We start from the raw sequence: 288358 nt of genomic DNA, 5'->3' as shown, positions 1-288358 counted from the left end.
CCTGTGGGCTGCTGTCTCTAGAATACTGTGCAGGTGGTAGGACCCCATAGGATGCCATCACGGGGTCCAGGTGATGGGAGGTGGGTGTGGAGATGGACAGAGATGGAGGGACTTCTAGGGTGCTTTCCCGGGCAGAATTTACAGAATTGCTTAGGGATGGGAGGGTAAGATTACTTCCCTGAATATTCGAATGAGAAGCTGGGTGAATGTTCATAGATGGAGGAAGGCTGGGGTGAAGTGGACTTTGTAATGTCAGTTGCTATGACTGTTTTTCCAGTGTGCGACCTGCTGGATGTAGGTTATTTTTAAGGAGAAAACTTGGTGGGAGGGCTTGCTCAGTTCACTGCATTTTTCCAAAACCCAGTGACTGCCTGATGTGTGTTAGACACCAAGAAATAAAAGGTGAGTGATTTGGATTCAGTTAGTGACAGACTCAAAACAGGAAAGAAATTACACAAAAATATGAACATTTGGGGATTCAGTGACTATCCATCTTAGACTCTCGGTTTGATTGAAAATGTAAACCACTGACCTTTCAGCCACTCCTTTTATTGTTATTATGGTCACATGACAAATGAAATATAAAAGTTCTCCTCTTGCTTTTTGGCCAGGAGTATCCATTAATTTCTGATCATTGCACCCTTCAGTCCTGGAACTAGAAATTTCTCTTCCAAGGTGGGTTATTAGGGATGCTAGAATGGTGCTTACACATCTATATATTTTGCTCTCAGTTTCTGAGGATGGTTAGAAGAAAGTCTTTCCCCCTACCCCGTCTCTCTTCCAGAACAATGAGCTTGCTGTCATTTTACTCCCAGAAGATAATGTGGATATTTTTCGAGCAACTTAATGTGTGCAATTGAGCTTGGACTGGGATCCATTAAGACTAACAGACCAATAATTTGAGACGAAGTCACCAGCAGAGGAGGGCAGATCCCACGCTTAGAGCTGATTTCCAAGTTGATAGAGATTTTATTTTCTTGGGCTCCAAAATCACTGCAGATGGTGACTGCAGCCATGGAATTAAAAGATGCTTGCTCCTTGGAAGAAAAGCTCTGACAAACCTAGACAGCATGTTAAAAAGCAGAGACACCACTTTGCCAACAAAGGTCTGCATAATCAAAGCTATGGTTTTTTCCAGTAAGCATGTATGGTTGTGAGAGCTGAACCATAAGGAAGGCTGAGTGTCCAAGAATTGATGCTTTCCAACTGTGGTGCTGGAGAAGACTCTTAAGGGTCCCTTGGACTGCAAGGAGATCAAACCAGTTAGTCCTAAAGGAAATCAGTCCTGAATATTCATTGGAAGGATAGAATACTGAAGCTGAAGCTCCAGTACTTTGACCACCTGATATGAAGAGCCAACTCATTGGAAAAGACCCTGAAGCTGGGAAAGATTGAGGGCAAAAGGAGAAGGTGGCCAACAGAGGTTGAGATGGTTGGATGGCACATTGACTCAATGAACATGAGTTTGGACAAACTCTGGGAGATAGTGAAGGACAGGGAAGCCTGGCATGCTGCAGCCCATGGGGTTGCAAAGAGTCATATGCGACTTAGTGACAGAATAACAACAGCAACCCTTATGACTCAGCATTTGGCCTGTGTGACAGGTCTGTTGTCGTCAGCATCTTACATGTCAGGGAGCTAGTGGGCAGAGGGAGAAACTTGCCTGAGGCCTGCTGCTCTGAGGTGTGTGGAGCCCAGTTTAAGCCCCAGGACGCTGATTCTAGACAGAGCAGGGGGGTTGTGAGAAGAAGCCGAGTGTCCATGGAGTACACGGGGCCACCAGGAAGGGCTCTTGTTCTACTTTCATGCTTTGGGAGATCAGTGATACACATTGGAAACCAAAGATTAGAACAATTTAATACATCCTCTTTTCAGACACTTACTTTTGTTTCTGCTCTAATTCTAAGACTCTCCTTTAAAGAAGGAAATAGTTCTGTTTTCATCTGTCACCTCGGAAAACAAACACAGTATCTACTTGGGTTAGCCTGTCACTTTCCAATTTACTTTATTTGAAAAATATTTGAGTCTATAGAAGCGGTGGAGTGAGTGTGTTTTGTTGTTAGTTCACTTGACATTTGGGCACATCTGAAGCAGTTTGGAAACCAAGGGCTATGCTATGATTCCCTTTTGCTTCCTCTGGCCTTGTCCTCTGAGTCTGGGGGGCGGGGGCATGTGCTTTGTTCAGTGATCGTCTTGCTTTGCAACACGGGGTCAGCGTCCTTGTTTATGGCAGGAACCACCACAGTTTGGAGTAGAGGGACTTCTTTGTGGGCTTTCCAGGTGGCGCTAGTGGCAGAACCTACCTGCTGATGCAGGAGACGTTAAGAGATGCAGGTTCGATCCCTGGGTTCAGGAAGATCCCCTGGAGGAGGGCATGGCAACCCACTCCAGTGTTCTTGCCTGGATGCCGCATGGACAGAGGAGCCCCAAGGGCTACAGTCCATTTGGTCACAATGATTTGAACATGATCGAAGCAACTTAGCGTGCACGACTTCTTTGTTTTATCACCTCTTCAAATCCTCGTCATGTGTATAGGAGATGGGCAGGGCAGGCAGAGGGGGGTTTGCTGGAGAGTTGTTTTCAGCCGCTGACCCAGAAGTGTGTAAATGAGACAGGACCTCACATCAGGGGCCCTGAGTAGAGTGACTGCCTGGTTTCTGTGAGGCGTGCACCCAGACGGTACCTTGGCCCTCTCAGGTGGAGGACAGCTCACTCCTCTAAGGTGGAAACGTGAAACGTTCTGGCTGCCCTTTGGGAAGGTCTGATAAAGGGCTGCTCCGTGCAGGTTGTGTTTGCTGTGTAGGAGACAAGCTGTCCCGTTTCCGGCATGGATGGGGTTACGGAGACACGGATGCGGGAACTGGAGTGCTTCCCAGAATCTGCAAAGGCATGTCTGCGTGGTATGGCCTCATTATTTTTCTTGAGGGATTTCCCCCCGCCCCTCCCAGAATACTGTGAGTGGAGGGACCCAGGTTTAAATATTAACATAAAATGTTATCAGATGTGTAGAATTTTTGCCTCATTTCCTCTTTTAGATGACGAGTCCCTAAAAGGAAAAATAGTGCCTGTATTAATGTGCTCTGTAACAATAACAAGCTTAACTAACGTTCTGTGTCATCTTGTGTTAGGAGGACACTGAATTCAAAATTTTCTTCCCAGTACTTGTAAAATGTACTTATAGTGGGTTAAATTCTTGGAGGAAAAGGTTTTTAGGTGAAAGAAATAAGTCAGACCACATTTTCTTTTTTAAAGAAAAATGATTTCAAACAAAAGTTGAAGCAATACATACATACTGCTGCTGCTAAGTTGCTTCAGTCGTGTCCGACTCTGTGTGACCCCATAGATGGCAGCCCACCAGGCTCCCCCGTCCCTGGGATTCTCCAGGCAAGAACACTGGAGTGGGTTGCCATTTCCTTCTCCAATGCATGAAAGTGAAAAGTGAAAGTGAAGTCGCTCAGTCGTGTCCGACTCTTTGCAACCCCAATATATGAAAATATTATATATCTGTCTACTGTGTTTATAACGAGGGTGATCACTGAGTAGTATACAAGCCAGAACACTTTGAAGAGTGAAAGGAGAGCCTGTGGACGAGGAACAGCAGGTCAACAGGTGTGACCAGACTGTTCTGTGCAAGCCAGGAGCTTTGATCCCCCTCAGCATAAGGACACTCGCAGAAAAATAAATATTTTTAAAAGGAGAATAAAATGAAGAGTTGCAAATTTTTATTGAATATTGAAGAGAACTATAATTGTTTCTGGATTTTGACTTTCCTCTCCTTAGAATCTGGTGGAGGCTGAGATGGTTGGATGGCATCACCAACTCAATGGACATGAGTTTGAGTAAACTCCAGGAGATAGGGAAGGACAGGGAAGCCTGGAGTGCTGCAGTCCGTGGGTGGCAAAGAACTGGACATCCCTGAACAACAATTGTGACTGAACAACAAGGCGTTGAATTCACAGAGGAAGGGCCCACCACGACCTTCACCCCCAGCCCCGTAACGGACGGGGCCGGAGGCTGTGCCTTCCACGGTGCCCTTGGCCAAGGCCGGGTGACAGTTCCACAGCTTGTCCATCTTTATTTAATACAAGAGAATGACCTTGATTAAGACAATTTAGCTAGTAATTGTAAAAAATAAATGACTAATGGCAAAATCTGATGTCCCTTGAGGAACTAGTGATAATGTGAAGATCTTTTTACTTGCAAACAGGGCAGCATTTTGGGTAACATTGTAAAAGCTGGTATTTTTGTGCAAGGTGAGCGATCCAGGAGGCAGCTTATTATAAGGAAATAGCTGCCTGAATTTTGTTTTTTCCTTGACTTTACAGGTCTGACCCTGGTGGCTCAGCGATAAAGAATCCATCTGCCAATTCAGGAGACTTGGGTTTGATCCCTGGATCAGGTGGATTCCCCTGGAGAAGTTCTGTGGGCATTGTTTTCTTTATCTGAAATATGGGATCTGATGATTCAAACCTTGTTCCTGCCTTATCTTTGTAAGAAGAGTGAGTAATTTTCCTCATTTAAATGCCTGAAATGCCTGTTCTCAAATAGGAAGGCAACAGTAGGAAAAATCCTCTATTTTATTCTTCTTTTGAAGAAGAAATAGACAGAAGAATTCAGACCCAGTTTTTAAAGTAGCCTCTGTAGCTGTTATGTGCATTAATGATTAACTTACTTATATTTCTTTTTGACTTTATAAAGTATAACTTGATTTCACAAAGCTAAAAGGAAAATAACAGCTCCTTAGACATTCCACTGGACAGTGTGTTTCTTTGATCTCTTTGTCTTTTTGTGTGTGTCTTTTTCTTTCTGTCTGTCTGTCTCTTTTTTTTTTTTTCGCCTCTGTGAAACATCATTATGCTTTTGGGTTATACATTTTGTAATCTTTATAAACTCTGTATCTAGAAGGAAGCATTCTGTTGCATTAAGCATTTGTACATACTTTGCATCATGATGTGATCATCTCAGCCTCTAATAGATGTTTTTGGTAAGGATGATTGTAATTGCATTGATTATAAGTTTAAATATTCAAGCCTAAGTTTTAAAAGATATATAAACATATCTTAGTAGCAGCAGCATGAATCAACATTTTATTTAATTTGAGAATTTACATTATACTTACGATTTTTCTTGCCATAATATATCTCTAAAAACCCCAACAACTATCTTCATACTTCGTTGCCAGCATGGAAGTTAGGAATGCCTTCTGTGTGGCTGCTTTTGAAACATGCCGTACATTTTGTTTATGATATAAGCCATCCACCTGAATTGCTTAGATGTGAAAGATACCTTATGAAGTCTAAGATTACAGTTATGAAGTTATTAGGTGTTGTATAGAGTGTATATATGATTGATAACATAGTGTTATAATTGATACTAATTAACTATGCCAAAGCCTTTGACTGTGTGGATCACAATAAACTGTGGAAAATTCTGAAAGAGATGGGAATACCAGACCACCTGACCTGCCTCTTGAGAAACCTATATGCAGGTCAGGAAGCAACAGTTAGAACTGGACATGGAACAACAGACTGGTTCCAAACAGGAAAAGGAGTACGTCAAGGCTGTGTATTGTCACTCTGCTTATTTAACTTATATGCAGAGTACATCATGAGAAACGCTGGGCTGGAAGAAGCACAAGCTGGAATCAAGATTGCTGGGAGAAATATCAATAACCTCAGATATGCAGATGACATCACCTTTATGGCAGAAAGTGAAGAAGAACTAAAGAGCCTCTTGATGAAAGTGAAAGAGGAGAGTGAAAAAGTTGGCTTAAAGCTCAACATTCAGAAAACAAAGATCATGGCATTTGGTCCCATCACTTCATGGGAAATAGATGGGGAAACAGTGGAAACAGTGTCAGACTTTATTTTTCTGGGCTCCAAAATCACTGCAGATGGTGACTGCAGCCATGAAATGAAAAGACGCTTACTCCTTGGAAGAAAAGTTATGACCAACATAGATAGCATATTCAAAAGCAGAGACATTACTTTGCCAACAAATGTCCGTCTGGTCAAGGCTATGGTTTTTCCTGTGGTCATATATGGATGTGAGAGGTGGACTGTGAAGAAAGCTGAGTGCCGAAGAATTGATGCTTTTGAACTGTGGTGTTGGAGAAGACTCTTGAGAGTCCCTTGGACTGCAAGGAGATCCAACCAGTCCATTCCGAAGGAGATCAGCCCTGGGATTTCTTTGGAAGGAATGATGCTAAAGCTGAAACTCCAGTACTTTGGCCACCTCATGCGAAGAGTTGACTCGTTGGAAAAGCCTCTGAGGCTGGGAGGGATTGGGGGCAGGAGGAGACGGGGATGACAGAGGATGAGATGGCTGGATGGCATCACTGACTCGATGGACGTGAGTCTGAGTGAACTCCAGGAGATGGTGATGGACAGGGAGGCCTGGCGTGCTGCGATTCATGGGGTCACAAAGAGTTGGACATGACTGAGCAACTGAACTGACTGAACTTTAAATATAATTAGTTAATCACAGAAATCTATCCTGTTGATTACATTTGAAAAATATATTCTTTTGATTATACTTATGGGTAAATTTATGGTGTAATTTGATTTTGTCAGTTTTGAAGTTGAGCAGCTCACTTAATCATGAAGAACTCAGTTAAAAATAAGATAGTTCCCAATGACTCTTATCTTCCCTTCACAAAATAACATCTAAGCCTTTAGGCTTGGATTGTGGACTCTCTGTCCACTGTAAACATGAAGATTTGATTTTTATATTTTAGGATGGGCATTCTTAGACTTTTTGGTCTCAGAATGCTGCTATTCTCTAAAAAAACTATTAAAGACCCTGCAAGTGTTTTTATTATTATGTGTGCATGCTTAGTTGCTTCAGTCCTATCTCTTTCCCACCCCATGGACTGTAGCCCATCGGCCTCCTCTGTCCGTGGGATTCTCCAGGCACGCATACTGGAGTAGGTTGCCATGCCCTTCTCCAAGGGATCTTCCTGATGCAGGGATCGAACCTGCATCTCCTGCATTGGAAGCGGATTCTTCACCACTGAGCTACATGGGAAGCTCTTTTATTATTATGTATGCTTTATATATATCAGTATTTATTGCATTAGAAACTAAAATGGAAAAAGTTTAAATATGTGTACATTTATTTAAATAACAGTAGTGAATTTATAAACATATTATATTTGCATGGAAAATAACTATTTTCCAAAACAAAAATCTTTAGTGGCATTGCTTTGCTGTCATTTTTGTTCAGTTGCTAAGTCGTGCCCAAGTTCTTGACCCCAGGGACTGCATCATGCCAGGCTTCCCTGTCCCTCACCGTCTCCCAGAGTTTGCCCAAGTTCATGTCCATTGAATTGGTGATGCCATCCAACATCTCATTCTCTGTTGCCCTGTTCTCCTTCTGCCTTCAGTCTTTCCCAGCATTAGGGTCTTTCCCAATGAGTCCAATGCTACAATGCTCTAAAATGTGGTTGGTATTAGAGGGATATGCCTTGAACCCGTGGTAACATTATTAACATCTCAGGGTTTAGAGGGAGCTCCACCTGAGGCAGTGGGGCTGGAGCAGTGGCCATGTCCAGGGTTCCAGGCCAGGGCCTGCCCTCAGCGAGCTCTGTGACCTCTACTCTTATTTGCTTGGGCTTCATTTTTTAAGTGAAATGAAATGGTTGGGTTGATTTGGATCAGGATTTCATAAACTGTGCTTCCATCGAACACAAATTCATTGAATAGGCTTTCTGGGACAAACAGGATCTGTTTTCATCAAGATTAGAAATACAGTTTGGATTAAAGTTGAGACTCTTCTATCAGTCATACATTTCACTACTTTTATTTTGTTAAAATTCATCAAAAGGAGAGAGTTTCGTGTCTGGGCTTCCTCTGCCTCCTGAGGTCACAGAGCACAAAGGTTAAGAGCCTGGGCTTTGGACAGAGTTCAGTTTGAACCCCAGCTGTGCTCTTTCTTGCTGTCTAACCTTGCATAGGTCACTCACACTCAGTTTTCCCATCTGTAAAGCAGGTACCCAAGTACCCAAGATTACATAATGTCTATAGATCAGACATTTTGTGAAATTCCTTGCAATTAGTCAATGCTCAATATATGTTAGCAAGTCTTAAAAAAGAACAGGTTCTGATTCCATGATTGACTTATATCTCACTTGATTCTTACATTGTTCTCTGATGGTGGTGTTTTGTAAGAAACACGATTAAAATTTCCTTCACTAGCTTCCCTGGTGGCTCAGATGGTAAAGATTCTGTCTGTAATGCGGGAGACTTGGGTTTGATCCCTGGGTCGGGAAGATCCCCTGGAGGAGGGCATGGCTACCCACTCCAGTATTCTTGCTTGGAGAATCCCAGAGGAGTCTGGCAGGCTGTAGTCCATGGGGTTGCAAAGAGTCGAACATGACTGAGCGACTAACACTTTCACGGTTAAATTTTAGAGTGTGGGTGTCTTGCTGAAGGTGACAGTATGAAGGAACTGCAGAGTCAGGACTGGGACTTCTGATCCCTCATCTGGAGCTCTCCTCCTCCCGGGACTGCTTTTCCAACACTCATGGGGGTGATCCAGACGTCTCTTAGGCTGGGATTCCACTCTGGAGCCTTGTCAGCTTGGGAGACCTTCTTTACACAATCAGCTGGTGTGGACGGTTCAAGAGATTTGCCCAGGGTGGAGTTATAGAAGTGTAAATTAAACCTAGCAGAGCTTGCCTAGATCATCTTCTAGGTGGTCTAACCCATTTTATCTGACAAATGAGGTCACAACTTCCAGAGCAGTGAAGTCCCTGCCTTCAATTAAGCTGTATAATTTATAGTGAGAGTCATGTTTCCACCTTGAAGTGGGGCGGGGGGAGGCAGGTGAGGACAGACACCCTCTGTGAAGTCTGTCCTGCTCTATCTTTACCTGCTTGGGGCTTCCTTGAGGACATTTTTTAGTGGCTGCAGTTTTTTATCTTCACATGAGCAGAGATTCTGCCTTGAACTTGGCAGCACTGAACAGAGTCAGCGAAAGGATGAAGCTGCTAATGGATGATGCAAGTCAGTCTATCCTGACGACTACATCTTACACAACCTGTGGCACTTAGCAGCTGATATACCCTTCTAGTCACCAGAGAACCCTGCGTCTCTGTCCATGTGCTTGTGCTGTGATTTTAATGCCTTTTTTTTTTTTTTCAAAAGACCTGATTATGATAATTGGAGCCCAATAGTCGAAGTAAATTTTCACAGTTGCTAATGTGTAGGTAGCATTTTGATCAAGGCAACTTACAATCAGGCAGTCAGCATTCAGAGGACTCCTGCATTCATATTAGAAGGGCAATCTCTTGTTTTTCCTCTTAAACCTTCACCACTCAGAATCAGAATAGTTCTTCGGTTGAGGGTGGTGGGAGTAGATGATTTAACAGACAAGATACTGAAGTTAAATGAGCTGCAGGATGGAAAGAAGGCATCTCACGCGTGAGGATATTTTGTTTAGTGCTATTACATGCTAAATTCTCTCTTAGGAAGTTCCACTCCATACAGACTTAGAAATTTCACAAAATGTTCGGAGGTTTGGTGAGAAAGTAACAAGATACGAAGTGGCGTCAAAGACTCCAGCTTGTCATCACCATTTGCGTTTAAGATAAACGGTGTTTCTTAATTACAATTTTTTGGGTAGACTTAAGCTAAAATGAAGTTTCAAGTGGGAACTGGTTTGATAAGCGATCAGTGCTTTGAATGGGGTACAGCAAAAGTAAAATCTGTTTAGATTGATCTAGAAAATCAGAAAAATGATCTGTGTGCGGGGATACATAGACAGACACTGACGTAGTGCACGTGGGGCTGGAAGGAGGCTGGTCTGTGTTACCTCGGTTCCCGCCTCCTCTCCTGGGTGGGCCTGTGGCTTCCTCCTGAGCGTGGGGAAGCATCCTCTGCCTCCCCCGAGGCTATCTTTGGGGTTTTAATGTCATCTCGCACCAGGTCCTGTACAAATGCAAAACCATTTTGGATTTAAAATGTATAGACAAGAAAGTCCAGATGGCTCCTGTGGCTTTTATTAGTAACTAGAAGGAGAGCTTGGAGCAGATGGCATGAGGGTGAGGTAGAATCAGTGCTTTCTGTGGGCTGTGAGCCAGCTACAGGACAGTGGGGGGCTCTGGAGGGCCCCACCTGCTGCTCACTCACAGGGCCTTGGGTTGTCGTCACGTAAAGTGGGTGAGGCCACCTCCCCTGTGATGAACCCAACAAATGCTGGTGAATCACTTTGCATACGCATAGTTCCAGGGTGGGGGTTCACCATTGTGATCTTCATGAATTTGGATTAAGAAAAATAATTCAAATTAGGTTAATATGGGAATGATAAAGTTCATCTTTGCCTAGGGCTTCCCAGGTAGCACTAGTGGTAAAGAACCCGCCTGCCAATTCAGGTTGCGTAAGAGACAATCCCTGAGTTCAATCCCTGAGTCAGGAAGATTCCCTGGAGAAGGAAATAGCACCCCACTCCAGTATTCTTGCCTGGAGAACCCCATGGACAGAGGAGCCTGGCAGGTTACACAGAGCTGGACACGACCGAAGTGACTTAGCACTCATGCACAGCTCACTGCTTAATCAAAAATGATGTACGTTGATAGACTTTAATTTTGCAGGAAATGGACTTGCATGCAATTGACAGATTTTTAAGTCATTGAGATTAATTCATTAAGTCTAGCCCTATGTTCTTGAATGTAATCCAATGATAATTCTTTAGAACTATTCCATTTTGCAGACCTTTGGCATTCAGATAGCTGCTTCTAGCTGGTGGAGTGCTCCTAGCTGATAAACTTACGGTAGCATCTATTTCACTCGAGTCTTAGGTTCTCTGTGGACAAGATGGAAGGTGGTTATTGTTACTCAGCATTTTGGCTTTCAGTCTAAAAGACGCCCCCCTCCCCGAAATATCCTTGCCTAATCATAGTACTACTGAAATGTCGAGAGAATCAAGAGTTAATTTATTGAAAGTATCTTGAGAAATTTGTGTACTGTGTTTTTGACAAAATTGATTTTAAGAAACCCATGTGACTTGTATTTCTATATCTATTAACTTGTATTTCTATACCTTTTATTTTATCACATCTGCTTAACTGAAGTCCATAGAATTCTTGCCTCATCATGCATAACATTTTCTGTAGTTTTGCTGACTGAAAATAATGAATGGAATACATATGTGATTGTTGTTGTTTTTCAGTCACCAAATCATGTCCGACTCTTTGCAACCCCATGGACTGTAGCACACCAGGCTTCCCTGTCCCTCACCATCTCCCGGAGACATATGTGATTAACAGCAAACAAATACATGCTGTGTTTTTGCTTTAATCATGTTCTTTTGAGAGCTTGCTCGTGAACAGTCACTCTTGACTTGTATCATACTACGAGTATGTCCATGGCAACAGGCCAGTGTCTGTTCTGTCCTCATTTTTCAAGTATGTGTTTGTTAGAGGCAGAAATGTGGGAAGCTTGTAAAACAGAATGTGACTGTTTGAAAAGAAACTGCATGAAGTTGTATTTGTAGTAAGTTATAACTTACATGTTTTAGTTGAGTGTTTTGATGAACTTTGATTTTTTTTTAGCTGCACTACACAACTTGTGGGGATCTTGGTTCTTCAACCAGGGGTCAAACCTGTGCTCTTGGCAATGAAAGCTTGGAGTCTTAACCACTGGACCACCACTGTGATTTTGTTTTCTTTTTTTTTGTTTTTGGTTTATCCTGGGAGGCCACAAGAAGTATTTAAAAGAAAATGAAACGTAAGAAAGAGAGTAATTTTGACAAAGTACTCCCTGAGAGAAGTCTGTTTTCAGTTTCTTTCAGCTTTGAAACTGGTAACTAGATCTCCTTTTCTTTAATTCTTCAGCACACAGGGATGCAAGTAAACAGATGGAAAAACGTCACTGTCTGTGATGTACCTTTCCTGTGCATTTCACCAGCAGAAGCAGGGTCACTAACTGTACCCTACTTTCAGGGGAGTCTATGGTTCAAGGCTTTCTGGCCTCTGCCCTGGGGAAAGAAGGACTCATAATGTGGAAGACTGCCCAGACATTAGGGAGCTACAAATGACACATGGTCACAATAGAATTAATTTTATCTACCACTTTATTTTTCCAGATCAGAAGCTACAGCATGCCATTCAGAAGTTTTCTTAGCTAATGTGAGAGAATTTGTTTTTGTCATAATAGGTTCTCAACACATTTGAACAAATAATAATATTTAACATGGATTGAGCACCTATTTGTGGAATGGACTTAATACAAGTGAATGCATTAAGTAATAGATATAGATTAAATTAAAGATTGATGATGTATGGCCTTTGGAAGTATAAATCAAATTTGATAGGGGATTTTTAAGGCATTTCAAAAGAATAAAGAAACATGCATTGTTTTGGTTTGTAAGCTCTTATTGATTTTTGAGCAGTCAAGAAACTCTAATACCTATATAATTAGTGTGCTGTGGGAACATATTATTTTTGTCTCCAAGAGAGCAATTGATTTCTGAGAACCTCGATACCTTAGCAAGATAATTGTGGAGAGACAAAGGTAAAACCTCAGTGGTTCAGAAGAGGAATTAGTAGATGCTTTTTGTAGTGCTGTTGAGATTTTATTTTCCTTTCAGTGATTTTGACCATATTCAAAGAGGGCATTTCAGAAATGAAATGCCCTTATTTAACCCCAGGTACAACTTTGGCAGATCAGATACAGAGGCCCATGTCAACAGGGAGGTAAAATTACACGAGTAGTATCATAAGGAAATCAGCTCATATCTTTTTGGTGATCACAAAATTCCTTACCCCAGAACAAGCCATGCTTTCAACAGACTAGAGCGTAGACTTGCTATGTATGACTTCTTTGTGGAAACGACTGTGTTTCATCTCAGATAAGACACATTGATTGTAAGCTACTCCACTGTTTTATTGGCTTCCTGGGTAAAGAATCCACCTGTCAATAATACAGGAGACCCAAGAGATATGGGTTCAGTTCCTGGGTTGGGAAGTTCCCCTGGAGAAGGAAATGACAACCCACTCCAGTATTCTTGCCTGGAGAACCTCATGGACAGAGGAGCCTGGCAGGCTACAGTTATGGGATCGCAAAGAGTCGACACAACTGAGCAACTTCGTACATACATACCACTGTTTTAAGGGCCAGTGGAAAGGGAAAAAAATGCCAAAGCAGAGAGTTATATAATGTTTTCTCATCACTAAGAATTTGTATTTTATGGAAAGGATTCTTCTATTCTTACTTTAGCATATTTTTTATTATATATATATATATATATATATACACATACTATATATATTCAAAAAAGAGGATATTAGCTTAGTAAGTTGGATTGGGCTTTTCTAAAACTTGATCACCCGCAGTGTCCACCTCTACTAACTCACTTGTGACTCATCATCGTTCTGTGTTCCCATATGTCAGCCTGTGCCCCATATCTCACCTACTATTGCCTCTGCACTTGCCAAACCCATTCATTATCATTATTATTGATTCCCAATCTTTTAAACTTTAATCAACACCTTTATTTTGTGTCATCTCTTAATTTCCCTAAAATTAAAAATGTCGTATTTTCTGAAGTCCCAAATAATGCAATAAAAATGATTTTGTTTTGAAGTCATCATTTATAATTTTGTGATGTTTTTGAAGGTAGTTGGAAGAGCTGTAAGACCTTATAAAACCCAGACTGGATTCAGAGCATCCAATATGATTAATGAGTCGGAGTAATGTTGGGATTGCAATCCAAATCCTTCCCAGTGTTTTAAATTGGGGAGCTGTTTAGAGAGCAGATGTCCACTTTCTGTTGCTGCTGCCAGTGCTGCTTCCTTGCTTCTAACATTTTTATTAGTCTTGACTCTTTCAGTTGCAAATGACAGAAATCCAACTCCATCTGGCATAAGCAGAAAAAGGTCTTTTATTAGCTCATAAAACTAAGCGGTCTTGGTGTGGTGTTGGATTGGATATGGTTAGATTCAGGGGCTCTTCACTCTCAGCTCTGGATTTTTGCCTTCCTCTCTGGGCTCTTCTGAAGAAAAGCTGTGACAAACCTAGTGAGTGAAAGTCCCTCAGTTGTGTCCAACTCTTTGCAACCCCATGGATTATAGCCTACCAGGCTCTTCTGTCCATGGAATTCTCCAGGCAAGAATACTGGAGTGGGTTGCCATTCCCTTCTCTAGGGTAACCTCCCAACCCAGGGATCGAACCCAGGTATCCTGCATTACAGGCAGATTCTTTACTGTCTGAGCCACCAGGGAGCAGAAACATCACTTTGCTGACAAAAGTCCGTCTAGTCAAAGCTATGGTTTTTCCAGTAGTCATGTACAATGGGTGAGTTGGACCATAAAGAAGGCTGAGTGCTGAAGAACTGATGCTTTCAAACTGTGGTGCTACAGAAGACTCTTGAGAGTCCCTTGGACAGCAAGGAGATCAAACCAGTCAATCCTAAAGGAAATCAACCCTGAGTATTTATTGAAAGGACTGATGCTGAAATTGAGGCTCCAATACTTTGGCTACCTGATGTGAAGAACCAACTCATGGGAAAAGACCCTGACACTGGGAAAGATTGAGGGCAGGAGGAGAAGGGGGTGAGATGGTTAGATGGCATCATCAACTCAGTGGACATGAGTTTGCACAAACTCTCGGAGATAGTGAAGGACAGGGAAGCCTGGAGTGCTACAGTCCATGGGGTCGAAAAGAATTAGACACGATTGAGCAACTGAACAACAGCAACTGTTGGCTTTGGTCTCAGTGAAGCTCTTGGTGGCCTCTACAGCTCCAGACTTACTTCTACTAATTTTGAGAATCTTAGATTATCAAATATATCTGCCCAGGATTTCCCATCAGAGTCCTGAAATCAAATCTAATTAGTTTTTCTTAGTTTGTGTATCTGTCCTTGAAATGCTTACTGTGGCCAGGAGGGTTTAATTGAATTGGCTTTTTCAGGGTTATTGCCTACCCTGGAACTGTGTGGCCTTGTAATGAGGCTGTCTCAGATAAAGATCAAGAAGCTGGACAAAGGAGGAGGAGGATGTTGGGCTGGCCAAACCAGCGATTCTCCTACTGGCACTCTAAGCAGAATCCCAGTGGTCTCAACACGTGTAAACCATTTGGCTTATCTGAGCAAGAAGGGAAAGTAAAAACTAGAGTACTGAACCTAGAACTAGATCTCTACCCTCAGCTCTGACTCTATCAGGCTTGTAGGGCAAGATTACTTTTCCACTTCAAAATTATGTCCAAGAATGAAGAGTGAGACAAGCTGATGGCACCCGAGGGAGGCAGAGGGTCAAGTGTGGAAGAGTCCTTCCCGGGAGCCGGGGTGCCCCATGTGCTTCCAGCCCCACCCGTGGATCTTGCATTTTAAACTTTTTGTCTCTAGTTTCTTTTTCTTAGTCCCTCCTTCTGAGTATCCTTTTATTTTATTATTATTATTTTTTAATATAAATTTATTTATTTTAATTGGAGGCTAATTACTTTACAATATTGTATGGTTTTGCCATACATCAACATGAATCTGCCACGGGTGTACATGTGTTCCCCATCCTGAACCCCCTGCCACCTGGGTATCCTTTTAGATGTATGTTGGTGTCTCAAATTATCCTTTATGTCTCTTCTCTTTTATACTTTTTAGCACTTGTTTTCCTATTTCGGGTGATTGTTTTAGCTCTAGATTCCAGTTTTCACTTTTAAAAAGTATGCTTATTTCTATCCACAGAGATTTTCTTACCATATTATGTATTTTGTTTCTAGATTTTCTTTTATCAAATCTGCTTTTTTTAAAAAAAAACTTGAGCAATGTTCTATTCTTGTCTTAGAGAGTCTATTTTTATTTATTTAAGAGTTTGTACATTCTTATTTTTATATCCTTCTAGGCTTTTCCTGTTATGAAGGCTTCTGGGGTGTTCATTTTTTGTTGTTTGTTGTTTTTGCATGTGCTCACATGTTTCCTCGTGTGTTCTGTTAGTTTTAGTCTGTGAGCTCTCTTCCAGGGAGTTTCATGTGAATTCTTGGAGTGGCCCTGGGTGGTCACGGTGTTGCTATGGGGCAGTTTTGCTGTCACTGATTTGAGCTCTCTGTGCCTCTGGGTTGAGGGCGTATGTGCGTGCTAAGCTGCTTAAAGTCGTGTCTGACTCTGTGACCCTATGGACTGTAGCCCACCAGGCTCCTCCACCACTGCTGGCTCTGAATGTAGAGGGAGGGCTTCAAGTCAAGGCAGGTGGGTGGTTCCCTAAAACTTGGGGAAAAAAACAGACAAAAAAGGATTCTTCCCTGGAAGCTCTGGAATAGAATAAAGCCCTGTTGACACCTTCATTTTAGCCTCTCAAAATCCATCTAGGATTTCTGGCCTCCGTAACTGTATAATAAATTTGTGTTTTTTCAAGGGCCTGCATTTGCGGTCATTTGTTAGGATAGGAAAGTAATGCACACAAGGATGACCCAGCAATTCCTACCAGAAATGTGCCCCAGGAGATGTGCTGTGGAATGTTCAAGACCACTGTCTGTAGCACCCCACACCTGGAAATTACCCAGATGCTGGTCAGAAACAAGTATGTCGTGACACAGCCTGCATACTCTCCGGCGATGAGAGTGACCTGTCTGCAGCTCCGTGTGACAGTCCAGAGAAATGTCAGACGCCATGGGAAGAAAGTGAAAGTGTTAGTCGCTCAGTCTTGTCCAGCTCCTTGTGATTCCATGGACTGTAGCCACCAGGTTCCTCTGTCAATGGAATTCTTCAGGCAAGAATACTGGAGTGGATTGCCATTCCCTTCTCCAGGGGATTTTCTCAACCCAGGGATTGAACCTGGGTCTCCTGTATTGCAGGCAGATCCTTTACCATCTGAGCCACCAGGGAAGCCCAGAACAAGGTGTACTATGTAAGTCCATGTGTATAGAAGATAAAAGAGACTGAAGTAGTGCATTGTGTAGAAAGTCAGGAGGACCCTTGAGATCATCCTGGTTGGCGGTGGGGCGGGTTAGTGACTGTAAGGGGACATGCTTGTAACATTCTGTTTCTTGATTCGGGTGCTAGTTACATGTGTCAAGTGTGTGAAAATGTATTGAGCTACACTTTTATCTTTTATGCATTTTTCTGTGTGTCTGTTCAGTTCAGTCGCTCCGTCGTGTCCAACTCTTTGCGACCCCATGAATCACACACTTGAGTTAAAAAAAAACATGTCCCAAACACAGTATTGTTTTCCACGAGAGCTCTGCAGTCCGGTCCGTGTGGATGGGGCGTGATCTCCTAGACTGTGTGCGGGAGCATCAGACCCAGAACCTTGATCGGATGACGGCCTGCTGCTGTCGACTGACTCTCTCCTGTTCACTGAATCAGATTAAAGGAAGTTTCTGTAGTACCGGGTTTTAATTTGCCGACAAAAATTCTGATGTCTAGAATTCACAATACCCAGTGCAATCTCGAAATGCTTGTCATAGAGACATGCACTAGTAACAAAACAGTTTGATTTATTTCTGCTAATAATGTATGTTCCTGTCATTTAATGTGGCATGTCGTTTCAGGGAGCTGCACCAGTTGTCGTGATATGAGTGCCCATGTGTTAAGGCCACCCCTAGGAGGAGGCTTATTTCGAACAGTGCTCAGTGTTGTGACATCAGAAATTTGATCTGGCAGGGCTCCAAAGTGGCATTTGCCGGAAAAATCTGTCCTAACGAGTGTAGCCTGTTCTCCCTGCTAAGATGGGAAGTGGTCGGTTGCCCAGATCTTGGATGCTAGTCCTGGCGGTGCTATCAGCCAGCCCCAAGAGTTTAGGCAAGTCATTCATTTACACGTTTTCCCATTATAGATGTTAATGTTACTCCTTTGCTTTAAACACATGCTTTGCCTCCATGGTGTAGCCAAAGTCAGCAGCAACAAGGTTTTCAAATGGAGCCATTCATTAAGGTGTAAACTTTTGGAGTAAGACAAGTTCTAGCTGTGCTCTGGCTGTGTCACTTGGGGCTCATTACCTCTGGAAGGGCTGATGAGAGGCCGCCCTGCAGGCTTGGCATATAGGAAGGGCTGCCTGGATAAATAGTGTCTGCTGGGATGATGGTGTCTGTGGTTTGTTGCAAGTCCCTGATGTTGTTTGAGGCTGATATTGAGGGAGCTTGTAACTTTGTTATTGGATGATAGCATTCACGGGTAATGAAACCCTCACAGAAGTTAACTATGGGGACACAGAAAATCCCTCCTATGAAAAAGTACCCTGAAGGTTGCATTTTTATTATAAATATTCAAATTTGCACTGAAGTATAGAGAGTAAGGAAATGAAGAGCTCTATGCTGGCCATTCAGATTTAATAATCATAGCGAAAAAGTGAAAGTGTTAGTTGGTCAGTCATGTCTGATTCTTTGTGACCCCAAGGACTGTAGCCCACCAGGCTCCTCTATCCATAGTATTTGGCATTGGCTTTTTTTGGCCACAAAGCATGAGGGATCCTAGTTTCGTGACCAGGAATGGAATATGGACCCCCTCCCCAACACTGTAAAGAGAAGTAAGTCTTAACCTCTGGACTGCTAGGGAAGCCCCATGGCTTCCCTTTTTTGAAAAAAAAAAAAAAAAAAAAGGAAACATTGTAATTACAGCTGAAGCCTCCTGACCCCAGACTTGTTTATTTCCAGCAGTCCTGAGATATAACCATGATGCTGTAGTTTGTGTCATTCTCTGCCATGTTTTTATATCTTCTTAGATGTTGATGTTATGTCAGCAGTCATCGTATACATGATCTGTGGCATCGTGCAACTTGATCTTTTTTGTCCAGATGTATCTTAGAGATTTATCTATGATAGAATGTACATCACTCTAGCTCATTTGTTAAATGCTATATTGCCTTCCAGTTTTGAATATATTCCAATTTCTTTTTCCATTCCTGGATGCATATTTGGGGGTATGACCAATTTTTTCTTATTATAAACAAGATCAGAATAAACGTGTTTCACTTCCAAGTGTCTCTATGCATCTAGAAACAGCTGAAGCTAACTGCTGGTTGCACCAGGTTACAGTTCAGTGACCTGTAATGGTTCCTGCTGCTTCCTGCCATCTCTGACACTTGACAAGACTAACCTTTGCCAGCCTCATTCATGGTGTGACAGGATGTTTTTTTTAAATATGCATTTCCTTGTGTGTGTGTGTGTGTTTTATCTTGTCATAGATGTTAAATCTCTGAGCCCTGGATATTCTTCCAGCAAATGCCTCTTTGCTTAAGAGAACCAGACTGAGTTTCTCTAATGAGTGATTTGCATCCGCATCTTCTGTCCCTGCTCAGACTTGACTCCATGGAGGCAGAGATGCTGGGTTCAGCATCTACCCTATGCCCATTGAGGAGCATGAAGAAGGCTGGTGCCTGGTTCACAGACTCCTCCTTCCTCAGGGGCCGAGGAGTTGGAGGCTGGCAGAGTATCCAGGGCTCCCGGCCCACCTGACTCTTACTAACGCACATCACGCATGCTCAGAAAGGGTTTAGGGAGCTCTGCCCCACCCCAAGTGTAAGAGGAAAGGGATTTAGACACAGGGAAAATGGACTGTTTGGTTAAAAAAGAACATGGTATCTATTCTTCCTCAGTTTTTCTTTCCTTATATTGGATGACTAAGGTAACCACTTCACATGTCTAGAAAAATCCCTTAACATTTTAGAGATACGAAACAATAAATTTTATAAGTAAGTTATAAAGCCTAGCAGAAAAAGAGACACGAAGCCAACATCCGACTTAATGAAAACATTATGATAATGTTTGTTTTCCTGTCAACTGCTATGCTGAATTTTATGTTTATCACTTGTTTTCTTCTTCAAAGTAATTTCCTACTTAAGAATATATCTCTAAGGCACATACTGAGTGCTTTTGGATGGTTTTACATTAAAAATGTAGACAAGCTTCTGGTTTCCTTTGTTCATTCAGTATTATTGCTCATATTTTTGTTCTTACAAATGTAGTTGCAGTTGTTTCATCTTCACTATGTAACATTATATTTTGTGACTGTAACACAGTTTTTCAGATTCTTGTAGATATTTGGATTGTTCCCAATTCCACCCCACCCCTGGTGCATTAATACAAACTTGCCTCCTCAGTTCAGTTCGGTCGCTCAGTCATGTCTGACTCTTTGTGACCCCGTGGACTGCAGCATGCCAGGCTTCCCTGTCCATCACCAACTCCAGAGCTTACTCAAACTCGTGTCCATCGAGTTGGTGATGCCATCCAACCATCTCATCCTCTGTCGTCCCCTTCTCTTCCCACCTTCAGTCTTTCCCAGCATCAGGGTCTTTTCAAATAAGTCACTTCTTCCCATCAGGTTGCCAAAGTGTTGGAGTTTCAGCTTCAGCATCAGTCCTTTAAGTGAATATTCAGGACTGATTTCCTTTAGGGTGGACTGGTTGGATCTCCTTGCAGTCCAAAGGACTCTCAAGAGTCTTCTCCAACACCACAATTCAAAAGCATCAATTCTTCAGTGCTCAGCTTTCTTTATGGTCCAACTCTCATATCCATACATGACTACTGGAAAAACCATTTAACTAGAAGGACCTTTATTGGCAAAGTAATGTCTCTGCTTTTTAATATGTTGTCTAGGTTGGTCATAACTTTTCTTCCAAGAAGCAAATGTCTTTTAATTTCATAGCTGCAGTCACCATGTGCAGTGATTTTGGAGCCCCAAAAAGAAAGTGTCACTGTTTCCATTGTTTCCCCAACTATTTGCCATGAAGTGATGGGACCGCATGCCATGATCTTAGCTCTCCGAATGTTGAGTTTTAAGCCAACTTTTTCACTGTCCTCTTTCACTTTCATTAAGAGGCTCTTTAGTTCTTCCTCGCTTTCTGCCATAAGAATGGTGTCATCTGCATATCTGAGGTTATTGATATTTCTCCCAGCAGTCTTGATTCCAGCTTGTGCTTCATCCAGCCCAGCATTTCTCATGATGTACTCTGCATATAAGTTAAATAAGCAGGGTGACAATATACAGCCTTGACATACTCCTTTCCCCGATTTGGAACCAGTCTGTTGTTCAATGTCGAGTTCTAACTGTTGCTTCTTGACCTGCATATAGGTTGCTCAGGAGGCAGGTTAAGGTGGTCTGGTGTTCCCATCTCTTTAAGAATTTTCCACAGTTGTGATCCACACAGTCAAAGGCTTTGGTGTAGTCAATAAAGTAGAAGTAGATGTTTTTCTGGAACTCTTTTGCTTTTTCGATGATCCAACAGATGTTGGGAATTTGCTCTGTTTCCTCTGCCTTTTCTAAACCCAGCTTGAACATCTGGAAGTTCACAGTTCACGTACTGTTGAAGCTTGGCTTGGAGGATTTTGAGCATTACTTTGCTAGCTTGTGAGATGAGTGCAGTTGTGTGGTAGTTTGAGCATTCTTTGTCATTGCCTTTCCTTGGGATTGGAATGAAAAGTGACCTTTTCCAGTCCTGTGGCCACTGCTGAGTTTTCCAAATTTGCTGGCATATTGAGTGCAGCATTTTCATAGCATCATCTTTTAGGATTTGAAATAGCTCAACTGGAATTCCATCACCTCCACTAGCTTTGTTCATAGTGATGCTTCCTAAGGCCCACTTGACTTTACATTCCAGGGTGTCTGGCTCTAGGTGACTGATGACACCATTGTGGCTATCTGGGTCATGAAGATTTTTTTTTTGCATAATTCTTCTGTGTATTCTTGCCACCTCTTCTTAATATCTTCTGCTTCTGTTAGGTCCCTACAATTTCTGTCCTTTATTGTGCCCATCTTTGCATGAAATGTTCCCTTGGTATCTCTAATCTTCTTGAAGAGATCTCTAGTCTTTCCCATTCTATTGTTTTCCTCTATTTCTTTGTGTTGATCACTGAGGAATGTTTTCTTATCTCTCTTTGCTATTCTTTGGAACTCTGCATTCAAATGGGTATATCTTTCCTTTTCTCCTTTGCCTTTCAGTTCTCTTCTTTTCTTAGTTATTTGTAAGGCCTCCTCAGACAACCATTTTGCCTTTATGCATTTCTTTTTCTTGGGGATGGTCTCAAGACACTTATGGGGAAGTCTGGGTCAGTCTATTGTGGGGTCACTGCTCCTTTCTCCTGGGTCCTGATGCACACACGGTGCCCTCCCAGAGTCTGTTTCCAAGTCCTGTGTAAGTTCTAGCAGCTCTATGGTGGGGTTAATGGCGACCTCCTCCAAGAGGGCTTATGCCGTACCCAGGTCTGTACCCACAGCCCCTGCCCCTGCAGCAGGCCACTGCTGAACTTGCCTCCGAATGGAGTGTAATTGCTGGAGTCTTGGGGTCACGGAATTTGCTAGAACATCATCAACTTTCAAGTTTACACTGCATTGTTTTCCGTGTTTGCAGTGCTCCTCAGCCTTGCCAAGGTCTAATGTCCGAGTTCTTGAATCACCATGACTTGGTGTCTCACTGTGGTTTTTTAGTTTTGATCTCCCCGATCACTGACAAGGCTGAGCTACTTTCCATACATTTCTGTGTGAAATATGTATTCATTCATAGTTTTCCCTCTTTTCCCCCCATTTGGATCGTGATATCTGTCTGCTCTTGTGACCAAAAATATTGCCTCACAAACGTCCCCAAGCTCGAGCATCTTAAAACACCACCTGCTTGTATGCACAGTAATGGATCTTTAGGTGGTTTGAATGGGGCCGATCTGAGCTGGGCCTACGGGGTGGTTCATCTCAGGCTTCAGGCTCAGCATGCTAGATCTGGCTGCAGGCTGTGCATCGGCTCGGGTGTGCTTACCTGTGTTCATTCCAGGGCCTGCTCTGAGGGGGAGAAGGGTAACTCAGCACACTCTGTGAATGGTGGATGTTGCACTGTAGTGGGGCTGAGACTGGTTGTCAGCACACATTTTAAGCCTTGGCTTCCATTGTATCTGCCGATTGCCAAACAAGTGTTAGGACAAACCCAAGGCAAGTGCATTTGGTCCAAGTGGAGCCACAGCAAGAGTGAGGATGTGACACTAAATTCCAGGAGAGTCGAGAATTCAGGCTAAGAAAAGTGAAGGGACGAACAGAGGTAGTTCATGTAAATGGTGAGCAAAACAGAACAGGGGTAACTATGCTGATAGCAGACAAAGTAGGCTCAAGTCAAAAACTCTTGCGAGAGGCAAAGAAGAGTATTATGTAATGATAAAGTGATCAGTCATCCAGGAAGATATAATAATTATAAATACACATGTATTTAACTTCAGAGCACCTCACTGTGAAGCAAACATGAACAGAACTGAAGCGAGACCCAGACAATAACAGGTGCAGCAGGAGGCTTCAGCTCCCACTTTCAGTGATGGGGGGAGGATCTGAGAGGTCAGTAAGGAGACAGAGGCTTTGAACAACACTGTGGACCAAGTGAACCCAACAGAAAAAAAACACAGAGCTTTCTACCCAACAATGGCAGAATATCCTTTCTTTTCAAGTGCATATGAAACTTTCTGCAGGATTAGTCATATCTTAGTTCATGAAACAAGTCTTAAGAAATTTAAAATGATTGAAATCATACCAAGTACCTTTACCAGTCAGAATGGAGTGAAAGTAGAGATCAGTAGCAGGAGGAAAACTGGAAAATTCACAAGTAGGTGGAAATACAATAACAGATTCTTAAACAACCATTGGGTCAAAGAAGAAATCTAAAAGGAAACTGGAAAATACCGTGAGAGAAATGAAACTGAAAACACAACATATCAGAACATAGGGGATACAGCAAAAACAGTACTAAGATAGAATTTATTGTGCTAAATTCCTACATTAAAAAAGAGGAAAAATCTCAAATAAGCTAAGGTGGAAAAGGGAGAAAAGACTAAACCCAAAGTTAGCAGAAGGGAGAAAATAGCAAAGGATTGGGCAAAAATAAATAAGATAGAAAATTAAAAAAAAAAAACAACCCAACTCTTAAATTGATATTTTTGAGAAGATAAACAATATATTGACAAATCCTTAGCTAAAGTAATTAACCAACAGAGGGAAGATTCAAATAAAATCAGAAGTGAAAGAGGATACAACTGATACCACTGAAATAATAAGGATCATAAGAGATTACCATGAACAATTACAGGCCAAGACACTGGATATGTGCATGCTCGTTCAGTCGTGTCCAACTCTTTGTGACCCCCATGGACTGTAGCCTGCCAGGCTCCTGTGTCCATGGAATTCTCTAGGCAGGAATACTGGAGTGGATTGCCATGCCCTCCTCCAGGGGATCTTCCCGACTGAGCAGTCGAACTGCACTGCAGGGCAGATTCTTCCCACCAGGGAAGCCCCTTACTGGGGGATACCACTTGAATTAATCTTCTAAGGTTACGCTGACTGTGCATTCCTGATCATGCTAACACTTTTGCATGTTGCTGGATTCAATCTGCTAGTATTTTGTTGAAGACTGTTTTTACCTATATTCATAAGGGATATGGGTCTGTCCTTTTCTTGTGATATCTTTGTTTGGTTTTGAAATCAAGGTAATAGTGGTCTCATAGAATGAACTTAAAGTATTCCTTTCTCTTCTCTTTTTTTGGGAAGCGTCTGTGTTGTGTAAACTTGAGCAGTGTTTCCTCATCTGTGAAAAGGAGGTGATAATAGCTTAAAAAAAGTTGAGTTGTCATAAGAATTAATTAATACGAATAAATTGAAAGTCTGTCTGGAGAGGAGATCCAACCGTGCCGACTGCACGTGGGCGCTCAGCTCACGTTGGCTGTTACTACTGATGCAGGCAGTGGGGAGCTGCCGTCTGTGCCCAACTGTCCAGATGCATTCAGTTGTAATTACTTATTAATTTATTCAAACGCCCACTACTGTGTGTTACAGGTTCTGAGAATCAAGTGGACAAACACATTTTAGCCTGCTACATCTTTGGAATAATGGGAAATCAGTGCAGTAATTGGATATTTGTATTGGCTATTTTGGCACTACATTCACTTTATATTCTATGCAGCAACCTAGAAACAGCTGAAATATGCGTTTTCTAATCTGTGTGGACGTTCTCTCCCTCTGGGAACACCACATGAATTGCCCATTTGTAATTCTTTAAGGGCATACATTATATTTCTTGTTAATATATGTGTGTTTCTTCTCCATAGGGAGACTATATGTGATTTACTATTTAATCGGGAATGTTTTGGGGAGTGAAAGGCAGTGTTATTACTAATTACTCTAGGACAAGAGGCATAAGGCAGGAATGTGCTGGGTTATCCAGGGTGTATGAACACCTGGTTCTCTCCTTCTCCAGAATGTCTGTTAAATCTTTCTTATATTCTGCAAGTATCTGTGACTGTCCTGATGATAGTAGATGATCGATAAATATTTCTGGAGAAATTACCAAACAACAGCCAGACAGAGACGGACTGTACATTATTTTTATTGTTTATTTACTGCTTTAATTTGAAGTATTGAAACTGTTCACAGGCTTTCTAATTGACAATCTAATTTGTCTGCTTAATTAGGGGGTCAGTAAGACAAGTGTTTGGCCACTTGCAGCCAGAAAATTCTATGAACCGTGAAGGAAAATAAAAGCGATTAAGAAAGAGGGTTAATTTGAAAAATCAGCACACTATTTCCACATTCTTCACAGAAATTCAAATCATTTCTACATATTCCTGTCTTTTTGTTTAAATATGAAACACTATTTAGAAGTGTAATTGAAATCGCTTAAAATAACCTTGTCCTTTGTAGCAGGTGTTTGGGTGCTGTCACAGGAGTGCCCTGGGGGCACGGCTCTGCCTGCTGCTGCTCACCTTTGCTTCTTCTTGTTTTCAAATCTGACGTTATTCCTCCTCGGTGCTGAAATTTTTTTTATTTCTCTAAAGCTCAGCAGGGAGGCATGTGGCTGACATGACATTTGGGACCCCTGGGAGTAGGCTGTGTATCCTGGAAAATCAGAATAATCCATTTATTTGGATACTGGACCAACGGTATCAGGTTCAGTTTATGTCAAAAGAAGTGTTGTGTTTGGTTGTTTAGAGTACATGCTGAGAATTGATGGTCGAAGGAATTACATCAAACTCCCCGCCGTCTGTCTGTCTTTCTGTATATCAGCCTGTCTGCCACCTGTCTGTCTGTCTATCGATCCATCTATCATCTGTCTACATATCATTCCTCTCCTTTGTATTGTATTTGATGGAATTTTTATCTAATTCCTTTTTCTTTTTTGTCTGATAGAATATATGGGCTGTTAGTACCTTTTATATTTTTGCTTTATTATTTCTAAGTCGGAAGAGAATCTGCTACTAAATTGTATTTTGAAACTTCTCAGCATAAAAAATTCTAATTTTTTCCCAATACATAATAATATAAATTCAAGCTTTCTTGCTTTCTGAAACAAACTGAAGTTACTGAGATAATTACCAGGTATTATCAGGACAGATCACAGATGGTGAGGAGAAGATCCTTAGTAGCCAGATGATTTCAGTTTGACAAGCCACGGGGTGTTATTAGTTATACGCAGGCCAGCCTTGGTTGTGCTTCAGTTCAGTTCAGTTCAGTTCAGTCGCTCAGTTGTGTCCGACTCTTTGCGACCTCACGAATCGCAGCACGCCAGGCCTCCCTGTCTATCACCAACTCCCGGAGTTCACTCAAACTCACGTCCATCGAGTCGGTGATGCCATCCAGCCATCTCATCCTCTGTCGTCCCCTTCTCCTCCTGCCCCCAATCCCTCACAGCATCATAGTCTTTTCCAATGAGTCAACTCCTCGGTTGTGCTTAGCATGCAGTAATACTTTGCTAGAGGCATCAGGTCTAAACTGTTCATTTGCATAGATGTTCGGAGTATTACTCGGAGCTAAACATGATAAATTGTGTTTACATCCAACAAAATGAGTACAGTGCTATTGAATTTAGCAGGAAAGTGTCCATTTTAAGGACACAAATGTTATCTGGCCAGAAGCAAATGTGTCTACTGTAGCTCAAACGGTAAAGAATCTGCCTGCCATGCAGGAGACCAGCATTCGATTCATGGGTTGGGAAGTTCCTCTGGAGAAGGGAATGGAAATCCACTCCAGTATTCTTGCCTGGAGAACTCCATGGGCAGAGAAGCCTGGTGGGCTACAGTCCTTGGGGTCACAAAGAGCTGGACACGACTGAGCGACTAACACACATAACACACAGAAGCAGATGGCTGTGAGGAAGTGTCATTTGTTTGTGGTTTTTTTGTTTTTTGTATACCAAGGAGAGAGGGAGGGGAGTTACGGAGTTTGAGAACATGTTCATATTATTAGTAGTCATACCAGCACTCTAACAGGAGTATCATGTGGGTGCAGAGCTAATATCCTCTGGGCTCCAGGCTTTTCTGTAATTTGAGAGATGGGCGTATGCAGTTTGGGGCATGTGGAGAGTTTGTTGAGAGCGGCCTGTGGAGACAGTGAACAGTGGGGATTAGGCATCCACAGTCCTGGTCATCAAGATGCTCACAGCCTCATAAGGGAGACACCTCTGCAGATGGAAACAGGAAGTGTCTGAAGTGTTGAGTGTTGTGGCTGAGACAAGGACAGGTGTGGTGCGTTTGAGGTAAGACACACACACCTTGTCCATCGGAGCCAGAGATGAGCGAGGAAGGCTTTTCTCCAGGAGGTGCAATTGTTCAGTCACGTCCTGCAGAATGAGTAAGCACGGGAGAGGCTGACAGAGGAGGCAGCAGCTCTGAGGTTGAGGGGCCAGCACCGTGCAGGACTGGGGAGCTGAGGGCACATGGTGTCCAGAGGACAAGAGACCTGTGCTCATGGGGCATGAGACTGAAGGGAAGGGGGTCAGTGAGTAGGAGCAGAGGGGATGATGAATTCAGGACAAGCTGAGTAGATTCAACACCCCAACCTGGTGGGCATGTCAGGGGAAGGAAGGGAAAGACGAAGCGATGGTGGCTCTGGCACAGTCAGGGCCACCATTAGCCCAGAGGTGTTCTCGTTTGAATTAGAAAAAGACGCATTTTCATCCTGTCAGGTAGAAACTCTGTGACATGAGGAATGGCCGGTGTACATGTTACTGAGTCCAAGCTCATTATGCTCATTGCACGACAGGCCAATAAGTTGAATGCAAACTGTTGAGACAAGGAAGACAACTTTATTTGGAAAGCTGGCAGACCGAGAAGATGGCAGACTAAAGTCTCAAAATAACCGTCTTATCCAGGTCTGGACGCCAGGTTCTTTTATGGAACAAAGATAGGAGAGGTGGTAAGAAGGTAAGGTAAAAAGGCCATTAATCTTGCAAATATCTCCTGGAATGGTCAGCCTCAAGGAGGGAAGGTGTCTGTTTCTTCCTTGCTGTAGCCACCCACAGGTGAACAGGGTCCTGAACAAAGGCACTTTGGTTTAACATTCAGGCACAAGAGCAGGTTCCCCAAGGCAGGTTATTATGTTTGGACAGAATTCTTTCGGGGCACAAAAGCAATGGGAAGCAAAGGTTAAAGTAAAAGAAACAGATCCAACCAGGAGTCAATTCTTCTCTGTAACATGCAGAGCCCAGGGTGAACGTCAGTTTCCACCAGCCCCTTGGCTCGCTCTTGTGCAGTGCGCAGTCTGAACAACTGTAGGAGCAGATATGGGCAGATGGGCAGCCACTGTCATCATTAGTGCAAATGGGAAGAGCGAGAGGAACTGGGAGGTCATGGGAGGGGCAGTCATGTGCTCAGTTTGTAGTATTTAGGGTCACTGTTCAGGCTGTGTGTGTGCTCAGTCACTTAGTTGGGTCTGACTCTTTGAAACCCAGTGGACTGTAGCCCACCAGGCTCCTCTGTCCATGGAATTCTCCAGGCAAGAATACTGGAGGGGGTTGCCATTTCCTACTACAGGGAATCTTCCCAATGCAGGGATCAAACCCACATCTCTTGTGTCTCCTGTATTGGCAATTAGATTCTCTACCACTGTGCCACTTGGGAAGCTTCATTATTCTGGTGGAAATATCAAATAAGAAGTCAGATATAAGAGTCTAAAACACTTGGGACTACAGGTGGTTTGGGTCCTTAAACTTAAAAAAAAATTACATGTAAATTGCAGTTAAAATTATTCATACTGCACAACCTTTTGAATCATGGCTCCAGTGGGACTCATAATACTAAGTTTCAGTTCTCCAGAAAGGTTAATCTGCTCTGTCAAAAAAGTAATTCCAACTAACTTACCAAAAAATGTCTACTACTGTTTACTAATATACAAAGACTGGTCACGAGTAACTGGATTGGTGAAGTTTTTTACTTTCTCTGCTGCAGACCACAGGGCTATGCCTTGTGTGATGGGGACCTAGTACCTAGAGTACCTTTGCCTTGATGCTCTCAGAAAGTCAGACTGTGTGAGTAGAATCTGTACAGGTAAACTGCAGCCAATCCATATTGGTTAGGTCAGCTAAGCAAAAACCCAAAGATTTCATGAGCGGGAGGACCAAAAGAAACATGTTCTAGGTAAACCAGGCTTCCCAGGTATCTCAGATGGTAAAGAATCCACCTGCCAGTGCAGGAGACGTGGGTTCAATCCCTGGGTTGGGAAGATTCCCTGGAGAAGGGAATGGCAACCCATTCCAGTAGTTTTGCCTGGAGAATTCCATGGACAGAAGAGCCTGTACAGTCCATGGGGTCGCAAAGAGTCAAACACAACTGAGTGACTCAGACTTTTTCTTTCACATAAGAGATGTTAAGAAGATCAGTAGATAGTGGACATTTGGGTGAATTCCACCTTGCAATGTCTTTTTGCAGCTCATTGCCAGTGTCCCTTTTCATTATTTAAGTTAAAAGTTTTAATACAGGATGCATGGTCACCTCTGTTGCTGCATTCACTGTGGAGGGAGATTCGGTCACTGAAGTCGTGTCTGAATTTTGTTTGAAATATCAGTGACATCCTTTACTTTCAATGTTACCCTTCTGGTTCTAAAGTGACATTTCCAGCCAGCCAAGCAAAATAGCACTGGCAGATTAAGCATCTAAAACGTCAAACTGATGATAATTGGGTGCTTTCTGAACATCTGCTTTTGAGACAGTGATGTCATACATATCTTGGATATGTAATAATTTTTAGATGCTGATATTAATATGTCAGTGAACATCTTCCTAGACTAATATTTCCATGTATTTCATTGTAGGATTTTAAAACTATTTATAGTCTTCAGTGTATAGACACCCAGTTTAAAAGATCAAATAGCACAGACAGGTATTAAAATTAAAATTCTCTATTGTACCCCGTACTGCTATTAAACCCCCAGTCTTTTCATAAAGGAATCAACAAACAAAAAACCAAAACACAAAAAAGCTAAAAAACCCAAATCCTTTATGCATGTACTACATACATACACACACAGGCAACTGTTGTTCTGAACTTGGCATTTTTGCACTTACAATTAGATGCAATCATCTAATTGTTTTCAGTGGTGCATAGCATTCCACTCTGTGATATCCTGTAACTTATTTAAACAGTGTCCCCACGGTACACATTTAGGTGGTTTTTATTTTTGGTCATCACATACCCAGTTACACCCAGTGTTCTTATTCCTATATCTTAGTATAATTTTGCAATTGACTCACAGGTAAAATCTCACCAGTAGAAGTCTTGTCTCAAAGAGTTCGTGCTTTAAAAATATTGGTAAGCCTTTCATATGGTTCTCAGAAGAGCTCACCCCAGGTGATACTCTGTCTGACACATCCAGGAGAGTGCCTCTTGTCCTTAGGCAGCATTTGTGTCCCTTGTGGATGACTTGCCTGCTGATCTGGTCTCCGTGGTGCGGCTACAGACTTGAAGAGGGGGCTTCCCTGCCCTCTTAGACTCCTTCTCACGTGCTGCTTTTCACAACATCCCACACAGAGGTGGGTGTCACGTGGGTACCTCTGGTAGCCTTTGCCACCCACCACCCAGGGACTGACTGGCAAAGTGTAGCCCATGATAACTGGGGAAGCTAAGCATTTTTTCAAAGTGATTTTATGGATGTTTGGCGTGTATGTGGGTGTTCTGGGCATAAAACCCCAAAGCATATGTAGGCTGTAAAATTTCAAATTCCCTTCATAAAAATGCAAGTTTCTCAAATGAAAACAGGAAATTTTATTTGACTATACAAGAATAAAATATGTGTTGTCTAACTGTGGATATAAAATATCTGATACTGAATAAATGTTAGTTCCTGTTCTTCCTCTCCCTCTGCAGCTCTAAGAATCTGTGACTCTGATCTAATCAGTGAATTATGAACTTTGAGAAGTAGAAATACGAGGCATTATTTATTCTTATGCATCTCAGAGTATTACTGAATTAAAGAGAGCTCACTTATGTTGAACAACGAATGTAACTTGAATCCAGGGTACATATAGCCTTCAGAAAAAGAGAGGATCCCTGGGGGTCAGAGCTCGACCTTGAGGGGTGAAGAGGGCCTAAGGTGTCCATATGTAGTGCTTTATTTAGTTTATTTAGAAATAAAAATATCTAATGCATATGTAACGTTGTTACAACAATGACACTTAAATCCAACCTGGTAAAATGTACAATGAGGGAATGAAATTTACTTGCTTAAAGTCTGGCTGTTCCATAAACAGCTAACCTTGAGAGAGAAGGAAGTTGAAAGGTGAGATTGTCTGGCCAAGAGGCAGTGGGATCCAGGGTGTGGGGCTGGAGGCAAATATGACACCTGTGACGTCTGGTGGGATTGTAACGGCTGTAATGACCTGTCTGACTAGCGGATACTTCTGTCAGCAGTTTTATAAGTGTGTCTTGGGGTGGGGGTCAGGATATTTAGATTCTGGTCTTTGGCTCAGATGGTAACTGGCTCTGTGACCAAGGTCAAGCCCTTTACCAGACCAGGGCTCAGTTTCTTTGTCTCTATAACAAAAGTCTTAGAAGACTTTTAGTGTTTGTCTCTCAGTCTGACTGTCTGACTCTTTGTGACCCCATGGACTGTAGCCCTCCAGTCTCCTCTGTCCATGGGATTCTCCAGGCAAGAATACTGGAGTGGGTTGTCAATTTTCTTCATCAGGGGATCTTCCTGACACAAGGATTGAACCTGCTGTCCTGCATTGCTGGCATATTCTTTACGGTCTGAGCCACCAGGGAAGCCCTAGAAGATTTTTAAGGCCTTTCTAATTTCACCGAGGCTCAGTGTTGGTACTCAGTGACCAAGTAAGATGAGCGGAGTGCATGTGGGTGGCCAGGCTCACGGGGTCTTGACGGAAGAATAGAGGAAGTTGAACTTGATGTTGTGGGTGCTTGGACCCGACATACCGACAGGAGGGAGGCATGGCTGGCTGCAGCAGGGGCAGAGAAATTTTTTTTATCGTGTCCTTAGATAATGAAAAGATGTTTAGAGTAGGCTTATTTTAAGTTCTTACTTTACAATAGCATCAAATTTTTAAAAAAATCATTTTGTTCCTCCATATATTGGCTTCATGCCCCATATATGACTTGATACCAGTTTGCATCAGCCAATGGAATCCATTTACATGTGGAGGAACCATAGAAAGGAGATGTTAATAAAAGCAGTTTCGATTTTTTCTCCCTTTTTTAGTGTGTTAGCAGATGCTGTTTTAAAGTATACCTGAGATTTTGTTTTTGTTCGGGTATAGCCAGGTAAACAGATGGAGCTGACCTCCACTGAAAAGATAGTTTGTGATTCACATTTCCCAAGAGTAGGGGGTCCATTCACAGGGGCAGGACCCTGTGGGGAGGCCCCAGAGTTGGGCAGAGGGGAGCAGTGGGAAGAGAAAAACTCAGGCAGGGGCCTTTGTTTGGTTTTCTGGGAAATGAATGGGGAAGCAAGGTCAGCAACCTGAGCAGGTTCAAGATCGTCTAGGCTGGATAATTCCAGTGGTCTCCGGCTACAGGGGCTGTCTCTGATTGTCCAGTACCTGGCCCTGGGTTGGTTTAGGGCAAGCGGATAGTGTCCCAGACTGCAGGAGCCCGTAAGGAGAGGGAGTGAGCTATGGACTCAGAAGTGCTTGGTTTGCATGTCAGAGGTGTGACCCCGGCAGGCTGTTTGCTATCTCCAGGGATTGGCTCACGCTGATAGGGACAGTCCCTCCCCCGTCCACATGGCCCTCACATGTCAATCATGGAATACAGAAAATAAAAATCATGATGAATACAAATAGGAAAAAGATATTCCATTCAGGATATTTGAACAAAATGAGGGCATTTTTGCCTCTGCGTCTGCATCTCAGTTCCAGTAGAGCAATGGGAAGCCGTCCTGCCTGTATTTTTGTCTGAAAGGTTAATCTCTGTTATCTTCAGTCTGTGTCCTGCTTGGGATCAGAGCAAAAGGGAATTTTGAAAAGCAGACTTGACACAGCAGGTGAAATTCAAAGAGTAGTCTATTATCGGAGATATTGCATAGGATTTTAGCATTTTCTATAGTTCTGGAAAGCAATTGGTACTGCCCTTCATTCTTATGAAAGAGGGGTGATGGCAGGATGCTTGGACATCCTGTGATCAAGGACTTGTCTGACAGTGAGCAAAAGAAAGGGCATCATCTGACGGCTCCAGGCTTACGACGTGAAACTACCAGACGCACATTAGTGGGTGAAGTCCTTCAGTTTCACTGCCTTGACTGGAATTCTTGGACAGGGAACTCAAGGCACTGATTAATTACAAAACATCACTGCAACGTGTCCTAAAGGTATATAATGCATCTGGAGCTGTCAGGAGGGAACAGAATGGCCAGCCTTTTGGGTTGTTTTCCGACCTCATAATCCTGGCTTCCAAAACCATGGATTTTAAGTTGGCTAATGGAAATGTACCATAGCAAGAGATTCATTTTATGTTCCTTAAACTATTATCTTCCCTTGTTCAGAGCAGTGTTTTTTTTTTTTCCCTAAAGCTTTTATTTTCAGTTTTCAGAACTAAAGTTGGAAACCTAAGAAGGCACAATGATGGTTTTGTTTCTCTCAATTCATCCTAATTTCCTGAAGTGTGCTGGTAGGGAGGATAAGGAAAAGTGCTCATTTTTCCCTTTAAAAAAATTAACTCTATTCATAATAGCAGTGTGGATTTGTAACCTTTATGAGATAATTAATTAGTCTCGACAGAAGCAAAGAATGTTAAAGCAAGCAGGAGCTTTGGAGAACATTTAGTCCAATACCTTTATTTTACAGACAAAAAGAAATCAGGCCCAGAGAATACATGTCACTTGTTTCCAGTTACCCAACTCTTGGTAAGGTTGGGATTCAGCCTTAGGTTACCTGACCCCTGACCCAGCATTTTTCCTGCTCTATCATATTATGTTAAATCATTTTTTATTTGCAAAACTGTTCTAGAAATGAGGTCAGTGTATCATAAGGAAATGTAAATTTTTTTCTGTAATACAAAATCATGATCTTTAATGCATCTATCTACACATCTATAATCTTCAGTTCAGTTCAATCATTCAGTCATGTCCAACTCTTTGCAACCCCATGGACTGCAGCACACCAGGCTCCCCTGTCCATCACTAACTCCTGGAGCTTGCTCAAACTCAAATCCATTGAGCTGGTGATGCCAGCCAACCATCTTGTCCTCTGTCATCCTGTTTTCCTCCTGCCTTCAATCTTTGCCAGCATCGGGGTATTTTCTAATGAGCCAGCATATATAATCTTGTTCCATCCTAAAAAAACAAAACAAAACACACACACACACACACGGGCATAAGGACTTGGAGTAATTTAGCTTTGAACAAAGGTAATGTTATTTTTATGAGGAATAGGCTTCTATCTATCTAGGCAGCATTTCAATAGCAAGTAAAAAAGTGTGAACCAAACATCCTCATCCACTCACTGAGTGACAGACAGCATATTATGTATTTCTTTTTATGTTTGAATGATACAGTGATTATACAAACGCTTCAGTAGCTGCTGTGCTCACATAATCAGCCCTGTTTCTTGTTACCATTTCAGTTTCACTGTAGAACCTTTATGAGAAGAGACTTATGTTGTTTTGAATTATGTAGATTTCCTGTGCAATGACTGGGTAGAGAGGGATGGAATTGAGGTGAGGAACGGCCATAGAAAATCACACCTGATACAGTGCATCATTTCACGTTTGTAGTGGAGCAGAGGTCGATAGGACCGATTGCTGACTCCCCACCCGCCCCGCCCCCCGCCCCACGGCTGTGGCCTTGCAGAGCCTTGTGTGGTCCACAGGCCTTCGGCAGTGGCTTCACGGGGGGCTTGTTGGAAACTCCTGCTCTTAGGCCCTTCCGAGACCCACGGAATCCAAATCTGCAGGTTAACAAGCTCCTCAGGTGATTGAAGCTCAGAGGATGAGATGGTTGGATGGCATCACTGACTAAATGGACATGAGTTTGAGTAAGCTCCAGGAGATGGTGATGGACAGGGAAACCTGGTGTGCTGTAGTCCATGGGGTCGCAAAGGGTCGGACTCGACTGAGCGACTGAACTGAACTGAACAGGTGATTCACATGCGTGTTAGTTTGAGGAGCACTGGGTTGTAGCATGTTTTGTAAGGATGTGGCTATATTACTCACACAAAGACATCCAAGATAACTTTGGACATGAAATCTGTGGGGCACCCAAGTACCATTCTTGAACCTGGCATCCATGCCTTCCGTCTCCTTGGACCCAGCTGGTCTGCTTCTGGGAAGTCTTTCGTATGCATCCTGGCACATGTGCAAAATGCCCCGTGTGCTGTTTTTTTTTTTTTTTTCACTGCAGCATTATGTGGTTGGAAAACAGATTGGAGACAACCTAGACATCCCAAAGCGTGGAATCAGTTAAATAAATCATGAAATATCCATTCAGTGTGATACTATGTAACTGCAAATAGAAGGTATATGCTCTTACAACCTGATACAGACCTCAGAGGTATTTTAAGTTAGAAGAAAGATAGAAAACAGTGCCATCTTTGTGCACAACAAAAAGAAAATAAATTCATTTTCTTATATTTTTATAAAGAAAACTTTGCACGGATATGTCAGAATCTAGTAAAAATGATGATTAGGTGGAGGTATTATGAGTTAGCCAGATGGGGGAGGATGGGGGAGAGGAAGAGAATTTTCACTATCTTTAATGTTTCTCTATTTTTGCCTTGCATCATAAGAACTCAAAATAAATTATGTGTATAGACTAAGGCATCCATCTCAAGGAATCTATCATAGTCAGTTCTGTATGACTGTATAAGCAAATGGCAGCCTGACACAGTCATCTTCAGACTTGCTGGTTTGCTCACCGCGTCAGTAAAGAAACTTCAGTCACGTGTCTGGACATACACGGATTATTTGTTTACTCAAAGTTAATGTGATTTACTTTTATACAAGCTACATTTTGTACCTTAAAGCCATAGACTAAAAAAGAAACAAAAAGTACAATATAAAAATGAAATTAATAGTATTTGTTTTAACAGTTAAAAACTAGTTTGCTGTCATTAAACTATTAACATGCATGATTCTTTTTCGAAGCCTTGATTCAGAGCATTGTGTTGCTTATTATCTGAGGTCTTCTTTTAAGGTTTAGTTTTAGTGGCTGTCATGCCTGGGCAACCAACCCTCCTGGTTTGTCTCGGACTGAAGGGTCCCTCAGATACAGGACTTAAGTGCTGTGACCAGTTCAATTCCAGGCAGACTAGGACAGTCCATCACCCTGGTCTGAAGGAAATGATTGTAGGCCAAATTTACTAAACCCCGATACTCCTTTACCAGCATCACCCATCCGTTATACAGTCAGCTGCTGAATTTTCATCTTCTGTGATGACAATCAGTTTTTCCCGGAAGCTAATGAATAGTGTTGCATATTTATAGTCCCAAAAGTGAGCTGAAAGCCCACTGACGCTCTTAATTTGAAAGATTCTAAAATTGGGAAACTCTGTCCCTTGAATTTTAAGTGTAAATTTATTATGAGTTTTTAACGGGAGCATACCTTGTTTATGGGTTTCCCTGGTGGCTCAGGTGGTAAAGAATCTGCCTGCAATGCAGGCGACCAAGGTTCAGTCCCTGGGTTGGGAATGGCTACCCACTCCATCTTGTTTATGGCCACAAAATTATGTAAATAAGGCACATATTTTGATAGATGCTCTTGGAGTTCAGTTCAGTTCAGTTCAGTCACTCAGTCGTGTCCGACTCTTTGCAACCCCATGAGCTGCAGCACGATAGGCCTCCCTGTCCAACACCAACTCCCGGAGCCCACCCAAACTCACGTCCATCAAGTCGACGATGCCATCCAACCATCTCATCCTCTGTCGTTCCCTTCTCCTCCTGCCCCCAATCCCTCCCAGCATCAGAGTCTTTTCAAATGAGTCAGCTCTTCGCATCAGGTGGCCAAAATATTGGAGTTTCAACTTCAACATCAGTGCTTCCAACGAACACCCAGGGCTGATCTCCTTTAGGATGGACAGGTTGGATCTCCTTGCAGTCCAAGGGACTCTCAAGAGTCTTCTCCAACACCACAGTTCAAAAGCATCAATTCTTCAGCGCTCAGCTTTCTTTATAAGTCCAACTCTGACATCCATACATGACCACTGGAAAAACCATAGCCTTGACTAGACGGACCTTCGTTGGCAAAGTAATGTCTCTGGTTTTGAATATGCTGTCTAGGTTGGTCATAACTTTCCTTCCAAGGAGTAAGCGTCTTTTAATTTCATAGCTGCAATCACCATCTGCAGTGATTTTGGAGCCCAGAAAAATAAAGTCAGCCACTGTTTCCACTGTTTCCCCATCTGTTTGTCATGAAGTGATGGGACCAGATGCCATGATCTTAGTTTTCTGAATGTTGAGCTTTAAGCCAACTTTTTCACTCTCCTCTTTCACTTTCATCAAGAGGCTCTTTAGTTCTTCTTCACTTTCTGCCATAAGGGTGGTGTCATCTGCATATGTGAGGTTATTGATATATCTCCCAGCAATCTAGATTCCAGCTTGTGCTTTCTCCAGCCCAGCATTTCTCATGATGTACTCTGCTTATAAGTTAAATAAGCAGGGTGACAATATACAGCCTTGATGTACTCCTTTTCCTATTTGGAACCAGTCTGTTATTCCATGTTCAGTTCTAACTGTTGCTTCTTGACCTGCATACAGATTTGCTAGGAGGCAGGTCAGGTGGTCTGGTATTCCCATCTCTTTCAGAATTTTCCACAGTTTATTGTGATCCACACACTCAAAGGCTTTGGCTCTTGGAGTACCTTTCAAAAAAGAAGGGATTCTCTTAGTCTTTGTTGAATGGTCGGCTTTCCTCCAGGTGGCTGTGAGCCTTGCCTGATGCACTGCTGATTCTGAGGACAGAAACTCTTTGGGGTCACTTTTGTTGTCCGTGGTTTCTACACAGGGATATTTGAAGGCATTTGTCCACTCTGGGAGGTTTGGTGGGACTAAACTTGGACTTGGATGTTACCTAACTGAGCTTGTAAGCTGTAGTGTTTAATAGGTCCCAACAGTCTAAAAACTGTGGGGTGAGATGGGGGCTTACTGGGGGCAGGGGCGACCCTCTTCCATCACCCTGCCTTTGATCCTTACTTTCTGTCATATTTAAGCCCAAAGAGTTAAGACAGTAACAAAGGTTCCTCTCACATCCTCATGGATGGTGGCGTGGCCCCCGTGTCCCCCGCAGGGCACCAACTGCTAGTGTGTCACCCCCCCCCCCATCCACAGTGCTTCATGGCTTGGCCATCTGCAGACAGAAAAGTCAGTTTTCAGCGTGTCCAACAATTACCCAGAAATGTGGCCAACAATTACCCAGAAACGTGGTCTAAACCACATTTTTTGTGTGTTCTGGGAGCAAGCTGATGAAGAACAGAAGCCTGTGGATAGTGTGACCCTCCCCCCGCCCCGAGTCATGGTAATTGTCACCACACTTTAGTTTTATTTTACAATGAAGTACTTGTTAGTGACATTTTTATGGAGACAGCTGGAGTTGGTTTAGGTTTATTAGGTTAAATCTATGGCAATAGTATCACTTATTGACAGCGTCACATGCTATCCTGTAGACTTCATCAGTGTCAGCGAGGATTCTCAGAGACGTATATCAAGAAAAAGTCCAAAGCTCTTGTCTCTTTTATTCACTTTTTAAAAAAGCCTTAAGCAAAGCAACTTCTGACTTGTTAACATTCCCTGTGAACGAGAAAATAAATGATGCTTCTTAGTTGGTTTATGTAACTCTTTGCTTGAATTTTCCTGGTTTGGTTTAATCTTCTAGTGATGGCATTTATACTCTTCTGTTGAAGTCATGTTTTAGAGGAGATTGTACATTTGCTCCAAGATGAATATCCCTCATATGGTTTTTAGATACATCAGTAGATTTTAGATAACAGCTTTTTAATATTCAACTAATTCTCTGATGCTTTAAATTTCAGTTGACAAATTCTGATACTTTTTCCCTGCAATATATATTCCATACATATTGTATTGATTTCTGCACAAGCCGGCAGCTGTTGTTAAATTTTCTGTAAAATATAGTTGAATGTCAGACAACATTTGTGCTATTCTTATGACAAATAAACATGTAAATTTGATAATTCTCCTCTAATGAACTTTTAAAGTACCATAAGCATTGAATATTTGTTGAGTAAGCTTTTTTTCCCCTCCAACAATGAAAACAATTGAAAATAGCTTTAAAAAATGACAAGCATTGAGGGTTTTCAAGAATATTTGTTTACTTATTTATTTGGCTTTGCCAGATCTTAGTTGCAGCAAGCAGGATCCAGTTCCCTGACTAGGGATCGAATCCAGGCCCCCTGCATTGGAATCATGGAGTCTTAGCCACTGGACCGCCAGGGAAATCCCAGTATTGAGGCTTTTTGAAGACCAATTATAATGCTTAGTTTTGGTACACAATATTGAAAATTTGTGATCTTCTACCTGAGTGACGTTTAAAATAGAATTTGTTTTCTATTAAAAGCAAAATACACTGCTCTAAATTTCTTTTCTTCTTTTGCTGTCACCCCAAGTCACATCATTTTTTTTGCTGAAAAAGCAAGGTACAATACACTAATTTGACAGTTACGCAACTTGATGTTCAGCTTCATTGAAATACACTCTGGTTATGCAACACTGGAATTCTAGAAATAAATTTGGACACTACCTGGCCCTAACAGCAGGGGGGTTTTTAAAACACATTTTTTTTTTTTTCTTCTAAGAGAGAGGTTGTGATTTACTATGTTGTTGTCTCTACCCTGCAGCTCTATTTTCACACTAATGTAAATTGTTTTAGATTCTCTTATTTCACAGTTGAGGCATTTAATTCTAAGAAAAGAAAAGCAGATTAAGTCAACAAATTAAAAATATTCAGACCCCCAAATTAAAGATTTTTTTAGAAATTTAGTATTTATAGTAATCATTATACCAATTGTGTGTTTGTCTTAGTTGATTTCAGTTTCACCAGGAAGCAGCTTCTTGTTGCTCTCCTGTTGTCAGACTTGTTTTATATTTAGCGGTCCAGTCCGCAGCGTGTCATCCTGTGGCTTATACTTCTCTGGATCTGACATTAGTGCCGTTGCTGTCCCAGCTGGAGAAATAGCTTAATGCTTAGAAGAAGGATGAGATCTGCTGTGTGTATACAGATGCCAGCAAGATGCTCAAAGAATGCAAATTGAATTATGTGAGGGGCTTTTGAGGATTTGTATTTTTACCACTTTTAATGGGATAAACGAAACCATTCCTCAAATTGCCTATTGTCCTAGTATTATAATGGAGATTTTCCTCCATGTAGTTCCGGAAATAGTTTAATCTTTTCTGTAGGCTGCTTGTTAAACAAAAGAGATTTAGTCACTTACCTTCTGTCTTAAAAATAATAACAAAAGGAAAGCAGAAACTGTGAACTCATACATATTTATATGTGAACAGAAAATTATATTGAAAAATAAACACTTTAATTCTTAGTAGTGATTTTACAACAAACAGGGCATTTCTTTGCAAATCACCACAAAATAATTTATTGAATACCCAGTCTCTATTATTGGCATTGACCTCTGTGTTACAGATGATGAAGCCTTGAGGGGCCATTTGATTGACTGAGGGTAAACCCAACTTGGCTTCCCAGGGGCTCAGTGGTAAAGAATCCACCTGTCAATGCAGGAGACACAAGAGATGCAGGTTCAGTCCCTGGGTTGGGAAGATTCCATGGAGGAGGAAATGGAAACCCACTCCAGTATTCTTGCCTGGAAAATTCTATGGACAGTGGAGCCTGGCGGGCTACTGTCCATGGGATCACAGAGAGTTGGATACTATTGAGCTACTGAGCACAGCACAAACCTAAATAGTGAGTGGTGGATCCAGGATTTGAACCCACATCTACAAATTCTAAAGCATGTGGTCTTTCTACTTTACCATTTCTCCTTCTCTGTAGCTATTAAAACTCAGAGAAAGCTGGAATCTTGCTTAAAAATGGGATGGGAAGAGTAACTGCTAAAATTAAAGTGTCTCTACACCCTCTGTGTCCTTGGGGACTGGCTGAACTAAATTATTTTGACATAGTCATGCCATAAGATCAAATTTTTTGGTTCTTTTGGAAACTCTCAGCTATAATACTCCTATGTTTAAAAAAAAATTACTGACTGTGCTAGAGACCCTCAAGAGAAAACTTGTCTCTGTTAGTATTATTTGCTAATACAGACAGCAGTGGCTAGCTGCTTGTCGTCACTTTTCTTATTGTTCAGTCTTTGCTGGGGTTGCTGCTGCTGCTAAGTCACTTCAGTCGTGTTTGACTCTGCGACCATATGGGCTGTAGCCCATCTGACCCCTCTGACAGTGGGATTCTCCAGGCAAGAATACTAGAGTGGGTTGCCGTGGCCTCCTCAAGGGGATATTCCTGACCCAGGGGTGGAACCTGTGTCTCTTACAGCTAACCTGCTGGCAGGCGAGATCTTTACCAGGAGTGCCACCTGGGAAGCCCATGTTCAGTCTTGAAACCCTCTCTAACCCAGCTGAAACCGACCTGAGGAGACCCTGCTAGCAGAGTGCCCCGTGTCCTTTCTGCAGAGTATCGTTCCAGGCCTCTCAGTGTCTGCACTTGCCCCTCACCTGCCACCCTCCACAGGGGTTGGTCTGCTTAGCTGAATAGAGCACGCAGTGTAGACCGCGCTGTCTGAAGAACTATTCCCTCTGCCGGGAGAATTCTTCCTCAGGCCTCATCCAAACAGCTGGCGCCTTCAAAACCCATTGTCTTCCTTACTTGCCTTATTTTATATTTTCCTCCCTATTCTATTTTCTCCCAGCATAGCCCAGGGCATTTGGTTTTTAAAAAAAATTTTTTTAATGCAATGCCTTATCTCTCACTAAAGTTCGGCATCTTTTAAAAAAGGCATATAACGAAGTCCAGTCCAGCCCATAGGAGCTATTGTTTAGTCTACTGAAGTCATGAATTACTGAAATCCTCAAATATTAATTAGCTAGATGGCCTGAAGAAGAATTAACACAGCTTCCAAAAGTGCTAGAGTACTTCCAGGGAGTAGTGGCTGTGCTGAGGGATGTGGCTCATTAAGTGATTCTGAAAGATTCAGGGACGCGCCTTGAGCGTTGTCCCTGCAGTCTCCTGTTAGAGGAACTGGTCCACTTCCTGGGTATACAGACAGAGGTACTCTCTTGCAAAATAATTATATGCCAGTGGAACTAATGTCTGCACTTTTTTAAGCGTTGTGAGAGATCTGTTCACTTACACCAAGGTAATTCCCTACCTGAGAATGGAATATCAATATCAGAAAAGTGAAAACCAAATCGGTTTTAATTTAGAAGATTCCTATCTTTTGATGGCATTTATGGCTTTTAAGGTGGAGAAGGAAATGGCAACCCACTCCAGTATTCTTGCCTGGAGAATCCCAGGGACGGGGGAGTCTGGTGGGCTGCCGTCTATGGGGTCACACAGAGTTGGACACGACTGAAGCGACTTAGCAGCAGCAGCAGCATGGCTTTTAAGGACACAACGAGATGTTTAGGCATTTGGGACTTTTTAACCTAAATAGCCTCATTTTCATCAAGCTGAGAAACTGTCACTGGAGAAGAAGCAGGGGAATTTTTTCCAACTAATGAACTTCTGGGGTGAGGGAACATCAGTAATTGAAGCATCCCCACGCACTACAACAGAAGTGCTTCTCTGTAGCAAGTTGTTCTGTTTGTGCTTTCAGATCATCTATTTTCTCTTGATGCTGGTTTGCAATCTTTGAATTTAATGGGTTAAGTCACCAAACCTCCCCTCTGGTGTTCTGTCACTTCTGGGTGGGTGAGTGGTGGTCTGTGCATGTATGTACTGGCACAAAGAAAATCATGCATTTCTTTCTTCCTGGAGTCAATCAGTAGATGATAGTGGATGGAACGGTATAAAGCACATCAGTAGGACAAGGGCCGTGTTCATAAAGCCTATCTTATAAAGACAGTTTGTATGGGCCATGCAGAATTTTTTATGTATGTATGTATCCATTTATTTAAAATTTAAAAAAAATTTATTTTGTATTGAAGTATTGTTGATTTACAATTTTGTGTTAGTTTCAGGTGTACAGCAAAATAATTCAGGTATACACATATATTTTTTTTCAGATTTTTTTTCCTTTATAGATTATTATAAGATATTGAATGTAGTTCCCTGTGCTATACAGTAAATCCTTGCTGTTTATCTGTGTTATGTATAATAGTGTGTATCTGTTAAACCCATACTCCTAATTTATCCCTTCCCCTTCTTCCCTTTTCCCCTTTGGTAACTGTAAGTTTATTTTCTATATTTTTGAGTCTATTTCTGTTTTGTGTAGATTCGTTAGTATTAATTTTTAGATTCCACATATAAGTGATATCGTATGGTATGTGTCTTTCTCCGTCTGATTTACTTCCCTTAGTGTGATAATCTCTGGGTCCATCCATGTTGCTGCAGATGACAATATTTCATTCTTTCTTATGGCTGAGTAATATTCCATCATAAGTCTACCACATCTTAGGCCAGTCATCTGTTGATGGGCGCTTGAGTTACTTCCATGTCTTGGCTATTGTAAACAGTACTGCAGTGAACATTAGGGTCCATGTATATTTTTGAATTAAGTCTTCTTTTAGGGATGTATGGCCAGGAGTGGGATTGTTAAATCATATCTGTTTTTAGTTTTTTAAGGAAACTCAGTGCTCTTTTCCATACTGGTTGTACCACTTCACATTCTTGCCAACAGTGTGGGAGGTTTCCCTTTTCTCCATACGCTTTCCAGGATTTATTTGTAGACTTTTTGATTATGGCCATTCTGACTGGTGTGAGGTGGTATTTCACTGTAGTTTTGATTTGCATTTCTCTAGTTATCAGTGATGTGAGTATCTTTTTATTGCTTGTTGGCCCTCTGTGTGTCTTCTTTAGAGATATGTCTGTTTAGATCTTCTGTACATTTTTTGATTGGGTTGTTTGTTTTTCATTTTGATATTGAGTTGTATGAACTCTTTGTATATTATGGATATTAACCCCTGTTGGTCACATCGTTTGCAAATATTTTCTCCCATTCTGTAGGTTGTTTTTTTTGTTTTGTTGATGAATTTCCTTTGCAAAAGCTTAGAAGTTTGATTAGGTCCCATTTGTTTAGTTTTGCTTTTATTTGTTTTACCTTGGGAGACTGACCTAAGAAAATATTGCCCTAATTTATGTCTGAGAATGTTTGGCTTGTGTTTTCTTCTAGGAGTTTTATGGTTTCATGTCTTATATCTAGGTCATTTAATTTAGATGATACTTAATATATTAATTATCCTTTTTTGTGTATGTCCTGTCATGGATGGTCATCTTTCAATATTGTAAAATCCAAAAAAGTCTTTAAAGAAATCTATTAAAGTTTTTTGATAATAAACTTTGTAATTTATATGTATTGAAAACAATTCTTTAATTCTGTGAATTCTTAACACTGTGAAAGAAGACATCATGCTAAACTTTTACTTCACTAGAGAACTTGCTAAGGCATCTTCAGATTATTTATGCTCTCAATCTGTCCTGCAAAGGAGCCTCTGCACCTGTCATTAGGGGTTCCTAGTAGGCAGTAAGACTCTTGAACCCAGGAAAGAGCACCAAGTTCCCTTGAGGGGCAACGCTGGGCTTCTGTGTGGAGACTGAGGGTCTGGTGAGAGGGGTGGAGGGGTTGTCAGTTGTGCAGGTAATGGATGAGCCTGTAAGTGCAGGGGACCCCTCTGAGGGTCCCCTCTGGGGGAGCTCCTTGAGCAGAAGGCTGAGGATACCTCCCCGACTGCACCTCCCCCACCAAGGGGAGAGGAGGAGCAGCGAGCAAGGGTCCCAGATGGAGCCCCCCAAACCCATGTGGGAGCCAGGACCCCACACAGCAGTCTGGATGCAGGCTTTCCACATAGAATGATAGAGATGTTGACGTAGAATTTCTTTTTCCCCCAATTAAACTTAAAGCTATAAAAAGCTAGGTTTTAGAAGTTTCAGACGCTACTATTTTAATTTTGCATATGTGTTAGAAAGTATTCTACCAAGATAAGCCTCTGGTCTGCCATTTTGTTTATACTTTTAATTATCTGTAGTTGTCTTCACAGGGCTTCGGATGTTAGGAGAAATTATTTTTCTCTGATAGTTGTTATCATGATTACTGTTTTATAACAGCAAATATGAATTCAGTAATTCAGGAGGTAATCTGACAAGGAAGCTATATTTTACTGATGATTTTTAAAGCATAGAAAGGATTCTTGGGAATTGAAACCAGCTATTTAAATTAGTGCACATTTATGGCTTATCAGAGTGATGGAGCCACAGAGTGAGACATTTATGCCAAAACTAAACCTCAGGGAAATCAGTTCTTTCGTATTTAAAATGATTAGCTGATTTATTAGATAGTTCCCAGTCTGAAGCTTTATGACTATATTCAAAACTATTTTGGAGAGTTAACATCAGAATCTTTCTGTACAAAAAAATGCTAAGATAGTGGAAGGTTTTTGTAGATAACAATGCTCTTTTTTATAAATCAGCTCCCAGAACATCATCTTAAATAGACAGGAAAATATTAGCTATGGATACATTTCAAAAGTTCTTTTATAATTTCTGTACTTTATGTATTTTTGTATTTTAAACCTCAGTTCAAATCAGAGAATACCGTTCCTACTGTGTGACACCTATTGTCCTAAACTAACTTATTATTTTGGATTCCTTCTTATTTTTCAGGCTAATGAAGTATGATTATTTGTTGAGCATTTAGAAACTTTTGGTAGTGAGTTTAAACAGTTGTGTGTATGTGTGCTCAGCTGCTCAGTCGTGTCTGACTCTTTGCAACCCCATTGGAGTGTAGCCCTTCAGGCTCCTCTGTCCGTGGGATTTCCCAGACAAGAATACTGAAGTAGATTGCCATTTCCTCTTCCAGAGGGTCTTCCTGACCCAGGGATGGAACCTGCGTCTCTTGTGTCTCCTGTATTAGCAGGCAGACTCTTTACCACTGCACCACTTGGGAAGCCCTGAACAGTTTACTAAATACCAGTTATTCCTGATTACACTTCAGTGCTAATGTCCTGTAACCATGACTTAACAGTTTGAATAGCAGATATTGGTTATCTTCCAGTTCCTCAGATTAGAAGCTTGACTTGGATCCTGCTGGGCTAAATTCAATGGGCAGGGCTGCGTCCCTTCCAGAGGCTCAAAGGTTGAGGGTGGGGAATCTGTTTCTTGCCTTTTCTAGCTTCTTGAGATCTCCTGCACTCTTTGTCTCATGGCCCTTCCTCTATCTTCAAAACTAGCAAAGGACCATCTCTTGGGTTTTTGTTGTCACAGTCACATCTTCCTCTGACCACAACTGGGAAAGCTTGTCCACTTTCAGAGACCTCTGTGATCCTATTGGATCCACATGGATAAGCCAAGGTTATCTCCCCATCTCAAGAACCTTAACCTAACCATACCAGCAGAATCACTTTTGCCGTATGACATAGTGTAGTCATGGTTTCTGAAGATGAGGGTATGAACGTCTTTGGGGGCTGTCCTGCTTTCATTAGCTCTGGTTGCAGAACCACTTGGGGCTTCTTTGCAGGAGGCGGGATGACCATGCACCCATTGCTAAGGGAACAGCACCATTACTGAGCTCATTTGCTTAGGGGTGTTTAGTCATGCCGGTGGCGCTAGTGGTAAAGATTCTGCCTGCCAATGCAAGAAATGCAGGTTCAATCTCTGGGTAGGGAAGATTCTCTGGAGAAGGAAATGGCAACTAAGTCCAGTATTCTTGCCTGGAGAATCCCATGGACAGAGGATCCTGGCAGGCTACAGTCCACGGGGTTGCAATGAGCCAGACATGACTGAGTGCACATAAACACACAGAGTCATGAGGTCTACAAATACAATGCTTTCTTGTTGCATATACACAACATGATCTAATTAGGACTAAGGGGCTGTCATCCCAAAAGAGTCCTAAAGAGCTCAGTAGCAAAGAGGCCAGTGGGGAGTGATGGAATCTTTGCTGCTGCTTTGAATGTGCTTTTCAAGAATTTAATTTCACAAAACTGTTCTAGATATTTTTACGTTAAAAATTTCCTTTAAATAGTGCTAATTTATCTTTTGGCTGATACAAGTACTCTATTTTGCCCTAAACGATCTGCGAGTGAACTGAAATGCAGCATTCCTTCATGGATTTTAAATTTACATCCACTGTGAATGATTAGTGTTTTGAAAGGTTAGCAAGCTGTGAGGTTAAGATATGATTTGGGGAATAATCTATTTTAAACTCTTGTAATGTGAAGAGAACAAACAATCTTGAATACTATTTTAAGCATGTCCATTCATCGAAGCCCAGCAGGAGATATCTTGAGTAGGGGAGAGTCTAAATTCTAATCGACAGAATTAATTAAATTAATGAGAACTGGAGCTCTGCTATATTCACCAGATGACATGAGACGTGTCTAGGATACAGAGAAGCAAAGGTCAAGGGAAATGTGTAGTTAATGACTTTAAGAAGAGGACGCCGTCGTCTCATATAGACGGATGTAAATTTGATGGTTGACAACATGGTATTCACAGGGGAGTATTTTAATATCAACCCACGGTTATGTGGGTTGACTTTAAGGTGTCTTGGCGATGAAAATTACTCCTGTAGACCCACTGGCCCTGGACGTCAAAGGCGCAGTCAGTTAGCATGGAGGGATCCCAGCACAAATGTCTCTTTACAATAAACTCCACCATCATCTGAATGTTCCTGTAAGGGTCCTGAGCTTTCTTAGTTCTTTCTCCTCTGGTGACAGACCTGGACCCTCTCAGGAGCCCTGATCTGCATCCAGTCCTCTGTTCCAGTGACCCTTCACCTTGTCTCTGTGTCCCAAGTCAACCATCTGTGCTGAACTCTCAGTTGAGGCAGTAGCTGTTTCTTCCTCTTCTCCTCCTGCTTCTCCAGCTCCTCTTCTTCTTCCCCTCTTCTTCGTCCCCACCTCCTTGCCCTTCTCTTCATCTTCCTCCCCTTCTTTCCCCTCTCCTTCTCCTTCATCACTTGTTCCTTCCTTGTATCCTAATATCTTTTTGGACTTTATGTCCCTGTGCTTTCTCTTCTAATCAGATTTTTACTCTCTACCTTTCACGCCAGTGTTGAGAAGTCCCTGTGTTTCAGCTTTGACTCTCTTCTCCTTTTTCACTTTTTCTCTTGATGACTTCTGTTATCTGGATGGTAACCCGGTTGTTTCTGCCTCACTGCAGGTCCATATCTCAGCTCCAGGCTGGATGCAGGTAAACTCTTCCTGGTTATCCTTCACTATGTCAACTCACAGTCTCCCCAGTCTTCTTTTCTCTTTCTTGTTGATCTCTTTTTATGTATGAGTAAGTCACCACTTAACCCATTCTCTTAACTGTGTGCCATGTGTGCCAAGTCACTTAAGTCATGTCTGACTCTTTGCGATCCCATGGACTGTAGCCACCAGGCTACTCTGTCCATGTGATTCTCCAGGAAAGAATACTGGAGTGGGTTGCTAAGCCCTCCTCCAGGGGATCTTTCCCACCCAGGGATTGAACCCAGGTCTCCTGCATTGCAGGCATATTCTTTATCATTGAGCCACCAGGGAAGCCCATATGCATCTTTTTTAAAAATTTTAAATAGACAAAGACTGGCTGAATGGATACAAAAACAAGACCCCCACATATGTTGTCTACAAGAGACCCACCTCAAAACAGGGGACACATACAGACTGAAAGTGAAGGGCTGGAAAAAGATTTTCCATGCAAATTGGGACCAAAAGAAAGCAGGAGTCACAATACTCGTATCAGATAAATTAGACTTTAAAACAAAGGCTGTGAAAAGAGACAAAGAAGGTCACTACATAATGATCAAAGGATCAATCCAAGAAGAAGATATAACAATTATAAATATATATCCACCCAACATGGGAGCACCGCAGTATGTAAGACAAATCCTAACAAGTATGAAAGGAGAAATTAACAATAACACAATAATAGTGGGAGACTTTAATACCCCACTCACACTTATGGATAGATCAACTAAACAGAAAATTAACAAGGAAAAAAAAAATGTATCTATAAAGTTCACTAAAGCAAAGCACAGTAAAATGAGGTATGGCAATAAAAGGCGTTAAATTTATCAAAAAAAAATTTTTTTTAATAATCCATTTTTTAATAATTTTAGTAATTAACAAAAATATTTTTTAAAGAGTTTGTATATTTAGGGGATGAAACAAGATGTCATTCTAGAGATGGGCACGATTTGAGCTCTTCAAAGAGGAGGGCATGGCAACCCACCAAGTATTCTTGCTTGAACAATTCCATGGACAGAGGACCCTGGCAGGCTACAGTCCATGGGGTCGCAAACAGCTGGACAGGACTGAGCAATGAACACTTTCATTTTCACTTTCAAAGAGAATTGCAGTATATATAGTGGCTGGCCTTAAACATCTGATACAAGAATCAATGTCTGTCTTTCCTGAATTAGGTTTTTTTTTTAAATTATTTATTTTAATTGGAGGCTAATTACTTTACAATATTGTAGTGGTTTTTGCCATACATTGACATGAATCAGCCATGGGTGTACATGTTGTCCCCCGTCCTGAACCCTCCTTCCCCATCCCATCCCTCAGGGTCATCCCAGTGCTCCGGCCCTAAGTGCCCTGTCTCATGCATTGAACCTGGACTTACGATCTATTTCACATATGGTAATATATATGTTTCAATGCTATTCTCTCAAATCATCCCATCCTTGCCTTCTCCCACAGAGTCCAAAAGTCTGTTCTTTACATCTGTGTCTTTTGCTGTCTTGCATATAGGGTCATTGTTACCATCTTTCTAAATTCCTTATATATGCATTAGTATACTGTACTGGTGTTTTTCTTTCTGGCTTACTTCACTCTATATAATAGGCTCCAGTTTCATCCACCTCATTAGAACTGATTCAAATGCATTCTTTTTAATAGCTAAGTAATAGTAATACCCATATGCATCTTAACCTTAATTAATAGTTAATAATAATTAACAAGAAAATAAAAGTAAAGATTAATAAAAAAATAAATAATAAAAAAGAAAAGAAAAAGGGAAAAGGTTTTTTTCTGTTTTTTAAGCAAAAGCAAAGGAATAATACAGACTTTTCTATAGCAACACGTTTGAAACTCCGGAGTAACTGGATGATTTCCTAGCAAAATAATGATTATCAAAATGCATCCAGGAAAAGTTGAATATTTGAATAGGTCAAACAGTAAAATAGACTGGAGGACAGGATCCAGCCAGGATCACAGCTGAACTATCCTTCAACTTTAAAAGAACAAGTAATTCCAATGATATTCAGACTCTTTCAAGCCATGTAAAAAGATGAAAAATTTTTATGAAACCAGCATATGAAATCTGAGGAACATAGCACAAAGCCAAAACTGTAGGTGACAAATACATGTCACATACAAATATGAAATTCTAAATAAATATTGCCAAATGTAATCCAGCAGTATATTAGAAAAATGATATCTTATTACCAAGGAGGATATAGCATGCAGTAATGTAAATTAAACAGTGCAACACAGTTCAGTATTATAAAATCTGCCAACATAATTCTTACATCAGCAGATTAAAAAGGAAAAGCCATATAATGATTTTTAACACTGAAAGATTTTTGATAAAATTTAGCCACCATTCCTTGCAAAAATTGGTGTGTTAAAGAATATAATAAAAATTATTTACCAAAATATAATAGTGAATATACCAAATAGGTAAACATCAAAATATTTAAATTAAAATCAAGAAATTGAAATGCCCACTGTCATCATTGCTATTCAGTATTGTTTTGGAGGTTTTAGTGAATGAAATAAAAAACAGAATTTAATGAGTGATATAAACGAGCGCTCTCTCGCTCTCTCTCTCTCTATATATATGTGCAGATGATGTGATTTTATACCTAGGAAACCCAGGAGAATCTAATTACTGTACCACCAGAATGTCTGGGATTTCAGTACAAACTAAGTTTACCCAATTTAAATTAAAACCAGTTGAGATTCTAATTTGGAAGTGAATTCACTATTAACTTGGGGGGAGCTGACATTTTTGTGGTATGCACTTTCATTTGTTCAGATACTAAGTTACATGATTTTACTGTCTTCCCTTTCCTGTTCAGTGACCCCAGCTTCTGCTCTATGGCCCCGCAGGCTCCGGGATGATGTCCCAGACGACGCCTGGCAGAGGCTTTTAGCTCTCCCCTCTCTCCTTTTGCTCCTGCTGCTCCCACCTAGACTGCCTGCTGAATTCTGGTTTTCTGGGAGGCAGAGGTCTCCAGGAAGTTCCCTCTGTTCAGAAGCAATCCTTCTTCATTTTGTTCGCAGATGCGTTGTTTGGATTTCTTAACTGGTGCCCATTAGCACTGTGTCTGCCTATTTATTCACCAAAACGTTGAGTACCTCCATATGCCGGGTGAGGGTGGCGCTTGTTTGTCTGCACTTGTGTCTCCCCCGGTAGAGCTGGTGCAACGTGAGCACAAGTCAAGTCCCCAGGCATCCCCAGCATGTTGTGTCCTCACTCTCAGCACCCGCGCCGTTCAGGGAAATAAGCAGCAACTGGTTTTGAATTCAGTTGTATTGGAATGAGACTCAGCCTAAATGTGCAAATGAAAAATGCTCTCAGCAGAGCAGGCAGAAGTCTTCGCTCCAGTGACACCGTGGAGCTATTAGAAGGTGAAGGTTTGGGAAGTGCAATTATATTCAGGGAGCATCTAATTCTGGGTTTATTTCCCAACAGCAATAAGTTGTTAACACTGGGAAAATTATATCATTTCCAGTGGGTACCACAAAGGGAGGCATTATTTATATCCATGTGTGATAAAATTGGTTGGTTGTTACCAACAGTTGTTTTTCTCACATATTATAAGATACTGTCTGATGGGGCTGGATGCAACATAATGTTCGAAATGAAGTTGAGATGCTGTTGTGAAAGGTTGTGAGGTTGTGTTTATGGTTAATGGAATTGGAGAGGTGTTTCTCAGGAACACGATTTACATGGTTCTATCCTTAAGAACGACAGCTTATTCACTCTTCACTCCCTGCCATGTTTAATTTGAGATTAGAACATCATTAATAAACATTGTGCAGTTTCCTAGAACTAGGATTCTTAACTGTCAGGTAGAATTCATCTGTCAGTGGTTCTTCAGTCTGTATTCTCTAGGGAATGGGGATGAATGTGATGCTGAGTGGCCAGACAGATATGCTGTGGGGCAGATGGAATATCTGTACTTTTGGGGTTTCTAATATTGGAACTCCTAAAAAGATATTTTATAAGTTAAAATGGAGTCATGCTAAAGAGAGAATTTTTGGAGCTCCCAAATCGATAAAACATTTCAATTTATTTTTAATTTTAAAATGATTTACTTTGGGAAGCAGTTTTTACCTACTTTTGTTTCTATAACATATGGTTAAATTGTGATGTACATTTAGTCCCCAAAGCAAATTTGATAAATAGTTTCATTTGTTGACAAATCGTGCTTTTTTTGGCAGTTAAAATCAGCATGTATCATTTTTAAATGAGGAAAAGAGTGTTTAAAATCATCAATGTAATTAAATATGGTACAATTACCTTCAATTAACAATATACTGTTATAATTTTTTCTTTTTTACTGAAGTATAGTTGATTTATAATGATTCAGATGTACAGCAAAGTGACTCAGTTTTATATATATATATATATATTCTTTTTCATTATAGGTTATTACAATATAGAAAGAAGTTTAAGGTTTGAAAAAACTCAGAGCTGGATGCCAATAGGGGTCGCCTCTTCCTCCCCTCGCCACCGTGTCCGTGTGGGCATCCATCTGCGGCTCTGAGGTCCAGGTGCAGTCCTAACACTGGGTCTAGGTCCTCTCAGGGTCTCTCGGTCTTGAATAGTCCTTGTTCTTACAAGGAACGATCTTCTTCCCCATTGGGAACGACCTCTGTCACCATCCGGGTGACAGCACTCTACACACACATGATTTTAGGAATGCAACTGTCGTAGAAAACGAGATATTTATATCTGCTTGGGAGTCAACACTGCTGTAATGATTTTGGTAAAGCGTATAATTGTAATGTTGTAAAATGCTTATGTGAAAACAGGGATGTTGAGTAATCTTACCAGAGGATCTTCAGGGTTTGTCACATTGCTTTCTGTGTTTAGCAAAATCAAATGTCTCATGTTGTGTAGAAATGGCAGCAGATCTTCTGGTGCTCTGATGGCCAACAGACGGTGTGCGAGCTCCTTTGTGGGAACCACACGAAGTCATCCTGCCGTCTCCAGGCAAAGGCAGGAAATCCACCGATGACAGTTCTTCCAGCCTTATTTAATGGTTTTGTTGTTCAGTCATTCAGTCATGTCTGACTCTTTGCGACCCCATGGACTGCAGCACTACAGGCTTCCCTGTCCTTCACCGTCTCCCGGGGCTTGCTCAAACTCATGTCCATTGAGTTGGTGATGCCATCCAACCGTCTCATCCTCTGTCACCCCCTTCTCCTTAAAGTGCATTTAAAAAATTTTATACTTTAGCATGTGTATTTCTTCGCAAGAACAGGTCAGTGTGTTGTGCTGGAAAAATAGTAATATTTATCAACTGATATAAAAATATCATAATATTTGTCCACTCATATCAAAAAATTTGATGAGTTTTTCCTTATAACCTGAGCAACTCTTTTTTGTTGATTGCATATATGAATATCAAAGGAAAAAATAGTACACATTATTTATTTTTCAATTACTAGACCAGGCACTGCGTCTGTATTTTTATTCCAGAAGACAGCACACTTGTTGGCATGTTAAGAAGAACTCAGGACATTTTTGTTTGGCATTTAGTTATTCGTTTGGCTGCGTTGCAGCATGCGGGATCTTCATCGTGTCGTGTAGGATCTATCGCTGGGGCACACGGACTCTCTGGTTGTGGCAAGCAGGCTCACAAGTTGTGGCGTGTGGGCCTCAGAGCTTGAGGGCTTCAGAGCACGGGTTCTCTAATTATGGTGCGAGGGCTTAGTTGCTCCTTAGTACGTGGGATCTTAGTTCCCCGACCAGAGATCGAACTGACTTCCGCTGCATTGCAGGGCAGATTCTTAACCACTGGACCACCAGGGAAGTCCCCGTATTTTTTTAAGTAGTTAAAAGTCCACAAGAATTCTTCCTGCCCAGCTGGGTTGAGTTTGGCTTTTGTTACTCCATCAAGTTGCTTTATTGTCTTGAGATGTTTGAATGTTTGACTTGGAGGTGTACTTTATCACCTGTTGCCACCAACATGCTTGCAGCTCTGACCTTTTACCATCTGCTCCTTCCCCAGAAACATTTTACTGCAAGATAAACATTAAAACTAATGTTCACATAGCACGTTTTGACCAGTCTTCTCCAAGGGTGTGTGTATATGAATGTGTGTTTGTGCAGTGTATGTGTGTATATGGTTATAACAATGCTTGTTGACAATTTTAAAACTCTAGAAAGTAACAAGGAAAGAATATTTATGTCAGTCCCACCCCCCCATGTATAACCATCATTAATATTTTGCTGTTTCTTTCCAATTACTTTTCTATGCATGTGAGTTTGGACTTTTCCACACACCTTTCTATGTGTGTGGACTCGTATATGCAGAGTACCTTGCCTGAAGTAGGGGCTTTATAAATATGTTGAAAAATGAACATTTTAATACATGTAATCAATTCTATTTTAAATTTTAGGATCATAGAATATGTACTGTTTTGTGTCTTTTGATTTGTTTACTTAACTCAGAAAATTCTCAATATATTTTATAAAAACAGTTTTTGACAGCTTCATAATCATATATATGTGTGTATGTAATATATAAATTTCTTTAACCTTTCTCCCATATTACTATTACTTTGCATTATCGCTGTAATAATGTTGTGATGTCCATTTTTACCATTAACTTTTATCAGGACCACTTCCTTATCATATCAACCCTAGAGGAGGAGTTACTGGAACATAGACTATAAACTTAAAACAATTTTTGAGCTTTACTGCCAGATTTTTATTATTTAGAAATGATCTTTTTATTGAATTACAAAGGATCGCTATCCATCTAGAAAGCAGAAATGTTTAAAGTACAAAGAAGATTGGGAAGAAATTATTTATAATCCCAGCATGTAAAGATGACTTCATTTAAGATTTTGTTTTGCACAATTTTAGTCTTTTTTATTTCCATTATATGTTTTACCAAAAAGGATTATTTATTTCCTTAACTCCTTTGTTCCGCACTTGGTGTGTCATTGTGTGTTAGTCGCTCAGTCGTGTCCGACTCTCTGCGACCCCATGGACTGTAGCTGACCAGGTTCCTCCGTCCATGGGATTTTCCAGGCAAGAATACTGGATTGGGTAGCCATTTCCTTCTCCAGGAGATCTTCCCAGGGGATTGAACCCAGGTCTCCTGCATTGCAGGCAGATTCTTTACCATCTGAGCCACCTGGGAAGCCCCTGGTGTGTCATTAACATAGACTTTCTCTGCCATTCGACAGTCTTCTGCAGTGTAACTTTTTGACCTGTTGTTAAAATGACATATCTGTATCCGTCTTCTCTTGGTAAATCTTCAGTTTGTTTCCAGTCACTCACAGTTTGTTTCCAGTGCTCAGTCACTCAATCGTGTCTGATTCTTCAACTCCGTGGACTGTAGCCCGCCAGGCTCCTCTGTCTGTGGGGTTTTCTAGGCAAGAATACTGGAGTGGGTTGCCATTTCCTCCTCCAGGGGATCTTCCTGACCCAGGGATCAAACCCGCTTCTCTTGTTGTCTCTTGCATTGGGAGGCAGGTTCTTTACCACTGGCACCACCTAAGAAGCCTAGATCCATCTTAGCTAACATTTTAAATACTAGCATGGCTTTACAAGCTGTAACGAGACACCTTGTTACATTATGAACCCAGATATGCTCAGGGTCACATTATGGCCTTGTCCATATGCTTTTTTAAATTCACCTCAAGTGTTTACTTGTCTACCTGTTTTTATCATCTCTATGTATTGTGTTACCCCCCAGTTTTATGATAACTTCATTGGCATTTAACAGTTCTCTCCACCAAAATACAAAACATGTTTTGAAAAAAGTTGTACTCAGCTGTTTGGTTGGGGTTTAAAACACAAGGCGCGTCAAGGGCAAGAGAGAAAGAAGTGTGTTTGCAAACCACGCTGTGGCCTGACACTGTGCAGTCATGTAAGCCGATTGCTGGCTGGGACTCTGAAGATCAGAGCGAATTCTCATTCATGTTGGTTTCTCGTGTTTCCCAGAGCTCTCAGTTCTGGGGCGAAACTGAAGCTGCATTCTGATCCTGGTTCAGAGCCTCCTCTTCTCTTAGTACCCTCTCCTCTGAAATAGTGGGGCTCAGAGTTCCAGGGTGGGAAGCAGTTCAGTGGATCTGAAGCGGTAGACCCAGACAAACAGATCAGGCTCTCTTTTGTTCTTGGGAGGGGCCCAAAATCCCCGTCAAGGCGGCTTATCTGCAGTTCCAGCTGGGAACCCAATGTCATGTTCAGAGTAAGGAAAATTAAAAGAAGAAAGTAGTGGCATTTAGAGTCAAGGGCGGCCCATTTCACGGCTCTTCTCCTACAGTTAAAGGAAATTTATATTAGAAATACCCTCGTCTCGTTTCCCTGGGAGAGTTTTGTTATTCAGAGAAAAATATGTGGGTTTATTGTTTCAGACACTGGAGTTAGGATTTGTAGAATCCACTCAGTACGGCCAGAGTTATCAGCCGACTTTATGAGTTATTTTAAAAAGTTCCTCTGTGCAGCTCTTTATTTTGTTCTGTGTGGGTTCTTTTTCTTTGTTCATAAAGATCTCTGTTAATCTGGAGCTGCTTAAATTCTGCGGTATTTCACCCACTTTGATCTGTGCTTTCTTTCCATTTCTGAGACTATAATTTAGTCAGTGGTTAGGTTAGGGTCTGGACACTCATGCTCACAACACTCACACACCAAATTTCTTATTATGAATAGGTCAGTGGGCTCCAGGGGAGTGAGAATTTCTGCATCTGAGATTACAGAAGAGATTGGCAAAGAAACGGTAGGAATTCCATTTACTGACTTACGAAGTGCACTTGTGTGGTACCAGGCATTCTGTGTTCTCCATTTGTAGGAGACCTCCCAGTATAATCTTGACAGCAGTTTGGGATTCAAACTTAATTTATGAAAAGTGTTCGAAATAACAAGGATGTAGTCTTTAAAATGAGAGTTTAAAAATACACAATCCGCCATCCGTCACTGCCATCTTCACGGCAGCTTTGCAGCAGTGGTGTTTAATTATGTAGGTGATGATTTTTCTCCATTAGTCTAACAAATAAATGGCAGAAACAGGCGTCACTTTGAAGAAGCAGTGTCGGAAGCAAGTCGTGCTGCCTGGCCTGGGTCTCCATGATGAACGGCTGTGCTCTGCTTACGTGAAGGCTCCTGAATCAGTTATGTAGTCTGTGGGCTGATTAACGGCAGGTTGCTGTGAAGGACGGCCATGTTGCTCTGGGTCGTTTTTTGACAGGGGCCGGAGCGGGGGTCTTAGACCCCTTTGAACATCTTATGTAAGCTATTGATAGCCTCCTTAGAGAAGTGTTTATATCCATTTTCACACACAATTTTATATAAAATTCAGATTTCCAGAATCCTCAAAGGCATTGTGGACCACCCCTGCTGTTAAGAACAGCTACACTAAACGAGTACAAAACACCAGTGTGTGTGTCTGTGGACCTGAGTGTGTGCTGTGGGTAGTGTATGTGTGCATTTTTCAAGTTCTCCGTTTTCTCCGTGATTAAAACAAGAGGAAGTCAGAAGGGGTTCTAATATTCCTGATAATTTCCCCTCTTCACTCAGGCGGAAATCATAGTTTCTTGAAGAAGAAGCAAGAAAGGTGTTCCGTAACCTTTCACCGTGTGCTGGCATCTCTTGGTGAGGAAAGTCATCGCAGGGTGCTCAGGAGTGGGGGTGGGGGCAGGTAGATGAAAGCTGTAGTGATGTGCCAGAAAGGTGGAATTGAAAAGCAGCTACAGAAGTAAAGTTTTTGTGAGCTGTTCATCGGGTCCTTGGAGGTCTCAGTAGATACTGAGCACTTTATAGAATGGAGATGTCTCTTCACCCTGAAACCTGGGTGTCAGTTTAAACCCCCTGCCTTCCTCATCTTGTGCCTCCGGCCAGTCAGCGGCTGGTACCCATCTTACCTCCCAGGCGAGTGTGGAGTGGCCCTTGCTCCTCCCCTCAGCTCTTGTTCTAGGTGGTTGAGGGTCTCATCCCTGTTGTTCAGGCTGTCCCATCATTCCAGAATATAATATAACTTTGCGGGTAAGCACAGACCAGGGTTTGAATTCGAATTCCACGTTTTTACTGATGAGCTGTGCAACTGGAGAGATTTGTGAACCTCTCTGAGCCTCTGTTTCCTCCTGTTTGGCGTGGGAATGGTAACGGTCCCAGTACTGGGGATGTTAAGGTGTAAATGAGCTGAATTAGATGCTGTACATGGTCCATGGCAAATTCTTTAAAAGCCTCCTCGACCATCTTTTCTATTTCTAATCTTGCTACTTTTCTAATTAATTCTCCACATTTCCACTAAAAAGACCTTAATATAATGCAATAATATTTTTTTTCTTCCTAGTGACTAAAAGCTTTTGCTAGAACATCATTGACTAAGGATAAACCAAAAGGTCCTTAACAAGACTTACAAAGCTTCTCGTGACCGGGGTCCTGCCTGTTTGCCTGGCATCTTTATCACTTGATTATGTGTGTGTGTGCTGATCTCTTTAAAAAAGTTACAGTTCTTTAAAAAAGTTACGGTACCATTTACAAATTTTAACAAGACAGAAGAGTTTAAAAGGCTTTCTCCTCATTCTGGATGAACCACTCAAAGTAATGTGCTGTGTGTACCCCTGGATCTGCCTAGATATAGGTATGGAGACCTGGGAATAATGTCCATATGGATGGCGTGTGACTCGTTTGCTGCTTGCTCTGTATTTATCAGTACATCACAGCCTCATGCTGCCTCAGCAGATCCACATCTGTGACTTACTGTTTAATAGCTGCACCGAATTCTGTTGTATTGTGTCTGTTTTCTCTCCATCTGAAATGATTGTGTGTGCTGTTGTGGTCAGAACATAATTCCATTTTCCTCACCTGATGGATCATCATGGGTCCTGATGCCATGTGTCCTTACTTTGCTGATTGATCAGATAGGAAATTCCTATCGATGGGGTCCGTTCTCCACGACACTGCTTTCAAACTCTTGGCACCTGGGGATCATTTATTGGTCATGTAGCACAGACTCAGATGTCTGATTAACAATATCCCAAAACTCATCCTAAGTTTTAATCATAAAGTAAAATTTTAAAATGATGATGCCTTCAGTGTCACCTCTAACCCTTCAGAATGACCTTCCATAGTGACCACCCTTGTTATTCCATTTTTATTTCTGTTTAATGAGAAAGTTGTACTGAGCTGTTGGTAGGTTTTTGGCTGTGATACCAAAAGATGGTTCTTTAGGTCCATGTGGGTTGTTCTGGATATTTAGAGCTCACCTGAACCCAGATTTATTTTGTTTCATCAAATGTCGTCTTGACACTTAAACACACTCAGAGCCTGGCAGGTTGAGTCTCTACTTCAGAGGACACTCAGATGCATTTGCAACTTCTTCTTTGATCACATTTGTTCCAGGAACATGTTTTTTTCATGCTCCCTTCTTTGTTGTCGTTCAGTCACTCAGTCTTGTCCAACTGTGTGACCCTGTGGACTGCAGCACGCCAGGCTTCCCTGTCCTTCACCATCTCCCAGAGTTTTCTCAGACTCATGTCCATCGAGTTGGTGATGCCATCCAACCATCTCATCCTCTGTCATCCCCTTCTCCTCCCGCTCTCAGTCTTTCCCAGCATCAGGGTCTTTTCCCGTGAGTCGGATCTTCACATCCCGTGGCCAAACTATTGGTGCTTCAGCTTCAGCATCAGTCCTTCCAGTGAATATTTAGGGTTGATTTCCTTTAGGATTGACTTGTTTGATCTCCTTGTAATCCAAGGGACTCTCAAGAATCTTCTTCAGCACCTGCAACACTCCCTTCTGCAGTATTTCAATAATGTTCTTTATCAATAGCATGGTTGATTTCTTTCCTCACTGAGTAAAGAAAATCGTCGCATGTTGACGAAAAGCTAAATTCTCTGTGATCAAGTTGTTTATATCACAATTTGCCTACATAAGACTTCCTGACAGCTCACCTTCCATATTTACAATTGTTACATTTCAGCCCTGGAGATACACGTCGAGATGGTTTAAGATTTTGAAGGTGTTGCTGAGATAAACCATTTAACAAGGACACTGAACTCGTGGCACTGGTCTTTGGTGTCATAAGGAATTTTGTTTTTATCATCTGCTTGTAAAATCCTCAGGAACCTCTTTCCCCCGACAGTCCTCATGTGGAGGTTGGAAACTGTAGGGCTCAGCCCTCCTCCAGCTCCCTAAAAACATGTGCCTTGGTGGCTGTGGCTCCATTCATGTCCAGTTTCTCCCATTTCTTTCTGTATTGAAGTATGATCAGGGAAGCACTGTTGGCTGCCAGCTCTCTCCTGTGACTAATATGGAATGTCTGCTGACGTTCGGATGAAGTTGTCCACTTGGCATACTGGCGCCCTTCTAGGGGTGGGCATCTCACTGATGCCCTGCTGGTGCTGGTGAGCTCCGCCCTTCCTTCTGCAGTCTGTGTACTGAATCCTCTCTTTGCTCGTGCAGTGGTATTCTCAGTGATAAACAGACGCATCTACCCACCGTCCAAGAGCTGTTCCTGCCGTATACTTGTGACTGTGTCCACCCGGGGAGCAAAGACCTGCTACCATGCTCCCGTAAAAATGATTGCATTTCATTAAGAAATTTTGCCAGCAGCCCATCTGATTTTATCAAGGCATTGTGTTTTCTTTCTGTTTGTTGTTTTCTAATCCCCTGACTCGTTTTGTTTTTAAATAATAGTATGTCATTTGTGCCTACTTTAGATATGAGGTGTGGAACTTTGAATAATCCTTCTTCTCCATTAGTGACAAAATCTGTCACTTTCATACTAGAAAGCGTTATTTTGCAACTGTTCTGAGAAAAAACGGCAAGACAAAACAATGTTCCTTCTGTACCCAGGAGCACGTGGCTTCCTCGGAAATGTCCTTGAATCCTTCCATGACCCCGAGCCGGCTTTTGTTTTGCGTTTTGTTGCCACTTCTGTCCCCGGAGTGGAACAAACAGTTGGCAGGTTTTCAGAAGACTTATGTCCTTACTTGTACTTTGCCCACTAAACTGGTGTGACCTTGAGAAAGTCTCTTAACTTCTCTGGGCTTGAGTTTGATTTATCTGTAAAAGTATTTTTTCAGGTCCACAAACCCTGTGGTTTTTTATGACTGAATTTAACTGGTTAATTGTTTGCTTTAAGCCTGTGCTTCCAGTTCCCTTTTTTCATTGTAAAGTATAATTTTATAAGGACAGCTAACAATTATGTTCATAAAATGTAAGATTTTTAGAAAGGAAAAACATCTTTATCTGCCATGTAAACCATCCCACAGGAAAGAGATTGTTGACAGGCAATGATATTTCTCAGTAAACATTGCCTTTTGGATTCTTTTTTTAATTAAAAAAATATTTTTTAATTGGAGGAAAATTGCTTTACAATGTTGTGTTGGTTTTTGCTGTACAATACAAATCAGCCATAATTATACATGTATCACCTCCCTTTTGAGCCCCCCTCCCCTCCCTCCAGTCCACCTTTCTAGGTCAGGTGGATGAACCTAGAGCCTATTATACAGAAAGAAGTAAGCCTTTCAGATTCTTAAAATGACCGGTTTGGTTTTTGTTTGAAACCCTCTGAATACTGCTGTTTTCTTTGCAACATCACATAAAGCTCCCAAATGTTCAGCCGAGAGAGCATTTTGAAATGCTGGCAAGAGTGAAGTTGATCATCCCAGCTCTCAGCTGTTTTGCTGCAGTGCCTTGGATTCATCATTCATAAATGATATAATACTGGTTCCTCTCATCCCCAACTTTGCATCTTTCAGTTTTGTTGAAACATGAAAAATGTCCTCTCATTTTCTGCAGCTTCTTAACTTTCCTTCCAGCTTTATTGTTATCGTCTCCCCAGGTCTCTCCTTCCCGTTTGCTTTTCTTAGCTGTATTGCATGCATGTATATATGTATCTATGTATATGGACGAGGCGCTTTTGAAGTTAACTGAGAAATTTCAAAGCAATGAACAGGAGGCAGTCACACAAAACTTGTTAAGTGCAATCTGCTGGGAAACAGAGTAGAAGTGAGAAGAAGGCTGGGAGAGTTAAACACACACATGACATTTATTTTTGTAGAAATAAAATATTCCTGAGAAATCACTCATTCTTGCCATTTCATTTTTGGTTTCTATCATCTTTCAAGTTTTTCCTTGGAACCTTGTAAAGTGAGCTGTGAATGTAAGAAAGTTTTTCACGACATTCTTACCAATGAATTTCAAGCCAATTCATAAAGATTTTAAAAACAGTTCCCCGTTCTTGTATAAAAGGCATGTACCCAAGTGTGTGGAAGAAGGTTGAGTAAGCGATGTTCGCTACAAGTGGTTGAGGACAGTGCAGCTTGAAAGAGAAGGTGGACAGTGGCTACGACCTGACATGAGGTGGCTTCCAGGGGACACTGGGATGGGAACAAAGCCAAGTGCAAAACAGCCTGTATCATGTGCTCTTACATAAGAAGGAAGGGGGCAACAAGGAAAAAAACAAGTGTGATTGCTATTTTTAAAAGAAGAAACCTGGAAAGGATAAACCTTAAAAGACTGAGGTTGGTCCCCTGTTAGGTTAGAATGGTGTTGGGGATAGGATGTGGAGTGGATAGATACTTCTTTGAGTCCCTTTTTGTAGAGCTTCAACTTTGGGAAGTCTGATATTCTGCGTATTAAAAGTCAAAATAAATCATTAGGAACTGAAAGAAAATAGAAATAAACAGAACTCAGCCACATTTCTGTCTTCTCTGTGTTGAGGAGAGAAAGAATGAATCCAAGTAGTTTATGAACAGAGTTTCTAACTGTGTACCCCATTCCTGGATGGCAGAGCAGGAAGAGAAGATTGTCAACAGATCCTGAAATCTTTGTTGTGGGTTTGTTCCTTGCTGGACTGGGGTTGAAAGAGTTCTGAAGCTGCAGTAGATACAATGTAGGATTTAGTACATGAGTAAGCATGGTACCTTGTTAGAGGAGGAACACGAACATAGAAAAAGAAAGAGCCCTTTGGGGATGGGTAGGAATAAGATGGATCTTTTTGAACTTATGATTTATTGTGTATGTGTGTGTGTGTGTGTATACACACATACATGGGCTTCCCTGGTGACTTAGATGGTAAAGAATCTGCCTGCAATGTGGGAGACCTGAGTTTGATCCCTGGGTTGGTAAGATCCCCTGGAGAAGGAAATGACAACCCACTCCAGTGTTCTTGCCTGGAGAAATCCACGAACTGAGGCTACAGTCCATGGGGTCACAAAGAGTTGGACATGACTGAGCAACTAACATTTTCATATACATATGTAAATGTCTATTCATGTATGTATTTTGTATACCTAGACAGCATATTAAAAAGCAGAGACATTACTTTGCCAACAAAAGTCCATCAAGTCAAAGCTATGGTTTTTCCAGTAGTCATGTATGGATGTGAGAGTTGGACTATAAAGAAAGCTGAGTGCTGAAGAATTGAGGCTTTTGAACTGTGGTGTTGGAGAAGACTCTTGAGAGTCCATTGGACAGCAAGGAGATCCAACCAGTCCATCCTAAAGGAAATCAACCCTGAATATTCATTGGAAGGACCAATGCTGAAGCTGAAACTCCAATACCTTGGCCACCTGATGCCAAGAGCTGACTCATTTGAAAAGACCCTGATTCTGGGAAAGATTGAAGGCGGGAGGAGAAGGGGATGACAGAGGATGAGATGGTTGGATGGCATCACTGACTCAATAGACATGAGTTTGAATAAACTCCAGGAGTTGGTGATGGACAGGGAGGCCTGGTGTGCTGCAGTCCATGGGGTTGCAAAGAGTCGGACATGACTGAGCGACTGAACTAAACTGAACTAATGTATTTTGTATATAACTGTAGTAAAGGAATTGGAGAATACTATAATTGTGTGATCAAAATTATCATCACCAGTGGACCCAGGAACACCATATAGATCCAGTTGGCATATCCTGGGAAGACACATCATCACTCATGTCAAATGCTGGCAAAAAACATTCATAACCTGAATCTAATCACAAGGAAACATCAGACAAATCCAAAGCGGAGAACTTTGTTTTCAAAAATAAGGCAGGGAAAAGACTATATTCTTTAGAAATGTTAATGTTATAAGAGATAAAGGCTATGGAATATGTTCCAGATTGAGGGAGACTAAAGGCACATGTCAGTTAAATTTAATATCTGACCTTAAACTGAATCCTGCTTGGGAGGGGAAAATACTATGAAGTGCATTGTTGGATAAATTGGAAAAATGGAACATGAGTGGAAGATTAAAGTATTGAATAATGTTAAATTTAGAGATGTTTATAACTGAGCTATTGTTACCAAGAGAGCCTTCCTATTCTTGGGGAAAATAAACTGCTCTTAGGGAAAATTTTTAGTATTTAGGGGTAAAGAGAGCCCAAATGATTAAAAAAATCATATGTACACATATTTCTGTATCTACCTATACCTGTGTACACATAGACACTTGATTGGGGGCAAGCAAATGAGGTGGAATGCTAACAATAAATCTAGACAGAGGCTATTCTGTTCTCTGTACTGTTTTGTTCTTGAAACCTTTCTTTATGTTTGACATTATTTCCAAATGAAAAGGTTTTTCTCAAGTAAATTTTACCCGAAAAATAGGCATTTGTATGTTAAATAGTCATTCAGTTCAGTTCAGTTCAGTTGCTCAGTCATATCTGACTATTTTTGACCCCATGAATTGTAGCATGCCAGGCTTCCCTGTCCATCACCAACTCTCGGAGTCCACCCAAACTCAGGTCCATCGAGTCGGTGATGCCATCCAGCCATCTCATCCTCTGTCGACCCTTTCTACTCCTGCCCCCAATCCCTCCCAGCATCAGGGTCTTTTCCAATGAGTCAACTCTTCGCATGAGGTGGCCAAAATATTGGAGTTTCAGCTTCAGCATCAGTCCTTCCAATGAACACCCAGGACTGATCTCTTTCAGGATGGACTGGTTGGATCTCCTTGCAGGCCAAGGGACTCTCAAGAGTCTTCTCCAACACCACAGTTCAAAAGCATCAATTCTTTGGTGCTCAGCTTTCTTTACAGTCCAATGCTCACATCTATACATGACCACTGGAAAAATGATAGCCTTGACTAGACGGACCTTTGTTGGCAAAGTAATGTCTCTGCTTTTGAATATGCTATCTAGGTTGGTCATAACTTTCCTTTCAAGGAGTAAGCGTCTTTTAATTTCATAGCTGCAGTCACCATCTGCAGTGATTTTGGAGCCCAGAAAAATAAAGTCTGACACTGTTTCCACTGTTTCCCCATCTATTTGCCATGAAGTGATGGGACCAGATGCCATGATCTTAGTTTTCTGAATGTTGAGTTTTAAGCCAACTTTTTCACTCTCCTCTTTAACTTTCATCAAGAGGCTCTTTAGTTCTTTGCTTTCTGCCATAAGGGTGGTGTCATCTGCATATGTGAGGTTATTGATATTTCTGCCAGCAATCTTGATTCCAGTTTGTGCTTCTTCCAGCCCAGCATTTCTCATGATGTACTCTGCATATAAGTCATTAATCATGATTAAAAAGCAGCTCTAGGTCTAACAGTACTAGATTTTAATCATCATTTCCATTAGTATATTTACAAGTTTATTCTCAATTAAGAATAAACCAATAATGCTGAATCATCTCAAAACTGCTCAAAAGCTGTTAATCATTCAGCAAGACTATGGTAAACAAGACCTATACTGAAGAAAATAATAATAAATGGGAATGAATGAGAAAGTCTTCTATAAAAATAAATCCCTTTTACAATAGCAACAAGTATAAAAGGTACACAGAAATAAATACGATGAAGTCTATGTGAAAATTTTGAAAAACATCTTGGACAAAGAAATGATTAGATTAAATGAGAGGGAACAAGTTCCTAAATTAGAAAACTTAATCAGATACAGATTGCTCTCCAGATAGACTCATTATAAGCAATGAAGACACTGCGATGTAGATAAATATGCCAATAAATAGGATTAAAAGGCCAGGAAAAGACCCAGGCATGTAGGAACATGATATAATAGAGGAAATTTTGCAGACCAATGAAAGTATAGACTATTCAAAAAGTTTTTTAAAAAATAATAATTTGTTTTCCATATGAAAAAATAGAGCTCTACCACACTCTAGAAAAAAATCTATACTGTGGCATTATAGATTTAAATAGAAAGAACAAAGGTTTAAAATTACACTGGGAGAATATTCATTTAACTTCACTGTTACAAAGGATTTCATAGGCTAGATGTGCCAACAACATAGGACATAATTTATATATTACATTAAAATGAAATTCTCCACAAAGTTATCATATACAAAATGAAGAGCCAAGTCACAGACTGGGGATAAGTAACCATTATAATCCCTGGTGGCTCAGATGGTAAATAATCCACTTGTAATTCAGGAGACTTTGTTTGATCCCTGGGCCAGGAAGATCCCCTGGAGAAGGGAATGGCTACCTGGAAATCCCATGGACAGAGGAGCCTGGAGGACTATATATAGTCCGTGGGGCCGCAAAGAGTGAAACAGGACCTAAAGACTAACACACTCAACAAAAGATTGTTACCAGAGCTCAGGAGACTGTCCTTCAAATCATTAAGGAAAAGGGGCAAATGAAATAAATGGGGTGTTCATGGGGCATAGACTTTGGCAGATGGAATATTTTAAAGCATGTACAAGTGACCATGCCATCTTTGAGGGCAAAATCTGTTAGAGCAGCCTTCTTTCTTAATACTTGTGTTACGGAGCTTCCAGGCTTGTGTGAGTGTGTGCATAGCCACACTAAGTGTTTTAACATCAGACTGTGGAGCTATTTCAGTGACTGATATTATTATGTTGTGAAATTTCACAGGACCAGCCCTTTCCAGAGCAAGAAAATGGCTTTTAGGCTGGAATAAGATTGGAAGGCATCAACCACCAACATCCATCTGTATTTTGTGTGCTCTCTGTAGCTGAGGTAAGAGATAATGTTGCTGCTGCTGCTGCTGCTAAGTCACTTCAGTCGTGTCCGACTCTGTGTGACCCCACAGACGGCAGCCCACCAGGCTCCCCTGTCCCTGGGATTCTCCAGGCAAGAACACTGGAGTGGGTTGCCATTTCCTTCTGCAAGGCATGAAAGTGAAAAGTGAAAGTGAAGTCGCTCAGTCGTATCCGACCCTCAGCGACCCCATGGACTGCAGCCTACCAGGCTCCTCCATCCATGGGATTTTCCAGGCAAGAGTACTGGAGTGGGATGCCATTGCCTTCTCCGAAGAGATGATGTTACTGTTAGGCTAATTGTAATGACAGAGGAGAATTTTATAGAGAATGACAAATTTCAGTGCTTTGTGTTATAAACAAGTTCCAATACATTATGGATTCATTTTATTCAGTGATGGGTGAAATATGTTTTTTAATGATTTTTTTCCTTCTCTGAAGATTATAATTTTTTAGTAAGTCCCTCCTCACTAATGGTTACTCTTACTTAATTTAATTGGTAATAGTTTTCACCTGAGGTTGGTGAAATCCCTGAATCCCACAGTGTTGCTTTTTTCTGTTAAAAGAGACATAGTTATTCAGGTTTTATCTGCACTAATGAGAAATGTATATGAAAAATATCCATGCTTATGAATTATGCATTTGCATACATACATGAATTTTATGAAAACTATATAGGGTTAAGAGCCATTGATAAAAGTAAATGACTTATAAAATACAATATTTACTAAATATTTTGTTAGCAAATTGATAAAAGACCTCAGTATTTTGAATAACATCAAACATCAAAAACACTATTCACTTAATTTGCTGATTGATTACAGTTATTAAACTTGTATAACATTTATAGGAGGTGTGTTTTCCAGACTGTATTATTATTTTCTTTGTTGAGTGTGCTGGATGCATATGTCAGAGTTGAAGTAAGATCATCCCCATGTTGGTTTTTGCTTGGTACTTCAATGTCTTGGGATGTGAATCTAAATCAGGCAGCAGGAGATGGGGTTTCTGAAAGGAATATTTGATAGGTTTGAATGTCATTGAATAAATAACTTGTTGATCAATGGATATGTAAATTGATCTCAGAGTCCTAGACTGAGTAAAAAGATAATTTTCTTGCAGAAAAAATCTTAGACTTGAAAGATAGCGTCTAGTTTGTCCGCATTTAGTCTTATCCAGATGTCATCTATGAATTTGTTCTCTAACATAAGCAATTTTGGTAACAATTGGTTCATATATGTTGATGGTGTCGACGGAGTAAATGGAAATGCTGATTTTGTGTACACTTCAAATGCATGACTCAAAGATTGTAAACATTCTGTTTTACAGGTGTGTGGTTACCATCTAAGGCTTCGTTTAGATGGTTATTTAAGCTGCTACGATTTTTGGACCAATGTTGGCTTCCCTGACGTCCATCCAGTGGGGTGGTGTGAGAAAACCAAACATGACTTATACATCCCTCAGGGTAAGTAGGAGGGAAAGGCAGTCAGCTTTATCTTAACAATGATTTATGAAATACTAATAAGAGAGCCTGTGTGAATTGATTTTCAAAATGAAAATTTGATCCCAAAGAGCCATAAGACTACAAAGATATCACTCTTAGAAATCAAAAATGTCTTTAAAAGCATCAGTGATCATTTGGGTCAAGTATTCTGAGGTATGTAGGGCAGAAATAAAATCTTACAAGAACATTTTATCTTACATGAAGTTTATTAAGCTTTATAAGGAATGAAGAAACTAATGTTTAAATTACGTTAAAACATTTCCCTTAATCAGTGATGCTGCACAGTAAGGAAACTTGATTCACTGTATATCATTTGTTTCAAGCAGAAATCACAGCAAGCAGGGAACTCCAAAAGAGAAAAATTTCATTATTTTTAAAAATTTTTATTTTTTAAATTTTGGATGCATTGGATCTTTGTTGCTGCTCACGGGCTTTCTCTAGTTGTGGCAAGAGGAGGCCACTCTCTGGTTGAAGTGTGTGGGCTTCTCATCATGAAGGAGGAAAGGAACAGGCCGAGCTAACTCCATCTTGAAAATGAAGGAAACTCTATCTTGCACTTTCAGTGAATTTTGGACTATGTGCCTGGTGGCCATGGGGATAACATACCTACGGCCAAACTGATAAACACGATTCCGTACCAATATTTCCCATCGCCAAAAAGAATGTAATAATCCCCTATGTAGTCAATCACCTTTATAATCTTTATGGCACCCATTGGTGTAATCTACAATGTATAACCAGCTGACTCTTCTGAATATGAAACATGGCTGTAACCTGATTGTATCTCCCTTTAACACTTTCCAGGCTAGGTTTAAGGAATTTGGGGTTGTGGGCTTGAGCAGTACACGTAAGGTATATAAGGTTTTCACAAAAGTCGGTCGGGGTCCCTGGCTAAAGAGGAAAGTCTGCCTCGGACCCGCTGGTGTAATAAACTGCACTCCACTATCCACGCTGTCCTTCTGAGTGAGTTTGTTTCCTGGAGGGTTTGGCTGTAACAATCTCAGTGGTTTCTCTCACTGCAGAGCACAGGCTGTAGAGCACGTGGGCTCAGTAGTTGTGGCTCGGGGGCTGTAGAGCTCAGACTCAGTAGTTGCGGCACAGGGCATGTGGGATTTTCTCAGACCAGGGATCAAACCCATGTCCCCTGCATTGGCAGGTGGACCCTTAACCACTGGACCACCAAGGAAGTCCTTCACTATTTTCTCTGGATGGGAGTTAAAAATTTTGTCTTAGTCTCCTATCTCAGTTCAGTTCAGTTCTGTCGGTCAGTCGTGTTCAACTCTTTACGAGCCTATGGACTGCAGCACGCCAGGCCTCCCTGGCTATCACCAAGTCCTGGAGTTTACTCAGACTCATGTCCATTGAGTCAGTGATGCCATACAAACATCTCATCCTCTGTCATCCCCTTCTCCTCCTGCCTTCAGTCTTTCCCAGCATCAGGGTCTTTTCAAATGAGTCAGTTCTTCGTGTCAGGTGGCCAAAGTATTGGAGTTTCAGCGTCAGCATCAGTCCTTCCAGTGAATATTGAGGGTTGAGTTCCTTTAGGATGGACTGGTTAGATCTTCTTGCAGTTCAAGGGACTCTCAAGAGTCTTCTCCAATAGCATACCTCTTTAGGCAAGAGGAAGTGGGTCTGGCAGACGTGGCTGAAACCTTTCTTATCTGCTGAGAGCTAGCGAGGGGACAGTTAACAGGTTGCGATGCTGGTGAGCCCGTTCCCTTGACCAACACTCTTTTGTATTAATATAAGGTCTCCTGCTTGGGTCTTAGACTCCAGATGACCATGGCAGTGTCTGGAGTCACCATATAGTTGTTTTATTCTCAGGAAGCAGCTTGGGGTGTCCTCTGGGATCCACCCCCAAGGCTGGTGGCAGGGTCCCCTGAGATTGCTGGATCTCATGAGCCTGTGACAAGCCCCATGCTCATCAATTTATCAAGCCCTTACTGTGTACAGACCCTGAGGATAGAGCTTTGAATAAAATAAATCCTCTCTGTCCTCATGGGGCTTTCGTTCCAGAGGGGAGGAGAGGATAAGCAGAAAAGGATGCATGTTCAGCAGCCTCAGGGGTGGAGGCTGAGAGGGGCACAGGCCTGCCCTCGCAGTAAGTGTCCTGAAGACAGATGCTTGGACAGATGTGTTGCAGGAAGGAGGACCCCTTCCAGGGCCCAAAACTGGGTTCTTGTCTAATAAGAATTGTTGGAAATGAACTGTCCAAGGAGCAGTGTCAGCATGTGCTGACAAAGGAAGAGATTTTATTGGGAAGGGGCACCTGGGTGGAGAGCAGTAGGGTAAGAGAACCCAAGAGAACAGCTCTGCCACGTGGCTCACAGTCTTGGGTTTTATGGTGATGGGATTAGTTTCTGGGTTGTTTTTAGCCAGTCATTCTGACTCAGGGTCCTTCCTGGTGGTATATGCCTTGTTCAGCCAAGATGGATGCCAGAGAGAAGGATTCTGGTAGGTGGTTGGACATGTGGTGTCTCCTTTTGACCTTTCCTGAACTCTTCTGGTTGGTAGTGGCTCATTAGTTCCATGTTCCTTACCAGGACTTCCTGTCATAAAACAACTCATGCAAATGGTTTCTATGGTGTCTGGCCAGGGTGGGCGGTTTCAGTCAGTGTGCTTCCCCTAACAGATGCACAGGACAGACAGCTAGGTGGCTTCTGGGAAGAAGCCCAGCCTGCAGGTGTGTGGTGGAACCACAGGGAGGTGAAGGCACTGGAGTGCAGAGGTGAGGGCCAGGAGCCGGGAGGTGAGTGGCAGGTGTGGCCATACCTTGAAAGCCCTGTAAGGAGTTTGATGTCTCTTCTGAATGTCATTCGTCTGAAGTGTCTACTGAGCTGAGTGGTCTGGGCCAGGCTGAGGCCAACCGCTTTAGGGACATGGGCAGGAGGGGCAAGTGTTCTTCGTGTACAGACAAGGAGCAGAGAGCTGGGACTGCCCCATGGCCTGGGGGGCTTCCTGTCATTCATTCCTGCATCTAATTCCCTGGGACTGCTCTCCATCAGGCCGTCGCTGGCTTGGGGACTCATGAGCTCTGCCCTGCCCCCCTCTGCCCATTTTGGAAGCCTTCACAGGAGATGAGAGTCCATCAGACCACCAGGTCCTGGTTCCATAGTTTAATGAGTTTTAGGATTTGTAGAGAATGACATGCATGTTGAGAAATCACACTCAACAGGTTTGAATTCCATACACTGAAAACACACTGAAGCAGTTTAGAGATTTTCATTTAAATCTTTTGTGTCTGCTGAAGGACATCGAATTTATGGCAGAAAACTGAATAAGAATAATATGGTTATTATGCACATGGTTACATCTTGGGGGCATTGTGGGTAATCCATCCTTTTTTTTAGGTTATGGAAAAGATAGATTTGTTTGGGTGGATTGCCTGAAGGCATGAAAATTACAAAATGCTCCCGAGAAATTATTCAGAGTTCTGTTAAGTATTTTCTTCCTTAGTATAAAGCAGATTTTTACTTCAATTTAAATTTCTTAAAATTCACTATGTATTCTGTTGTGTTTAATCTTTAAAGAATCCTTAACTTCCTATGACTTTTATCACTAAAATTTTCAGTTTTCTATGGACAAACCTTCCCCCCTCCACACACACCCTTTAAACATACAATTACATACTTTAATTAAATGGAGAGTAGAAAACTTTGCACTGAAAGCCAGCTAAAATTGCCTGCAAGGCGGGAGAACTGGATTCGATACCTGGGTCAGGAGATCCTGAGGAGAAGGGAATGGCTACCCATTCCAGTATTCTTGCCTGGAGAATCCCATGGGCAGAGGAGCCTGGTGGGCTTCAGTCCATGGAGTCTCAAAGAGTTAGACACAACTAAGCAACTAACACTTCCACTAACATTTTAAGTGCCTTTTAGAATACATTTCCTTTTGCTTTTAATGAGTTAGTCAATTAAACTTAGTCTGGTGCTTTGAGACCTGCTGATAAACCAGGTAGACTCTGACTGTACCTGGTCCAGGTGTATTTACGTGCAATGAAAAAGAGGGTGATATTTCACACAGATTCAAAGGGTTTGTGAGAATTGGGTAGCACATACTCACATGCTCTGTATCCCAGCAGCCTAAAGGGTGTTCAGGAGAGGGGGTCACGGCCCCGCCTCCTCTGGGCCCTCAGGGAGCCACACACTGGGGAGGGGCCGGAAGTCTGGGGCCAGAAGAGGCCCGGCCACCTGCTGACTACATCCCCTGAGGATAGCCCACCCCCTTCCCCAGGCTTCTGTGTCCTGCTCTGTAAACCAGTGTTCACAGCTGCTCAAAGTGTTTCATTGTTGTTTTTATTTGCTCGCTAAGTCGAGTCAGACTCTTTGTGACCCCATGGACTGCAGCGTGCCAGGCTCCCTTGTCCTTTATTACCTCTTGGAGTTTGCTCAAAACTCATGTTCATTGAGTTGGTTATGCTATTCAACCGTCTCATCCTCTGTCGCCCTCTTCTCCTCCTACTCTCAGTCTCTCCCAACATCAGGGTCTTTTCCAGTGAGTCAGTTCTTCCCATCAGGTGGCCAAATCATCGGAGATTCAGCTTCAGTGTCAGTCCTTCCAATGAATATTCAGGGTTGACTTCCTTTAGGATGGACTGGTTTCATAGACTTATTTCAAGGAAAGAGAGTTATAGAGATATGAAAATGCTTTTTAAAATATACTAAAGGAAACTAAAGATCAAGACCCAGTATAGACAGTAAAGAAGTAGGAAGAAAACCTTCTTCCAGGCCCCAGATAGTGTGTATACTTTCTAAATTTCTAGCCTGGCTAACTTACAGCCAGGAAAAGTGGAGCTTTATCATTGTCATAAGAATCCTTGGTATTTTTAATACTAAAAAATATGTGCAGGTACTAAAAAAAGCATTCATTGTTTTCAACTATAATTTATTTATGGATAAGTGCATGTGTTCCTTAAACATGGAGAAAGCCATTAATTTCAACTCTGGTCAAAGTAAGTGATAATCTTAGTGCTAAAGAACTTATCTTACAACATTTGCAAATAATGGTATTTGGAAATATCAGATCAGATCAGATCAGTTGCTCAGTCGTGTCCGACTCTTTGCGACTCCATGAATCACAGCACACCAGGCCTCCCTGTCCATCACCAACTCCCGGAGTTCACTGAGACTCATATCCATCGAGTCAGTGATGCCATCCAGCCATCTCATCCTCTGTCATCCCCTTCTCCTCCTGCCCCCAATCCCTCCCAGCATCAGAGTCTTTTCCAATGAGTCAACTCTTCGCATGAGGTGGCCAAAGTACTGGAGTTTCAGGTTTAGCATCATTCCTTCCAAAGAAATCCCAGGGCTGATCTCCTTTAGAATGGACTGGCTGGATCTCCTTGCAGTCCAAGGGACTCTCAAGAGTCTTCTCCAACACCACAGTTCAGAAGCATCAATTCTTCAGCGCTCAGCCTTCACAGTCCAACTCTCACATCCATACATGACCACAGGAAAAACCATAGCCTTGACCAGATGAACCTTTGTTGGCAAAGTAACGTCTCTGGTTTTGAATATGTGATCTAGGTTGGTCATAATTTTCCTTCCAGGGAGTAAGCGTCTTTTAATTTCATGGCTGCAGTCACCATCTGCAGTGATTTTGGAGCCCAGAAAAATAAAGTCTGACACTGTTTCCACTGTTTCCCCATCTATTTCCCATGAAGTGACGGGACCGGATGCCATGATCTTCGTTTTCTGAATGTTGAGCTTTAAGCCAACTTTTTCACTCTCCACTTTCACCTTCATCAAGAGGCTTTTGAGTTCCTCTTCACTTTCTGCCATAAGGGTGGTGTCATCTGCATATCTGAGGTTATTGATATTTCTGCCAGCAATCTTGATTCCAGCTTGTATTTCTTCCAGTCCAGCGTTTCTCATTATGTACTCTGCATATAAGTTAAATAAACAGGGTGACAATATACAGCCTTGACGAACTCCTTTTCCTGTTTGGAACCAGTCTGTTGTTCCATGTCCAGTTCTAACTGTTGCTTCCTGACCTGCATACAAATTTCTCAAGAGGCAGATCAGGTGGTCTGGTATTCCCGTCTCTTTCAGAATTTTCCACAGTTGATTGTGATCCACACAGTCAAAGGCTTTGGCATAGTTAATAAAGCAGAAATAGATGTTTTTCTGGAACTCTCTTGCTTTTTCCATGATCCAGCGGATGTTGGCAATTTGATCTCTGGTTCCTCTGCCTTTTCTAAAACCAGCTTGAACATCAGGAAGTTCACGGTTCACATATTGCTGAAGCCTGGCTTGGAGAATTTTGAGCATTACTTTACTAGTGTGTGAGATGAGTGCAATTGTGCGGTAGTTTGAGCATTCTTTGGCATTGCCTTTCTTTGGGATTGGAATGAAAACTGACCTTTTCCAGTCCCGTGGCCACTGCTGAGTTTTCCAAATTGGCTGGCATATTGAGTGCAGCACTTTCACAACACCATCTTTCAGGATTTGAAATAGCTCCACTGGAATTCCATCACCTCCACTAGCTTTGTTCGTAGTGATGCTTTCTAAGGCCCACTTGACTTCACATTCCAGGATGTCTGGCTCCAGGTGAGTGATCACACCATTGTGATTATCTGGGTCGTGAAGATCTTTTTTGTACAGTTCTTCTGTGTATTCTTGCCATCTCTTCTTAATATTTTCTGCTTCTTAGGTCCATACCATTTCTGTCCTTTATCGAGCCCATCTTTACATGAAATGTTCCTTTGGTATACCACCCATCAAAAGCCTAGAGGGAGTGGGGAAATTATTTGATATTACCATATTCAGTAAACAGTGTATTTTAAAATTAATACCAGTTACTCTAAGAACTGAAGAGGGAAAATGATAAGGGAAATAAAACCTACCTGCATGACAAAAGAGAAAAGCACAAAATAAAAGCTTGTTTCCTGGGAATTTTTTAAATGAATGTATACCTGGTAACAGTCCGTTGGAATATTTTTACTGGCTGGCTTCATTCTGGAGGACAAGTGTTGATACTCGGTAGACTTTTCTGATGATAAACGTCACAGTTTTGACAGTGGCTCAGTCCTGTTTGGTGTCCTTTCTGCCTCTCCCTCGTTGTGCTGTTACAACAGGCCAATGCCTAAGGAATTTCAGGTCAGAATGAAGCTGGAGGCCATCGACAGGAAGAACCCTTCCTTGATATGTGTTTGGAGACCATAGCAGATATTGTTGGAAATTGCTTGCAAGTGCATTTTGACAATTGGGATGATAGTTACGATTATTAGTGAGACACCGACATGCGTTGTATTTCCATGTGTTCGTGTTTGCTGTTAAGAATTTATGTTCACTCCACCACTGAACAGTTTCAGCCAAGTCGCTGTTCTTGCTGTTCTTATAGTAACGAACATCAGGAATTTCGAGGCTGACTTGTCACTACCTTCTCTTGCTTGTGAACTGTTGAATTAAAGAGCCTGAGAAACTGTTTCTCCGTCTCTGAGAGGTTGCCTAATGAGGTCTCATCTGAAATAATGTGACCAGTTCAGAGCACTGCACCATATCATGTCTAGTTTGTAAGGGAAGCATTTTTGTGAAGAGAAACTTAAGAACTTACAGTATTTTTTTTTCCTGAAAAATGTTGAACTCAGACTGTCATATTTTTAAAAGGAAAGATTCGGGGAGACTAGAGAGAATAATTTGAAAGCCTACGGGGAGCAGAGAAAATGTATGCTTGCCATGCCATTAAACTAACATTGCAGGAGTTAAAAGGATTTTTGGGGTGAAAATCTGAAATATGGAAGAGGGCATGGCAAAAATAATTTTTGTGGCCTTTCTTCAGAGTATATATCCTGAATAATCAACAGATCCCCACCTGAGGCTGTGGTTCTTCACCTGCATGTCTCTGGGAGGGGGGCAGTTTTCATCTTTGAATTAAGCAGAGTATAGCTTCATTTCTGTATGTGTCTTAGGTAGAATAGTCTGTGCCCCTGGAAAAGAAAGAGGGAGGAAATTGTAGGCATATGAAGTTCGGTCTGTCCTATTAAAATTTGGACTGACCTATTAATATTTTCTTGCTGCTGGCAAGAAGTGGTAGGAAAGGTTTATTAAAATATTCACTCTTTGGGGAGATCACTGGCAGTTCAGGTCCTAGTCAAACACTTTTTAAAGAAATATTTTTAAATTTCAAGAAGGTTATGTAAAAGAAGTTTGGCCACTCAGCTGACAAAATAGAATCCTAAAATTACTTCTGATTTTCTTAGGCTGTAAAATATTTTAGCTGTGCAGTAATATTTTCCATGTGTCTTTTAACATCCAGAATGATCACTACTCTTGGATTCTTTCTCCAGTGTTAATACGGGATCTAAAATAGAATCCTGTTTCTGCAGGTATGATGTCAATCGTCCTTTAGGTCCAGCCAGTTGGTTGGTGTTGGGATCATGGAAGAACTCTGTTAGAACCCCAAGATGAGTGGGCTGATTGAGTTCTCTGAAGCCATCTCTACCTGAGTGGCAATGCCCATTTTATTTTTGTTTATGCAAACCACATTTCAATACAAAGGGTGTCATAAGGATACTGTAGAAGATTCTGTTAACCCTTGAGGGACCCAGAGGTTGGGAATCTGCAGATCCTTCCTCATAATACAAATGGACTGTGTTTATAAAGACATATTAGGCAGCTGTTTAAAAAGTTGGTACTGTTTTTTATCCAACGAAATGAGAAGCATTGCCATGAACCAACATTTAAAACTATTTATTTCCACTTAGGTAACTTAACTTATAACTAATGTTAATTCATTAACTGACTTTGACCACCTGATGCAAACAGCAGACTTCATTAGAAAAGACCCTGAAGCTGGGAAAGACTGAGGGCAGGAGCAAAAGAGGACGGCAGAGAACGAGATGGTTGGATGGCATCACCTAGTCAACGGACGTGAGCCTGAGCAAATCTGGGAGGTAGTGAAGGACAGGGAAGCCTGGCAAAAAGTCGGATACGATTTAGCGACTGCACAACGTCAACAACAAGGTTATTAAATATACTTCACTTTGGAGTTAAATGTAAGAAATGCAGAAACCTAAAAAGTGAAAATTGATAATGAGAGCTCAGACTTGCCAGATTCTTTCACCAAGCCAACTTAGTGGCTGAACACTGACATAGGAACTCATTTCTTGTTATTTATCTGTTTCCTCATTACAGAAACAGAATCTCTCCACTTACTTAGTTCTCTGATTTATTTCAGTGGCATTTTATAGCTTTTATTTTATTTTATAGCTTTTCTTATGTAGATCTTATATATATTTGGCTAAATTTTATAGCTATTTTATTACTTTGGATGCTAATGTATACAGTACTATGTTTTTAATTTCAAATTTCACTTGTTCTTTGCCAGTGTATAGGAAAGCAATTGAATTTCTATATATTAACCTTGTATCCTGCAACCTTGTTATAATCCATTATTGATTCTAGATTTTTGATTAGTTGCTCAGTTGTGCAACCCTTTGCAACCCCATGGACTGTAGCCTGCCAGATTCTCCAGGCAAGGATACTGGAGTGCTTTGCCATTCCCTACTCCAGGGGATCTTCCCAACCCAGGGACTGAACCCAGGTCTCCTGCATTGCAGGCAGATTCTTTACCGTCTGAGCCACCAGGGAAGCGCGTAGAAGGGAGAGAACCTAGTAAGAATAAAAGAAAGGGATCTATATATATTTGTGTAAAAACATTATCAAGATCTAATTCACATGCTGTACAATTCATCCATTTATAAAATCCAGGGTTTTAAATATATTTACACAATTGTACAGCCATCACCACAGTCAGTTTTAGAATGTTTTCATCACTTGGGCCACTTAGCTCTTATCCCCAACCCTCCGATTCTGCAGCATTCGGAGAACATCAGTCTACTTCCTGTCTCACCCATTCTGAATATTTCATGTAAATAGAATCACATGAGCTGTGGCCTCTGGTGTCTGACTCCTTTCACTTAGCTTAATGATCTTAGAGTTCATCCACATTGCTGCATGCATCGGAGTGCATTGTTTCTTTTTAGTTTCTAATAATATTCTTTGCGTAGATAAACCACAGTTTGCATATTCAGTTTATCAGTTGATGGGCATTTGAGCTGGTTTCGCTTTTTGACTCCTTCAAATAGTGCTGCTGTGAATATTTGTGTATGCGTTTTTGCTTGAACGTGTTTTCTAGGGTTTATACATAGCATTGAAATTGGGGTCATATAGTAATTCTACATTTGCCTTACTGAATAGTGAGTAAGTAATTACTTACTGTGGAGAAGGAAATGGCAACCCACTCCAGTATTCTTGCCTGGAGAATCCCACGGACAGAGAAGCCTGGTGGGCTACAGTCCACGGGGTCGCAAAGAGTCGGACACGACTGAGCGACTTAAAACTTAATTACTTACTGACTTTTTAACCACAGGAGGCTGCACTTTTTAAAATTCCCACAAGTAGTGGGAAATCCCATGGAGCCCTGGGGGACTACAGTCCACGGGGTCGCAAAGAGTCAGACACGACTAAACAACAAGTGGTGTGTGAGTGCCACAGCTTCGCCACATCCTTGATGACACTTGCTGTGTGTTCCTGTGTACTACTTTGTAACAAATTACCATGAAGTTAGTGAGCTGAAGCAGTACAGATTTCCTGTCTTATTATTCTGGAAGTCAGCAGTTCAAGATGGGTTTCACTTCGGTTTTGGAATATTAATGAGGAATTAGTGGGATGGGTAGATTGAGGTCTTTTTATGAAAGACCTTTAAAAGCCAAAGTGAGGAGTTTATAGTCAAACACTGATGTAACCATGGTGGAGCATTTATTTTGCAATAATAGGCCAAATTGGGGCTTCCCCTATGGCTCAGCTGGTAAAAAATCCACCTATAATGCAGGAGACACAGAAGATACAGATTTGATCCCTGGGTTGGGAAGATCCCCTGGAAGAGAAAATGGCAACCCACTCCAGTATTCTTGCCTGAAGAATTCCATGGACAGAGAAGCCTGGCGGGCTACAGTCCATAGGTTGCAAAGAGTTGGATACAACTTAGCAACTAACCAACAACAACAATATGTAATTTAAACAAGAGATAGGCATACCAGACCACCTGACCTGCCTCTTGAGAAACCTGTATGCAGGTCAGGAAGCAACAGTTAGAACTGGACATGGAACAACAGACTGGTTCCAAATAGGAAAAGGTATATGTCAAAGCTGTATATTGTCACCCTGCTTATTTAACTTATATGCAGAGTACATCATGAGAAATGCTGGGCTGGAGAAACCACAAGCTGGAATCAAGATTGCCAGGAGAAATATCAATAACCTCAGATATGCAGATGACACCACCCTTATGGCAGAAAGCAAAGAACTAAAGAGCCTCTTGATGAAAGTTAAAGAGGAGAGTGAAAAAGTTGGCTTAAAGCTCAACATTCAGTAAACTAAGATCATGGCATCCGGTCCCATCACTTCATGGCAGATAGATGGGGAAACAGTGGAAACAGTGGCTGACTTTACTATTTTTATTTTTCTGGGCTCCAAAATCATTGCACATGGTGATTGCAGCTGTGAAATTAAAAGACGCTTACTCCTTGGAAGGAAAGTTATGAGCAATCTAGATAGCATATTCAAAAGCAGAGACATTAGTTTGCTAACAAAGGTCCATCTAGTCAAGGCTATGGTTTTTCCTGTGGTCATGTATGGATGTGAGAGTTGGACTGTGGAGAAAGCTGAGTGCCAAAGAATTGATGCTTTTGAGCCGTGGTGTTGGAGAAGACTCTTGAGAGTCCCTTGGACTGCAAGGAGATCCAATCAGTCCATCCTAAAGGAAATCAGTCCTGGGTGTTCATTGGAAGGACTGATGCTGAGGTTGAAACTCCAATATTTTGGCCACCTGGTGCAAAGAGCTGACTCATTTGAAAAGACCCTGATGCTGGGAAAGATTGAGGGCAGGAGGAGAAGGGGATGACAGAGGATGAGATGGTTGGATGGCATCATTGACTCGATTGGACATGGGTTTGGGTGGACTCCGGGAGTTGGTGATGGACAGGGAGTCCTAGCGTGCTGCGGTTCATGGGGTCGCAAAGAGTTGAACAAGACTGAGTGACTGAACTGAACTGAACTGAAACATTAGAATAGTCATCTTATTGTTCATACTGTTTTTGTAGCCTTTCCCCCCACTTACTTGAAGATATAATTTGAACATATTCCCTTTCTTTAAATAGTCCTTGATAACCTGGTTATTAATGACTGCATCCTTGTCTATATGTGAGTATACTGCACTTTATTTTTGTATTGTACATTAATTTTGTCTAGTTCTTAAATAACAATAGAAGACATGCTTTTATAAAAATAGTTATATGTTTATTGCTTAAATTTTTTTTTTAATTTTAAATATTTTTAAAAATCTAAATAAAACTTTTTTAAGTTTGTTATTATTTTGTGGTTGTTGTTAGTGGAATTATTATATTGCAGAATATGGAGGTAATTTTTAAGCTTTGAGTAAATATTTATAGATTGCCCTTCATATATTTTCTTTTCTTCCAACGATATAAGAAAATTCAGATATTAAAAAGAAAAAAATGGAACAAGACCAGATATCTCAAAATATAGACACAGATTTTATGTGAAGATTTTAAATTTGTTTGCCTGTTTTTTTCTATTGAGTTGTATCAATTCTTTATATATAACCTCTTATCAGATAACATAATTTGCAAACATTTTCTCCTACTCAGTAGGTTGCTTTTTCATTTTGTTGATGATTTTCTTTTCTGTGCAGAAGCCTTTTAGTCTAATGTAGTCCCACTCATTTCTTTTTGTTTTCATTGCCTTTGCTTTTTGTATCAAATCCCGGAAGTCATCACCACTATCAGGAGCTTATTGCCTGTTTTCTTCTAGGAGTTTTTAGGGTTTTAGGCCTTATAGTCAAGCCCTTAATCTACTTTCCAGGTTTGTACAAGGTAAATTAACCTGCTCCATACTGGCATTTCTCTGTAATAGATTTATGTTTGGCATCCTCAATTACTAGATATTAATCAGTTTTCATTCACTAATTTCCTTTCCCATTTCCAGGAATCTTTGTTGCCAATTCGCATCTGCTTTTGGCTTTTTACCTGTTTTCATTGTAGCTTTATGTTCTTGTACTAGTTTCATTAAAGTTTTTGTATAATATACATGTGTTTATACTGTATTATTACATTCATTTCTCCTTATACCCAAGTTACTCTCTTCTAGTAAATAGCAGGTGGAGGTAATTCCTCCATGCTAATTTTCATGAGCTAACTAGCATATCAGACCATTCTATAAAATGTTAGTGCCGTAATACATTAAGAATGGATTTCTTGCTCCTGTCAAAGTACAGTCATGGTTGATAGGAGTCAGTTCTGCTCCATTTAATTACTATCCCCTGGGTCCTTGGGAATCTTTTTTTCTCAGACCTGAGAACGGGAAGAGGGCTGATGGTCACACATGAGAGGGCTTTGGGGCCAGACTCAGAAGTGGCTTCTTGCATCGTTTCTGTGCACATGCATTGGCCAGAACGCAATTACGTATCAGCATTTAAATGCACAGAAGTAAAAGGAGTGCAGTTCATCTGTTTCCCCAAGAGGGAGATGAGCAATTAGCCATTCCATGCTATGCATTTTTTGCTAATTCCCATACCATTGCATATACACAGTCATGCACACTCGAACATGCATATGTTCATGAGCCCATGTCCTTTATAAAATCACTGCCTGCGCTATAAAAATGGGTTAATATTGTGTACATCTGTTTTCATCTTCTCGTTCCCAGTCAGTGGTGGCTTTTCTCGGTCTCTACCATTGGGAGGCCTAGACATATGAAGTCCCTGCTCTGCCTCATGAGCATGACCTGAATCAGAGCAAGAAGTAGTGTCTGAGGGGCTTTCCTAGAGAACCCAGCCTCTTAAAATGATGGCAGAACCCAGTCTGGCTTCCCTGGTGCTGGTGGTCTAGCCCCCATTGCTTGCTGGCACAGGTGCTTGCTCCTGTCTCAGTGCCCAGCAGTCTTGGAGCATCACTGGGCCTCAGAGCAGCTCCCTGGAGATCTTGATCTCTGTAAATTGCAGGTCAGGATACCTGGGCTCCAGCTTTGCTTATTAGTCGTCCTGCTTTTGACATGTCAGCCAGAGTACCAGGTCTCTCTTTCCTCATCGACAAAATGAGGAGTTATTAATAGAGGAAGAGGACTCTTAAGTCCTTCCAGCATGTATTTATGGTCAATATTCTGTCTGTTCTTATTGAACCTTCTCAGTACGACTCAGAAGATCCCTGTTTATTGCTTGTTATTAAAAAGACTGTTGTCTATTACTTGAGAATTGCTTGTCCTGGGACACCTATGATTTTGGGTTCTGAAATTGGCTTGTGGTATAATTACTGTTGTCTTGCCTCCATGGAACAGATTACCCAGACCAGAAGGTTAGGAATGTAAGGACTTGTGTTATTTATTCATGATCCCAGTTCTCTTCTCATTAGACTGTTGTTCCTGGGGAAAGTGATAGAGGATGTTGTTGTGAGCAAAGCCTGGAACCCATCTCACTGCTCAGCTGGTCTTCTTACGTGGCAAGCTGGGGTGTGTCATGCCTGCCTCCTGCGAACACCACACATCAGACGCCTCGTCTGGGCTCCGTCCAGGCTGGAGTGCTGCCTGGAAGTACCAGTGGGATTCTGAGGCACCATTAGGACACAGTGATGCACCAGAATCATTACTGGCTCAGCTTCCAGTGAACTCATGTGGGTGGAGCACACCATACATAAGCAGAAGCCAGGTAGACACGCTTCTCTTGGCCGTAAGTGAAGAGGGTGAAGGCTGTTGTTGTTCCCTGTATTTTTTTTTTTTTTTCTTGTTTCAAGTATGAATTTAGCCATGTGACCGGATCTGTACCCTGCCCCTTCCTCTGTTCCTCTGCCTCCGCCCATGAGCCTGGCAGGACTCAGGTCCAGGCAGGAAGAGGAGAGGGGGGAATGGGTGTCATTTGCAAGGCTTTCATGGCTGGAAGACACTCTGTTCTTTGGGTTCATTGAACAGGGAAAATAGAATTCATGCATGTGTTTTCTTTTTTGCACATGCACAGCTCATTTCTGGAGAGTCACACAGAGGCAGTTAATACTTAAGAATCACTTAACACAATCACAGTCTTTTATTTTCACATATTGATCATGTATCTGGTCCTATCACTTCATGGCAAATAGATGGGGAAATAATGAAAACAGTGAGAAACTTTATTTTGGGGGGCTTACAAATCACCCCACTCCAGTACTCTTGCCTGGAAAATCCCATGGATGGAGGAGCCTGGTAGGCTGCAGTCCATGGGGTCGCAAAGAGTTGGACACGACTGAGCGACTTCCCTTTCACTTTTCACTTTCCTGCATTGGAGAAGGAAATGGCAACCCACTCCAGTGTTCTTGCCTGGAGAATCCCAGGGAAGGGGAGGCTGGTGGGCTGCCATCTATGGGGTCTCACAGAGTCAGACACGACTAAAGCGACTTAACAGCAGCAAAATCACTGCAGATGGTGACTGCAACCATGAAATTAAAAAAACGCTTGCTCCTTGAAAGAAAAGCTATGACCAACATAGACAGAATTTTAAAAAGCAGAGACATTACTTTGCCAACAAAGGTCTGTCTAGTCAAAGCTATGGTTTTTCCAGTGGTCATGTATGGACGTGAGAGTTGGACTATAAAGAAGGCTGAATGCTGAAGAATTGATGCTTTTGAACTGTGGTGTTGGAGAAGACTCTTGAGAGTCCCTTGGACTGCAAGGAGATCCAACCAGTCCATCCTAAAGGAAATCAGTCCTGAGTATTCATTGGAAGGACTGAAGCTGAAGCTCCAATACTTTGGCCACCTGATGTGAAGAACTGACTCATTGGAAAAGACCCTGATGCTAGGAAAGATTGAAGGTGGGAGGAGAAGGGGACAACAGAGGATGAGATGGTTGGATGGCATCACTAACTCGATGGACATGAGTTTAAGTAAACTCCAGGAGTTGATGATGGACAGGGAAGCCTGGCGTGCTGCGGTCCATGGGGTCACAAAGAGTCGGACACGACTGAGTGACTGAACTGAACTGATTGATCATGTAAAGCGAGTGGGGCTGTTCCTCTGGCCTCAGCTGCTGGGTCTGTCTTCGGGGCCAGAGCAGCACTGGATGCCTGCTCACCAAGCGTTCCTCACCCCACCACTTGCAGGTCTCATTTGTTGCCATTACCCTCCCTGAATGCGCTGGTCAGGTCCCCTGGGGGTCCTCCCAGGTGGGGAACCTGGAGCTGGCTGAGGAGCCTCAGTGCTCAAGGGGCAGATTCAGATCTTGTGCAGAAATGTGGAGGCCCAAGTAGCAAGGAATGAGTTTGGACAGTTTTTTAAAATACGAGCTATAAAGGTAAATGCAGCTGCAGAAATGTTAAACCAATGTATATTTTAAAATTATAATGAGAAATAGTAAACTTTGGAAATTGTAATTCCAAACCTTTAGTTATGAGAATAAAACCCTAATCGATGCAGAATAATTGGAAGAACTGGAAAAATCAATTCACAGTTTGAGGTCAGACAGTGATTGTGAGTCTTTTCAAACTTCTGAGGAGCCTCCTGGAGTGAGCTGGCCGGGCCACTTACTCACACCACCTTTGCACCCTGGTCCACCTGCTTGACCTTGTGGAATCAACGCGTGGACCAGTGAATGACTGCTCGTGAGCATGAAGGCAAGCAAAACAGCCTACTCAGAGGTTATCATAGACTTCCATTCTTGCTGCTGCTGCTGCTGAGTCGCTTCAGTCGTGTCCGACTCTGTGTGACCCCATAGACGGCAGCCCACCTGGCTCCCCCATCCCTGGGATTCTCCAGGCAAGAACACTGGAGTGGGTTGCCATTTCCTTCTCCAATGCAGGAAAGTGAAAAGTGAAAGTGAAGTCGCTCAGTCGTGTCTGACTCTTCTCGACCCCATGGACTGTAGCCCACCAGGCTCCTCCATCCATGGGATTTTCCAGGCAAGAGTACTAGAGTGGGGTGCCATCGCCTTCTCCGTCCATTCTTAATGGGGCTATTAAATTGTTGTTGTTATTCAGTTGGTAAGTCCTGTCCAACTCTTTGTGACCCCATGGACTGCAGCATGCCACGCTTCCTTGTCCTTTACTATCTCCTGGAGTTTGCTCAAACTCATGTTCATTGAGTCAGTGATGCCATCCAACCATCTCATCCTCGGTCCCCTCCTTCTCCTCCTGCCCTCAGTGTTTCCCACCATCAGGGTCTTTTCCAATGAGCTGGCTCTTCACATCTGGTGGCCAAAGTACTGGAGCTTCAGCTTCAGCGTCAGTCTTTCCAATGAATATTCAGAGTCGAGTTCCTTTAGGACTGAATGGTTTGATCTTGCTGTCCAAGCGACTCTCAGGAGTCCTCTCCAGTACCACAATTCAAAAGCATCAGTTCTGTGGCTCTCAGCCTTCTTTATGTTTTTTAACTCTTGCTTTTAGTTAAAAATACTAAAGTGGAGGTGACTTATTTACTATTGTTTCTGTACACAAATGTAGGTGACCACTTTCCTCCTCGAAGTGCTTTGAAAGCCCCATCAACCTCTGATGCTGAGCCCCTCATTTCTGGTCCTGTCTGTCCACCGAGTGGGAACTTTGACCTTTTCATCTCAGGGACTGCTGGACAGTCAGTGATGCCAGAATAATATAGGTGGATCATATGTAGTCCCTGTGTGTTAGCTGTTCACCCATTTTGAGGGAACACCTTTTCACACATTTTGATGGAATATTGCTTTTAGCAATTTGTTAGAATACCAACTTGTAAAGTTCAAATTTGTACTTATACATTTATTCCAGAATTAAACCAAGTATAAAGAAAGTGCACTGATAGCATAGTTAGGGATATTTATGTTCTAAACCAGTGGTTTTCAAGCTCTATTCCCTTCCAACTCTGTGTCCTCAGGGCTCCCTGGCTCATCTTTAATCAGAATTTTCTATAGTGAGCTTCTCCATATTATTATTATTTTTTTTTACTGGACGTCTTCTCAAGATCAAAAGGGATTTAAAACAAAATGCTATTTCGTTTTTTAAAAAGCAGTTGATTATAATAGGTCCAGTTAGGAGGAAGAGGGATACTCAAATTAAGAGGGCTGGAAGTTCTAGTGTACTAGAAAGAGTTTTATGTACAGCAAAACATTCAGCAAGTAAAAGTACCAGTTGCTTGTAGTCTCACATTCCTTCTTGCTTTATGTCAAAGCTTCATTTTATTTTTCCAAGAAGAAAATTACAAGAAAGTAAAATTACAAAAAGATCTGGTCAAAAGGGCAACCCCCAGGCTCTGTCACAGGGTTGTTACGGGTTCACCTTAAGCTGTATGTCTTTGGCATCTGAAACAATTATGTTTATTATCAGCACAGACCTCAGGGAGAAAAGAAAGATTTTCAAGGATCAGAGAGTAAACTGTAGTCAGTATCCTCCATTCAGTAGACATGATAATGGATCTTAGAGAGAAATATGTTTTTATAGAAGCTGTAGAGTAACAAACCAGGTATTGGAGAAATATTCAACTGTTTTGTAAGTCATGAATTATCAGAGGTTTTATTTTCCTGCTGCTATTTCTAAACTTGAGAAACCCAATACACTTTCATTTTCAAGCAAGTCAAAGAACACTTATAGCTTTCAGAGTGAACCTTTTTGCCACGTCTTAAACACTGGCCGAGTTGTCTTTTGACTGATTTTTTGGTGAATTTTCTGTTTCCCTGATTTGGTAAGCTCCAGGGCATTTTCCCCCACTCCATTTTCTTTAATATTCCTTGAGTGACCATCTTTGTAGACTCCTGGTTCCCAGCATTTTAAGACTGGAAAGAAACTTTAAGTTAATACAGTCTAACATGGTTATATTAAAGATGAAATAAGAGAAACACAGGCTGTGGCTTTAAATTACATTGTGGTATGATTTTAAAACAGCTTAACTGTTATAATTATGGCAGCTTTTACCTGTTTTAAATTTAGATATAAAGGATCATATATTTATCTTTTCTAATTTCTTAAGTTATAAGGTTAATTTTAGAAAAAAATGAAAGCATCTAAGCCAGTGGATAAATTATAATAAGATCCTTTTTTTGAACCCTGTGATTATTAATGAATTTATCATTTAATCTGTCTTTGTCTTTTAAATATCTTGAAAATAACCAAAACATTCTTTTAACTCTTACAGGCTTTTGTGAAACCTGGGTAAAATATTAATAATATGCATAAAATGTCTGTGTGTTCTTAGAACTACAGTTGTATTAAATATCTGATGCAAAAGTAGAACAGTCGTGTTTTAGAAAATGTTAGCAACACGTCTGAATTGTTGGATTTCTCATGACTTGTCCCTCTTGTAACATCACAGCAATGCACCATGGTTTTCTCCTGAATGTGAAACCGGAAGATGTGGGTAAGCGAAACCCCAGGTGAATTTGCTTGTTGCAATTATGGATTTTGACGACCAAAGGAAAAAGGTACACGTTTACATTAGTGTGATATTTTACTGGCGTTTTCCCTGTGTCTCCTGTGAGGCTGGCTTCAGAGGCTCTAAGTTCTTGTCTCAGAAGGAGGATTGAACTTGGTCTGAGTTCATTGCTGGTCTTGTGTCTCTGGTCTCGTGTCTCAGCTGACATGTGTGGAAGAGGATTCTACAGATTAGACACAACTGATTTTCTGAAGGCTCTCACACATCTTTGTTTGCACTTGCTGCTTAGATGTCATAAATTTTGTTCCTTTAAAAAAAAAGCTTCTTTTTGTTGGTATCATCAGAGTTTTCTTGGAACTGTTGTCATTAAGCAGCTTAAGAATGATTACCTCCTTGTTCTCTACTAGTCAAACAAAAAGTTTGATGTTGAAGTGAAAATCGATTCACAGATTTCTATACCATCCTTGTTGTGACATCTGTGTGTGTTTTTTTTAAATATACACATCTTCAAAATTAAATTATCCTTAAGTGAAAGCCTTTCATTTTTTTTATACAGACAGCTGAAAGCAACTGTGGAATTCAATAAATCTTCTACAGCATATGACAGTTCAAAATTCATTTTCCATACAAGCACAGTTTATTTTCATATTAATAAAAAATTGAAGTCAATGAATATTTATAGGCTTTATTAATAAAGATGTATTTAAGTTGGATATACAGTTGGATATAATTGAAAAGAAATCTTATTTGCTCTATGCCTAATTTGAAAATAACTTCTAATTCATCTCATAGAGAATAATCAGTATATATATATTTTAGTAAAATATAGAGATGAGTATTTGGCTTGGCCATGGGTTATCAAGAGCAGATATTGGCAATGTCCTTTATTTTTCTGACAAGTGAAAACAATAACTGTGCTAAATGCTATTCAGGAATATGTTATAGATGTTCTATCCCACATACATTGTTATTAATGTTTACATTTCATTTTAAGCATATTAAGTTCTTATTTGTGGCTTTCTATTGTTTACTCTTATTATAGCGCTTACTGTAGAAATGATCTTTGGATCTCATAATTATAAATTCAGTAATGTTTCATTACTGAAAATGAGCATCAATTTTTTTCTTTATATTCTTACTTAACTTTCATTATAAAATCACTACATTTCTAGGAAAAGCTTAATCTTGATAGTACATCACATGTTATTTAGAATTTTAATTGACAGATTATTTTCTTGTGATTCCTAAGATACATAATACAATAGTATCCAATTGAGCATATTTACAAGCTTATTGTGTGATCACATTGGATTAGTATTACCTTTTGAAATATCATTTGAAAATACCATATGAAAACCTTTAGCTCCTAAAGTAAATTTAGTATACTTCTTTATTTACTATCTCAGCATTGAACTTTTAAAATCTCTTATGATTTCGCTGATCCTTCCAAAGAAATATTTCATATGTCTTCTTTCTCTTTCATGGAAGTTCCTTTGTCCTTTATTAGTGGAAAAAAAGTTGAAAAGTATCTGGTACTTCTGACGAGATTAGAACCCTAATGTTACCTCCATGGCTGTGGGCAGAATGGAAATCCCTTTAGGATTTTAGGGCTAAATTAAGATGTGACATGGGGCTTTAGAAAATCTGCGGTGAATTGCTTCCACACACCCTTAGGTCTGCCAGAATATATCCATCTTGAAATGACATACATGTCTTGGGGCTTGTGGAGAATTTGAGGTCCCCCAAGGAGCCTCTGACCTCCTGCAGCACGTGCTGTCACGGCCCGTCCCTTGTCTCCTCCCCAGGCAGGCCCGCAGTTGGGTACATGCTCCTCCTGCCCCCGGAGGTGGAGGGGAGGAGATGGCCTGGGGGCTGGCCCAGTTGTCTGAATAGAAGCAGATTACAGAGAAGACTCAGAAGCATGGCTTCAGATCCTATTCAGCAGTGTTCCCAAAGATACAGGGCGTTGAAAATGAGCATCAGGTTTTTCCTCTGAATTCTTGTTCAAGGCGATTAAAGGTGGAGGGTGAGACTCTTTCCAAGTAGGGAAATTAGTTGCTTTCCCTATCTTCTCTTGGCCTGATGCATCCATCTGTGCCTTTATGAATGTGTTGATCCTATTGTTCCGTAATCTTCTCTTTTGAAGTCAATATCCTTAAGGACTGTCTTTGTCCCTCGCAGGATGGATGCTGAGTGTACGTGTGAATGAATGGGTGAGTGCAGGGGTGCTCAGTGGCATGGAGTGTACCCTAAAACCCTCCTATTTGAATGGGAGTCCAGTGTGTCAGTCACAGAGCACTCTCCCCTTGAGCCCAGCTGCCAGGAAATCTAAGGTGGCCTTCTGCACAGGAAAGCTCCCTAGGTCACCCTGGTGGGGTTTCTTTCCAGCTCTGACTCCTGTTTAACCAAGTTAGTAACTTCGTGGTTACCTGACCTATTTACATTTCCCCCCTCTGGAGAGCAGTGGCCCGTAGTGCCGCCGGGGAGGTTTGCTATAAGCATCGGGATAAGGAGCCTCGCTGTGCCCGGCTCTTTCTAGGGCCTCAGTGGCCACCACCATGGTTACTGGTCAGTGCAGGTGCTCTGGGCCGCTCTCCCAGGAGCCCTGGGCCTCATGGAAGTCATCACCAGCTGTAGAGGGAGAGGAGATGAGCCCAGGCTCCCTGGGGAACAAAACAGCAAGTCTTCCCGGAATCCCTGGAGATGCTGGCAGAGAACGTGTGATGTACCGTGGGCCCAGTCTTAATACTGATGGTGATGATGATGCCAGACACTTTTCTCAGGGCTTTTTATGCACTAGTGTATCCTCACAGCAGCTGGAACGATGTAATATATGACCCTGTGTGTCTGGCCTCTTTCACTTGCTGTAACGTTTTGAAGGTTTCATCCAAGTTGTAGCATGAATCAGTGTTTTATCCTTTTTTGTTTCTGAACAGTATTCCCTTGTATGGATGTATCACGTTTTGTTCATTCATCACTGATAGACGTTTGGGTTGTTTCCCTTTTGGCTATTGTAATAATGCTGCTGTGAACATCTGGGTGTGTTTTTGTGTGCGTGCATGCTTTCACTTCACTCAGGTACACATCTAGGAGTGGAATTGCTGGATCTTATGGTATTTGGAGAAGGCAATGGCACCCCACTCCAGCACTCTTGCCTGGAAAATCCCATGGATGGAGGAGCCTGGTGGGCTGCCAGTCCATGGGGTCGCTAAGAGTTGGACACGACTGAGTGACTTCACTTTCACTTTTCACTTTCACGCACTGGAGAAGGAAATGACAACCCACTCCAGCGTTCTTGCCTAGAGAATCTCAGGGACGGGGGAGCCTGGTGGGCTGCCGTCTATGGGGTCACACAGAGTCGGACATAACTGAAGCAACTTAGCAGCAGCAGCAGCATGGTATTTCTCTGTTTAAAATTGTTCTCCAAAGTGGCTGCACCATGTCACATTCTCATTGGAACCTCTCACAAAGGTCCAAGGAACCTCTCTACATCCTTGCCAACATTTGTTCCTATCTATTCTGTTTATTTTGTACTTATCCTATTGGGCCTTATGTGTTTAGATCCCGAGAGTCTGGATTATGACCTGTGACCACTTGCATCTTGGCCGAGAGGGGTGGGCTGCAGCAGTGGTTGCTCTGTGGCTGTAGTAACGGTGGTCACAGTAGTGGATGTGATGCTGTTGGTCTCCAGTGTCAGAGACACAGTCCTAGTAGAATAAGAAGACCCAGGTGCTGAATATGGGGTTTGTTCCAGGTACCTAGTTAGGTATGTCGTGTATCTCATCTTTATCTTCACAACAACTCTTGTTAATTTTTTTATTGAGATATAGTTGACGTGTAGCGTTGTATCAATATGAGTTTTAGGTGCACCATATGATTCAAGATTTGTTTATGTTCTGCAAGCATCACCACCGTAAGTCTAGTCACACAACAGCCCTTCTAGGTAGGTGTTATTTCTTCTTTATAGTCGGCATGGAGAACTGAAGTCGACCAGAGTGTCTTAGACAGTCTGCTTAGACTGTGTGCTTAGACAGTCAGTCGTGTCCGACTCTTTGCGACCGCATGGACTGTAGTCCATCAGGCTCCTCTGTCCATGGGGATTCTCCAGGCAAGAATACTAGAGTGGTTGCCATGCCCTTCTCCAAGGGATCTTCCTGATCCAGGGATAGAACCCAGGTCTGCTGCACTGCAGGCAGATTCTTTACACTTAGGTAATTAGACAGCTAGTGTACACTTAGATGTTTTGCTCTCATTTTAGCTCTTACTTAAGAGCTATGATGAGCCATTGAAATTAAGGAGCATCATTGTCAGTGTTGGAGAGTAGGACCATGGCAGTCTGTGTGAAGATATTCTACACTCTGCCAGGACTAGTCAGGCCAGGTATTCTGATTTTCATACTGAAAATTTCAGTTGTGTGTGGTTCATTGGTAGGTGAGCTGTGAAGTTTTTCTTACAATGGTAAGACTTTAAGATGCTACTTCTTGATTATATGTGTGCTGAGCGCTAAGTCGCTTCAGCTGTGTCTGACTCTTTGCAACCCCATGGACTATAGAACGCCAGGCTCCTCTGTCCATGGGAATCTCCAGACAAGAATACTGGAGTGGGTTGCTGTGGATTACGGTGTATATTAATTACCATGGTTACTCTCTAATAAATATTTATGATGTACTCAGTGTGTGTCGCGTTCAGTTTACAGCCAACTATTATGGTTAATAACTGTTCTTTTGTTTGGTTGCACACTGTACTCTGTTATATCTGAAAACCCATTACTGTCCCCTTATCAGGAATTGTACATTAAATTACAATAGACGGATGGATGCTTTTAGGAAGTTTAGCCTTAATTTGGGGGAAAAAAATGTATTCTACAAATAAACTTAAAACAGAGAATTTAAAAAAGAGTAATATTTGATAAGTATTTGCCCCGTGGGAAGCGCTGCTAAGCTGTGAAATGAATTATAGATGAATTCCAAATAGATGTTTTAGGAACTTCTACTGAATCATTAATAAATTGAGTCTCTTCAGCAAGTCTTTTCATATTTAATGCATTAACTGGATTATGTATTTGTGGCATTTCTAAATGAAACAAGAGTATCATAGCCAAGAGGAATTGTCGGGGTAAGTGGTTTATGTGTAGGACTCGAAGCTGGTTTGAATTTTAGGTCAGACCAATAAGTTTAAAGCTTTTTGTTTGAAAACACCTGCGGGTGGACTCGTGCAAAGCGAAAGTCCAAGCACAAGCCTGTGAGTGCTCGATGTAATTAAGGCTTGCCAGCGCTCGAGGAAGTCGCCTGACCCCCACGGGTCCTGGTGTAATTATCTGTCAGAGAGGGAGCAGAGTCTGGAGTTCGTCCTGTCACTTGGCAGTGTCTCCAACAAGGATGCATTTTTGAAAACGGTTTTGAAATACGAGGCTAAAACAAGATACCCCGTTTAAAATGACAGTCCTTTGAGCTAAACTTCTAATTAATGGCCATTATGGTACTGCGGTGATTGATCACCATCTTCATTTGGGAAGGAGACTGGGACAACTTTCAAAAATATTATGACCCATTAATGAAAAGATAATTTTCCGAGTAGGTGACAATATTAATTAGTGTCAGCCGTGATTTCCGGAAGAGTTGAAGTGGGTACATCCGTGCGACCACAGTCACAACAAACAGCGATCGATGGTAACTGCTGTGCTGCTCCCTCGGGTGTGGCGTCCCATGCGGGCTCTTCCTCTCCTCGTCCATGCAGCCACCCCACAAGGGAGCCTCGGGGAGGAACCAGCGCAGGTGGCTCGGGCGACTCCCCCGAGGCTACAGGGTCTCTATGTGGTAGAGCAGATGAGGACCAGGTAGCCCAGATCTACAACCTGAGCTCTTCCTCTGTAGCTCGGCATCTCCACCTGTGCAGGGCAGACAGTGACTCAGCCCTGGGGGCTGTGTAGCTCTGGCGCAGCCGCTGGCTCTGTGGTTTAGCACAAAAGCAGCCATGAACTACCTGGAAGCTGTGAGTGTGGCTGGGTCCCTAGAAAACTTTATTTGTGGACAATTCCAATTCTTATACGTGTCATCAGATGGTCTTCTTCTTTTTTTTTTAGCAGTTTAAAAATGTAAAAACCATTTTCAGCCACTGGCATGCACAGAATGGGTGCCAACCCTGTTTAGCCTGGCAACTGTATTTGCCAGGTCCTGTCTTAATAGATCCGCCGTGCTGATTGGACGGTGAGATGAACTCACTGAGTTGTTACCTTTAGTATAATCTGTTTTAGACCCCCACCTTATTTTTTCAGATATTTGATCTGTAAAGAAAACCAAATCGGTATTTAATTTTCAATCTAGTTTTAGGTAAGTTTTATACAGTCAGTCAAGGAGGTAGAAGAGATGGTGCCATGGATCAACACTTTCTAGACTTAAATGCATGTTTCTTAATAGCAATGGATTGTTGTTTTTTAGTTGCTAAGTCATGTCCAACGCTTTGTGACCCCTTGGACTGTAACCCACCAGGCTCCACTGTCCATGGGATTTCCCAGGCAAGAATACTGGAGTGGGTTACTATTTCCTTCTCCAGGGGATCTTCCCAACCCAGGAATTGAAACTTGCATCTCCTGCACTGGCAGGTGGATTCTTTACCACTGAGCCATCAGGAAAACCCATCAGTGGATTATCAGTCATTAATTCAATTTTCAGAGTAAAGGTAGTCAGTCTCTCTGCCCCTGCCACCCCATGATGTATATTCTTTCCCAGAGTCAGTGTCTCTGCCGCTGCTGGTGTATTTTCCAAGAACTGTGTGGAGACTTACCTTGCACATTTTTTATGGAAGTCAGTGTATCTAGCACAGAAACCTTCCTGGCAGCGTGAAGAACTGTGGTGGCAGGGAGCTGGCCCACTGGGCTGGAGCCACTGCCACGCTCCCGGGTACCCTCACCTGCTCATCCCCCAGCCTGACCTGCAGGATCTGCCAAGATCCTGCCGTGTGACTGTTTGGCTGGAGGCGCCAGCTGAGTCACGAGCTCGGGAGAATAGAAATAGCACATTTCACAGCTTCTCCACAGAACACTGTCTGTGTGGAACCTCTTAAATAAAATATGACGATGAAGGAGCACTGGTTGTTCTGAACCCTTGTTTCGGGATCATGCATCTCTTTGAGTGTCTGCTGTAGACGACGAAGCTGCAGAGTGCACGTGCCTGCATACACAGAGGCTGGATGCTGTTTGTGTTTCAAGGGTTAATGGGCTTTTTTTAAACTTTTCATTTTGTACTGGGGTATAGCCAATTAACAATGTTGTGGTAATTTCAGGTGAACAGTGAAGGGACTCAGCCATACATATACATGTATCTATTCTTCCCCAAACCCCCCTCCCAAGCAGGCTGCCACATGACATTGAGCAGAGTTCCATGTGCTGCACAGTCCTTATTGGTTATCCGTTTTAAAGATAGCAGCGTGTACATGCCCATCCCAAACTCCCTAACTATCCCTTCCCCCTGGCAACCATGAGTTCATTCTCTAAGTCTCTGAGTCTCTTTCTGTGTTGTATATAAGTTTATTTGTATCATTTCTTTTTAGATTCCACAGATAAGGGATGCCCTATGATATTTCTCCTTCTCTGTCTGACTTATTTCACTCAGTGTGACAGTCTCTAGGTCTATCCATGTTGCTGCAAATGGTACTATTTCATTCTTTTTAATGGCTATCATTCCATTGTATATTTGTGCCACATCTTCTTTATCCATCCCTCTGTCGATGGACATTTAGGTTGCTTCTATGGCTTGGCTCTTGTGAGCAGTGCTGCAGTGAACCCTGGGGAGCATGTATGCTTTCAGATCATGCTTTTTGTGTTTTTTTTTTTCAAGAGTTAATGGACTTTTGACCAAGTTAGTGGAAGGCCCTCCATTCCCTATACTCTATCACCTCATTCAAAGCTTTGCATTTACTCAGAAATTGTGAGGCTGCTTGCCTGCTGTGATAGTGAAGACTCATTCCCCAGGCTTCGTCGGATGGTGCTGTCTAGATGGTGCTGTCACTGCCTTCGGAGCAAACCAGAGAGTCTGTGGCTGCATCTTAGCTTCGAAGGAGACACGGTGTCTGCTGTTGCTCTGAACAGAAGTGTGCCTTTTCTGACCAGCTGCCACGCTGACATCCCAAATGCCCTCGCTAATACTGACACTTGGCTAATTATGCTGAGCGTTGTCTCTTTCTCTCACATCCTGCTTTACTCTATTTTTACCCCTGGAAGAATATCTCTCAAAAATAAAGAACTAAATGAAGACACCCCAGAATAAACTGATTAGGCAGGGTGGCGAATACAGCTCCCACCTTGTTACAGAATCTGTGTCGTTCCTTGTGATAGACTCGGGGAAAGGGAGATCTTCTCCAAGCAGGGCGTGGGTGGAGTCTCACTCGGGTTAATTTATTTTCAAATGAAGTTGTGTTATCTTTCCATTGCTGCTGTAACAAATTACTGCAAACTCAGTGGCTTAAAGTGACACAAACTGGCACATTATATTTCCCTGTGTTGCTGGGCTAGAGCGGAGGTTTCAGCAAGGCCATCTCCCTTCAGGGAGCTCTGAGGAGTCCAGTTCCCAGTCTTTGTCAGTTTCTATTCCTTGGCTCTTGGTGCTTTTCTTCGCCTTTAAAGTCAGCAGGCAGGACAAATAGAGTAGCATCGAAACATGTATATCATCATATGCAAAATTAGATAGCTAGTGGGAATTTGCTGTATGATGAAGGGAACTCAAACCTGGTGCCCTGTGATGACCTAGAGGGATAGGATGGTTTGGGAGGTGAGAGGGAGGCTCAAGAGGGAGGGGACATATGTATGTCATGTCGTGTATAGTTGCTCAGTCATGTCCAACTCTTTGTGACCTCATGGACTGTAGCCCTCCAGGCTTCTCTGTCCACGGGATTCTCCAAGCAAGAATACTGGAGTGGGTTGCCATTCCCTTCTCCAGGGGATCTTTCTGACCCAAGGATTAACCCTGCATCTCCTGCATTGCAGGCAGATTCTTTACCATTTGAGCCACTAGGGAAGCTCAGAGGTATGTATACATATGGCTGATTCATGTGGATGTGTGGCAGAAACTAATGCAATATTGTAAAGCAATTATCCTCCAATTAAAAATAAATAAATACAAATTAAAATTCTATTGTTGATAACTCTATCCTATTTCTATGCAAAAATGAATATATATTGTAGTTTTCATTGTAAAATCTGTTTAAATATAAAGCTTCTAAATATTAAACAATATAAAGTCAGCAGGTATCACCTCCATCCCTCCCTCTGACATTTCTGCCTGGGACGTCTGGTTATCATGGGCCCACAGGATAACCCAGGATAGGACGATCTCTGCTGTCTCGGAGTCCTTCACTTGGTCACACCTTCAGTGTCCCTCCTGTGATGTACAGGAGCATTTTCATAGGTTATAGGAGTTAGGCTGTGACGTTACTGAGACCATCTTCTGCCTACTGCAGTGGTGTCAGGTAAAGTTAAGATACTAACAACAGAAGAGGCCGGCCCTTCCTTCCATGTAATTGGCATCTTTGATTCACTGAGCTCAGTCGGGTAGAAGGGACCATTCTGGGAGCCGGGGGCCAGGGACGGGACCTTACAGCCTGGCTGGGAGACGAGTTACATCACAGAGCAGTGTCGAGTACAGGGCACAGACGCGTTCACCCACTGCAGTGCAGCAAGCAGAGACTCGGAGGGGCAGATGGCTGCTCAAGAAGAGCAGTCTCTCTTCTCTTAGAGAAGTGTACAACATGCCTTGTTTTATTGCATTTCCAAACACCAAATGCCTTTATTTACTATCGCGTAGAGACAAAGGATATTCAGATTTAATGTTTTAAACCATGTGCATGTGTATGCATGTATGTGTATTTGTGCACACACACACAGATATATCTACTTAGTTTAACCGAGAGCTGCTTGGGCCAGCAGGCTGTTGCAGATCTGTGTTTGGACCTGGGTAATGGGACATCACGGTTAACTGCACGGCTGTGGCACTGTCGGGGCTCAGCTGCAGGGAGCAGGGGCCTGCAGCTCAGGCAGCTGGAATAAATCCTTTTCTGCTACTACTCCTTAGAGACTTATTGCCCACACCTCCTCTTCTGGCCTCCGTCTATGTGTGTGCATCCTTGCTTCCTTGGCAGAGCCAGCACGGGCCATGGAAACAAGGGACCAGACTGCATTCACGGGGACAGTCTTCTCCTGACCCTGAGGGGGCCTTCAACAGACAGAGACGGGTGTGTAGATCTTGAAAACGCAGAGGGTGGATTTGTATTGCAGGATTGTTGAAGTTGGGCTTCCCTGATAGCTCAGACAGTAAAGAATCCACCTGCAATGCAGGAGCCACAGGGTCAATCCCTGGGTCGGGGAGATCCCCTGGAGAAGGGAATGGCAATCCACTCCAGTATTCTTACCTGGAGAATTCCATGAACAGAAGAGTCTGGAGGGCTACATACAGTCCATGGGGTCACAAAGAGTCAGACATAAAAACCATCTTTGGAGCTTCCCCAGTGGCTCAGATGGTAAAGAATCTGCCTGCAATGTAGGAGACCCAGGTCTGATTCCTAGGTTGAAGCAAATGAGAGAGGAATCGGAGCTGAACTGTCTGTGGTGGGTCCGGAGGTGCAGGCAGGGCAGGGTCGCAGCCCCGTGAGTAGCTGATGATCAGGGACTCAGGAGGGACACAGAGTGGACACAGGTGTCACTGACTGTATCCAGTATCCCGGCTTCAGGGTGGAACTGGGGGAACTTTTCCAGGCTTCCATGCAGGTGAAGGTTTCCTGCAGCTGCAGAATGTGAGCTCCAGTCCCCAGGGAGCAGGTTAGGAATGGTGGGCTCCCGCCTCACCCCAGACCTGCCAAGTCACATTCTGCATTTGAACTGGAGCCCTCTCCGCAGAGCTGCAGTCCTGTATTTAACCAGAACTTGATGTCACTTATGTGTTCCATATGAGCATGTCCTGGGGCACACAGACCCAGATCTGTTTCTTCCCTCGGTGTCCACAGTTTACTAAACAGCAGCTCAACCAGCAGCTTGCTCAGTTCAGACACTGGGGAGCTATTCCTAAAACCTACCTGTCTCAGAATAGCATGTAGCCCCCACCTTATCCTATTGATTCTCACTCCTGGTGCTGTGTCCCTTGTCTCCTTACGTCTCTTCATCTCCATGACAACCACCATAATGAAAGCCGGCATCAGCTCTCTCATGGACCTCTACGCTTCCCGTCCAGCTGGGCTCTCTGCACCCCCGAGACCCTGTCAGTCCATGCTGCACAGAGATGCCAGAGTGGACTTACATGTGAAATGGAGCACCCACCTTTAGGTGGTGGTTATTGTTGAGTTGCTCAGTTGTGTCCAACTCTTTGTGACCCCATGGACTGCAGCACACTAGGCTTCCCTGTCCTTCACCATCTCCCAAAGTCTGCTTAAACTCATGTGCATTGATTAGCTGATGCCATCCGACCATCTCATCCTCTGTTGTCCCCTTCTCCTCCTGCCTTCAATCTTTCCCAGCATCAGAGTCTTTCCAACAACTCTCAGTATATCTGACTAGGTCCTGCATGCTCCATTCTCAGCTCACTGTCTCTTCCCATCCTTTATAACTTGAAAGACAGCTGTGTGGTTTAGAAAACTGCAAGGATCAGGTAGATGACTCTGGACTTGGTTTCCACAGTTCTCTTTGGAGTGACGGTGATGCTGCAGTCTCCACCTCTCAGGAATGGTCATGTACTGCCCTTTCTCATGCCCCTGGCAATGTGCGTTCATTTCTTGGGGAACTGGCCATACTCAGGACCCATGCGGGGTCATTTCACGACCCTTAGCACCTGGCAGAGCCCTTCTGCTTGGATGAACGGTGCATCTGGGTCTCACAGTCATGGAACTCTGCTGCAGGAAGGCGAGAGGTCATGTGGTAACATGCAGGATAGAATCAGGGAAATCAAAGAATTCCATTTTCGTGTTTTTTAAACAAAGATTTGCTTTGTGAAGTCAGTAGATTTGTTTTTTTTCCCCTAATAAATGGAATTGGGCTCAATTTTATGTGAATGTGCCAAAGGTGGAGGCTTTTAATCAAGAACCACCAGGGAAACAGAGGCTGTTGTCTTGTCCCCCACAGGAGCCTCGTCCCCGGCCATCGCTTCCTCTTCTGCCGTTTCTATTACCCTTCTGCAGCTCCTCTCTCCTCTGGGAAGGGGTTTCTGCCCTTTCTTTAATGGCTGCCTGTTTACAAACTTCCAAGTGAGGCCACTTTGTGTCCCGTGGCCTGAGAAGACAAAGAGCCATCCCAAGGGCTTACCTTCAATCAGGTCCGCAGGTTTCGGGGGCCCCAGAGCCCATCCTAGCCTCCGCCTCCCCATCGGCCGTGTTCCCAGCCTCCAAGGAGGCTGCTCCATGGTCTTGTCCCCTCACACCCTCTCCCCATACCCTCACAACCCTCTGTACTTCTCCTTCACGGGGAGACCAAAGAAAAGCAAAGAGGAATCACCCCGTCCTCAATGGCCAGTCTCCTTCCCACACGGGGTCTAGACACATACTTGCAGCCTCTGCCTGCCTCGGTGGGAGAGACATCCCAGCTCCATTGGAGCGTTCACTTTCCTCTTGTGTGAATTTAATCCGACATTAGATCACACACCCGTGTGTTTAGTTCTTTATCACGTTTTGCCACTGGAATGTAAGCTCCTGGTATGTGTGTTAGCCTCTCAGTCATGTCTAACTCTTTGCGACCCCATGGACTGTAGCCCACCAGGCTCCTCTGTCCATGGGATTCTCCAGGCAAGAATATTGGAGTGGGTTGCCATGCCCCCCTCCAGGGGATCTTCCAGACCCAGGGGTTGAACCCAGGTCTCCTGCATTGGCAGGTGGATTCTTCACTGTCTGAGCTGTGGAGGAAGCTCTTTTCTCTTTTGGTTTCCCAAGAACTCTTGATGTTCTTATGCCTGTAGAGCAGCCCCAGCCCCTGGCATCTCACAGGAACCAAATAAATACTTGCTGAATAGATGAATGAGGGTTGTAAATAAAAATGCACTGATAGGTTGTTTACTGGCAGTAAATTACTATTACTAAGGATCACTTACGACTCATTCCTTATCAAAACAAATGTGCATTAACCCCTGGCATTAACTGGATCTCCTCTACATAATCCCCCATAAAAGAGGAACTATAACACCACACGGGACATTGGACTTTAATTGGTGCTTCTATGTTCCTAATAGACTTTTAATAGGCCACATGGTAGCTATGAGCATAGCTAAGAATGATATAATATTTGAATAACTGAAATCATGCATTATTTCATTATATATGATGCTGTCTCCCTTGGAATATTGACACAGTGAGTCATGTCAATGATAACGGTGTCGGGGAGGCAGAGCCCATTTCGAGGCCATTATACTAGTGGCACGTGACTAACAGGGGGGCCAAGGATGGTAATGGATACATAATGGATAACGAAGGGCTAGGATTCTGCACAGTGATGGCTGCTAGTGATTTTCTAGTAGTAATAACCTCCTTCTCTCAAAATAAATGTAACTTCAGTGTTGAAAACTGTTAGCAGCGTGAAGGGCCCCCATTGCTTTGGGGGTGGCCCACTTTGCTTGGCTTAAGCTTTTCCTCCAGAAACCCGGGTTCATCTCGCTGCTTCCCAGGCACCGAGGCAAGCTGCTCTGACCGCCTGCACCACGTGTCCCCCGATCAGTGTGTCAGCAGGGCCCTCCTCAAGGAACACACACCCCCACGCCCCAGACTGACTACCTTGTGCGTATCTCCTCCTTCGCTGGTCTCCACTCTGATGGTTTCTCACTTGCATCCAGGATTCTGGAATCAACAAGCAGTTTGCCCTGGTGCGTGGTAGTACCCTCAGGACACCTGCTGCCTGGCCCTTGTGTGGTGCTCCCTCGCGCCCCTTCACTCCTCCTTTGCTGGCTTTGGAGGCAGCACCCCAGCTGGGGTGGTGTCCACTCTGTGCTCCTTCCCGCCCAGCACCTTCCTGCCAGACATTCTGAGGCTCTGCAGCGGCCCCAGTCAAGTGTTGCTGTGCGAGTTCAGAGATGTGCTTTGCTCTGATCGCTCTTCATAATTCATGTCACCACCTGTGAGCCAAGGCAGTGCTGGACCCAGGATTCCCTTCTGCTGAGGCTCACTGCAAAGTCTCCATTTCCCTGGGCTCCAGAAACCACATTTATTCAAGAATAAGGGCTCCCCAGGTGTGGTGCTAGTGGTAAAGAATCCACCTGCCAATGTAGGAGATGCAAGAGACACAGGTTTAATCCCTGGGTCAAGAAGATCCCCTGGAGGAGGAAATGGCTTCCCACTCCAGTGGTTTTGCCTAAAGAATCCCATGGACAGAGGAGCCTGGTGGGCTACAGTCCATGGGGTCACAAAGAGTCAGACCAAGATTGAACAACTAACACACATTAGTCTCTGTGTGACTGGGATGCAGATACAAGAGGGATGTGTGATCCATGGGGTTGGGGGAGGCTGAGGATGCTGTGGACGGGGTGGGGCAGGAATGCAGAGGACAGAGGAGCCGTCCTCAGGCAGGGAAGTCGGCCCCCTCAGCCCCTTGTTTGCTGACCTTCAGCATCCACCAACATGTATGATGACTCTGTCTGTTCTGGGTTGGTTTGCAAAGTGTTTTTTAAAATTCCATTTTGTTTTTCTAGCACAGGAAAACCAGGGTTTATGGAATAGCTAATAAGGCCAATCAGATAAGCTGTAGGCATCTGCAGAAATTAAACTGAGAAGGAGGATGAATTGCATGGAATTTTAAGACTGTTTTCGCCTCAGCCACAAAATATTTTATCCCTAAAATAATGTTTTCATAATAAAAATAAATTTCAGCCATTTTTCAGCTGCAGAAATGTTGTGAGGCTTTTCTGAGTTTGCTGTTTGCATATGTTTGTGTTTATTCCTCAAACCGTCAGACTTGGCGTGATTGACTCATCCCGGGGGATCTGCCCAAATGGATTATGGGGTCAGAGAGGACCCTCTGCCCCGCTTTCAGACCCCGGCAACCCTAACACCAGAGAGAAAACCCTGGCAGGTTGGTCAGCTCAGCTTTACCGGGTAATTATACAAGTAGGTAATCCAGCACCTGGTGGAGGTGAGGCGTTAGCTACCCCATCTCTGGGGTACACGGGTTCCGGGGTTCCACACTTCAGGTGAGGTGACAGGAGTTTTGAGGCTGGACGGAAACCCGCCTCCCTTCCCTGGACCAGCCACCGCTAAGCCTAGACCCCCTTCCGCAGCTCAGGTGGGTTTGCTCTCAGCTGCCTAAACAAAGACAAAGCCTGCTTTTCCTGTGCTAGCAAAACAAAATGAAATTTTAAAGAATGTTTGCAGACCAGCTCAGAGCAGACAGCATCACTACACATGTTGGTGGACGCTGACTTTGGAGGTTGATGGACGAGACCTGCAGACCACAGGGTTTCCCTGCCCCACACTGGGAGGAGCAGCCGCTCTGCTGAGGCGGCGAGGGCTTCGCTCACCTGCCCACTTGGAGCAGGGTGACGAGTTTCTCGGTGCTTCTCCTAGCTGCCTGTGTCAGATGCATCTTTATTGCAGTTGTCCTGTCTGGGGGCCTCTGTCTTCCTTACTGGTCCTCTGGTGCTCTCTGTCATGGCAGCTCCAGGCTAAGAACCACAGAGCATCAAGTGGAGAATCAGGGACCTTCCTGTTAGGTGTGCTGATCTGGCTGGGATGGCCATTATTCGGGCCATACAGCACGTGGGTGGTCATCAGTTCCATGGGCCTCTTCCCACTGTGCCTGTTTTTAAGCTGATGATAACTCTGATGCCATAGTTGTCCCTTTATTGAAAAAAATATTTTTAAAAGAAAACGGCTAAGATGGCTATAGATCATCTATTAGGGACTAAGATCCCTAGTAAATCTGTTAAAATATTAAATATTTACATTAAAATTTCAATATTAATTATATTGCAAGTGAACACTGGAGTGGATTGCCATTCCCTTCTCCAGGGGATCTTCCTGACTTGGGGATCTGACCCAGGTCTCCTTCATTGCAGGCAGATTCTTTACCATCTGAGCCACAAGGGAAAGTTTAGTCACTCAGTTGTGTCCAGCTCTTTGCGACCCTGTGGACTGTAGCCCTCCAAGCTCCTCTGTCAAGGAATTCTCCAGGCAAGAATATTGGAGTAAGTTGGTATTCCCTTCTGCAGGGGAATCTTCCTGACCCAGGGATCGAACCCAGATCTCCTATATTGCAGGCAGATTCTTTACCATCTGAGCCACTAGGGAAGCCCAAGAATACTGGAGTGGGTAGCGTATCCCTTCTCTAGGGGAACCAGAGTCTCCTGCATTGCAGGCAGATTCTTTACCAGCTGAGCTACCCGGGAAGTCCACATATGTATACACATAATCATATGTATGATTATATTAAAATATATTTGTATATGATCATAAACATAATGTAAAATATAATTAGTTACTTATTAAGGATGATCTGTGTGGAGGTTGGCAGAACTGGTATATTATCTGAATGAAGGCCAGCAGTTGCTGATTTCAGATTTCAGAACCAAGGCTTTCAAGGTAGAAAAGTGGGAGAAAGGCAAGAAATGAATGGATAGGCATAAATATTCAGGACCACATGAAGTGAAACACTGGAAATAGTTTCTGGTTGGCACTGACGATTTCTTTTGGTTTTTATATAAAATAAACTAGAAAACTAGCTTGAGATGATTAGATCTTTGTATAATACTTTATTTTACATTATGTTAAGCTGTGTGACCTGTGGAGTTTTAGAGGATAAATAGCTTGTGAATAATTTTGTCTTTTTTTTTCCCCTGTACCAAGAGCCCCGTGGGCAACTAAGTTATTTTCAACAGACATAATTTAAATTCCTGATGTTGACTTATGAACAAATACATAAGGAAACATGAGCAAACATGTTCATTTCAAACATTTATTCTCCTCCATTGCTTGAAAGTTATGCACTGGCTTGAACATGTTTTATTTTCTCCAGAAAGGTAATCCATTTTCAGAACACATTGTTGTGGTTGAGCTAACCACTCGGCTATACACGGAAAGAGGAGAAGTCTCCTGCAGTCAGCCAGATGGATTACTTGTTTCAGAGAGAGTGGTGCATGGAAATATGAGAAAGTTATAGAGAACTTTAAATTCATAACAGCCCATCTTTAAAAACTTTGTATGTATCTTTATCAAAGCTACTCATATACAACATGCAGAAAGTAGCTCTCCTAGTTTTGTTATTGAACACTCGTCCCAAGACCTCCTTCTCCCACTCTTTGCACTCTGCAGAGGCCCCCACTGTCCTTTACTGGAGCTAATCGTTACGGTGTTTACCTGTGACTCCAAACATAGCCTTGTTCTGCACCGTCACGACACGCTGTGAGATCCTTGCTGTGTAGACAGAGCCTCTTCTCTCCCCTACTCTTCCTCCCCCATACATGCTCATCCCTCCATCTGTCCCCTCAATATAGAGAGATATTAGTTAAAACAATTTTTAAAAAATCCATGACATGTTAGTCATCATAACCTAGAGACTTATGTGTCCCCTTTTGTATCCCAAAGAATAAATGCCTGAGAACAATTCCAAGCAACTTTCACATATTTCAATATCATCTTACTCAAAGGGAAAAAAAGTGTTGGTAGCCCAGAGGGATGTCTGTAGAATAAATGGATAAGGTTTTGGTTAAACTTAAATGGGCTCTTTAGATGTGTTTGTTTAGTACTGTTTACATAACTTGAATGGACATTCTTGAATCTATACATCCACTTGTTTGTTCATTCATCCAACAAATAGAGTGTTAAAATGCTTCAACACATATATTCCAAATATTATCTGGTACTGGTGACAAAAAATATTAGAAGAAACATCCAGATTCAAATTCCACATGGAAGGAACTTGGAAGTTGTCAGTCTCTTTTGACAACAAGGAAAAAGTTGAACAGACTGAAAACTGACAGCTCTTTTTGGATTCAAAAATGAGGCGAGGGCACAGGGTGACTTCATTACCCCCAAGATCGGAGAGACAGACAGGTGGACACTGGGCATCATGGCTTACTGGAACAGAGTTGCTGAGCAGAAGCCAACCTGGGAACCAGGGCTGGGCAGGAGGACCTGAACCGTAATTGATGAGTTACTGGGGGCTCAGAGTTCAAAGCTCCGGGGGACCAAGTTGTGGTGGGTGGCACTTAGAGTGCTATGAGATTTGCCAATAGACCAAGTTTAACCAGGAGCTCAACTGTTGTAAATCTAGGAGAAAACACCCATCACACGTCTGGCAGTGGAAGGGGCAGAGGAATCATTTGGAAATGTATCAGGGTACTCCGTCCTTCTTAACAGGGCTGCCTTTAGGAGAAGCTCTTTAACCAAAGCCCACCCTGCTGGGGCATTGGCAGAGCCTAACTGACTTGTGAGGGCGGATGGTTCTCATTCAGTCACTCAGTCATGTCTGACTCTTTGTGACCCCATGGACTGTAGCCTGCCAGGCTCCTCTGTCCGTGAGATTTACCAGTCAAGAATACTGGAGTAGGTAGACATTTCCTTGTCCAGGGCATCTTCCTGACCCAGGGCCCGAATGCATGTCTCCTGTACTGGCAGGCGGGTTCTTTACCACTGAGCCATCAGGCAAGCCTGAGCCAGAATATATCACAACAGAAATCTCCAAAACGTTAGCAGGGAACCTGCAGCCAGAGCTGCTTCAGTGCTTACAAATCTTAATGGCAGAGCTTTTGAAAATATTTATGTTAGTTATAACCATAAACTCATTTTGAGAGAGTTTGTCTTCACACCACTTATGAAGGAGCTTTTTCTTCCTAAGACATCACCCACGCATCTGGCCATGGAGCCCCAAGTGTGGCTGCTTCATGCCCAACTCTGATGAAATATTTAAAGATCTGTTAACAAAGACTAAAGCCCTGGGGATGCTGTTAGAAATTTGGCATTTTTATTTCTTGCAAGAATCCTATGGCAGAAATTTATCTTATGGGATAATCTAATTGTATTTGTTATAGCAGTAACTGTAGAAATAGAGAAGTGGAAACTTATGTAGACATATTTATCAGCAATGGAGACATTGAGAGTTGAATGTCCTCTGCATTAGGCCCTCCACCAGGTTTCTCTTGGACTCATTGTCTTACAAAATTAAAATTTTGTAAGACAAAATTTTACAAAATTAAAAAAATTACAAAATTAAAATTACAAAATTAAACAAAAGTCTATGGCCTTAAAAAAATTACATTATTTTGATTGTTTTGGCTATACCTCTGAGTTTGATGGCAAATTCAGTTGATAAACAACTGTTCCATGGTATCCCCCTGAAGAGGCATTTCAAAGTTTTTATCCAGAAACCATCTTCAGAGTAATCTAGGACATGTAGTTTAAGAAAATGTGATTTCCAGGTATTATTCCTGATGTCCACTCCTCCAGTCCCAAATTCAAGTCCTGATGGGGGAAGGGGACAGTTGGTACTTTGCTTATTACTAAGTTTTGAAAACCACTGCCCAAGAAATACGATGAATTGGGCGGTGACCTTGACAAATGAAAGAATTTTAGATTGGCTATGGTGAAACTATTGATTTTTAAATTTAATGATAAGTTGTTTTCCATAATCCTTATTATAGGAACAGACTAGGTAGGAGGTGAGGGAGCTGTATTTGCAAAGGAGGAGGTTAGCGGGGGAAGGGAACGGAGATGATTTCCCGGAGTGGGAGGGAAGAAAGGAAAGTAGGGGCTGATGGTTCCAGCTACTGAGCAGTAGCTCTGGAGAGTCGAGGTTTTCAAATCCCCATCAGTTGCTTGGAAATGCACATTTCCTGCCCGCTGTGTATCTCAGTAGCTTCTTGTATCAAATGGAGCTATTACATGACAAGGGTAGTTTTTTAAAGTATATCAACTCTTTTGTTCTAATTCTTTTCCTTCATGGTCCCTCGACATCAGTTCTTGCCTGGATAGACACAGATAGTGTATAGTAAGCAGATCAACTCAACATGGAATTAATGTTTAATGTGCAAAACTGTGGTAGTTCTGGATGGCAGTCCTGTGTTAGTTATCCCATGTTGCTTTGTTTTCATTATGAAAACACCATTTTATATTCTTATTAATTTTTGTTGGGGTTTAGTTGCTTTACAAAGCTGTGTTATTTTCTGCTATACAGCAAAGTGAATGAGCTATACGTATATGTATATCCCCTCTGTTTGAATTTCCTTCCCACTTAGGTCACCACGGAGCACTGAGTAGAGTTCCCTGTGCTATACAGTAGGTCCTCATTAGTTTTCTGTCTTATACACAGTGTTCAGTAATATATGTCAATCTCAGTCTCCCAATTCATGGGAGATTCAATTCTGCCCTTGGTGTTTACAAGAATTTGCCCTTGGTGTCTATAAGAACTTGTTCTCTACGTCTGTGACTTTATTTCTGCTTTGCAAATAAATTCATCTATACCATTTTTTAAGATTTCACATATAAGCAACGTTATACGATGTTTGTCTTTCTCCTTCTGCCTTATTTCTCTCTGTATGACACTGTGTACTATGTCCATCCATGTCACTGCAAATGGTAGCAAATGCCCTTTTTATTTTAAAAACGGAATTTCCCTCTGCTACAGTAGGTTCTTAGGTCGAGTGCTCCCAGATAACCTCACAATTTTTATTTCTGGAAGGTTCTCTCAGTAAACTCTTCTCAGCTTCAGTCTGGCTTTGCCATTTACTGGCTGTCTGATCCCTGCAAACCTCTTAAAAGGTTCTTTTCCATCATCTATGAAAACAATGTATAGTGGTCATTAAATGAGAATGTGTGTGTGTGTGTGTGTATAACAGCTATGCCTGGAATGCAAAAGTTCACAACAAAAGGACTCACCTCGCCTTACCACGCATGCCTGTTCTTACACTGTGGGGTGTTTTGTGAAAATGCAACACAAGTGTCCCAGTCCTGCCGTGAACAGGTGTCTGGCCTCTGTCCTCTTCCTGCTTCTCCCGTCTGGCCCCCAGCAGAGCCCTGCATCTTTGGAAGTCAGATTCACTGTGGTCTCATTAGCATGAATAGTTATGACTAGTGGGTATTGGGATAATGTATGAAAACTCAGTTCTTCTTTCTAGAATGAAATTCAAGGCCAAGTCTCATTAACTGAAACCATATTCATTTAAAGCTACATGGATTCAGGTACAGTAGAGCCTGTTTCTAAATAAAGCTCACGTCATACACATAGGTGCTTATAATTCATTCACCACAAGCCTTCGAAATAGATTTGAGGCCTCTGACAATAAAATACACATATCCAATAAGCCTGTTGAAATGGAAATTAAAATTTAAAAACCATATAGCAGGAGCAAAAAGCATAATAGTTACTTAGGCTAATAAAATTATTCTGATTGAGCATTAAATTGAGCTCCACTGTTCCCCAATAAATAACTGCTTATTATCCAACTGCCCAAAGGAAGAGGGATGATAATTACCGTCATACGTCTTACTCAGCTGATGGTTTTCGAGGTGAGGTGATGTGTGAGCCAAGGTGCCAGGAACCTTGGAGGCAGCCAGACGACTGAGGCAGGGACAGAGCGCCAAGGTCCAGAGGAAGTCCCCGATGTGGGGACTGGAATTGGATGGCAAATGATGAGGCAAAGCAAGAAAGACGGTGCAAGTCCAGACAATCGCCAGCTTTGGAGTTGCCTGAAGGATTTGTCCTGGTTATTTATGTGCTGATATAGTTCTTAAGTGTCTCAGTTATTTTACTGACCATTAATAACTAGTGCGTATAGAGGTAATACCATCAGGAAGCTTCACTGTCTGTTCAAGGATAGGAGCTTGAGACAGCGGCCAATTTCATTTTCTGACTTTTGTTTTCCAGTTCATCAAAATCTGGGCTAGAAGGGTCTATATATTTACTCAGCTTTATGCAAACCCAAATATGTGAAAAATCATAAAAGCATGAAATACAGTGCTGGAGATGATTTGGTTTTCAGAATGATTCTTCGCTTTACAAAAGGACTCTTTGTAAATATTCTTAAACTGCCACTCTTCTTTAGTAACATGAAAATCTGGTTAGAAGTCTTAAAATTGGATTTTCCTCCCAAGTTATGAAGATCCAAAGATATGAAAATATCTTTCATAAAGACGTATATGGATACGGAATTTGGTTATAAATTCCAAGTTTAGATAGCCCTTGTAGGGAGGGGGCCTCATATCACTGGATTAGAAAGGGCTGTTGTAAATTTCCACTGTTTTCATCATCAGTAATTATATACAGCCTTGGAAAGAGTAATTTAATATTTCTTAATGTAAACGTAAGGGGAAAATGTTGAATAGAGAACATAAGAAATCATGTCTATCTGCTTTCAAAACATTTTAAAAGATATTTTCTTTTACTTTTTCAGTTTTAGACCTGAATTCCACATAGGATTCCCAGGTTTGGTCCAATAGCTATAGCTGAACTAGAAAGACTTAGCTCTCCTGCACACTGGATCTGGGCGCGCTTGGCTTGCCTGGTTTGTGTTTAGACGTGGTTTCCTTGCTTTTGAAATGCAAACTATTGCATTACAAAATTTAAAAGAGAAGGACTTTTTAAAAATTAAGTCTGGCTCATATTCATCTATGTATTTGCATATCTAATAAAATTCTATTCTGTGTTGAACATAATAAATGATACAGTGTATAGAGTTGGGAGTATTTGTCTCCCTTTAAAAAGAATAGTTTATTTTATCAGACAGTTGATTACTGGTGGTTCTTCTTCATCTTGTTGAGGCTTTATTGTAGCTTTTTTTAGAACTGGTCTGGAGTAGCCGTTATCTAGGATGTGGTTCTGGCATGTGCCTTTTTGGTGCCTCAGTCAAATCCTCAAGGTGTTACTAAGGTCCCTCCACTCTGGTCTCTCTGTTCTCCAGCGGTTTGTGTCCTCCAGTTTGAGTGAAAGTCGCTCAGTCGCATCTGACTCTTTGTGACCCCGTGGACTGCAGCCCACCAGGCTCCTCTGTCCGTGGAATTCTTCAGGCAAGAATACTGGAGTGGGTTGTCATGCCCTCCTCCAGGGGATCTTCCCAACCCAGGGATCAAACCCGGGTCTCTTGCGTTGCTGGAGATTCTTTACTATCTGAACCCTATCTTTGTCTTGTTTTCAGCTGTGTATCAGCTGCTCTCCACCAAGTCTCACCTCACACACGTGCAGTCCAGCCATTGGCCAAAGTCCTGTGAGTAACCCGGTAGACTCGGGGATCCCCTTCTCAGAGCTCTGTCCTCCCCGGTCTTTGTCCTCCCATCTCCAGCTGCATCCTCAGCTCTGAATGAATGGCGATCTTTTCTCCTCAGCACAGCCTGACTACTTTCCAGAGTTGTCCTTCATAGCTGTTAGAATCACTCTTTATTAGGATCACTCTTAATCCGTCTACCTCACCGCACATATTGTTTTGCTCTCCTTGCCTCTTTGGGTCCAATGGCTCCATCTCTCTTCGTTTGTCAGGATATCGAGATTTATTGCTTCCTTTTGCTCCATGCATTTCCTGTCAGCTTAAGGTTTATTCTGGTGTCAGATGATGACTCTCACTGTTGAGCGTGCCGGCCTTGTTCTTGCAGTGGCTGCAGGACAGGAAGTATTCTTTGAAAAACATCATAGAATTTCTAGTTGGGAAAACAGATGGGTCCTACCCTTTCAAGTTCTATTCAATTCTTGACAATTTTTTTTTTTTTTAATGTGACAACTTCTTTAATTTCTTGGAGAAACTGGTGCAACCGCCTTTGGTGGCTAGATCAGAAAGCTGTTTCATAGCACATTTTCAGTATTGTTTCAGCTGAATGTGAGATTATAACAATTTTAATCTCAACTTCAGAGGTCTGTTTTCTCGTATTTTGACACAGGCATAGTGGTATACTGATGACCAAGGACTAATTTCTGACAGGTTCATTTTGATGGCTGGGACCACAGATACTACTGCTGGGTGGATGCAGATAGCCCTGACCTTCACCCCATTGCCCGGTGTGATGTCACAGGTCGTCCCCTGGAAGTACCATGTTGTGCGTATCTTGCTGTTCATGTTGTTGCTTTTTAAAGACTTAGTCTGAAGTCTATCTCAGTGCTGTTTTTCTCATGTCACTGTAGGTGTTTTAAAGCTTAATATCACATAGGTGAATTGATTAACTGATATAATAGTGACACTGAAAGCCAATTATTCATAATTAAGCCTTAAGCCTTGTATAAATGAGTTATCATCATTAAGGAATTATTTTGATAATGTAGTCTAGAAGAATCTTTGTTTTCCACATTTTAGTTGCAGAAAACTGAGCTCAGTCTAAATTCATCTGGGATCAAACCAGGTCTCTTATGTCTCCTGCATTGGCAGGCAGATTCTTTACCACTAGTGCCACCTGGGAAGCCCCTTGTTTGGATTAATTATTATTAATCTAGTTTATTATAGGTTTCCTGATTAACCTTTTGTTTTATAATTATTCAAATCTGCATTATTAGTCTTAGTTTTAAATACCTAGACTTTAAGACATACTCGTAGTTCTATATACCACACACACACATATATATCATCTACACCCCCATTGTTAAAGCAAAAATACATACATACACACACACATAATCCTACTCCAGCATTTATTTTTTTACTTATTTATCACAGAATCTCTTTACACTGGAAAGTAGAGATAATTCTTTGGTCTGGGTCCTGCAGAAAAGCAAAATATGAGGGTCTAGCATCGATGTTGCAACAGCTTCTTTACTATCTTGTCTTGTTTCTTTGCCATAATAGTCTGTGTAAAATCAAAATCTAACCTTTTACCAGCATCTTTCGACTCGAGGCTCCTATGCACATACCAGGCCAGTCATGGTCTGTCCTCTGCTAACCTCTTGCCCTACCCTTCGCCATTTCAACCAAGAACAGAATTACTTCATTGATACGTAACAGGTTTGCTCATAGTACCTTGAACATTGGCCTTGTAACATTCTGACGACAGTGCGTCACGTTTGTGTCCACTGCTCTCTTAGCTTCTTTTTCAGAAAGTCGCACCCCACGGTCAGTGTCATGTGCCTGAGGACTGAGGAGCTGGCAGGATCACGTGCTCTGCAGCTTGGACCACATGTAGCAGCTTCACTCTTGTGCCGTCTCCTACGAGTGTACTTGTACAAACAGCCACATCAAATCATATTTTACCACCCATGCTATTTTAAGTCAAAGCATTTACTCATATAATTCAAGCCAAATTTGTAAGTCCAATATCTTTGATAATCAGATCAAGGTAATTATGTTTTGTAAGTAGATCTATAAAGCCAAACCCAGCATTTTATCATATATGAACAAAGTCATCTTAGCAATATTAATTTTCTTATATTTCAGATGTTGTAACTTTCAGACATTGTACTCTGTAGTTCTACTTCAGTTGTATTTATATGATTCATCAATTGCCTTCAGTACTTTATATAATATGATAGTTTTATTGATCAAATGCTGCAAAAGACTATTCAACATTTAGGACTTGGAAAAGGGCTTAGAAATCATCTAATCTACCCTGTTATTTGGTGGAGGCAGAACCTGGCTTGAACTTTATCTGTTTTATTGATTTACTCTAGTGAATTTTTATAAAAGATACAGCAGTAGGTCATCTATGAGGGGTATTCTGTGAAAATAAGAGCAATCAAAGAAAATATGAGGTAGACACTTTTTATATCTGCTCTTCTCATCTGGTTTTCTTTATGAATATTTTCCTTTGACCCTTTTTCAACAGATCTGTAGCTCAGAATTATAATACATGCCTTGGAAACAAAGGAATAGAAAATAGAAAGAGAATATATGTTATATATATATATTTATATATGCGTTTTTTCTTTCTTGGAGTGACTTCCTAATTTATGTTTGTGGGAAGTCATGAAATATAATAAAATTGCTGCTTATGAACAAGTAAAACTAAATGCAGATTGCTACAGTGGTTTTGAAGACAGAGCAGATGGGCCAGTCTAGCCCGGCTCCTAGAAGGGTGTTGACCTGAATTCAGAAGCTCATGAGGGGCCTGGACCAGCGGAGGGACAGAGGTGGCCTCTAAAGGTAGAAAGGCCACAAGAAAACGCAAGTCAAATTTGTTGGTCTTCATGCAGATTTTATTAGAATCAATTAGAATTTTGTTTTCCTAATGAGTTTGTGTCTGTTCTTCCAGTGCCGTTTCATCAGCGTCTTTATTCTCACTGCAGAAACCGAGCTGAGACGTAATGCACGTGATGGCTGCACACTTCTGTGGGAATCCTTGTGCAGTGCGTTTTGGCCAAGACCATGATATTAATAACCCATAGTATTCCAGCACGAAAATTCTTGAAAAAGGTAACTATGAAAAACCTTTTGAGAGAGAAACTTGAATGTCCCCACTCAGCCAGGAAGAGCGCCAGCTTGTGCAGCCAAGTGCCCATGACCTCCTCTTAGCCTCGTTACTGGCCAGGTACTCACTGACATGTCGCCTGTGTCCACTGCTGCAGTGAGATCTCCTTTCCTCAGCCCAGGAGGGCACAGTTTGCCTGTTTTAGCTGATGTATAATCCTTCAGGGTGGATTTTTTTTCTACATGTAGAATCAAAATTAAATACTTAAAAGTTAGCACTGAGGTGTCAGGATCTTTTTCTTGTGCTTTGCATCCCCTAAATGTCCTTAAAAAGATAAAAATATCAGGACCACTTCAGACAACTACGGGATTGCCTCTTGGCAGTATTTTTAGTCATAGCATTTGGAAACTAAAATCCCAATCACATTTGATGCTAAATTTGTTTAAGTAGAGGTCGTTTCTTTTATTAAATTATTGGATGCTAAGTCGCTTCAGTCATATCCAACTCTTAGGGACTCTGTGGACTGTAGCCTGTCAGGCTCCTCGTGAGATTCTCAAGGCAAGAATACTGGAGTGAGTTGCTATTTCCTCCTCCAAGAGATCTTCCTGGCCCAAGAATTGAACCCACATCTCTTATGTCTACCGCATTGGCACCTGGGTTCTTTATTGCTAGCGCCCAAGTGAAAGTGTTAGTCAGTCATGTCTGACTCTTTGTGACCCCATGGACTGTGACCCCAGGCTCCTCTGTCCATGGAATTCTCTAGGCAAGAATACTGGAGCAGGTAGCCATTCCCTTTGTCCAGGGGATCTTCCCAATCCAGGGATCAAATTCAAGTCTCCCTCATTGCAGGCAGATGCTTTACCACCTGAGCCACCAGGAAAGCCCCTGCAAATTATCCATTCCACCAGGCAATGGGGTGGTGCCCAATATTTTTTGCGTTGGAAATTAAGCGAGCTTGAAAAGCAAGATGGCGGACTTTGGAGTTAGGAAAGCTTGGGTTTAAATTTCCATTCTGCTCTGGCTGCCTGTGGCTTTGTGCAGGTTCCTTCACCTGTGGGACTCACAGGCTTGTGAGATTTAGTACCTGAACCACGTTACTGCCTGCTGCTGGCTGTCTGGGCTCAGCAGCCCTGCAGGATGGAATGGGCGGGTGAAGAGTACAAGCACATTTGCTTCCTAGACTGCCGTTTCTCTTCATTGATCCAGAAAATTGGGAGTTGACTTGACTGCCTACAACTTAAAACAACCAGTCTGTTTTTTTCCCAGGTACTTGTTATGATTGCACAGTCCATAAAAGGGTCGCTGATCTTGGAGCAAATGTGAAATAACTGTTCCAAACACTGAGAGTGACTAACATAGACTTGAGATAAGCAGGCCCTGTAAGTCCCATGAACCTAAGCATGAAAGAGCCTTGCTGTTCTTTAAAATAAAAGTTGGAATACTTATTGTACCCAATTCCAATGTGCATGTGGGTTTTTCTCCCCACGCCAGCTGGGTATCCCATGGTTCAGCTCAAGTCTGACATGTGTCGCCTTAAAAAAGTGCCCAACATGAGAGTTGTGAGTTAAGGTTTATCTGGGGCACAATGCAGACTGGAGCCTCGGAGACAGCACCTCAGATAGCTATGAGACTGTTCTAAAGAGGTGGGGGAAAGGACAATGTAGCCGTGATCTTGGTGAAGGGGGTGTATATGCAATCAAGCACATATTTTTTGGTAGAAAGGTTCTTCCAATCTCATGAAGCTTCTGTTAGTCATGAGAAACAGTTGACACCATGAAGGATTTTAGGGCTTTTCTAGATATGAGGAGATACAAGAATTGGGCTCAGAAAATGAGCTCCTGAGAATATCCAATGATCTGAAGACCTGTCCTGCCAGTTTTTCCTGGAGCACAGAGGGAGTTATTTCTTCTCTCCACCCTGAGCTCCTTTCAGGGTGTGTTGACGGTCAGCAGCAGCAGCACAAGATTTAATGCTCGTAGAGGTAGATGCCAAACGCGCGTGGCAAGTGCCAGTTTGTAGTTGATGTGCTGTTAACTGGAGGCGGTGGTGCAGTCCTACATCACTGCTTCCCCTACTCCAGCATCCTCATCCCCAGTTCTCACAGGGGTCACAAGTCCAGGGTGTCGTGTGGGCTTCTCAGGGACTGGCTATAAATCTGGAGGTTCCTACTGTCCTCTCCTTAGGTTTATTGATTTGCTAGCATGGTTCATAGAACTGAGAAACCTTTTACTCACTCAATCACTGGTTTATCATAAAAGGATACATCTGGGGAGCAGCCGGTGAAAGAGATGCTTAGAATGAGGTCTGGGGAGGGCCATGGAGCTTCCCTGCCCTTCTCCAAATCCCCTCTCCCACAGATTCCATGTGGGTTCACCAACCCAGCCAAGCTTTGGCCACTTTTCAGGGGTTTCGTTACAGAGGCACTGCAATTCAGTCCTTGGCCATTGGAGCTTGAGCTCAGTCTCCGCTCCTCTCCCCTCTCGGGGGTCGGGAGTCGGGACTGGGCAGGACTGGAAGCTCCAAACCTCTGATCAGTGGTTGCTTCTCCTGACACCTGGCCCCCATTCTGTGGTGCTTTGCACAGTCATATCATTAATGTAATAAAGTGAAGTGAAGTGAAAGTCGCTCAGTCGTGTCCAACTCTTTGCGACTCCATGGACTATATAGTCCATGGAATTCTCCAGGCCAGAATACTGGAGTTGGGAGGCTTTCTCTTCTCCAGGGGATCTTCCCAACCCAGGGATTGAACCCAGGTCTCCCACACTGCAGGTGAATTTTTTACTTTCTAGTGGGATCTTTTGTGGGATCTCTTCATAATGACACACGGTCATACTGTAGTTACCAGGGGAAGCAAATAGCTGGCCCTCACCCCAGCCTGGATTGGGGGCTCAAATTAATGCCCCCAAATTTACAAATTAATGCCCACTCAGTGCCAGCCTAAGGAGTGGGTTGGGTGAGATCAGAGGGAGAAATGCACAGAGAGAAGGTGAGCACGCACACTTCTGACCTCCTTGTCTTCCTTTTACCTGCCTCTACTCTACTCACTCCCCTTTTCAGGTTCTTAAATAAGAATTCTTTCCACCCCAGGGCCTTTGCATAAGCCATCTTCTCTGTCCAGAATAGTCCATCTCTTCTTCTTAAACATGACTCATTCCCACCCTTGAGAATTCGTCTCCACTGGTCCCTTGTGAGAAAGGCCTTCCCTGGCCGCGTCCACTGTGATTTTGCATTTCACCACTTCCTTTGCTCCATTGTGCATATCACAGTTTGTAATTACTCTAATTGTCTATTTCTTTTTGTCACTAGTCCCAGTGAGACCGTAAGCTTCAGGAGTGGAGTGTCTGTCAACATTTTGCCAGTGTCTGGCTTCCAATAAATATTTATCTGCTTATCCATCTCTCTCTAAGCGTTACTTAATCACTTATACCAAAACCAGAAGCATCTCAGGAGACCAGCCTAGCCTTTCGCTTGCAACCTTTATGGAGTGAATTCTTGAGTAGTAGCTGTGCAATTAGTCTATTCAGGCCTGGTAGGACACACATGGCCAACACCCCCACAGCTAACAAAAGAACCTTTCATAAATAGGAAGCTGACAGGCAGAAAAAGGAGATTTCCTTGTTGGCTTCCATGTCTAAATCATTTTGTCATTGTTCTTTCTTTAGCTTCTGTTTGTTTTATATTTGGAAGTAATTATGAAACTTGATTACAAATAAACAAAACAATATTATGAAGTTAAATGTATATTAATAGTAGTACAAACTACAACAATAAGATCTACAACCTTTGTAATTTATCTAAGGACCTCAAGAGCATTGCTAATTTATTTAACTGTTAAGCATAAATAAGCATACTAGAACATAACTTGATAAAAGATACAGCTCATTTTTACTCCATTTAGTTCATTCCATAGCAGATGTATAAATATGGCAGAACAACTTGTAAATACACCATATGGGCTGGTATGTTGTTTTTCCTGTTAAGAGAGATATAAGATTTAAATCTGCATTAAGAAATGAATGATTAATAAAGCTCTCTTTGGGACCTTTGGGATTAAGAGCATTTGGGAACCAATTTCTAATTGGGAATTAGAAAAGTTTTATTCTGTCAGAGATGGAAATCCCCTTAGAGTATAGAATAAGTTAATGAAGGGGCTTCCTGGATGGCTCAGTGGTGGAGAGTCCACCTACCAATGCAGGGGACAGGGGTTCGATCCCTAGTCCGGGAAGATCCTATGTGCTGTGGGCCAACTAAGCCCCTGCACCACAGCTTCTGAGCCTGGGCTCTAGAGCCCTGGAGCCTAAGCTATACTGAGCCCACACATCCTAGAAGCCATGCTCCTCAACAAGAGAAGCCACCACAGTGAGAAGCCTGTGCACCACAACTAGAGAGGCCCCCATTAGCCACAACTAGAGAAGAAGCCTGCGCAGTCAAAAATAAATAAATACATAAAATTACTTTTTTTAAAGAAGAGTTAATACAGATATAGTCCAGATCTGGAATGATAAATGTGATGGTGGACAGATGTTATTCCGAGGAAAAAAGTGAAGATTCTTAACTTTTCCAGGTAACAACACATCTCCAATTTCATTCTAAGGAGAATTTCATAAGGAATCTTTAGTATTTGTTCTTCCAAAATAACAGCAGGCAAGTAATCAGCAGTTTTAAGAGTCCCTAAGTACTCGTTGACTTAATAGACAATTACAGCAGATTGTGTTAAAAAAGAAAAAAAAAGTTAGCTATTTTAGAAGTCCCTAATTACAGATTTACGTGATAGACTTATCAGGGAAAGATAATACATTTCAAAACGTACTTACAGTCTTAGTGATATCGCTGTTTTCGGTGCTCCTTGTTGCAGCGCTTGTCGTGTGAGCTCTGTCTGCTGGGGGGTGAGCGGGGCCCACCGCTTTGTTCTGGAGCTCGGTCTCCGGTGCCCTGTGCGGTGTCCTGTGGCCAGGTGGTCTCAGTTCCCGTTACAGACGGGCAGACTGTGTCTAGACAAGACTCAGCTCTGGCCAAGGTCACTGACATTGAGGACAAGAGCACACGAACTGCTGGACGCCACGGAAGAACCCAGTGGTTTGACAGTGGGTGACGCTGGTTCTTATGGGAGCCCAGTTTAGAATCACATCTGGCCAGATGTGTGGACATCAGCACATGGATGTCCACCTTTAGGGATTTCTCTGAGTTGTCACCCTGTTCAGAAGACCATCACGCCTTCAAGGAAAAGGGACAGGATGCAGTTATTATACTCCTGCCCCTGTGTCCACCTTGGGGGACCTTGGGTGATGGACTGACCGCCTGGGTTTCGAGACTTGAGGGAGGGTTTTTCTATCCCAGGGATCCTGTTTCTTTGGTCACTGAATGAAGGTTTACTTGGTGTCACCAGTATACTGAACACTGTACCAGGATTAAGAAAGTCCTATGGGACAGAACTGTGCTTCAGGGGCCAGGATGACAAAGGAGGAGGGTGCCGCTGGGGGCTTTGACAAAGGTCACTCGGGGTGACACAGGGCTGTGCCGGGCACTGGGATGCAGCATGAAGAGCCTGAGATTCCTCCTCCTGAGATGCATTCTCCTGGCCACACCACGTCTTCTTACAAATTAGGGCTTGGAGAAGGTGGTGAGGGCAAGTCCACAGTGGCTTTAAAGGCAAGCTTGGTGCTCTCAGCATTGTGAAGATGTTCTGTTCACTTGTCTAAAAAGATGAACAAGTCCTTGTCCATTGTGTCTTATAAGTGGATATATCATAAAGGGCTCCATGGAATGACAGTAGAATCACATATTTCTAATGTAAAGTAAATGCTATGTATTTGCGTTACCAGAGAAGCTGGAAGGAGATCGTGGGTTTTGTTTTTCATCTCACTCTGCGTTGGAAGCAACCAAGAATTGAGAAGCTGAAAACATAGACTGACTTAAAATTGAATGAATGCTGCAAATGACAAGCTTATAGAATTGGAAATTTATAAAATGTTTGGTAACTAAGGGCCTTTGGCTTATACATGGCATGTCATCCATGCTTTGATACGGATTTTAAGTCAGGAAGTAAAAATTAGAATTGTTTTCCTTAGCAAGACAGCCAGTTTCACTTCATGTAAGATCACTGTGAATGGTGGACCACCCTTATCCTCCTGGGCTAGCGGCTCTCCATGCCCTCACACCAGCAGTGGGACCACAGGCCTTTCCTCCAGGCCCAGTTCCCTGGACCGCGTGTCTGGGAGCATCTCACGCTGGGGCTGCAAACACACAGTCAGAGATGCTGAGGCTGGCCAGTGGCCTACTTCCCTCTGGGCCTGCCACCTCGCCCCAGAGCATTGTTTAGAGTACTCCTAATTTGACTAATTCCTCTAGTCAAAGCTATGGTTTTTCCAGTAGTCATGAATGGATGTGAGAGTTGCACTGTAAAGAAAGCTGAGCGCCAAAGAATTGATGCTTTTGAACTGTGGTGTTGAAGAAGGCTCTTGAGAGTCCCTTGAACTGCGAGGAGATCCAGGCAGTCCATCCTAAAGGAAATCAGTCCTGAATATTCATTGGAAGGACTGATGCTGAAGCTGAAGCCTGATGCCAAGAACCAACTCATTGGAAAAGACCCTGATTCCGGGAAGGATTGAAGGTGAGAGGAGGATGAGATGGTTGGATGGCATCACTGATGAGATGGACATGAGTTTGAGCAAGCTCTGGGAGTTGGTGATGGACAGGGAAGCCTGGCGTGCTGCAGTCCATGGGGTCACAAAGTGTCGGACACAACTGAGCAACTGAACTGAGCTGTATTTGACTGACGTCATTCCTTCACTAATATTTTCTCTGTGCACCATTATTTCTATCAGCACCAAACAGTGGAGGACGCTGAGGGGCGGACATAGCTGCTGGCGGTGTGCCCCTTGTCCTCCTGAAGCCCCAGCCCTGTCCTTCAAGGCGCTGTTCCTTGGATCGTCCTGCCTTCTCCTTATTGCTCCTGTACTTGGCTGTTTTCCTGGACATTAAAAGCTCTTCTGTCCCGAGGAATGGTAAAGCAGAGTAACGGAAGTGTGGTTTTGCAGGTTTCTGATCTTTAATGTGCAGTGTGTTTTCTAAATGCACGAAGAACATCCACCATCATTTTCTTTGAAGTTATCGTTCTACTGTTCACGTCAGTGGACCTGTTTTGTAAAGAAAGTCATTAGAATGGGAGGGAACTCTTTTTCTAATGTAATGTCTCGGACTAAATTTTATGTCATGCCAGGCACCTAGGGGAAATTTAACAGCACAGGGCAGTCACATCTTATTCCAGGGGTAGCTTCAAAATTCAGCAAGTAAGGCAAACGAGCAAACAAAATGTCTCACCACAGTCACTGAAAAGTGTCTCGGTCTCCTTTAAGCCCAGCACAGCGAGTTTTCCTTCCATCAGCAAACCAGGCAGTCAGCAGGTATAGGGAGAGGTGTGTGATTGGTGTGAGTGGAGGGGCCCAGTTGTGTGAAAACCGTACCACATCTTAAACTCCAGGGCCATCGGAACTGGGGCGTCTGCTCCCGTTGTGGGGAGGACAGGTTGGGAGGGGAGCTGAGGAGAGGAGTGGGGGTCTCTGACTCCCAGCACCTGCCCCTGGGCCCGGTGCGATCACCCGGTCTTCGTTCTGTGCATTTCGGGTGTTTGATGACTTTGTCACACGTGTCTACCCTCGCTGCCCAGGAGTAGCTGGGGTCACTGATGAGGAAAGCTCGTGTGTATAATAAACATACGAAAGTCGAGATTCCAGCAGTTACTCGTTGGGCAGTGTAGCAGACTACAAAGACCACGGATCTGCATGTTAGGGGTCTTGAATGCTTGTCCTAACTGCCAAAAGGTGATTGGCACAAATTATTTATGCTTCCAGCGCTTTATTTCCTGACTTTCAAAAATAATCGGATGGCTTCGGTCAGTGGTTCCCAACCTGGTTGGGGAAACACTTAAGAAATACTATTCAGAAGCTTGCCTCTGGGATTCTGACTTTGTGGGGCCTGGAAATATATGTATTTGAAATCTTTGCGTCCCTCTGTCTGTCCTCTGGGGCACTCCCAGGCTCTCTGCACTGTTCTGTCCATGGTCTCCATCCTGGTGTTCAGACGGGATGGTCCACACAGCTAGAGTCATGTCTGACTCCAGTGGTTGGAGCCCGTGAAGGACCTTCTCAGAATGGGGCGCCTCTGTGTCTGTTACTTGTTCTTTCCATAAGTCAGCATGTGGGGGTGCCCATCCGAAGATGTCCCCTCCATGGGGCTCCCCTCCTGCCCCCACCGGGACAGCTCTGACACACCCAGGAGGAGTGTAGCCTGTCTTAGGTCTGAAATCCAGGCTTATTCAGAGCCCCGGGGAGTGTTCTGGGGTGCGGGTCTGAGCGTTTGTCACAGACACAGCAGAGGAAGTTTCCTCCCCCTTAGACACGTGGCAGCTCTGCCAACACTGTTCTCAAGTCATTCAACATGGGAGCGTCAAGTTAGGTTTAGAGTAGGAGGCTTGAGGAGAAATGTAATTACCCGTTAAATATTTAAAAGCATTTCTTAAGCGACTCCCAGCATTTTCCATTGAGAATATCCAAAAGCTCGTTGTTGAGAATGCTCTTATTAAGTGTGGCCACGTGAGGTCAAGGCGACCATGGATGCTGTGATCACCGCTCTAGGTGTGTCTGCCGGTTATTGGGATGGTGTTCCAGCTACTCCACTTTGGAGTCTTGAGTTACAGAGAGCATCTCATTCTTCTAAAAAACGTTTGTATTTATGCACATTTGGTTATAAGAACAGATGACGTTTCTGTCAGCAACTAATGTTTGATCTTTTTAGTCAGCAGATTATGTGTGACACTTTTAATGAAAATGGAACTTATTGACTAATTTCCTCTGTTAGTAAAAGGGGGCAAAAGCAGTTCAAGGATTGGAGAAGCTGAGAAACAAGTCATGAGCAACTGTGGTACACTTAGAGTTCTCAGCCTGCCCCTTACCTCCCCTCATATGGACAAGGAAAATCCTGGGAGTAAGGATAGCATAGCCAATAGTCTTGTGGCTTTTATTTGTAGCATTTTGTTGTATGAGGTAGAGTGGAAGGATGGAGATAGAAATAGAAGCAGAAATAGAGAGCAAGAGAGAGAATGAACGAGAATCAGAAAAGGAGAGGAGGGGATGGATTTGCAGCACTTACACTTAGATTCATTGGGAATAATCCGTTTACACAAACCAAGCACCACATTTGTCATTTAAAAAATAGCTGTTTTCATATGAAAGATCAGCTAAATTAGGAGGTTCAGAAAGTAAGAAATAATTTTAGTTTTTTTATATTATCTTTGGGAGAGAATTTGTGTAAGAGTTAAAGTTTAGGAGACAAGTGCATCTGCTTTGATTTCTTTCTTAAGAATAATGAAGAAATGAGACAGTCTAGTGAAGTAGTATTTGTATTGGAGGCTGTTTGATGTCACATTACCCTTCAGTTCCTCGTTGTACACTTATCAGTTAGAAGGAGATTTAATCCAATTTACTTTATGTGTAAGTCAATTTCTCTGTTAGCCAATATCTCTAAAGGCTTTTCTACTCCTAAAATTCTATGTGATCTCTGTGGATCACAGAGTTTTCCCTTCTGTTGGTCGAGGGCTTTGCTTTCCTGATTTTTTCTTTTTTTGAAAGGTTAAAATGGGTTATAAGGCTGTTGGGCATTTGAGAAAGAGCCTAGTCTTGTGTGTTTAGTTGTGGTATAAAGTGATGCTACAAATCCTTTACTTCAGAGTGTTTGATGGAGAGGTATCTGGGATCAAACCTGTATTTCTCCCTTCTGTCCCTAATGTCATCCTAGCCATACGTCACATCTCTCCATTCAGGCTTCCTCACGGCACCGTCTCCTCCTCTCTGTGGCTCAGGCCCATGCACAGTTTAAGGCTCTGTATCTCTCCCTCGGGCCAAACCACCTCTTTCCCAGAAGAGCCCTGGACCCCCAGGGCTGTGCCCACATGTAGATGGGAGACCTTCACTGCCCTGGTTCCTGGTGTAGTAGCTACACTGTGCTGTCCTGTCCCTTATTTAAAATTACATGTGTGATTAAGTGCATTTTATTATATTCTGCTGAGAAAATCCTTGCCAGCTGCTCCACTGTCTCCTTTTAAACACAGAACAAAGCCCCAAGTGACGTGTTTCACTTTTCTCCTTGGCTGCTCGGAAGCTCTGTTGGGTCTGCCCTGTCCACGCTGCTATCCCTTTTCAGACCAGGACATCTGTGAGGAGGAATCATGCGGTTACCATTGTGTCCACCCATCCTGCCCAACTCCATCTCCTTCCGCATGTTTGCCTGCATTAGGCACTTGGTTAATTCACCTTCCTCCACTCACACTGCCATTGTTATGCTTGAAAGGCTTGTCCAGATCAGCTAATATTCACACTTTTTACTCATTTCTCAAAATTATTGTTCTGTTTTTTTTTTTATGTGTCATGAAATCTGATGGCCTGAAACCCAGTACAGAAAACTGTGGTGTTTGGTTACACCATTTTAGTCTTCTTTTTGAGAAACTCGTTATTATGGTACAATGGGTATTTATTGTCCCTAATTTCATTAGAAGGTGGAGAATAGGTAGGAATAACCTATAATTTCAGTTTGAGAGATATCCTTATTACTTGCATTCTCCAACATTTGGAGTAATTGTTTCACTAAATCTTCTTAGCAAACTCTAGTATGAATTTCCTGGGGAGTATGGTGGAAAAAAACAGGATACTAACCTAAGTGTTAGTTGCTCAGGGACTGTAGGCCACCAGGCTCCTCTGTCCATGGAATTCTCCAGGAAAGAATGCTGGAGTGGGTAGTCTTTCCCTCCTCCAGGGGATCTTCCCTACCCAGGGGATCTTCCCGACCCAGGGGTCAAACCCAGGTCTCCCACATTGCAGGCAGATTCTTTACTCTCTGAGCCACCAGGGAAGGCCTAAAGTTTCCAATCCAAAATAAAGATCGCTAAAGCTTAATCCTTTGAAGTGAGAATATGTGTATATTTTAACCATTTGCTTTATTTTTACATTTTTAGTCCTAGATTTAATACTGCTGCACTCCTTGTCCAGCTTTTAATTTCAGTTGATTGAGCTCACTGTCTATTTGGCTGAGAAAATAAAAGTTCTGGGTGGAGACATTGGTTCTCCCGTCCCCACAAGTTGCTCCCTTTCCTGGAGCCTGGCTGTGCTTGGGCCTCTCTGGCCGTGACTCAGGACATTCCCCAGAATCACACCCTCTCCTTCTGCATCATCACGTTTCCTCTACGGAAACAGAAACAGGAAAATACCTCCTTGGCCACAACCCACTTTTCTGTCACCTTTTATACTAAAAGTCCTCAAAAAAGTAGATCTTCCAAAAAAATAAAAGTGAGGACTGAGCAGCAAAGTTCTTAGCTGTATTTCAACACTCCTTACCCACTGCTGCATAGGATTCAGTTCAATGTGAGTCACTCAGCAAGTGTTTTATAGAGAAAGGACATTAGCACTGGGTGGTAACATCCTCTAGAGGATGTACAGACAAGTAGTGGCTGTCTAGTCACTCAGTCGGAGAAGGCAATGGCACCCCACTCCAGTACTCTTGCCTGGAAAATCCCATGGATGGAGGAGCCTGGAAGGCTGCAGTCCATGGGGTCGCTGAGGGTCAGACACGACTGAGTGACTTCACTTTCACTTTTCACTTTCATGCATTGGAGAAGGAAATGGCAACCTACTCCATGGTTCTTGCCTGGAGAATCCCAGGGACGGGGGAGCCTGCTGGGCTGCCGTCTATGGGGTCACACAGAGTCGGACACGACTGAAGTGACTTAGCAGCAGCAGCAGCAGTCACTCAGTCATGTCTGACTCTTGGTGACCCCGTGGACTGTAGCCTGACAGGCTCCTCTGTCCATGGGATTTCCCAGGCAAGAATACTGGATTAGACTCCCATTTCCTTCTCCAGGGGATCTTCCTGACATAGGAATCAAACCCACATCTCTCGCGTTGGCGGTAGATTCTTACCACTGAGCCACCAGGGAAGCCCAGAAAAGTCAGACAGAGTCAAATGCCAGCAGACAGTACTTTGTCTTCCTCACATTGCCCTCCCCGTGGGTTGTACTGTCTGGGGCAAAGTCGAACGGCCTTGTCTGGGTGTGAGGGGGGCTGGAGGAGATGACTGTGTTAGCTGACACATTGCTCCCGGGACCAGAGTCAGGGCTCATGAGCCAGAAGGGATCTAATTGCAGACGCTGGCACCTGCAGTGTCTGTCCTGGTGGCTTATGGCCAGTGAGGAACCTCATGGGAATGGGCATCTATGACCACGCTCTGCTGTGGTCTCGTGTTAGAACAAACCTTATTCACTGCTCAGATAATTTCCTGTTCACAGGGATATTTCCCATTTCTTTTTTGTCCTCATGGAAACAATTCTACATTTATTCTTGGCAGAGTAAAATTTTCAAGGAAGACTTGAAATAAATGAGGAGTTATTCATGCTGCTAGTTAGCAGACCAACAGTTTATTTTAGACAGTCTAAGCTCTGAAATGAGAATAAAATGTGATTATTTCACAGCATTATGGTCAGGATGTACCAAAATAAGACTCAGAGGTGTTCACTGTTGTTGTCTTTATATTTATTCATTCACAAGACACACTTTAATTCAACATTTCTTGTGGGCGGTCACTACTGCAGCCGGTCAGGGATGCAGCATAAACAAGCTGGAGATGGCAGGTGTCCTCACACCCCAACTCACTGATAAGGCGATGAACAAGTAGACTAGGAAGGTCATTTCAGGTAAAATGTTAAAATGAAGACCAAAAAGGGTAAGACGGTCAGGGACGATCTCTGCAGAAGGGATTTTGAGCTGTGAACATTTTCTCTTGAGACCTAATTCTCCAAATATCCAAGTTACAAGTAAGATGTTCTTGGCAAATATACAATTACTTTCTGGGGAAAAGCATTAATTTTGTTGTAGGTTCCCTTTATCCTAGAGGCAATAATATGGACTAATTCATAGGCTTCTCGTCCCCAACAGAGGGTTCTCTAATTCACCCTTGAGTCCGCCCATTAAACTTCATCAGACAAAATTTGCCAAGAAAAGTTGGATTCTGTGCATTTTTATTGCATGCTGTCCTTGACTTCTTTGTTACATCCTTGCTGTGGTTCTTAATGAGGTAACTCTTCTCTGAGAGCCAAGGTCATGCCTGTTCTTACAGATTCTACAGGAGAGGGTCACCCCACCCATCAGGACTCTGGAGAGATACACGCAGTGATAAATATTTAAAGTAGCACTTCACACCTTGATTGAATCAAGTGCATTAAAATAGCCCTGACAAAAATACTCCTGTAGCCTTCATTGGAACTCTGTCCCCACGGAGCTACATCTGGGCTGGCTGGTGGGGGAACTGGCACGCGGCCTGTTTAAGGTTCCAGCCCTTGGTGCCAATAGCCTAGGAAGAGTGTCGTGAGGCACGATTTGGAGAAAAGTCTATAGTCTGTGCTTCTTTCTCATAGATTCTTTTTTGTTTTCACATAAGCATACTTCTTTTAAAAACCTTGTTATTTATTTACCTGGCTGTGGTGTGCAGGACCCTGTTGTCATTGTGTGTGTGTTAACCACTCAGCTGTGTCCAACTTTTTGTGACCCCCATTGACTGCAGCCCGCCAGTCTCCTCTGTCCATGGGATTTTCCAGGCAAGGATACTGGAGTGGGTTGCCATGCTCTCTTCCAGGTGATCTTCCTGACCCAGGGATCGAATCCACGACTCCTGCATTGTAGGTAGATTCTTTACCATCTGAGCCACCAGGGAAGCCCGTTGTCATTAACTGGGTAAAAAGAATTTTTATATCATTCATAATCTCTGGGTTTTCTTTTCATGTCAGTTCTGTTATTGTTGTCTCAATTTTACATAGCTTCAAAAGATGAAAAATATTGTTTTATAGGATGCATCTTTGGTGGTGTCTGTTGAGGGTCTTAGAAACACAGACTCCCCCCACACACACCTTTACATATGCTAGAAGTTTGCCACAACACATCCAAGGTTATCATGAAACATTTTGCTGCTTGTATGTCAAAGCAAGAGGTGAGACTGTTTAAACGTTATTGCCATCTCCCAGAACCCTAGACATGCTACTGTAATCATGTCTAGCTTGAGTTTCCTGAAAAATTTAAATTAAACATTCTAAAATGAAAGTATTTATTTAACTTGTCTCAGATATATGTACCTTTACCAAAGTCATCATTCTACAAGATGCTTTTTTTATAGTCTCTAGTCTAGAAGATTCTTAAGCAAATATTTTTACATTTAAAAAAAGAGAGGAAAAAAACAAGAAGCACTTCCTCCAGTTTCATATGCAGTCACTTCAGTTGTATCCAAATTTTTACAACATCATGGACTGTAGCCCACCAGACTCCTCTGTCCATGGGATTCCCCAGGCAAGAATCCTGGAGTGGGTTGTCATTTCCTCCTCCAGGGGATCTTCCTGACCCAGGGGTCTAACCCACATCTCCTGCATTGGCAGGCAGGTTCTTTACCCACTTTAAATTAAGCCCCAGCTTAATTTAAAACAACTCAAATGACTGGTGCTCCCAAAGCCTTTGGGAAGGCTTGGGAGCCTAGACCTACATTAAGTAAAGTGGCTGTTTCAGCTGCTTTCCCAGAAAACACTCCCAGGCAGTGAATGCCTGCAAGGAATGGATGTTGTTTTTATCATTTCATGTCAGAATTCCTCCTTCTGATGTTGAAGGTTTGGCGTTTTGAAAGGAAATAAAAAATATTCTTAAAATAAGTTGTCAGCATTTTGTTTTGTACAGCTGACAAGAAGGGTGACATGAGGGTGTAGCTGAAGACACTTGAAGATAACTCGTCATTTTCAGAGACCAGACAGAGCCCTCGGTGTCCTTTTCAGATGAATTTCAGACAGGCTTATTTTTGTTTTCAGGTAAATCATCAAGGGGTTAAAAAAAAATGTTCAACTCTGTTTAGAGTTCATGTAGAAGCTGCATAAACCATTATTTGAAAGAAATTGCATCAGTTCTTATCTGCACGAAAACAGGACTTTTGGCACAAAATTATCACACCATTTACATTTTATTTGAATGAATTTACATAGTGAATAAAAAGAAGTAGGTGTATTTGTTAACACAGAAATATTTAAAGATGACAACATTGGGACTACAGGATGTAAACCTCCTTTTAAGCCAGGGTCCAGGATTAGACATGTTGTTTTTTCTAAATGAGCAGAACACAGACTCAGGAAGACTTGATCTACGTCTGTGCTGTGAAACAGACAAAGGTGACGGCCTTAAGAGGTACTGATTATTCTTTACACAGAGAGCCAGGCACCGTAGAATGTAAACCCCCTACCCTGGTGCTCCAGGTGGGTCGCTGGACCTGAATTGCCAGCATCACACAGTCAAGAGTCAAAAGCAGAGGAGCACCTGCCACTCCGGGGTGAGGGGTTGGATAAACCTAAGGTGTCTGGGTGCTCCTCATGGAAACTTCCAGCACCACTCAGCCTCTGTTTGTGGTTTGTCTGGAACAGTTTTGCCAACTCAAGAATTGTTGTTGTTCAGTCACTAAGTCGTGTCTGACTCTTTGCAGCCCCATAGACCACAGCGCACCAGGCTCCCCTATCCTTCACTATCTCTCAGAGTTTGCTCAGATTCATGTCCATTGAGTCGGTGATGCCATCCAACCATCTTCTCCTGCCCTCAATCTTTCCCAGCATCAGGGTCTTTTCCAATGAATCGGCTCTTCACATCAGGTGATGGTGGACGTCATTTCAGATCTGTTCTCTTCTCTTCACATCTGTTCCCCTGTGTGTGGTCACACCTTGCTCACAGGTTTGATCTGGAGACTCACACCTCTTATTTCCAGGAGCCCTGAGCTGTTTCTTCAGTCGCCGCCGTCTTTTCTCTTTGCTCCACTTGTTTTCCTATCGTGGTGCTCAATCTTCTATCTTAAGCACTTTCTCTCTTGTTCTCTTGCTTGAAATAGTTCTTGACTTTGTCTTCCATCCCTTTGATTTTTTTTTTTTTAACTATACTACGATTTTTTTCCCTCCAGTTTCTGAGAACATGTCCCTCTTCTCTGATTTGTTTCTCTGTTGCATCCTGTTCTTATTTGAAGGCTGCATGTCTTTTCTTAACTCTCAGACAGTATCTGAGGCTGTGGTTTTCCTGCTCCCTTGCGTGTTGGTTTGTCTTCCAATTAGGTCGGCCGGCTTCTCTCTCCTGTGTGAGACATTTCTCAAATTGTGACCATCTTTCTCCAAGTTCCTTCTTGAGGATGAGGCACCTGCAGTCCTTGCCTGCGTGCTCGGAGCCTGCCAGCTGGTGGGGCTCAGGGGCAGTGGTCAGGAGGGACCTGGCCGACGCCAAGGAGTCAACATCACCGCCAGGGGTCTCCCAACAGAGACTTGCTTCCAGATGTGTCCTAGTAGGTATTTGCCACATCATCTCTCTGAAGACTCCTGGCTCCCAGCTTACCCATTTTTGAGCCTCGAAACTGTGAGGACCTCTCTGATCCTCTGTCATTTTTGTTCTCATCCTTTGTCTTTATGCATTTATAGCCTTTATTCGTTTACTAATTATGTTAGTATCGAGAGAAAGGATTATCAAGAAGAAATGATAAATTCAATTTTCCAGTCTGCCATTTTTCCCTAACTTATTTTTAAAACTTTATTTATCCCCAAATAATAATTCTGCTAATAGCATATGACTTAATTTCTAACTCTCTTCAGTTGTTCTGCCTCATTATACCTGTACCTTCCTCTTAATATACATACAAAATATAAAATTTTCTACAGTGAATCTTTGTTTGGTTTGGCTCTGTAAATTTTATGATAATGGCTGATTAAAGTACTGTGTTCAAAAGGATCCTCAAAGGCATGGTCTTAATTTTATATGCACAGAACTTCTGAATTTACTGTTGCCTTCAGTTAAAACTTTCATCCTGACAAGAGAGTCCCTTAATGAACTGCGCTCACATTTATCTGATGCTTCTGTCACTTGGTCTGTCATTTGCTTTGACTTCATGTTACCACATAGTGAAACTGAGCTGGGTAAAAATTTAAAAATAAGCTTGCAGATGTATTTTTACTTTAGTAAGTAAAAGGAAAAAGAGTATCCGACTTTAGATAACACTTTTAATTCTCAAAATGACATGATTAATGACCCAATTTAGTAAAAGCATTGATAATGTAAGAAAGATCATCCCTGGGTCTTAAAATCACTTCTATCCATTATTATAAAATTCTCAAAGGTTAATATATATGTCTGATTTTACTGAACTGGGAAATAATTATATGAGAATTCTATGGAGTTTTTTTTTTCTATCTTTAAGGAAGAAGACTGCATATGAAATACTTAGCTTTATAGTAATTATAATGTTGATTTTCCAAAGATGCTATATTATTTGACATCTTAAGAATTTTATGAAGTATAAAATTCCAAACTACATGAATTAAAAATATTGTAGAAACTGTATCTTTACTGTTTTATTTTTAAGGATTTTATTAAATGCAAAAACATACAGGCACACACACACTCACTCACAGATACTTACCACTGCAGTTGTTATTCATAATTTGTTACAGAAAATAAGAATATAAGCTATCTGAATGCTTCTCTCCACCTTGGTACATAGAGCTGTTAAAGCTCCCCTTGTAGAGCATGAACCATCAGTAAGAAACTTATAAATCAGAAATTTGAAATAAAGCCTTTAGTTATGAAAATACTAAGCCAGGTATGGTGGGTTTTAATTATCCCTTTGTCTCAATTATTCCCATTTTGATGAAATAATAAATACAGCATCATATTCCAGTTCCTGTTATTACAGATCTGTGCCCACACATGTCAGATTTAATATTCATTTGCCTGCCTTTTCGTGGGGCCAGATGGAGAGGTATATTGGCTATTTATAAGAACTAGCTAGCTGTTATTACTGAATTTTCCAAATTACTTCAACAATAATCGTGGGTGTGTTGAGGGTGGTTTAGGATTGCATTAGAAATGCCAGAACAGAAATCCAAAATAAATAACATGGTACCACGTATCTACAAATGATGGGACCGGTGACTCAGTTAGACACGTGGCGTTGATCTCAGTTATAATAATAGACTCTCCAAAAGGCGCGGGTGTGAAGGAGAACAAATGGCTCTGCAGGTAATAAATGGACTTGGATCTTGGGGGCCTGTTATAGAACACTGTGAGCATCAATTATGTAGTAAATGCCAAAATTAATTTCAGAGGATACAGCAATCCCAGTCCTGGTTAAATGCCCAACAGAAACATGGGTATAAATTCACTGAAAGTCACGTGCTAGAATGTGTGTAGCAGCACATTGAGAGCAGCTCAAGCCTGAATCTTCCCAAATGCCCGTCAGTTGCCAGTGATGCTCTGCACCTTGTTTATGGAGTGGGAGCCCCGCGGGAAGGAGAGGGAGCAGACTAACCACGCAGCAACATGGATGTGACTCATGGACCAGTGGGAACCGAGACAAACACCAAGGCAAACCCTGAAAAGTTCCTTTAATCAAAGGGGCAAAAGCAGGCAAAATGGACCACTCCAGAAAGCTCCACACTGTGTCACGCCTGGGTGATGCTCTGTTTCTTCATGCTCCTGGCTGGCGTGTGTTCAGTCTATGAAAACAGCTAATAATCTGGGTGTTCTATGTATAAAGTCTACCATGAATAGAAACAAGTTCAGAAACAATTGCTTCAAAAGTCTCAGAGGTAGCCCTCCTGGCTGACATCTCTCCCATGTTTCTACAAGCCTGACCCTCTGTGTTTGGTGGACCTCACGAGAGTGTGACATGAAACCAGTCTAGAGAACTCTCCATGGAAATTTGACGTTTCCAGGAGCAACAGCTGCAGCCCAGCCCCAGGCTCGGGGACCAACTCCAGGATCAGTTGGCCAGCCCCACAAGCACCCCTTACTGACGTCCAGGTGCAGCTAGCTGGTTTTTCAGTTCTCACTGGAGTTTCAGAGTTCACAGGACTCATCTTAGGTTTTAACTGCATGGCTCTCTCACAGAGTAAAAGTGAATGAACAAGCAGAGCAATATGTGGAAATTTCCCTGAGTTAGAAATTAGGAGACTGGCTTTTCTGCCCTGTATGCTGCGTTCATTTCCCAGCCATTGGCTTTTTCTTGATCTTTTCACTTACCTTTGGTTCGAGGGGAGAAATAACTTCTCCTGTGAGACAACAGGTCTGGCAGAGAGATAAATTGGGACAGTGAACACTCACCTTAAGTTCCTTCCAGTAGGATTTATATTTCATGAAAATCCACAGTTTTATCCTGGAATTAAGCCTCATGAGCATCTACCTCCCACACGTGAAAGAGGCATGGAGTCTGCTGTCAGACGGAAGTTGGCCTGGCTTCTGGGCTTTTCACACCACAGGGGATGCTGGGATCTTAGGAAGAATGAAATAGCAGGACCACTCACCTGAGCCTCTCTCAAAGTGACCCACGTGCACTGACACTCCCTCTCTCATCCCCACCACCCGGGCTTTTGTCTGAGGATTCTCTGCTGGTGATTCACCAGCACTAAAGCATCTTTTGCAAGAGAACAAAGAGGCAGGCTTTGTGAAGCAGCAGCATGTCACATCCAAGCACAGGAGCGTCTGCTGCCCTTGGCCGGCCCCTTCCCGCTCCCACACCCTCCACAGACCTGGCCCTCGAGGGAAGGAGATGAATGTATGATGTTAACTAAGCAGCGTGAGAAAGTGTGTATGGAGAGCCACGTATGGGTGGTCCTGTGAGGGTCTCCAGCTGCTCTGAGAGTGTCAAGAAAAGTTTCCCCAAAAGATACCTTCCTGGGTCCTGAAGGATGAGTAAGCGTCAACTAAGCAAACACGGGAAGAAGGGATATTCTAGCTGAGACACAGAACATGCATGTGGGTGTGCACGTGTGTGGGTGTGTGATTGCACGTAATTTTAATCTTGCATACCTCGAGCCTGGACTTGAGTGTGATGATGGGGGATGAAAGGGACACATGAGGCTGAAGAGTGGCTGGAGTTGATCCCGTGGTCCTAAACCTTCCAGCCTGTCCTGGCTGCGGGCCTTCTCAGCCTCTCAGGTTGCTAGTTCGGATGTTTCATCTTGCCTTCATGTATGAGCCGGTTCAGCCAGGCTGGTGTCTCTCCCCCAGTGCCCAGGCTGGAGGCTGATGGAGTGAGAGGAAGGGCTGGCTCCTCCTTCTGTTACAAGAACAGAATATTAGACCTTCTCTCTGTGAGTTCATCCTTCAGCTGGTCCGGGATGTGGCATCAAGAACACATCTTTTCTAACAGTTGTAACTGTGGTTTTGTTGCTACTAATTCACCGAGAAATTTTTGAATGACGCGTCAACATTGGGTTTCTGTTGTGTGCCAAGATTTTTGACATATGATGCTGAATTTAATTATCACAACACACATTTTACAAGAGACCTGATCTCCATCTCAGAGCTGAGGAAACCATGGTTGATTTTGGAGGGTTGGCCATCTCCCTGGTTATGGGTGAGGTTGTTTCATGGACTCTCTGTGCTCCTCCCTCTCTGCTTCTCTACCATGAGGATTCCACTGCCCTGGCCTGAGCACCTCCCAGAGGCCCTGCCTCCTTCTCCATCTCATTGGATGTCAAGATTTCAACATATAAAATGGGGTGGAGTGTGATGCAAACATTCAGACCACAGCATGGACTAATTGTTTATTCCAGAAACGTTATTGAAATACTGCTGTGCCCAGGTAATATGGTGAGAGCTGCGAGAAGTGATAAAGGATATCTAAGACTCTCAATGACCTTGTTGTCTAATAAGGTTGAAAATATAGGAAACATATGAATGCAGGTGATTTAATGCAAAGCAGAGAATGATGAGCATCTCAAAAGAAGCACAGATGAGTGCTTAGGGTTTCAGGGGAGGGAGAGATTAATTTGTGGTGCAGTTGACACAGAAAGCTTTCCAGAGGAAGTGATGTTCATGCTGTAAAGTGAGAGAAATCAGCCAAGTGAACCTGTGGGGGGAGGTAGGAGGAGAGGCGGGGCGAGGGGGAGATGGTTTCTTGGTTGAGGGACCCCTCAAGTTCCCTTAGCAAGGCCAGACCCAAACATAAGCATTGCCTCTCTCCCCTGCTTTATCGTCATTGGAAATGGGTATTTATCTTGTGTGTGTGTGTGGTGTGTGCACCATTCATTGCATCTCCAATGCCTGGAACAGTTCTTGGCATCTGGTAGGCCCTCAGTTAGTATTTGGGGGAGGAAGAAGGAAAGAAGAAAGGGGGAAGGGATCTGAACTTGAATTTGGTCCTCATCTCCAAGTAGGCAGACGGTGGCTCCTACAGAGTTGATCAAAATGTGAGCCAGATGGTGCCTGCTATACTTAGCTTAAGTGTACACTGGAGCAATTTAAAAACACCTTGCTTCCTATTTACTATTATCTGGATGTTAAATATCCAGTTTTGGGAAACAGTAATTATAATGTTGAACTCAAGTCGTCTCTGAGTTGCCTGTGATTGGTAGGACAGAAAAGGAAAACTGCCCAGGAGTGGCACACAGAAACGAGGTAGTTTTGTGCTCTTGAAACAGGTGACTCAGTGGGTATCTCTAAGAAGTCCTTTTGCATTCCTCTTGTTTGTGTTTACCTAATAAGGACACACAGTCATCAGAGGACTCGGAGGAGCCTGTGAGAGTCACAGTCATAGGCTCACTTGTGATTCCTCCACTGTTCTGGAAGTGAAGTGTTCCCTAAATACAAGTTGTTACTCCTTGGTCTTCATTTGCTTTTTTTCCCACACATTCCTTCAGTTATACCTGTGTCATAGCTTTATTGTAAATGCAACCAAGCTCTGTCGGTGTTTGTAGTTACACAATAATAACTTTTTTTACCTATTTTGAACTCGCTTTCTTTTTTGAGCCTTTGTTCTATCACAGTTTCTGAAAACGAAGCAGTGCCCATATCAGTGTATGAATGTGTTAGCCTTTAATTCTAACCAGATAAAATTCAGACATGTACAAAACACGAGAGAATAGTTTTTGTTCCACCAAAGATTCCCGTCCATCTTCTTTGTTTTGTTATCAGTATATCCAGTCTTATAAAGTATTTTCTCATAATTTTATCTTTCCTGAAATTGCTTTTTGGGAACTATCGAGTGAAAGATGCAATATACAAACAAATTGAATTAAACATGAAAGACAGATGATTCGGGCTCCGTTCTTCTGGTGTGCTGGGGAGTTAACCAGGCACAGTTCATTAACACTAATGGAAAAATTCATCATTTACCATGAGCTTATCTAGACATTGTAGGGCAATTTCTCTCCCTAATTTGCTATATAATTTGATTACTTCTAAATGTACTAAGATTCGAAAAGGAGGTATTTTATCAATCATGCATCTTAAAGATTACTTCTCATTAATTTAAATATGAATTCCTTTGAGAAGAGACTTCCTATCCCCAAATCAATTATTTTCTATAAATATCTCCATGATTTCCTAGGCACTATAGCCTTCTTTATGTTTCTGGATAATAAAAGCATATACTTGCCATTATTTAACTATAACTTACATTCTCTTTGTGTTTTAAGTATGGCTCAAGATTCAGAAAAAAATATTTTTTTTTTCTTAATTTGACTCAGAAATCTCTATGGAGTAGAGATTTGGGACTTCCTTGGTGGTTCAGTGATTAAGAATCTGCCTGCCAATGCAGGGGATATGGGTTTGATCCCTGCTCTGGGAAGATCTCACATGTTGTAGGGCAACCAAGCCCAAATGCCACAACTAAAGTGTAGCCCCTGCTTGCCACAGCCAGAGAAAGCAAAGCAGCGACAACAAGATGTGTATGTGCGTAGAAATGGACTCACAAATGTGCTGATGTCGCATATCGGAGATAAAGTTTATTTGCTCTATTGCCAAAAGATTAAATTTGAAACCAAAGGGGTCTCGAGCCTAATTAGGATTAGAGGTTTCCCTCCAGAAGCAGAGACACTCCCAGCCTGCAAAGGACTTCGTAAATACTGAGCAATCATACTTCACCACCTTCAAATCTTCTCTTTGGACTTAAAGTAAAAATTCACATTAGGACACATCTTAGCTCTGCAGCCCAACGCCTAAAAGGGTCACCCTTCCACCCTAGTGAGCATGCAAACTGGTTCTGGATACAGATTCCGTTAGTGATGGTGCCCTTGGGTACCAGAAAGGCTCACTGGCCTCTGCTTGTCTTTTCTTTTGCATGCTAAGTCGCTTCAGTTGTGTCTGACTCTGTGACCCTGTAGACTGTAGCCCACCAGGCTCCTCTCTCCATGGGAGTCTTCAGGCAAAAACCAGAGTGGGTTGCCGTTCCCTCCTCCAAGGGGTCTTCCTAACCCAGGGATTGAACCCACATCTCTTGCTTCTCCTTCACTGGCAGGTGGATTCTTTACCCCTAGGGCCACCTTTCTTCTCTTTGCTTCAGTGGGAAAAGAAAATGTTACAAAGAGGCAACAGTAAAGTATATGAAAAAGGAATGAAAATCTCTGCATTCCTAAAGAAAATAAGGAAGTAGGGAGAATGCAATCTGTTGGAGACCCTTTTGTGGTGAAGTCTGACTGGTCCAGGTGTCTTCTGGGAGCCGTGAAGTCAGTGAGAGAATGGGCCATGCTTGTGTGTATTTGCATTTATGCATTTGTCAACCAGGGAATCCATGACGTTTAGTAGATTCTCAAATAGGATTTCGACTCCAAAGAGGCTCTGGAATAATATTTGTTAATCCTTCAGGAATGATTAGGTGGCACAGTGGCGCAGTGGTAAAGAATTTGCCTGCCAATGCAGGAGCCACAGGAGACATGAGTTTGATCCCTGGGTGGGGACGAGCCTCTGGAGAAGGAAATGGCAACCCACTCCAGTATTCTTGCCTGGAGAATCCCACAGACAAAGGAGCCTGGCAGGCTACAGTCCATGGGGTCACAGAGAATGGGGCACGACTGAGCACGCATGCACAGCATCAATCAGAAAGGACCTGCAAAGGAGAGAGAGCCTCAGAGGAAGAGGCTGTCAGGAGGCGGCTTACCGAGACAGAGAGATACAAGACCCTGGACAGTCATTGTGATGGTGACCACACTCCTCTATGGTGCACGGACACACTCGCATCAGTGACGCTTGCACACGTGGTGTACACAATAAAACCAGAAGGAAACGGGGGATCCATCTGGGAAACCATGATGGTTTCTAGCCCTGGGGGCTCTGGGAAACCATCTACTAACATTCTATACTAGAAAGTTTATAATTTATAAATTATATATAGTTTTTCTAAAAACAGAAACCTCAGTATATAGCTTACAAGCTAAAATGAGGACAAGTAAAACCTTGTTCAGGCTCTAAGGTAGTAAAATTTCTCGTAGTTTTCATGGTCTGAATATATAAGTAAACCTTGCATGTGGGTAGAAAGTATGGGGCAGAAATTGAAGTAAAGAATCAACACATTTAAGATTTCACTGCCGAACTGGTTAAATTTAATGAGACAATCGAGATTTAAACCATTTAAAAAATCCAACAAAGTTAACATTCAGAACCCTGAAACTTCCAAAGAACATCCACCTCGAGGGTAAAGTCATGGGTCGATTTCATCTTTCCATCTTTCCTGTCAAGTGCTGCTTTAAAAAGTGGCCCATCGCTGGTCTAGATAGAAATGGGGCCTTTTATCAGAGAGAAGCTGACGTGTGATACCACTGAGAAGAGTGTGTGGTTTCAACTAAAAAGAAACCCTGAGTTACCTCTACTAGTTTCCTTCCTCCAGAACATCTCTGCCTTCAACTATCCCCAAACACACACATCTGCACAGACTCACGGTCCCTTGAAAGCTTCAGCGTGCCACACACAGGAGGCGGCAGGCAGGAGTGGAGGTGCTTCTCCAGAAAGCTCAGCTCCGGGAGGGAAGGGAAGAAAGCAGCCAGCACAGCCTTGCTCCCTCCCGCCTCTGCAAATGGCCCACCTGCCCTGAAACCTCGGTTCTGCTTCACTCGGTTTTCAGGATGGGGTCATTGTCAGTCAGGGCCTCTAGCTCTGAGATCAGGTCCTGTAGAGTCACACGGAGCTCGGTGGATGGGCCTGAATAGTCTGTGCTGTTGCAAATGGGTCCTAGTTTCAGCTTTCTCGGATTGCACAGCTAACGCATCCGGAGAGCTTAAATGCCAGCTGATCTAGGCAGATTTGCCAACAAACACACACAACTGGAACATTTCTATTGAAACTATTTTTATACGGGCAAGTTTTTAAAAGATGGTAATTAGCAAAATTAAAGACAAAAGAAAACTTCTTCTGCCTTTTCAAATACTGTTACCTGCAGTACCAAGCCAGAGCCCCATCTCCTGCCTGGAGCCCCCTCCACCCCCACGCCACCCCAGCCACATCTCTCTTGTCTAAAGGATGCTCTTCTGTGTGAAATCGCACAGGCTCCCATTACTGAGAGGCTCTTAGGAAACCCATCCCCGCTGCTGCAGCTGGAGGCCAGGGACCACTCAGCTGCTCCTGAGGTGCCTGGCTTAGCGGGGGTAACGTGGGAAGCTGAGACCCTCGCTTAGAGCCAGAGAGACCCAATGTCGTGGCGTGTGGTGGAATTCACACTCTGAGCGGCCGTCTGTCTCTGCTCATCTGCAGAAGGAGACCACGGGGTCCCTCAGTCCTGCTGTTTAAAACACTGGAAACAGAGAACATGATCTTAGCCCTGTCTGTGGTATCTCATCACACTCAGGGGGTTAGGCTTCAGGGTTTGATGCCCAGATTGAAGCCTCTGAGCCCCACGGGCTGGTTTTCTACACTCTGCATCAGAACCAGCTTCCTTCTGCTGCTGATGCTGCTGCTCTGGTCCAGACCCTTGGCCTGCCTGCCATCAGCTCCTGTCCCCCTATCCCGTCCCTCAGCCTGCTCCTCTTTTGGCCAGAGCTGCCAGTATAAACTTCCCGACCTTTAACCTTTCTTTCCCAATTCAGGAACCTCCAGCATCTCTGGGAAGTTGAAGCTCTCGGGCCCCGTATGGTGAGAAAGGGTCTCCGCCCTGTTTCCTGGCCCAGTGGTCTTCTCCCAGGATCTTTCATCTGTCTGTCTCCATGCCTGAGACTGATGAGGCCAGACCTATTTCAAAAACCTGCCCCCTGTGCCCTCCTCGGTCCTAGATTAATTAACAGCAACGGCAACAACAAAAACAATTTTATGAAAACATTCCCTTCCCAGAGTGTGTTTATTTAATGAAATAATGCATATAATGTAATATACACTTATAGTGCCTGATACATAGTATATGCTTAAGAAGTATGTATCCCTGTTGTTACGGTTATATTGTTATTAAACACTTACTATGAGTAGTAACAATAAACTCACAATATAGTATCCACAGCTTTTGCCTTTTAAAGACGTTTTTAAATGGGAACCATTTTTAAAGTCTTTATTGAATTTGTTGCAGCATTGCTTCTGTTTATGTTCAGGTCTTTTTGGCCTCAGGGCATTGAGATTTTGGCTCCCCAATCAGTGAAGGAACCTGCATCCCCTGCATTGGAAGGCAAAGTCTTAACCACTGGACTGCCAGGGAAGTCCCTGCCTTTGCCTTTTAGATTTTTAATTCATTTCTTTTTGGACCCTCAGGTCAAAGACCCTTGAGGTAGGCTCTGTACAGTTGTCCAGGTTCCCTAATGCCTAATGCAGTGCTGTGCATACAGTTGTTGCTGTTCAGTCGCTAAATCGTGTTCAGCTCTTTGCAGCCCCATGCAGCATGCCAGACTTCCCTTGACCCTCACCATCTTTCGGAGTCTGCTCACATTCATGTCCATTGAGTCGGTGATGTCATCCATCTCGTCCTCTGTCACCCGCTTCTCCTCCTGTCCTCAGTCTTTCCCAGCATACAGTGGCACGCAGTGAATGTTTGTGGATGGAGTCTTGGCAGCATTTCTGCCCTCCCCCCGCTCCTGGCCTCCACTCAGGGGTCTGCTTGGACACTTGCATGGCCAAGGTAGGTGGAATCTTGTATTTGGCTGTGTAGAAGAAACATTAGTTTGTGTGTATGTGGGTGTGAATATTTAAATTCTCATTTAAAACATGTTAGGATGGAATGCAAAATCTTTTTTCTGGCAGAAAGTCAAGCCTGTCTCTTCTCTATTTTCTCCTCCTTTCTCACGGTTTTTATAAATTACAGCTTGTCCCAATAAAAAATTATCCAGATGGCCAGTTCCTCACATCACATTTTATTCCATGCAGAGAACGTGTCTTTGTTTCTAAAGAATTCCTTTTTCACCACATGTTCTATTCTTGAAACAACTCGGTAAATTTCGGAATGAAATTGAAAAAAAAACAAAAAAAAAAACACTGAATGGCTTAAATTCTCTCCAAGTGTTCTGATTTTCCTACCTTTCTCTCTGTATAATCAACAATGCCAGAGACATTACATAAATACATTAACATCATAAATATCCATTTGGCAATGCATCCACTATGTATAGGGCGATAATGTCAAGTATTCCACCACTTTTATTTATATATGATGTATTCAGAAAAAGTCTCATCCCAGAGGAAGTTTGGCATAGAACTGAAAAGCCTAGATCCTAGCATGAGTCAGCCTGGGTCTCAAACCCGACTCCAGCGTCCTACCTGTGTGGCCTTGTATGACTTACTTCACCTCTCTGTACCTCAATTGCTTCATCTATAAAATGAAGATAATAATAGAACCTATCTTGAGGGATGTTGTGAGAATTCAGAAACTTAACGTATAAAGAGAGCTTAAGTCAGGGCATAACAAAGAGTAAAAACTATAGAACTATGATCTGTTTTAGATATTATGAGTATTAGATGAATCAAGTTGTGTTTAGGTATCATCTACTCTTTAAATTTTTGAATGATTTTACTGCCTAAATTTAGTAGAAATAAAAAAATTCATATATATATTTTAGATTAGTTTGATCATCTTATATAAAATATTTTGCATGTTGATTCTCAGTAACAAATAGTTAAATTACTTGAACAGTATGTCAAGATAGCTTATGGTAGAAAAAGTAGTGTTGAATCATATTTTCTTGAAAGAAGTAAGTGTTCATTTTTATCCACAGTTACATGGGTGCCCCTAATCTTTAGGCTTCCCAGGTGGCACTAGGGGTAAAAAACTTGCCTGCCAATGCAGAAGACACAAGAGACTCGGGCTCAATCCCTGGGCTGGGAAGATCCCCTGGAGGAGGGCATAGTAACCCACTCGCGTATTCTTGCCTGGAGAATCCCATGGATACAGTCCTTAGGGTCGCCACAAGGACACAACTAAAGTGATTTAGCACACACGCATGCCCTAATATTTAATATCTCAGTGTGGTTTATTTAAACTTAAAAAAAAAAAAAAGAAATATATAAAATCCTCCCTTCCAGGTTTAATAAGATTACTAATGTTGATTATTGCTAATTGGGATGATACTGCTTTATGCACATTAAATTGCAGTACAAGTTTGCCTTTGGTATGTTAACTGACTTAGGGGGAAGAAAATTGGCAATCAACTTCAGGAATTTGAAGAAAACCTGATACTGAGACCTTTGATTGCTGCTCTATATATGTATCATTTGTACTTGCTCACAATCCTCATAGAAGTAAAATCAGTAACACTTTTAAGTCCTAGTTAGCTTTTGTACATTTCCATAGAAAATATTACAGGAATTCTACAATTACAGCAACCTGCCTTTCAGTGTTTATCATGCCTTTTAATACCGTTGGCCAAAAGGTCAATGTTACCTTCAAAATAAAAATTGTCCATTTAACATACTATGCACGTTTAAGCTGTCCACATGTTAAAGCTGGATGGCAGTGAGGCAAAGGTTTGTCTTCCCCCGCTGTTTCCTGGCACACCCCCCTGTTCTTCAAGTCTCTGTCCCCATCCTCCGAGGAGGCAGCATCCAGGGCTTCCTTGCTGCCTCTGCTGCAGGAGGCAAGCCCCCTACATGATCTGTTCCATGAACACTTCCAAATACTTGGCCTCCACTCACTCCAACAATTAAATTCTTGTCTTTTGAAGATAACCCAGGAGACTTTAGCATCTAACCTCCCGGCTTAGATATATTGTCTTGTCTAGGTCTGAGAAAGAAAGACTACAACTGGCCAGGAAAATAATTAAGACTAAGCTGTATGATGAGGTGAGCCTCCTGGAGATTGCATTAGGGAAGAACTCTTCACAGTCTCACTGCAGCCTAAGTCCTGGGCTGCGTGAGGCCATGTTCCCAGACCAGGCTCCTTCTGGGAGCTATTGGCCTTTCTTGGATGACTTCCCTTTTCTGGATCAGCAAGAAGGTTGTCAGCGACCTGACACTCTTCCTGGAATACCGCTGACCTCTGGGTTTTACTTATGTTTTGAAGTACAGCACCCAAGGGGCTGTTTCATCTTTCCCAGTTTGCTTGAATGTGTAAAGCCTCTAACGTCAAGTCATGGAGAGAAGATGCTAATGGATACTTGGGCAGGTATCTGTTCAGAGCGGGGGGCCAAGGCACTCAGGACGGAAGGACTCTTGGTGCCCGAGGCCCCTCTGGCCACCCCGGGGCTGTCAGTGCCCAGCACTTGGGAAGCTTCCAATTAGGTGTGTGGTGACAGCTTAGTTACACTCTCCTGGTCCAGACTGTCCATCCCCCAGGGTTTGACAGAGCATGGCCCGTTATTTTTATCAGGACAAGGGAATTATAGAGAAGCAGGGACCACATCAGCTGCTTGGGACTAAGAAGATGAAAACGTGGTGAGTACAAGATGATAATAGTGTTGGATGAGTAGGGCCCGGAGCCCAGGGGTTTGGAAATCAGCAGCTCTCGTCTTGACTCTTGGAATTGGAGCCAAGCAGGAGGAATCAGAAATGAAGGTGAGGAATCCCAGGAAGTGGGCAAAGCACAGTAAAAGAGAATAATTCAGAGGTGTAGGCACATGGAGGCCTGGTCAGCTGGGGAGGCAGATCTGCTTTCCAGGAGTGGGGTTAGGAGGCAGAGGCCTTGTCATGGGAGGGGGCCTGGCAAGAACCAAGTTGGAACATAGGGCTTCCCTGAGGAGGACCCCTGGGTTCTTGGCATGACAGTAGATAAGACTCTTACTTTTTTAAATTTATTTTTACTTTCTGGCCATTCTGTGCAGCAGGCAGGATCTTAGTTCCCTGACCAGGGATCGAACCCATGCCCCCTGCATTGGAAGCTCGGAGTCTTAACCACAGGACTACCAGGAAAAGTCTCTCTAGATCAGGCTTTTAGAAACAAAGTGTGTGTGTATGTTAGTCAGTCAGTTATGTCTGACTCTTTGTGACCCTATGGGCTATAGCCCACCACGCTCCTCTGTCCATGGGGATTCTCCAGGCAAGAATACTAGAGTGGATTGTCATGCCCTCCTCCAGGGGATCTTCCCAACCCAGGGATCAAACCCAGGTCTCCTGCACTGAGGGCAGATTCTTTACCATCTGAGCCACCAGGGAAGCCCAAGAATCCTGGAGTGGCTTGCCATGCCCTCCTCCAGGGGATCTTCCCAACACAGGGATTGAACCCGTGTCTCCTGCATTTCCTTCTCCTTCATTGGCAGGCACATTCTTTATCACTGAGCCAACAAGGAGCAATGCAAATGCCAGGTTCTGTGATGCAAAGCCCACGAGGCTGAGCCCTGGGCTCCACTATCAGAACTGGGACCTGCTTCAGGTTCAGACCTTTGGACTTTAGACTGAACAGTGGGATTTAGCGACTCACCAAAGCCTTCAGATCAGGATTGGTCCTGAGAATAAGGGCCACTGCACTGACCTATGAAATCAGGTGCTCCTGTCATGGAAGGAAGGCGAATTCAGAGGCTGAGGACATCAGAGGCCTGACATCACCTGCAGTGAATCAGCACTGGCCGCTCCAGCTCTGGCCCTGGTACAACCAGCAGAGCAGCAGCAGCCAAGGATGCTGCTCCTAAGAGGAGGGCAGGACAGTTTTTAAGGAAAGAATATATACCAATACAGTTTTCTTTTATTTTTTTATTTCTTCTCAGATGAAATAGAAATTATACTTGCTTCTCAATTATACTTACATATTCTTAAAAGCAAAACTAGTATTTTTAATGGCCATCATTTTTCTGTTTCTATTTATGAAGAGGTCTACTAGATCTCAGATCTGGTCCAAAAATCTTCTTTCAAAAAAAATTTTTTTATTTGTTTTTGGCTGTGTCAGGCCTTAGTTGCAGCACCACAAGCATCTCTTGTGGCTCTGGGGCTCAGTTGCTCTATGGCATGTGGATCTTAGTCCCCCCGAGCCCCAGCCCAGGGATCGAACCTGCAACCCCTGTGTTGGAAGGCAGACTCTCAACCACTGGACCACCAAGGACATCCCCCAAAACCTCTTTTAAATTTTGCAGCTGTCTAGAAGTTTTTGTTTGTTTAGCATTTGCCCTCTAGTCACCTGTCTTGCTGATGAACTTGGACCTGACATATTTTATAAATTATTCAGCTGAACTGTGTGAAATTCCTAGTATTCAGCTGTGTCTGACTTTTGAAAGCTATGTAGGTTCTGCAGTCTCTTCCTCCTTTCCCTGCAAGCAGCACACATACATCGAATTAAGGACAGCTGTGGTTCCCAGTCAGGAGAACCCCACCTCCTACGGAGTTCCCGCTCAGTCCAGCCATCCCACCCGTGGTTTTCTTGCTTCCTTCACTCTGTCCACAGTGAGCTGAAATTTGAACCTGCCACCTCCCTGTCCATCAGAAGCTACCATTTTCCTTTGACCAACAGAGACTTGAGGCATACAAATTTCAGCTTATATGTCAGCAATTTGCTGAAGAGTATGTCGTCAGAACCTTCCCCCCCTCCCCAATATTTGGCTAAATCAGTAGTAAGTTTTAAATGGTTTTCATCACACCTAGGACAACCACTTTAATCAACTTTCTTCTATGTGTATCGTTTTATGAAGTGTCATGTATATTCTTAAACACGCACATATACACACATATCCCTTGGAGGAGGAAGTGGCCACCCACCCCGGTATTCTTGCCTGGAGAATCCTATGGACAGAGGAGCCTGGCAGGCTACCATCCATCAATAGGGTTGCATAGATTCGGACATGAATGAAGTGACTTAGAACACATACACACACATAAGGGTGTGCGTGTGCAGAAAGGCTCATGATGGGGATGCCATCTCTGTAACATAAATATTTCTCTGCACTGAACGCAAGTAAGCACAGAGCTACAACCCAGAAATGCATTCCCAGCAGAGCCAAGGTTGAATGGGGTGCTGACAATGCCACTGAAAGCCCATCATCTCTGCTCCTTACAAACTTCCATTTCTCTCCCATTGTTACCTTCTTTCAGGGTCTTCACCAGCATCTTCTGCAAAATATGCTCTTGTCATTTAATATATTCTTTTGAACTTCACACTTCACTCTGATCTGTATAATAAGGAGATACTCTATCATATGCCTTGCCTCTCAGAACTGAGAAATACCCCATTCTGGTGATGCTCGAGGCACTGCGTTGGTGCTAATAATTAAGTGATTTGTTTCGGGGTTTCCCAAGAAGATGCCAAGTCACATTGGGAAAACTGCTTATCTTGTGTGAACCTGTTTTCTTACCAATGAAAAATACATCAATACTATCTTTAGTTTTTCATGCCTTAGTACCTGTGAGACAAAGAAGAGCTGGAATGGGATTAAGAACTAAGTGAATGATTAAATGACTAAAAGGACTGATTAATGAGTCAAGATTGAGGAAAACAGAATTTCTCTTAACTGAGCAAGAGGGCGAATGGTAGCTTCTACAAGCCTGGGCAGATAAGCCTGAGGAAGACGGCGTGAGTGCTGTGCAGCCCAACTCACACAGGGGTCATGATATGAAATCAAGGAAATTCATGGCCATAATGATCACTAAACCATCTCGAGTTGGGAGTATGTGTTGATGGATGGTTAGCAAAGCTTCTGAGTGATAGTATTTTAGTGAAAACTCAACTGTGCGTGAAATAAACATTTTCCATCTCCCTTAGGTTAGCCTAATGCCTTTCAACTCTCATCTGCAGAAAATTCTTTCCAAAAATCTCCCTTAAATCTCATAAGTTGCAGCCTAAACCGATCGGTCCTGCTGGAAACTGCTTTATCACCATTCACGCCTCACACAGGACCCAGCACAGACTGATTTATTTTCCCCTAGAAATGGTGGGCTGGGTACCACTGCTTTCTCTGGGAATAGTGCCTCTGCCACTCTGCACAAGAATCATGTTCCCTTTCTGACAGTGCCGAAAGCGCCGTCCCACTTCGGCCCACATGGTTGGTGCTAATATTTAAGTGATTGATTTGGGGGGTTTCCCACGAAGGTGCCAAGTCACATTGGGAAAATTGCTTATCTTGTGTGAGCCTGTTTTCTTACCAATGAAAACTATGTTAAAGATATTTTTGGGTATTTATTGAACCCAGATCTCCTGCATTGCAGGCAGATTCTTTACCGTCTGAGCCACCAGGGATTCCCTTGGGTGTTTAGTGCTAAATAATAGAGATAATGTATGTAAAACACTTTGTATTGCAGTGGGGCTATGTAGACACTCAGTAGGGGTAGCTTTTGTTCTTATTTTAAATTGTGTTTTTTGGAACATATCCCAGCTTCTTCACTAGAACTGTATTCTCTCAAGTGCCTAGCATGCAGCACATGCTAAGTTAGTGGGTTGTTGGATCAATAACTGGATAAACAAACTAATAGATCAATGCCAATTAATATGAACTACAGAACATATGTGCATGGAATGCTGCTGTCTGGCAAAGTACAGGTTTACCCTGTTATGTCAAGCGAGGCTAGTGTTATCAGAATCACCCCACTCCAAATTCCAGAAGGCCCATTCCAGATCCAGGTTGGTACTGAAGCCTTCTGAGGTTAGACTTCATATAGGGGCTCCCTAGAAAACTCAGTCTATTGTAAAATAGAGGGAAACCTCATTGCTCCTGAGTCAATTCCTAGGCAGGTTAATAAGAAGTCCGGGGTCCCCAAGGAGGAGAAAGGGGTCTGGGGCTCTTGAGGAGGAGATAGGGGTCTGGAATTCTTAAGGAGGAGAAAAGGACAACCTTTCCATGAGAGCAGCTTCCAGTCCTGGGGTGTGTGTGTATGTATGTGTGTGTCTATATGTATGTATGTGTATGTATGTATATATGTGTATGTCTGTATCCGTGTCTGTCTATGTATGTGTGTGTGTCTATGTTTGTGTATATGTGTGTGTCTCTGTGTGTGTATGTCTTTTTTTTTCTCTGCATTCCTTAGTCTTAGTCACATAAGACTTTTTTTCTTTAAGCCCGGAGCTGATGATTACACAACAAAACAGCTCAGCTTAAACTCTGTACTAAGGATTATATAACAACAATGTATCCTGCTTGAGGACAGTTTCTCCTTCTTGAAAACCTTCTGACTAATCCTGTTATCTTAAAATGTATATTATGGAAGTGGGTCTGGTAAGATCTTTCTATTGTTAGTTCTAATCCTGTCATCTAAAATGTAAATTGTGAGAGTGGGTCTAGTAAGATCTTTACAACCTTGAGACATTCTTTGGATTTATTGTAATAACCAATTAAAAAAAGTATTTAGCTTGCTTGCTAAGACTAGCAAGGGGGGCACTCTCTGTCCCCCTTCTGATGTCTATGTCAGAAGCTTTCTCTGTCCTTTTTATACTTTAATAAAACTGCTACAGAAAAGCTCTTGAGTGATCCTGATCCCTGGTCCCAGAGCTAAATCTTCTTCGGAGATCACAAATCCGACATCGTTCACTGTTAGCTATCACTCCCTAATTTGATCATGACTTGAAAATAACAAAAGCAAACTCTCCTGTATCAGAAAGGATTTATTATGCATCGTGTTACCAGCACATTTACAGTAACTAGGAAGTGAATTCCTGGAAAAAAAGAGCCCACTGCCAAGATCACATTTGAGTCCACGCTCCCTTGGATGTAAAGGATGATAGCACTGTCATCATGAGAGCACTTCCCAGACCTGGGGTGTGTGTATGTATGTGTGTGTCTATGTGTGTGTATGTGTGTGTCTGTGTATGTATGTGTGTGTGTGTGCATGTCTGTGTGTGTCTCTGTGTGTATGTGTGTGTATGTATGTGTCTGTGTGTATGTAGTTTTCATGTGTATGTAGTTTTCATGTGTATTTGTGTCTGTGTGAGTATACATGTGTGTGCCTGTATGTCTGTGTGTGTATTTGTGTGTGTGTGTCTGTGTTTATGTGTATCTGCGTCTGTGTATGTATGTGTATTTGTGTGTGTTGTGTATGTGCCTGTATGTGTGGGTCTCTGTGTGTGTGTGTCTATGTATGTGTCTATTTGTATGTCTGTGTGTGTATGTTTCTGCGTGTGTCTGTGTGTGTGAGATTTCTCATGGTCACAACACCCCGAGGAGCTGGATCTGATTTTCCTGTTTCCCTGGAGGAACTGGAGCCTGGGTGTGGGCCAGGTCCCTGAGGGGCGCCATCACGCCTGGTCATCCTCCGATGGCGCCTCCCTTGTTCAGAAACAGGTTGGAGCCTCTGCAGGCAGAACCGTGGGTGCAGAGCCCTGGAGACAGCAGTCACCCGTGGAAGGGACTGGACCACTGGTCCCGGCAGAGCTTTGACCTGAACCTGCCGTCGGGCTCCAACCACATCTGGAATTCAGGATCCAGCTGCAACCCAGTCTCTCCTCTTTCACCCACAATCGGCGTTTCACGTTCAAACACAAAACTTCCTAGCCAGGCGCAGGAGGATGAAGCGGACAACCAGATACAGAATTTCCAGATAAACAAATGATAAAAAAAAAGCTTAATATTCTCTTGCTGGTAAATGTTTAATAACCCCATAGTATTTTGTGATGCAGGTAGTCCCCTCAGGGCATGAATTTTCAAGGACACAGACTGAGTCAGCTGTTTATATGGCATTTTCCCTGCACGTGCATCTTTATGACAGTCTTCTGTTGTTAAGTTTCTTAAATTGTGGAAACTGTATTGCTGACGACTGAGTCTGTGATGTCTGCTGACCAGTGTCTGAGGCCTGCGCAGAGGGCCACATGGGAAGAAACTTAACACAGTGTGTTCCATGGAAGGAAAGCGTCTCTATTCAGCATTTCGGTTTTGGATGTGTGTCTGTTCCCATGACAGGTCAGCCCTGATGCGTCACCCTAAACTGACGCCTGTCCTCTCATTTTTATACAAACCAGTGCTTTCGGCTGTCTGTGTTCGGACAGGAATTTGAAAAAGGAGGCAACGCTTCAGAATCGTCTGAGAGAACAAACACAGGCAAAAAAAGTGGAATCAGGCTCTGCACATTCCATATCGAAAAATCGCTATAGCTTGAACTTCAGTGGAAGACTCCAGAAGGTGAACAACCAGTTCAGGTAAGGAAGCCTTAAAAATGTGAAACAGAGAGTAAAGCATGTAGAAGAGAAAAGGACAAACTTGTTGCTGATAATAATTCCTTATGTTTCTTCAAAATCTTTTTTTTTTAATTTCTGGATAATATTATGTTCACTAGCTCGTAGAATTCATCTGAGTCTTGACACTTCATTTTTAAAATATTTTTACTTACTTCACCCTCAGTAATGTGAGTTGACCTCTAAGTGGAGGGATTATATGGAAGTGACAGAAAGCAAATCTCACATGTAAAATTCTATAAGACTCCCTGCATCTTTGGAGATGTCTCACAGGTGGCATCTCTCTGGACACATGGCCCAGTATCCACGTCCTCTCATCCTACCAGCACCCTCTCGCTCACCTGGTACTTGTCATCTTTAACCCAAACATCCCTCAGACATGATTTCCTTCTTTGAGTAGTTTCCATCTTCATTTATCAATGGCACATCATCCTTTTGTTCCTAAATGTAAACTTATGACTATCGGTCCTCAGTTTTTATTTGTTGTTGTTGTTGTTCAGTCATGTTTGACTCTTTGTGACCCAAAGGACTGCAGCCTGCCAGGCTTCCCTGTCCTTCACGATCTCCTGGAGCTTGCTCAAACTCATGTCCATTGAGTCAGTGATGCCATCCAACCATCTCATCCTCTGTCGCCCTCTTCTCCTACCTTCAATCTTTCCCAGCATCAGGGTCTTTTCCAGTGAGTTGGCTCTTTGCATCAGGTGGCCAAAGTATTGGAGCTTCAGCTTCAGCATCTATCCTTCCAATGAATATTCAGTACCGATTTCCTTTAGGAGTGACTGGTTTGATCCCCTTTCTATCCAAGGTATTCTCAAGAGTCTTCTCCAACACCAGAGTTTGAAAGCATCAATTCTTCGACGCTCAGCCTTCTTTGTGGTCCACCTCTCACATCTGTCCATGACTACTGGATTATTTACACATAATTTTCTAAGAAGCTGTAGATGCAACTGTATTTGCACTTTTTTTTTTTAACCTAAACAAGTAAATAATCTAAATGACATTTAAGAATAAAAGCTTCATTCCCCATGCTGGGAATTATAAACACAGGAAGATCTAATACAAAGTGAATGACTGACAACCAGAGATGGAGCCATGAAAGGCTTGAAAGAGGTGAGAAGTGGGTGTCTTCAGACCCTGCTGTGGGCAGAAAGCACTGGCGTTCAGGATTGAAGGACCCCACCCAAGGTGAGCTTTGGGGGAGCTACTAGGGGAGGGGCTGCTGGTTCTCCCGACCCTCCACCCCCAGCCCTGTTCTTCCTACTCAGCATGTGGGACCAGAAGGTGTGCATGCCTCTACGCAGAGGCTGACTTAGTGGGGATACTCTTGTACACACGAGACCTGATCCATCATTGGGAGAGTTTGGCTCATGCTGTGCTGTGCTTAGTCGCTCAGTCCTGTCCGACTCTTTGTGATTCCAGGGACTGCAGCCTGCCAGGCTCCTCTGTCCATGGGATTCTCCAGGCAAGAATACTGGAGTGGGTTGTCATGCCCTCCTCCAGGGGATCTTCCCAAAGTTCAGCTCATAGGACATGCTTTTCAGGTGGATTTTACATCTCGGACTGCGCATTTTGTTCCTTTTATAGAGCATTCAGGTGATGTTGCATTTTCATTCACTTAGCTGATTTAAAGTGTGGTGGCTCTGCACGCTCCTGCGCACCCTCCCTCTGCGGCGTGCCATGCGCTGCCTCTGGGTACCAAGGCGCTCCTCTGTCGCATCTGTATCCTGCATCTCATCCTTTTTTCTACACCCACTCCTCTTGCCGAAACTGCACAGGGTCTGGGTTTTCTTCACTGCTTTTCACACCCACGCCATTTTCAACTTCAATTGGCTGAGAGCTTCAACAGCCTTTCCGTTTCCTAGTGGAGGGAGAAGTTTTTCTCTTTTTCAAAAAACTGTTTTTCCCAGGAACCCTGTTTGTTTATTCCAGAGGCCAGTACATCCCTTTGCTCTTACTCTTTTTGTTCTGTTCTGTTATCTTTTTTCCCAAACAAAAATGCTCTTGTAAACATTTTAGACATTCATTCTCAATGTCAAAAGCCAGAGAGAATAAACAGCTCTTTGAACTGCTTTAAAAAGTGATGACACCGTGGCGTTCTCTCAGAGGTTAGCCAAGCCTTTCTCTTCAGCACAGATGTACAGCTTCCCTAACTCCGCTTATGGTACACTGTTGAGTGCCTTACGATTTTGAAGGGGGTTTTCACTGAAATGGATCAGTAAGCATAATTACTACTGATAGAAAAAGCAGAGAACATTAGTTGATGTGTATATGCATGCCCATCACTTCAGTCATGGCTGACTCTTTTTGACCCCACGGACTGTAGCCCACCAGGCTCCTCTGTCCATGGGATTCTCCAGGCAAGTATACTGGAATGGGTTGCCATGCCCTCCTCCAGGGGATCTTCCTGACCCTGGGATCAAACCAGAGATTCTGGTGTCTCCTGCTTTGCAGGTGGATTCTTTACCCATTGAGCCACCTGGGAAGCCCTGTTAATTGATTACCAAGCCAAAAAGAAGAAAAAAAAAATCACACATGATGCTATTCTGTGAAATTGTCTTTTGTAAGCTCAGGGAACTGTGTTAGCAGCTGGGCGGGGGAGGGGAGACCCATGGTGAAAGTCTAGGATTCTTAAGCCATACTTTTTCTTTCACATCCTGAGACCAAAGTCATGCTCGTGCCCCAATCCTCGTCCTCTTTTTCTACACCGATCATCATAACGTTGTTTGGATCAATGGTCTTGACAGTAATGTCTGCTTGGACCTGCTCCCCGCCACCCCACCCTCCCAATCTTGTTCATGGTCCAGAATTCCAACTGGAGGAGAAAAAGAGAACAAGGAAATCAACAAGGAAGAGTATGTCTGCTAATGATGAGCAGATACAATTTAACTCTTTTCACAGTTTACTTGTGATAATCTCCTGAGGCTGCCTGTACTCTAACCCAGATCTTTGCTCTTAAAATAATAAGATACCACGTAGAGGTGGAGGAGAATGTTCATATCCCATCTGGCCTCTTCTACATGCTGAGAGAAAATAATTTTTACTTGGCCCATGTCCAAGGATAGGCATGGGCATTAAATTAGCAAGTGAAAGTGTCTTAGTCGCTCAGTCATGTCAGACTGTTTGCGACTGTAGCCTGCCAGTCTCTTCTGTCCATGGGATTCTCCAGGCAAGAATGCTGGAGTGGGTTGCCATTTTCTCCTCCAAGGGATCTTCCCAACCCAGAGATCAAACCTGGGTCTTCTGCGTTGCAGGTGGATTCTTTGCTGTCTGAGCCACCAGGGAAGGCACGGGGTTAAATTAGCAAAGATCAGAGTTTTAATTTCCCCTGGCTTCCAGGGCATGCACCATCACTGAGCTCCGGACAGGCCCGCTCTGACTTCTTATACTGGCAACGCTGTGACCTTAGAATCTCCAGACTGCTTACAGTTCCAGGGGAAAATATAAAATTAACTCTTGACTTTCTTCCAAAATCAATTAGATGCTGCCCAGCAATTGAGGAAGTTTTTCTTTTCCTTAATGGCACTCCAGTTCTGTGTTTATTTTTAAAAAGCATGCTTGTTCTGATGTTAATCTTTGGAGAGGGAACTATAATTAGTAAATTCTAAGTCTCCATGATTTAGTAGTGGAAACAGTCTATTTATGTTCACGTTTTCTTAGTGGAGGGTCATGTTATGGATTCGAGTGTATTCAGTTCAATTCAGTTCAGTCGCTCAGTTGTGTCCGACTCTTCGCAACCCGATGAATCACAGCACGCCAGGCTTCCCTGTCCATCACGAACTCCCGGAGTTCACCCAGACCCACGTCCATCGAGTCAGTGATGCCATCCAGCCATCTCATCCTCTGTCATCCCCTTCTCCTCCTGCCCCCAATCCCTCCCAGCATCAGAGTCTTTTCCAATGAGTCAACTCTTCACCTGAGGTGGCCAAAGTACTGGAGTTTCAGCCTCAGCATCATTCCTTCCTAAGAAATCCCAGGGCTGATCTCCTTCAGAATGGACTGAGTGGATCTCCTTGCAGTCCAAGGGACTCTCAAGAGTCTTCTCCAGCACCACAGTTCAAAAGCATCAATTCTTTGGCACTCAGCCTTCTTCACAGTCCAACCCTCACATCCATACATGACCACAGGAAAAACCATAGCCTTAACTAGACGAACCTTTGTTGGCAAAGTAATGTCTCTGCTTTGGAATATGCTATCTAGGTTGGACATAACTTTCCTTCCAAGGAGTAAGCGTCTTTTAATTTCATGGCTGCAGTCACCATCTGCAGTGATTTTGGAGCCCAGAAAAATAAAGTCTGACACTGTTTCCACTGTTTCCCCATCTATTTCCCATGAAGTGATGGGACCAGATGCCATGATCTTTGTTTTCTGAATGTTGAGCTTTAAGCCAACCTTTTCACTCTCCACTTTCACTTTCATCAAGAGGCTTTTTAGTTCCTCTTCACTTTCTGCCATAAGGGTGGTGTCATCTGCATATCTGAGGTTATTGATATTTCTCCCGGCAATCTTGATTCCAGCTTGTGCTTCTTCCAGTCCAGCATTTCTCATTATGTACTCTGCATATAAGTTAAATAAGCAGGGTGATAATATACAGCCTTGACATACTCCTTTTCCTATTTGGAACCAGTCTGTTGTTCCGTGTCCAGTTCTAACTGTTGCTTCCTAACCTGCATACAGATTTCTCAAGAGGCAGGTCAGGTGGTCTGGTATTCCCATCTCTTTCACAATTTTCCACAGTTTCTTGTGATCCACACATTCAAAGGCTTTGGCATAGTCAATAAAGCAGAAATAGATGTTTTTCTGGAACTCTCTTGCTTTTTCCATGATCCAGCAGATGTTGGCAATTTGATCTCTGGTTCCTCTGCCTTTTCTAAAACCAGCTTGAACATCAGGAAGTTCACGGTTCACATATTGCTGAAGCCTAGCTTGGAGAATTTTGAGAATTACTTTACTAGCATGTGAGATGAGTGCAATTGTGCGGTAATTTGAGCATTCTTTAGCATTGCCTTTCTTTGGGATTGGAATGAAAACTGACCTTTTCCAGTCCCGTGGCCACTGCTGAGTTTTCCAAATTTGCTGGCATATTGAGTGCAGCACTTTCACAGCATCATTTTTCAGGATTTGAAATAGCTCAACTGGAATTCCATCACCTCCACTAGCTTTGTTCGTAGTGATGCTTTCTAAGGCCCACTTGACTTCACATTCCAGGATGTCTGGCTCTAGGTCAGTGATCACATCATCGTGATTATCTGGGTCATGAAGATCTTTTTTGTATAGTTCTTCTGTGTATTCTTGCCACCTCTTCTTAATATCTTCTGCTTCTGTTAGGTTCATACCTTTTCTGTCCTTTATCGAGCCCATCTTTGCATGAAATGTCCCCTTGGTATCTCTGATTTTCTTGAAGAGATCTCTAGTCTTTCCCATTCTGTTGTTTTCCTCTATTTCTTTGCATTGATCACTGAGGAAGGCTTTCTTATCTCTTCTTGCTATTCTTTGGAACTCTGCATTCAGATGCTTATATCTTTCCTTTTCTCCTTTGCTTTTCGCTTCTCTTCTTTTCACAGCTATTTGTAAGGACTCGCCAGACAGCCATTTTGCTTTTTTGCATTTCTTTTCCATGGGGATGGTCTTGATCCCTGTCTCCTGTACAATGTCATGAACCTCATTCCATAGTTCATCAGGCACTCTATCTATCAGATCTAGGCCCTTAAATCTATTTCTCACTTCCACTGTATAATCATAAGGGATTTGATTTAGGTCATACCTGAATGGTCTAGTGGTTTTCCCTACTTTCTTCAATTTCAGTCTGAATTTGGTAATAAGGAGTTCATGATCTGAGCACAGTCAGCTCCTGGTCTTGTTTGTGTTGACTATATAGAGCTTCTCCATCTTTGGCTGCAAAGAATATAATCAGTCTGATTTCAGTGTTGACCATCTGGTGATGTCCATGTATAGAGTCTTCTCTTGTGTTGTTGGAAAAGGGTGTTTGCTATGACCAGTGCATTTTCTTGGCAAAACTCTATTAGCCTTTGCCCTGCTTCATTCCATACTCCAAGGCCAAATTTGCCTGTTACTCCAGGGGTTTCTTGACTTCCTACTTTTGCATTCCAGTCCCCTATAATGAAAAAGACATCTTTTTTGGGTGTTAGTTCTAAAAGGTCTTGTAGGTCTTCATAGAACCGTTCAACTTCGAGTGTATTACATACTACTTAATGTTTATGAGATCCATTTTCTGAGTCTAAGTTTGCATGTTAATACAACCTTGAAGAGTCGGATTCACAATAAGATGCCGCTACTGAAAAATTATATACTATTAGATATAGTCTCTTTTTTGGTGCTAATAGAATCCGTAGTGGGCTTCCCTGGTGGCTCAATAATAAAGAATCCGCCTGCAATGCAGGAGATGAGGATTCAATCCCTGGATTGGAAAGATCCCCTGGAGAAAGAAATGGCTACCCACTCTGGTATTCTTGTCTGGGAAATCCCATGGACAGAGGAGCCTGACAGCCTATAGTTTATGGGGTTTCGAGAGAGGGACACGACTTGAGTAACTAAACCATCACCACCAGAGTGAGTAGTAGTATGTTCACGGTGCATTAAATGCAGGCAAATGACCTTACCCTTGAATATCTTGCATCCAGGAATGAACTCTAGGGTGAAAAATTACTTTAATATATACCTTTAAAGTTTCCCATAATCTTGTCATTTAGGCAAAATGGATGTTATTGTCATTAGAGTGTTGTCACTTAACTGGTGAGGAAATCAAGGGTCTTCCTAGTAGCTAATCCAAGACCTGGGTCTTCTGGTTAAGTCCAGCATATTCTTAGTTCTGTAACCTCAGAGCACCAGATTTATTGACAATAATGCTAATTGCACACACTCAGCTCCTGCTGCAAAGCCCTGTGAAAGACAATTCATATACATGGTCTAGTGAATTTTATTTCATCCTCACAGCAACTCTATGCGTGGTAAATATTCTGACTCTGATTTTATGATGTCGGCACCTGAAGGTTCAGGGTGGATAGGCAAAGTGTGCAGGACCACGCTGTGGCAGAAGAGGTGGGATCTGAATCCAGAACACCTGACCCTGAATTCTGTGTGCATTTCAAAGCATCAGGCTGGCACCAACACAGCAGCTGGGGGCTCTGAACCTGCCTGGCTGGGTTCAGATTTAGACATTCTCCTGCTGTTCAGGATTCTCAGGGTCATCTTGAGAGGAATTTATTTACTTGATGGAAATAGAACTACTGAGAGGGAAGGATCTTAACTGTGTCCTCCCCAAACTGTTTATTCTTATTTATACTGTAGAACGTAAAACTTGCACCTTGAACACGTTTCTTTGTAATTGGTACTAAAGGCTTCGATCTACAACAAGGGAATAAGATTATACTCACTAAACAGTTTTCTCATAAAGGAAATTGCTAGAAACGCAGCTCCCCTCCCCCACCTTATACAATCTGTTCGCTGGCTTCCCCAGGCCAGCACAGGACTTTTTTCCAGGCCCCTCCCGTCCACCTCAGTATTCTCTAATAGCATCTTCTGCCTCCCAGAGCAGTGTTTAACATACTCTAATTCACACAATCGGCAGAACCATTAGTTATAATAGCTGTCATATTCAATCACTGCTATTAAGAGAATCTAACAAAACGCCTTATAAAGCTCACTTTGTTTTTCCTAATGCCTGCCATATTATAAATTTTGCACACTTCCCAAAGGCCTATATTGACGATGAAAGTGGCTGGGAAAAAATTATGGTAATCAGACAAGAACGGCAGGCAGTAAGGCGGTTCCTTAATGATCCTAATAATAAATTCGTCTGCTCTGAGGTAACTAGTTGGTATTCAGGACTCAAATTACCTTCTACAAGGTCCATTCTCAGAATTAAAGCAGTGTTAGCTGGTTTTCCGTATGAACCTTCCAAGACTTTCCATAGGTGTTCTTTAAGTGCTCCTTCCCACATGACTTTTGTGCTTCAGAAGGTGAAGTCTCCCAGGTGCCCCACATTTCCTGTCTCTGGCCATGGAGATTCTTATTTCTGTGCTGGTTCCTTTGTTCCATCCTTCCTGCCTTCTTCACTCCTGTCGCATCTTCTCCCTTCATCAAGGCTCATTTTGGTCTTGAAACTTTCCACAGCAGTTCAGCCCATATGAGCTTCCAGACCTTAGAGATGGTGTTTTACACATCATGTGTGTTTCTAATGTCTAGCTCAGTGCCTGACACTAGCATTCCAGGTTCCCATGCTATATTGTTCTTTACAGCATCGGACTTTACTTTCACCCCGAGACACATCCACAACTGAGTGTCATTTCTGCTTTGGCCCAGCTGCTTCATTCTTTCTGGAGCTATTTGTAATTGCCTTCTGCTCCTCTCCAGTAGCACACAGGACACCTTCTGACCAGGGGGCTCATCTTCCAGTGTCATATATTTTTGCCTTTTCATACTGTTTATGAGGTTCTTTGCCAACAAAGGTCCGTCTAGTCAAGGCTATGGTTTTTCCAGTGGTCATGTATGAATGTGAGAGTTGGACTGTGAAGAAAGCTGAGTGCCAAAGAATTGATGCTTTTGAACTGTGGTTTGAAGAAGACTCTTGAGAGTCCCTTGGACTGCAAGGAGATCCAACCAGTCCATCCTAAAGGAGATTTGTCCTGGGTGTTCTTTGGAAGGACTGATGATGAAGCTGAAACTCCAATACTTTGGCCACCTCATGCGAAGAGGTGACTCATTGGAAAAGACCCTGATGCTGGGAGGAATTGGGGGCAGGAGGAGAAGGGGACAACAGAGGATGAGATGGTTGGATGGTATCACTGACTCGATGGACATGAGTTTGAGTAAATACTGGGAGTTGGTGATGGACAGGGAGGCCTAGCATGCTATGATTCATGGGGTCGGAAAGAGTTGGACATGACTGAGTGACTGAACTGAACTGAACTGAACTGATGGGGTTCTCCAGGCAAGAATACTGGAGTGGATTGCCATTCTCTCCTCCAGTGGACCACATTTTGTCAGAACTCTACTCTATGACCTGTCTGTCTCCGGTGGCCCTGCACAGCATGACTCATATCTTCATTGAGTTACGCAGGCCCCTTCACCACGACAAGGCTGTGATCTACGAAGGGGCTTATTTGTGTGTGTGTCTTATTTTCTCAAGAAGACTAGAGGCTGCTAAAGAATGAGAACTAGTTTTCATTATGCTTTTATTTTTTCTCCATTACTGTTCACATTATAGGTTTTTAGTGAATCTTAGTTGATTGATTCAGATGCATACATTTGTTTTCCCCTGAGAGTCTCAGTGTCTTCAACTGTAAAATGAAAACAAATATTCGAACCTTTGATTTTTTAATGGAGGTGTATGGATGTAGGTGCTTCCCTGGTAGCTCAGATGGTAAACAGTCTGCCTGCAATGTGCAATACAGAAGACCTGAGTTCAACCCCTGGGTCCAGAAGATCCCCTGGAGAAGAGAATGGCTACCCATTCCATAAATATAGATGTATGACTGGGCCTGGAACATAGTAGAAACTATGGAAATAATATTTATCTTCCATTTTTATAAAAATAGTTGATTTTAAAATCTACAATTGAACCCATTCTAGCTGTGTATGTGCCACACGTCTTTGCATGAAACATAGAGATTTGGCCCTTTGTTTATTTAGTCTGAATTAAAGTAAACTGCTTAAGCTAGTGAGCAGTGATCAAAACACCAAGAGACCCCTGTCCTCAGCCTGTGGAGACTGTAGTTGGACAGGAAGCCCCCGGCCATCCAGACGACCCCACCCGCTCCCCCGCTCCTGCCTCCACCGCAACTCCCCACTTCTAGTTGGACTCTAAGGGGCCTTGTCATCCAGCCAAATATGATGGTCCTGGAGCTTTACAGTGAGAAAGGACTCAGAAGGTTATCTCAGCCAACTTCTGCACAGAGAAATAAGGACATCAGAGCCAAGAACTTAGTCTGTCATTGACACTGTCACTGGTGGCAACCCCAAGCCCTCTGACCCCCAGGCATCACTCTGTCACCATCCCATCCCCCATCCTCCCCCGGAATTAGGATGAGGTCAGAACAGAGTTGGTTTCTGGCATATGAATACCGGAATGACACTAACTTTGCTGTATTCAGCATCCACATGGTAGCCGTTCATTTGCTCCTCACTTATCCATTGAACAAACCCTTAGAAAGGCATTGCTCCAAACTCCAGTGATACAGCAGTGGACAGAACAGACTAAACTCCTTGTCCCTGTTAAACTTTCACCTGACGGTAAGAAAACTGCCCAGGCTGCTGAGTGGTGGGATGGGGATCCGAGCTCAGGCAGGACGGCATTGGTCCCCCAGCCTGGGCGCTGAGCTGCTGCCCCCAGGGCACCAACATCAGTTCACCCAGGGAGCTGGGTGAGCTCCTGGGTGTGGAGCATCTGCTGGGGCTGAAGGTGAAGACGAGGGGCCAGGGACAAGAAGGGGAACAAGACTGCCAACCCTTCAGGGAGAATATATTCAGGAGCGAAGATGGAGGAAGGAAAGCAAAGTTAAACATAACGGAAAAGAGACTCCTGGGTTGTGATGAGTGACAGGGAATGAGAGGGGGGCCTCTGGTTTCAGCAGTGACCACCTTAGGTTCCTGGAGACGGTGAGCAGATCAAGGCGATCAAGTAGAACTAAACAGTTCTGTTGAATATTTTGCAAGCTGAAACTGAGCTGAGTCTGTCAAGATCAGCCCAGGGGTGTGGACAGAAGCCGACATGATGAAAGGACCCAGATACTGAATTCCGCTTGCCTCAGCTCCCTGGGCACCTTCATTACAGTCTCGTGTGTTTCCTAAACAAATTTACAGTCTTGCTAAAATGTGATAATATAACCAATGCATGCCTTCAAAAGATCTTTAAAAATATTTTTCTGTGCTTATTTTCATGAGGCATTTTATGATCTATTGTGGATCTCTGGATTTCTGGAATCCTGCCTTGGCTCAGGCCCTTAGCAATTAAATGCTGAGAACAGTCTGTGCCCAAGTGTCCATGGTTTATTCCATCAAGGAAATGTTGGTGTTCTTGCACCCCAGAAAAACAAAACTTTGTTGCCTAAGCACCAGCAGGCATTATTTTTCTCATCTACATACTTCATTTGGCTTTAAAATAATTGTTATTCAGTCACCCAGTTGAGTCTGACTCTTTGTGACCCCATGGACTGCAGCACGCCAGGCTTCCCTGTCCTTCACTATCTCCCAGCTCAAACTCATGTCCATTGAGTTGGTGATGCCATCCAACCATCTCATCCTTGTCACCCCCTTCTCCTCCTGTCCTAAATCTTTCCCAGTATCAGAGTCTTTTCCAGTGAGTCAGCTCTTCGAGTCAGGTGGCCAAAGTATTCAAGCTTCGGCATTAGTCCTTCCAATGAATATTCAGGGTCGATTTCCTTTGAGATTGACTGGTTTAATCTCCTTGCTGTCCAAGGAACTCTCAAGAGTCTTCTCCAACACCACAGTTTGAAAGCATCAATTCTTCAGCACTCAGTCTTCTTTAAGGTCCAACTCTTGAAATAGTAATTGTTGGCACATGACTGGCCTGACGTTACTGCTGACCACATGCAGTAGATGCCCCCAAGGCCAGTGCCGTTGTTCACTCACCCAGTTGTTGTTCACTCAGCCAGTCATGTCCAGCTCTTTTCAACTCCCTGGACTGCAGCATGCCGGGCCTCCTTGTCCCTCACCATCTCCCGGAGTTTACCCAAGTTCACATTCATTGCTTCAGTGAGGCCGTTCAGCCATCTCATCCTCTGACATCCTCTTCTCCTTCTGCCCTCAATCTTTCCCAGCATCAGGAACTTTCCCAATGAGTCCTCTGTTCTCATCAGGTGACCAGAATACTGGAGCTTCAGCTTCAGTCCTTCCAGTGACTATTCAAGGTTGATCTCCCTTAAGATTGACCGGTTTGATCTCCTTGCTGTCCAAGAGTCTTTCAGGACTCTTGTCCAGCACCACAGTTCGAAGGCATCAATTCTTTGGCGTTCTGCGTTCTTTACAGTCTGGCTCTCACAGCCATATGTGACCACTGGGAAGAGTCACCGTAGCCTTTACTACATGGACCTTTGTTGGCAGAGTAATGTCTCTGCTTTTCAACACACTGTCTATTTGTCATCGCTTTCCTGCCAAGAAGCAATCATCTTCTGATTTCATGGCTGCAGTCACTGTCTGCAGTGATTTTAGAGCCCACGAAGAGGAAATCTGTCACTACTTCCACTTTTTTCCCTTCCATTTGCCATGCAGTAATGGGGCCATGGCTACTTCCATTGCCATCATGATAAAGGCTGCATGCTCAGACCAGCGTGCCAGGCTCCCCCAGCTCAGCTCCAGCCGCAGCCTCACCTCTGGTCCTGCCTTTCCTCACACAGGCAGATGCTTCACCCAGACCAGTTGACCTGCTTATTCATGTCCCCAAATGCTCTCTCCTGCATTTCACTTGTGCTCAGCCTATGCTTTCCTCCTGCCCTCATTCCCTAGATCTCTGTGGTCCCATCCATCACTCACCTCCCCCTTCTTTCAGAACGGACCCAGCTGCATCCTCTGCCTCCTCCCAACCACACAGATCTGAGCCCTCCCTCTGGTCATCACGAGCACTACTATACACCCAGGTCTCTCCTCCCCCTGTGCCATCTCCAGCTCCAGGTCATCTGTAGATGCTCACAGACCCTCTCACCCTCCGTTGCTGGGAGGCGATATGTAGGGGAGAAGAAAGCTGGCTTTGGAGTTTGTTGACTTTGCCTCCAGACTCATTCACCCTCCATCATCGACTCACTGTGCCCTTAAGATGGGCAAGTAGTTTAACATCTCTGAGCCTCAGTTACTTGACTCATAACAAGCATCCTTGTAGAGTTTTTGTGGGAATGAAATGCAGTTAAGTGAAATGAAGAGTCTGGGAGTCCTTAGGCAGCACCTACCTCACTCAGGAGATGTAACTGAATCTCAGCAGTTTACAGAGTTTGACTTGGTGTAGCTCCCTGATGATGTAATAATTTTGAAAGAAACAATTATTCCTAAATAGATCTGTGATTAATTGCACTGCTTTGTATTTTTTGAAAAGCCACTTAGTAAACTTATTTGATTTGTTTTTAAATTGCCTTTTAAAATCCTCATCAAAATTATATATGGCATACTGGCTTCTATTTTTTTTTTTTTTTTAATTTTGTAGAATAGAACCTTGATCTTCATGGTATTGTAGAGGGAAGCTTTCAGATAGTTTGAAAATCAACTCACCTTTATAAAACTTATAAAGTTTGAGGGAAAATACCCAACTATTTGCCAAAAAGATGTAAGCAGAGCTAAAAATAGTTCTTTTTTTCCATCTTATTCTTTGCAAAATGACTCTACTGTGCACAAGTGTTTCCGGCATCCTGTGTGGACCAACTTTCTCTTCTAGAGGCTCCCTACTTAAGGCCAAGTCCTCTTTCTACCATTCATGTTCTTGCTTATAAGAATGTAGATAAATCCTGATATCTATATCTATATATATAGATAGATAGATATAGAATTAATAAAAATATTCCACATAGTTTTATGCATGACCAAAAATGCATAAGAGTTTATAGACTGTTATAATATGTTGTTTCACTGACTGTTCTGAACGAACCCTGTAAGGCAAGTACTGACCAGGTTTGGCAGGTCAGGAAGCTGAAGCCTCTAGACTTTTAACTATTCACTCTGGGCCTCCTACCCAGGGAACAGGGTGAAGACATGGACCCAGGCTTTGGGTGGACTCATACCGGTCTGCATCACCGCAGAGTAACTACCTGGGATGGGTATGTACCGCAGTGGCTGTGTGCAGGTCCTTTTTTTAAGACCAAAAGATGGGATTTCAAGAGCAGTTCTTTCTCAGTTACTTGCTTTTTTGATTAAAAAAAAAAAAAAGTCTTCATGGTTAAAAAGCATCTGATTAATGGAATGCATTTTTACATGACATACATATTTATGCAGGGCTTTCCTGGTGGCCCAGACAGCAAAGAATCTGCCTGCAATGCAGGAGACCCAGGTTGGATCCCTGGGTTGGGAAGAATCCCCTGGAGAAGGAAATGACAACCCATCCAGTATTTTTGCCTAGAGAATTCCATGGACAGAGGAACCTTGTGGACTACAGTCAAAGGGGTCTCAAAGAGTCAGATACGACTGAGGGACTAACACAAACACACACACACACACACACACACATGTTTTTAGAACATGTAGATAAGATTGCCTCAAATTATGTACCAGTTGGTCTTCCCTGATGGCTCAGCAGCAAAGAATTTGGAGATGTGGGTTTGATCCCTGGGACAGGAAGATCCCCTGGGCAAGGAAATGTCAATCCACTCTGGTATTCTTGCCGGGAAATCCCATGGACAGAGGAGCCTGGTGGGCTACAGTCCATGGGGTCTCAAAAGAGTCAGACATGACTAAGTAAGTGACTAAGTGATAATTATGTACCAGTCACTTAGGTTTATGTGTAAGATTTAGTAACTGAATCCATTTCCTCATCCAAAACAGAAACTGAAATAATACTAGAATGTCCACATGAAAGACTTTTCAGTGAGAATAAAATGAGAGCGAGGTTATCCAAGTGCAACCAGAAAATATAGCTGCGAAGCAAGGTATTCTACTTTTCATTAAAATCTTAAATATTACAGATCAATTAATCCATCCTCTCAAGTTCTGACCACCTACAATTAATTACTAAGTAATTAGTAACACTGGCAAAGTTTCATTTTAGAAACTTCCACATTCATTACAAACTATGAGCCTCAAGTTTTAATGAAGTTCCATGATGAAAGAGTTGCAGAATTAATCCTCACTGTATCCTGGAGCATCTTAAAAGTTAATTAATTCTCTGACATTCAACAGTGTAACTAAATTACTTTGTACAGTTGTTTGAGCACAATGTCTATAATCTTCTGATTAAAATAAGCACAGAAATCATCAGGAACAATTATTATTTACCACCTACCACACCATCAGTTACGATCATTCCGATCATTGGTAGCTCTTCCTCAGAATCTAAAGATTATTCTCCAGAGACTTTTAGAAACTTTTGGCTACAATAGAACCAGAGGCTGGGGGCTTTGGAGTTTCAAGTTTCAAAGTTAAGAGTTTCTGAACAAAGTTTTTAAATCTTAAACTGGAGAAGACTTCTAACAAGCCTCCACGCTTCAGAATACCTGCTATTTCACCACTGTTTACCTGTGATTTCTATTTAAATTTGTGCTGCTGTCATGATTTATTCCTGCCTCACAGGATAATGAATCCAGGTTTTATTTTTATTTTTGTTCTTCGCCCAGACTTGTACGGCAAACAAAGTGCTTGAAAATCAAAGGAAAAGAAGATATTGAGTTGGTTATACTCCCCAGAGTTAAAAACAAAAGCAACAGCAAAAACACAGACGCTGATTTTTGTTGGGAAGGATGCCTTGTTTGTGTGTTCAGTTGGTGTTATTGTTCCAGAAAGGAGTGTTGGGTAAAGAAGCTTCCAGAGGCCAAGAGACTTGTGCTTTTGTCTTATGCGCTTATCCTAACCCTGCTTCACTACTCTGACCTTCATCTTCTCGTTTTTAAAGCGAAAGACCCCGTCATCTGCCTCCGTGGTCCTCTCTGATCACAGGACAAATCTAAACCTATAGGAACCGCCGTCTCAGTGGTGGAGTCTCTCTCTGCCATCCCCACAGGGCGTGGGGGGAACCAGAAGTGTCTCCTTGTATTCTTATAAATTGGGGGATTGGAAAATGTACTTCGTTAGCAAGATAGGCAAGAAGCTTGCACAAACTTAAGCTTTAAAAGCTGAGAGATTACTGAAAGTGAAAATGTTAGTCATTCAGTTGTGTCCAACTCTTTGTTGCCCCAGGGACTATAGCCTGGCAGGCTCCTCTGTCCATGGGATTTCCCAGGCAAGAATACTGGAGGGGGTTGCCATGCCCTCCTCTAGGGGATCTTCCCAACCCGGGAATCAAACCTGCATCTTCTACACTGAAGGCAGATTCTTTACCTCTGAGCCAAGAGGGATTATTAGAGTGTAAGAAAAAAGAATTGCATATTTTTACTGATTGGGTTTCTTTGCAATTAAGGCTCAATAGAGACAGATGCCCTCTGTTATTTTGAGGTTATATAGTAACAAGCTAAGGAATAAATTTCCCCTTGGGTGTGTTAATTTGGTGTAATAATTCCTATTTGGTTGGATGAAAATGTTGATCATTTGTAATTAGTATGTCTTCAGCCACAGTAGTTCTATGTTTGTATCTTCCAGAATGTGATAGGAGATATGTTTATCTTCTAGAGGAAAAGAAAATTAGTGAGTTTTCTCCTTGTTTAACTAAAAGTTCAACAGATTAGCATAGTTGGGTTGCACTGTACTTCCCCTCCAATACAATTACCCATTCGACTTTTCTTAGAAGAAAAATAGGTGCTTTGCAGTCATTGATCAACAGGGCTGTGACTCTATGGGCTGATTTCAGGCAGAGCCCAAGCTCTGCTTAGCTGAGAGAACTCTGGATTTCATCGCGTCCACAAAGTGGGGAGGAATCCTTTCCTCAGAAAATGGAGGGAGTTCAGTTGCTCTGTTTTGTTGGTACATCTATATGTGTCTCCCTTGCCTGAAGAATTTCCATGTAATATAACTAGATAGGGACATTACTTTAAATAAAATATCTCCTACCTCATTTCCAATGAATATTGAGGGTTGATTTCCTTTAGGATTGACCGGTTTGATCTCCTTGTAGTCCGAAGGATGCTCAAGAGTCTTCTCCAGCACCACAATTTGAAAGCATCAGTTCTTTGGCTCTCAGCCGAAGTGTGGTAATCACAGTCAACTCGAGCAGGATGTTCTAAGTAAAAGGAAACTGGTGACCTTGTAAGAGAACATAATGAATATTCTCAATGTTAGTCCAGAACAATTTCAGCAGCCATCTTGCATCAACAGTGCTGTAAGACAACACGAACGGAGTCCTGGTTCTTATGATAAGCAAGTCCTCTAACTGTCAAACCCTCCTGCTGGCTTCTGCTGCTTTCTGCAAGTGTCAATCAAAATGTTAATGATAAGAACTTAAAAGATGGAATGAAATGGAACTCACGTTTCTCATTAAAAAGGAGAGTTATTAGCTTTATGCGTGCATGCTAAGTCACTTCAGTCATGTCCGACTCTGCGACCCTATGGTCTATGGCCTGCCAGACTCCTCTGATCATGAGATTTCCCAGGCAAGAATACTGGAGTGGGTTGCCATGCCCTCCTCCAGAGGATCTTCCAGATCCAGGGATCAAACCTATGTCCATTATGTCTCCTACACTGGCATGCGAGTTCTTTACCCCTGGTGCCTTATTTTGCTTAAAATGACAAAAAGCAGCCCTGTATCCTGGAGTCAGAGAAGGGCTGAAATTCAGAGGGTTGAGCTGGAGATTTGGAGGTGCTGAGATTCCATTAATGAGTTCCTTTTCCTGCCAGATGCTCTGAGACATCTACACTCACAGGCCCGCCAGAAGCCATCTTGGTGGGGCCAGTAAGCCTCAGAGCAGGAGGAAAATTCTTAGATCTGAGCATGGGGCCTGGATGCCTCTAGCCTCCTTCCAAGGACATCGTGAGCTTTTTTCTTTTCTCTTAGTTTGGTTTTTAGTATATTCTATATTATCATTCATAAACTTCCCTTCATCCTTCTTTTCAAAGTAAACTCTTTTCCTGTGGAGCTCCAGAAACACGTGAAAATGAGAAGCCAGTTTTCTTGCTGAAATCAAGTCATAGTTTATAGTTTATGGATTTTAAAGAATTATAAGCCTTATGGACAAAATATTTTGAATATTCAAATGTGGAGAAAGTTATAGTGCACTGGTGGAAAAGTCTAGTAAAAATAAATCTGCTTTAATAAGGAGATACTTATTTTTAGTTTTGAGGCTTGAGGGGCTGACAGTTCTGGAAACTCAATTCCACAGCACCACGTCTGGTGTGGTGTGGGCAGCCATGCCATGAGCTTCCTCAGAGAACTCCAGAAATAACCCTCTGGGACTGGAATCTGCCGCTGACACCTCCTCTGCCGCGTCTGGTTATGCTAGGATGCAGCTTCACCTGTCCAAGTCACCCAGCCTGGGGGCTTCCCAGGTGGCGCAGTGGTAAACAATCAACCTGCCGATGCAGGAGATGCAGGAGACGCAAGAGGCACAGGTTTGATCCCTGGGTTGGGAAGATTCCCTGGAGAAGGGAATGGCTACCCACTGCAGTATTTGTGCCTGGAGAATTCCATGGACAGAGGAGCCTGGTGAGCTACACTCCATGGGGTGGCAAGGAGCTGGGCACGACTGAGCGACTGAGCACATCACCTGTCCAAGTCGCTCAGCCTGCAGGCATGGTGTCCCGGGATGCAGTCAGACAGAAGTCCCTAAACTGGGGGCCCTCTACATGCTCACTGTCCAGGGTTTGGGCAGCGTGGGTAACCCAGAGAGCCACGGAGAAGAGGGTCTCTATTCTGGATCAGAAGTACAGCTTCATGTTCCAGCCCGGAACAGCTCTCCTCCTCCTGGGCTAACACACAAGTCCTAGATTCTTAGATCCTCCACCCATCCGCCCAGGCCAGATGATTTTGTTGTTCAGTCTTTCCCAGCATTAGGGTCTTTTCCAATGAATCAGCTCTTTGCATCAGGTGGCCAAAGTATTGGAGCCTCAGCTTCAGCATCAGTCCTTCCAATGAATATTCCATGTTGATTTCCTTTAGGATTGACTGGTTTGATCTCATTATTAAACACAGTAGTGTATATATGTCAGTCCCAATCTCCCAATTCATCCCACCCATCCCCTTTTCCCCTTGGTATCCACACATTTGTTTTCTTTGTCTATAGTGCTTTATTTTTAACGCCCTTTTATGTAAATTCTCTTTTGATCCACCCAACTACTGCTTTGAATAAGGAGATCCTCTCCATCTGACAGGCCAGGAAGCAAAGGCTCACAATCTCAATGGCTTAGCCCTTCAGGCAGCATGTGTGTCTGGATTTGAAATCAGGTCCCACCACCCTTCTGCCAGGACCCTCCCCTATGCCACAGTCAGGAGGACAGCCCGCTGCAGGGCAAGAGCTTTGGAGTGTCCAGGACGAGCTGAGCTCTCTCTCTCTGTCCTTTAGCAGCAAGTGACCTTGGACAGGTTGCCCAGCCTACTCTCTATCACCTTAATGGAAAATGGTGATCACAGTTCCTGAGACACAAAGCAAACATGAATCTGCTTTATGATTTGGGAAGTACTGGGCGAATATGTTATTATCACTGTCACTGTGATAGCCAGCATATTAAGGAAACTGCTATTATTTCATGCTACTGCTAAGAAATGTTTTTTTTTTTAAGTGTCTTTCCAGAGTTACAGACTAAAAACTAGGCAAAGTATGTTAATAAAAATCCACTACCACTGGGGGAAAATTTTTTTAAAGCCTTATCTTTCTAAAGGCAAATAAAGGGAAAAAAAAAAAGTCATCAGAGTAGCTACATGTAGAATAACTCAGAAATCTTATCTTTTTTTTTAGTTTAGTTTCTCATTTCCTTAACTATGTATTATTTTATTATTTACTTTATCATTATTTTATAATCTGATTTTTTACACATCAAAACCATTAAAGGTTTGCAGCCAAAATTTGAAGGAAATGGCATCATCTAAAATTAATAAAGGAAAACGAGAAAACAGTGAATGATGGAGAGCCATGTAAATAATAGAAAAACTATTATCTTTGCTAATAAATATCATCTATGACATAAATGATATGCGATGTACCCCGACAAGGCAACAGTAACCATGGCAACAAGAAGAGATGCAATGCACTCAGATTAACTCCACCAAATACCTAGTTGGCACACTAAACGCATTTCAGGTATATTTTCATACAGTGCTGAAGTATTTTTTATCCTTACTTATGTAAGATAATAGCCCCCTTTAATTCATAAAGAGATTAAATTTTCTTGTATCTCCCAATTTATGTAATAGATCAAAACAGAACAGCCCAAGTGTACCGGGGTCAGCAGCAACACCTGTTCTCTACTTGGCAGTGGGGATTCCTAGGTCTGAAGAATTTCAGTTCAGAAATCATCTAACACAGTGACTATCCAGTGATCACTTACATGCATTCAACATGTAAAATTCTGATTCTCTCTCTATTTAGGCATGAGGTACTTGGCATTCCTATTTGAAGTCTGCTGTCTGCAATAATGGAATGTCAGAATAGCAGTGATGTCCGGATAGAGAAACTCAGAACCAGGTTTGGCTGAAGGTCTTTTAAGAAAAGAAATGACACTGCCTTGTTCTCTCAGTTGCTCCAGGATCTTGTACCTTCTCTCCTGTCTTACCCTTCTGCTCTAACCTTTAGGAAAAGCTCTTCTTGTCCTAGGACTGAGCTAAGGACTCAGAGCTCAAGGCCTGAGCTAAGGACTTAAGAGCTCAAGGACTGAGCTGTTCTTCACTGACTCTCATTATGAGGTATAAACACCAAGTTTAGTAAACTTGTTCTCATAAAATAGGCACTTTCTCTCCATTAGGGCAGTTTCTTTCCAAGCCCTCAGTACTTATCATGGAGGAAAAACAGGTCTCACATCCTCCACCTGATGGAGAGGCATGGGCTGTCTCTCTTTGATCCTGGAATATTTGAGAGGTGAAGGTTCTTCTGTGTGGCCTGGAGATATTTCTCATTAGCACTGGAATTAGAGATGAAGAAAGCAGGCCTGGCAACACCCTGGGCCAAGCGATGAATAAAGGAGACAAATGCTTTGCTTTGGGGGTGTCCACTCCCCAGAGACACCCACACAGTTCTCATGTGTTCCTAGCCTCTGAGAAAGGAGATGTCCACACTGGGAGGAAGATGAAGTTATACAGAATTCCCTATCATGTATGGATGTGAGAGCTGGACCGTAAAAAAGACTGAGTGCCAAAGTTGATGCTTTTGAATTGTGGTGCTGGAGAAGACTCTTAAGAGTCCCTTGGATAGCAAGGACATCAAGCCAGTCAATCCTAAAGGAAAGCATCCCTGACTCTTCATTGGAAGGACTGATACAGAAGCTAAAGTTCCAATACTTTGGCCACCTGATGCAAAGACTCATAGGAAAGACTGAAGGCAAGAGGAGGATGGGGCGGCAGAGGATGAGATGGTTGGATGGCATCACCAACTCATTGGACGTGAGTTTGAGCAAACTCTGGGAGATAGCAAAGGACAAGGAAGCCTGGTGCACTGCAATCTTCGGGATGGCAAAGAGTTAGAGACACGACTTAGAGACAGAACAACAGCAATGAGAACCTACTGTGCAGCACAGGAACTCTACTCAGTGCTCTGTGGTGACCTAAATGGGAAGGAAGTCCAAAAGGGAAGCGATAGGTGTATATGTATGGCTGGTTCATTTTGTTGTACAGCAGAAACTAACACAGCATTATAAAGCAACTACACTCCAATAAAAATTAATTTAAACAAATAAAGCACTGTATTGTTGAAGGTATGCTGCTGCTGCTGCTGCTGCTAAGTTGCTTCAGTCGTGTCCGACTCTGTGCGACCCCATAGACGGCAGCCCACGAGGCTCCTCTATCCATGGGATTCTCCAGGCAAGAACACTGGAATGGGTTGCCATTGTCTTCTTCCGTTGAAGGTATGACCAGTACTCAAACACGTCTCTGTAAGTTCATCACAGCAGATTCATAGCACCTTAGATTTAACCTCCTGACCCACCTCCCATTGGTGGGCATGCCCTAGATGCCCTGTGACTTTTGCTGCTTCTATGACCATTTGCTCAGGTCCCCTTTCAACATAAAAGTAAACTTCTTCTGCAAAAACTTTGGGGACTTTACTTTGTGTTGGACAGATTGGCATTGAAGTCTGAAGTGAAAAGCCATTTCCGCATCTCTTGACATTCTTATTCTGTTCACTGACAGTCTTTCCTTTCTTGTGAAGACTGTTTTCTGCTTGGCCAGAAATTTCTCCTTGAAGATGACAGAATTGCTGTCTTAACCATTAATGAATGTTACAGCCCAAATCCTTTTCATTTGAAAGAAATATGAACGTGTCTGCCTGAAGCCTCACTGTATGACAAACCAGAGGGAACCACTGGTGTCCCAAGACCCTCAGCCCCGCTGGTGATGCACCTTCAGACACTGCCTCCTGCCCACTTGGGGAAGCAGTCCCATTCACAGGTGATATTTGCATGTTTAAAAAAGAAGCTGCTGCATGTGGAGAGGAGAATAGTCCAGTCATCTGTGTTTCACACAAGTGCCCTGAAGTTTTGTGGGAAACCCTTCCCTGAGGGACTGAGAATCTGGGTCAAGTCACGCTTTCTGTGGCATCAGGCATCTGTCACATGCTGGGCTACATTTGCCTAAACTGTGGAGGTAGCTGCTGTTTATTTCTTCATGATGTTTACATCAGAATTTTTTTTTTTCACTTCTGTGAACATCGTTGTTTTTTTTTTGTTTAGTCACTAAGTCGTGTCTGACCTTTGGCGACCCCCTGGACTGTAGCCCATCAGGCTCCTCTGTCCATGGGATTCTCCGGTCAAGAATACTGGAGTGGATTGCCATTTCCTTCCTCCAGGGGATCTTCCTGACCCAGGGATGCAACCTGAGTCTCCTGCATTGCAGGCGGATTCTTTACCGCTGAGCCACCTGGGAAACCCTCTGTGAATACAGGGGTTGAGTAATAAGAAGTTTCAAAGGAATCCTTTTTTGAGTGTTGTTTCACTGTTTAGCCTTAAAATGAAGAACATTTCCTGAAAAATCTTTCTAAGGCAGCTCTCCCCAAATCCTGCAGAACACACACACAAAACAAGTAGAAGGAAAAATGAAGCTATAACAGGAAAGAAGATGAAACAGGAGGGAGCAGAAAGGTAGAGCAGAGCTTGTAGAGCACAGAGCGAGGAACACAGAAGATTAAACACACACACACACTATGAAAGAAAACCTTACTGTCAAGTGTGCCTGCTTTCCAAGCGTGGTCTTGGTGGCCACGCACCTGTACCCGCACTCGGCTCCTTGTAAGCCCAGAGACTCAAGGCATCCAGTGTGGATGGAATGAACATAATACCAGATGTCAATACTCAAGAGAAGTTAGTCTTGGAATGAATGCCAAAGTGTTAGAAGTTTTCTCTGAGGGCTCCATGCTACCAAAGGTAGACCCTCCTCTCTGAACACATCTAGAGAATTCCTTGGGGAAGCGCAGGAGATGAGAAGGTCCCCGTCGTGTGTTATGGGCAGTGAACGCAGGCCAGGTGTGCTTTGTCCATACAGGTGCTTCTGCAGTAACAAGCAGCGTGGAAGTACACAGTCATAGTGTCTCTCGAACCCTGAGGCAGAAGGTGTACATCCTAGGAAAGAGCTTCAAAAGCAATCAGTTTTTAGACTGTATTTTACTGCCTTCCAGGGGCGTTGGGGTAACCCAGAAGTGAACAGATGAAGGCCAAGCTGTGGGAGGGGAGGGGAGCCAAACCTCCCTGCCTGGTGCCACATCCCTAACCCTGCAGGACCCTCTTGGCCCTTCCTCAGAACCATTTTTTCCTGGATCCAGTCGTTCCTTTGTTCCTGTGGCCTTTAAACACACTCTTCCTACTCATTATTATTCCAGTGTTATTCCAGGCCTGGGGAGGGCGAGGTGGATGAGGACAGAGCTGTGCTTAGTGAGAGCCACTGACAGCAGCCAGGGGAGATGGTGCTGGGAGGTCCAGGAGGGTGTCTCTGAGGAAATGACAGGGGCCCCACATCTGAAGGGGGAGCAGAGGTGAGCTGGGCCTCAGGGCAGGGCAGCAGGGAGGGCAAGGGGAGAAGAGAAGGATGTGTGTGGGTGTTTCCATGAGCTGATGGTGTGGGTACCATGTGCGTTACGTTGTGTGCTGGGGTGATCCATGTCAGAGTCTTCTTCCTATGTTGAGGGTACCCTGCCCTACAGGTACCCTCGGTCCCTCAGCTAAAGATGATGGAGCAGGGGTTTGGACCCATCTCACTGCCGAGCCCCCACCCTGGGCCGTCTCCCTACTCTGCCTCTTAATGTGAGTTGAGCAGGCTCGTGGGGGCTGCAGACAGCGATGTGTGAAGCCATCTGCTTGCCAAGATCAGAGAGAGTCAGAGGTCTGAGCCCTTGACTTCCCACACCGAGACATGTGAGGCTGTAAAGATGGGGTTTCAAGAGTCCTTAGTGGGAAAGATGCTGAAGCTCAGGATGGAGCAGATCCCCCAGGGCCCTGGGCATCTCTGTCTCTGAGGCAGGGGACCAGTGGAAATGAGTCATGCATTCGCCAGCCCCCTCCCCCATCAGAGCATCAGCAAGAGACCTGTGTGTGGAGGGCAGAGCTTGCTGACCTGGCCAGGCAGACTTTGCCCCAGCATCTGCATGACCTGGCGCTTCCCAGGGGATGGTAGTGGTAAAGAACCCACCTGCCAATGCAGGAGACATAGGAGATGCAGGTTCAATCCTTGAGTTGGGAAGATCCCCTGGAAGAGGGCAAGGCAACCCACTCCAGTATTCTTGCCTGGAGTATCCCATGGACAGGAGCCTGGTGGGCTACAGTCCATGGGGTTGCAAAGAGTTGGACATGACTGAAACAACTTAGCACACATGCACTGCATGACCTGAGTCCTCTTGCAGTCACTTCTTGAATAATGCTGAGTGCATCTTCCTGACTGTTTATGTGTCCATGAGACCGTGAACTCATGGCACTGGACTCTGCTTGTTTTTGCATCCTCTTCACCTGGCCTTGTGCCACTCCTGCAGGGAACACTCTGTGCTGGATGCATTTTGTCTCATTTCTGGAACTAAGTCTCTTGCCCCTTTCTCTGTAAAAGATTTTGTTGCCTTATCAAATTTGTATGTCAGCTATGCAAGCAGTTGTTTTACTAATACACATAATTAGATTACACATTGTCTTAACTCTCCCAGCCTGGTATGTTTTAAAGAGCTAACACTTGCTGGAAATAGATTAAAAAAGTCTCCTTACACCATTTGAAAATAGGAAGACAACATTAGTCAGTCCTAAAGGAAATCAACCCTGACTATTCATTGGAAGGATGGATGCTAAAGCTGAAGTTCCAATATTTTTGCCACCTGATACGAAGAACTGACTCATTGGAAAAGACCCTGATGCTGGGAAAGATTGAGGGCAAGAAGAGAAAGGGGCGACAGAGGATGAGATGGTTGGATGGCATCACTGATTCAGTGGATGTGAGTTTGAGCAAGCTCCAGGAGATGGTGAAGGACAGGGAAGCCTGGCATGCTGCAGTCCACTGGGTTGCAAAGAGTCGGACACGACTGAATGACTGAACAACATTAACAAGGACAGAATGATGTTCGAGTCTTCAGACGCTGGACTTGTTCTTCCAGATACTGAACTTACTGTGGGGATTATAAATGGACAGAACTTTCTAGTAAGATTCTGTGAGCTGTAGATGGTTTTTGCTAGTCATCCAGATGTGCTGTAGCATCGGATTGTGGTGTTCAATTTGCATTGTCCAATTTCCTACCTCGCCGTACATTTTCCAGTATGTTGATTTGTTCTTTGTCTAAAAACTAAAAGTGTCAGAACCCTTTATGCCCATTAACCTACTTACTCACTGGATCTTGAAAGAGAAAATTCTTCACTATTGGTAAAGTACCAAAGAGTCAACTATTTGCAAAACTTAAAAATGGAGATTCTCTCTTTTGCCTCAGAAGGTTAGATGGGGAAAAAAAAAAAAACACATGTAAGTTTTGGAACTCACTGTCCTTTCAGCTGCAAAGGTCAAACAAGGATATTTGACCTTTTCCTCGTCATTTGCTTAAATGTCTGGTAACTGATGCTTATTATTCCACAAGAGGCTGAGAAGGTACAGGAAGTCTTGCTTGTTCGTCATGACCAGCATCTGGCAGGGACTAGGCACTGAACACAGTTATTGTAATCCAACATATTGATTAATTGAGACTTAGGTATGTGTCAGCTGTCTGCCATACTCTGAAAATTATAATGAATTTGATGCTGAATATATGCTTTATTGCTTTATGATTCAGACAGCCCTCCAGAGACTTTGTAAAGTTCTCAGTCATTGTTTTACCATCACTTTAAATTGTATTGTGCTATGATAGCCCCCTTTAATAGGAATTCCCCGTCAATAGCATACTCTTAGTATCAACCTATATCCATAATTTCTAAACTGAAACATCAAAGAGAAAGTATTTATGAAGCTGACTTCAAGGCAGCTTTTTAGTATACTTTTGGAACTACCTCCAATTGCTTTTCAGAGAACTCTGAGATACATGTTTTATAATTGAACAGTGGGGTTGGTACAGAGAAGCCTTGAAGGAAGTCCGTCGTGATCATGCAGACAGCCAGCGGCCATCGGTATAGAACGGGACCGAGAAGCTCGCTGGTGGGAAACGTCGCAGGACTCGTCCAGTGCCTCTGCAGTCCCTGCCCCTGCAGCCACAGCTGCCCCTCTCAACCATCCCGATGATGAACTGGTATCCTGTATAGCCAGGCATTTGTCATATCACATAATGCAAGCCACTGGGGCTTCCCAGGTGGCACTAGCTGTAAGGAACCTGCCTGCCAATACAGGAGATGTAACAGATGAGGGTTCAATCCCTGGGTCAGGAAGATCCCTGGAGGAGGAAATAGCAGCCCACTCCAGTATTCTTGCCTGGGAAATCCCATGGACAGGGGAGCCTGGCTAATGACAGTGAAAGCCATTGCTGAAGTCAGACACTTAAGATGCCGACATCCTTCATACCATGTGGTACCCTAGGGGCATCTTTCATCAGCATGAGTCCTCTGTCCTGCAGAATTTCAGCAAAATACAGACTGGTGGGCTGTATTTCTCCACCAGACGTTGACCCTTTGATGGTCAATGTCTCCATCAAAGTCACAGGCTGGATTCAGTCCACAACAGAAATTTTCTAGAAATGGCTGAATTCATCCACTGAATCTGCCTGACCACAGGAATGAGCCAGGATTTCCACCCAGTTCTCCAGTGAAGACATGAATGCAGACTCTGATGGCCTCCATGGAGTCTCATTGCCTCAAGGCCTGCAGGCTTCATCAGAATCCTCACACACTGGCAGCCTAGCCAGTTAGACCTGCGTGGCGTGGCCTATTGACTTGTGTATGTTGAAGTTGCAGCGGGGTGAAGACCACAGGGAGCATCCCGTTCCCAAAGGATGCCTCTGCCACATCCAGGCTGAGAGTCCCATACCAACATTCAGGGCCCTCATGGCCAGACTGAGACTCTGGAAGCAATGGCCACCGTGGCCTTTGACGTCCTCTTCCCTGCCAAGACCCGAGGCAGGAGGAAAACAAGCATCACATCCCGGAAGGAGACTGAGGAAGTTACCAGCTGTGTTGATATCACACGTCTGCAATTCTTTAATAGGCAGCATGTTGAGAAAACTTTTAACAATTTAAAAGAAAAATCAGTATGAGTTCTGCAACAGAATTTGCTATGAAAAATCCCTCCCCGTTATGAGCAGATCACTTACTGGGAGGGAAAAAAAAAAATCCTTCCCGCTACTGTCTCTGCCTCTCTCCAGAACTCATTTCAGACCCATGTTATTGCCCTAAGAGGAAAAAAAAGAAACCTCCATTAAAAACCAGAAGTTGTACCCTGCACAGCAGCAGCCCAGAGCCTCAGGGGGACAACTTGATTCTTATTCAAACAGCGAATCTGAACGCTGCCATGCTCCCTGGAGTCAGATCTTATTTGCATTTTGGAAACTGTTCGGTATTGATTTTATTGAGTTATTTAAAATTAGATACTTTAGAAATTAATGTGCACAGGTATTGGTCGTGGAGAATATCACCACTTATAAAAACTGAGAAAGTTTGCTCTTAAATTGCAAGAATGGCAGTGACAGTACTAAGGTTGTTGTTCAGTCGCTCAGTCGTGTCCAACTCTTTGTGACTCCATGGACTGCAGCACGCCAGGCTTCCCTGTCCTTCACCACCTTCTGGAGCTTGCTCAAACTCATGTTCATCGAGCTGGTGATCCCATCCAACCATCTCATCTTCTGTTGTCTTCTTCTCCTGCCTTCAATCTTTCTCAGCATCTGAATCTTTTCCAGTGAGTTGACTCTTCACATCAGGGGTCCAGAGAATTGGAGCTTCAGCTTCAGCATCAGTCCTTCCAATGAATATTCAGGGTTGATTTCCATTAGGATGAACTGGTTTGGTCTCCCTGCTGTCCATGGGACTCCAGTGAGTCTTCCCCAGCACCATGGTGTTAATATCTTCATCATTTTGGAGACTACAAGGTTAATTGCCTTTCAGACTGCTGAGAGTAACGAGTTTTCATTCAATTTCTACTTAATGGAAGAGGCTAGGACTAGGATAGGCAGATGTTATGTGATCCTGGAGAATTTCCCTGACACACTTTGGGGAAGTGTTGAAGAAAACAAGATTTGGTGAGAAGTCAGATTATGCACAATTCTTCATCTTGAGGAAGAGCATACAGAGAATTAACAGGCATACAGAATTCACAGGCATACAGTCCATCTTTTGACCTTCAAATACTTTGTTACTTTTTGTAGTATTTATTGAATAAAGTCCTATCTTTTTTAGTGATTTTTTAAAAGTTTGGTCCCTTAATAGTTATTGTACCTAGTTGAATAGCGTGAGTGTTGTGGAAAATGGTTTTTAGTACTCAAAGTATTCCATTTACTGTCTTCCCAGACTCATACCTGTGTTTTTCAACTGAGTTTTGCTAGTTCCCTTCTTGACTCGTTTAAAAATAAATAAATAAGGACAGAACACTATGGTAGAATTGCATAGGTGTCATTACGTATTAAGGGCTTCCCGTGGCACTCGTGGTGGCCAGTGCAGGAGTTGCAAGGGATGTGGGTTCCATCCCTGGTCAGGAAGATCCCCTGGAGTAGGAAATGGCAACCCACTCCAGTATTCTTGCCTCGGAAGTCCCATGGATGGAGGAGTCCGGCAGTCTACAGTCCATGGGGCCACAAAGAGTCAGGCGAAACTGAGCACAATTACAAATTGGGCTTATTGTGCAAAATGACTTTTCTGAAACTGCTTTAATAACACCAGTCAAAAAGTTCCCATTGTTGTTTTTGCTCTCTCCTTCTCCAAGTAATAATCAGAGATCATGTAGAGGAAGGACCAGGGCTGGCCAAGCTGCAGTCAAGGCCACTCTCACCCTGTAAGAAGAGCTCTTAAATTAGCCAGAGAGCTGCTGGGGGCCCCAGGGTGTTCTGGGGGCTTATCAAGACCATTATCAGGTCTTCTGGGGAGATGTAAGCTCAACTCACAGGCGGAACTATTGTCAAGACTTAAACTGGAAAAAAAATTAGGTAACTGGAAGCAAAGCCACTTCTGTGATTTTGGGGACAACAGTGACTTGTCTGATGAACCACTTAAGGATGGGAAGAAGCCTGGGCGAAGGCGAGGATGCTCATCCCATGGGGTGCCAGCACCTGCTTCTCCCACTGTTCACCATAGCCAAGTGACATTGTGTTTTCTTTCTTTTGAACTATGGAGAAACTGCAGTGCACAGAGTATGCATAACCTCCCAGGGCACACAGCCAGTACATGGCTGGCTGGCACCAGCACCACTAGTTTGTCTTCCCCAGGAAGGCAGTAGGGGGCAGGGTGTGATGCCCTGATAAGTAGTTTGGCAGCAGAGGCTGGGGGCTCCAACCTGTGTTAAATCTGCCTGAGAAACCCCTTCCTGATTTCACTTGGAGACAAAATGAGAGTGGATTGTCCAGCTTTCCACAGTCATCTGGGGTCATAGCATGAACTCAGTCGAAGGATGTGTGTATTTTCATCAAAGGGTAATTAATCAGCAGAGTGTTCTAACTCTGCTTCAGAGAACAGGTGCCGTATGTCAATATCCACTTCCTTTCACTGCTTTCTTACAGGGATTTTTCTTAAAGCTGTCACCTGAGCGCCTACATTCCAAACACAAATCAAAACCTTGCCTCCTCCAAGTGTCACCTGAAAACAAAATCAGTGTCCCTTATGAGTGCTCTTGAGAAAACATTCATATTTAACTCTGAGTCAATGAAAGCAAGTTAGAAAATGTTGAACTTACTAAAGGATCCTTTTGCTCTAAGATCAGCCATTCAACAAATATTTTACAGGGCAATCATTGTGTGTCCAGCACTGTAAACTTCAAAGAGTCCATCCAATCGTAGCTGGATCAGAGGAAAGAAATACAGAGCACAAAGATTTTTAGTTGAGAAACTCTGGAAAATTCTGGTCATGGGAAGTGAGATAAAAGAGTTCATTGCTCTGTTATTTAATCCAAAAGCTTTGATCTCTATTTGTACTATGGTTAAAAGCACAAGTCCTGGATCATTCATTCGTTGACTGATTCTGTTTTATAAGCACTGGGTTGGACGTGGGGGTATGTTACTTCCCAAACCAGAGACAGTTCTTCGTGCTCCGTTGTTCAGTCATGTCCAACTCTTTGCAACCCCATGGACTGTAGACCTCCAAGCTCCTCTGTCCATGGGATTTCCTGGGCAAGAGTACAGGAGTGGGTTGCCATTTTCTTCTCCAGGGGATCTTACCCTTCCCGACCCAGAGATCAACCCTACATCTGCACTGGGAGGCAGATTCTTTTCCAACTGCACCAGCTGGGAAGCCCCCATCTCCAAATATCATCAACCAGGGGCTTAGGGCCTCAACATATGAACTTTGCTGCTGCTGCTGCTAAGTTGCTTCAGTCGTGTCTGACTCTGTATGAACTTTGGGAGGACACAAATACTCAGTCCATAACACCAACTTGATGAGAACATGCAAAAATGATGATAGAATTGCTTATTATTTATGAGGCATGACTGATCAAAAGCTCTCTTTTGTGTATTACCCTTCTTTGGTGAGATGTCATTTTTGTTGTTGCTGCTATTGATTTCTTTCTGTTAGATGCCCCCTCGACACTGATGTGCCCTTGCTCCTATTTTTATGTAAGTATGCCCACTCCCCCTTCCATGTTCTATCTCTTAGTAGATGACCAAGTCAAGTTAATAGTCAAAAACTGACCTGAGACACTGATTTCTAGTATCCTCTAGGATTCTAGTATCTCTGTTAAAAATACGTTCAAGTAACTTACTTGTATCTATATTGATATTGGTTAAGTCTCATTGGGGGCACAAATATTCGATGCAGCAGAATTTCATTACAATGAAAGCTGTTTGCTCGTCTCTTGATTCCATTGTAATGAGATCAGAAAAAGAGCGTATTAATTCTGAAGAATTTGCATAGTGTTTGTATGTTATAGAGCTTTGTATAATACCATATGCCTTTGCAACGTCCATTCATTTACCAAGACAAAAGTAGAAAGCAGTAGAAACACAAATTACCAAAACACTGCTGGAGAGGAGAGAGAAAGCAAGTGTGACTATAGCGAGTAGAGGAAATAATTCTATAGCCTGTATTGAGGAATGGGGAGGAGGTGACGACGAAACCAAAAAAAAAAAAAAAGAGAGAGAGAGATATTTTGAATCATTTCAAAAATATACTTCCCATTCTGGAAAATCTGACTTCCCTTGGTATGCAGATGAGTCTCTCCCCCTGGAGAAACCACCTGTGGCTATAACACTTATTGCATTTTCCTTATATAGAACTGTTTTTCACAGAGAGCTGAGCAGCAGAATTACTTGGTCGGTCCTCTAGTCTCTCTTTCCTCAAATCTGACATGATACTTGGAGTCAGTCTGGGCTGAGCCTGGGGTCCGCTTCCCCAGGCATGGAGCCCGTTACCAGCTTCTCCCGGACTGAACAGGGTCATAACCTTCCCCCGCTTTGACCCCAGTAAGAGCTGACGCTGAATCAGCTGCAAAGTACAGTGCTTTTGTTTATTGTTTTATTTTTGGCTGTGCTGGGTCTTTGTTGCTGCACTCGAGTGGCTTTCTCTAGTGTCAACGAGCTGGGGCTACTGTCTGTTGCGCTGCATGGGCTTCTCATTGCTTCTCTTGTTGCTGTTGCGGAGCACAGGCTCTAGGCACTCGGGCTTCAGGAGTTGTGGCACACAGGCTTAGTTGCTCTCAGGCATGTGGGATCTTCCCAGACCAGGGATCGAACCAGTGTCCCTTGCATTGGTAGATGGATTCTTAACCACTGGACCACCAGGGAAGCCCTGACTTACCATATATATATATATAGTGTAAATACGGTAAATCCTGAATATTCATTGGAAGGACTGATGCTGAAGCTGAAGCTCCAATACTTTGTCCATCTGATGCAAAGAGCCAACTCATTGGAAAAGACTGATGCTAGGAAAGATTGAGGGCAAGAAGAGAAGGGGGCGACAGAGGATGAGATGGTTGGATGGCATCACTGGATTCAATGGACATGAGTTTGACCAAACTCTGGGAGATAGTGAAGGAGAGTGGAGCCTAGTGTGCTGCAGGCCAGGGGGTCGAAAAGATCGGACATGATCAATCGACTGAGCACAGCCTCCTTTGTAGCTGCATGAGGCTGGAGTTACAGATCTGTGTTCCACCAGTTATGAATTTTCACTTTGCATGCAAGATAACTTAGCCTATTGTTACATACCTGGAATTTGTAGAAATCAGGTTTCCAGTCTTGCATCACATCTTCAGGCAAGGTGCCCCGCACAGATCTCTACGTGAAGCACAGTAACTCTATCCCAGGCAATTTCTCCACCACCCCAAGAATGAGATGTTCCTGATCTATGTGAATTTCTCAAGAGGCAAAGAATGGTTCCCTCCCAGCAAGTTGTAAATCACTCAGGAGTTAGAGAAGCAGGGAGAAGTAGCATTTCCTATGTACACGCTGCCTCTCTGAAATGGGCTGAGGTGAGGAATCTGTCTTCTCAAGAACACAGTGTGCTTCCTGGCAGCAGGTGGACCAGCTTCCAAAGGCCCCTTTGAAGTAGAAACTAAAGTAATGCTTAATGGTCATTCTGCTCCCATGGAGGGGCGGCAGTGGGTGGGGGGCATAAATCAGAAACACAGTCGGGCTTGGAACTTGGATCACATGAGGCTTTTCTCAATGGTCACAAACTCTAGCCTCCTAACAAATAGCAGTTGGATTATTAAGTACTTTTATGGGTCAGTCTAGTGAAAGAGCAGCTGTAAAACTGAAACACATGGAACCAGCTAGGTAACAAAAAAAGACAAAAAAGGTGGTGGAAATAATTGGGTTTCTTAGCACTTTGAGTATTTCACAGCAATGCAGTTACCGTATTTATAAAGGATAAAACACCATTGGGTTTAATGGAGCTGCCTGGGTGTTTATGGTTTCCATAATGCACTTACAGTGTATTCCTTGTTCATATGCTTGTTTTTAAAATGTATGACCTGTTTATTATAAGAAGTTTTAAATGCAGTGAATTTCTTAGAAAATTCATAAAGTAGAAATAAAGATGGCAGTACATAAAAGAAATTTTGAAATAGTGTTCTTAATTTGAAAAAGTTGAAGTCAAGGGTAAAAGCAGATGCTTTGGGGCTGCTCAGCTAGGACTACTGACTAAGTTTCATCACCCTTGACAGTTTAGAATCGAAAAGGTAATTTTTCTTTTCTCCATGTTCTCTCTCTTCTCGCCAATGAACTTGCAATACTTCTGACTGACGTTAAAAGAACCACAGGCAAGTCTGAGAAGGGTGGCCCCTTGAAAGGTAAATCTGTGTTACTTTTTCCCCATGAAGCCCTCTTCCTTATGGAAACAAGCTCAATACGTCACTCATTTAGTTAAAATAGTGAAAACTGCTGCTGCTGCTGCTGCTGCTAAGTCGCTTCAGTCGTGTCCAACTCTGTGTGACCCCATAGACAGCAGCCCACCAGGCTTCCCCGTCCCTGGGATTCTCCAGGCAATAACACTGGAGTGGGTTGCCATTTCCTCCTCCAATGCATGAAAGTGAAAAGTGGAAGTGAAGTCGCTCAGTCGAGTCCAACTCTAGCGACCCCATGGACTGCAGCCTAACTAATGCTTGGTAAATGGTGAGAAAAGGTACAGATGTATGCGTTCTTGCTTTCTTTCCCTTAACAAGCTCATTCTCCCAGACTTAGCCTTTTTCCAGCTACAAGTCAATAACCCAGAATTCTGAGAAGGCAAAAAGAAACATTATTGATTTTTAGTAGGTGGTAGATGTGCTTAGTACAAAATTCAAAAGGTCTGAAGAATTCACAGAGAAAATGTGTGCCCCTCCTCATCCCCTCCTGCAGCTCCAGCTTGTACCCAGGCCAGGGCTGTTCTCTCCTTACTTAGGGATGCCTGTGTGTGTGTGTGTGTGTGTGTGTGTACATGGTTACACATGTCCCTGTGTTCACTTAGCACAATAAAGTTTGGGAAACGGTTCACATCAGTGTGTGTGAAGGATCCTTGCCCTTGTTCACCACATGGATGGACTCTGACTTTGTCGATGGCCATCCAGGTGGTTTTCCACATTTTTATGTAAAGAATGCTGAAGAGTGGTCCACATTCATCATTTCACACTGTGAGAGTCTACTGGGCAGATACCAGAAGTGAAATCACAGGTCTGTGGGGACACGCATTTTAGATAATGCCAGATTTTTCTCCATAAAACCTGTACAGTATACCCACACCAGCAATGTATGAGAGGACTCCCCCCTCCCGCCCCCGCCGCTTTCCACCTATTGTATTAGGAAATTTTTTCATCTAAACCAAAAAAGATAGGTTAAAAAAAATAGACTTAAGTCTGAGAGTGAGCATCTTTGCATATTTCAAGAGCCATTTGTATTCATTTTTCTGTGAACAATCATCTAAATTCTGTTCCCATTTTTCTATTACGGCTCTGTGGGGCTTTCCAGATGGCACTAGTTGTAAAGAACCCACCTGTCAATGCAGAAGACATAAGAGACTCGGGGAAGATCCCCTAGAGGAGGAAATGACAACCCACTCCAGTATTCTTGCCTGGAGAATCCCGTGGACAGAGGAGCCTAGTGGGCTACGGTCCGTGGAATCGTAAAGGGTCAGACATGACCTAGCGCCCATGCACATGTGACTCCGTGTGTGTATATACAAGGAAATAACCCCTTTAATGTATTGCAAGTTGGAACTACTTTTTCTGTTTTCGTTTGTCTTTGAAATTGCTAATGGTACTTTTTATGTTTTTTTAAATACAGTTTTTGGATACGAATATACCAGTCTTTTCCTTTGTGGCTTCTAGTTTTGTATCACAGTTGGGCTTTTCTTTCCCTAAAAAAGAAGTCTACCATTTCTTTATTTTATTGCTTCATGGTCTTCAGTTTGAAAGCATTTCTCCCTTTAACCTCTGTATTTGTGGACGGTGAGACGTGGAGAAGTAACTTGTACTCTTGTCCTGGCCGTTGATCTAAGTGTCCACAATTTGTTAACTGAATGTTCCATCTGTTCCCCCACTGACTTAAATCTCACCTTCATCTTATACTAAATCCCTCTACTATGTAGTTTATTTATTCGCATGGATCTTCTTGTCTGTTCCTGTGTTAGTACTACATTGTTTCAAGTGCTGCAGCTTTATAGTAAGTTTTAAAATCTAAATAGCAGTTAGGCTCTTCTTTGTAAAAAAATATTTATTTAGGCTGCCCAGTTCTTACTTGCGGCGTGCCGGTTCTCTAGTTGTGGTGCAGGGGCTCAATAGTTGTGATGGGTGGATTTAGTTGCCCTGAGGCATGTGGGCTCTTAGTTCCCTGCCAAGGATTGAACCTGTGTCCCCTACATCCCAAGGGGGATTCTTAATCAGTGGACCACCAGGGAAGTCTCGAGGCTCCCCTTAACATTGTTCCAGCTACTCTTTCTTGTTTGTTTTTTTCCAAATGAACTTCAGAATCAGTTTTTCTAGTATGAAACCAAAATCCTGTTAATCTCACTGTGCTGTGTGCTTCGTTGCTCAGTCATGTCCGACTCTTTGCAACCCTGTGGACTGTAGCTCGCCAGGCTCCTTGGGGATCTTCCTGAGCCAGGGATCCAACCTGCGTCTCCTACGACGCCTGTATTTGCAGGTGGATTCTTTACCCACTGAGCCTAAATTTATGGTTTAACTCTGAATGTGCTCCTTTATGAAGTTAAACACAATAAGCCTTTCCCACACCCAAATCATTCCTGTCCCTTGATAGCATTTCTGGTTTCCTTCATGTAGAAATTGGTTTCCTTCATGTAGAAATTGTACCCTTCTTATGGAGTTTATTCCTAAGCATTTCATCATTTTTCTTGCTACAACAAGTGGATTCATTTCTTTCTTGATACCTTGGAGGTAATGTTGATTGCGTATAAAAGCTGTCAATTTCTATACAGCAATTTTGACTTTGTGATCAAGTCAAATTCTCATCTATATGTAATTTTTTCAAGTAATTGCTTTCCAGGTAAATAAATGGGTCATCTACAAATAATTATCATTTTATCTATTAAAAGCTGTTTGTTTTGTTTTTTTCTGATTTTCCCCGAATTGACCAGCTTAGCAACTTCTGGACAGTAGAGTAAGCCTTCTCCCTGGCAAGTAGGAAGGGGGTCTCTCTGAGACCACAGACCCCCCATCTCCTGGGGGGCCAACACAGACCTCTGCTTCTATCTTAATTTTGTTTGGCTAGTCTCTTACTGAGCTTCCCAGGTGGTAAAGGACCTGCCTGCCAATGCAGGAGGCTTAAAAGATGTGGATTTGATCCCTAGTTCAGGAAGATCCCCTGGAGAAGCACATGGCAACCCCCTCCAGTATTCTTTCCTGGAGAATCCCACAGACAGAGGAAGCTGGTGGGCTATAGTCCATAGGGTCACAAAGAGTCGGTCAGGACTGAGGCCACTTAGCAGCAGCAGTGGCCTTTCTTCTTACTCTAAGAAATGAGAGTAATTCATTTCTCATGTTTATTGAACAGTGGGATGGGAGCTGGTCACAGCTTTTGTGGTTTATTTAAACATTTACTTTATTGGTTTCCTTATAAATCCCATTTAACATGCAGTAGCTTTAAGTTACCTAGGTTGGAATATTCAGAGGATGGCTATTACACGGAGTAGTCTTATTATCTGGAAATTAGTAACCTGGGGAGGAGTCAGGGTCCTTCCCCCTCGCGCCTTCTCCAGGTAGCTCCAGCATCTGGGTGTCCCCAGTCTCACCAGTGGGAACCTCAGCCGTGCGCTGCAGGGCATACAGGGCAGTTAAGATCCCGGCCTGAGAGACTATTAATAAGCTTAGCTGGATTGCAGTTGAATTTATCAGAAGGTGAGGAAAATTAACGCGAGAAGTTATGGATGTCATCTTGCTCGGAACTCATGATTTGCCAGTTGTGCAACCCTGGCAAATCGTGTAACCTCTCTGCTGTGATATTTTCAGTCTGGGGATGTGACTATTATTAAATATTCAGTTAATTGATATAATATCAGTTACTAATCTTAATTAAAAGTATTCATTCATAGTAGATACTCAGTCCTGTACTTACATTTGTCATCTCACTCTACTGTCTTTATTAGGAGACCTCACTTAACAGCCCTGCGTGTTGCTGTTATCACTCACTGTGGTTACCGCGATCCCATGTGGCATTTTAGATAAGGAAGTAGGTTGGTCTTTGGGGCTTCTCCCTTGCTGCTTCAGCAGAATGAAGGAGCAGCTGGGCTAAGAACTGGCAGCCGTAGGTTTTTAATCAGCTGCCTCCTCGAGCTCAGCATCACTCCATCGGGTGGCCTCCCTGCATGGTCCTGTCTACCATCTTCTCAGAAGTGGATTAGGATGGACTCTGACCTCTTGCCAAAGTCTCTGCAAGTTGGAGATGTTAAATCACATAAATCAAAGTAGACCTCCTAGAGATAAGACATTGGCATTAAAAAGCATTGTGAAGGTGTATGAAATATTTTAATGAAAGAAAGTAAGCCCTACTAGAAATCATATTAATAGTCAAAGGGAACAGTCACCAAGATTTCCTTTAAATTGTAGATGACAAGTCATTTCCTTTCCTTTAATCAAGTACACTAGTGTTGGGGTCTTGTTCCAGCTGTACTTTTATCACAGTGGCCTATCTTTACATCCCTGGGTAAGACTAGAAAAGGGTCAATAGAAGGAAAAGCCACATTTAAGAAGTCGGTAACACCGTGTGGAGTCTGAGAACTCACTGGGTTCTTCTTTATCTGTGACTGACATCGTTTAAGTGATGCGATGTAACCAGCAGTCGTCATCCTACCAGACATCAGACACAGGAGAGGCAAAAGTATCCACCAACGCTTTTATTTTTTTCTTTTATTAATCTATTTTGGCTGCTTTATGGCACACAGACTTCTCTAGTTGTGGTAGGAGGGCTTGCTTGCCCCTCGGCATGTGGGGTCTTGGCTTCCCAGGTGGTGCTAGTGGTAAAGAACCATCCTGTCGATGCAGGAGACATAAGAGACCTGGGTTCAATCCCTGGGTCAGGAAGATCCCCTGGAGGAGGGCATGGCAACCCATTCTAGTATTTTTTCTTAGAGAATCCCATGTACAGAGAAGCCTGGTGGGCTACGTTCCATGGGGGTCTCAAAGAATTGGATGAGACTTAGTGATTAAACAACAAGAGTACGATAGAATTTTCTTTTTCTTCTCATAAACATTTTTTTATCTGTTTCTCTGTCTGGAAGGTAAGTTCCCTAAAGGCAGGAATCTTTGATTCTATTCCTATATGTGTCCCAAGCATTATGTCAGGTCCCAGAAAATAGTAGGTATTGATGGCTGGATGGCATCACTGACTCGATGGACGTGAGTCTCAGTGAACTCCGGGAGTTGGTGATGGACAGGGAGGCCTGGCGTGCTGCGATTCATGGGGTCGCAAAGAGTAGGACATGACTGAACAACTGATCTGATCTGATCTGACATAGACAACTGTTGGATAAATGAACGGACAAATTAATGAAGTCATTGTATGCAGCCAGTATTGACTTCTTTGAAGCTCAGCAGAACTTCCTATTTCATGAAGAAAGTGGTTGGGAGCATATTAAACATAGGGTTGAGCTATGGTTTTGTTTTTTTTTACAATTATATATGGATGGAGGAGCCTGGTGGGCTGAGGTCCATAGGGTCACAAAGAGTCGGACATGACTAAAGTGACTAAGCATGCATGCACATGTGGGATCTTAGTTCCTCAAACAAGAATCGAACCTGAGTCCCCTGCATTGGAAGGTAGATTGTTAACCACTGGACCATCAGGGAAGTCCCTCCATCAACACTTTAAAATATGGAAACTGATGAGTGTATGAAACTATGCATAGTGAAGGTTTAGCAAAGCAAAAGAGTGAACATTTTTTGACATGGAAGAAACAAACAAATGGTTTAATAAGACGTCAATCATATGAAGATTCAGGCTTGTCTTAAGGTTACAATTCATTTCGGAAAGACCAGGTGAAGCTTGGGTTTCGAGAGAGGGTGAGGGCTGCAGAATGCAGTCTGGGTTAGTGGAGGACACAGCCGTGCCTGTGTTCAGAGACCCTCCCAGGAGAGGCAGAAATGTGTTTTTTCTTCACCAGGGAGCATCCTTTAGATTGTATCTCTTTGTCCTGTTTACCAGACGATCAATGCCTTGGGTATCTAGTGGATCTTAGCTAAGCATCCTAGTTCTGAAACATTCTTCCAGGGCTTTGCTTTGTTTCTTACCAAAACTGAGTCAGAATCCATGTTTTATGATGCCCTCCATAGACCTGTGAGCTTGCAGAGGCTTTTGGAGGGGCCCCACAAATATGATCACCCCAAGAAAGAGAGAGGTGTTGATGGGTTGTCATGAGTAAACAGGGAAAAGAAAAGAAGCTCCCCTGAAAAAAGGGCTAGAAATTATTTTTAACACCCTCTGTGATTATTTAGCTAAATGTGGGAGGCGTAACAAACTTTATTTCCAAGTATGTGACCTTTTCACAATCATAAGCTGTGCCCTGGAATGTGCCAGAGTATGCAGTAGTTTTAATTAGCCTCCCTATCGTATAAAACCAGCAACCAAACTGAATATGAGGCTGTTTTTTTTTTTTAATACCCATCAATTGAGTAATTAGAAAAAAACAAAAAGAATTGCAAGGAGTGTTCTTCAACTGAGTTTATCCTGTCTTTTTAAATTTTAACTGGAGCAGGGCAAAAAAGAAAAAGTAAATGACACTATTTAGTTTCACTTCTTACTTTAGAGAAATGAATGTGGCCAGTTCTAGTTAATTAGCAGAGGCACATTTATGTCAAGGTTCGGCCTGTGCACCTTATGTGGGAAAGATAGGTGATTTGTGTTATTTTTCTCTGTGGGTTTTGGGGACTATGATTTAGCAAGGCAACATCCTGGAATACGTTAGAAAATAACAATGACAGCTCCATCTTCTATTTTGTGCCCTGAAAAGCTGTTAATGTAGATGTAAATGCTATGCTTATAATATAAAAATGCTTGGGAATTACTGGCCCCTTAGCCAGGGCTTGTGAGAGGACAAAGCAAGACAGTGAAAATCAGGTTTTGCCCAACTTGACTGCGATGACTAACCCTCTATAAAGAATGCATAGACAGGCCCCCATTTGAAGGAGTTCTATAGGTGACCATCCAAACGTCACAATAAATCACAGCAGTTGTGAACAGTGCAGAAGAGCACTGTCTAATAAGAAATAGGAAGAGCTTACAGCAAAGTAGGAACAATTATCCATTTTATGGGATATGGGACTTCCCTGGTGGCCCAATGGCGAAGATTCTGAGATCCCAATGCATGGGGCCTGGGTTCAACTTTTGGTCAGGTGACTAGACCCAGCACAGCCAAATAAATAAATATTTTAGAAAAAGAAAAATGAATTTACTATCATACCTCACTGACAAAACTGTAGGGAGAATTAAATGGAGAGACTTCAATGGCAAATACCAAGCATGGCACATAATAGGTTCCCATTGGGTAGTAGGTATTTTGTAATTGGAATGAATTTCAACATGTTTATTCAATGCTTCTTGAATGACTACACCTGAAAACAAATGAGGAACAAAGAATCCATTTCTTGAATGTGACTAAAATAACAATTTTGGCCTGGGTCTACGAGGGGGAAGTCTCTGGACTATGGCCTCATATATAATTTATCATTTGTCTCCATTAAACCATAATAAATTATAAAGAACCAGAGGCACAGGCTTTGTACTAGAAACCTCCTCTGAACACAACCTGAGGGGACTATTTGTACTTCCACCACGTTCCTGCAGAGAATCATTTGCTATTAATAACATGGGACCATCTTTATTTGTCCATGATTTCAATTCTGTAAAATATCACATAAAAGCTGCCCTTTCCTGGACTCAGCCTCTCCAGCCTGGGATACTTAGGGACACTTGAAAAGTATAAAATCCATGACTGTCTGTACAACAGCAGAGATGTATTTAAGACACAGGCTATGAGATACGTGTATGCTGTATGCTCAGTCACTCAGACATGTCTGACTCTTTGTGACCCCATGGACTGTAGCCTACCAGGCTCTTCTGTCCATGGAATTTTTCAGGCAAGAAGACTGGAGTGGGTTGCCACTTCCTACTTCAGGGGATCTTCCTGACCTTGGGATCAAGCCTGCCTCTCTTGCATCTCATAGTTCTGGTCAAAAGCTGTATCAGTAATGTGTGTGTGTGTGTGTGTGTGTGTGTGTGTGTGTGTGTGTATGTGTGTGTGTGTGTGTACGTGCCCATGTGTGTGCGCTCAGTCGCTTCCAACTCTTTGTGACCCCGTGGACTGCCCACCAGGCTCCTCTGCCCATGGCATTTTCTAGGCAAGAACACTGGAGTGGGTTGCCATTTTCTTCTCCCGGGGATCTTCCTAACCCAGGGATCAAACCCGTGTCTCCTACATTGGCAGGCGGATTCTTTACCGATGAGCCACTGGGGAAGCCCCATGTACCAATCATAGCCACGACTTGTTGGCATTCTGAAAATGAAGTGGAAGTGGATGGCAGAAATTTCATATTTTCTCTTAGGATTAAAGTGTTCAGATAATTTAGATAATCAACAACATAAAGAATACCCTTTCAGGACTCACCTCTTCTCCATGTGTTACATTTTATTTCCTTGGTAGAAGATCTGTGTCCTTTAGGTTGTTGGTGATCTAAAATAACTGGGCACTTTAATCCTAAGAAATGATATGAAATTTCTGCCACCCACTTCCACATCACTTTCAGAATGCCAACGAGTTGATTGCATTTAGTTTGGGGTCCCTGAGAAAAGGTTAAATATTAATTAACTTGCATAGCTTTAGGCAACATTGCCAGAATCCTGCAGCCCTCTCTTTTTAGCATTGCTAATCAGAATCTTTGCTGTTATTTTCTAAACCTTAACTCTTTTAGAGTCTGGGCATACCACTGGTTTGCATGCATACTCAGTCGCTTCAGTCCTATCTAACTCTTTTCGAGTCCGTGGACCGTAGCCCACCAGGCTCCTCTGTCCATGGGATTATCCAGGCAAGAATACTGGAGTGGGTTGCTATTTTCTTCTCCAGGGGAATCTTTCCGACCCAGGGATCAAACCCAAGTGAGTCTCTTGTGTCTCCTGTATTGCAGGCAGATTGTTTACCACTTCACCACCTGAGATTAGCCAGTTACCTAAGAATCAGTGTTCCTGATTAGAAGTGGTTTGTTTACAGGACATAAAGCTCCAGTTTGCCCTCAGAATTCAGGGTGGGGAGGAAATGGTAGGGCTTTTTCCTGTTTCAGTGGTTTCTATGAATCACATTGCATGCTCACAACACATGAAACATCTCTTCTAACTTTTAGATGTAACAGATGCCACTGGATACTATGGTAAATGTGTGTGTGAGTGTGTGTGTGTGTGTATGTGTGTGTACACTCAGTTGTGTTTGACTCTTTGCAACCCCATGGACTGTAACCCACAGGCTCCCCTGTCCCTGTGTTTCCCCAGGCTAGAATACTGGAGTGGGTTGCCATTTCCTTCTCTAGGGGATCTTACTGACCTGGGGATCAAACCTCTGTCTCCTTCTCCTGCAGGCAGAGTCTTTACCACTAGCGCCACCTGGGAAGCTCCATAGTCAATGGTAATTGCCATGCTAGAATTTACCACTGTTGTGTATCAGGACTTTGGTTTGGATGATCATGGAAAGAGGACCTGGATGTGATTCTTCAGAGACTCTCGTGGTTCTGTGTGGTCTGTGCTGTGGTCCTCACTCTTTCCTACATCAGAATCTCCTATGTAACCTTTTACTAAATACATGGATTCAGGCCCCACCCAAGCTATTATAACTTAGATATTCTGGAAATGGAGCCAGGTCCCTCCGATTTAGGGGACCTGAGGGACTGAACAGGTCGCAGTATGGATCTCTGGTGGCCTGTGGATGGGAAGGTGGGAGAGAAAGGAATGGGGCAGGGGTGGGGCAGGAGGACTATCCTACAGAGAGTAAAGGTGCAGAGACCATGAGGGGCTGCACGGGCAAAACGTTCTCACGTCCTCACCATGGATCAAAGGAGAAAAGCTGTTCATCCCATTGATTTCTGGCAAAACTGACATCAAAATCAAACGCTTGTGTATGTTTTCAAGATGTATTTTCTATGGCAGGGGCTTGACACCCACAATTCTTCTTTATGACCCTTGTGACAGCTTGCCTTATCCTGGGAGGCTTTTTTTCTCCTCCCTGATCTTTATTTCATTGACAGGCAAATAAATATAACTTTAAATTTCCCAGAGCATTCGCTATGGCCCTGCTAGACAGTTCTTCGGGGTAGCCGTTCCTCAACCCTTCATCCTAATTCTTCGACCATCTTTACATCATGTTTCTGCTTCCCTATGATCTGTGTCCAGTTTACAGAGCACACATCTGAACTAGCCCCAGAAGTGTCCAGGCAGCACTTGAGGGTAGTGACCACAAATCCTGTTTTTAAGGAAAACTGGGTTTTAATGTGCTTCAGGCCAAAGGACGAAAGAAAAGGTTTCTGTCCAGCAGCAAAGCCGACTGTTGATGAGAATCGGAAAGGTAGTCAGGCCATTGTTGAAACCGGAGGTGATGGTTTTTCCTTGACTTAAAAAAAATCCCTTGAACGATTCTCCATCCCCCAGTCATTCCGTCCGTTCTTTGTACCTCGTGTTTGTGTTATCATAGGAATTGTGAACATGGAGCATTGTTCAGACCCTGTCCTGTGTGTGCAAGAGGTCACTTGCGTTTCTCGAAGCCACTGCATTTATGTCGCGCCTGTCTGTCAATGGTTGGGAGCACTTGCTCTTTGGAGATGGCTGGGGGGAGCTCCCAAGGATCTGGTAACTTGCTACTTTCATGAGGGGAAATAAATGGGGAGTGGGTGGGTTGAATAGTGCTGAGGAATTGATGCTTTTGAATTGTGGTGCTGGAGAAGACTCTTGAGAGTCCCCCGGACAGCAGAGAGATCAAACCAGTCAATCCTAAAGGAAATCAACACTGAATATTCATTGGAAAGACTGATGCTGAAGGTAAAGCTCCAAAACTTTGGCCACCTGATGTGAAGAGCCTACTTATTAGAAGATATCATGATGCTGGGAAAGACTGAAGGCAGGAGGAGAAGGGAACGACAGAGGATGAGATGGTTGGATGGCATCACGGACTCAATGGTTGTGAGTTTGAGCAAACTCCCGGAGATAGTGACAGACAGGGAAGCCTGATGTGCTGCAGTTCATGGGGTCGAAAAGAGCTGGAGATGACTGAGCAACTGAACAACAACAAGGAAATGAAGAGGCCTTGGTGACCTGGGAACATGGGACTGGATTCAACAACCGTTCAGATGTGGATTAGTCAAAACACAACCAAATCTATGTCTCCGCACACTGGCTTGTCACTTGGTCCTCTTGGAATGTTCACTCCAAGTCTGCTTGTCAGGTACCTGCCAGCAGAACCTTGGCCTCACCAGCAAATTCTGCCATTATTTTGAAATGACAGGAGAATCTGCTTCTACCTCTTGGTCTATTGTAAAATGTTTACATCTTTCTCGATATGCTGTCAGGGCTGACAGACTAAATGAGGACTTGTCACATGCCACTTTAGCTTGTCTCTGTGTATTTTCAGCCCCCATTAAAAACACAGATAGTAGTAATTAAGTCTTCTTTAGAAATCATCCCTTAGTGGTGATGTGCTTTTCAGTTCCTTCAATGAGATGCTGTACCTTGATAAATCACTCCGTTGGCAGCAGCAGCAGCAACAGAACCTGAATAATTGTAAACCCTTCCTTTGCTAATACTTAGCAAAGTCATTATCCAGTGCAGTTTCCTCACACCAGAACAAGGAGGCCTACATGAGTAAATTTTCAGAAACCCTCCTTCATCCTTTTCTTTCGGGAGGAGTCGCTGGTCACTCAAGAAATGAGTCATAAGTGATGGCACCTCAGAGAAATGGCCTTATTGCGTAGGGCCTCCCCTCCTGATATTCATCAAGTTTGGACCAATCCTGAGGCCCTGTTGAGTCTAAATCCCAAAAGAAGATGCTAAAAGTCCCTTTGTCATGATAAAGTTTCCATTTATTTCCATTTTGCTTTAAAAAAATTATAATTAAGTGTTTACCAAACATAGTAGAAAAGCTTTTGTATACATGTGTGTGTATGTTAGTCACTCAGTCGTGTCTGACTCTTTGAGACCCTGTGGACTGTAGCCCACCAGGCTCCTCTGTCCATTGGATTCTCCAGGCCAGAATACTGGAATGGGCTGCCATGCCATCCTCCAGGGGATCTTCCCAACCTAGGGATCAAACTCAGGTCTCCTGTATCGCAGGCAGATGCTTTACCATACATATATATATATATGTAAATAGTATGTTTGTGTGTTAGTCACTCAGTCATGTCTGACTCTTTGCAATCCCATAGACTATAGCCTGCCAGGCTCCTCTGTCCATGGGATTCTCCAGGCAAGAATATGGGGTGGGTTGCCATCCCTTTCTCCAGAGGATCTTCTGAACCCAGGGATTGAACCCTGGTCTCCTGTATTGCAGGCAGATTCTTTACTGTTTGAGCTACAGGGAAGTCCTTTACTATAATATAAATATTTTAGAAAACTTACGAATTTTAAAGCTGAGTGCTGAACAATTGATGCTTTTGAACTGTGGTGTTGGAGAAACCTTTTGAGAGTCCCCTGGACTCCAAGGAGATCCAACCAGTCCATCCTAAAGGAGATCAGTCCTGAGTGTTCATTGGAAGGACTGATGTTGAAGCTGAAACTCCAATACTTTGGCCACCTGATGTGAAGAACAGACTCTTTGTAAAAGACCCTGGTGCTGGAAAAGATTGAAGGCAGGAGGAGAAGGGGACAACAGAGGATGAGATGGTTGGATGGCATCCCCGACTCAATGGACATGAGTTTGGGTAAATTCTGGGAGTTCGTGATGGACAGGGAGGCCTGGCGTGCTGCAGTCCATGGGGTTGAAAAGAATTGGACATGACTGAGTGACTGAACTGAACTGAAAAAATTTATGACATTTTGATTCCACTTGTTTGATTTAGTATGAATAGAATCCTAGATCTCTAATCAAAAATTTTATATAGTTCCATGTATTTTGGCATCTAGTATTACTGCTAAAAGTCTAGAAAGTTTATTATCTTAGTGATTAAAAAAAGTTGAATAAGCCTTGAAACTTCTAATCTGATTCTTAGAATATAAAGAAATATTATATTGTTAAAAAAAAAAAAAACCAGGAAATGTGATCCAGTATTATTAACTAAAGTACAGATTTTGTTCAAATCTCAAAAAAAAAGCTTAGAATTATTCAGGGAAAAAATATTATATTATGTAAATAAAAGGAGACAGATGGGTTAAAGGGAGAGAAGACTATTTCCATTTTAGCTCAGCTTTGGAAATCTAGGCCAACACTGATAAAAATTGAAGAAACACAGATTGAAACCAGATCTGTCTCACCAGAGAAACCAGTGCTGCATGAAGGCTCCCGCCCGGGCGGCTCTGGCTGGAGAAAACCACCCACCCTGGCTTCAGAGACCTTGCTCTCCTACTGGACTTCTCCAGATTTGATTTTTTTTTTCAATGATCCAAGTCATCACCGATCAGAATGAATCATAAGTGATTTTTTACATGACATTTGGAGGATGTTTCAAAGGCAGAAAGCAAGAGCTGCTGGACTCTTCCCCCTCAGCCTGTATTTCTTGTTCTGATTAGCAGCATTTTAAAACCCAAACTCTCACTTGCTGACATTTTCATTAGCGCTTATTCCATGTTCTGGCTTTTAAATTTTAATGCCTGTCTTATAAAGAAGGAGAGAGTGGAGGCTTCCTAATCAGAAATGTATTCCTTTCAATTTACCATCGCAAGGAGTCGGACACAACTGAGTGACTGAACTGAACTGAAAGGAAAAAAAAGGAAAGAATCCCTTGTTGAATAGTCACGACCAGGATGTAAAGAGTCGTGGGGAAACATGATAAGGTGGAGACAAACACTGACTCTGTGTATCTGAGGTGCCACTGAGTCAGACGTGCGATCCTTCTGTACACTTTCCTCCCTTGAATATGTGATAGTTGTAACTCCACTGTCTTCCAGGTTTTTTTGTGTGATAAAATATACATAACACAAAAGTTACCATGTTGCCCACTTTTAAGTACCCAGTCCGGTGGCATTAAATGAATTGACATTGTATGCAATCCTCACCACTTTCCACCTCCAAACTGGAATCCTGTCCTCCTTGACTAGTAACTCCCACCTCACCACCCCCAAGCCCCAGGTCATCACTGCTCTACTCTCTGTCTCTGTGTATTTGACTGTTCTAGGTATTTCATATAAATAGAGTCATACAATATTTATCCTTTTGTGTCTGGCTTATTTCACTTAGCATAATGTCTTCAAGGTTTATCCATGTTGCAGTATGTATCAGAATTTCATTCCTTTCTAAGGCTAAATAAATTCCCACCGTATGTATCTACCATGTTTTGTTTATTCCCTTGCCATCAATGGGCACTGAAGTTCATGTCATTTTTGGACAGAGATCATTTCCCTGCTTCTTTTCTAATTGAGACGCCTTCCTGTGGGTTAGGAAATGTTCCCTCCTCTTCAGTTTTTGGGAAAAGTCTGAGAAGAATTTGGGCTTCACTGATGGCTCAGATGGAAGAGAATCTGCCTGCCAGTGCAAGAACCACAGGAGACCTGGGTTCAATCCCTGGGTTGGGAAGATCCTCTGGAGAAGGGAATGGCTACCCACTCCAGTATTCCGGCCTGGAGAATCCCATGGACAGAGGAGCCTGGCCGGCTAGAGTCCATGGGATTGCAAAGAGTCGGACACGACTGAGCAACTAACACTTTCACTTTTGAGAAGAATTTATGTAAGTTCTTTCAGTGTTTGGTAGAATTCACCCATGGAGCCATCTGGTCCAAGGATTTTTTTGTCAAGGAGTTTTTGGTTCCTGGTTCAATGTTCTTACTAATTATAGATCTATTCAGATTCTCCATTTCTCCATGATTCACTCTTGGTAGGTTTTGTGTTTCTAAGAATGTGTTCACTGCATCTGTGTTAATTTGTGGGCATATAAGGGCATATAGCTGTTCATAGTGGTCTCTCATAATCTATTTTATTTCTGTAGAGTGGGTAATAATTCACCCACTTTCATTTCTGATTTCAATAGGTTGCGTCTTCTCTTTCTCAGTTAATCTTTTTGATTTTGTTAATTTTTCAAGAAAAAAAAAACAACTCTTGCTTTCATTGTCTTTATTGTTTTCTTTATTCTGTCAGTCTCCACTCTACTGTTTATTATTTCCTTCCTTCTGCTAGCTCTTAGTTTTTCTTCTTTTTCTAGATCCTTAAATTGTGAAGGCAGATTGTTGGTTTGAGTTCTTTTTTCTTTTCTTGATGCAGCATTTACAGCCATAAATTTTCCTCATAGCACTGCTTTCTCAGAATCCCCTAAGTTTTGGTATGTTGTGTTTTCATTTAAATTTGTATCTTTAAGGGACAAATACTTGTATTTTCTAATTTTCTTTCTGATTTCCTCTTTGAGTCATTGATAAAGAGTTTGTCATTTAATTTCTACAAATTTGTGAATTTCCCAGATTTCCTGCTGTTACTGATTTCCAGTTTTATCCTGTCCTAGTCAACAAAGATTCGTTGTATGATACATATGTTTTAAACTGTATTAAGACTTGATTTGTGGCCTAACATAAGGTTTGTCTTAGAAAATGTCCCGTGTGAACTTGAGAAGAATGTGTATTCTGTTGTTGGGTATACTATTCCATATGGTTTCTGTTAGATCTGGTTAGGTTATGGTTCTAGTCCTCTATTCCTGTACTTACCTTCATGTCTGGTTGTTCTGTCTATCGGATTATGTGTTCAGTTTTTGTTACTTTTACCAGCAGAGCTCTGAGTTAGTTGCTGGGGCCCTGGTAGTTCTCCTTATTCTTTCTTTCCTGCAGTAGATAGTGTTCTGGGAGAGAGGGTGGGATAAACAACTTTCTTACTTGTTGCATTGCACGAAGATCAAACCAGTGAATCCTAAAGGAAATTAACCCTGAATATTCAGTGGAAGGAAGGACTGATACTGAAGCTGAAGCTCCAATACTTTGATCACCTTATTTGTACAGTTGACTCATTGGAAAAGACCCTGATGCTGGCAAAAATTGAGGGCAGGAGGAGAAGGGGACGACAAAGGATGAGATGGTTGGATGGCATCACCAACACAATGGACATCAGCCTGAGCAAACTCCAGGAGATGGTGAAGGACAGGGAGGCCTGGTGTGCTGCAGCCCATGGGGTAACAGAGAGTTGGACACGACTTAGCAACTAAACCACAATCCTTAAATACCTGGCTCCCAAAAGGCGAAGGGGAGAATGAAGGGAAAAAAATTTCAAGGCACTCTGAAATACCCTAAAAGCCACGTCAGCCAGCAGGGGTTGCAGCAACAGCATCTGGCTCCTCCATGCCTACCGCTCCACAGTCAGCCACCAGAACACAGAGCCCTAGCATTTGGAGCACAAGTTCCTGGTTGTCCACCCTGTACATCCTGCAAGTCACACGCAAACTGCTTGGAACATGGGTACAGCTTCTGGCCAGGGGGCTGAGGGCAGTGCACGGGTAGCCACCACTGCGCTGAGAGCCAGAGTTGACCAAAAGTAACCATGACTTATCTCCCAAGCCTCCCCTGGAAGCTGCACGCCTTCAAATAGACTCCAGGTTCCAAAATAGTTGCATCAGACAGCTTCTGCCAGTGTCGTTGCTGTCTAGAGAGGAAGCAGATTCCTGGCACTTCCTACTCACCATCCTCTCTGCCGTTCCCAGGCTCTGCTGCTGAAGGTCTGGGCAGAGAGTGGAGGCTTTCCTGACTGCCCACACAGGTGTTTAGATGACGGTAACTTTACCAAGATACACCCCAATTCTGGATTCTCATTCACCTGATGGCCCTTTCAGTTATAGATTCAAGTATCTTTGAGCTTATAGATACAAAATGCTCAGGAGAATGGGTAGCTTTATTGTATGTGTGTTACGTGTGTTAGTTGCTCAGTCGTGTCTGACTCTTTGTGACTCCATAAACTGTAGCCCAGACTCCACTGTCCGTGGGGATTCTCCAGGCAAGAATACTGGCGTGGGTTGCCATGCCCTTTCCAGGGGATCTTCCCAACCCAGGGATCCGCCCCAAGTCTCCCACATTGCAGACAGATTTTTTTAAATAATCTGAGCCACCAGGGAAGGTTTTACTGTGTGTGTGTGTGTGTGTGTGTGTGTATACATGTGTGTGTGTGTATATATATATATATACATATATATATAGCGAGAGAGAGTTTGTTTGTTTCATTGTTTTGCTTTTTTCTCAGAGACACTAGCTATGCATTTGCTGGATCTCCTTCTTTAATCTTTTCTTAAAAATTCTTTTTTTTTTAACTTCAACTGTATTTTGCTAGGATTTTTCATTTTTATCTTTTGCGTCCCTTGCTCAGTGTTCAGCAAGGTCTGTTCTCCCTTTCTGCTTCCTCCAGTTTCATCTTCATTCCTGTTAAGGTTTTATTTTTCTTTCTACTTATTTTATGTGTGTGTGTGTGTGTGTGTGTGTGTGTGTGTGTTCTGGCTCTCTTTGTTAACTTGTTATCTCTTCCTCAAATGATTGCTTTTCTACTTTGTATAGAAATGGCCAAATTCTGAGTTTCTATTGTTTTTATTTTCATAAAAGAGGAAGACCATCATGTAAATAACTTTTCAGAATCAGCTCATCTGAAAAATGTTGAAGTTTTTAGAGGATGAGTTTCGGATTTGGCCTCCAGCGTTCATGCCTCATGACGGGAAGGCTAGAGGCAGGTGGAACACACCGTGGTGGGAAGTTGGGATTTAATCAAATTCAGGGAGCCCACCGCTGATTTATTTTAAAGCCCTTGATTGCATCTCTGCCTTGCACATCCTGGCGTGGTGTGGCTGCCCCTGCAGAAAGCACAGATGGTGACTGTCAGACCCATGCATCAAACCCATGGCCCTCCTGGAGGCAGCTGTGTCCTCCGGCTGGCATCCTGAATGTAGCTATTTTCCAACCATTTTGAAAATTAGCCTTAAATATACTTTTGAAAAAAAAAAAAAAACCACATTTCTGGATGCACCTTCTTCTGCTCCTAACAAAGTCTCAGTAAATCAGAATGATGGAAGGGAGCCTCATCTCCATTTGAGGGGGAAAAAAATTGACTTGTGGGCCATTTATAAAAACAGATAAAGATGTGACATCTTCATGGATGACATGATCATGATTATTTTTACAGGGAAGAGAAAATGGAGTGATTCACAGCAATTCCAGAGAGCTGAATGCTGGCCAGTGGACACAAGTATAAGGAGACAGTTTTACTCCAGCCTAAGGAAAGTCTTCCCTGGTGGCTCAAACGGTAAAGAATCTGCCTGCAGTGCAGAAGACCTGGGTTTGAACCCTGAGTTGGGAAGATCCTCGCTACCCACTCCAGTATTCTTGTCTGGAGAATCCGACGGACAGCAGAGCCTGGCAGTCAACAGTCCAAGGGGTTGAAAACAGTCGGACACAACGGAGCAACTTTCACTTACAGATATTTAGAAAAAAACTGTTAACTTAAAACAATGAGTAACATGGACATAACAAGCGCCATGTAGATAGCATCACTGACTCAATGGACATGAATCTGAGCCAACTCCAGGAGACAGTGAAGACAGGGAGACCTGGTATGCTGCAATCCATGGGGTCGCAGTCAGACACGACGGAACGTCTGAACAGCAGCAGCTGTCTCTTAAAGATGGATAAAGGAAATATGTTCTAAGGTGTCTGAGGGACACCAGAGATCTTTTCTGAGGGCCTCTTCTCCCCTAAGCAGCAAACAAGGTGGACACGGGTGCCGCCTACACACGTCTCAGATCTCGGGGCTGGAGGAGGAGTCAGGCAGGTGCCCAGCATGGCCTGGAGAGGACTTCGGGCACGGGGACTCAGGGCCGGGGCTCCCGTGGCATCTGGAACTCGGGGCCCTGGGCTGTACGATTCCCACCCTGGTCCCCAGTGCTGCAGGCACTCAGGCTCCGCTGATTTCATCTGGAGCAGTGGTTCATTACAGCCCCCGACTCACACATTTACTCATTCACTTAACTTTACTAACAGGTAAGAACCTAGAGCTTCTGAGTACAAAAGCATATATATTTCTAAATTGCCCAATAAAAGCTTTATTCAGTTGGAAGTGTATGTTCAGTTTTTTCATTTGTTGCAAATTCCACTCTTGTGCTCTCTGAATAAAACTGTTGGAGGAGAAAACAGTATCTATTCAAGTTGTGTCCTTGAAGGAAATAATAGCTGTCCTCACAACTCCCCTTTTTAATTACTTTTACTACCCAGGTTGAAATAAGCACAGGAGCTGTATAATGATGGCGATGATTATAATGCATAATTCTGTGAAGTTTTTGTTTGAAGGATCTCTCAGTGAAACCGTCTGGTGAGCAACACATGACTGAGTTCATTTCTGTTTTCTTAGGATTAGGTGTCATCAGGATGCAGAATGTATAATTACCCTCTAGGTTGAACTGATGTCTATCTCAGATGAGATGACATTTTGTCAGGAGGCAATGTGAGGTCCAGATAGGTTAGGTAATGTGCCTAAGGTCACACAGCTTGACTCCGGCATAGCTGGGATTGGAACCCAGATCTCTCTGACTCTAAAATCCATGCCCACTCTTTCCACGGTAGTACGCTTCAGGCAAAATAAAGTAATTGCTGTAGATGTACACACTGCTGTGGTAAAACAGGAAGGGGTTCTTTATTACAGCAAGGAAGGCAGGGTGATCCATGGATCATGTTACAGGGCCTCCATTGCAGGGAAATGAGTGGGGCGGATACATGGTGGATCAGCTCCTTCTCCCTCTAAAATGCTGCATTTCCGTGCGAGGTCTCTGTCCTATTCCAGGAAAGGTCCGTGGCTTGTATTGTTCATGGCTTCTACCTTAGTTCCTTTTTATTTAATTGCGGTTGTTCAGTTGCTCAGTCGTGTCCAGCACTATAATTCTAAAGCATCAGTTCTTCTGCGCAAAGCCTTTCTTATGGTCCAGCTCTCACATCCGTACCCTACACGTTGATTAATTCACTGCACCATTATTTACTGAGCTCCTAAGAGGTGCCAGGCACAGTGGAAAAACACAGGGTTCCGCCTTCAGAGAGAATCAGGCTTCTTGTTTGGAAAGTTCCTGGGGTTATAACCAGCCTACGTGACTTTTAAGTCTTTGCTTCTCAAAGTCTGATCCTGAGAACCACCACGGGAGCATCACCAGAGAGCTTGTAGCAATGACAGAACCTCAGTTCCCCACCACCCATTCTATCAATACATGAGCAAAACCCCCAGGAGACCCAGCACAGCAGAGCCTGAGAAGCTCTGCCCTGAGACTCAGGGTCAAGTCAGGGTAGCGGAGTGAGCTGGTTAGGTGGATTGTATGTTTAGTTTACAGTGGCTGTATACCTGTGGGTTTAAGTTGTCCTTCACATAGCAAACTCTTTCTGAGGGATTGTTAACGTAAGTGACACTCCTTGGTACTGGAGAGCACCACTAAATTACAAGTAAGCAAATAGAGATTTACCTCTCCTGTTCGAAAAATGACAACTTTCCAGACACTGCTCATGTTTCCTTCTGCAAATATTTATCCAGTTACCCTTGCATTCAGGGGATTTGTGCTTGCTCAGACGTTGTGAATTGGTATTTGCAGGCTTGGCCAAGCACCTGCTTGTGTGGCCGGCACAGGGTTTTCATAAATGTTTAATCCTTTGTGAGCATTTAAAAACCGAGAGATTTTCATGTAAAAATGCAGACTTCTGGCTTCTCTGGAAAATCAGGCAGCCCCACCTTCCTGATGGCACAACAGGCTAGCTCTGGGGGCCCCCTCCTACAAGTAGGGGCCATGCTCACCCGTTTACCCACCCCCACCCACTCCACCAGCCCCCTGGACTGGAAGCCCCAGAGCTGACCCTGCCTCCTGGAATGGCCACCTTTTAGTCACCTTCAGGGTCTCCGTTCAGAAGCAGCCCCCACAGGAGGAGAGAAGAGGGCAGGACTGTTGGTGAGGATGGATATACGGCTCCAGGCTTGCGATCCTCAGCCCTGGTGCAGGAGTTCATAAAGGCATCAGTGCCCACTCCCATCGACACCCCAGAAAGTCTGACTTAACTGGTTTGGGCATCACCAGATTTAAAAATCTCCACAGGTGATTCTAATATGGCTTGAGAACTACCAACTGAGCCCATATATCAATACATTACTTGCAAAAAAACCTGAAATATGCCAAAGTGAGGAATAAAATATGCATACATATGTGTGTATGTGGATACAAGGGCTTCCCAGGTGGCTCAAGTGGTAAAGAATCTGCAAGCAATGTAGGAAGTGCAGGTTCCATCCCTGGGTCAGGAAGATCCCTTGGAGAAGGAAATAGCAGTCTACTCCAGTATTCTTGCCTGAAGAATCCCATGGACAGAGGAGCCTGACAGGCTACAATCTGTGGGGTTGCAAAGAGTCAGACACGACTGAGCACACACACACACACATAAATTGACAGAATTACCTTGAAGCCTCATTTCTCTGAAGATTCAATGAAGCCTGCTGATCCAAGATGTTTTGTCTAATGACCGACCATTTACTTTCCTATAGAAAGAGAGTCGGCCAAGCAGATGAGTAGTGTGAGCAAGATGGCTTTAAACTTCGTTATAGAAACTAGACTTTTTTTTTTAGGATTTAAATTCAAATGCTGCCTTGAGCTAAATATAATTTACATTCTCAATTACAAAAACAAGAATTTGCAGGATACCAGCCAGCACTGTGAGTAGATCATCCAGGGCCCCTCTGACAATTGCTTTTACCGTAGAATTGCTTTACTGCCTTGTCTATTATCACATAGCCCAAAATTCTATTAGTACTTTAATTGTTTTAGAACAATGTTTATTACTGTTGGAATTCAGCTGTTCATGCCACAGAAGTGTCTATCCGAGGGACATCATTAGAGGATGACCTCCTGTAACACCGCAGCTTTAGTGGGACCTGTCCCCTCACCCCAACCCTGATCCCGCTCAGGTCCTCAGATTTGCAGATTTGGCTGCAGCACTCTGGCAAGTGAAGTGCCTGCCGTTTCGGGCAGAGCCTCTTGATGAGGGAGTCTGACAATCACCAGAGTAATTCATACGATGGCTTTATGCAAGAAATTTCATTATTTCTAATAGCTGATTGTGGTTTAATATTTTAATGTAATTATGCTTAATTATATATTGTAATAATGCATTGATCAGGCTTTGGATCTGGGTCTAAGTAAAATACAGCTTGTGGAAAATTTTCCTCCAGTTTTTTTTGTTTTTTTTTTTCTAAAAAGGAATTAAGTCCTGAAGTGAAACTGGATGCAAATCCGACAAGCAATCTCTTGCCAGAGAAAATATTGGCATAATATATTTGAATGGCCTAGTTTATCAGCTCCCTTGGCTAAATCCCCAAAGCATATACTGTTTGAGAATTATTTCGGAGCTTCTGTTGCTCACCCTTGCACTAACCTACTTTGGGTCATTTCTGTTTTGTTTTATGAGCTTTTACCAACCGGCCGTCTGCGTGTGGGAGACACATGTCATGTACTGTGATGGTCATTAAAATGCGGGAGAAGAGCTTGGAACTAATGGCAAGATAAGACTGGGGTCTCACTGGTCTGTGCTGCCCACTGTGGCCGGACACGCCAGCTGGACGCAGACAGCAAGAGCTGACATACAGCCCCTCAATGTAGGGGCCGCGCAGACCCTTCTCCACCCCACATCCCCACCAAGGCATCTCCCTTGTGAGGGCCCCCAAGGTGTGGGACCTGGGGCTTGACAGACAGCCAGACGTGGGCCTCAGCAAAGTCCCCAGAAACAGAGGGGCCAGCCCGCCCACTCACGAAAGGAGAGGAAGGGAAGGGAAGGGGAGAGGAAGGTAGAAAAGAGACCCCAAAAGGGAGCAGTGCCTCACATTCACACAGTCCTGCCCCATCAAAGGAACCCTGTTCCCATGAGAATCCTGCCTTGTTGCTGACTCACGCCATCTTCCAATGGAGAAACCTGCGGCTCCAGAAGTGGGACACGCGGCGCACACAGGCGTGCACGGGGCGGCCTGTTGCCGAGTCCGGGGCTCTGTCCCCACGTCACAGCAGCCTGGCCGCGCCTGCAGGCAGCTCCTCACAGGGGACAGTGCTCCCTGGCTCAGAACTGTTCATTCTGCGCTTAGCAGAGTTTAACAGTGCCTGTTTTGAAATCTTTCCTCAAGAGCACATTGTAAAGTTTAGAAAAAGGAAACAACAGAAAAAAAAACCTTGCCGCCACCAGAGGAGAGAAGGGAGAGAAAACCTCCCAGCAGAGGCTCCCAGAGAAGGTTTATTAAAGGTCACCTCGTTCGTGACGGATGAGATGGTTGCATGGCATCACTGACTCAGTGGACATGAACCTGAGCAAACTTCGGGAGATAGTGAAGGACAGGGAAGCCTGGCGTGCTGCAGCCCATGAAGTTTCAAAGAGCTGGACACGACTTAGTGACTGAACCACCAACCTCAACCTCTACGACGCTGCGGAGAACACAACACGTAAACCTCGTGGAGATGAGAAACAGCACGAGGTCTGTGGGAAGAGGGGTGACGGGGGGCGGGAGTCCGGGACTGGCTTTGATCCCACCTCTGCGCTTCGCTGGTCCTGGGACTGGGGACTGCAGCCAGGTCACTAGGTACCCACACATCTGGAACCCCAGCCTCCCCTGGGGCGGGGATCGACCACATATCCTGTTAGCTGCGCTTCTGGCGGGGCGGGGCGGGGGGTATCCTGCAGGTGAAAGGTGTTCTTGTTTCTGTGCCTTTACTGATCCAACTTCCGAACACATATGCGCTCAATCACGTTCAAGTCTTTGCAACCCCACAAACTGTATCCCGCCAGGTTCCTCTGCCATGGGATTCTCCAGGCAAGAATAGTGGCGTGGCTTGTCATGTCCTTCTCCAGGGGATCTTCCCCACCCAGGGATCGAACCCGTGTCTTTTATCTCCTACATTGGCAGACAGGTTCTTTACCACTAGCGCCACCTGGGAAGCCCCTTCCATGGTCCGAATGGAGCAGGTCAAAGCCTGCGTCTCCTTCGGCCTCTCACTTTTTTCTCAGGGGCCCCAGCTGCCCCACCAACACTTCTGTGAATTGACTGCTCTCTCTGACCAGGTCACTCTTACTCACCAGACCTAAGCCAGGATGGCATGATCACACCCAGGCTGCTGGCTGGCCCCACGTATGGCGGGCACATTCAGAGTCACTCTGACACAGTGTTCTTCTCTGACCCTCAGCCGCATCCATCCCCCAACCCTGACCACAGAATCTGCCTCTTGACTTAGACTGTCTCCTGAAATACATCTGCAGTGCCCTCTCCCCGCCCCCCAGAAGCCCCTTATTACAAATCTCCTCTCTCTTCTGTGTCTTTTACCCTGATCTCGTGTGCTCTAACCTTGACCCCATAGATGTCACACCTCAAGGCCCAACTCCTACCTCCCAGGCAGGTGAGTAACTTCCTCCCCGTGGATTCTTCCTAAATCTTCATTTCCAGACCAGTCTTTGTGTGTTGATAATATTCCTCGATTCCGTAAATGCCCATCGGTCCCTTCATAAGGCTGTGTAATGTCAAGACCAAGGGCACAGACCGGGAGGCCAGACAGCCCAGCGGCAGGTCCTGACTCTGCCACTTTCTAGAAGGTTCTTGGGCAAGTTCCATTCCCTCTTTGTGCCTTAAAACAATGCCTGGCACTTAGTGCTATATGAGAGCTGGGCCTTGTGGGGTGGGGTCAGCTTGGGAGGCAAAGGAGAAGAGGGCTGAATTGTAGCAGCTTTGAGCAGGAAAAGCTGAGCGTTTCACCTAGTATTGGATAGGACATTCTTTGCCTGCATTTCCCTTCCAGGTCTGTTTCAGGTCTGTCTTAACTGGATCTATCTCTTCACCGCCCCCCACCCCCCCAGCCCCTGCCCCACTGCCCTGTGCTGCCGGTCACATTACTGCCTTTGGTTCAGTCCATTATGTTTTTCCTTTCTGTCTTCCCTCTTCCACCCAGCTCTCTCATTAGAACTTGTGGGTAGAGCTTTTTACTTACATTTCAGAGCAGTTTATAAATAGCCTGTTTAGTTTCAGCCAGCAGGTAAGAGCTTTTGTCAAATCATTCCTCCTCCCAGGATCACTGTTATCTGGGGCTCCCAGGAAGGAAAAGTTGAGAGTTACGTGTTTTCTAATCATTAAGGAAGCACAACTGGCAGCCCAAGCGATGGTGTTCCATTTCCCTACCTATAATTGAACGATAAGATTTGGACCACTCATCAACACCCGTAATATTTTTTCTTCTGAGAAAAATTCTCCTAAAGACTCTTAGATTATGACATAAGATTCAAGAAAACCAAAGTCCAAAAATAATTGAGAAACAAGGTTCAGATTCACTCCATGCAAATTACTTTAGCACATCATTTCTTCACCAAGAAAGAAATGAGAACATAAGCAAAATTAGCCAATGTTTGAAAGAATAACACGGACAGATGAGGGATCCGGGTGGGAGGGGGGGCTCCCCAGAATTCCCCACTCCTGTTCAAAGTCTGAAGTAGAATGGCATTTCCCCCATATAGTTATGTGGGGGATATCTGGCATTGTTACAGTTACATAATTAAATACATTAAACATTTTCTTAGGGCTTCCCTGGTAGTTCAGTGGTAGAGAATCCACTTGCCAATGCAGAAGACTCAGGTTTGATGCCTGGGTCAGGAAGATCCCCTGAAGGAGGGCATGGCAACCCACTCCAGTATTCTTGCCTGAAGAATCCCATGGACAGAGGAGCCTGGGGTCACAAAGAGTCAGACCTGACTTAGCGACTAAACCACAGAAACTACTTCCTTTCCTAACTCATTAACATTGATCCTGCAACTGAAAAATCCATCAGCCTCAGTCCTTCAGACATAACCTCATTCTCGGGACTCCCACAGGATCTTCAGTGGAAGGCAGCCTTTCCAGAAAAAAATCACAGATCCTGGTCGCAGTTACTTTCAACAGAGGTGAAGGCAGGGTTTTGTGTACGGGTGTCATTTACTTGAGAAAGGGACTTACCTGGTCATCACAGGGTCCCCTTTGCATCGGAAATGAGGCTCCATTTACAATAGACTGTCTCCCTGCTGTATGAGTGACTCGGGGCTCCCCGAACAGAGACCCACCAGTGTTGATTATTTCCGTGCCCACGCTGAAGTAGTGAACCAAGGAAATTGCCATCTCTCTGCTGAGGTGATGAAGCCCTGGCACATGTCCTCAGGTGCCCGTTGTTACTGGAATGTCTGATATGGGGGGCGGTGCTTCCCAGGTGGCACTAGTGGTAAAGAAACTGCCTGCCAATGCAGGAGACATAAGAGATGCGGGTTCGATCCCTGGGATGGGAAGATCCCTTGGAGGAGGGCATGGCAACCCACTCCAGTATTCTTGCCTGGAAAATCCCATGGACAGAGGAGCCTGGCAGGCTACAGTCTATGGAGTTGCAAAGAGTCAGACATGACTGAAGCAACCTAGCCCACATGCATTAATATGGTAGGTTTGGAATACTTGCTTAGAAGTTACCTGGACATAGTTCCTTAGTAGGTATTTTTACTAATACTTATAAAATATGTAATTTTTAAATTGTAATTTAAATTAAATTATAATCATATAAATGGGAAACAATAGTCAATTAGTTCCAGAAAAAGTCATGCCATCTCTTATCCCACCACATAGGCACGTGATAGATGTCAGAGCTTCCCTCCAATCTCTTGTAATCTTGGAAATTAGGGAGACTGTCATTTGTGTACGATATCATGAATGTGTAAAATTAGCATCTAGGTCAAAATGTGAGAGTGTGAAAATGTTAGTTGCTCAGTCGTGTCCGACTTTCTGCAACACGACAGCCCGCCAGGCTCCTCTGTCCCTGGGATTCTCCGGGCGAAGATACTGAAGTGGATTGCCATGTCCTCCGTCAGGGGATCTTCCAGACCCACGGATGGAACTCATGTCTCATTTTGTCTCCTGCATTGGCGGGTGGGTTCTTTACCACTAGCACCACCTGAGGTCTGCTAAACCTTCAGAAAATCCAGCCTCCACCTTCCCCCAAACAGACAGATTCATTTAGTGGGGACACAGACCTGAGACCACAATGTGCTCAAGTGCGCGGCACCACGTTGGCCCCTCCCTGCCTTGAGCGGTGAGCCCAAGGCCGTCCCGCCACTTGAACTGCATCCCCGTCCTCCAGGGTGGGAGCCGTGGGAGCAGTGGATGGAAGAGTCTAGTGCTGTTCAGCAGAGCTGCCAACCACACCTTGGGTTCATTTCCAAGTGGCTGCTCCGTGCCCAAGGCAATCTGTTTCCCAAATGAACGTGTGGAAAATTCCCTTTTTTGGAGCCCAGTGAGGTTTGGTGTGTTTTTTGTTTTGTTTTATTTTTTTGCATTTCAGAGGCCTTCAGGAACGTGATCCCTGCCACTGGACATCTTTGTTCCTCCAAAACGTGAGCCTCACTCCTGATGTCTTTTCAGAATCCTGATATCTTGGAAACCACACGTGATTGGTTCATCCAGGGCATGGGTTTGAGACATATGTGATGTGTTTTTTAAGCCCATGGCATTTCAGTGAAAGCAACCAGCTGATGGATACGGCAGTTCTTTTCCAGAATAAAGCTGGGTTTTGGCTCAGGTCTTAATCCCTAAGAGCACAGAGCTTTTAACTCCTGGCTTCCCAGGAGAGCCCTGGCGATTCTGCATGTCCGGAACTGCAGACCTCTGTTCTGTGATGCTTCCTCCCTGGCTTTCCAGGGCTTGTTTTGTATACGCTCCTGTCCAACCTGACGACTTCATTAAGGAACATTCACACTTGTAAACCTACTGGCTTTGCGAAGAAGACGTGAAGTTTCAGCCTTACACACTGTTGGCTGAACGACTCAGAGGAGATAACCTATTTACATACTAAAAAGGTCAGTGTCGGACAGTTCGCATCTAGAAATGAATTTGCCTCTGCTGGCAACTGGAGCAGAAGAATTTGGGAGAGGGCCGCAATTTTGCTGTCTGTCTCTCTGTATAGAGAGCACACGGGAGTAAAATGCAGGATGTCTGTGTGCGGTGGTCAGGCAGAGATGGGCATGTGGAAAGGCTCCCTTTCTGATCACTAACCAGTAGGTGACTGTGAGCATGTAGAATGCAGGGCAACCTCACCTACTAACAACTGTAATTAATTTGAGGTGGAAATATATGCATGACAGGGTTTTCCCGGTGACTCAGCGGTAAAGACTCTGCCTGCAGTGCAGGAGCCGAAGGAGACCTGGGTTTGATCCCTGGGTCGAGAAGATTCCCTTGGAGGAGGACATGGCAACCCACTCCAGCATTCTTGCCTGGAGAATCCCCTGGACAGAGGAGCCTGGCGGGCTACAGTCCATAGTGAAGACACGAAAGAATCAGACACGACTGAGCGCTGCTTACTTACCCTGTCTGCTACATTAGTAAAGGCAGACGGAGAGGGCTAAAGACAGTTCGTTTTGTGGTCTTCCCTTTCAGAGCCTTTAAAATATCAACAGCTTTACTTGGCTAATGCGTGTTGAAAGAATCTTAAAAGATGTCACTATGAAGTCCAGAGTTTTCTCTGGAATCTCTGTAGTGATTTTGTCCTTGCCTGTTTGTATATTCAAAGCAAAATAATGAGGGAAATGAGACTTGTGCGTTCTAACTCGCTTCAGTCCTGTCGGACTCTTTGCAACCCCATGGATTATAGCCCGCCAGGCTCCTCTGTCCATGGGATTCTCCAGGCAAGAATGCTGGAGTGGCTTGCCATGTCCTACCTCCAGAGGATCTTCCCCACCCAGGGATCAAGCTCGCATCTCTATGTCTCCTGCATTGGCAGGTGGGTTCTTTACCACTAGGGCCAGCTGGGAAACCCATTGACATCCATAGCTCCATATGAATGTCTGGATATAATAGAAGAGTAAAGTCCCTTTTGAAGGTGGAAAAGGCTGTTCAGAAAGGCTGGGGAGGAGTGTGGGCGGAAGTGGACGCTGACTCCTTGGCGAGAGCGGCGGGCACCCTTGCAGCCTTAGGGCCAAGGCCACTCAGAGCTCTGGTCCCCAGGGAGCAGCCCATTCGGAGGGCCTGGCTGGGGCTCCGCTCTCAGCTGCAGCCTCTTCCCTGAGTCCCCCGAGGTTGTTGTACCTGCAGGGACTCACAGCAGCAGCTGGCATCCAGGTGTTCCCCCGGGATCCTGAGCTACGTCCCACACCCAATGCCACCCCGCCAGGGCACCCTGGGAGCCAGACCTGGACCCGGGCCCATGGTGATGAAGGCGGTGGCTTACAGGAGGGAAACAGGCTTTGTGTGCTGAGCATCCAGGTGGTCGGTGCGGTCCACTTAGGGCTGCATCCAGCGAGGCTCTGCACCTTCCCTGCCTCCCGACTAAGGGAGAGAGGCCGGTGCAGGGACAGGCCGGCTCCTCCTTGCCATCAGTGGGTCACAGAGATTATTCGAACCCGCTTAGCAAATGGCCGTGGTCTTGGGCCTTCACAACGTCTGTTTCTCACGACTGTGGTTTTGAAACAGAGCCGCAGCAGTGTGGCTATGTTGTGGAGGGTGACGCCTGGGCAGTGATGCCGTCTGTCCAGGGTTCCACCGGGTCAGTCCTCGGCGGGGAGAGGCTACGAGGATGCCCAGGAGGCCACCTCTCTCGCCCACTTACCTCTCTTGCAGGGCTCTTGGCTACACAGATGCCCCAGGCCCTGCACCAGCCTGTCTTCACGTATTCCTTGTCGGCCCAGCCTTTCCGGGACCCTCCCGTGGGCCAGCTTGGCCAACATGCAGGCCTGCAAGGTGGCCGGATGGGCACTGGAGGAGGTTGAGAGGCTGCTCGGGGCTGGGGTGGTGGACCTGCCCACAGCCAGGTTTCTCTTAGTTGCAGAGTCCCCGTGTCAAATTCCAGGTCCACACTTGAGGGAGAAGCAGACCTGGCCTGAGGAAGCTCGTGAAGCCCCTGGGTGGGCCCTGCATGCCCCTCGCCCCCAGCCTTCTCCAGTGCTGGCTCAACCGCCTGCCCCCCGGGCTGGTGGTGATTGAGACTTCAGCCCCGCATCACAGGTTTCCTGTGAGGAAATATGTACCATGTGAGCCCCCAGGCATGTGCCCGGGCAGCTCCTGGTGAGCCCCCATGCACTGTGCCCAAGGAGGTCCCTCTGCCTGCCCCACCCCGAGGTACCAGGGCCCCTGTTCTCCTTCCAGGTAGCTCCCTCTTGCCCTGTGTCCACCCGCAGCCACAGGGGAGCAGGTCAGGCTCAGGTTTATTAGTATAGTAGGTCACCACGCGGCACAAGACGCCAGACAGAGGGGAAAATGGATTCAGTTCAGTCAGTGGCTCAGTCGTGTCCGACTCATTGTGACCCCATGGACTGCAGCATGCCAGGCTTCCTTGTCCATCACCAACTACTGGAGCTTACTCAAACTCATGTCCTTCAGGTCAGTGATGCCACCCAACCATCTCATCCCCTTCTTCTCCTGCCTTCAATCTTTCCCAGCATCAGGGTCTGCAAATGAGTCAGTTATTCGCATCAGGTGGCCAAAGTATTGGAGTTTCAGCTTCAGTATCAGTCCTTCCAATGAATATTCAGGACTGATTTCCTTTAGGATGGACTCGTTGGATCTCCTTGCAGTCCAAGGAAACATTTCATGCAAAGATGGGCACAATAAAGGACAGAAATGGTATGGACCAAGCAGAAGATATTAAGAAGAGGTGGCAAGAATACACAGATGAACTATACAAAAAGATCTTCATGACCCAGATAACCACGATGGTGTGATAGTCACCTAGAGCCAGACATCCTGGAAAGTGAAGTCAAGTGGGTCTTAGGAAGCATCACTATGAACAAAGCTAGTGGAGGTGATGGAATTCCAGTTGAGCTATTTCAAATCCTAAAAGATGATGCTGTGAAAGTGCTGCACTCAATATAACAGCAAACTTGGAAAATGAACTAGATTTTAATATAAACATGTCCAACAGCATTGTCGATGCTTACTCAGCTGACCCTGAACCCTGAGAGGTGAGTGGACACCTCACTCCACTCCCTGGGCCTGTATCCCAGAGCCTCTCACTGAGACCAGCACTGAGTAGATCTCCCAGTAAGTATTTGTTGAATGAATGTTGAACAGCAAGGGCATTTGAGCTGGATTTTGAAGCAAAAGTGGGCTATGTCCAAGTGGAGAAAAGAAGGGACACCAAGCGCAGGAGGAAAACCAGAAGTGGAGGGGATAGCGATGATCGTGAACTGCATTCACACAATCAGGAGGCGCGTTTGCTTCTTGGCCCATTTTACAGACAGGGAAGTAGAGGCGCCGCAGACCGAGGAACCTCTTCAGGTCACACAGTCAGAGCTGCATCCTGAGTTGACGTCTCACCCCCAAGCATGTGCCCACTGGGCTTCAGGAAGGTGGGCCTGGGGTGGGGAAAGGGCCAAGCCTGGGCCAAGCATGCAGGCCAGTCAGGCAGTACCCATGTCTTAGGCCGAAAGTCCTATTTTGAAGCTGGTGCTTCAGGGAGGTGCAAACCGCAAAGACCTGCTAGGAGGTGAGCGTGAGCAGGGGCCAGGCTGGGTTCGGCGGGCAGAGCCGCCTCACAGGAAGTAGACGGGACACAGGATGAAAAGGTGAGATGAGCCAGGCTGACTCCTCTTATAGCTTCTGCTACACGGCCTGGCACTTAATTAGGATAATGATGTGTCAGCGACGAAGCCCACAGGCTTCATCGGGAAGAATGCGAAAGCAGTGGCGTCATCAAAAAATGGAACTTTGGGGACAGGATCCAGTTTGGGGGCTGGAGGATAAGATGATGAATTTATTGTGGGATCTTCTGAGTTCAGGTCCCCGCAGGTAACACCAGGGGCAGAAATACCAGATGGGGCCTCACCAGGCACAAACCCCAGAGAGCATGGCCAAGAATGGAGGCCAGTGAGTCCATGACCAGGAAGCATAGGAAGCGGGGAAGGCAGAGGCCGGCAGTGAGTGTCCAGGTCACAAGGTTCCCGCTGGGGCTGTGGGATTGGGCTGCAGGGGATTTGGGAAAACTGTGTGTGTGTGTGTGTGTTGTTAGTTGCTCAGTCATGTTGGACTCTTTGTGACCCCATGGTCTGTCCACGGAATTCTCTAGGCAAGGACACTGGAGTGGGTTCATATGCGTGTATTTTTTTCCCTTAAGGGGTGGGTCACAGCTTTTGTTAACTTCTGGAGAGTGGGAGGAGCATTATCCCAGAGCAGGAATCACTCTTATGGAATATCAGAATGTTTAGAATTTAGAATTCTAGTTTCAGAACATTAGAGTTTCTTTAGGAAATTTGTGTTTGGTGGGGGTGTGGGGTGGGGCAGCGAGGAGAGGGTTCTGATCTGATAAGTTTCAAGTCTGACACTGAATAAAGTGGAGTCTGGGGGGTGATTAAGGAAAGTAGCTGGCCCAGCACAAGTCTCTCCAGGCTGGGGCATGTCTCAGAAGGGAGGTGGTGAGGGAGGACCAAAGATGCCATGGAAAATGATCAGGAAGCCACAGTCACAGTTCTGAGCTCTCCTTAATGGGTACACGTGGGATCCCAGCCTTTCATTGCTGGAAGAGGTCTTGTACATTTCTAGATTAAAGATACAGAAGGCATTGGAGAGGCTTCTGTGACTATGGGCGCCCGCAGGGATGCAACTCAGAGACAACAGCCTGTGATATTCCCTAACATTGACATACCTTTGACTTGCTAACTACCATTAGAGGCCCCTGAGGACAAGGACCACATCCTAAATTTCCCTCTGAATTCTCACATTCTGTAGCACATTCTCTGGCACCAAAATTGGTCCCCAAGAAGAGTCTTTGGAGGTTCAAAGTGTGGGTGTTGTGATGATGGTTCTGTTTGTACAGCTGAAAACAAGGCGGCTCCCTAGGGGGCATCTTAGTCTCATCCACTGAGGCCACAGTGTCTGTGCGCACGCATGCTCAGTTGCTCAGTCATGTCCGACTCTTTGGGACCCCATGGACTGTAGCTCACTGGACTCCTTTGTCCATGAAATTTCCCAGGCAAGTACACTCGAGTGGGCTGTCACGCCCTCCTCCAGGGAATCTTCCCAACCCAGGGATTGAACCTGCATCTCCGGCATTGGCAGGTGGGTTCTTTACCACTGAGCCACCTGGGAAGCCCGTGACTGCATTGAGTGGCGAGTGAGGGAGTCAGGACTTGAGGAGCTGAGCGGGCTTGGGGGAGCGCTATTCCTCTGCTGTTTGTTCCCGTGGGGCAGAGACTGGAGCAGGGCTCAGTGGCCAGGGACAGGGCGTGTGGAAGATGACTGGTGGGCCCTCGTGTTAAGCGCCATCCAGGGAGACTTAAGGCGGGTTGTTGTCTCTGGCCGGAGATGCAACACAGGACAGTCCCTCTTGTTTGCTTTCCTGGCCAGAAGGAGGCCTCCACTCCAAGCTCTGTTACCTGCCAGGTCTCGGCACCTAGCCCGGAAGTGGCAGCTGACTTTGAACTCCTTTCCTGTTTCTCTGGCTCTTTCTGCCAGAGCAGATTCTTTCAGAGCACAGGCAGGCCATGAAGTCAATGCAATGGTTCTAAACAGAGAGACGAGACCAGACGTCAGCACATCATCCCGTTGCAGAGGCTCCCATTTTGTGAAACCTTCGTTAGGAACGTGGGGGTGAGCACACACACAAGGGGTAGTCCCTGGGGAGCATATTTCTTGCTCTAGTCGTGGAAGTGTTCTATAGATGGGTGCAAGCATTTACGAGTTGGGGCTAAATTAGTCTTATATCTTTTCACATCTTTATAGCAAGTGTCTTGCCAGAGCAGCTGTGAGACAGATGTGCGAGTACGGGGGTGAATTAGGAGGGGAATTTTCTGCAGCCCCTCCTGCCAGGTGTCCGTGGGCACAGGCAGGTGGATGTGACGTGTACACTCATCACAGGGTGCCACTCGGGGATGCCCGGTGTCTATAGGTCACTTTTATTTCTTACATTCAAAAATGCCTTTTAAAGCAGCATGTGCAATCTCCCCGGCCTCATCCAAGGGCTCCCTACATGTCCATTAACTCTGAAAGATGGTTAATGGACACAATCTTTGCACAGGAGGGAGTGTTGAGAAAAAGTCAGGATGGCGCTGCCTAAGCAGAGCAGCCTTAAATAGTCAGGCCATGAAAAGGGGCCACTAACCAACTCCACTGTTGACAAAAGAGACCTAGGCTGGAGACACAGTCCCCAGTGGCCCTGGAACCAGGACAGTCAGGCGCGTGGCAGCGCTGGCTCAGCGAGATGGGAACATGGGCATCAAGAGAGATTTAAGGGGGCAGCAGCCCCACTGAAGGAAATGGGCCCGCTGGTCTGCACGAGGTTGCCTGGGAGGGAAGGCATGTGGGGCAAAGGGCCCAGCTCAGAGCCTGCACAATGTCATCGTTCTTAGTCTTTCCAAACTGCTGCGTCATCCCTGGAACTTGCTGACTCGGTGTCCTTCCAAAGCAAAACCGGGGTGTCTACTATGTGATGCCGCACCCCCGAGAACTCGGGGAACCAGGTATGCTGCCCCCTTCAAGACCAAGGTCAAGGTCAGCCACTCTGGGCTACAACTGGGCCACCATCACCTCGGGAAAGCAGCCGCATCCACACAGCGGTCCTGGGTAGAGACGAAGGAGAGGACAACAGCCTCCTTCTCCGTGGACCTGGCAGCATCTGACCAGTTCTCTGTGCTGACCTCAACATGAAGACAGAGACACGTGCCAAAGGGAAGCATGAAAGGGAAACCTTCCGATGCTGCTCTGCGGCCCAGTGAAGTTCACCTACTGTATGCTGAGAAAATCTGTAGCAAATGGGCTTTCTCCTGAAGCTCAACATAGAATGAATTTCTCAGGGGGAAGAAATCCTAACTAGCAATATTGAGTGATGATGCCAAATGATGATCCAGGCCTTTGGATATTTTAAATTCTAGTCAGTAAAGTCTGTCTCATTAGATTTCGTTGAACTTGTTCTTTACTTTGGAAAAAGGTAGGTTGAGTAGCATCAGCATCTCTGTCCAGAAAGAGAATTTCAGACCCAAGAAAGACAGGAAGGGAGTGTGAGGCTGTGCGGGCTGGGCCACCTGCCCGCGGTGTGGCTCTGTTTACTCTTTGGTTTAGCACGTCATTTATACCCATTTAAAAACCCAGTCTAGACGCCTGCGACGCTGCATGGTTTCGCCGGCTGGGAGGCACAGCGCCTCGCTGATCTTTCTGCATGGCTCAGGTGATTCTGGACAAGGATTGAGAACGTGGATCAAGCAAGTTTTAAACCAAGATTTAACATTCCAGCACATAAAAGTTATCTATCCGACAGCTCCTCCAAGGCCATATACTCCTTTGAGAGGAGGAATCTCCAATGTATGGTTTGACAGACTTAAAATATCAAATGACTGCCCAGAGCACCTTGAATCAATTGATGTAATGTGTCAGGTGCTTACAGATTTGATTGATGATGAAGTAAAAACTGGCATCAAGAAGAACAGAATATTAGTAGGAGGATTTTCTATGGGAGGGTGCATGGCAATGCATTTAGCATATAGAAATCATCAAGATGTGGCAGGAGTATTTGCTCTATCTAGTTTTCTGAATAAAGCATCTGCTGTTTACCAGGCTCTTCAGAAAAGTGACGGTGTTCTTCCTGAATTATTTCAGTGTCATGGTACTGCAGATGAGTTAGTTCTTCATTCTTGGGGTGAAGAGACAAATTCAATGTTAAAATCTCTAGGAGTGAGCACAAAGTTTCATAGTTTCCCAGGTATTTACCACGAGTTAAGCAAAGCGGAACTAGAGAAACTAAAGTCATGGATTCTTACAAAGCTACCGGACTAAATCAAGATTGATGTGTTAATATGCAAGTAATGCCTTTATAAAAAGTGTTTTTTACTGTCTAGTTCTGATTTGATGAATAATTATTAAAATATTAAGAAATATCAACAGTTTACTGACTTACTTGTTTTTGACATACTGAGCACCATAGATAGTAGTGTGATCTTATTAATGGTCAACATTAATTTAGTCAAACATCTGTGTATTATTTGTCAAATTCTTTGTAAATATTTGTAGGCCTTGTAAGTAATTGAATATTGAAATTTTACAATAATTAAACTAGCTTAACAGCAGTGAGAAATCATGAAAAGATTTTAGCATGATATTTTCATTATCGTTTTCTTTAAATTGCCTTTTTAAAAATATGTTTATGTATGTATTCACATTAATTTTATTTTTGAAAGAATAACATTAGTGCGTGTGTGCTCAGTCAATCAGTTGTGTCCAGCTCTTTGTCATGCTTATGGGATTCTCCAGGCAAGAATACTGGAGCGAGTTGACATTTCTTCCTCCAGGGACTCTTCCCAACCCAGGGATTGAACCCATAGCTCCTGCATTGGCAGGCAGATTTTTTACCACTGAGCCAACAGGAAAGCCCAAATAACATTGTACCCCATGTTTACAAAATGGTTTCCCATTATCTCACCTGATCATCACTAGAGCTTGATGAAGTAAACAGAACCAGTTGTTACTGGTATTTGATAATAGTGACAGAAGGAATACAGACTTTCCCAAAGCCTCAAGAGTGAAGACTAAAATCCAAGCTGTCTGGTCCCAGCAGAGCTCCCATTCTATGAACCCAGACTGCTACTCTGCTCCAATTTTAGGGTTCCAGTTGCTCTCCGGATCCTAGTCAGTACTCAGTATGGCCAGTCTTTTTTTAAAAATTTTGTCCATTCTAGTGGGTATATAGTATAACACTTTGTGTTTCTAATTTGCTTTTCTTAAAGCAATTTTTATATGCTCATTTGCAATCGATATAAATTCTTTGACGATATCTTTGTTCAAATATTTCATGTGTGTTTTATTAGGCTGTTTTTCTTATTGCATTGTAAGAGCTGTTTATATATGCTGGGTAAAAATCCTTTGTTAGATAGATGTTCTACCAATATTTTCTTAATCCATGGCTTGCCTTATTTTCTTTAGAGTGTAATTCAAAGAGCAGAAGTTTTTAATTTGATGAAGTCCAGTTTATTCATTTTTTTAAATTTATACTCTGCTTTTGAAGTCATATTTAAGCAATCTTAAGAAAGCCAAGGTCATTAAAATTTTCTCATATTTTCTTCAACTAAAACACTCCTTTAGTGCTATAAATCTTCCAAGTTTTATATTAGAAGCATCCCACAATTTTTATATTTTGTCTTTTCACTTTCATTCAGGTCAAATCTTTCTAAATTCCCTTTTGATTTCTTCTTTAACCTTTGGGTTGTTCAAAATTGTGTTATTTTGTTTCAATATACTGGGAATTTTCTAAAGATCTTTGCTGTTCATTTCTAATGTATGGTTAATAAAGTATTCTTTATATGAATTGAAACCTTTTAAATTTATTGTGACTTTAAAAAATGTTTTGTGTACCCCTGAAAACCACGCATGCTGCTCATGTTAGGTGGCATGTGCTATACATATCAGTCAGGTCAAGTTGGTTGATGTTTTTGTTCAAATATACTGTATCCTTACCTATTTTCTGCCTCTTTATTTTATAAATTATTGAGAGAGGAGGACTGAAAGTTCCAACTGTAACTGTGAATTTGTTTCACTTGGCAATTGCTTCAGGTTTTGCTTTATGTATTTTGAGACTGTGTTATTAAATGCATAAACATGTAAGACGATTATGTTCCTCTGAAAAAAAAAAATAAATAAAATAAAAACCCAGTCTACCTCTGACATGGACAGTGATTTCTTGGCTCATAGTACTAAGAAGAGGGAATGTGATCCTTTTTTTAAATTTGTATTTGTTTGTCCAGAAGAGGACATTTTAACCTCTGAAAACCATCAAAGCAATACTTCAGCTCCTTTTGGAGAACAGTAGTTGCTGGAGCGTGTGTTTACAAGAGACTGTCTCTGGAGCACATCCCTGAGCCTGGGATGAGGGCCCAGGGACCCTGGTGCTGGCGTGGCTTTCCCAGGCAGCCAGGAATTGAGACACAACCAGGGTGTGTCTTAGCTAATTCCTGGTCCCACTTTTCTATGTGTATTTCCCTACTGTGACCCCAGCCCTTGCCTGGCACAGAGCCTTCCTGGGAGAGCCCTTCTTCCTCACCACGGCTCTTACCCACTGACATCGGCAACATTTGGACTCATTTCTCGTCGCAGTTGTGCGTGTTGGGGGTGTTCCTGTCACTTAGCTGGCAGAAGGCAGGGATGTCACTGAACATCCTCCAGTTCGCAGGGCAGCCCCACGGCAGGAAGGATCAGCCCAGCGTGGGAGTAATGCTGGGGTAGGAAGGTTGTCCTTGAGCATTGTCCCTGCGGTCAGCATCGTCTCCTTCAGCCCCACCCCCAGTCTATGGGCGGAGCCTCAGGATTCACCCCCAGCATCTCCTGCCTCCAGCTCTGGGCTCAGCCGCAGTGCAATGTCCAGCCCCCAGAACTCTCTGAGGGGGAGAGGCTGCAGGCTGTCCCCTAGAGGCACCCAGGTCTCCTCCTCCCAGGCGTCCTCTCACCCAGGGTCCCTGGCCCTGACTGCACATTAGGGCAGTGTCAACCTGGGAGTCTAATCCCTGCCCAACTCTTGGGCAGATCCAGCACCACTGATTTGGAATCTGCAGCGTAAGCCTGGCCTGAGATGGTGTTTAAAGCTCTCCAGGTGGCTCTGCAAGCTCCGGGAGTCGGTGATGGACAGGGAGGCCTGGCTTGCTGCAGTCCATGGGGTCACAAAGAGTTGGACACAACTGAGTGACTGAACTAACTGATTGGGCTTCAGCTTCCTCATCATTTTCCTGGGAATTCCCTCAGCAGAGAGTTCCCAAGTCCCTGTTGCTGGCCAGGCCCCAGGGGAGGCCCTGGAGGCTCAGGTGAGAGAGAGGGGTCTGGAAAGGGCAGGTGGGCAGCCCTCAGCTCCTGACTACCCTTTCATTACTACCCCTTCATTATCCCTTCAGCCACTGCCCCTGCCCTCCTGACCCTGCAGGCCAGATGATAGAAGGTTCTAGAATGCCAGAGCCCCACCAAGATGGAGGCTGCCATTGCACCATGGTGACTGTCACCCTACGTAGGTCAGCCTAGAACAAGAGGCCAGAAAAGACAGTAGGAGCTGGTGTCACTTCTGAGCTGGTGCGTACGAATGTGGCTGGATGGTTACTGTTTAAACCCCCAGCGTTGTGAGGAATGTGAAGTGTGTTTTACTCAAACATTGAAGGACTACAACCCAAGGTGTTATTTCCATTGAGTGTTTTGAATCAGGCTTTTCACGTCACACTGTGGGTGGCTGAGTTTGTGGCATCTCTGCTGGGCGGTAAGGAGCATGCCTAGTACCTCAGGAGGGAGGTAGGAAACGGGAAAATTATATGTATCCAGCCCAGACCCAGGAGTGCTCTGCTTCCGTTTACTTAAGTGTAAATAAGAGCAGTGTGGCGGGGGCGAGAGGAGGAGGTGCAGGCAGGAGCGGTCTCAGGGCAGCCTCTGTCTGGGCTGCTGATGTGAGCTGTGCTTTGTGACTTGCAACTGGAGCTGGTGGCCTCAGCTCTGCAGCCACTCATGGAAGGGACAGTTGGAACACATCCCTCAGTCACTCCCTGGGGTGCCCCTGAACCCCTGTAATGTGACTACCCTGAGGTCAGGGGGGACCTGCCACGGACCTGCATCCAGGAAAGGGGATATACTTTTCTGCTCCAAAGTGGAAGTAGGGCCATCCTGTCTGTCCCCACCCCGCCCCTGCTCAGAGGGTCACAGAGAAGCTGCACGCTCCGTCTACAGGGCTTCCCCCTCCAGACCCAGAGGGCAGGGCAGTTTGCTGACTGGTGAGCTGGGGCCTCGTGAGCAAAGGTTCATCTCGTACCAGTCTGATCCCTGAGCCTCTGCCATTGATCTAGAACTCTTGAGAAAACCATGCTTGTGGACAGGGTGCAGCTGACACTCCCGGTTTCTGGGTTCAGGGCACACATGGGGCAGGGGAGGCGCTCTCTGAGTTGTGGGTCCCAGGCCCCTCTGAGCCTGCCAGGCCTTCCATCTGCAAGGAGCTCAGCATCAGGGCCCAGTCTGGACCCGCTGATGGGAACATGGAAGGGGGAACCCCCACCCCCCAGCCCAGCCTCACATGAACCGGTGTCCTCTATGTCTGCCACGTCCAGGACCCCCTTGTCCACAGTCTCCTTGAGGTCCGGCTGCTCCAGTGTGGCCGTTAAGACCTGCAGAGTCACCACGGCAGCTTGCCTCACTTCTCTCCTCCCCGCTCTGTAAACACACTGATGTGAGAGGACCTGCAAGGGTCACCGCTAGTGTGTCTACAGCAGCTGGCCCAGGCTTGTCCCAGGGCAGGGGCTCCTTGACTGGCAGCGATGCAGAGCAGAGGGGCCCCTGCTGGAGGTCAGCAATCTGCCCACAGCCACAGTGTTGCCCCCTGTGACCTGCGGCATGTTGTGCACGCGCACAAAGTCACTTCAGTCCTGTCTGACTCTTTGTGACCCTGTGGACTATAGCCCACCAGGCTCCTCTGTCCATGGGATTCTTCAGGCTAGAATACTGGAGTGGGTTGCCATGCCCTCCTCCAGGGGATCTTCCTGACCCAGGGATCGAACCCGTGTCTCTTATGTCTTCCGCATTGGCAAGCTGATTCTTTACCATCTGAGCCACCAGGGAAGCCCATGAAAGCTTTTAAAACTAACACCCTACCTGGGGTCCTTGGGGATCTCTTCTTCCTCAAGGGGACACTGACAGGGAGGTTGTGTTGTGAACCAAAAGGGTTAGAACCACAGGGCTGGGTTCCTGGACGGGTGTTACAGCAAACTCCATTCTGCCTTCTTGGTTCTGGACTCAGGACGCCTCCTGGGCCTGCCCATGTGAATAGCCGGCGTGGCTATGGGCCTGTCCCTGAGATTCGAACTCTGAAACCATCCTGGGGCTTCTAGAAGCTGGAAACACAACGTGCACAGTGGCTACTGGCCATCACGCAGTCTCAAGATAGCCAAGACATTCCAGACCACCACGACGTGTTTTCAAAGTTAATAAATAACACATTCATTTTGAATGTACTTCTGCTTATAATGGTGTTTGTCACAAAAAGCATTTTAAGTAAGGTTAAAGGAGAAAACACAAACCAAACATCTGGCCAAAGATCACTTCACATTTGCTGTAAAGACTTCAAATATTTCAACTCTGTGTATGTTTACAGTGATCACACACATTTAATTTTACAAATGAAAACAAATCTTTCTAGGTCATCAGCTCATGTTCCCTTACTTCACAACCCACAGAAAGTTTCCCAAGTCATTACCTATTACACTGAGACGTGAATTTTGGTGACTGCCTGTCCCCCATCCTCGGTGACGCCGTAATTTCTTTCCCTCTGCTGTTCCTGGCATGTCCAGTTGTTTGCAGTATTTCACTGCATAAATAACACCAGCGTGTCCTCACCACTCATCATCTTCATGTGACGTATTCCTGGAGATTCACTTGGTATATGAAAGCAGGTTATTGTTAAGGCCCTTGATACAAATTCAGTCCAAAAATTTTAAAATGTAACAGTAGAAGTTTAGCCTAATTTGTGTACGCTGAGTTCACATTTAACAGAATGAACACCTTTTAATGTAACTTAGCTTCAGGGTTCTGGGGAGAACCTACTGTCAGAGCAGTTGGACTAAGATGCTGCTGTGCTCCGTGGTCCCCTGAGCTCTGGGAACCCATGGCGTCTGGGTCGCAGCTCAGCACCCAGGGGCTCCTGGCAGTGGGGGGGGGGGGGGTTGGAGGGGGGCAAACAGACTGGAGGAGCAGGCTGTGTTTATTTGTGAGCATTTATTTACTGACAGCACATCGATGGCAGAGTCTTCCTGCTGCTAACAGACGGACATTATCCAGGTGGATGAAGATCGAGCTGGATCCAGCCCTGAAGGTTTACAACTCCATCCTCATGTTCAGGACCTCCCAGGAGCTCAATGGGGAGGATGCCATCTTAGACCAGGAGGCCATGGGGGGATGCTGTACCTGAGGGACCATGGCCATCGCTGTGCCTTGTTCTTTCAGCAGGAACCTCAGCCGCAGGAACTTGATTTCGGTGTTCCCATGGACATGCCCAAGTATGAACGGGACCTTGTAAAGCAGCCGTGGCTTTTACGTTTGGAAGATTGGATGGCTGATCCAGCGCCAGTGATGCCGAAGCCCCCAGGCCCAGCAGGATCCTGACCGTCACCACCGTGGCTCTGATGCGTGACAGGAACAGACTCAAGAAGCCCACGGGATGCATCTTTATCCTGGTCCCTCACCGTCCAAGAAGCCGCTTCTCATTTTGCAAGGATGAAACTCTCTAGGGTGGGATATGAGCAACACGGTTTTCAGACACACACTGTTAATGTTTTCGTCAGCTCAGCATCTGAGCTTGGCTGTGATCTGCCCTCTGGGTGCAGGGAGTCTAAGAGGCAGAGGCCTGGTGCTTTAATGACTTCATGTGAGATGTGTGTGCTTTACTCAGGAAACTGCGGATCAGTAATAAGCACACGTTTTCATGATCCATTAATTCTTATCTAGGTTCCACGAACCATTTCTCAGCTGTGCCGCCGGGTCTCCAGGAGCATGCCCGGGTCCCATGAGAACAGCCAGCAGGATACTTGGCAGAAACTAGGAGGACCCTCCTGAGGACTCTCTGCCTGTGGTGCCCTTACTGCCGGGGACCCAAGTCCTGACACAAACGCCCCCCATCCACATCCTCACAGCTTCCACTCTGGGGGCCACCTGGGAGGCTGACATCCCACGGGCCACCTGCCTGTCAGGAGGAGCCGTGTTCACCAGGGCCCTGGGTACCTGTCTACAGACAGAGGCTTCATCAAGGGAAGAGGTCTAGAGCTGGGTGTCTAGTACTCGTTTAAACAAGTCTTTTGTTATGAGCAAGGGTTTGTTTTGTGTAAGTGACTATATTTGAGACTGAAGCTATGCAAAGTCAGCCTCACAGTTTTGAAAGACAAGCACCTCCTTTCTTATACCAAACAGTAAGAGCTACCAACGCCCCGTGGAATGGAGGCGCCATTGTTTTGGTTGGGTTTGGGGGCGGGATGCGGTTTGTTTTTTATTTTCGTTGGTGGGAGAGAAAAGAAATAAATAGAATCAATCCAATGGTACCCATTTGCTTCAGTTAAGAATCTTAGGGTTTAAGAAAGTTGCTTGGAGAGTTTATCAAACTTCAAGTCAATGAGGAAAAGAGAACTTCTTCTCTCAGAGGTGTGCTTAGATTCCATTCTTTAGAGTCTCACTTTGCCTACATGGCATTTTACTGTATTATTGGTTGATGTGCATTTTTTCTGTTTGGTTTTTCTTTTTTAAACTGCCACATACAATTAAAATACCTGCTTCTGCTTCATTACAATTGTCATATATTTTAAATGATAATAAACAGATAAAATAAAAACCCCTGCCTCACTGCCTTCATGAATATCATAGCCTGGCTCCCCGCATCCCCTGAAGGACCGTAGAGAGTAACCCTGCACCCCAAGCCAGCAGAGAAGTCAGCCCTTACTGAACGCCCGAGGTATGTTTCCTCAGGGACGGTGTTAATGATTTGAGAGGTTTTTAAATTAAAAGCATCTCAAAATGGCTTTTATGTAGGTTCCGTGGAAGACAGGAGATTTGCAGTTTGTGTATTTAATACATGTCATTTCCACAGAAGGATTGAAAACAGGACAGAAAATTCCAAGCCAGATTAGGGTTGAACTTTGTGTCCCTCTAAGACAGAACGATCAGACAGAAAGAACCTGATCCAAGCTCAACTTGAATCAAGCTGTTTTAAATTTGGTTTTGAGCATGTACGCATGCGTGAATGTAACCAACGCAACACATGTGTAAGCTGCTGGACACCTAACAGAAGCCATTAAATAGGTCTCAGAAAAGCAACCGCAATCCATTTTCTGAACAATCCTGCAGGAATCTCCCACATATATACTCAAATTTGCATCAAGTTTGACCCCAAGGGGCCCACTCTTAGTGTGGCTCATGTTGGGGGCCCAGGAGCAGGCGGGGCAGACCCTAGGATCGTCCTGGACATGAGTCCACCACGCCAGAACCAGCTCTAGCCAGCTCCCTCCCCTGTCCCTGTGGTCTCCCGAAGGGCTTGGAACTGGAGTGTTGGGAGGTGAGCTCCTCTGCTCTGCCAGGAACCACCCCTGCCCTCACCACCCTTCGCTGTCAGGCAGCATCCAGAAATACCCAGATGCTGTGAAGGCCTCCACCACCCTGGGTACCAGCCTCACCCCCACTCCCCTTTTCTCCTCCAGAGTCCCACCGGGAACATGAGTGAGTCGAGGACAAAGCAAAAACCTGTCACCAGGGCATCAGGAGATACAGGCTTCTAGGATGTTAGAAAGTTTCCACAAAGGAGCCCTCATATATATTGCAATGCTGGAAATTAGATCATTAGCAAGAATCCTAAGGGGGCTGGCACTTCTGGGACCATGGTCTTTAAACATCTGTAATTTGAGGTAACTTCTGCAAAAATAAATTTCTGTCGCTTTCAACAACCAGCAGACATTCTAGGAAAAACCGACCCTTAATCACCTCTGTACATCCCTTTCCTTCCTCTGGGATTAGATGCTAACCTTGTATAACCAGGAGTTTGGGATGGATATGTATCCTCTACTATATTTAAAATGGATAACCAACAAGGACCTATCGTATAACCCAAGGAACTCTGCTCAATGTTATCTAGCAGTCTGGATGGGAGGGGAGTTTGCAGGAGAATGGATGCATGTATATATATGGCTGAGTCCCTTCGCTGTTCACCTGAAATTATCACAACATTGTTCATTAATCAGTTATGCCCCAATACAAAATAAAAAATGTAAAAAGAAAATTGGTTAATACATAATGGATGTGTTAATTAAAAAAAAAAAAGAAATGAACTTATTTACAAAATAAATACATTCACAGGCATAGAAAACAAATTATGGTTCCCAGAGGGGAAGGATGGGGGGAAGGGATAGTTAGGGAGTTTGGGATGGACATGTACACTCTGCTATATTTAAAATGGATCACCAACAAGAACCCACTGTATATAGCACATAGAACTCTGCTCAATGTTATGTGGCAGCTTGGATGGGAGGGGAGTTTGGGGGAGAGTGGATACATGTAAATCCCTTTGCTGTTCACCAGAAACTATCACAACATTGTTAATCGGCTATGAAGTGAAAAAGTGAAAGTGTTAGTCACTCAGTCGTGTCCAACTCTTTGCAATCCCTTGGACTGCTATAGCCCACCAGGCTCCTCTGTCCATGGGATTTTCCAGGCAAGAATACTGGAATGGGTAGCCATCCCTTTCACAAGGGGAATCTTCCGGACCCAGGGACTGAACCTGGGTCTTCTGCATTTCAGGCAAGTTCTTTAAGTTTAAAAAAAAAAGTGACAGTGTAGGAAATTGACTCCTATTTAGGACAGGGCTCTGAGCTGAGACTGCCTCCCCTGGCTGACGTTGAGTCTCAGATATCCCTGGGATTCCTTGGTTGAATCACCTTGGTCTGTGGAATCTCCATCTGTTGGGTGAGGGCTGGAAGCAGGGACATGGAGGGAAAAGTACTCAGGCTTTGGAGCCGGACCCAGGCTTGAATCCTGAGTCCTGTATCTAACCAGGTACCTGCTCTGGAAATGTTTCTCAAACACCCAGCACGTGACCAACTTCCACACTCACTCGTTCCTTTTGAAATACTGTGTTTTGATTGCATTACACTTTGCTCCATATCATTTTGAAGAATATTCAGTTTGTCTTTCCAACTCCTGGGGCATAAAAATGTATTCTTGAATACAAAGTGTTCCTATGAATACATTCTTAATATTCAAGAATATATTCGTCATGAATATATTTTCTTATAAATACATTCTTCTTAAAAACTGATCTCTCCTTGTAAATATATTCATGAAGAATCTATTTGTTAATAGATTTTTGAATATTCAGAATCCTTATAAATATATTCTCCTTATGAATAAACATATTAATGAATAATATATTCACAGGAAGTCTTTCTTCAAAAATACATACTGCTCTACACTCTATCTCTCTCTGCCCTTCAGTTTCTAGCTGTGGCAGGAAGCTAGCACAGCCCAGCTCCTTAATATACTGCTGGGAAGACAGAGTTAAAACTGATTAAACAGAGTTCAAGAATTAAACAAGTGGGCTTCCCTGGTAGTCCAGTGGATAAGAATCTGCCTGACCAATATGGATGACCTTGAGATTGTCATACTGAGTGAAGTAAGTCAGACAGAGAAGGAGAAATATCATATGACATCCCTTACATGTGGAATCTAAAAAGAAATAATACAAGTGAACTTACTTACAAAACTGAAACAGACTCATAGAGAACGAACTTCTGGTTGCCAGGGGGAAGGATGATGGGAAGAGAGAGGGATCTGCGGATGGACATATACACACTGCTGTATTTATTATAGAATAGCTAAACCAACAAGGACCTACTGCATAGCACAGGGAACTGATCAATGTTATGTGGCAGCCTGGATGGGAGGGGAGTCTGGGGAGAGTGGGTACATGTACAAGTATGGCTGAGTCCATTTGCTGTTCACCTGAAATTGTCACAACATTGTTAATCGGCTATACACCAACACAAAACAAAAAGTTGTGTTTTTTTTTTTTTTTAAAGAATCTGCCTGCTAATGCAGGGGACACAGGTTTAATCCCTGGTCTGGGAAGATTCCACATGCCTCAAAGGAGCTAAGGCTGTGCGCCACAACGACTGAAGCCTGTGCTGTCTAGAGCCCATGTTCTGCAACAAGAGAAGCCATCCCAGTGAGAGGCCCACACACTGCAACTGGAGAATGGCCCCCACTCATCACAACTAAAGAAAGCCGGTGCAGCAACCAAGACCCAGCAGAGCTAAATAGAGTAATTAAAAAACAATCCAACAAGTGACCATTGATGAGCCAGTTGGTGAGCTGGTGCTCACACTTCGATTCCTCGGGGAGCTTGCCTGCACATTCAAGTCTTTGCCTCATGTATCCTTTCAGGCAGATGACAAATGTTGAATCTGGTGATCAATAAACACAGCCCAGCCACTCCCGCCGAAAGCCCAGGTACCCAGGCTAAGGCTGGGATACACCAGGAGGTCCTTAAAGGCAGCAGTGAAACTTGGTGATGGGTGCAGGGGGCGGCGGGCATGCAGATGCCATGTGGACACCTTGGGCTGTCCCTCCCTCAGGACCTCAGAACTATTAGGGGCAAAGCTGCTGCATCGGATCACTGTCTGCTGATGGCAGTTGCAGGAGTGACACAGAGATGGAGAAAATTCAGGGAAAAGGGATATGGGGTTAAAAAAGAACAAGCCAAAACCACGACTTAAAAGGAAAGGCAAAGTCAAAGGTTGGAGAAATGAGACTGAGTTTAAAATAGTAAGAGTTTTTCTCCAAATGGTTCTGGGAGTCAGGCTGAGTGGTTCTGGGAGTCAGGCTGAGTTGTTCTGTGCAATTTTGCCTACAGGCACCACCCATCTATTTCCCCATTTACTTCAGCTTGAAATCAGATCTTGTTCCCTTTGATTGCGGAATCCAGCATCAAGGCAAATCGATTCGTGATGTATACAAAGTAGTAAGAAATCCCAGGTCAAATTCGGAAAAATTTGAATCTAAAATTCTTAAAAAATGTTTTTAGTTTAAAATTCTTAAAAAAAAAATTTTTTTAAAAGAATGTTCCCACGATGGCTTTTTCACCATCCTTGAACTGCAACTGATAACAACTGTGTTAAACACACGGGGCCTATTTGGACATGCAGGAGTCAATGTTTTACATGAAATGCTGGGTCCTCAAGGGTCTTTTAGTAGGAAAAAAATCAAGAACTACTGGCCAATACTAGTTTCATTTAAAAACATAAAGAAAGAAATAGGAAGCATGTTTATAGGATCTGGTTCCCAAAGATGCATGAGTAGCTTCACCAGCTTGTGGTGAGAAGGATCAGGTGTGACTGGCGTGTGCTTCCACTAATGTGGTTGTTTTTCTATAAACTGGTTCAGGATTTGCTCTGAAGATGCTTGCAAACACTGTGCTTCAGAGAGCAGCCCAGGTTTTATTTGTCCAACAAGAAGCAATTCGAATTTCATTTGGCCTGGCCTCTCCAACAAAGAGAGTCAAGCCAGTCAAAAAATACTTTACCAAAGGAAGCTTGGGACTTCCCTGGTGGTCCAGGGGCCAAGACTCCACATTCCCCAATGCAGGAAGCCCTGGTTCGATCCCTAGTCAGGGAACTAGATCCTGCATGCCCCAACTAAAAGTCCACATGTTTCAACGAAGACCCAGTGCAGCCAATTAAATAAATAGTTCTTTTACAAAAGGAAGTGCACTCAGACAGCTTCCTTGGTGTTAGTGACTGAATATTTTTCTTTCACTTTTTTCAATGAGTTTGTCAAGTTTTCCTCCAGAATAGTCAGCTTAGTCTTTTTTTTCCTTTTCATTTCTCTCCTTAAGAATAGATCTGTTTTTCTCTAGCCTTATCAGTTTGAAATTTGAGGTTGTCCTTCTGGGTTTCTAGAAAGTTTTACAGCTATGCTTTTGAAAATGAAGTCAAAGAATAGAAGGAAATATCCCAGAATTGCATCAACATTGATTCAGAAATTTTCTTTAAATGAATCAACAAATGCACCTGAACAGAGAGGCCCTTATCTTCATCCACTGTGGAAATTACTGCATTCATTCATTCAACAACTATTTATTGGGAGCCCACCATGTGCCTGGGTTGGGAAGATCCTCTGGAGGAAGAAAGGGCAATCCACTCCAGTATTCTTGCCTGGGAAATCCCATGGACAGAGGAGGCTGGTGGGCTACAGTCCATGTGGTCACAAAGTCAGATGTGACTTGAGCGACTGAGCACGCACACCATGATGTGCCAAGTGTAATGAGCACTGGGAATGTATCTGCAGACAAATAAATAAAAATCTCTCCTTTTGTGGGCTTTAAATTCAAGTGGGTGGAGACAGACAAGAAACCATAAGCATAAAAATATGAATAGGAGGGAAGAAAAGGAGAAAGGTCTAGGGTCTCGTGTAATGGAAATGGTACCTTGCTGGTCCACGGATCTCACGGACATGCTATCAGGCAGCACCAGTGGATGGAGGCCCCTGGCACCCAGGTCCACGTGGCATCGACAACAACACACATCTGCACAGACCCAGGTGTTTCTGTTTTTCTGCCTAGGGCTTTCTTCTTCTTCTGCTGTAGTAAACAGCAGACATGCCCTCATATGTCCCCACAGGATCTAAAACAATTTTACACCAGAGGTGCCATTGCCCACACACATTGCTGACTGGCTGGGTCAAGGGAGGGAATGTTATTTTGAGTGCCAGGTTGATGTTAGCAATTAAGTAATCTGTTACCTGGAAATTTCTGGACCTTTTTCCCTCCAGAATGGAAGTAGCAATTAACAAGAAGTAATCAGAGATACTTGTAATGTGATTAAGTAAAATTGTCATCAAGCAGGTAATTTTAAATACAGCCATGCTTCAAATACAGACTCATTAATTTCAGCTCGGTGGTGTTCTAGTATTTATTATGCATACAGAAGCATTTAAAATGTGAATATGTTTTCATATTGCTATGCTCAGTAGTTCTGCCACTCCCCCCCCAAAAAATTATCCAACCAATTAATTTCCTCCCAGGGGGAAGCTAAAGGTTAATAATGTGATTGTCGAGTGCAATGCTGAAATATAAGGATAACAATTCTTGATGAAACGGGTCTAATAAGAAGGTGGAAGGACTTGACCTTCTATGGATGCCAACACAACATTCCAAGAGTAGGTCCTGTGTCACAGCTGTTTTCAGTGTCCCCGTTTATCAAATTAATCACTTGGGTGCATGTTAATTTGAAAACTGATTAGCCTTAAAGGATGTGCCATTTTAGGAAAAGCAATATTTAGTGATTTATTTCATTCTAGGCAAGTTCTCTTAACCTGAAAAGTCTGAAACTGTGTGTTAAGATCTGAGTTGGAATCATGAACTTTGCGGGGGAAAGACCAGTTTTTCCACATCTGGGTAGCTGTTGGACACTTGAAGAGTCCTTTGGAACTTGGGAGCACTCTCAGTCAATTTAGGTTATAGAAACTTATTTCAAGATCCTGTCTACATTCTGGGAAGACATTGGAAATATCTGCCTTCAAGAGGAAACAATAAAGAGCTTGCTGATTTCCAAAGCTCAAGCTCAAAGTTTCAAAATCCATTTTTTACTGGTATTATACTGGTAACAGGTATTTGATTCCACAAACCTGTTTAGCCCCATTTCCATTTCTTCGGAGACAGGAAACCATCACACACACCGATCCTCAGCAGCAACTTCATGACTTTCTAGACTTCAATGAGAATCTGAAAATAGAGTAATAGATGAATGGAACACAGAACCATGGAACAGAACAGAACAATTGGGTCATGTGACTACTTTCTCCTTCAGTATCTCCTTCCCAAAACTCCCTAGTAAAGCAAGTATCTAATATGCTGCATAGCCTCACTCGAGACCTCTTTGGAAATAAAGATGACTCCTATAAAATCCTCCACACCTCTCAGGGCTTACCCAGAGCCCTACATACACAGGTCAATTGAATTTAATATTTAACAACTGGACGGTAAGGAAGAGGCATTTGAGAAATATTAAGTAAAGTAGAAACAAAGATGCAGTTTTTCAGAAGGAGCCTCAATGATTCAAAGTTCAGCTTAAGATTTAAAAGAGCTAGTTCTCCAGTCCCTATAAAATCATTTTTCATGTATTTTTGAAGATCCTAATGAGATCACTCCTCAGTCTTCTCTTTTGGGGATTAAATCCTCCCTGCTTCTGGTCTGTTTTCATAGATTAACTTTGAAATGTTTAAGTTTCACTTCTACTATTAATTCTGCTTTTTTCTAATCTTTGTCCCATGTACCTTCTTAGCTGTTTGCTTCTAGAAAGGCCTTCCCTTCAGTATCTCTGGATAGTCATTGAGAAGCCAGCTGATGTCACTCTGACCTGTGATTCATTTCTGCTAAAAGTTAACCATGATGTAGATCTATTCAACTTCCTCCCTGTCAACCCTCAAAATAGTGTGACCTGGGAGGCACAATGTGGAACAGCCCAGAAATCCATCGAGTCATGGAGTGATGCACTGACTCCTGGAATGAGTGAGGGAGGCCTGCCATGCTGGAAAAGAATTCCTGGAGACTGTCATCTCACTAATGGTTTATAAAACATTACACAACACAAGCTCCTAATGAAGAGGCCTTAGGCAAATTAGAATCAGTTTTCAGGCTTCAGGATGTTACTGAGCACTTCTCTTGTGCTTCCTACAGTTCCTGTCCCATGTGTCTTGCTGTTCTATCTACAGACTTTCTTGTTCGGTGCATTTCATTTGGTTTCTGCCCAACCTGAATTTCCTTCTCACTTACAATTGGCATCTCCTGGTTAAAGCAACTCTGATACTGTCTCATATTTCTTGCAGCACCTTGCTCAGGGCTGAGACTGTAGTCACATGATACCTTTCTCAGTTGTATAGAGAATTGGAACGTTCTCCCGAAGACCTCACCTTCAGAAGACACAACTTGTTTTGAATAAAGCACATCCATTTCAGCCAAATTCTTCCTGGTTCTGTCTTTTATGAATATCTATGTCCTGCCCACAGATCCAAGCTTTGATTGTGATAAGATGGATGGGACCACGGTCTGTGTGGTGAGGGTGGTCCAGTGCAAGCCAAGCGCTATCCTCACTTGGGTGAGTGTGTCAGCAAAGAGCAAAGTCCCACCTCAGCCTTCACGTTGAACTTGGGATGTCTGCCCAAGTATTCTTGGTTTATTCTATCCAGAAAAAATCATTTAGGAGCATGTGGTTAGAAGGGAGAAGAGAAACAAGTTTATAAAAAAATAACTGGGAAGATGAGGCAAAGCATTACTTAATAATTTATTATAATTTAATGAATAATTTCATTCATTCTTTCATTATCATAATTTTTTTAACATCTACTTAAGTCAGACACTGTGTTCATCATATAAGCACCAGTGTTACATATGGAATTTTTTATCTTTGGACTATCATCAATGAATGACTGAATAAATGAACAAAAGCCAGAATTAGAATATAATTTCTAGGCTGTGGAAAGCCTTTAATATTAGTTCACACCAACTCTGATACTGTTTTAGAAGGTCTGAAGTGTTTGAGTCACATGAGGCAGTGGCTTTCTGAATTTTTAAAATTTCATTCCACAGAAAGAGATGCTTTAGATCACAACCCAGTGTGTAAACACACACACACACACATTTCTGTCAATAGCAGTTTTTTTTTTTTTTTAATTGTTGATCCCAACCCACTGAGCCTCTTGATGAAAGTGAAAGAAGAGAGTATAAAAAAGTTGGCTTAAAACTCAACATTCAGAAAACTAAGATTATGACATCCGGTCCCATCACTTCATGGCAAATAGATGGGGAAACAATGGAAACAGTGAGAAACTTTATTTTTGGGGACCCCAAAATCATTGCAGATGGTGACTGCCGCCATGAAATTAAAAGACGCTTGCACCTTGGAAGAAAAATTATGACCAACCTAGACAGCATATTAAAAAGTAGATATTACTTTGCCAACAAAAGTCCATCTAGTCAAAGCTATGATTCTTCCAGTAATCATGCAGGTCAGAAAGCAACAGTTAGAAGTGGACATGGAACAACAGACTGGTTCCAAATAGGAAAAGGAGTATGTCAAGGCTGTATATTGTCACCCTACTTATTTAACTTATATGCAGAATACATCATAAGAAACACTGGGCTGGAAGAAGCACAAGCTGGAATCAAGATTGTCTGGAGAAATATCAATAACCTGAGATATGCAGATGACACGACCCTTATGGCAGAAAGTGAAGAGGAACTAAAGAGCTTCTTGATGAAAGTGAAAGAGGAGAGTGAAAAAGTTGGCTTAAAGCTCAACATTCAGGAAACTAAGATCATGGCATCCAGTCCCATCACTTCATGGCAAATAGATGGGCAAACAGTGGAAACAGTGGCTGACTTTTATTTTGGGGGGCTCCAAAATCACTGCAGATGGTGATTGCAGCCATGAAATTAAAAGATGCTTATTCCTTGGAAGGAAAGTTATGACCAACCTAGACAGCATATTAAAAAGCAAAGAGATTACTTTGTCAACAAAGGTCCTTCTAGTCAAGACTATGGTTTCTCCAGTAGTCATGTATGGATGTGAGAGATGGACTTTTATAAAGAAAGCTGAACGCTGAAGAATTGATACTTTTGAACTGTGGTGTTGGAGAAGACGCTTGAGAGTCCCTTGGACTGCAAGGAGACCCAACCAGTCCATCCTCAAGGAAACCAGTCCTGAATATTCATTGGAAGGACTGATGCTGAAGCTGAAACTCCAATACTTTGGCCACCTGATGCGAAGAACTAACTCATTGGAAAAGACCCTGCTGCTGGGAAAGATTGAAGGTGGGAGGAGAAGGGTACAAAAGAGGATGAGATGGTTGGATGGCATCACCAACTCAATGGGCATGAGTTTGGGTAAACTCTGGGAGTTGGCGATGGACAGGGAGGCCTGGTGTGCTGCAGTCCATGGGGTCACGAAGAGTCAGACATGACTAAGCAACTGAACTGAACTGAACTGAACCCATTAAATTGGTCTCATGACCATGGGTTGTGACCACAGTTGGCATGACACCACTGTGGGCCACCAAAGCAGCAACCCTATGCCCTGGCTGTACAGGGGAGTCACTGGGAGCTTTCTAAAAAAAATACAGGGACTTCCCTGGTGGTCCAGTGGTTAAGAACGCACCTTCCAATGCTGGGGACATGGGTTTGATCCCTGGTCAGGGAATTAAGATCCCACATGCCTCAGAGCAACTAAGCCTGCTCACCACAACTAGAGAGAAGCTCAAGTGCCTCATCTAAGACCCAACAGAGCCAAATAAATAAACAAATAAAATATCACAAATAATGATAAATAAAAATTTAAAAATACAGATGCCTGGTCCCCTACCCCAGACCAACTGAACTCAAATCTGGAGATGAGATCTGAGCTTTGATGTTAAAGCTCCCTGTCTGATTCCCATGAGCAGTAAGGGTTAGTATCACCACTCTACATCATGGAAAATGTCCTTTTAAAATACACAATTACCACCTTAATCATATAAGTGACACATGCGCCTACTAAAAATTTCAATAGCATAGATGGTTATGAAATAAAAACTGAGGCACTGGATCAATGCCTTACCTCTCACTTCTGCTGTCTATAGATAAACATTATTAATACCTCCTTCCCCAAAACTCTTGTTGCATATTGGGGAATCCACTGATATATAGTTTCCACAAGTTTACATTTCCAAATAACTTTAATAATAGGTTTCCAAGTTATAAAAGTTACTGATGGTATTTTGATGAAGATTACTTTGGATTTATGGATTAGTTCAGTTCAGTTCAGTTCAGCCACTAAGTCGTGTCCAATTCTTTGCAGCCCCCTGGACTGCAGCACACCAGGCTTCCCCATCCATCACCAACTCCCAGAGCTTGCTCAAACTCATGTCCATTGAGTTGGCAATGCCATTCAACCATTTAATCCTCTGTCATCCCTTTCTCCTCCTGCCTTCAATCTTTCCCAGCATTAGGTCTTTCCCAATGAGTCAGTTCTTCTCATCAGGTGGCCAAAGTATTGGAGTTTCAGCTTCAGCATCAGTCCTTCCAATGAATACTCAGGACTGATTTCCTTTAGGATGGACTGGTTGGATCTCCTTGCTGTCCAAGGTACTCTCAAGAGTCTTCTCCAACACCAGAGTTCAAAAGCATCAATTCTTCGGCACTCAGTTTTCTTTATAATCCAATTCTCACATCCACACATGACTACTGGAAAAATCATAGCTTTGATTAGATGGGCTTTTGTTGGCAAAGTAATGTCTCTACTTTTTAATATGCTGTCATAACTTTTCTTCCAAGGTGCAAGTGTCTTTTAATTTCATGGCTGCAGTCACCATCTGCAGTGATTTTGGGGTCCCCAAAAATAAAGTTTCTCACTGTTTCCATTTTCCCCATCTATTTGCCATGAAGTGATGGGACCAGATGCCGGGATCTTAGTTTTCTGAAAGTTGAGTTTTAAGCCAACTTTTTCACTCTCCTCTTTCACTTTCATCAAGAGGCTCTTTAGTTCTTCTTCAATTTCTGCCATAAGGGTGGTGTCATCTTCATATCTGAGGTTATTGGTATTTCTCCCAGCAATCTTGATTCCAGCTTGTGCTTCCTCCAGCCCAGCATTTCTCATGATGTATTCTGCATATAAGTTAAATAAGTAGAGTGACAATATACAGCCTTGACGTACTCCTTTCCAGATTTGGAACCAGTCTATTGTTCCATGTCCAGATTAATTTCAGGTAAATTGATCTGTTTACAGTATTAAGAAAAAAATAGGTCTTTTTATTTATTCAATTACATTTTTATGTCCTTCAAGAAAATATTACAGTTTTTAAAATATATAGGTGTACACATTTCTTATTAAGTTCATTCTAGATGTTCTTTTTTTTTTACAGTCTTATAAATGAGGTAGATTGCCTCATTACATTTTATAGCTAAATACTGCCTGTTTATTGAAATGCTGCTGAATGTGGATATTAATTTTTAAATCAGTCCACCTAGCTGAATTACCATCTGTTGTTTCAGAATTTCACCCAATTGATTCTTTTGTACTTTCTGTGTAAACAACTACATTGTCTGAAAATAGTAATAACTTTGTATCCTCAATTGAAATATCGATGCCTCATATTTTTCTCTAATTACATGACCAATGCTTTTATACCAACAAATTTTAATTTGAGATGATTCCACAAAGTATCATCTATTATAATGACCTATTATTTAATGACATAGCTAAGAATTATATACACTATATATATAGAGAGAGAGACATATTGAGACTGAGGAAAGATAAAACTTGGTAAAATCACTTTAAATAATTTTTTTCAGTTACCTTTTTCTTTAAAAGACTGTCAACTTTAAAGAAAAATATCATTTTCTCATATTTATTATTATCCCAGCTGAGATTTTATCATGTATCCATATAACAGGGGCTCCCCAAGTGGCTCAGTGGTAATAAAGGTACCTGCCAATGCAGGAGACTTGGGTTCGATCCCTGAATTGGGAAGATCCCCTGGAAAAGGGAATGGCTACTCACTCCAGTATTCTGGCCTGGAGAATCTCATAGATAGAGGAGCCTGGTGGGCTACCATCCATGGGCTCACAAAGAGCTGGACACAACTGAGCAACTAACACTTTCACACCTGAAACCAATATAATGTGACATGTCAGTGAAAGTCACTCCATCGTGTCCAACTCTTTGCGACCCCATGGACTGACTATACAGTCCATGGAATTCTCCAGGCCAGAATACTGGAGTGAATAGCCTTTCTCTTCTCCAGGGAATCTTCCCAACCCAGGGATCGAACCCAGGTTTTCCACATTGCAGGCAGATTCTTTACCAGCTGAGCCATGTTAATTATGCCTCAAAATAAAACCCAAGCCAACAACTCAGCTTCTCACTAGCCACAGGGCTGGCGGCTGCCATGGGCTCAGCACGGATCCCAGACCACTTGCATCACTGCAGAAAGTTCTACTGGGCAGCACTGGCTGAGCCATCACTTCTGCCACAGAGCCAAGAACTTGACACAGTCACCCTCAGAAAAGCAAAGTCAGGCAGACTTGACTCCACCTCCTCCCGGGCCGGGGCTTCCTATTTCTAGGAGCGACAGCAGTTCTCTGCTGCTGGAGATGGACAGCCTCAAGGTGCCAGTCCAGGAAACAGTCTTTTATGCAACATATTTCCATGACAAAAGGAAGCAGTCATGTGGCTGGTGTCATCCAGACCATGGGTTCAGGGGTCTTTTTATATTTTTTAAAGAGTAAATGAGAGGCAATAACTCCTGCTTTCCCTTCCATTCAGTTCCTTCAGGGTCCTTGAGCTCCAAGGCAGGTATGGGAACCATGCTGTTCTCCCTGCGTCCAGCCCTCTGCCCAGCTCCCAGGATGGGAAGGGAAGAAAAGACAATGTCACCTTGTCCCTTAGGAAACACTTGTTCAAAGTTATGTGTCCACAGCAGGGCAGACTGGAGTGCACGCTGGCCAGGTGAGGGCCCATGAAGCCAAGGGCCACGGGTCCAAAGGTGGGGAGAACCCAGCTCCCCATCCCCACTCCCCGCACACCCCACCCCCCTTCCCTTCTGCAGATGGAGAGCTGGCCAAGTTCCTTCCCTGGGAACACTGAACTCCTGGGCTCAGCCTCCAGCTCCTGCTCAGAGACCAGTGTCATCAATGAACTGAGGTCTGAGGGCAACCCAGCAGCCGGTTGCTCTGTCCCTTAAAAAAAAAACAAAAATAGCAGAGACTTCCACTCCAGAGCCTATGCGTGGAGCCGAGCCACCGCCTACCTTGGGCGTGGGATGAAACCCTGGGGAAAAGTCCTGACTGCGTGAATGCCCAGAGCTGCTGGAGACCAGAGCTGTGACCTCTTGGAGTTCGCAGGACCATCTTCCTTCCATGGAGGCTCTTAGGAAGGAGAATTAGCCTAGTATAAGCTGCAGCTGCTGCTGCTTACAGTAACAGCAACGACAATAATAGCATAGTGGCACTTTCACTTTTCCTTCATCAACTTCCTTAATTCTCACAGCAACCCTGCCTGGAAGTTCTTCTCCTACCTTCATCCTGCAGATGGGGAGACTGGCTTTGTTGTTGTTTAGTCACTCAGCCGTGTCCAACTCTTTGGGACCCCATGGACTGTAGACCGCCAGGCTCCTCTGTCCGTGGGATTCTCCAGGCAAGAATACTGGAGTGAGTTGCCATTTCCTTCTCCAGGAGATCTTCCTGACCCAGGGATCGAACCTGTATCTCCTGTGGCTCCAGCATTGGCAGGCGGATTTTTTACCACTGAGCCACATGGGACGCCCCCTATGAATAATTGCTCGATATTTATTTGAAGGCAATGTTTCCATGGCCCAAACAGAAAAACCAAAACCCCTACAGTTGAGCAGACAATCCTCTTCAGAAAGCAGACTGTTAATTGTATGTGAAATTTTTTACCACTGTTTTTTCCCCCAAATTTATCTATGTCAAAGAAACCGTAATAATGTGCCATGTTGACAATACTACTTGAATTTGGGGGCAACATAAGAGAAGCTCGGAGAAAATGAATAACCTTGTTAAGAAAACCCCTAATGCTTTTGCATGTCACTCATTTTTAAATGCTACAAAAGATACCTGAGAATTGACCTTGAAAGCCAGCTCCTGGGGCCACATGTGATTCACTGTGGTCCTACTATTCTCATCAGCCGGGAGGATCTAAGTTATTAATACACTGGAGGGAGCTTTCTGGCTTCCAAGTGATGTCTTCAGTATTAGCTAATCTGGATGTTCAGAAGAGCCTGGGAAGATGCGTGATGTGACCTTAGTTCCATCAGAAGGTGATAAAACTCAGGTTCAGGAGGGTGTTAAACAACTCACTCAAGGTCATGTGGTCGGAAGGAGCTGCTGCTGCAGATGGAAAAAGCATCCAGAATCCAGATAAGCCAACCATCCCTGACGCCCTGGTGAGATGCGGTTCAATGACTCAAGTGTCTTTGATGCTGTCAGAAAGTGAGAGTGCTTCTGAGCTGATTGTTAGCAGGAAAAAGGCTATTTAGATTATTACAGATGTTCAGGCCTGAAAATGAAGGAAATCAGGTAGCTGTGAATTTAACGAGTGCATAGAGAAATTCCATAATGCCTCAGACTCCCTAGGTCCCAGGCTCACAACTCTATCATCACAAAGACACAGGAAGGTGTGAGATTCACCAAGGTAACGTTGGGTCCTCATAATGACTCACAGGGCTTCCCTGGTGGGCTCAGGCTGTAAAGAATCTGGCAAGAGACCTGGGCTTGATTCCTGGGTCGGGAAGATTCTCTGAAAGAGTAAGTGGCAACCCACTCCAGTATTCTTGCCTAGAGGATCCCATGGACAGAGGAGCCTGGTGGGCTACAACCCATGGGGTTGCAAAGGGCGACTAATACTTTCACTTTTCAATGACTCATAACTGTGGAGTGAGATTCCATAACGAATCAACCAGGCTGGAAGGAGGAGGCTGAAAATCCTCAAGCCCGGAACCCTGCAAACTTGCTGACAACAGAGTTCACGGCCAAGTTCCCTCTTTACCCCAAAGTCACTGGAGTCTGCATGGACAAGAAGAGCAAAAACCGATCTAAAATGTTTTCTAGTCGATTGACTCTAAACAAAGAAAAGTACCATTGAATTTGGTAGCTGACATTTTGTGACCTGAACAGGCTGGTGGCACCACTGCCTGGCCAGTTCCTGAGGTTTGTTTGTAAAACTGGGCACAGTAAAGGAGAAGACACTGCGATCCCAACGCTATTTGGAGAAACTCTTCCACTCAGTCCATGAGCGCTTGGAGCCCTGGTTAATCTCCAAAGATCTGAAGCATGAACCTACTTCTGTACCAACCTGGCAATGTCCTGAAGTCTGTTTGTCTTTCACAGACAGATTTCCGTCTGTCCGTTACAGGGCCGCCTATGCTTCTAGTCTATGTGAAGCACAGGTGACCCCTCCTCTTCGGGGAAAGAAAAAAAAAAAGAATAGTGGATTCAGGATCACTTTGAAGAAGTGAAAGCAAATGATAAGATAAAAGCAAGAGACGGTCACTTGCTCACACCTAGAATATTGACCCCATAGGGCCAGTGACCACACTCCTCTTTGAGACCTTCTAGTCACCTACCACACTCTCCTTCTTAAAGCTTTCCCACCGCCTAAAATGACCCTTTTCTCTTTTTATCTGCCTCTGAATTTAAAACTCCCAGCTTGTTACCTCTGACTTCAAATATTCCCTATGATGCTTGTTGAATTATCTCATTTGTGGCAGAAACCCATGAAGTCATATGAAATCTATACTCTTTTCCTCTTTTGCCTTCTAAGGAGGGAGAAGGAGGTTCCCCCAAAGATCCTTGTTTTGCCAAATTCTCAAGAATACCTGGAGAGATGGGAGCATACAATCTGCACACGGCCTGGCTATGTGCTCAGTCGCAAGGTCATGTCCGACTGCGTGCAACCCCATGGACTGCAGCCCACCAGGCTCCTCTGTCCGTGGGATTCTCCAGGCAAGAATACTGGAGTGCGCTGCCATGCCCTCCTCCAGGGGATCTTCCCAACCCAGGGATCAAACCCACGTCTCTATGTCTCCTGCACTGGCAGGCGGGCTCTTTACCACTAGTGCCAGTTGTGTGGCCTGGGAGGAGGAGAAAAAGAAAAGCAGAGAAGGAAGGGGAGGAGAAGACATAGATGGATCTCTAGGGGTCATTTTTGGGGAAAGAGGAAAAATATTCAAAGAAGATTTTTAGAAATCTTCGCTTTATAATGTAAGATGCAATTCCCACCTTTGTCTTCTGGCATCCAAACTTTTTATAAGAATCTTCAACGGGACCCTGTGTGTGTGTGTGTGTGTGTGTGTGTGTGTGTGTGTGTGTGTATTTGTGCATGTGTTGATGTGACAATGTACTGAGACTGACCTTAAGATGAAGACTTACTGGATACATTCAAATTATACGTGTTGTGGAACTTCTCTTACATAATTTTCACATGTGTGTGTCTTGTCTCACTCTAAATTATGTATCCATACTTCCTGAGAGGATAACTGAGGCCACATAATTATCCTCTGTATCTAGCATATAGGCTATCAGTGTCTTACATATGAGAAAGGGAAAAGTTAAAAGTGTTAGTAGCTCAGTCGTGTCCAACTCTTTGTGACCCCTGGACTGTAGCCTGCCAGGCTTCTCTGTCCATGGAATTCTCCAGGCAAGAATCCTGGAGTGGGTAAGCCATTCCCTTTGCCAGGGGATCTTCCCAACTCAGGGATCAAACCTGAGTCTCCTGCACAGCAGACAGATTCTTTACCATCTGAGCTACCAGGGAAGCCCCTTACATATGAGAAATACCCATTAAATATTTCATTGCTTGATTGATAGGAAAAGCATGTTTGCCAATTATTTTATTTATATTTATTACAATTATTCTGAAATGACAATGAGGAGCCAATATTTTACAACAGAAGAGAATCAAGGATGTCAGCAAAAGGACACATTTTGGTTGGAATTTTTTTAAAAGATACTCTATTTGGTGAGGCATAACCATGTTGTGGACTGCAAGGAGATCCAACCAGTCCATTCTAAAGATCAGTCCTGGGTGCTCTTTGGAAGGACTGATGCTAAAGTTGAAACTCCAATACTTTGGCCACCTCATGGGAAGAGTTGACTCATTGGAAAAGACTCTGATGCTGGGAGGGATTGGGAGCAGGAGGAGAAGGGGACGAGAGAGGGTGAGATGGCTGGATGGCATCACCGACTCGATGGACGTGAGTCTGAGTGAACTCCGGGAGTTGGTGATGGACAGGGAGGCCTGGCGTGCTGCAGTTCATGGGGTCGCAAAGAGTCAGACACGACTGAGCGACTGAACTGAACTGAACCATGTTCCTATTAGCTTTGGAAAGAAACACTTCGTACTCAGTCTTATGCTAAGAGAAACAGAACTGCCTAGAAGCCACTGGGTGCAATTGCTGGCATGACTTTCCAGGCAAACTTCCAAGCAGAACAGTCTCTAAGAGGACCCTACCTCAAGCTTTGGAAGGTTATCTTAGGGGAAATGAACTGCGGTCTAAGAGGACCCTGAGCGGATGGATGCTGGTAAGTCTTTAACAACTGACTTCAGGAGAAAAAATAAAAGGCCTGGTCTGCACCGTGTGCCAATTCCCATGGTGTAAGGACTCTCAGTGGCAGATCTCAAGCTGCCCACATGGCACCGCTGAGTATAGAACTAGAAAGAAAACAGGCAACATGAGCTCTTGGATCCAGTACAAGTCAGCTCCGGGCCCACCGAGTCTGAGGCTGTCCCCACGGGGATGACCAACGAGCAGGTCTACAAACTACAGGGGGAAGGTGGGGGTTTTGTGTGTGTGTGTGTTTTCTTTCAGAAACATGAGACTGAGTTTAGAAAAGTTACACAAGGCACCAAGAGCTATTTTCAAAGCATTACAGAAAGAAAAAAATATATGAATACACACACCAGGCCATTCAGCCAGCTGACAAAGCATCCTTTCATACAGTATTAGGGGTTGCAAAGACGTCTCAAATTTCATTACCGCACCGGGCTAACATGAGTACTAGGAGAGCCAGAACAGCCCAATTACGCATGGTTAAGACCTTACAGGTCGGCCACTGGCTCCTTCGAGGCAGGAGGTTTTATTCTGATGAGCATAGAGTGAGGCATGTGCCAGCATCTGCACTTAGGTCAATCATCTGAAGATTTCTCATCCGCCCCGCCACATCCTTTTGCATCTGACACGCCGTTAGAACATTGGAATGCTCTTCTGTGCCCGGTTCCCCCAGGGCCCAGCTAAGTTGTGCTGACATGCGTGTGCCTGGTGACCCGCAAAATGGTGAACAAGCTTCAGACAACTAAGAGCTTGTTGTAAATCACTGCAGTTTGTTTAAAGCAATCTCCTCGTTCCAAGTGGTGTAAGTGTGTGAGCAGGCACGCACCTGCACACCTGCTCTCCATCCCCAAAGCCCCCCTTCTCCCCGCCCACCCCCATCTACTGCCTGAAACTACAGAGAGGAGAGAAACAGATGCGGGCCCCCAAAGGGCTTCTCTTCATTCCGATCAACTGATCTTCTTTTCCTAAATCTTAAGAACAATATTCCCCAGGAATCTGAAAACAAAGACTAGATTCCAAAATAATTGCTGTGAATGTATATGGAGAACCTCTCTCTTTCAATGAAGCCCAAAGAATTTCATGATGTGAAATATGCTGTACTACTGGAAATTACATATATTTTACTTTGGGGGAAATTTTACAGAGCAGGATGTTGCAACTTCCCGGTGTCAACTATTTTCTCTTTTAAAATTCTATTTGTTTGTGCGTGAGTGTGCAGTGCCAGTTTTATTTGTGTGTGTGTGCACGCTCTGACTCTTTGAGACCACATGGACTGTAGCCCACCAGGCTCCTCTGTCCATGGGATCCTCCAGGCAAGCATACTGGAGGGGGTTGCCATGCCCTCCTCCAGGGGATCTTCCTGACCCAGGAATCGAACCCACATCTCTTATGTGTCCTGCATTAGCAGGTAGGTTTTTCACCACTGAGCCACCTGAGAAGCCCTTATGAAGGTGAAAAAATAACTAATCAAAAACCTTTTTTTTAAAATATGAAATACGTATTTATAATATTTTATATTGATTCTAAGCTTCTTTTCTTATATTGAAACCGAGGTATCATAAGCCAAGTTTATATTATTTCCCCTGAATATACTGCTTTAACTCACCCACGCTAGAGCTCATTTTTTATTTCTCTACCCACTCATGAAATCTCCCAAGATCGTACTACGGTTTATCCCTGTTGGTTTGACATTTCACTTCCATCTTTAATTTCAGAGATCTCACTGTGTACTTTCTGATCCAAATCGCTCATAAAACTATTAAATAAAACCGTAACATGTTTCCATCTGGAGGAGCAAATATTTTCCAACACTTTTGATTTCCTATTAAGCCAATTCTTTATCTACAGCAAAATAAAATATGACCCCCATTTGCCCTCTGACTGGTGGCAAATGACTATCCCACGGTTTTTCATCAGCATTCTTTCTCTTATAAAGAGGGAAACATCATGTAGTGGAAAGATTAGCTTATGAAGCTAAACCACCTGTGTGGGTGTTCACCAGAGGCCTGACCCAGCATCCCTGAGCTGCAGTTTCCTCATCTGTAAAGTAAAGGTAACATACCAATCCTTAGAAAGGAGGCAACGATCCTTTAAGATCAAGCATAGTCAATGTCGCTTTCCCAGGTGGCGCTAGCAGTCAAGAGCCTTGCTTGCCAATGCAAGAGACTTTAGAGATGCAGGTTCCATCCCTGGGTTGGGAAGATCCCCTGGAAAAGGAAATGACAACCCACTCCAGTATTCTTGCCAGGAGAATCCTATGGGCAGAGGAGCCTGGTGGGCTACAGTCCAAAGGGTCGCAAAGAGCTGGATGCAACTGAAGTGACTTAGCACAGCAGAGCACATAATGAATGTCAAGCTGTGTATCTGACATAAGATAGATTTTCAATACATACAAACTATCCTTATAAATCTGAAGCCCAGAAGCATTAATTTGCTGCAGACTTCTTGGAAATAAACTACATGGACAATGTTAACCATACTCCAAATGTAAAAAAGTAAAAACCATGCTCCAGCAATGCAAATAACTTGCTTCTTTTTTTCACTTTTATTGCACTGTCAGGTTCGATAAAGCAGCAACATACTTTAATGTTCAAAACTGATAGATAATGATGGCAGGTTTCAAACTCCAACAAACATGCAGGCTTCATTCTCCACAGGAGCAGTGGTCCCTTTTAGGGAGTCTCGGAAATCTTTGATAGGAAAGAAGTGTGGGGTTCCAAGTGGTGATAGTGAGGGTGATGAAGCCGGCAAGAGGGTCCATTCCAAGCCTGCTGACCATCAGCGTTGTCCTTTACAAACCACAGACAAGCTGTTGGTGTGACTCAGTGGTGACACATGCCGTCTGATGTGCGGATCTGTCTCGTGGAACACATCACCTGGCTCCAGTGGAGATCGGCTACTGGTCTGGAAGGAGTTTCACATTCTTTGCCATCATGGGTCATAACCATAACTACATGAGTGCTGGACAGAGACCGTTTCAACCTGAAGATAGCTTTAGACATTCTCTGGCTGGGGATTTCTTAAGCTGAGTTAAAGTTAAATGTGTGTATGGCATGGAGGGTCTCGGGGGGCGGGGTGGGGGGCGTCCAATTAATCAGGGAAAATGGAACTAACTAGGGGAAGGGAGGGCTTCCCTAATGGGTCAGCAGTAAAGAATCTACCTGCAATGTAGGAGACATAGGAGACTCAGGCTCAATCCCTGGGTCAGGAAGATCCCCTGGAGGAGAGAACGGCAACCCACTCCAGTATTCTTGCCTGGGAATCCCATGGGCAGAGAGGAGCCTGGCAGGCTACAGTCCATGCTCGCAAAGAGTCAGATGTGACTAAACACATACACACAGGGGAAGACTGACGTGAGAGAAGGAGAGGGGTGGGGGTGTGTGTGGTGTGTTAGTCACTCAGTCGTGTCGGACTCTTTGCGACCCAATGCACTGTAGCCTGCCAGGCTCCTCTGTCCGTGGGATTCTCTAGGTAAGAATACTGGAGTGGGTTGCCACTGCCTTCTCCAAAAGATCTTCTGGACCCAGGGATCAAGTCCAGAAGATAACCCAGGTCTCTCTCCTGTATTAAAGGCAGGTTCTTTACCATTTGAGCCACCAGGGAAGCCCTAGGTGGGACAGAGGAACCAAGGGAATGTCATCACTATCTCCTTTCTCTTCCTCTTTTTTTTTTTTTTTTTAATTTTTGACCATTTTTTAAAAGACTTTTTTGATGTGGACCACTTTTAAAATCTTTATTGAATGTGTTACAATATTGCTTCTGCTTTATGTTTTGGCTTTTTAGCCAGGAGGTATGGGGGATCTCAGCTCCCCGACCAGGGACTGAACCCTCACCCCCTGCGCTGGAAGGCAAAGTATTAGCCACTGGACTGCCAGGGAAGTCCCCACTCTCCCTTCCTCTTGAAGAAGTTTCCCATCATCACTTATGTGCTATCTTGCTAGCTGCCTATTTCCAGAAAGTTGGACTGTCAGGTTTGATAAAGCAACAGCATTCTCTAATTTTCACTGTTGATAGATGATGATGACTCATTTCAAACTCCAACCGACACGCAAGCTTCATTCTCCATATAGGCGATGGTCCCTTTTAAGGCTAACGTGCCAGCTGCATATTTCTGCCTATTTTCAGACCCTTGCACAGACTCCTATAATTGTCATTGGATCCTAAAGGACATAGAAGGATTTCTTCCTAGAGGAAAGGAGATAGAACTGCAGCCAGTTCTTTCAGGACTATATTTGTTTGTGCAGCAGTAGATTTCTCTCCAAGTCACTGAGTCATCTTCCCAGACACAGAACTGAAAACTTCTTTTCTTTTTACTTGGAGATTGACATTCTCATATAGCATTTCATAATAATGTGTTCAAGGGGCACATTTAAAATATATGAAATGTATATGAAATAAAGTCACTGAGAACTGGAGATATTAGGAGCCTCAAGCCAACAGCCTGGCTTAATAAAGAACCACAATAACTTGAAAATAGAAATTCAGACTAGAGCCCGAAAGGAGTCCCTCTCTCACTGTTATCTGCCTGAGTTCTAATATTTTCAGGTGCTGCCACAGGGAAGAATCTTTAACTAGATCATTTCAAAATTATTTTTCCCCTCTTAAAATTGTGCTGTGTGGAATAAACTGCATTGAATTCGAAATAACAGTGACGTCATATCTGTGGTGGCTGCCTCTTATACCACGCTGAGTCTGGCACAGCATCAACAATTCTGATGGCTTCTTGGAAGACCAATGTTTCTCTTCGAGGCACTTACTCTTACTTTTCGAATGTTTGTGAAACCATTACCCTATCATGCGTGCTAAGTCACTTCAGTCATGTTCAGCTCTTTGCGCCCCATGGACTGTAGTCTGCCAGGATCCTGTCTGTGGAATTCTCCAGGCGAGAACACTGCACCTTAGGGAGTTTTCTTCAATGAAACTCAATTTATGTTTCTATTATCCCCAAACATGTGCCTTGGTAGGAATCTACTAAACAGAGAATGAAAAGTGTTCCAGTGGTGGTGTGCAGCATGGGAGTCTGTCCTCTAAATGATGTTGTTGTTGTTCAGTCACTAAGTGTCGTTTCAACTCTTTGTGACCCCATGGACTGAAGTACACCAGGCTTCCCTGTCCTTCACTATCTCCTGGAGCTTGCTCAAGCTCATGTCTGTCAAGTTGGTGATGCCATCCAACCATCTCATCCTCTGTCGTCCCCTTCTCCTCCTGCCTTCAATCTTTCCCAGCATCAGGGTCTTTTCCAATGAGTCGACTATTTGCATCAGGTGGCCAAAGTATTGGAGCTGCAGCTTCAGCATCAGTCCTTCCAACAAATATTCAGGGTTGATTTCCTTTAGGATTAACTGGTTAGATCTCCTTGCAATCCAAGGGACTTTTGAGAATCTTCTCCGGTACCAATTTGAAAGCATCTATTCTTTGGCACTCCGCCTTCTTTATGGTCCAACTCTCACAAACAAAGATTTGTAAACAATAAGAAAAACACTCCAGCTTTCCAGTTAAAAATTACAATCGGTGAAGCACCCACAGCTTTCATTACAAGGAGGCACTAAAATGAGCCCTTCACTGCTTTTTCCCACCCACAAACCCCTGGAAGCTTTAAAGGGGTCATAACTCAGAGGTCACTGTGGCTTCCTAAACTCTTAGGAACCACATCAGACCAGGCTAATCTCTTGATGGAAGTTAACCTTGAATTCCTGTTCTCGTGGCCACTTTTTCACTCGGTAAACGGATGAGAAATTCAGCTTCTGACTCAACACTCACACACACACACCGCTAGACAAAGCCAGCCCTATTGAAGGTGGAGGATCAAGAGGAAAGGTCACGCATTCCACATATGTCAAATGAGAGAGCATCCCACAGTGTATGCTCCTGTCCTTAAATACCCTTTTGGCCATTCTTTGTCCACCATCTGCATTGAGGAGGCTTCTCACCACCCTTCCCTCATGTCTTACCCAGCCCCCTCTCCCCATTCCCACGCCCTCGACTTCCTGGACCGTCCTCTGAATTCTTCCCCTCAACTCTTCCTGCAAGAGTGCAGGTGGTTCCACCCTCTCCAGATCCTGCCCCTACATGCATGGAGGCACCAGACAAACACAACAGCATCACAGGTACAGGGACACATTCCCCCCGACAACGTGGTTGCACACAGCACCGTCCCGTCACAGAGTACACATTTTCCTTAAGTTTGGGTGTGTTTAATCTTTTAAAAAACATTCTGCCTCTTTTTGCCAGAGACCATCCAGTACTTTTGCAGCTTATAAGGCTTCAGTTTCACATTTCATTGACGGAACAAATAAACTTATTTGCTCCCCAAATGGAAATTTTATAGAAGGATACATTTTCCCTTTCACAATTTGACTGATAGATAAATTGCTTGCAGTAAGACTGATAGTAATTTTCTCTTCTTTATAGACTCTGACTGTGTTGCCATGAAGCTCTGATGAATAAAGGTAGAGTCTCAGGCGGCTTTGAGAAGCTTAGAAAAACACACGATCCCATAGCTGAGGGTCAAGGAACTACCATGAATCAATGCCTGACTCTGTGCTAGGTATTTAGATCTACATCCTTAAAGTCACAATGTAATTAGTATTCTGTAAAGCAATTATCCTTCAATAAAAAATTAAATTAAAAAGAAAAAAAAGAAATGTTCTAAACACATATGCTTAATAACTATCTCAGGTTATACTACTGGCTTCATGTTTAGTATAAAGTGGCTTTTTAAAAAATACTGTGTTCCTATTTAATAGTTATGTCTTCTTTCATGGCTGGAATTTATCCTTTTTACAACTTTTCAAGTATCAGGACCAAATTTTAATGCCAAACACTTTCATGGACTACTGTAAATTGAGGGGAAAAGTCCAAATGGCCAAAACACATGGTACCTTTAACAACATGTTCAAATTAATGTGCATTTTTGAATTACGATGGTGCTCACATCAGTCCTCCAGTGTGGACTGTTAGGAGAAGACTTGAAGGAGGTGACATCTGAGCTGAGATGGGAAGAAGATCAGAGCAACAGCCAGTGTAAAGGTCGGAAGGTGAGAATGGGCCTGCAATGATCAAAGCTGAGGAAAAGGCCAGTGTAAATGAGCAGGGTCAGCTTTCAAGAGGTGGCTGGGCCCAGACACCGCAGGGCTTTGAAGTCCAGCTGAGGAGACTGACCTTGATCATAAGTGCAATGCGGACCACCGGGGGATACCAATGGGGGGTGGCGTTGATCTGATTTCAGATTTTACAAGATTGCTCCAGCTGCTGTGAGGCAAGAGATTGTGGGATGGGGGGTGCAGCAGGAGGTCTGTCAGGAGGTTTCCCGCCCCCTCCCCGACCTGCCCTGGTCCAAGGGAGAAAAGATGGGGTGTGGCCTAGAGGAGGAGCAGCTGAGGAGAAAGGAGGGCTACCTGGCATGGGTACCACTGGGTATTCAGTGTACACACAATGAGACCACGTGCATGGCAAGAGTTTGTCTCCAGGGAACACTGAGTGCCATGTATGGAAACATGGTCTCCTTTCAGTAACACCAGCCTTAAAATGCTGCAGAGGGCCTGTGGGAGACACATGGCTCCTTTGCATCTAGAGGCAAACTTGCCAAAGTCTCACATGAACTATTTTCATCTGCAGAATATTGGAAGTAATTCTTTCACCTTGGTGCCTGAGGAGGCTCAATTAGTGAATGCTTATAGGGTGGTTAAAAGGGAAAAATGAAAAAATGTTTAAATGTCAACTGTGACTCTGTCTAATTGTATTGGAAGTACTTAACTCTGAAGCTTGCTGAGACCTCCTCCTCCAACCAACAGCTATTCTCCAGGGATGGTAAGAAGGCAGGAGTGGCCTTTTCTAACTGCAATCAAAAGTCCATTCGTCACTTCACGCCATTTTCAGGGAAGGGTATAGGAATCAAGTCCTGTAGAGAAGCGCTTCATTATCTTCTAGAAAACCATGTTAGATGATCATTTTTATGAGAAGAAGAGATAAGCGGCAAAATATCACAGTCTTCAATATCATTAGAGAAGAATTCCTTCCAGATAAGTGGCTGCCTTGAAGCATCTGTTTAGTTGCTCAGTCGTGTTCGACTCTCTTTAACCCCATGGACTGTAGCCCACTAGGCTTCTCTGTCCATGGAATTTTCCAGGCAAGAACACTGGAGCGGGTTGCCATTTCCTCCTCCAGGGGATCTTCCTGACCCAGGGATCAAACCCACGTCTCCTGCATCTCCTACACTAGCAGGCAGATTCCTTGCCTTAAAGCATCAAAGTAGTTTTATTTTAACTACTGCTGATGGATATCTCTTTCAAACATAGGGCACACACCTCCCCACACATGGGGAAGTGTCTTAGTTATGACTGAACCTTTTCTCCACCTTTCAGGGTCACAAGTCACACGGTGAGTCATGACTTGTGATGTCGCTGAGTGCTTCTCCTCCACAAGCTGTCACATTTCTCAGCATCCCCTACTGCTAAGCACTTGCCTCTTGCAGCCTCTTTGTGGGTCTTCTATCTTTTCCCTTGCAGCCAGGTCATCCATCATCACAGACTGTAACCATCATTATTTTTGCTCCGAAAACTCCTCATTTGTTATTTTAAATCTGCTGCAGACTGGATAACTAGTTCACAAAGCTGTGAGCATTGTGTGCGACATCAAGAGTGAGCAGGCTCTGAGTGAGGGATGAGGCAGCTCTGTTTTGAGTTAAAGTGCTTTGAACTTTATGGTCTCTATTAGGACCACGTGGAAGGCTCTGGAGCACACGTCATTTCACAAACTAAAAAACATGAAGAAATGATGCATCTTCACCAGCCACTCTCACTATATTTGTTTCCTGTGGTTGCTGCTCCCGCAATTTACTGTCATCATATTGGCTTAGAACTACACAAATCTATTATCCTACAGTTCCGGAGATGGTGTGAAATGGGTCTCACCACACGCGGGTCGAGGGGACAGCAGAGTTGGTATTCCTTTCAGAAGATGCTGCTTCCCTAGGCTCACAGCCTCCTTCCATCTTTAAAGTCAGCAGGGAGGCAGCTTTGAATCCCTCTGACTCTCACACTCTGCCTCTGTCATCATCTCTCCTTTTCTGAGCCTATTAAGGACTGTAGTGATGATGTTGGGCCCATTTGGATAATTCAGGATAATCTCCTTGGCACGGGGTCCTTAACCTCATCTGCCAGGTGAGGTACCAGAATCACAGTCTGTAGGGAATTAGGATGCACACATTTCCCATCAACTTTCAGGTGTTGCTGAAGCTGCTGGTTCTCAGTACACACTCTGAGCAGCAAAGGAAAGGGTTCAACCTGCCATCCTTCTGTTTCCTCAGGCAAACTTGCAGGAAGTGGACACGATTAAGTGGGCACTTAATCCACGACCAGTGTGATCGTGCAGACTGCTGTCTCTGTGAACTTCTACAGCAGTTATTTTTGTCTTCTTGTTTGACACTCAATAAATATTGCCTTATATGATTAGCTACCATCCTATGCTATCTTATTTTCCAAACAAAACTAAAAATGCCTAGAGATCCAGGACAAACTTTGATCAATTTCTTCATATACTTAGCTCCCAAATTCCAACTCTGTACCTTGTACCAGGTAACTGCCCAAGAAATATTTGTTGACTATTCATGGATTTCCTTAGTAGGGGCTGTAGACCTATTAAAATTAGTTAGAATCACAAAGAGATGGAAATATGACTTTTGCTATGAAGCTAAAAATTTAAATCAGGTGTTTATAATTAGGTTTACATGTAATAAAGAGACAGAATGTATATGTCTGTATTAATAAACTGGGTTAAATACATAATGGGATTCTTTGAAAAGTTGGATAATTGAATAAAGGAGAATTTCAGAGCACCTGGACCTCTAAACTGCTTCACAATTACAGAAGGATTACATAAAACTGTATATCCTTATTAAAAACAAATTAAACAATAATCATGAATATTATCCAAAATAATAAAAGAACAGTGAGTAGCTGTTTGATGTGAATTATCAGGAACATTTTCATGATTGTTCTTTAATTAATTGCTCCATAATCTGAAAGCTTTCTCTGCCTCTCAGCGTGCAATGCAGCCTAATACGGAGTTTCCTTCCCTGAACTAACAGTCAGCTTGATACATCATGGCAATGAAAAGAGTACTGAGTTACATAGGAAAATCACCTACGTGTGACTGCCCCTTGGAATTCAGTGCGGAATTACATCCTGCAATTAATATGAAGACCGCTGTCTGAATGACCGCCATCTCTCCAGGGGCCATCACTTTCCATCTGTGCTCCCTGGGAAGAGAGTTCCTGGCACGGCCCCTGAGGCAAGGCTGAGGACCGCCCCGCCCCCCCGCCCCCCGCAGCTCTGATCTCACTCCAGCAGCACATTGTGGAGATGCCGCTCCAAGCAGTGACCCGGTCCCAGTGCCAGCGGAGAGGAAGTCTAACCACAGCTGACTTTTCATTTTGTAGAAGTGTCAATTACCCAGTCAGTCATTCTTTAATAAACACTGTTAAGCATCTCTTCTAGGTTAAGTGCCATGCTGGGCTCTAGACGGAGTTGCATGGACAGGATCTCCATCTTTGAGAACCCAAAATCCACTAAAATGAGGCTGTGAAGGGGCTGGGGCTTCATCTGGCCTGCTCACACTGGATCCCCACATCCAGGCGAGTGTTTGGCTTATCATAGCTGGATGGAGGGAGGGAGGGATGGATGGATGGATGGGTTAGTGGGGAGCACAGATACATACATCATTAAATTCTGGTTAATACAGAACTTCTTATAAACTCACACCAAAGCTACAATTTATGGAGCCTTCACAAAGCTACGTGCCAAGTACTGTCCTACAACCTCTCTGCAAGTTACCTATTTTAATTCTGACACGCACCTCTGAGTGGCTATGATTATCACACCATTGCACGTGTAAGGAGCTGGTGTGAAGAGCAGCCATGCCTTGTGCCCGAGCTCACACCCTTGGTGATAAAGTCATGACTCAAACTTAGGTCTTCTGACTCTGGGTCTCTTAACTGCCTTACTATACTGGCCTCTCCCAGCTTTCACAAAAGCCAGAGGCTTCCAAATTGTGGCTCAAATTTTAAAAAGGGGAGAAAGGTGAGTAATTTGCTGCCATGGGGCATGCTAAATAAACATGATAGCAAAAGCAATCTTCATTGTGTTGTGAGATCGTGCTGCTTTCCTTGGGGTTTGCCTACAGTCTGAGCCCACGGAACAGCCAGGATGAGGATCTGGGCTGACTTATCTATTGGTTAAAAGAGTCAAGATGCCACAGTATTTCTTGGAGAAAATTGTTATTTCCATGAGTTGGCAGGAGCCTGGTGGTGCTCCTTCTTCAAGACAAGCTACGAAATAAAACTTTACCTTCAGCAGTTTTTAATACCAAAAATCCGCTATTGACAGCAGAGCTGAAGAGTGGGGGCAAGAAAAAGGTCAACATTTCTTTAAAAGTGACATTTTTCAGTGCAATCATTTCCAAATAATATTAAAACCTACAATCGTATGTGGTCAGTCGAGTCCAACTCTTTGCAGCCCTATGGACTGTAGCCAGACTCCTCTATCCATGCAATTTTCCATGCAAGAACACTGGAGTGGCTTCCCATTTCTTATTCTAGGTGATTTTTCTCACTCAGGGATTGCACCTGCGTTGACAGGCAGATTCTTTACCATTTGAGCCACCTAGGAAGCCCCTATAATTGTATATTAAAGGACAGAAAAGGCCAGCATTTGTGCCACAAACACTTGAAACAAATCAAGAGATTTACAAATTCGGAAGATGTACTCTACAGACTATGTACCCATCACTTAGCTTGGGAGGTGATTATAGAGCTGTGGTTGTGGGGTCTGCGGTGGGGAGGTCCGCATGAAGAGAAGAGGCTGGGGACCTTGAACAGTCAGAAAATCCCCAGAGTACCAAGTTCTTGGGATGCCAAGGAGGCAAGGCTTATAGAAAGAAGTGGGATGGCACCCAAGACAAATTTCTCCTCCCTTAAAATCTGCTGAGAGCTAAAGACTGTATTTTTTCGAATCCCTATTCTCTTCTCTTCTATACAAACGCTAAGGCATTTGCCACATTGTTTGGCCCCACAGCTTCCCTGCCTCGGGCGGAACAATAAACACTGAGGAGTGTGTCTCAGGACACTGTGTGATGGCCAGGGCGGGCTGTGCCAGGGAGCAGGAGGGATGTTTAGTTAAATCAGTTTGGAGCAGTGGTCCTCAACGTCATTCCCAGATCCGCAGCCTCTGCTAGACTAGGGAGCTGCAAATATTTTCTGTTAAGAGCCAGAGAGCAAATATTTTAAGCTTTTTGGGCCAATAGGCAAAACTGAGGATATTATGTGAGTACTTATATAACAAGGGAGGAAATCAGCATCCCCAGTTTGACTGATGAAGTTCAAGCCATCACGTTGGCTATACATTTTTATAATCTAGATCCATTAATACTAATGAAAAGAATGAAATCATTTTTGCAGGGAACAGCATTTTGCTTAATTGGGGTTCAAAGATAGTGTCCCCTGTCAGGGAATCAACTGCAAAATTTCATCCATAAGAACCATTACTAGGTTGCTCCTGTTCAGTCCTGTCCAACTCTTCCCAATCCCAGGGACTGTAGCCCACCAGGCTCCTCTGTCCACAGGATTCTCCAGCCTAGGATGCTGGTGTGGGTTGCCATTTCCTTCTTCAGGGGACCTTCCCAAACCTTCTGAACCCAGGGATCAAAACCCCATCTCCTGAGTCTCCTGCACCACAGGCAGATTCTCTACCCCTGAGCCATAGGCGCCTTGCCAAAGAAGGGGGCAAAACAGATCTGGCCCTTGGGCTAGACCTGGGAACTTCTTAGAAAGGCAAATTAGAAGGTCTTACTGAATTAGCAGATGTGGAGGTTGGGTCAGATACCTGCCTCTTAACAAGCTCTTCAGGTAATTCTGAGGCCTCCTAGCATTTGAGAACCAGTGGTGCACATGTTGAAGGGCCAGAATTAGCCCCGCCCACTCCGTTATTACCATGGTAACAGCAATTTCTCAGTCATTCAGTCATCGCCTTCTGCCCTACTTTTCCTTTGCCATTATTTTAATGAGTTTGGGTGTATATTTTTATTTTAAAATAACCTTTTGGGTCTTAGGCAACTCATTTAGGAAACATGGCATGCCCATGTCTGCTCAGAGATATCTAAGCAGAGGAGCAGGAAGTCCTCTGGGAAAAGGCTCAGAGCCCAGGAGGAAGAAGCATCTCTAACCAAAGCCAGAAGGAGAAGGTCTCAGACATTTTGCTCTCAGTAGGTAACCCGAGAGATGGGTGATGGAAGTGGTGACTTTTCACCTTTTCAGTTGTTGCTCTGAGCCACCTCCGCTCAGTTAAAAATAAACGGGGCTACAAATAGGTGCTGTGTTTTGATTGAAGGGCTGGTCTCGGGGCAATCATTTCATACAATCCATAAATAATGTTTTTGTAGCAAACTCAGAAGGAAGAAATACACAGACTGTCACCTGGGTTCATTCTCACTCTGACTCATCTTTTTCTGTCTCTGATGCTGCCTTGATTTCTCCATGTTTACAATGGAAATAATCCATCAAAGTGCACTGATGGGGCTGCCTTGAAAATAAACCCAGGTGTGTGAAGATCTCTGCCTCTGACAAATTCTGAGAATTATTATTAGGTTGTATTGTCCTAACAGACTGACAAGATGATGTCTAGGCTGACAAAAGGAGCGCACAGCACCCTATTATTCACGCGGTGCTGCTCCCGGGGCCGCGCAGACTGCTCCATGGTCCATCTGGCACCTTTCCAGCATACTGCATCTTTTGCTGAACATTCAAATAGCTCTTTAGACCCGCTGGCCAGGATGTGTCTGTCAACATTTAAATTAGGTTCCCCACCCCTGAAATTCAGGTTAGTTGAGTGACTTGGGGGTAGGGGTCCAGAGGGGAAGGGAAGGGATGTTATCTCCAGAAGGCTTTGGTCAGTCTTCCGAGACCCACATCCAGATGTTTCCTGTTAATACTGGTTGACTGATTAAATTCACTGGATGAAACCTAGGAAGTCCCAAAGAGCCAGGCCCAAGTGGATACGGGGTGTATTTTTAGGATATTCACCTTCCTAGTTTAGAATTATGGGTGTAAAGCCAGGAAGACTGTAGCTGTAAGAAGGGAGCCCTGTATTCTCCGGCTTTTAAGGTTTTGCCCAAGACAAGGAAGGAACTTAACATGCTTTCGGAAGCTCAGAATCCTGGTCCTTCTCAGGAATCTTCCTGGAGCCTAAGCTTTAGCACAAAAGATTCCAAGGAAAGACATACACACCCACGAGGACTGGCCATGTTGGTGGCTCCATCGGAGGCACTTTAAAAAGAGAAGCAGGAGGAGGAAAGTTTAGGATGTGTATCCTAAGGCAAATGCTCAGTTCTGCATCCCCTTTAAAATTCAAGTCCTCAGAGGACCCCTTGTTTTGACTAACAAAGGAGTCAACACAGGAGTCAACACAAAAAAACACCAATGGTTGGAAGAAAGCAAGCCTTGTAAAGATCTCCGTAGAATCGAGAGGACTACAAAATACTTTTAAAACAATAAAGAAAAAATGTATATAGGAAAGAATCTATTACTGTCTCAAAAGCTTCACCTTAAGAGATGACACTGTTGAGTGTTATTTCTAATTCTCACTTCATGCTGTGTGGTACTTAGATTGTATAGAGACAGACAGATGATTGGTAGATAGACAGACATTCACCTTCTATTCTTTTATTATGAAGCCAAGAATTCTAAAAGGAAAAGGATACACAAGGAAAGAAGTGAAAGAAACATCACCTATGAAGCCCCTTCACTGAAGAGGTGACTGTGTGTGTGGGTTACTTGCTCAGTCGTGTCCGACTCTTTGCAACCCCATCGACTGTAGCCTGCCAGGCTCCTCTGTCCATGGGATTTTCCAGGCAAGAATACTGGAGTGGGTTGCCATGCCTTCCTCCAGGGGATCATCCCACCCAGGGATAGAACCCGCGTCTCCTAAGTCTCCTGCATTGGCAGCCGGGTTCTTTACCACTAGCGCCACCTGGAAAGCCCCACTGAAGAGCTGAGCTCTGTGCAATTCCGATAGGTTTCTCCACACTGCCCTTCATTCTAGGTTCCATCAAGTAGAAAACTGAAGTTCTGAGAGGTCAGGGCTCGTCTGAAGCAAAACTGAAAATGGTTAATTTCCCTTCCATTTTATACGAGTTAAGGAAGCTTCTGAGTGCTCATTACAAAAATCCAACCAATAAAGGCTTTATCAAATGAAGGGGGATTTTTTGCTTCTCACATGCAAGGAGTTGGCAGGGCAGGACTGGGGCACTGGCTCAGGGGTGCACTGGGGACTCAGGATCTTTTTGGGCTCTATTATCCTGAGCAAGCCGGACAGCATCTCCAGGCTTGTAGGTGTCCTTTCATCAATCGCATGAAAGCTTTTTCAGACACCATCCTGAATCTCACTGGTCCCCACGAAGTCTGCACGCCCTAGTGCTGCGAAGCCAGACTGGAGAACTCTGACAGCAACCATATGGCCAGCAAGGTCAATGTCCCCACCACCTGGCCCTTGACAGGAAAAGTCTGCCAGCCTAACTTGACAGCATCATTTCTAATGGAGGCTGATTTTCAATACAATGGATAGATAAAGCTTCTCAATTAGCTAATCGATTTTCTACTTTACTATATTGAAGTTACTCTCGTGTTCTCCATTGTAAAGAAAATGGTGATGAACATCCATGTATTATACATACATCTTTGCATGGATCTCCAAGTATTTTCATAGGAAGATGGGGAGTATAGTTCAGTAGTTAACAGCACATCCTCTGGAGCTTGGCTGCTGGGTTCAAATCCTGGTTCTGCCCATCAGCAGCTGTGTGACCTTGAGTAAATGATTTAACCTTCAAGAACTTCAGTTTTCTCACCTCAGTGAGGTTAACATGAGTTAAAACATGCATAGATTAGAAAAATGACTGCACATAGTAAATGCCACCTATATTAGCTATTATTGATTTCGAAAAAATTTTTTGACCATTGTTATTATTAGCAGTAAGTTAAATCCCTAAAAAAGGACTTCCCTGGTGGTCCAGTGGTTGGGAATCTCCCCTTCCAGTGCAGAGGACACAAGTTCAATTCCTGGTCAGAAAACTAATATCCCACATCCCACAGGGCAATTAAGTCTGAGAGCCACAACTAGAGAGCCCTCAAACCCCAACGAAGACCCAGAGCAGCCTCCCATCCCCACAAAAAATTTTAAAAATAAACAAAATCCCTAAAAGTGAAACTTCAGAGTATACACTTTTTAACACATATTACATTTCACACAAATAGGTTTTCTTAATTTCTGAGAAACAGTGAATTTTATCCTTTATGAAAAAAAAAAAGGAATTTTGGTCTAATTTTGTTTTGAAAGTGAATAATTATACTGAACTACAATTAATAATTAATTATAAAATAAATAAAATTATATTCCTAAATTTGTTATTTTTGTTACTAGTGAAATTATTTTTGATATTTGAAATTTTTATTTTAGGAATTGCCAGTTTTTTTCTCTTTATCCCTTATTTCTAATTAAGATTTTTTTTTTAGATATTGGAAACACTTTTATATATGTTAAGGATATCAACTCTTTGGTGACTATATTGAAACTCTTTCCCTCATTTTTTGTTTTTGAATTTTCTTTTTGATATTAATTAAAATGTTAAAATTTTATATAGTGCAAACTATCCATTTTTTCTCTTTATGACTTTGATCTTTCCTGGTTAAAAGGAATATTGCTGTCCTGTGATCCACTATATATTCATTCACATTTTCTTTAATTTTTTAATGGTCTAATTTTTTTCACTTTTAACTGTTCAATCCATTTGGAATTCACTCTAGAGTACAGTGAAAAGCAGGAACCTAATTTCTTTTTTTAAAACTGAATAACTCCTGCTGCTGCTAAGTTGCTTCAGTCGTGTCTGACTCTGTGCGACCCCATAGACAACAGCCCACCAGGCTCCCCCATCCCTGGGATTCTCCAGGCGAGAATACTGGAATGGGTTGCTATTTCCTTCTCCAATGCATGAAGGTGAAAAGTGAAAGTGAAGTCGCTCAGTCGTATCTGACTCTTAGGGACCTCATGGACTGCAGCCCACCAGGCTCCTCCCTCCATGGGATTCTCCGGGCAATGCCATTGCCTTCTCTGAATAACTCCTAGCAAGATTTATTTAAAGAATCCTGACTTGCTCACAAAAGTTATCATTTTTGACATGTTAAAAATCTTTCATTGATTTATCCATCTATATCTTTTAAATTATTTATATTAGTTAATTATTATAAATTTAATAATTTGCTCTAATTATATTGTATAATACATTTGTATCTGCACAGCTTTTTTCTTTACCAATTTTCTAAATTTTTAATTTAAAAATAATTATACATTCATAGAAAGTTACACAGATAGTTCAGAGAGGTCCCATGTACTTTTCACCCTGTATTTCCCTGTGGTTCTATCTTACATAGGGCTTCCCAGGTTTGATCCCTGGGCTGGGAAGAATCCCTGGAGAAACACGTAGCTACCTACTCCAGCATTCTTGCCTGGAAAACCCCATGGACAGAGGAGCCTGGTGGGCTACAGTCCATGGAGTCACAAAGAGTCAAACACAACTTAGCCACTAAACAACAGTAACAACATCTTACATAACTATAGTACAATATCAAAACCAGGAAATTGCCACTGATACAGTATGTGTATAGAGTTGCATTAAAGCAATCAAGTTGCCAAACTAGTCTATAGCCCCAGAGATCTCCCTTCTTCTAGCATTTCATTACACACAGCTCCCTCCCTCTTCACCTTCCCCACCCCATCACCATCCATAACCCCTGACTATCACTAACCTGTTTTCCACCTCCGTAATACTAGCATTTAGAGAGGCTCCTGAAAGTGGATTATGCAATAGGAGCCCTTCAGGATTGGCTTCTTTTAGAAGCTTGACCTGGAGACTCATCCAAGTTGTTGCCTCTCTAAAAGTTTGTTCTTTTTTTGTTGCTAAGTCATCTTCCATGGTGTGGATGTATGAAGATCTATTTAGCCATTCACTTGAGGGATATTTTGTTGTTTCCAATTTTTGGCTATTACATATGAAGCTGCTATAAACAATTGTATCCAGGATTTTGTGTGGCTGTAAGTTTTTATGTCTCTGGGATAAATGCCCAGACTTATGAGTGCTGGGTCATATGTTAAGAGTGTGTTAAATTTTTGTAAAAGCCACTAAATAATTTTAAGAGTGACTGTACCATTTTATAGTCACAGCAGCAATGTATGAAACTTCTATTCATCTCATCATAACGAACATTTGATGTTGCCATTTTTTTTTTCAGTTGTTCTAGGGAAATGTAGTGATAGTTCATCATGACTTTAATTAGCATTTTCCTACTGGTTAGTGAGGTTGAACATCTTTTTGTGGGCTTATTTGTCATCCAGACATCCTCTTTGGTGAAATATCTGTTCATCTCTATTGCCCATTTTCTAAGTGGATTTCATTTTTTTAACTGTTGAGTTCTGAGTCCTTTAGATATTATAGATATGAGTCCTTTGTCAGCTATGTAATTTACAAATATTGTTTCCCAGTCTGTAGCTTATTTTTTCATACTCTTATTATTTCTTTCTTATTCTTTCACACTCAGGATTGGTCTTTCACAGAGCAAAAGATTTTAATTTTGATGAGGCCCAATTTATTGATTTTTTAAATTCTTGTATGGATTATGCATGTTTACGAACACTTCATCAAGCCCAAAAGTAACCCACAGATTTTTTCCTATGTCTGCTTTAAACACGTTATAATTATACTAAACTCTAATATATTTTAGATTACATTTTACTTAAGGTGTGAAGTTTGACCCTGGGTTGTTTATTATCAATATGCATGTATGGTCTTCAACTACTGTTATTATTCACTTTGTGTATATCCTTTAATCCAGAAATTCTCCTTCTAAGGCTTTTCCCAAAGAAAATAATTAATGTCCTGTCACAGCTTTCTTTTTTCCCTAAAAGTGCTTTGGCTCTGCATACCTCTCTCTCCATTCTTATATAAACACAGAAAAACGCAGAAAAACCTTTGCTTTATGGATACATAATTTACATAATAAAAAATCAGTCTATTTTGGGTATTCAGTTCAATGGTTTTCAGTGTTATTTGCAGAGTTGTACAACCATCACCTCAGTCTCATTTTGGAATATTCCCAACCCCCTCAAAGAAATTTTGTACTTATTTCCAATCACTCCTCAATTCCCAGGGTGAAGCAACCACAAATTTATTTTCAATCTCTATAGATTTGCTTTTCCAGACTTTTAATATTAAACATACTGATAGTGTCCACTGTATGATCTTTTACACGTGGTTTCTTCCACTGAACATAACAATTTTGAGCTCATCCCTGTTGCAGCATGTATATTTCCTCTTTATTGCTGAGTGGTATTTCATGGTATGGATGCACCACACTTTGGTTGCCCATTTACAACTTGATGCGTGTGTGAGACGTTTCCACTTTTGAGCTGTTATGAATAATGCTGCCATGAACATTCATGTCCAAGTTTTATGTGCAAATGTGTTTTCATGTTTCTTGAGTAGACCCCTAGAGTAATGTTGATATATTAAAAAGAAAAGTCAGATTCTTATTGGAATTGCATTCAGCTAAGGGAATAACTGGCTTCCCAGATGGCTCACCAGGTAGAGAATCTGCCTGCAATGCAGAAGACGCAGGTTTGATCCCTGGGTCAAGAAGATCCCCTGAAGAAGGAAATGGTAACCCGCTCCAGTATTCTTGCCTGGGAAATTCCATGGACGGAGGAGCCTGGGCTACAGTCCAAAGGGTCACAGAGTTGGACATGACTGAGCGACTGAGCACACAAGGGAATAATTGGCATCTTTACCATATTGAGTTTTGACATCCAGAAAAATGGTGCTCCTGCACTTATTCAAAAGTTAGAACCTCCTTCCAATTTTTCTACTTAGGTTAACTGGATGTTAATATTTCCATTTCATTTTTGTACACTTCCCAGGGGAAGTACATCATAGGGGGTCTTCCCTGGTGGTCCAGAGGCTCAGACTCTGCACTCCCGCACTCTCTTGCTCCAGGCCTGGGTTCAATCCTTGGTCAGGAAACTAGATCCCACATCCTACCTCATACAGCGATCCTGTGATGAAAACTAGTGGAGTTCACAAGCCGCCACTAAGGATCCCACATACCCCAACAAAGATCAAAAATCCTCATGCAGCAACTGACACCCCAGCACAGCCAAACAAACAAATAAATAAAAGTACATGACAGATGCTTGCCAGTCACTTTCTTTGGTGTTAAGGGCATGGCAATGAATAAGACCTAGTAGCTGTTCTCTTAAGATACTTTCTAGTTGAAGGAAGGGCTGATTTGCCCAAAAGCTTTGAACAGCTGATGTAACGGGAGAGCAGTGACAGCATTGAGAATGAGAATCGAAGGAATCAGTGTTTCAGGTGGGCTCGGGGACGATCTTTCCAACCCAGAAGGTCTCTGAGATTCGACCAACCCATTTTCTTCAGACAAGCCTGCACCTAAGGTTCTGTCCTGACTCCTCTGGTCCGCGGTGCCAGGAAGAGGGGCTCTGACAAAGTACAGATGGATCTGTGCATCTTTGCTAACCTGAGGCCAGGAGGGGACGATGGGTGACCCACGCACTCAGAGATAAAATGCCCTGCGATGAAGCCAATAGGACTTCCATTACGATCTCAGCGGTTTGTTAGATCCTGTAAATCCCTGTATATTCTTTACGTGTGTTATTCAGTGTGTTATTCATATAAAGCAGGTGCTCAGCCCACGTGATTGACAGCAGAACTCTCAGCAATGCTGGCACATTTGTTTGGAGGGTGTAAAAAAGGTGGCAGCCAGGAAGAAACATCCCACATGGAGAATGAGTTTGGGGAGAGAAAACCGCACCCCCCCAGGAGAGTCGGGGGATGGCGGAGGCTACTTCCCGAGGAAGTGAGCGGCACCCCGGGGGTCTGCTGAGAAGAAGAGTAGGGGGCCAGAGAGACTGGACAGTGAGGAAGGCCCTCTGGTAAGAAGAAGGGCTTCCCTGCAGAAGCTGAAGAGCTCAGAGTCTGTCTGAGATTCCTGTGAGACTCGGGGTGGGGCATAGGAACATCCCCACCCCACCACCCCACCCCCGCCCGCCACTGCCCCGGCCCCTGAAAGCCTGCGAGAGATTTCTACAGTTAGTCCCCCATCGTCCACCTCATACAGCAATCCTGTGATGAAAACGCGTTAGATAATCTCGGGACTGAACACTCCTTACACAATCCTGCAGCTGGAAACTGACAGTTGTTAGAACTCAATGGGAATTGTTTACTTGTTTTAGGTAAGTAGAGAGAGACATTGCAGGAAATTGTTTCTTCAAAGGTGGACTCAGAGTGGGTTGAACCCTTTCTCTGCCTTCAAACAATACAAGCCCCCAGGGGCTTGTCCTTCTGAGGATAGGGAGGGATTGAATACAAATAACCAGAAGAGCAATTCCCCTGGTGATCGGGAACCTTCTGCGAGTTCACTAACGATCAGACGAAGGGAGTAAACGGTACCCTTCCTAATGGTGAGACCCAGTGAATGAGCTACTTGGACAACTGCAAGGATAAAGAAATGATAGCAGAGGATTTGCTTGGACAAAGAAAATGTATGTGGGGGGGGGGGGGGGGTGCGTCGGGAGGGGGGATAGAGTCAACTGGGGAAAAGTGCCAAACGTACCCCTGGGGAATTGTCCAGAGAAACAAGGTAGTTAATGGGCTAAGGAAACCTGAAAAGCAGTACTGCCAAAAGAGGCCACAGCAGAGAGAGAATAAGAAACAGGGATGTGTTTGCAGGATGAGCCTGAAGGTCAAAGAGGCAAAAGCAAAAATAATAGCTGAAGACAAAGAGTCTTAGTTATCTAAGCATCAAGATCACTAAACCCATGTTTTTAAAATTACTTTCTGGGAGAATACACTGGTGTTTGTAACTAGGTCAAAATGTCCCATGGTGCAAATAAGTGATCGTGTTCTTGCCCAATTTTTAGGGGGAAAAATGTTATCAGACAAAGATTCACAGTTTTAAGGTTTTCTTCCATAAGTATTCCTTCAATATTTGATGCTTACTCGATTCTTATGTAAGACTCTAATGTTAGATGGTTCGTGATTCAATCGAAAAGCATACATGAATTAATTTTGTTTGCTACCTGAAAATATTCCAAGAGGAGGTCTGAGATGTTCAAACATCCCATCTCCTGAAGAAGTCTGAGAATTGAATCCAAGTGAGGCCAAAATCTAAAAACCAAACACAGCAGCTTCTGTTTGTGGACATGGTAATTTTACTACCTTTTGTGCAGACCAGAGTTTCTAGAAAACACAGTGGCCGAATGAATATTACAAAAATGACTGATACCCTGTCTCCACAGCTTGAAGTAAGAATAAGATGAACCAGAAGACAGGATGGTGTCTTTAAAAGCCAGCTAGTGTTTTCTTCAAATCCCGTTGTTCAATACCAACTATTCAATATTATGCATCATTTAAATACTGCATTAATATGTATGGTGTCCAAGAGGTTATGCAACGTGTCCTTGAGACTTTTTTTTTAATGGCTGCAAAAGCAAAGAGGGAATCAAATTATCCAGTTTGATTTTATACATCTTTTAAATAAATAGCACACTGAAGGATCACCCAGGAAAAGGGTACAAAAAGTATCGTTTCAAAGTGGTTTAGAATCCCATCTTGCTCAGAGCCCGAAAGGCTAGCTGACATTTCCATGTCTACGTGCTGGTAGAGACAGGCACAGAAAACCAGAAAGCTGGCTCCACTGATGGAATCCTTGGAGCTTTGTAACTTCCTCTGACTTGAGATACATGATTCTGTGTACCACCCTGGGCCCCACTCCCCTTTCACCTGTACCCTCAGCCTTTGCAGATTCCTGGAGAGATTCCTTCACTGCCTACTAGGGTAAGCCATAGAGAGTCTATAAGTTCTAATACTTCTAAAGTCAGCCATTAAATGCACAGTCTGATGTGTACCCTCTTAAAGTGATTGCTGCAAATGACCATCTTTTCTAATCCTCCTCCTATGGTTTGTGAATTCTGTCTTGATGATAATATACTTATTTCTGTAAATGGGAAAAACATCATTTCCTTGGGGAAAAAAAAAAAGGTTAGAGCTGTAACACTGATTGGTATTTAATTTCCATAAAGTATAATTTTTCTATCATTTCATTCATATTAATGTCATCAAAAGCCAGAAGTTATAAGTGATTGGGAGGCATTGGAAAGCAATCTGACACAGGTTCCCTTTGGTGAGCGGAATAAATGAAGCTCTTATATGATATGCTGGAAACAGTCAGAATGCTACAGACCTTTCGGTGGCCCAACCCTAATCCCGGAAGGAAGTGGCTCTGGAGAATAATAAAAACCAGGAATATTTTGAAGCATTACCTCTGCTTTCTCTGCGTATCATTTTCCAGTATACCATACCAGTGTTTCCCTTCTGCAAAAAACTGTGTAATCACTTTATTTTGCCTGTCAAGAAATCATGGTGGCATCTTTCTCGATGGAAAATAACTTCTTGTGATACTTTTCCGACGTCGTGGTATTTCTGTCTTCTTCAATATAAAGAAGCCAACTGAAATTGTTGTCAGTAAGATTTTATAGAAATTCAAAACTAAATTAAGTGTGGGAAAATACTGCATGCTTTCTCCCTTCAGAAAAAAATTTATATTAATATTACTTTGAGCCTACTTTAATCATGTAACTCTTCTGTGGTTCTGACAAGAGTTTCACTGGGTTAAAATACTCTATCAAGGCTGAGTTACTGGCTTTATATGTTAGATATCTATGTATTCTGTGATGGTCATTTGGGGCAGGCAGTCTTCTCCTTTGCTCTGACTGTATTTATACTCTAAAAGGAATGTGAATGTATTATAGTTGTTGCAATGGGGTCATCCGAAGGGGGTGTGCATTAAGAAATTAACTCTAAAATGCAAAATTAATTGTTCATTGTGATTGTTTGGCTTCCAATGATCTTGAGCCCCAAATATGCAGATTCTATCGTTACATGATCAGTAAGTCAGCAGCGGGGATTCCAGCACTGTGAGGTTATGTGAGGCCACCATATAACCTGAACAGTGGAGCAAAGCCTGGGGCTCACAGAATGCTTGCAGTGGCCCAGGTGTGAGATTGAGGAAACCCAAGCCCACTTCAAAACATAATTTTAAAATATCTGAGCCATTTTCCAAGTGTAGATACATTTTAATTTATCTTCATATTTTGAATAAAATGATATAGGTTTATAATATCAACTTCTCTCCTGACATAACAGGCATAATTTTTTCCCCACTCTTTTGTTTCAGAAAGGAAGCAATGATCTAAGTTTCCAATATGACCTTGAGATATATTCTGGTGAGGACTCCTTTCATAGTGATACTTAAGATGATCAACCTCCAAAATATACAAGCAGCTCATGCAGCTCAATATCGGAAAAACAAACAACCCAATCAGAAGTGAGCAGAAGACCGAAACAGACATTTCTCCCAAGAAGACGTACAGGTGACAATCAAGAGGCATATGAAAAGATGCTCAACTTAGCTCTGCTGCTGCTGCTGCTGCTGCTGCTAAGTCGCTTCAGTCGTGTCTGACTCTATGTGACCCCATAGACGACAGCCCACCAGGCTCCCCCGTCCCTGGGATTCTCCAGGCAAGAACACTGGCTGCTGCTGCTGCTAAGTCACTTCAGTCATGTTCAACTCTGTGCGACCCCATAGATGGCAACCCACCAGGCTTCCCCGTCCCTGGGATTCTCCAGGCAAGAACACTGGAGTGGGTTACCATTTCCTCCTCCAATGCATGAAAGTGAAAAGTGAAAGTGAAGTCCCTCAGTCGTGTCCGACCCTTAGCGACCCCATGGACTGCAGCCCACCAGGCTCCTCAGTCCATGGGATTTTCCAGGCAAGAGTACTGGAGTGGGTTGCCATTGCCTTCTCCCAACATAGCTCTACTACTACTACTAAGTTGCTTCAGTCGTGTCCGACTCTGTGCGACCCCATAGACTGCAGCCCACCAGGCTTCTCCGTCCATGGGATTCTCCAGGCAAGAACACTGGAGTGGGTTGCCATTTCCTTCTCCAATGCATGAAAGTGGAAAGTGGAAAGTGAAAGTGAAGTCGCTCAGTCATGTCCGACTCCCAGCGACCCCATGGACTGCAGCCCACCAGGCTCCTCCATCCATGGGATTCTCCGGGCAACAGTACTGGAGTGGGGTGCCATTGCCTTCTCCAACATAGCTCTAGAGAAAAGCAAATCAAAACCACAATGAGGTATCTACATCTCACAGCGGTCAGAATGGCCATCATCAGAAAATCTGCAAAAAAAAATAAATGCTGGAGAGGGTGTGGAGAAAAGGGAACCCTCTTGCTTTGTTGGTGGAAATGTTGGAGGCAATGTTGGAGGAAATCCCTATTCAATACAGCCCCTATGGAGAAAAGTACGAGAGTCCTTTAAAAAACTAACCACAAAAATTACCATATGACCCAGCAATCCCACTACTGGGCATCTACCCTGAGAAAACCACAATTCAAAAAGATACTTAAAATGAAATACAGGTTTTTATTGGTCAATACTTTGTCCTTGGACAGGTATAATAAAGGTCTCTTAAGTCACCCTAGTCAGTCAATTTAATTTCACAAGTCCATAGTCACATACACAAACATTTGCATTTTTCCAAACATACGACAAGAACAATATCCGGCACCCACACAAGTAGTTGTTCAGCCTCTGTTTTTGCAGGAGGGGAGGGGGGCTGGCTTTGATGAGAATTAAGTTGGAAAGTGGAGAACAGAATTAAAAGGGATCCAGACCCTGCCTTCTGAGACAATGAATAGGAGATACGCATATGAAAATACCATTGGCTTCCATCAGAAAGGAAATGAAAATATTTATCTCAAGCTTTACAAATACAATTAAAGCCATTTCCAGTCCCATCTATGGAGGAAGTGATCATCTTGCTGAGGCTCAGCAACCGAAGGCAAAGGAAAAGCAAACATGCTTCAGGAAATTCCCACAAACAAACCAAAACACAATGGCTGCAGGAGCAGCGTGGGGCTCCAAAGATGAGACGAGCGTGTCAGTCACCAGCCCCTGCCTGGCTGGGCTCACTGGGAACCGCAAGGCACTCTGGGAAACTCTTCTCTGTCTTTGGATCAGACCCAAACCTCGCAGGTGGCTTCTGCCCTCCACTCTGTCTCCAGGACCCACGATGAGCCCTGTAAAGATTCCCCACCATCATCACCAGCACTAACACCTGACTAAGGCTGCACAGACATTAATACCTGTACCCCAAGCAACACCTACAGCAGTGGCCCCAAAATTTCCACATAGAACAGGCTTAGCGATAGGATGGGATGAGAAACCTTGCCATAGCAAGTACTCGGTTTTTACTTCTATATATTCATTTAGAGGTGTTCTGGGGAATGGTAGAGATGATGGGGACCAGAGGACCTTTTCTTCCCCAAGCTGCCCCCGACTATCTCGTTTCCTCCCCACAACCACCTTGCAAGAGACGAGTCAGACAATCAGACACTTGGGTATCTAATAATGTATCTAACATCCCATAACTAGAAGGGGCAGGACTACCTGAGTGTGAAGGGTCTGAACCCAAAGAGTGGTCCCAGAGTAGAGTGAACTTGATCTTTCAGAAAACTGGACTCAAGCCTCACCTCCACCAAACCTATTTCCTAGACTGATACAGACACCTCCAAAAGACACAGGTTTTAATTTCTTCTTTCATTTGAGCTAAAAAACATGCTGCTGCCCCATGTAAGAAACACATATTTGGTCACAGACGTTATGTACATCTGCGTGCACTTTGTGAAATAAAGAGTTCAAGGCAAAATTCCTTCTCTCACACCTGGATGCCTGTAAAGATGGGAGATGAGGTGAACCCCAGGTAGTGCTGATGCTGCTGGTCCATGGACCACATGAGAGAAGCAAGGGACTAGAGCATCTGAAGGGCTCTTCCCATTCTGAGCATCTTAACATCAGTGGCATGCTTGGCCCCTACTCCTGGGCCTCTTATACTCATCAGAGAGCTTATGTTCATGTCCCGACTGCTCACATGTCCAGTTCTATGCCTTCCCTCCACTGACCCAAATCTACCTCAGGTCAAGGGTGGGAGCCACGAGGTATTCCTGACCTAGCTTTTTCTCCCCAGTGATCATTATCTTCTAAAGTCCTCTAGCGCTTAGAGATTTTGCCCTCTTGCCCTGCATTGGTCACTAGTTATTTTTTGATGACTCTTAACTAAATTACAGGCTAACAGGGCCATGTCCCTTAATCTTTTCTTTTCCTGGGGAATACTCTTAAATGGTCAGCTCCTTTTCAGCCTTCAGTTCTCAGTACAGACACCACTCCTTGGCAAGATCTTCCCTGAATATCTGATCTAAGTTATTCTCTCCTGCTGCCTCCTTTCACCAGTCACAGCGCCCTCTTTTAATTTCTTCATAACACTCATCAAGCTTTGAAATTTTCTCAGTTGTTTGCTTCAAACTTTTCTATTACCTACCTGCCCCCTTCCCAGAGAGGGACCTCGTTTACCTGTTTATCACCCTACCCCCAGTGCCTAGAAGAGTAACTATAACATAGTAACTGCTCAGTAAATATTTGTTGAGTGAATAAATGCAAGAATCAAAAAGGTGGGTACACAAGAGGCACTTAAAAAAAAATGTTTGCAGGATGAGTCAGAGACTTGTCACCCAAGCTCTAGTCTTGAAATCTTATGTTTCTTTGTTTACCTGTTCATCACTCTACTCCCAGTGCCTAGAAGAATAACTATAACATAGTAACTGCTCAATAAATATTTGTTAAGTGAATAAATGCAAGAATCAAAAAGCTGGGTACACAAGAGGCACTTAAAATAAAATGTTTGCAGGATGAGTCTGAGACTCGTCATCCAAGCTCTAGTCTTGGTTTCTTTACTTTTGAAAAGGAGTTCCGTGTCTGTGTGTTTCTCCCTTCCTGCTGGGAACTCACAGCAGCTCACATCACAGTTAATTTTGAAAGGAGCTCCGACATGCGAGTTCCTATTAGTTTTCAGTAGGACAAGTTTTCTATCTGGAGTGCTCATGGATTATTAGAAATAATGGGGACAGCCTTGGTGTGGACGTTTGGCATATGTTTTGGGAACCCAGAGCACATTTAGTTGTAAGCTTCTTCTTGGCTGTTCTGTTGTTGGTGCCCTCTCTGCAAAGCCCTTTCCAAGCTCGGCTTTGATGTGCTTTCAGCTGTGCCAACACACCCTGGTTTCTCATTTCAGACCTCAATTATCTTATGAGGCACACAATCCAGCTTTGATGGTGTCCATGGAAAATGATAGAAAATACAGGCTGTCGGGGGAAAGTGAATGTACAGAAAGGAACCTTCTTATTAGAGAAGACAACCCCCAGTCAGTCTCTTGGTGACTTGCAAAATTAAGAATGAATGGGGCTGGAGGCAGAAAGCGAAGGCTGTCTCTATCACACGCCCCGTTTGTCTGGAACAGAGGTAGAGGTGCCTGGCTGATATGTTTCATCATTCCTTTTCCTCTGTGGTGGAAGTGTTCTGGCTTGAACTCTGACATGTTTCAGAAGCACAGGAAAACAGGCTGGATCGTGACCTTGACACAGCATGAGTTCACCCTTAGTTTTCAAACAGAAGTTCTCGAAAGTGATGCCGAGTTCCTTCTCCCAGAGGTTCATTTGTGGGCCTCTGGGGAATGGAGGCAGAGGCAAACGCCCGTCCCTCTGGGACAGCAGCGTCGCTGGGGAAGGGCTGGAAACACAAACCGTGTAATCTGGAACTGTGAGAAACAGTTTCCCACCCTTGGGCTTCCAAGTTCTGCTTCATCCAGGCTCTGCCGGGTGTCTTCTTGCCTATTCTGTTCCAAAAGAAATCTAATGGGGCTTTAACCCACTGTTGCATTTCCTATTTTATCAAACTGTATTATCCTTTGTATGTGCCATGAAAAAAAAGCCTGAGGCTAACAATGTATGTAATGGTGGGATGCAGATCGAAGACTGTGCCTGGTGAAATCTACATTTCAGATAAACAACAGAGAGCTTCTGAGTGTATGTTCCACCTAAGATTTTATTTGCTAAATCTGGTGCTTGGTTTATTGTTTTCTCTGATTGGGTTTTTGTTTGTCATGTTTTTTAATTGGCTGGGGTATGGAGAAGGAAGTAGGAAAGAGGAGGAGTGAGATATCTGGTGTCCCATGCTCAACCTTGGGATAGTGTTTTTTTTCCTTCTGCGGCGATGCCAGAAAAAAGCTTTGAAGTCTCCTCTGTGAATCCCTGAAACGTCCAGTCTGAAGAATGTCCTCTTGGTTGTGTTTTTGCAAACTCCTACGCTGACTCTAGAGTGACTTGAGTTTGCAATCTGGGTTCTCCAGCACTGAAATGAAAGGGCCCTAGTAATTGCAAAATGATTGAGGTGGCAATGGGGAGAGGGCTTTCACCCCCGCCCCCCTAGAGAGTGGGCTTCTTAAGTGACACTGAGCCAAGGCCATGTGGGTCATGAGGGCAACGTTGCTCAGTTACAATAGCCAATCCTGTAGCCACATTTCAGAGTGATTAAGGGTAGGGACTTCCCACATCAATGTTGGTGAATGTGAACAGAACTTGAGAGGGAGGGTAACAAGGTGGGAGAAGAGGTTCAGACTACCAAGGAAGATGGCTAAATGTAATGAGTGTTAAGGTGAAGGTGAAAGTCACTCAGTCATGTCCAACTCTTTGAGACCCCATGGACTATACAGTCCATGGAATTCTCCAGGCCAGAATACTGGAGTGGGTAGCATCTCTCTTCTCCAGGGGATCTTCCCAACCCAGGGATCGAAGCCAGGTCTCCCGCTTGCAGGCAGATTCTTTACCAGCTGAGCCACAAGGGCAGCCCAAGAATTCTGAAGTGGGTAGCCTATCCCTTCTCCAGTGGATCTTCCTGACCCAGGAATCAAATCAGGGTCTCCTGCATTGCAGGAGGATTCTTTATCAGCTGAGCTACCAGGGAAGCCCAATGAGTGTTAATCACATGCTAAACATTAGTGAGAAGGAAATGGCAGCCCACTCCAGGGTTCTTGCCTGGAGAATCCCAGGGACGGGGGAGCCTGGTGGGCTGCCATCTATGAGGTCGCACAGAGTTGGACACGACTGCAGCAACAAACATTAGTGAACGTGAACTAACCTTGCTTAATCCTCACAATAATGCTATGAGGCAAGCATGTGTCATGATCCCAATACATATGGGGAAACTGAGGCAGAGAAGCCAACACCACTGACTTATTTGATTAAATTCCATACTTAGTGTGTGGAGGATACGAACTGGTTCCAGAACACACGCCTCCAAACTACCTGGTTCCTGCATCTGAAAAACCTGAGAGATCAGAGCGTGGGGAGAAGCAGGAATTGCGGGGCTGCAGACACGGGCAGGCTTCTCCCACTGCACACTGTTATCCTCTCTCCTGTTCTGTTCACATTCACCACCAAGGACCCTGGCAGGCTGCGCACCACCACATCTCCTCCTGAGCCCCCCAGGCAAATACAGACAGGTGAGCCAGTCCAGGTTGAGGACATGACCAAGGGAAGTAAATTGATTGTGAATTACATATACTACATAAGGGTTATTTTTAAGAAAGAGCAGATGAAAGGCTTCAGTTCAGAGTTTAATCCAACTAATCTAAGCTCATACTGTTCTTAGTTTAGTTAGTTAAAACTAGTCAATCCTAGACTAGGAAATCAACCCTGAATATTCATCGGAAGGACTGATGCTGAAGCTCCAATACTTTGGCCACCTGATGTGAAGAACTGACTTACTGGAAAAGACCCTGATGCTGGGAAAGGTTGAAGGCTGGAGCAGAAAGGGACGACAGAGGATAAGATGGGTTGGATGGCATCACCGGCTCAATGGACATGAGTTTGAGTGAGCTCCAGGAGATGGTAAAGGACAGGGAAGCCAGGCATGCTGCAGCCCATGTGGTCACAAACACTAAGTCGAACACAACTTAGCAACTGAACAACAAAACTAAGTTCATCTTTTTCCTCTTCTTTTTTCCCAAGGCCCTCATTTCTCTCCTGTTGCCACATGTTCTGAATGCCCGGCTGAGCCCTCAGTTCTATAAACACTGATGAACTCTTATGAGTAGGTAGTCTTCACCCTTCAGTATCCAGCAGGGAGAAAGAGGGGGTGTCCCACAACCTCTGAAATCACCCCAATTGAACGGCCAGTGAAATCAGAAAAAAAGTAACTCCAGAAGAGAACCATTGTTCTTTTCAAAATAACCACATCACTTGCAAACCCGTGGGAATGTATGTTGATATGATATTATTACAGAGAGGATAAAGGACTGCACTGGAAACCAGATGTGATCTGATTTCCTCCGATACCCTGAGCTGAAAACAAAGAAAATAACTGAAGATGATACACTCAGGTGAAATGTAACAGTTCAAAGTTCCAAAGAACTCCAGTTTGGAAGGAAGCCTTTGAATAATAAACCATGACTCTTACTGCAGTCATCCACAGAAGAAAAGTATGTCCCAAGGCCTGTTTGTCTAGAAAAGCATTTTTTTCCTTTCTCCCTAAATCCCTCAGATAAATTTTAACTGTGCCAATGATGGCTATCATTTCTGCTGAAATTTGAAACTGTTAATGGCTTAATCCACCTCAGACCCTAATGAAGTTCTGCAATGCCATTCCTGTTTACACAGCTCAGCAGAGGCCAATGAGGACAGGACTTGCCACCCGTGGCCCCTGGCAGCCAGTTGTGTAATGAAATGATATCTCAGATCCAGTCTTTGTGCACACCACCAGATTTTTATTGGCATTCAAGAAGTCTGGAGGGCTTCTCTGATGGCTCAGTGGGTAAAGAATCTGCCTGAAGTCTAGATGTTCCGAGCCAAAAAAAAAAAAAAAGGCACCTTGAAAATGACTACTAGACCAGGTGATTTCTCCTTTGCAGTGATTTCTCTGAAAGGAAACACTCTATTGTGGAACTGAAAACTTTCCCTTCATTTTGACTTGTTTTTTAGCGTCTGAATAGGAACAGAGGTAGAAGGAGGTGGGCTCTGATCACCCCATCATTATCCAGCTTCAATATTTGCTTGGAAAGGGAGACGGACGCCACCTTCCAAACATGCAGATGCATGGTTTCCTTTGAGGGAAATATTTCTCCTCCACCCCCTCCGGCCTCCCCACCGTCTCCACACCCACCTCACACATCAAGTGTCCACATTTCTGTCTTTAAACCCATAAATGTCTGGTCTTTATTGTTCTTTTTGCAAAATGCAAGCTCTAGCGGTAAACACAAGAGGATGCCGTGTACCTTGGAGGAACAATCTTGTCCCTGACGCTGCGGGCTGCAAGGCCCTCCCGGGTGGGCTTCGTGAACCCTTGAACAGGCAAACTCAGAATACACAACAGCCTCTACCACCACCACCACCACCGCACCCCATCCCAGCAATATATTTCTGCCTGGGCCCCAAAGTTCAGACAGCACCTGCTCTTCTGTTGCTTTATTCTTGAACCCTGGCTGTCCTATTTCAATAGATAATTGAAATCTTTCTTACTTTCTTCTCAATTCTCCATGGGGAAATTCCACTTTGAAATGCTCGCTTTCCTGTCATTTTTACTTTACAGTTGAGAGGGCAGGGATGAGCCAGGAAACAAGACTCCTCTCTCCCTCTCGCTTTTTCAAAAATGACGTAGGGAGTTCGGACGGCCTCCCTCCCCCCACCTCCCGTCTCTGATGCTAACCCTGATTCCTGGAGAATTGCAGTTTTCCTTTGCAAGCTTGCTGATGAGCGCGCGGGTCGGAGCAAGAGGGGCTGCCAAGCGAGAGCCCCGGAGCCGATTCTAATCTCCGATGAGCCCCAGCTGCCCGAGTCCGGGGGAGCGGCCACAAAAGCCCGGCGGGGCTGGAGCGCGTGGACAGCGGACAGCGGCGGCCACGAGCCCCGCGGGGCGCGCGGCGCGGCGGGGGCGGCTCCCCTCGGCCCGGCCTGACTTCGCTGGGGGACAACTTACTGTGTTCGCTGTGCGTCCACACTGCCAACTCCCGAGTGGGAGGGGGGAGACAGCGCAGGCTGTGTCGTGTCCAGGAGTCGAGGCAACAAAAGAGGAAGAGAGGAGAGGAGAGGCGGGGTGGCAGGGAGGCAAGGAGACGCGGGCGCTACCCTCGGATGTTGATGGGGAGCCCCTCCGGGAGCAGCGGCCCGTCCTTTGGGGACCCTCCGGCCCGCGGCTCAGACAGGTAGTTGGGAGGGAAAGAACAAAGCTCCAGCCCCGGGCAGGCGGCGGTCCCGGGGCGCCCCAGGGGCGGGGAGGGCCGAGGCTGAGGCGCCCCGCGCCCTGCCCTCTCCGCGCGCCCCCGGCCCGGGCCCCCTCCTCCGCCTCCCCTCGCGCCTCCTCGTTCCTGGGGAAGCGGTTCTTCCGAAGGGACGCGCGCCGGCGGGAGAGGAAGTGTGGAGGGGGAGACCGGCGAGGCGGGGAGACGGGAGCCAGGGAGGAGGCGGGAGGCGGGGCGGGGCGGGGGGCGGGTGCGCCCCCGAGCCGCCTAGCCGGGCCGGGTACCGACTGCCATCCTGCAGCGATTTCCCTGTGTCATGGCTCCGGTCTCTTAGCAACCGCCGCGGGTCCGGCCGCCCCGAGCCGCTCTCCCCGCCGCCGCCGCCGCCGCGGGCTCAACTCCACCCGGCGGTGCCCGGCGCGCAGCAGCCACACAAAGAGGCGCGGGGCCGACCAGCAGGCAGGGCCGGACTAGGGGCCGGGGCGGCGGGGAGAGCGGCTCCGGGCGGGATGCGGGATGCAGAGAACCTGACACTTCTTGAAAACTCCGGGAAATGGCTCCCGCCCCGGCGCCGGAGAGGGATGCGCACCCGGGGCTGACGCTCGCCCCCGCCGGGATGCTGAGCCGCGCTCGCACCGAGGGCCCCGCGGCGCTGTCCCCGCGCTCCGCCGGCGGCTCTGGCTCGAAAAGTTTCTCCATGGTTCCTTTGTGTCGCCCGAGCGCCCGTTCGCCGGCCCCGACCTGCCCCCGTCTTCCCGGGTAAGTGAGTGATATTCTTGGCTTCCAGAGCTGCCATCTTGAGTCGTTCTGTCCGTCCCCCCGGACGCCCCCTCCCCAGCCCCCGGCCCCAGCCCGGGTCCCCCGCGCGGGTGTTCGGGACACTCGTGTTCCTGGGCGGGCTACGCGGCACGCGCTGCCGGGATACAAGCGAGTTCAGGATTGCCCTCACTTCGCTCCCGCCTGGCTTCGTTCCAGAGGCGGACTCCCAGCTGCTGCACTCATGTGACTCCAACATAAATAAGCAGACCTAAAAGGAAGGGCAAGGGGGGCTCGCTGCCCTGCCGGGGAGGGGCCGGGGGTATTGAGGACCCGGGCAGGGCAGGGCGCTTCCAGTCCTGTGGGCTCGGAGCAGCAGACACCGAGTGGGGCTTAATCCGTCACGAGCCGAGAACTTGAACGTCTCTCTTGGAAGCAGTTGTATTTTTAGACATCCCTCCTTTCTTTTCCCCCAGCCTCCATTACTTTGCCGCGGAAAGACCAGCACCAGGCTGTAAATTGCTAGGGCAGCCGAGCTCGAATGCTAAGTTTGTTTTCCTTCATTATGCACGAAGAAAACCTCCAAGGTGGTTCTTCCTCGCCATCTGACCTTTGTCAGTATTTCCCCGTCAGATGGAGACACGTTATAAAGGAGTTCAGGCTTCAGCAGAGCTGAAGGAATAATAAACTAGGGAGTTAATTACTGGCTATTAAACTAATTTTAAAGATCTTCTGTAAACGATTGTTGAAATCCGTTCCAGTCTTCCTTACTTTGTACCCAGAGCCAAAGCTGCCTTGTGAGGAGAAAAAACATGTGTGGACCTTCCTCCCCCAAGACATCCAGCATCCCCATCAGTGCCCAACAAAATGTTAGCGCTTCTCTTTTTTCTGGGAGAGCCACCTCGCCAACTGAGGCTGCCTTTGCTTCTAAAATGTCTGGCTCCCCAGTCCTTCTTAAGACAATCACTCATCTCCAGATTATTACATTAAAGATGCTGGAGTTTGTGTATCACTTAAAAAAGCAGTCTTTGCAGTTACAACTACATAATAAATGTGCTTATTTGGGGGGAAGAATGGACAGTAAGCTACTCTTGGATTCTGCTTTGTTTTTGTTTTTTCCCCAATCTCTGCTTACTGGTGCAGCTCCTACTTAAAAACAAAATTCAAAGCGTTTGTAAATGTATTCTCTAAGCCCTCTCTCACCTACCCAGTGTTTAACCCCTCTCTAGCCCACCTCACATTCCTGCTTACTGAAAGCCAACCAAGTTCCAAGGAGATATTGATTTGCAAGCATTGTAAATAGCTGATTGCCATTTGCTTTTCCACCAGTGGAGAAATGCTCTTGTCTTGGTATGATAGAGGGGATCAACGGGCAAAGCTGTTCACCCAGGCACCAACCTAAGCAACCCCCCATTTTCAAAGGGCAGTTTATTCTAAAACATGAATTATTTTATAAAGGATATAATTCCCAAAGGCTTGTGAGTGATATCTAAGCCTTTCAATTTCATACAATGCCCTTAATTTTAGCATCTCTATTATAGGAGGGAACACAACCAGTGGAACAGAAAATGTGTTACTCTGGGGATCCAGCAGGACTGAAATTTTTAGAAGCTGACAGATATCCACAGAGTTGCATCTGTGCTGTTTATCTACCCAGGCTTTATTATAAACCACTAAACTTCCTGTAAGATAGTCCACTGATTGTTGTCCCCCCTCCTTTCCTAAAACTGACCTCATGAGAAAAACATGGGAACTGCTCTCCCTTGGGAGATCCTACAAGCCATCATTATTATGTAGACTGCTGTACATAGTTAATTGCCTCCTCATTTGAATATTTGGATTCTTCAGAATGTGCTGTTGGCACATTAATAAGGGGTCAGAAAGCTATGATGGCAGGTCTTTCTTTTTTTTTAAGATTGGAATTTTCCCACATGAGAAAAAGATCTTTCTCTTGGAGATGCTGGGAGGACTGCTTAAATTCCCTGATGGACTCTAGCACATGATACCTTTAAGGGAGTTCCTCTGAGGGAGGAGAAGAGACCAGAAAGAAGAGCGCAGTTACATAACCTGTTACCTAAAACTAAATATTCCACCCCAAGAAGCTGTCCAGATGTTGCAGGAATGAGATGAGAGGGAAGGGGCTGTGAGAAAGATCAGCTTGCTTGAGAACAGTGATGGCTTGGAGACAAGTTGGTGGAAGGATTCATGGTCGGAGTACTAACATAGCTCTCCGGTGTTCCCCCAGCCGTGAACTCTTTATTAATTACCTGGGGTAAATAAGCCGCCTGCCATGATATGACTTTTCATTTCCGTCCAGTGAAAGGACTTCTTTTTGTCTTTATGAATCGGTAACTTTTGTGACTGTTTCAGGGACTTTGAAGGCCCCACAGATAAACAGACCCTCCTCTCAGTTAAGAGACTTGGAAGTCTGGGGCGCCCCCCCTTGGGAGACCAGGAGAGCCCGTTCCCACGAGCGCTGAGTCCCCACGTTAGTTTTCACTCATGGTCAGAACTCCGTTGGCTGTCAGCCTGGAGCTTTTGAATTGAGCACTGCTGGAATAGTACCTACAGTGTTCGGGGGATGGGGGAGAAAAGAAGACGTCCTCTCCAAGTGTGTTTAACCGTCTCGGATCAGATACGGCAACAGCGCTTCTCGTCCCTAATCCACTGCCGGCACCCCCTGGTCTCCACGTAGGGCACTCCTGTTAGCGGGTCATGGCCCGGGTATGTGGGAAGGGGTGGGGTGGGGGCTTGCACACGTGGTGGGATCCTGGAGCCGGACTATGGCAGAGCGCGTGGGATGTTGCCGCAGCCAAGCCTGCACCTTCTGACTGTCTTCCTCTGCTTTGCAGCAGGAGGAGGTGGAGGAGCGGCTAGTGGGCAGCTGGTGCACCCCACCCCCCCGCCCCCCGCACAGGCCTCCGGCCCCGGGTTAGCCCCACTCTCCACCGCTCGCTATGATCGCCACCGGCGGCCTCCTGAGGATCTCCGCCCGGAAGCAGGACCCCCTCCGGCCCCCGGGCCAGGTCCCCAAGCGCAAGCGGAAAACCAAGAAGAGGCGCAAGAACGACGTGGTGGTGGTGAAGGGCAAGCTGAAGCTGTGCTCCGTCTCCGGGCTCATCGCCCTCTGCGGGATCGTGGTGCTGCTGGTGGGCATCGCCCTGGCGGTGGTGGGCTACTGGCCCAAGGCCAACGGGGCCCACCGGGAGGGGGCTAAACAGCCGCCGCCGCCGCCCGGGGACAGCGGCCCCCGCGTCCCCTCCGTGACCAGCAGCAGCGGGGGCAACAGAAACCGGTCCAGGACCCAGCCGGCGCCTCCGGAAGGTGTCACCGCCAGTTCGGTGGGCGCGCCCAGGAGCACGCCCCCAGCGCGGTCCCCCGCCCCCTCCCCGTCATCCTCCACGTCGGTGGGCTTCTTCTTCCGCGTCTTCTCGGGCTACCTGCACTCCGACAAGCTCAAGGTCTTCGGGCCCCTCATCATGGGCATCGGCATCTTCCTCTTTATCTGCGCCAACGCCGTGCTCCACGAGAACAGGGACAAGGAGACCAAGATCATCAACCTGCGGGACCTCTACTCCACCGTCATCGACGTGCACAGCCTCCGCGCCAAAGACCTGGCGGCCGCCGCCTCGTCCTCCGGCCCCGCCTCGGCGCCCCCCGGGGCCGCGCCGCTCAACGGCTTCCTGGGCTACGTGCAGTCGCGGGGCCTGGAGCTGAAGCCTGGGACCCGCGGCGGCGCCGCCGGGGACGCCTTCGGGGCGGCAGCGATGCTGGCCCGCGGCGCCTGGCCCCACCCCGCGGCCCGGAGCGGGGGTGGCGGGGGGACCCCAGGCGCCGCGTCCCCGCCCGACCTGGTCTCGTCCCCGCGCCGCCCGCGGGAGCCCCCGAGCCTGGCGGAGGCCGTGTACAGCATCTACCGCGAGCGCCCGGGCGTGGCCGGCCGTCGCCGGGCCGCAAGCAGCGGCAGCAGCCCGGCGCCCGGCAGCCCTCCCGAAACCTGGGGGCGCCCGAGCACTGCCAGCTCCCTCGTGGGCTCGTCGCTGAGCGCCTTCGCGCTGCTACCCCTGCCGGGGGACCGCGACGGGGACGCGGGGGCCGCGAGTCGCGGCTGGCAGCGGCCACCCGGGGAGCGTGGCGCCCGGGAGATCCCGCTCGACCTGAGCCTCGCTGACCTCCGGGGCGGTGCCCGGGGCGGCGCGCGCTGGGCGCCCCGCGAGCCGGAGGAGCCGGCGGCCACGCGCACCGCCAGGGGGCAGGGCGGCCGCCTACCCAGGACCGGCAGGCACGCGGCCCTGCGGCGCCGCAGCACCAGCGGGCTGCCGGACTACCGGGCGGCCTCGTACCCCGAGCCCCCGTCCGCCTCGCGCAGCGCGGACCTGGACTCCAGCCTCCCGGAGCTCGCGGCCTCCCCGGAGTCCCCCGCCCGGCCGGACTCGCCGAGTTCCCATTCTGATGACCCGTCCTGCAGCAATAAGGGCTACACCCCGCTGCGGGAGACTGGCACCTCCCTGGAGTCGATGGGGGACCTGCGGGCCGGTGGAAACCCAGACGGGGAGGCTGCCATCGCCCCGGGGCCGGAGCAGAGACCCCCAGAGGATCCCGGCCAGGAGGTCCCCGAGGCCGAGCCGTCCCAGCCGGTGCAGAGGCAGTTTACAAACAAGGAGAAACTCTACATGATTTCACGGTCTCACGCCTCAGGGGTTGAGGACGGAGAACTGGAGAGTGCTGGCATTTAGGAAGAGAGAGAGAAGATAGGAGAAATGCCCGCAGGAAGCAGGGGGTTTATCCGCGGAAATCGCCCACTACCCAAAGAGCTGCAGAATGTTAGCCTTGAATTGCGTTCACGAGATTCCTGTAGATAATTCCAAGCAATTTTTTTTTCAAAGCAAACTAGTCTTATAGGTCCGATGGTGATTGTATGTTCTCTGAAAACCAAATGTATTAAAAGGTCAGCAATCTAGTTCCTTAGATAAAATTCTCTTAATTTTCTTAGGATCAAAATAATATATTTTTGACAGTAACTGTGCACTTTACTCCAACTTTTTTTTTTTTAAATCTCTAATCCCCCTGACCTGTACTCTGCCGCTGGTTTTGTCCCTAGCTGCTCGTGAATGACAAGCTTTCTTCCTTCTGTGCTTTTGGGGAGCATAGAAGGGTTTGTCTCAGTTCTCTGAGAACTGATTTTACTCAGTGAAGTCAAAGCCAAAAGCATGAGTTTGAAGAGATCACAGTTCCCTGCCCCACCCCTGTCTGCTCATCCCACCACACAAAGGCCTCTTTATTTTTGAAAAGGGTATTTACATTTTGCTACTAGGGTATCTCATGGAGACTAGAGGCCAGCATCGAGTGGGACCGTTACCTTCCTCAATTCACTATATCAAGTACACAATACTTCATGGAGTATTATCACACCTGTACTGAAAATAGCATTACCATGAAAAAAATCTTTTTTTTAATAAAACAAGTTTCCAAACAAACAGTTAAACATAATATTGCCTCATTTTGCCTCGGAACTAATACTTTAACACATGTAAAGCATGGGGCAGTTCAGCTGGTAAACCTAAGATATTTTGCTATGACACTACTACTGTGATTCAGCGCCATCCTCAGTCATTTCAAGCATATTTTAAACTTAAATACAGAGTAGAATTGAACGTTTGGGAGCATCTCTTCCAAATGAAATATTAAATAAACAGTAATTTTCAACAATGCTTCTACTTTACCTTTAGGATTAATCTACAGAGCACCCAGGCTTCATGTTCTTCTGCCATCCTTTGGCAGTTGACTATTTGATTTTTGCTTTTAAATTCAAGATCTTGAATCCATGTCCTACAAAGGCTAGCAGGTCATGTTTTAATAATGTGGTAGGTTGTTTATGCTTGATATTATTAAAAGTCAATTAGTTAGTTTTCAAGACCAGTAGACAAACACAGTAATTAGTGTACCAGTCTGATGAAACAGGTTCTCCAGTTATGGGTAGCTGAGGCTAGCATTGCAGGAATTTAAAATATTGATTTTCAAGGAAAATCTTGTCAAAGATGAGGTCCTCTTGACCCCCAGGGGTGAAACAGTGGGTCCCAGGGACAGAATGCAGATTCAGGGGTGAAGCTGGACCGCAGCTTTGGGCATTTGCTGGCTGTGTAGCCGTGAACAAGTCACAAATGTTGGGTCTCTGTGATCTCATCTATAAAAGGGGGATAACTAGACATACCAAGGGCTTCCCCAATGGCTCAATGGGTAAAGAATCTGCCTGCAATGCAGGAGACACCGGAGACGAGGGTTGGATCCCTGAGTTGGGAAGATGGCCTGGAAAAGGAAATGGCAAGCCATTCCAGTATTCTTGCCTGGAGAATCCCATGGACAGAGGAGCCTGGGGGTGGGGGGCTGTAGTCCATGGGGTCGCAGAGTCGGACACGACTGAGCGACTAAAAACCACCAGACATTCCACATAGAGCCATGAGGGGTGGAACAAGGAGGTTATGTGGACAGAGCCTGATCGAAAGCTTGGTTCAGAGCAGTACTCAAAGACAGTAGTTACTGAGACTGTTATCGTGATAACGGTGTCTGAATGCATGCTGCAGGAGAGTGGGCCTCCCTCCCACTAAGCTCTAGAAAGCCTGGGCTCAAATCTGGAAGATCCACTTACTATCTGTGTAACCTTAGGCAAATCGCTTAATTCCTCTGGGCCTCTGGTGGATGATATAATCTCTATGATTGCCTTCAGCTCTAAAATCTTTACTTAAATTCAGGGTATTTGTTTTGTCCCGGATACAATCCTATCATATTTGCACAGACAATTTTGCCAAGTGAACATAATACTTCGTCAACTCCATTTAGTGTCACATTCTGTGATCAATTTTTAAAGGGCCTAATTTACTCCCAGATTGAATCTGCATTATGCTCATAACACACTTTAAAGCTGTGGATTAATTTGTTTGACTCTTCCATAGAGCAAAAGTAAGTTCCCACTAATAAGAGTGACAAACAAAACCACACCGTCAGGTAGTGTTAAATTTCAAGTCTCAATTATTTTATAGCCCTTAACCAAAGTATTTAAAAATCTCCTCATTTTTCTTCTCAATTATCTTGCACACTGGGTACTTCATATACTGAGAGAATCTGATGAGTTGTCTAAAAGGAAAAACATTCTAGTGCTCTAAAATGCTGTTCCTAGTCCTCAAAAAATACACTATCAGATGTTTAGCAAATAATAAACCCACAGCCGCTTAATTTGACTAAATAAGGGTGGGCAGAACATTCATATCTTACAAACTTCAGAAAATTCAGTCCCACCAATTGCCTGGACTTAACAACGCTGATTACCTCATGATATTGATCAGATTAAATAAAAACTTCTAGCTCACATTGATCTAGATACAGGCCCTCTGAAATTGAGTAACTTCAGCAAACTAATTTAGCTCGGTATCAAGTCACATCTCTCTTAACTACTGAGCAATTTAAATGGAGTTTTTTTTTTTAACCTGGAAATAAAGAATGAGCCCAATTTTCCAAATCTAGGCTGTCATCAGACCTCAGAAGGAATCCTCTGCAGTTATGATCATAGTGGTACATGATCCTTCCTGTTCACAGGAGCAGAGATCTTCTGCAATAATAATGTTAAATGTTTACTTACTACTTTCTATGGACCAAGTTATCTTCTGCACACTCTAGACATTGATCTCAATAACTCCCCACTCAGCCCTCACTCAGCTCTATGGAGATAGGGCTATTATTACACCCACTTTACAGGGAAAGACACAAGGCATGATGGAGTACTCACCCAGGTTACACAGCTGGTGCACGGTGGAGCCAGGATTTACAATGTTGAGGATTATCTGTATGTGTTGGCATATGCCAGGCTGAAGCTGGCATTTCTAGAGACCATCAAAATATTGTCTATGTTTTTAGCATCCTGCTTGATTCCTTTCCAGAAACCACTGTTAGGGATATCCAGGGAAGAATCAGAATGCACAGCCACTTAAAATCTGGACTTTGCATTTAAGTCTTCAGACTGGGACAGACAAAGCTGTTTTAAAGTCAACTTTGCAGCATTTGTTGAAGAGATCTTAGAGATGACAGAATCAGCCCCCCTCCTTTATTTATACATAAGAACTAGAAAGAGTCATTTGTTCGAAGGCAAACAGCAGTGGCAGGACTAGAATGTTAAAAAGAATTGCAATAATTGGCATATGCATTGCCCCACATCCTGAATTCCTATCAGACTACTCAGCATCTCTGGGTCTCCATTTCCTTCTTCAGACATTGGGAATAACAACTGTGTCCCCCCTCACAGGACTGGATTAAATGGATTCACACCTGTGCAGAGGGCTGACAACCAGCTTGGAAGGTAGAGAGTATTATAAAAAGTTTTTAGAGCTTTATTTAAAATAGAATCAACTGCTAAACAGAATGATTTCATATGACCTTCCTGTTTATTAACAGAATAATGTTAGGTTTGAAATCTAGAGAGTAAGGCAACACGGCATGGTGGCTGGAAGCCTGACTTGGGGTTTGGTTCGGAATATGGGACCTGGGGTCCACATCTGTTCAATGGAAATAAT

At 43.9% G+C, this 288358-nt stretch overlaps 3 protein-coding genes and 1 long non-coding RNA gene across 4 annotated transcripts; 3 read left to right on the top strand and 1 right to left on the bottom strand.

Annotated features, from left to right (window-relative positions):
- Positions 1-47785: 47785 nt before the first annotated feature.
- Positions 47786-203182, top strand: L3MBTL4 (L3MBTL histone methyl-lysine binding protein 4). The gene is given in 16 exon segments (XM_070778597.1): positions 47786-47833; positions 67230-67334; positions 68681-68816; positions 72206-72290; positions 75931-76006; positions 76009-76099; positions 76987-76991; positions 77205-77263; positions 81740-81750; positions 88168-88233; positions 88236-88276; positions 112077-112214; positions 119342-119570; positions 140375-140420; positions 150541-150738; positions 202264-203182. Coding segments are annotated over 16 exon segments (1353 nt in total). The 3' UTR covers positions 202283-203182.
- Positions 203183-219209: 16027 nt separating this feature from the next.
- LOC139179449 (lysophospholipase-like protein 1) lies at positions 219210-220153 on the top strand. The gene has a single exon (XM_070778921.1). The coding sequence runs from the start codon at positions 219220-219222 to the stop codon at positions 219877-219879; it is 660 nt and encodes a 219-aa protein (XP_070635022.1). The 5' UTR covers positions 219210-219219; the 3' UTR covers positions 219880-220153.
- A 5041-nt stretch (positions 220154-225194) lies between these two features.
- LOC109577983 (uncharacterized) lies at positions 225195-279239 on the bottom strand. Its single transcript, XR_002183634.2, has 3 exons — positions 278780-279239; positions 234265-234361; positions 225195-226333 (listed from the first exon to the last, which is right to left on the bottom strand). It is a non-coding gene; the product is annotated as an uncharacterized lncRNA (long non-coding RNA).
- Positions 279240-279279: 40 nt separating this feature from the next.
- Positions 279280-285274, top strand: TMEM200C (transmembrane protein 200C). Its single transcript, XM_019987003.2, has 2 exons — positions 279280-279800; positions 282650-285274. Exon 2 carries the CDS (start codon positions 282755-282757, stop codon positions 284531-284533), a length of 1779 nt encoding a protein of 592 aa, XP_019842562.2. The 5' UTR covers positions 279280-279800; positions 282650-282754; the 3' UTR covers positions 284534-285274.
- Positions 285275-288358: the final 3084 nt, after the last annotated feature.

The sequence above is a fragment of the Bos indicus genome, chromosome 24 (assembly GCF_029378745.1).
Source record: "Bos indicus isolate NIAB-ARS_2022 breed Sahiwal x Tharparkar chromosome 24, NIAB-ARS_B.indTharparkar_mat_pri_1.0, whole genome shotgun sequence".
NCBI classification, from domain to species: domain Eukaryota; kingdom Metazoa; phylum Chordata; class Mammalia; order Artiodactyla; family Bovidae; genus Bos; species Bos indicus.
This window is presented reverse-complemented; position numbering and strand designations above follow the sequence as displayed.

Excerpts from the sequence above, each read along its gene's own strand:
- LOC139179449 (XM_070778921.1), top strand. The coding sequence starts at position 219,220 with ATGGTTTCGCCGGCTGGGAGGCACAGCGCCTCGCTGATCTTTCTGCAT.
- TMEM200C (XM_019987003.2), top strand. The coding sequence starts at position 282,755 with ATGATCGCCACCGGCGGCCTCCTGAGGATCTCCGCCCGGAAGCAGGAC.